This window comes from Leuresthes tenuis, unplaced genomic scaffold, assembly GCF_036924035.1.
Source record: "Leuresthes tenuis unplaced genomic scaffold, fLeuTen1.0.hap1 SCAF_1, whole genome shotgun sequence".
NCBI classification, from domain to species: Eukaryota; Metazoa; Chordata; class Actinopteri; order Atheriniformes; family Atherinopsidae; genus Leuresthes; species Leuresthes tenuis.
This window is the reverse complement of record NW_027325355.1, coordinates 38,964,762-39,244,131: the sequence shown is the minus strand read 5'-3', so window position 1 is coordinate 39,244,131 and position 279,370 is coordinate 38,964,762. Positions and strand designations below refer to the sequence as shown.

At 42.7% G+C, this 279,370-nt stretch overlaps 5 protein-coding genes across 9 annotated transcripts; 3 read left to right on the top strand and 2 right to left on the bottom strand.

Annotated features, from left to right (window-relative positions):
* Nucleotides 1-38,388: 38,388 nt before the first annotated feature.
* On the bottom strand, nt 38,389-76,334 carry LOC140290045 (alpha-2-macroglobulin-like protein 1). Of its 3 annotated transcripts, XM_072379318.1 has the most exons (36): nt 76,175-76,334; nt 73,650-73,830; nt 73,066-73,231; nt 71,399-71,451; nt 70,678-70,698; nt 69,590-69,758; nt 69,380-69,464; nt 68,552-68,669; nt 68,356-68,470; nt 68,159-68,268; nt 54,861-55,016; nt 54,414-54,650; nt 53,484-53,547; nt 52,697-52,842; nt 52,438-52,587; nt 52,074-52,298; nt 51,560-51,635; nt 51,355-51,475; nt 49,804-50,029; nt 48,909-49,035; nt 47,886-48,007; nt 47,034-47,085; nt 46,784-46,867; nt 46,460-46,636; nt 44,522-44,603; nt 43,513-43,669; nt 43,004-43,078; nt 42,350-42,515; nt 40,904-41,100; nt 40,598-40,813; nt 40,152-40,270; nt 39,900-39,990; nt 39,751-39,819; nt 39,509-39,614; nt 39,360-39,401; nt 38,389-38,815 (listed from the first exon to the last, which is right to left on the bottom strand). In XM_072379318.1, the coding sequence occupies exons 1-36, from the start codon at nt 76,255-76,257 to the stop codon at nt 38,793-38,795; spliced, it is 4,407 nt and encodes a 1,468-aa protein (XP_072235419.1). In that variant the 5' UTR covers nt 76,258-76,334; the 3' UTR covers nt 38,389-38,792. The 3 variants fall into 3 exon arrangements, with proteins under 3 accessions (XP_072235419.1, XP_072235417.1, XP_072235418.1); XM_072379316.1 differs by having other exon boundaries at nt 51,355-51,635; XM_072379317.1 differs by having other exon boundaries at nt 51,355-51,635; nt 73,650-73,795; nt 76,175-76,292.
* A 47,018-nt stretch (nt 76,335-123,352) lies between these two features.
* LOC140294349 (lymphocyte antigen 6D-like) lies at nt 123,353-127,085 on the top strand. Its single transcript, XM_072379585.1, has 4 exons — nt 123,353-123,451; nt 123,980-124,078; nt 126,060-126,182; nt 126,686-127,085. The coding sequence occupies exons 2-4, from the start codon at nt 124,030-124,032 to the stop codon at nt 126,784-126,786; spliced, it is 273 nt and encodes a 90-aa protein (XP_072235686.1). The 5' UTR covers nt 123,353-123,451; nt 123,980-124,029; the 3' UTR covers nt 126,787-127,085.
* A 13,108-nt stretch (nt 127,086-140,193) lies between these two features.
* anos1a (anosmin 1a) lies at nt 140,194-214,497 on the top strand. Its single transcript, XM_072379409.1, is given in 16 exon segments — nt 140,194-140,394; nt 149,961-150,008; nt 181,662-181,727; nt 187,245-187,467; nt 194,704-194,888; nt 195,146-195,275; nt 195,421-195,626; nt 197,963-198,083; nt 205,999-206,100; nt 206,538-206,626; nt 206,840-207,005; nt 207,784-207,824; nt 207,826-207,990; nt 209,146-209,281; nt 214,238-214,296; nt 214,372-214,497. Coding segments are annotated over 16 exon segments (2,064 nt in total).
* A 21,568-nt stretch (nt 214,498-236,065) lies between these two features.
* Nucleotides 236,066-257,534, top strand: sts (steroid sulfatase (microsomal), isozyme S). 3 transcript variants are annotated; one of them, XM_072379313.1, is made up of 10 exons: nt 236,066-236,137; nt 237,799-238,041; nt 241,404-241,525; nt 242,031-242,153; nt 246,388-246,799; nt 247,103-247,239; nt 253,794-253,916; nt 255,344-255,503; nt 255,933-256,054; nt 256,245-257,534. In XM_072379313.1, the coding sequence occupies exons 2-10, from the start codon at nt 237,884-237,886 to the stop codon at nt 256,616-256,618; spliced, it is 1,731 nt and encodes a 576-aa protein (XP_072235414.1). In that variant the 5' UTR covers nt 236,066-236,137; nt 237,799-237,883; the 3' UTR covers nt 256,619-257,534. The 3 variants fall into 3 exon arrangements, with proteins under 3 accessions (XP_072235414.1, XP_072235415.1, XP_072235416.1); XM_072379314.1 differs by having other exon boundaries at nt 236,118-236,137; nt 237,869-238,041; XM_072379315.1 differs by lacking the exons at nt 236,066-236,137; nt 237,799-238,041; nt 241,404-241,525; nt 242,031-242,153 and adding an exon at nt 243,702-243,780.
* Nucleotides 257,535-263,811: 6,277 nt separating this feature from the next.
* pnpla4 (patatin-like phospholipase domain containing 4) lies at nt 263,812-276,500 on the bottom strand. Its single transcript, XM_072379312.1, has 7 exons — nt 276,383-276,500; nt 273,252-273,440; nt 272,819-272,913; nt 270,903-271,038; nt 270,726-270,791; nt 267,093-267,245; nt 263,812-264,342 (listed from the first exon to the last, which is right to left on the bottom strand). Exons 2-7 carry the CDS (start codon nt 273,429-273,431, stop codon nt 264,211-264,213), a joined length of 762 nt encoding a protein of 253 aa, XP_072235413.1. The 5' UTR covers nt 273,432-273,440; nt 276,383-276,500; the 3' UTR covers nt 263,812-264,210.
* Nucleotides 276,501-279,370: the final 2,870 nt, after the last annotated feature.

Sequence of the window (279,370 nt, the reverse complement as noted above, 5' to 3'; positions counted from 1 at the left end):
TGTGATTAATGATCATCAAAGATTTGTCACTTTCAGTCAAGAATTTGTTCCATTAATCTTCTAGTGAACTGATTGTGGATGTGAAGTTGGCCAGCGCCCCCTGCAGGTTTTATGGCAAAGTGAAAAATCTTACAGCACCTGGTATTCCCAGGAGGTCTCCCATCCAAGTACCAACCAGGTACTAACCACCTGCTGAGCTGCTCAGGGTGGAACATTTCTGAAAGCTTCAGACCAGCTGCAAATCTTTTTCATCAGCTGATGTTGTCACAAACATTGCCATTTCTCAGTCAAGAAGTCCTGAAAGAGAATTTTAAAAACCTAAATACAACTACAACTCTCTGACGATTAGAAATAACTGCCCTTGTGGATAAAAAGCATGCCATTAACACCCATTTCTCTGATGGGACTTTGTGATGAGCCTTAAAGAGGAACAATCAATGGATTTTCTATCATTTTCTATCTTGTCAGTTCAGAACAGTGACGTGTCCTGCTTTACGGGGCAACTGGAACGCGACTTTTAAAGAATTCCACAAAGACTCATGGGAGAGAAAATGGACCCAAAAAATGGGCTACAGACCTTTTTTATGTACTTGTAATAACTTTGTAATAACACCTGTGCACTTTTCTCACCTCCCTTTTATCTGCTGTGTATAGATAGAGCGGTGTTGACCGCAACACCATCACTGTGAACAAAAGCGGGTGAGACTACTATAAATAGCGGTCGTTTCGCAGAAGGTAATAGGTGGTAAGAGTTACTATTTCTGGCGAACACATACCGTCTTTCCTCAGAGGTTAGATGTCTATCGGAGTGAATCTGACGCGGCATTTCCCCCGCAATGTTCGGGCCGCGAAGTCCAGGTTGGTAGTCCGCAAGCACCTCTGTAAAAAAAAAAAAAAACATCATAAAAACCATCCCAGTCAGACTGTAAATCTGAAACCTCTAGCCTGTGAGGGATAGCGGTGTTTGACGACGAGATGTGAGAGTTAGAGACTGGAAGCTTTAACCGTCAATCAGCCAGATGATGTATCTCTGATCACTTTTTTTCATCTCATTCACTGTAAAATCCAATAGCTGCCCTGACATACATACACTAGTTAACCTTACTAGGTTATTAACAATACGCACTTATGACTGTTATTTATGGAGTGAGAGTTACTTGGTGAAAAACGTGCGCAGTAGCAATATTCAGTCTCTCCCGCTCAGCAAAGCACCAGTCCGGGTCACTGAGGGGAGCCTGCTCACCCCACTTTTGCGCCGTCTTGTCTTTTGGATAACAATAAATAAGGTAAGTGGTTAATGGACTTGGACTTGTACTTGTATAGCGCTTTTCTAGTCTAACTGACAACTCAAAGCGCTTCACTACATGCCGCATTCACCCCACTCACACACACTCATACAGCACGTCTTAAGATACCTAAGTACGTGCTTTTTCTAGTCATTCATACACATTCATACCCCAGTGATACAGAGTCGAACCACCGACCTTCCGACTGCTCTTCCTCCTGAGCTACAGCTAAGTTGTCAATCAAGTGTGTTCGTTAATACGTTAGCTAGCTAACAAACAGGCTTAACGTTAGCCTGTTCGGGCCATGGTTAAGGCGAGTTTGGGCGGTTTCCCACCATAGTCCTGTGATTTTCTTAAAACCTTTTTACAGTTCCAAAGCCTAATCACTTTGACAGTCCCACATTTGAAATGTTGTAGCACGAGCTTTCCGTTTTCACCAAGTTGACAGGATGGCATTTTGGCCGGACTTTCAAATTTGCAACGTGGAAATAACGTTTTTTCAGTGAACGCAGCATTCCTCTCCGGTGTGTTACCCTGCAGGGACACTCAGCGAAGCGTGCGTTTTACTTTCTGAACTGTGTCCGATCGGTTTGCTCTGCAGAGATCTGGTGCAGATTGGGCATTTGTCTAACCTCCGCACCAGATGTTTTGCAGGTGGTGAACGTCACCGACCTCCACCAGGACACATTTACTGGTGTTCGTTTGAAGCTCAGCAGCCCTCGTGTGTATCAGTGGAAACCTGAGCGCACACCAGTGATAACAGATCTGATGCAAAGCATTTGCAGCATTGTTTCTCCAGTAGACTCAGATTTTATATCACCTTTAGATTTACGCTGCACTGCTTCTGCGTCTAACGGGCCTGACAAACCTTATGAAGAGAACTGGTTTGGTGTGCAAAAAGAACCTTTTGTGACCGCTGATCTGTGCTGGAACACGTCTGCTTTGTTGGTAACTCTGACACCGGGCCAGGACAAGCTTTACATTCTCTACCACTCTGAACCTCATGTTTCACTCTGAGAACACAAGACAAATGTCTGTGAAACAGTGAAAACACGTGTGACTGGACATTTACTCCAGACAAGCACACCTTTTGTTTTTTTCTCCAAACTGATGACAGCAGAAGGCATATTGGTCCATGGTGGAAGCTCTTGGACAGATTTTTAGTTTCAGAATTCTCACAAATAAATAGTCTCATATCTGGTATTTGGACTCAAACAAATCTGTTCTTCTGACACCACAGAAAGCATAATTAGGGGTAGATATTTCCTGGAAACATTTGCAGCAACAACTGCGATTAAAAAGCTAAATCTGTCAGGATGATGCTGCTGTCTCAGCTGAAATCAGCTTTTAATTCTATCTTGTTCTTTCCCTCTCAGAGAACACTGGCAGAACTCTTCTGTTCGGTGGGGCAGACCATCATAAGGTCCCATCCACCTGCAGAGCCCTGATAGATGCAGATGTTTTCAGAGCAGCTGGATGTGCCACAGGACATTCCTTTATTCATGGAGCTCCTCGCTTCGCTGGACTGAGCCCATCCATGTTGCAGCTTATTGTTGGAAGTAACCAGGAGTCTGCTGTATTTGAGCTTTCTGACTGCCCTGATCCAGATGTTGCTGATGTGGCATCTGCAGCGAGTGTTCCTTCAAGTCATCGTTGTATTTTGTCATGACGCAACTTCTTGAAATGAACTTGAACTGATTATTCTGGTGCTATCATGCAGACATGTTCACTTTGGATCTAACACAGAAAGCATGGAGCGCATCAGTGATGGAACGCTGCCTCACTCTGTTAACTGGAGCTTGATAGTCAGAGGGAGCCGACTCCACAGGAGCGATGTGAGCTGAACAGCCTGGCCTTCAGCTGGGCTCTTCCTCCCATTAATGATGACAACAGAGAAAATCCTGCAGCATGCGGTCTGAATAAATCAAAATGAAATGAAGTACATGTGGAAAAAGATTTGAATGTATATTAACTGCAAACAAACTGATCCAATCGTCTCTTATTTCCACCAACAGCTGCATCTAAATGATGCTTTGCAAACTCTCTGATCCTTTCTGTACGTCATCGAATGGAGACCAACACAAATAAAGCAGCTACGTCAGGGGCTGAAAGACAGCGGTGTTCCCAACATGATCAAAGAGCGTCCTGCCCCAGCTGCTGTCCTTTTCCAACATCTGCACAGCCAGCTGTGGACTCACAGGCTGCTCACCTGAACATGCCGACTGCTTCCATCACTACCAGCAGGGCTTTTATTGGGATTGTACTTATAAAAGTGGAATAAGGCTTTAAGTGGAACATGTTGCAGTTCTATCATTCAGAGATTACAAGCCTCCAATGTTCTATCCAATAAAATCTGCCTTTTCTGCCTCTGCTTTTATAAAAGTGATGCTCTGTTCTGTTCATAAACCCTTTCAGTTTACAGCCTCTGAGGCTGTTTTTACTTCTCAGACCATCCTGAAAAGGATCATGAGGCCGATGCCAGATAGTGAGGATGAGCACAGCAGCATGGAGGAGACGTGCAGCTCAGGCTTTCTGAGAGACCACACTGAAAATGCTCAGATTGTAAATGTTCTCTCAGAGAAAAAGACCTGAACAATGTGCATCTCCTAAAGCTGCTGCTGTTCTTCACACTGACTCCATATTTATGAAACATGGTGGTGAAAAATCTACCCGGTAACATGTTGGAAACATTGTTTTATTTTACCGCAGAAAGACCAGTTTCTTTTTACAGGTGAAGCAGAGATTCTTTGATCTTTGGGTAAACTTGAGAAAGTTCTGCTGTTCAGCATCTTATTGGCAGCTTTAAATACTTCTGACTGTGTCTCTGTGGGCTCCTCTCAGGAACTGCACCAACTCCTGAAGCTGTGGACAGGTTGGAGTATACCTCCCCAGCACCTGTATGCAGGAGTTCCTCCTGAAATGACCACGCCTGTAGCCTCAGCCTGCAGGACCTGCTGAAACTGCCTCTGAAGTGCCAAAGCTAGCAGACATTCAGAGAAAAGCTCCAAGCATCTGTTAGAAGTACAGACTTTGGCTTTGGAATGATCTGATGTGAATAATGTGAGAAACTGAGCGTCTTTAAGTTGAACATTTCAAAGTTAGTCTGTTCCTCTGTTTCATGCTGCTCATTAAAGGTTGTGGAGCAGTGAGCCATGTTAAGGCTTTACCTCATTAACTGGAAGTGTGTGAGGTTGGTAACAGTTCAGGAGAACTGAAAACAAACGTTTCAATCTGAAGTTTTCGTTACAAATGTTAAAGTTTGGTTAATAAAGACAATTGAACATGAAGTGTTTCGTGCACTTTTCCATCCAGCAGTGTGTGAATGTTGGTGAACTCGTCCAGTTCTGCTGTGGCTGCATCAGCTGCTGTGGTGCGGCTGCATAGATGTGGAGTGCATCCATGAAGGGAACATCGGGGTCAGGTGACCTGGCCATGTTCTCCTCGCTCAGGTGTCCTTCAAGCTGCAGTTGGGCTCCTTCAACTCAGTCTGATTCATCATCAGAGCCGTGTGGTCCATCCCAATCAGTCCCACAGTCTGCCTCCACCTGAACTCAAATAAAAGACAATCAGAATTTTAAGGTTATTAAATATTTTGTAGGCTTTCTTGAGACTTCATATGTTTCACTAAAACATTTTCAGTTTTAAACTGTGAAGCTATGAAATCAGTTCTCCTCAGTATAAATATTAAGTTATGTAATCTAGCCAAACCATTTTAGGCCTTTTAAATGTATCATTTAAATAATGGCTCCTGATATGATGCACTCAGCTGTTTTAACACACCTGATCAGGATCCTGAAGGTGTCTGAATGATGTCCAAAGCTGGTGGGGAGACTGGCTGCCTGCTGCTCTCAGGCCGTGATGGTTCCAAGCATCCATGAAGAAGGCAAGTTGCCTCTGCAGCCGAGGCAGAAAAGCCCAGTGGAGAGCAAAGAGATGACTCATCATCAGGGGTCAAAAGCCCTTCTCTCTCCAGGCTGAGAAACAGAGTATGGAATGGGTCAAGGACTGGAATGGAAACATCTGTCCATCAGCGTTCTATCCTGGAAGAACAAGGGACATGATTCAGAGAAACATTCCAAGCAGGAAGAAAAGATGTTTCTGCTTTGAACTAGAATTTATAGCTGGTAGATGTTATGACTATACAATGAGGAAACTGATGCTCAGTAAAAAAAACAACTCAAAAACTAAGTCTGAAAATGTTTGATGCTGCTGCAAATACAAACAGTTCCAACACAAGGAATAATAAGAAGGAAAACATGTCTGAAGATCTTTCCCGCTCAAATATACTTTACATTTAGTAAATATGAAAAAACAAAAGCCTCCGAAGCAGAAGACACGTCATTCATGCTTTGTTCAGTGTTTTCTGTCAGTAATGGAGGACAAAGGAGAGTTTGTGAATGAGGCCAGTGAGAGTCCTGCAGAGGAACAGCAGGATGAACGTTGGGGAATAATAACACTCGTTATGTGCTCTCCTGCAGTGCTAGTGTGGTATACAGAGCCATCAGTGATATACCAACATTCTTATTATTTATAGGTTTAATATTATTTGCATTAAGATAAGGTCATAAATGTGTTGAAAATTGTCTGTGTGTTGTCTGATCGGGAAAGGTTCGTTTATTGTTTGTCAAATGGGGTGATACAGTCTCTAAGTCTCACCAGCAGAGGGCGCGTTCGCTACACTTACAGGAACAAGTGAAATCTCGCGAGATTACGCTGTGAGAACGGGAACACACACCTGAGTGTGAAGATGTGTGTGGAGTTGTAGGTACCAGATGTGCTCGGGTAGCCAGATCTGCTCGGGGCCCTGCGCCTGCTGATGACGTCACACTCTATGATTGGTTGGACGTTGGCATGATGACGTAAGGGAATGTGATTGGTCCGGTGTAGGTACCAGATGTGCTCGGGTAGCCATATCTGCCACTCGTGAAAAACCTTTTTTTTCCAATACAAAATGTATTTGGAAACTGAGTTAATCATGTCAGCATTTCTATAAAAGTCACCAAAAAAACCCCAGCTCTTTTAAGAAAACATAAAATAGTGGGTTTACGTTTACCCCACTATTTACATTTTATGAATTAAGTATATTTTGCCAATATGAGGTTATTTAATAGAAACTCCAACTTTATTACATTGCGCCCCATTTCATAAGTATCAGATGTGCTCAGGGTCTCTATTTATCAACGCAAATATTTACCTTTATTTCACATTTCCTTTCCTTTTACCTAGGAGATATATTTATTTTATTATAATTTTTGATTTTCTTTATTTCAAACAAGCACAAAAAATAAATAAAACAGCAAAATAATAAATCAATAAAATAAAAAAGAACAATAATCACCAAATAATAAATGTTCCTTTGACGAGAATTAGTACATATAATACCAAATGCGATCATTGTAATGCTCCAAAAGGAAGTAAAAAACGGATTAACTCCTACGCCTTGAACTCAATACCAGTTTTTCACTTGGACCCTCGTTAATAATAATACTTCAGTGTCAAAAAACACATCGTCCGTGTATAGATAATTTTATTTATGGTTTGCCGCCTGGGATTATTTTTTAGACCAAATATCAACTCCTATATTTATATCTAAAAATACATCTTCCTATTGATATAAATATTAATCAAAAGGCAGTGGCCTCCTACCCTAAAGTTCGAACATTTATTGTCAAACCCCACCCTATATGAATAAATGACCCATTCAATAGTAACTACACCAGTTATTTTAAAAGCATTAAGAAATCAATTAATCATCATGTTTATCTCAGTTCAAATTTTATTGTTATCAAAATTAAATCCTGTATATCGGCTGCAGTGACCCTTGGAGCAATGCTCTAGACTCATTAGTCCAGTAGGCAAACCTCTGTCCGTGGCTGTGGAGTGATATATCAGTGGCAGAAAAAAAGAAGTAAAGTAATGTGGAAGTATTTTTGTCTTACCTGTCAATCTGGAAGCGTTCCATCAGACTAATGCACCACCATTTACGGATGTGTGCCACGTCCCTCTAAAACAAATGATTTGAAATACTCAAAGGGTAAAGGAAGTTCTAACTTATGGTAAGCCTTGTGAAAATTATACATAATTTATATATCAGTTATAATCCTCTTTTATACTTGCTCCATGTCAGAAGAAAAAAATACTAACCTGAACAAAATGGGACACCCGTGGTCATGCTGAGTGCATACTGTGAAAAGCAAAGTTCTGTTCAGTTATGACAGTTTGCATAATAAAAAAAAACAACATTTAAACAGACTAAAAAACTATTTACCATCAGTATGAAGATGCCACAACAGTTTCCAGTGGTTTGGTTAGGGAAACCCTGTTAGAATTGGGCAAACGTTTAAGAGTAAATGTAGTTTTAAGTTTTAAAAACATACATTTGCATCAAAATACAATCCCAATACACTGGAGAGATGTACCTCAATGTCTCTGCCAAACTTAGTTGTCCACTGGCCCGGAGCAATGTGATGAGCGAGGTCACTGTCAAAATCATTAGAAATACAAATGATCAACCTCATAATTGTTTTGGTGTCAGAAAAGATAGCCACAGAACAGGGCTTGAACAAGACAAAAAAAAACACTTTATAGCCATTGAACAAGGCTCTGCTTTAAATCAGCCTTAGAACGAGGCTTTAGGCTCATTCTTATGAGCCAAATATTGCAATTCATAGTATCCTCAAGCAGACCTGTTGGTTATGAAGCAATGGATAGGAATTATATTTTGGACTGGATAGAGTAGTGGTATGATTCCCACCTTCCATGTGGGAGACCTGGGTTCAAATCCCCTGCATGAAAGGTATTACCTCCACTAGGGGTCCCTAGGCAAGACCCCCTTACCCTACCTGCCTATCTGTAAGTCGCTTTGGATAAAAGCATCTGCTAAATGCATAAACATAAACATATTTTGTTATTTGCCAGATTTGACCAATGACTTGTGTACCTGCACTATTGGAATACTATGAATTCTTTAGAACTCCCAAACTGAAAAAGCCACAGAACAGGGCCGATTGTTACATTACTAAACCTAAAGATGGTATGGAAACAACTGTCGCCAAAGCCGTCTGGTTTGAGCGAGTCCAGCAAAAATAGCCCTTTCTTTGCTGGCTTCAGTACCTGTGAACCATGTTCAAAAGAACTAAAATTACATACACCCTAAAACTAGACAAATGTACAGAATAAACTGAGTAAAATTTTCCTTGACTAACGATAGGATTTCAAACAGACTCACACAAAGTAAATAGTGATCTGCTTTTCCTTGCTGTCGGCTCCAGGCGGGGATAACTTGGGCAGGAGTTCACCCTGGAATTTTAAACAAGTGAATATGGAGAACTTTATGTCAAAGTGTGTCAAGGTCACAAGAAAAAAGCCCTTACAGGAAGAGCAGCCATTGGGTCCACGGTCTTAGACTTCCATGTTGGAACAACATGCATGTCCACAACGTGGACATCTGTTCCCTGCACTGTTAAAAGATACTTATCCATAATGGAAAATTGGATTACACATCAGTGATGTTTCATTGTTCAGAATACACTATTTGAGAAAGGAAAAAAAAAACAGAAAGAAAGTCAAAACAATAAGGGCCTTCTACAAGGGCATAATGTCTGTTTTAATACATCATAAAACCGTACATGTCTTTGGGCAGCTTCTTTCACCAGTTTGAAGCATGCGTTTCCAATCTGCAACATGGTAACAAAAGGAAGTATTTTGTGCATTCATCTGAAACTTTAATATACCTACATTGGATTCCATACACTGAGAAAGGCCCAAACTCCAGAAGTCTTCCCGTGTCAGACAGACATCCCCATCCTTGACAATAATTTCTGCTCCAGATCGGGTTTTATCAAGTACATATGTGAGCTACAAATAATAAATAGGAAAACATACTTAAAACCAATAGAAACCCCCCAAAAAGAGGTGAAATCTAAACAATACACATTCAAAATTCAATTTACAGTAGACACATATATACATACCAGCATGGCTTGGACTGGGTGGATATCCTGTAAATATCCCAGACCAGGCCAGTAATCATGGTCATGTACTGACTGCTGTGGCACCAGAAATGGGCTCCTGTTCAGCTGTTAGTGGTTAAAAAAGAAAAAACACTCGCAAGTGATCATCTTTTAAAGTGTAAAGACAAAGGGACATCTGGGGCATAGTTAAGTTCTGTTCCTTACAACCATAGCCATATTGAAGGACTAAATTGCATTTAAATGTGTACCTTGGAAGCTGTTACCTTGAGGAAATAAGATCTCTGGCTCTTTGGTTTCTGAAGAAAATAATAATATAATATAATATAATATAATATAATATAATATAATATAATATAATATAATATAATATAATATAATATAATATAATATAATATAATATAATATAATATAATATAATATAATATAATATAATATAATATAATACAGACTAGTCCAACTACTGCATGTCTTTCTACTAACGATCATAATACCTCTCAATTTCGGGCTGATGAAAGGCTTCAGGTGTGAAACATTTCCGTTTTGTTTCAGCTGATGCACTTGACAGCGTCGCCACACCCTTCTCTGAAATGGAGGTTATGACGTATGGCCCAAACCAGTTGGCTTCCAGTCGCCCGCCTTTTCGACCTTCCTTTCTCTTATTTCCTTTCAGGACCTTTTCACCAACTTTGAAATGGAAGGATTTCACATTCCGTCTTTTTTTTGGCTCGTATGCCTTCTTTTGTCTGTCCCGTGCATTTTTTATGTTCTTGTAAATCTGAGAAAATATAAAACGCCTACAATATAATGGTTATTTAAAACAATATTTGTTAAGTTCTTAGACGCACATATTTCCATTTTACCATCACCTTTGCATGCAGATCTGCAGTCTTGGCCTCCAGATGTTCTTCTGTCTCCTCTACCACAACAACACATTTGTCTTCCTTCTCTTCTTGTGTGACATTTATCACTCCAGGTGTACGGGGGTGTCTTCCAAACAAAGCACAATAGGGTGTGTACTTGGTTGATCTCTGTTTGAAAAAAAAAGTTAAATCAATAGCAATTTTCAGTTTTTTTTCTATCTCGGTGAACATGGTTCTGTCACACCTGCTTACATAATATTACCTGTTTGGATGTGTTGATGCCAGCCACTATTCCCCTTAAATGGACGTCCCAATCATTTTGATCCTCCCCACAGTAATTGGCAAGCGCAGTCTTTATGTTCCGATTGGTGCGCTCATCCTGTCCATTGGCTTGGGGATGGTAGGCTGATGTAATGCAGTGTTTGACACCCAAAGCCTCAAAAACACCACAGTTGACCTGCAGACATATTAGTGTATGATCCATTACAAATACTGTATGCTACTGTTTTAAATAGATAACTGTACATCATTTACAAATTCCCGCCCTTGGTCAGTAATGATCCTCTCTACAAGTCCAAAGTCAAGCAGAATATTGACGATTTTTCTGGACACCTCAGTTGCAGTTTTGGTGTAGAGGGATTTTGCCACAACCCACTTTGTAAAAAGGTCTGTGGCTGTTAAAATGAACCTGCAACATAAAATGCAGATTGTTTTAAACAAATTGTATGTTGCATCCATGACTGTCATGTTCTCTGTTCTTTATATTCCAAAAACTTTGCATTTACCAACTTCAAAGAGAGTTACACACATACAACAAAAAATCTAATGCTACCTTTTCCCCTTTGCGGTGGTAGGAAGGGGACCAATCAGATCTATTCCAAGGACACTCCACGCTTCCTGAACTTGGATAGGATGAAGGACAGGTGCAACAGTTTTTACTGTCTCATGGTGCTGACAGCGAGGACACTCATCAACCTATAAAATAGGATATTGAATTAATTTCAGTTCATTTCCTCACAAGTATACTGTATATTTGGAGTAATGTAGGTACTATAAGCAGTGAAATGCATCACAATTTACAGTTCATCAGATCTAATAGGCAGTTATCATAAGTATAGCCTACCTTTCCATCAAAAGATCATACCACTCAAAAAGACAAAAACTCTCACCCATTTTTTGACATCCTCCCGTAATGATGTCCAGTGGTAGGATGCTAACACCTTCTCTGTGGTGCGCCGTCTGCCAGGATGACCACCACTGCCAAGGTTATCATGGCAGCTCTTTAAGACGTCGCAAACTTGCTCTTGAAACACCACCAAGCGGAGGTTTCCCTGGTAGTTGTAATACAACTTCTCATCTAATGTAGCAGGAAAATACAACATTCATTCAGAGTGTATATATATATATATAATAACTGGTGACATTGTGAATAAATGCATTATGTTACAAACATGAATTGAATAGGAGTCGCTAACATTAACTTTAATCACACCGTAACTTACTTGTACTTAATTGTACTTACTTTTTATCCTGTAATTTTTCGATGCCTTCCGAATTGTGGCCTTTCTACTCTCAGGCCTTTCAGATGTGATGGTCAGGTTGTGGTAAGTCCCTTTTGAAAGATAATGCTGAGTTTCTTTGTAAAAATCATCCATGTTTCCTATGAAGAACCGCGAAAACGACTTCAATATGTTGATTTTTTGTGTCCGGATTGTCCGGACCAATCACATTCCCTTACGTCATCATGCCAACGTCCAGCCAATCGTAGAGTGTGACGTCATCAGCAGGCGCAGGGCCCCGAGCAGATCTGGCTACCCGAGCACATCTGGTACCTACACCGTAACGCCATAAATGATATATATTTTTGGCTTTTTGCAGGTAAGAGAGGAGAGTGGTAATTGTGTGGTTGATGGGTGAATGTGTTAAGTGTGAGTTTATGGTCTCTGTTGGATTTTAGATCATATTGTTCAGAAACTTTACTTGTTTATAAAACCGAACGGTCTATCAGTTGATAGTACTCGTTGCCTAGCAACCGCGAGCAAGCGTAAGGCTGGAGAAAGCTATGAGCCGGTGTAAAGAGCCCGGACCGTTCGCGTATTGTTAATAGATAAATAAATAAGTTAAGATAGAGAAACAAATTGATATTGAATGTACAAAATAAGACAACTGGTCTGGAATAGCAATGTAACGGTCGTGATTATTGTTTGGATGTTTTGTGCAGATGTTCATCATTTTTCTGTGTTATGTGAATATTCTGTGAGAACGGGAACACACACCTGAGTGTGAAGATGTGTGTGGCGCAACGCGAGAAATAAAATATATTTCTGGCTTTATGCAGAACAAACATAAAAGACTTTCAAATTAAATGTGTAGTGGAGGACAACTTCACTTTGTACCACGCTACACTTTTCTCATAATACATCGCTATGGAAACCTCACCGTTGGTTATGAACACTCCTTCCAGTCTCGGTTCTCTCCTCGCTGTTCCACCATGAAATGGGCGACCTCAGCATTCTCAGCAGCCTGTCAGCGCACACGTGATGGCAAACCAAACGTGTTGATGGCACCAAGGAAGCTCTCCAACGCTGTAGATGCTCCATTGTTTGTTGCAGCAGACAGATGAACAGTTAAACGGCTGAAGCCATCTGTGGTTTCCATCTATGTGCCACATTGCATTTGGTGCAGGAACAGAGTATCGTCTCCGTCTCAGCGTGCGATTGGCCACAGCTCGCACTTCAGTCCCAGCTGGGTCCACTCTTCTTAAGGAGTCACGTACTCTTGTAACAACAAGAGCAAAAAATGTTACATTTCAAAGACAAACTACATAAAATATTAACAGCATTTCATTTCATTTAAGCAGTTCTATTCTAATATTGTCTTATTCTAATCAGATCTTTTAATCATTCTTGTAACACTGACACCATTTTTGTATGAAAAGCACTAAACAAATACATTTTATATTGTTATTCTTATTTAGGTCTGACAGAGAGACTGCACTGATGGAGCTTACAGAGGACTTTCTGGACAACGCCACCTGAGGGGACCTAAACCCCAAGAACTCCACCTAGGGAGTCTTATGGTTGGAATACCACACTAAGACAGACGTGATTTCCAGCACAGAAAATAGATGTATCATGTAGATCTCATGGACAGACCTCGCTGCCAAACATTCCCACAATGCACTTGGGCCTAACAGCTCTGGCAGTCTTTCCCAGCAGTGGATCCACTGACCTGTATGAACTGCCTTTATGAGCTAAAATCATCAACTGGTTCACAGCTACGAGCCCTTAACTCACTGAACATACTACAGCTGCAGCAGTGCTGTTCAGGCTGTTCACAGCAGAGTTAAACTGCAGTTTAACTCACTGATGACAAGGTCTTCTCCTCCTGCATGATTCCATGAAGATAAACTGAAAAGATCTTTTTGCTAGAACATGAAAAACACAACCATTAGATAGGACATTCCAGTGGATGTATCCAGATGTTTTCCTGGTCCTTTCTCAGTGTAGAACAATGTGTGTGTGAGAGCCATGTAATGCCAATGTTTGCATGCTGAAAGAGACTGAGCTGCTCTGACACCCCTCCTCCTTTCAGGGTGGAGCCTGCTGGAGAACGATGGCTGACACCAGATCTGAGGAAGTGTAAGTGTGTTCTTCATCTGATTCATGACATCCAACCATCTTCACACTGTCACATCACTCATTGATCAAAGTGAACAGATGATAGATCAATAACTGCAGCTGGATTGTGTTTGTTCTCTCCATCAGATTCCTGTCGACTCACCATCGACACAAACACAGTGAACAGAGACCTGAAACTGTCTGACAACAACAGGAAGGAGGAGGTTCAGTCATATCCTGATCATCCAGACAGGTTTGATGACAGGTCAGCTTCTGACTGGTCGCTGTTACTGGGAGGTCGAGTGGAGAGGAAGAGTTTATATATCAGTGAGTTCCAGAAGGGGAGGAGGCAGTGATGACTGTGAGTTTGGATGGAATGATCAGTCCTGCAGTCTTGTGTTCAGATGACGATAGTTACATCACGATCCGTCACAACAGAAAGAAATCATCCTCCTCCTCCTCCTCCTCCTCCTCCTCCGTCTCTAACAGAGCAGCAGTGTATGTGGACCGTCCTGCTGGCACTCTGTCCTTCTACAGAGTCTCCTCTGACACACTGATCCACCTCCACACCTTCAACACCACATTCACTGAAGAAGAACCTCTGCATCCTGGTCAAATAATTCCTCTGTATCTTTATAAAAAGTGTCTTTCTGTCTGAGAAACACTCACTGTTGAGCAGAAAGTTCAGTCTGTACATACCTGCCTCTTTCATTCAGAAACACATTTTCATGGAGGGATGCACAGATATATCGTCCTAACATCGGTATCAGCCAATATTCAGCTTGTTATCTGCCATCGAGGAATCAGCAAAAAGGATAACATGAACCGATGGCATTGACTGATGTTGAGCTGGTGTTGCAGGAGCTTTGCCCGGAAACTGACCGGCTTGGCCTACAGTTGCAGATTCAGCAAATATCCAGTAGATGGAAGCTTAATTCCACAGCAGGCAATCTATTCTTCACAAGAACATTTTGTTTGGGTTTACAAGTACTGAAGTCATTGAGTAGGTAAGAGTTTAACTTTTGAAACTGTCACTCCATTCTTCACCCTGGGCTGGGACTCCTGCCCCTGGCAATCTCCTTGACGACACCTCCTCCTGAATCTGATGAATAGCACCAGAAGTCATCTGGGACGACCTGGCTTGGCACCCCCTTCCACCACAGGCGCAACTGCCTCGGCCGCCGGATTAGTGGCACAATGTTCAAGGAACTTAGCTTTCAGAACAGGACCCAGGCCAGCGAAGAAGCGTCGAAACCTCTCATCTCTTTATGCCAAATCTCCATAGTCGAGAACTGCCTCCACGACCAGCAAAAACGCAGACTTGCTCAAACAGGTTGGAGGAATCCTCGCGAGCTCACCGTATGAGTCGCCGCCATCTCCCGTCCCTTCAGCTGTCTCCCCCAGCCAATGAAACTCTGGCTTCCGTCACCAGCAAAAGGAGCGGGTAGACCCACCAAACAGAGAGCAACTGAACTTGACAGGGTCATGTGTCCACGCCGCGTGATGCTAACTTAGCCTCGCGCTAACTCACACAGCAAGCAAACTTCCATGGACCGGTAAAAGTCTAAACATATAAAAACATCACCTCTGCCACCAATGTATCGAGCTTGCTGGGTTCATTCAACTTAACACTTTAAAATAAAAATAAAAATATTAATGGAGACTGGATACAGAGTTTAACTTTCAGAACCTGCCGCCCCCTTTTTATTACTCCTGCTCCCAGAATCCTCAGCACTTACTGCCTACAATACGGCAACTCTAGCAGGACATTTGGCATGACAATACAATACAATACAATACAAAATACAATCTGTTATACTTTATTATTAAGGATAGTCATTTTAAATCAAAGAAAAGGGGACAAAAGTGAAATATATTGGTACAACTGAATTAATATAACCAAGCGTCGCTTTGAAGATACTTTGCCTCTTCACATAACGTTCATGATAGGCAGAGACACTGATGCAGCCTATATTTAGGTTAAAAAATGTGCAACATCTAGTGGTTGTTAGAATAACTGCATGTGAAAGGAAAAATTCCGGCCATGACTTCACGATTTATTCTTTTTTTTTTATTTTTAACTATCCTTAACCACGCTTGTTTTCTAATAATAGATTTTTTTAAATGACCAATCGTTTAACCAAGTGAAGCTCTTTTCTAAAACCAACCAGAAAGTGACAATGTTTGTTCGGAACTTGTTTGTTTACGTGTAACATGGCAACCAACAAAATGGCGTCCGTGCGGGGGAGAGTCGTGTTACTTAAACATGCGTTTTAGACTATACTACCTTTGTTTTGTGACTCTGACTAGGTGATGTTAATGTCTAAACCCAAGTATGAATTGATAAAAAGGTGTTAAAGGAAAGTGTTGATGTGTTCTAAAAGAATTTTGTGGCAGTGTTGGTTAATAGATTAGTTCAAAGGCATTCAAAGGGTGCAACAGATGCCCGCAAAAGCACAGGGGTGTCTGATTGTATAGCCATTGGACATCACATTAGTGATGTAAGTTGTTGTACTGTGGAGCCCAGGAGGAACACCATCTCAAAGTTAATGTACCCGAGCCTCGGGACTGTTGTAAGATTGAAAAAATGGAGTCCCACAGCTGTAAGCTCTGGACTCCAGGTGGTGGCTTAATGTTAGATGTCATGGGGTTAGATGCTGCCATTCCGACATCTCGAGGGCATCCTACCGGCCACTTCACTCAGAGGAGAGGAGCGAGACACCGGGCAGCCGCCTCGATCCAGGACCGACGGAAGCCGCCCAGGGAGGCACAGCTTTCTGATACCATTTCTATTTAGAATTCCATTTTTAGATTGAGAATGCTTCGTCGTTGGAGAGCCTGCAGGACCTGATCGTACACAGCAGCACCATGCTGCAGACTGCAGGGTGTTTTAAACGTGTTGGGTCAGTGGAGGAAAAGCATTCAGTTGTCAAGGATTACCTTCGGTGGTATTTAATTGATAGGAACCACACAGCAGTTGAAAGGTAGTGTATTTTATTGCTCTTGCCTAGAAAGACTTAAGGGTAAAACATGTGACTGCCTGTTAGTTAAAATCCCCTGTATTATAGCTTCAAAGATGGACTTGACAGCTTGCAGCTTCTCACAGCATTGCAGCAGTATCCTACAGTCCTGACCCCTGTTCTGTCACTCAAGTGAAAAGTTATCTGCCACAGACACAGAAAACTTATTCCAACCCCAGCTTAGTCCTGCCTGAAGTAACAAGAGGAAAACAAGAAGTTTGTGGGCAGACTGCCTTCTGACTGTGAAGGTTAGTCAGTTTAATCTTTATCAACATAAAATATCATCCCAAGTCTTGTTTTAGATTGACATTTTCAGTAAATGAGTCCAAATGCTTTCTACTTTTAGAAAGAGACACTTCAGTGACCCTGGAGGAGATCTTCATGCTTGCCACAGGTGTAGCAGGCAAACCTCCTGCTGGCACGGATCCTGGACCGTCCCTGCAGCTCCTCACCAGCTCAAACTACCCCATGGCAAATACATGTGCCAACACATTAAAGCCACCTGTCTCTGATGACTGCAACAGCTTTAAAGCCAACATGAACTTTGGAATTAAGAATTCCCCTGGCTTTGGATGCTTTTAAACACACTGAACTATGAACACCTGAAATGTCCCAAAAGAAAAAGGTTTTGTTCAGGTTGGAGATGTTAAGCAATCAGCTTTAAACTCCTGTTTAAACCTCTGTTCTGTCTTCTCTTTTTAAAATCTAATCTCTGGTGTTCCTCTGTGCCGGAGGGTAATACATAAGAAAGGTTTTGCCATTCCAGTTTATTTGTCTAAATGTGAAATGAAGATTAAAGTTCAGCCATGTTGTTCAGAGTGATGTAGTTCTGTACAGCAGACTGCCCCTGAAGAGATGGTGTCAGACCACTTTGTCTCTGTGGTTCTTCAAAGGGATGCAGCTCATCGTCCCCAACAGTAACTGGTGGTGCTGCTCAGGGTCTGTGAAGATGCTGAGAATCCACAGTTCATCCCATTGAATCTGGGAAGAAAATACAGAAAAACAACCGGATTGACTTTGTTTGCTCTCAAAGTTTAAATGTTGTTGGCGTTCCCTGCCAGTGATTGGCCAGATTTAGTTAACAAGACATATATGCAGAGACACCACAAGACGCCATGATAAAAGCTCAAATACACCATCAAGGAAATATTAGAACTAAAGTGATACTGTCTGAAGCATGAGTGTAAATTCTCAGACGTAATGACTGATTTTAAAGTGACAGCTTCAAGGAAGAAACTATTTTCTTTTTTCTATGATAAAAAAAAGCTCTCTGGCACATATTGTTCTGAGCTTTTACAGCCTCGGTCCAACCTCAGGTTAAACTCATGTAACCATGGTTTTCCTGTGAATGCTTCATGTAGACGTAATAAAAGGTCATCATGTTGTTTTTGCTTTAACATGGTTTGCAGTGTTCACCTGTGAGGCAAATGATACATCACCTCTGCTCATCCAGATGTTCAGTTAGACTGCCGAACAGCACGGATAACGTGAGCGTTCCAGTGGTGCTTGTGTTCGTCCAGTTCTTTCTGTCGCGCTCCCAGACGGCTGTATCGCAGCGGCCTTGTGTGTTCGTAGCTGCTTTTGAACAGATGCCTCTCCCTCAAGTCACCAAACAGATCCAACCAAAACTGTGTCCGAGTATGCAAACACACATTTTATTCTTAGGAAATATATCACCGTCCTCCTATAAAATACGGCTGAATTGCTGCCTGTTGTATCTTAAGTAGTTTATTATGTAGAAAACATTTAAAATCTTAAGCAGGGACTGAATTGATTCAACATAAAAAAAAAAACACCAAGTAAAAGTGGGCATTGCCTTCATCAACACAGTCATACACAGTGAATCCAAAAGTGTGATGTGAAGTAGATAACCAGTGAAGAATGAATACGAGATAAAAACCTTTGTTTGCCAAAGCAGGACCACCAGCTTTCAGTTCACTGCTCAGATGCTGAAGTGCCAAACATGTGACTTCTGGCTCCTGCAAATGCATCTCTGTGCGCTGACCTTAAGGAACAATGAAGTGCTGCATCAGTCCATCTTCTGCCACAGTCTGTGCGGAGGCGCATTGGAAAAACTCAAACTCAAACTCACCAGGATCATTGTTGGACTTTCCACATGTGAGCCACATCATTTCTGTTGAGAAGCCATCTATACGGCCACTTCAGGCAATTCCAAAAGGTTTCAGTTTGTCGTACCCACCAACATGCCACACTGAACAATACTCTATTCCAGATGGGCCAGGTTCTCTTATTCCTTTCATCACATCACATCTTCTGACTGTAAAAGAGTACTTTTGTTTCAGAGGCTGCTACATTGCTCTGTAACCTAAAAGCTGCCTGATCCCTGAGGTTCCTCAGAAAAAGCTGCCTGCACAGCAGCAACTGGAGCGTAGTTCGTCCTCTCGGTCAGGTCTGCATTTTATAGTCTTCTTTTGAAAGTGCTGACACTCACTGAAATGTTCTGCTTGGTTGCCAGCATGATTTCAGAGGCAGGGCCCTCTGTGAAATACTTGTGGATAAGTTCATCCTTCACGGCTGCTTCAGGACCTGATGGATGAATATATGAAAACACCACATGAGAAAAAGTAGATCCACTGCATTTACACTCTTTGGTGTCAAGTTTTAAACAATTATTGATTAACAAAGTAAGAAACTGAACTTTGTTAACGATTCACTTAGATTCTCATACATTTAGTGTTCATCCCAGTGGCTAAAACGTAGCAGAGTTGGAAACCTTGCAAAATGCCACCCTAAGTAGTGGAATTTGAGGGTGCCTCTCTGTTTTTATGAATGTATTATTCTGCATCTGTTGCATTTAACATAAGCTGCATGTTTTGAGTTTCAGCCATACCTGGGTGGTATTCTCAATAATAATTCACAGTACAATGAAGAAATCCATAATCTTTAAGAAGATGATCAAAATATACCTTCCTCTGGAAGATTTCTGCCTCATGAGCCACAGTGTGACAGGACAGGCTGAAGATTTATTCCACAATATGGACAAAACATCATCTGGAATAATACAAAGGGGAAAGGACAGAGGTTTAGCTAACACACGATGGTAATTTGCTGTGTAAAGTTGAGAAACGAGTACTTATCTTACTGACAAAACAGTGATAACAGCACATTGATAACAGTTAATAAACATTATCCAGCATCAGTTTCTTCCCAGACTTTTCCTAATTTTCCTCTCTTTATCCGTTAGACCTGAAAACTGCCCAATTGAGTTGTGGCTTGTTGCGTTCCTTTTGTATTCTTTGACACTTCAGGGCCACCGTAGAGACCACCTGTGAATACCAGCTGCTGTATTCATGGCATTTAATTTAAGTCAATCTGTTCTGACAGTTTCCAGCAGTTCTTCTGGAAAACAAACACATACAAATTTTATTCTCTCACCTTCTCAATTCTCTGTATTGTTGAGGATGGTGAGAAGGGAAGAGTGAGGGGTTTCCTCCGAAAGTCATCTCCACGGTGTTCAGCTTCCGGTGGTTCTGACTGCCCAGCGGACCAGCTGGTCCACCTCCTTTCTGTACGCCGACTCGTCATCGTTCTGGATCAGAACAATCACAGTGATGTCATCCACCAGCTTTGGAAGTTACAGAGAAGGGTGTGTGTGGAGAGGAGCAGCTGAGCTGGGAGAGAACACACCCCGGTGGGAGGCCGGTTACCGAAGTGGAATTAATTAATAAATGTCCCACAAACTATCCATCCTTCCATTTGCTTTACATGGTTTCAGGGGGACTGGAGCCTATCTGTCACAGAAACTCATCAACATTTGAATCCGATAACAAGTCAAAAAAAAAAAAAAAAACTGAAAAAACTGCAGCCCCAAATGAAATGAACGTTGATATGATATAGGCTGTGTCAAATGCTGAAGCAGTCTCTGTTTCACTCTTTGGAACTCCTTTCTCAAGACAAAGATTAATGTATGAGGATCAAAGCCAACAATGACCTGGGACATCTCAGCAGATCCAGGATCAGCAACATGGAGACTGAGAGCCAAAAAGAAACTGCGGCATTCGCCAGCAAATCAGAAGCAGCTGAAGCTGATGTTTCAACAAAATACATGCAGGTCGTGGAGAAAAAGCTAACAGCACCTGGTATTCCCAAGCAGACTCCCATCCAAGTACTAACCAGGCCCAACCCTGCTTGGCCTCCAAGATAAGGCATGTTCAGGGTAGTGTGGCTGTAAGCGACAGTCTCTGTGACAAATATGTATTCTATAGGTGCTGCAACCATATGTTTCCTCTATTTTACCACAGCTGATTTTAGAGGCTGATGTTGATCCTGCACATGTTCCTCTCTCACGTGTTGGTTCTCTGCAGCTGAAACTGAGACTCTCAGATAACTTAGTGTCTGTCAACCTCTCTTCTGTTCCCTGTGTGTAGTTTTGTGTTCATCGTCACACAGAGAGACCAATGAAGCTTAATTCAATAATAGATGTTGTTTCTTCGTCTATAAAAAGCACATTTGCGATCACTTCTTTTGCTTAAGGCCATACTGCCTTGCATACACCTGATTTCAAAAGCTAAGCAGGGTCAAACCTGGTTACTACTTGGATGGGAGACTGTCTAGGAATACCATGTGCTGTAAGCTCATTCTATTCTCTACGAAAACCAAAGAGGGAGCTGCTGTCTCATTATACTTCATATTGAGTTGGAAATTATTTCAACAACTTTCCTGTTTTTCTCCAAAGACTGAATGAGAGCACACACAAATCGTTGTATCTAATTTAAGTCAATCTGTTCTAACAGTGCTCAGCTCACAATGACTTCATCTGTCTGAATTCTGAGAAGTTACAAACGAGTGCTTACTTCCAGCTTTATATTAATTTATAAAAGGTATTCTATCAAAATAATACCAAGAAAACTGAGCTTTTCCTGATAAGTTCAGGAAACTTTAGTGATATTAAGTAACTTCCCTCAAACAGATAAGTCAACATTTCTTCTACTGAAGTTACTGCATAAAGTCTAATATTATATTTAAAGTTTACTTTCATCAACTAAAAAGAGGTTGAGAAACAGTCAATTCAAAGTCATTATAGATTCACTTCCTGTGTCTTTAAAGTTTGCTGCTCATACACAGAAGGTGGCTTGAAGAAATATTTTAATAGATTAAATGATGGACCCCAGTTTAGTCCCCAGAATGACCGAGATCATACATTTACAAGCACATAACTTGTTACTTAATATTATTTTACTACTTTTATAAATACTACTTGGAGAACATAGTAAAACTTAAGTTGTACTTAAACACACTGACAAAGTCTCTATAGCAGAGTTAAAGCTGTTTCTCTTGGTTTCTGTGGTGTGTGACTTCCTCTCAGGAACACAGACAGCATGCAGACACATGTGACATCATGAACAGAGAAGGAATATTTCTGTGAAACGTTAAAGCTGTAACGGATCAAATGCAGGTGCGGATGAACAGGTTTTCATTGTAGTCGCCCACCAAGCAGAAGGTCGGTGGTTCGACTCTGGCTTCCCCAGGATACATGTCGAAGCGTCCTTGGGCAAGACACTGAACCCCACGTTGCTCCCCCAGTGTATCATTGGGGGTATGAATGTGTGTGAATGCTTAGAAAGCACGTAGTTATGTGTATCTTAAGACGTGGTGTGTGAGTGGGGTGAATGCGGCATGTAGTGAAGCACTTTGAGTGGTCAGTTAGACTAGAAAAGCGCTATACAAGTACAAGTCCATTTACCATTCCATCTTTTAAAATGGCTTCACGTTTAACATTCTATAACAGTGAGCAGTTAATAATGCACAGACATGAGAAATTCAAAGGAGACTCTTTGGAGTCTTCACTCCTCGACCTGTTGTCTAGGCGACCTGACCTTGGGTAATTTTTGATTGTTGAAACATGTTCAGTCTTTAATGTCAATAAAATCTCCTTTAACTGTGAAGGAAGTGGACTCTTTATTGATGGGAATTTGTCACCCTCTGGCGGTGAAAAGATAAATAGCATCATGTCAGTTTGGGAGTGTTTTTGAACGATTGAATACTTTAGTTCTTATAATTGTAATAATGGGTAACTGGACTTTCTGGATATTTCTGGACTGTCGGCTGATCAGCAGCTTAAAGACTATTCACACTTGGCAGGTCTGTACGGTCACACTGACACACCTCAGTCCAAACCATCTGTTTTCTTTGTCCAGAATGTGGACGTTACTGTCCTCAAAAGAGTGTTCCTTCACCTTAAGATGGAGGTGAACTGCTGAGCCTCCAAACTGGACATCTGTATCTGTCAGATAAAAATATGGTGACACTACAAACACGGACATTCAGGACCACAGGGTGAAGAACTTAGAAGATGGGGACCTCACCCAACCAGAAAAGGATGTTTGCAGCAAAGCACTCAGTTTTACCATTTCTCCACAACAGCTGCCAGTGGTGGACTTCATCACGGCTGCTGAATCTGTGATAAGGATGGAGGAGGAGAGACACTCGGAGGAGGAACACAAACTGATCCCCAAACAGAACAAGAAATGGCACAAACAAATAAATGGAGTCCAAACAGATCCTGAACTTTGATGTCTGAATCCAGATGTTGTCAATAAGAAATGTGGATTAGAAAACGTAGAAAAACTGAACAAATACTGTTGAAGCTGTTTCACAACGTGATGGAAATATTAATATATTCACAAATATATCAGGTGTGAGTGTTGAGATTAAAACAAGATGTGATTTGTTCTGAAGGAATTGCCTCATTAACAAGCTCTCAAACTGCACAGATCTGAGCGCTGAATGTGATTTGTTGAATTTCTGGATATTTTCTAACCTTCCCATCAAACTGAAAATAATAAATGCACAACACACTAAAACACACATTTCTTGTGTAAATCAAACTTGTCCTGAGACAAGTGGGTGCAGAATATTGAAAGTACAGCCCCTAAACAGACATAAAAAGATCACACCATCTTCTTGACGAGGAACATACATGTACATGTAACAGTTAAAGTCAGTTTTTGACACATTTATTTAGCTTTTGATACATAATTCTTTTTCTGACGATCAACATATTTCATTCACAGCAAGCTGTGTCCCTCCACACATGTGCAACACTTTTACCAAAACCAATTCAATGTGGCATCAGAAAATAAACCGCGAGTGACACGACCAACAGGAAATGACATCAAGCCATGTGCTAACTAACATAACAAATAAACCAAAACTAAGTCCTTGTAACGATGTGTAAAATGCAATTAATCCTACAGCCCTTTACACTATGAAAGTATACGTAGATGTGCACAGAAAAATTAACATCTGCACACAAGATGTCCCGGGGCCTTGTGTACAAAGGGTACGTACGCAGAAAAAAGTGGCGTACACACTTTTTCACGTCAACGATCAGATGTATCAAGAGCGAAATGACCGTGGAAATGTGCGGTGCCTCACGCCAACTTCAGGGCTGTCGTACGCACTTTTCTACAGCGGTTGTTTTCTTTGGTGACACTTAGAGGTGATTTTGGGAAACTGTTATAATAAATAAATGTGAACACAATTTGTCCTCAGAATGAGCGATGTGCACATTTGAGACACATGAACAATTATCACTGATCAACAATTAACACACCCATGTGTCTGCAATTACAGTTAGAGTGAATATAAAAGTATGCGCAAAGTGTTGTAATGCATACCATAACAAAATAAAAACAATGGCTGCTTTAGTGGTATTGGAAGACATTGTAAATGGTGCAATTGGAAGAGAGCGTGTTTTAAGAGACTGAGAGGATTTGCTGGCGTATTATGACAACTGGTTCATCAGCCGTTTTGAGGGCAATCCTCCTGGAACTGTGCGCAGAGCTGCGGCCGACGTTGGAGCGCAACACAGCGAGGAGCCATGCGCTGCTTGTGCCACAGATGATGTGCACACTGGGGTTTAAGCAACCGGGGCATTCCAGGGGAGCTGGCCAACCGATTGGGATTGTACCAGTCGACCCTGAGCCGAGCCATGGCAGCCGAGTGGGACGGAATTATCTGCATCTCAGGAGGTATATCAAATTCCCACAATGGTCTGGTTCAACGCACGATTCATACATTCAGTAACAGAATTGTTGGGAACAGACAACAAGCTGGCACTGTGCGTGATGGGTGGCTTCTTGGTGAGTAACTTTATTCGTGTAATTGTCCTAATATTATTCCCCGTGACGTGCATTGAGCGTGTGCCCCCCCAATTTCTATCCCGTCTTCACAGCATCATAGTTGGTGGTTAAAGTTAGTAACTTGCTGTTTAAGGTCTTTCTAACAAGCCCCTGATCGTCTCCGTGTGCAAATGATAATAACCCCGTGCGTAAAGTGTGAAATGTCTTAATCAGTCTCACCTTTTCCCCGGCGCACTTCTGCACTAGTTACTGTATGAACACGTTTGTTGTGAGTTACACAAATATAGGTATTTACCTTGGAGGTAAACAGAGTCATCCACACTCCCACACCCACCACCCCTGAGAGAGCAGTGTCACCCATAGTCAGAAAGTAGCACCTGCATCTCGCTTTCCGTTAAGTTATTCTTTTTCCGTCTTACTCATTCTTTTTTCTTTATTTTCTGATCGTGCAGAGAGGAATCGCAGGTGGAGGGCTAATTTAAATATGATTTGCATATTTAAGTAGGGGCGTGGACAGGGAGGAGTCGGGTACTCCGACGTATGCGCTCAATTCCACGTTGATTGGGATGTACAAAAGAAATGTGCTTGGATTCATGCGTGCGCACACATTGATACATCCGGATATTTTTATACGTTGGAGGGCATTTTGGTTTGAGCGTACGCCATGTTTCAGTAGGAAATCCACGCAAGTCTTTGTACATGAGGCCCCTGGTTATCAGATTTCTATGGTACATTTTACTGATCTGGGGCCTGATCTGTGGTGACAGTGGAAGTACAGTAGATGTAGGTGTGCACGGTGTAAAATGGTTGTGTTAACAGCTGGTTTACTCACCTTTTACTTGTGTCCTCTGCAGTGTGTTTGGGATAATGTTTGATGGGAATGTTTGGGTGAGCTGCTTCTGGGTTTTAGCTGTTCAGGAAACGGGTTTAAGGTTGATGGTGGGGTTTTGTAAATGTAACTCTTTATAATCAAGTCTTTTTAAGAATGAATGCGTACAGGAAATACTCTGGAATATTTTGCATTGTGAAACTATTTTGTAAAACAGAGACACCTCCTCTGTAAGGATGTGGTTTGGCACCATCAGTGGTCAGTTAGTTCGTTAAGGCCTGCTGATGGTGGAGGATGATCATGTCCCACGATGCCTCCATGGTGTTCTTGGCTCTGTGCACCTTTTCTAGATAACTGAAACGAATAGTTTTGCACCATATTCTGCTTCTGCGTCACTATAATCAGCCGCTCAGAAGCTGCCTGGTTACAGTCCTCTTATATATTTAGTTTTTCTGATATTTTCCAAAATGTGTGAGACCCTTCACCCATTGCACCGTCATCTTTATTACAGAAAGGCAAGGCAAGGCAAGGTAACGCAAGTTTATTTGTATAGCACAAATCAACAACAAGGTGATTCAAAGTGCTTTACAGAGACATTAAAACAGAAGAAATAAAAAGCATAATTTAAAATTTAAACAAAAGAAAGAAATAAGAACAATATATAAAATCTGAAAAAATTATATATATGAAAGATAAAATCAATAGTTAAAACATGATTCCGTTTTGAAACTCAAGCTTATTCAAATGCAGCTGAAAATAGATGTGTCTTCAACCTGGACTTAAATACACTGAGTGTTTCAGCTGATCTGAGGCTTTCTGGGAGTTTGTTCCAGACATGTGGAGCATAGAAGCTGAATGCAGCTTCTCCAGGTCTGGTTCTGACTCTGGGAACTGATAAAAAACCGGATCCAGATGACCTGAGGGGTCTTGAAGGTTCATAGTGGGTCAGGAGGTCACTGATGTATTTTGGTCCTTGACCATTCAGAGCTTTATAGACCAGCATCAGAACTTTAAAGTCTATCCTCTGATGGACCGGCAGCCAGTGTGAAGACTTCAGAGCTGGACTGATGTGCTCCACTTTTTTGGTTTTAGTGAGGACTCGAGCAGCTGAGTTCTGGATGAGCAGCAGTTGTCTAACTGACTTTTTAGGCAGACTTGTAAAGATGCTGTTACAATAATCAAGCCTACTAAAGATGAATGCATGGACTAGTTTTTCCAGGTCCTGTTGAGACATCATCAAATTTAGGTCTGAGTCCATCACTACACCCAGATTTCTGGCCTGGTTGGTAGTTTTTAGATTTATAGATTGAAGCTCTGTGGTGACTTTCAATCGTTTATTTTTGGCTCCAAAGACAATTACCTCAGTTTTGTTTTTGTTTAGCTGGAGGAAGTTGTGGCACATCCAGTCATTAATCTCCTCAATGCATTTACCAAGGGCCTGTACAAGCCCTCGGTCTCCTGGTGACATTGTTATATACATCTGTGTGTCATCTGCATAGCTATGGTAGTTTATTTGGTTGTTTTTTATAATCTGTGCCAGTGGGAGCATGTAGATGTTAAACAGAAGAGGTCCCAGGATGGAACCTTGGGGAACTCCACATGTGATTCTTGTCTGCTCAGATGTAAAGTTACCTATTGACACAAAGTACTTCCTGTTCTCTATGTTTTAAACCAGTTTAGTACAGTTCCGGAAAGACCAGCCCAGTTCTCCAGTCGTTTGAGTAATATATTGTGGTCAACTGTATCAAAGGCAGCACTGAGATCCAGTAAAACTAAGACTGACATTTTTCCACTGTCTGTATTCAGACATATGTCATTAAACACTTTGGTCAGAGCAGTCTCACTGCTGTGGTGCTGTCTAAAGCCTGACTGGAAGGTATCATAGCGGTTACTTTGTGTTAAAAAGTAATTAAGCTGTTGAAAAACCGCTTTTTCAATGATCTTACTTAAAAATGAGAGATTTGAGATGGGCCTGTAGTTGTTCATTTGCATCTTGTCAAGATTGTCCTTTTTCAGCAGAGGTTTAATTACAGCTGTTTTTAGTGGCTCTGGAAACACACCTGACGTTAAGGACAAGTTCACAATCAGTAACAGGTCTGACTCCAAAGTCTTTGAGACCCCTTTGAAAAAACCTAAACAGCAAGAGGAGGACTTCAGGTGACGTAAGATGTCCTCCAGGTCTTTACTGTTAATGGGTTGAAATAGTGTCATGGTGTTTAAACCGGTTTTCGGTGGACACAGTACATATGCGGAACCTGCTGCTGATGTACCAACTGCTTGTCTAATATTTTGGACTTTGTCTATGAAGAATTTGGCAAAGTCATTGCAGGCCATGGTGGAATGGAGTTCAGTTGCCACTGACACAGGAGGGTTTGTTAGCCTGTCAACTGTAGCAAATAAGGCCCGAGCATTATGACTGTTTTTGGTGATGATGTCAGAGAAGTAGGATTTCCTTGCATTCCTCATTTGTAAATTATAAGAGTGAAGTTTCTCTTCATAGATGTCATAATGAACCTGGAGATTTGTTTTTCTCCATCTGCGCTCAGCTTTCCGACACTCTCTTTTCCCATTTTTCACCAGTGTGGAATTTCGCCATGGAGACTTCTTCCTTCCAGAGATAACCTTCACCTTAATGGGAGCAATAGTATCCATAACATTTAACAGTTTAGCATTGAAGCTACTGACGAGCTCACTGACTGAACCCCCGGACAGGGCAGGTGTTAAAGAGAAGACCTGGTTAAAGATCTCACTACTGTTTTCAGTTATACACCGTTTTAAGATCACTACTGTTGAGACATTTGTGTGCACTGAAATCGTACTCTCAAAGAAAACACAGGAATGGTCAGACAGGCCCGCATCAGACACAGTAATCTTTGAAATGCTTAGACCCTTAGAGATTGCCCTTAGACTACCCTTAGAGTGCGTGGGCTCTGTTACATGCTGAATCAGCCCAAAGTTGTCCAGAGTGTTACTCAGGTCTTTAGTCCCTCTGTCCTGAGGGTTGTCCATATGGATGTTAAAATCACCAACAATAATTATACAGTCAAAATCAACACAGTTCATAGACAGCAGTTCACTGAGGTCATCAGAAAAGTCTGCACAGTATTTAGGGGGCCTGTAAATATTCAGAAACAGGACTCAGCTGTATAGCCATATATTCAAAGGACTGAAAACTTCCAGGAGATAACGGCTTACATTGAAATGATTCATTCAATAAGACTGCGACCCCTCCTCCTCTCCTGCTCACTCTGGCCTCGCTGATAAAACTGTAACTGTAAGTTTGGAAGAATTTTCACTTTGATTTTTCACTCATTTCTGAATCCAAATATGAGCTTTAAAACTTCTAATGAAATCACTTCAGTTTCTGACATCATGGTCTCTCCTGATGGTCACATTGTTTCTGCTGACTCCTCCTCTCAGTGTGTTTCAGGGCAGCCAAACATCCAGATCCTTTCTCAGACCCATTGGTCCATCTGAATGCTGCACAGCCAGCCAGGGCAAGACATTCATCTAGAAAAGTTAGACTAGAAACACTCATTCCTCATTCCACCCTCCACACTGAACATTAAAGGCTCAGAATAAGATCAGAGCAGAATCTATAGTCATTGGAAGTATATTAGCTGCCAGGTGTTGTGATTTTATTGATCAGAACCACTCATTTATTTCAGCCTGATCACTTTTCAGAAATCTGAAACAGACTGAAAAGCCTCCAGCCTCTTCCTCTCCTCCCCCCAGTGTCCTTCTCTTCCTGTTTCTCTGGAATTCCTTGGATAGTGTTTATTGGATTATCCGCCACCTTTTTTCTTTTTCTTCATCCCAGCCTGAGATGGGATGAAGAACAACCAAACACAGCTCCAGTTCAACTTTGGTCTACTTGGTTCTCATCTGGAAGGACGGTCAGAACCACAGAAGGGCAGAACTCTTTGGACCTGGTACTGTGTAATCTCTGAGAAAGCTCATCTGCTTCCACAGTCTGACTGCTACACACTACACTAACACAATGACATCAGCCACTGGGACACACAAACACAGTCAGATGCAGAGCTATCTGGCCTTGAGACGAGCATCAGCTGTAGAGGAACACCTGAGCACAGAGACTGAACAGCAACACAGAACCACGTTAACAGACACACTCAGTGCACACACACTGGCCACTGAGACGGGCCTCTGTCAGAGATCATGGCTCCCTGCGGAGCAGAGAGGATGTCCACAGTCCAACAGCAACACTGTGGAGACACAGCTACACTTTCTAACACAATGTGACTCATTCTAACAGCTGCCTGAAAAGGATCTGAAGAAATGTCCCTTCATATACCCACAGTTCTCCCTTCTGCCCAGTATGGACAAACTGCCCGTTCTGTTAGGAGAAATGAAGCAGAGCTGGACCAGGCTTCAGAGAGCTGTGTGGAGAACCAAGGACTGGATCTGGTTCTGATTCTGTGCTTTTATAAGGGCCACATCTGTCAGCAGGAACATTCAAACACTGTGAAAAGTCTTCCAGAGTCACGGCAGGATCAGTAACAGAGAATATATGATCAGAGTCATTCTCATTTCCTGTGCTGATCATTAGAGACTTTATTTTAGTGTCTCTGACCAAGGTGATGGAGCAGTGATCACTAACATCACAGACTCCAGAGGCAGGGATCTGTGTGCTCTGTCAGTCAGTCTGATATCAAGTCATGTGGAGCTCAGAGGATTGAAGTTGAAGTTTGCTCTGGTGGCTTTATCTCTGAGCTGAGACAGATCCAGTTCAACACACTGTTCTTTGAACGTGTTGGAGCTGTAAAAACAATAAATAATTATATATATATATATATGTGTGTGTATATATATATATGTAATGATGATATGAATGACACCCTTTATTATTCAAGATTCAAAGTTTTATTGTCATATGCATAATAGAAACATGTTTCCTTGTACAATGAAAAATTTACTTTGCTGTCTGCAAGAATGCCAGTCAAAGTAGTAAAAATACTATATACAATACAAACAAAAGAAAATTAATAAATGTATATATATATTGAATAGTGCAAATCAAATGTAGACATGTAGTAGTTCACAATTTATTAGCTGTTATGGAGTCTGATGGCAGTGGGGAAAAAAGAGTTCTTGAGCCTGGTGGTCCTGCATTTCACTCTTCTGTACCTCCGGCCTGAGGGGAGAAGTGTGAACAGTCCATGTTGGGGGTGGGCGGGGTCTTTGATGATGGAAGCAGCTCTCCTGTGGACTGTGGTTGTAGATGCTCTGCAGAGAGGGGAGGGAAGTCCTGATGATCCTCTCTGCAGGCGTTTGTGGTCCATGACAGTGGCACTGCCGGGCCACACAGTGATGCAGCTGGGCAAGATGCTCTCAACAACACATATGTCACATATAACCATATGACACACATTTTGTCATATGGTTGAATGATGAGAGCTTCAGTGAAAGAAATGGACAGTTAAAAAAACAGCAAATGGGTGGTCCCTCTCCCACGATCTGTGTTTGTTCACAGAATTGCTCTGACTTTATTGTTTGTTTTTTCAATCAAACCCAAGTGAAACCCAGCTCAGACACACTTCTCGGTCACTTTTAAAGCAAACGGGATTATTCTATCTTTTATCAAAATAAAGTGAAAATGTAAAAAAAAGTTTTTTTCTGCTTCTTTAATCTGTTTGAAACGACTGATACATTTGAGTTCACTTTAGCTATCAGACAACTCTGAACAGAAAAACCTGTTATAAGCTTTAGACTCAGTGTCTTAACTCCAAGTAAAAGTAAACAGTGTCATTTGAAGAGATTTTGCAGGTTACAGCTGTATGTTACAGATTTAAAATTTTAGTATTTTTGTTTGTTTTGTGTAAAAACGAGGAGCTCATTATACTTATGGTGTCCAAAGTGTTTTGTGGAGACCAAATGATGTCCCCAATTTTCTAGTTAAAAGGTGTTTTTAGGTGTGGTGTTAGAATTGGGTTGTGGTTAGGTTTAGGGTGTTAGGTATTCAGCTGTAATTCTTGGGGTTGGGGGTAAGGGGATAGAGAATGCATTATGCTAATAGTGAATCAACACAAAGATAGAAAAACAAGTGTGTGTGTGACTGTCATGTGATGTTTCAAGGCTCTTTAAAAGTTTTCATGAAAGAAAGAACTGATTCAGCCTTGATTTAACATCATTAGCATGTGCTTGTCTTGTGGACAGTGATCCCAGCCTTTCACACCATCAGTCTAAGTCAGACTCTGTGTTGCCTCTGCAGCATGGAGCAGCAACACTGGGATGCAACACAAGCTCCAAGGTACACCACCAGGTCAATTTCAGCAGGAGCAGTGATGAGGTTGTCAACCTTTTAAGAGTCAAATCTTCAAATATTTTGTCTGACCCAGCAGGGGCCCCCTGTTGGCAGTCAGCAGCACTGGGAGTCTGCCCAGGAACCTGGCTGCAACCCTTCAAGATATTGAGACCAAAAGACAACTCGCTCTTCAGCAGAAAGGTAACTGTGCTGGTGTGCTGTTATATCTTAGAGCTCCAGTCCAACTGAACAGAATAATTTAGGAGCATTTTGAAATACAACAGGCCTTCTTATCACCAGGCCAGAGTGAGATGAAAAAAGAAATAATTAGGTACTTTTGTCTGATCAAAACTGTATAACAGAAACTAAGTCATTGCAGTGATTCAGTAAACACAGATATTGTTTAACATGTTCTGGAAATTCCTAACCCTTTTTGCCTGTGTCAGCATTTCTATTGAATTGGATCTGAATAAAGCACCAAATGAGTCTCCTGGGGATGTCTGGATCATCCCAACAGCAGAAAGTGCTCTGTACACACAGATTTCACAGAGGAAGAATGGCTACAATGATCAGAACATTTGACATGGAGCCTGAGGTTGTCAGATGGAAGAAGGAAATGAACAAAAATGTCAATATAAAATTGATTAAATGCTTGAAAAATCTCTGCTTTTTGTAGGAAATTGTGTATTTTTAAGTTCAAATGTTTATAGCAAATGGATAAAGACAGAAAAAATAGTTTGTGATGCTTAAAACCGGAGGCAGTGTTCCTTTGATTTATGAGCTTAATTCATAGATATTCATTGAACATAATAATGGTTGTGTACTTGAAAGATGGATGGAAACAGAAAAAAGAAACACATTTTGATTATAAATGCAGGGAAATGATCAACCTCAAATTTGTTTCAAAATAGGTGCAGCACAACTAATGCTATGTCCGTTTAGTCATTGTTGTGCCATGTTTGAAAACCTCTTCAAAATGGTTGTTTGAGTTTCACAGATTATATGAAAAACTGTTAGGTGTCAAGTTAGTTTCATGCCTTCCCTTTATATTCTCACATATTCACTGTGAAATGTTGCCGGCTGTTCTTCACTGAGCTGTGTGTACACAGATGGCATCAGTGTGTTTAAAAGGGCAGCTCTTCTTCTGCCTTAGTGCTGTGTGACTAAGTGGATCAGAGAAAAGCAGTCTGTGCTTTACATGTTGCTCAGCTGGAAGCCACCCACAGGTGCTGGGTTTGGAAAGCAGAGCTGGTCGAATTTGTTCAGGATTTCTCAAGTCTGTCCGTCTGTTTCTGTCTGTGGCTTGTCTCTTCCTGTACTACTGTACTTATGAGTCCCAGACCTGCAGACAGAACGCCAATGAAGGAGGCTCAGCAGGTAGATGGATCAACATGTCCAGGAGGAAATGCTCTCTGACTACTTCTTCATTTTGTTCAGTGGAATCCATCCATCTGCTGTCTCTTTAAAAATCACAGTCAGTGTCTGAAATGAACAGTTGCTCCTACAAACGAAGTTGTTAAGAATAATCTTGTGTAGACAGTGTCAGTCACTATAAACATATAAATGCACTTGTTTAATTTAATTTCAGCACCTTTATGGTAGCACGTTGGTTGTAAACCATCCAGACAAGATTGTTGAGCTTTGCAGCTTTTACTCGCGCTGAACTCGGAGAATAAGCCGACGGAGGCAAATATATTCTTTAGCTTCTTTTAGCATATTTATTTGACACTAGCACACTCATTTCTTCTGTCACGGAGGAATGAACTTGTAACCTACGCCATTTACAAAAAACTGGGCGTGGCTTAAACAAAAACGTAATGACATAGCGTGAGCTTCTGGGCTTTACACTCAAGACTCCACTGCAGTTAAAACAAGACACTGCATCTACATAAACAGCAGTACAATAACATCACACAGTCTTATGTTGTGTGTCTCATAACAACTGAGTACACCAAATAAAAGACTGTTTCTTAACAAAGATAGAAATAGATATTTAGATAGCAAGCTTTGCATAGAGCTTCCGGCAGCCCAAAAAGTCTCATCCAAAACCCTATCCAGTCTGACAGGTTACCTCTGTTGATTTATCCATCAAAGGTAACATTTACCAGAATCTAATACTTGAGTGCTGTTCATTTCAGACCCTGTCTTCACCCAACCTTCATCCCTCTCCTCCCTCTCTGGTGTGTCATTAACTCTTTTCTTTGTCTCTAATATTGAATCCTCTTTCTTCTTCCATCAATCTTTTATGAACCTGCTACTGCTGGAGAATAAAGCTTTCATGTTCAGAAATAAGTGGGCTCCTGCTTTGGAGCTGAGCTCCTTCCAGATGTATCTGCCCATTATCAGCTGCATGGCAGCATAGATTTGAAATGTGAGAAGTTGAATAGATATTGAAATTTTTCTTCAATATTTTTTTTTAAGCTTTGTGGGACTAAATGAGTTTTTGCAGTTTCCTTGGGCTTCTAATACTGAGCACATACCATGTGTGGTGCATGGTTATGGTCTCATAGGTTGTGTAAGTCTTCAGTCTTTGATGCTTTAGTGATCTCCACATCTAGCCTGTTGTTTTGGGTGGGAGACAATCAGACCTGCTCATTTGTTTATGGCATTGCTTGCAGAGTGAGAGTTCACTTATTGTTCCATCATCCCAAATCCACTGATCAGATCTCGTCCTCCTCCTGACAGGTCAGCAGGTGATCGAAGAGCAGCGCCGTCGTCTGGCAGAGCTCAAACAGCGAGCAGCGGCCGAGGCCCAGTGCCAGTGGGAGGCGCTCCATGGCTCTCAGACCCTCCTCAAGACTTCGCCCTCCTCATTGCTCTCCTACTCCCCTGTCATGGCTTATAGCCCAATGTTGAGCCACAGCTTTGTAGGCTCCCCTCCACTGGTTCACCACTCCATCCTGCACCACCAGCCTCCATCTGCAGAAGAGCAGCCCTACGACACCCTGAGCCTGGAGAGCTCAGACAGCATGGACACCAGGGTGACTACTGGAAATAACTCACCTGCTCACCTGACAACCTGTTCGGGTGTTTACAACAGAGGAGCAGACACAAACACACAAGTTTCTGATGAGGCATTACGCAAATCGAGTAAATTACACTGTTTGAATGTGAATTCGACTTGAATGGCTACAATTGTATCCCAGAATTGATCTTCACTACTCAGATTATCTGAGAAAAAGGTTGGAAATATTAGGAGCCAAAAATATCACGATCCATTTAATGTATGAAGTATTAGAATAAGATATACACAATTAAAAGTTTATCATCAGATTTGCCATGAGTTTAAAACATTTATCAACAGGTCAGCCATCTGTTACTGTGACCAGGTTGTGTGCTCAGCGATAAAATGGACACCCTTCCATCAAAGTAGTTTGACAGGTGACCTTTGACCTACTTCCTATCTGTTACCCCCACTCCACCCAAATCCTTGCAGTGCTGCCAACTCCTGAGTCGAACAACACCCCCCACATCTAATTATTTTCTCATCTTTACCTTACAGGGACCTTTGAAGGTCTTTGAAGCTGTCAAAAAGGAGGACTTTCTAAAACTTAACCTGTCATATTAACCCTAACCCTTTCTCTTATTTAAACATTCAACAAATATATTTCTCACAACCTGTTGACCTTAGCTGTAACCCCCCCTTAACTCTACCCATAACCCCCCTCCCTTAGATGTCAAAGGCCACCTGACCAGATGTGAGCAACTGGAAGTAGGTCAAAGGTCACCTGTCAAATTAGTTTGATGGAAGGGTGTCCATTTTATCTGTGCTCTGTGGAGCACCCATGTTTAAATGCATCCTACAGCTCTCAGGAGTGATAAAGCAAAAGTTTAGTGGGGTTAGGGATGGGATGTATGGTATTATGAACAGTGCAGAGTGGGAGAAAGATGAGAACTCACATTTGATTCTGTGTATCACTTTTTATTAAGATTTCTTCTATTTCATGTTGATAAGAATGTCGTGGAAAAAGACTTTACTCTTTTTTTAGATGCTTTAACACACAGACTGACGTGCGGTTATGTACTGTAAGAGTTGCTGCTCACGATATGAAATTGTGAAGTGTGTGTGATAACCATGTTGCTGTGCTTAACATCAGTGTTGGAGCAGTGGATGTGCTGAAGATTGAGGACATGGAGAAATTGCTGAAGGAGGCGCAACTGGAGAAAGCCAGACTTGTTGAATCACGGGTGAGATCAAACTTCAAAGGAGAGGGCTTTGGCATATGAAGCCAGTTATCCTGAATCCATCCTCAATGACTGATGAGTCTGTGCAGAGCTCTCATCGATACCTTTGAACTGAACATGAATTACAAAACTAAAGAGACAGTTATTCATTTTTATTGGTCTTCTAAATGTCTTTACCTTTTTGTGCTCTGATGAAAACGTTCGGTCTGATATACAAAGGTCATTAATGATGATTCAGTTCATTTTCTTCTCTGGCTTTTCTCTCACATTTCTATTGTTGCTGTCTTTCTCTTTCTCACCTCAAAGTCTGAGGACTGAAAAAATGTGTACAAATGAACATCATTGTTTAGGCCATATAACAACTGAGTATTTGTAGTAATAAGAACAACAATAATAATTCATTTTATTTGTATAGTACAAGTAGTGTAGTCGACTGGCGACCTGTCCAGGGTGTACCCCGCCTTTCGCCCGATGACTGCTGGGATAGGCTCCAGCCCCCCCGCGACCCGACCGACGGATTGACGGTATAGAAAGTGGATGGATGGAAGTAGTATAGTCCAAATTAATACAGTCCAATTCAGTTTAGTATATTTGTGGTTATGTAACGCCAGTATAACTGTTTGCATTTTTCAGAATATTGTCTTGTATTTTTCTATCTCTTGATGCCCATATAAATATACTGACTGTACATACAGACAGATGATAGAGAAAAAAACTAGAAGCCAACATCTTACCACTGAAAGACACTTCATGTCACTGGTCTGTTGTCGTCTTTTAAGCTGATTGTTACTTCTTTATATAAGCAAAAGCTTTCTGTTTAAAAATTGACCCCTGTGGTAGAGTTTGTGGGCTGCTCCCAGCAGGGAAGAATGCACATAAATGTATGAATGGGGAGCTGGAAAAAAAGAACATGGGCGCTCTTCGAAGCCGTTTCATAGATCAAAAAAATATTTAATGAAAGCGATCTTCCCCCAGGAACGAGAGAGCCTGGCTCGCCGTCAGATGCTGGAGGAGGAGGGAGGATGCAGAGAAAAGACTGCAGGATGAAACTTTCCACCGGCAGCAGCTCGTGGAGGTCAAGATGAGGGCCAAGAACTTCTCTCAGGTCAGTAAAGTGAGACATGATTAAGTCTTCATTATGGAATAGACTAACATTACTCCAGCTTATACATGGCTGATATGTGCTGACACTAATTAAAGCGTTACCATCACTGTTGTATTGTTGAACACTGTTGTATACAGTATCTACAACCAGTCATGTATGTGGCTATATTCAGTTGTAAAACTGACAAACTGTGTAATGTTTTTGTATGCATAACCCTTCCCTTAATTGTGTAATGGAAAATTTTAATTATTTCTCCAGAGAAAGTGAGAAGACACTTTTTTTTTTTTATCTGACCCTTTTAAGTCCAATTTGCTTTAAAAGCTACCCTGATTGAATGGTAAAATGTCCCTTATTTGATGTTAAATAGTGAATGGCTATATTGAATATTGCAGTAAAATAAGGTTGGCAGATTTGTTATTAAACTTTGTGTATTTTTGCCTTGAATCAGCAAAAAAATTAAAATATACTATAATAATTAACTGACTCCTGATCAGTGACATCCTGCTTTGTGTCCCCACTGTGGCTTGAGGCCTTCATACATGAGGCTGATTCTGTTGTAAGATGTTGATCATCAATGTGTTGTTGTTTTTTTGTCAGTTTCTTTGTTTTGTGTGTGTGTGTGTGTGTGTGTGTGTGTGTGGGGGGGGGGGGGGGCGATTTATGGAGTACATGGAACTGCTGTTTAGTTTCAGTACAGCAATGATATTTATGGTTGTGGTGTCTGAGATGGTGATATGTTTACTTCTAGAAAAGTGAAATAGACTAGTGAAATGACCTTAATAGAATTTGCCCTCCTTGCCTTTATTGTACCAAACTCTTCAACACTGGCAAGGTTGTTAAATAATGGTTGTTAGTAGTAGGTGGTGTAATCATTACAGTTCTGTTATGTTACAGTTATGTTGGAAAGAAGAAAATCTAAAGTATAAAGAAAATGCCTGAATGAAAGAAAATGTTGTATTGTATGAAAAGAACAATTTTTACTTTTGTCATTATAGAACTTTTATTGCAGTTAAATTTAAAATTGTACAGTTTTATTTTTTACTGGTACAATAGAACACATTTGTAGGTGCGCACACAGAATCAATCACCGAGCAACCCCATGAGCCTGTAGGTTTTTTTGTTGTTGTTTTTTCCACAAAGAAACAAACAGATTCACAATCAGTACACGGACCATACTGTCGCATCGGTACCCTGTATTTCTCATGTTCATGTATGAATAATATGGCTTTTTGTCAAATCTATTAAAAACAACTATCAGAGTATCGGCTGCTATCCTTGAATTCAGTGGACAGTGTTAAGCAGAGAAACACTACACGTGATGGACAGAAACCAGCTTAACATGTGAGGGAGATGAACCAAAACCATGAAAAACTTACAGGGGAAAAAAAAAAGAATCTTATGACCAAAATAAAAATAACCCACAATATAACACAGCTAAATAGAAGTTTAAAGAGAACACCAACGCACACTTAGAACTTTCCTTGTTTGACTGATTTCTCCCACAACTGCAACGAGTCCCATCAGGGCTTTGCAGGAAGTGGATTTCACAGCTGGTTGGTGGTGTCACCTGCAGAGAAAACACTTTCATTTTCCAATACACACCACACATATTTACATTCACCGTCTACACAGATTATGGGCTTGCAATACGTAACCAGTTTGAACTCAAGAGCATGATCGATGGGGATAATCCTTTATGAATCAGACTTCTAACAGTCTAATTTGAGAACTGTTTTGTTCTGTACGGCAGCAAAAGATGAAGTAATCCAATAGTGCTATTTTTAAGAGAGAACTGAAAATATTGCAGACTTTAGATACATTTCTAGATTTCTACATTTCTAAAGCACTTTGAATCACCTTGTCGTTGAATTGTGCTATACAAATAAACTTGCCTTGCTTTGCCTAGATACACATTAACTGCAGTTTAAAATACTCCAACTTTAATTTCAGTACTTAAATTGACAGAAAAATGATTTATACTTTTTCCTGTTATATTAGTGTTTCAGTTTGACAGATATCGTCTAATAGAAGCCTGTGAGACTGTACTACATTGGATCTAGCACAAGAGGAAAATAAGAGGGATCAGTGTGAAGCTTCAGAGTTGTACGTACTCTCTGCACAGGGGGATGTGTACTCAGTGACCGCCTCATCACCTGAAAAACACAAGTGCATCCAGATTCAAAATCAGGAGGGTTGGTATGATGGAGGCAGGTTCCTTCTACTTGTAAAGATGTAAGTGGACATCAGAGGAGGCCATTACTTGTCTGGTAGTAGTCGTAGACTTTAACTACAGCTGGTTTCAGGTTTCTGACCCGCTGCTCATCCTCCAGAGTCACACTGTAGATTTGAGTTTCATCCTTCTTCAGCTGCAGGAAAAACAAGAGTTCAAACACTTTTTCTTTTTGCAGATAGAATAATGTGAATAGCAACATTCCATCTTGATGCATCCCATTTCTACCAAGCTAAACACACACACACACACACACCCTCAGTGCTTCCTACCTCATCCAAGTAGATGTTAATGAAACCTTCATCCACATCGACCCGTTTCACAGAGCGGTTGTTCTGCAACTATGAAGACACACAGCACTCAGTATATGTTCTTCACAAATGTGAAAGCATAGATGGTTTGATCAGTATAATGAACTGACCAGCTTCAGGGAGCTCTGATCCAGAATGTGTCCAGATAGTAGTTTGATGTTAATGATAACCATGTTGGTTTCCTCTCTCTTGCCCTGATACCTGTAAGAGTCAAACACCACAGCAGCGCTCACACAGGCTCACGCTTTACAGCAGCTCCAGTAGGACTGCTTTTCCAACAGAAACTTTATTCACTTTTACTTAAATTTACTTTAAGTTTTGATCAGTCCACATCTAAGATGTCATACATATCCACAGAGTACCTGACATGCACAAAGAGGATGAGCTGGAGCCGGCTGTTGCTACATTTAGCCATAGTGCTTGTAGAGATATTGAAGGAAGAGAAGTCAGCAGGAGGGGGAATGTTGAAATGCATGGAGATCTGCAGAGACACATTGAACATCCCACTTCATACAGCAGATATACACACATGTTAATCAGGCTCATTCATCTGTGGCCTCTGTGCTGTACATATAGAACACAGCAGAGCATTAACAGTCAGCGCTGTGGCTGCTAACAGGACACTGGTGGTCTGGTATGGTTTGCTGAATTCAAACTCTTTTTCTGCTGCTGGGTAACATGAGAAACTCTTTGTACTGAGAGCAGAAAGAACAGACATCAATATAAAGCTCATGTCAGTGTTTTCCTGCTTATTTAGCAAATTCCTGCTCATCACCCTGTTGTCGCTGTGTGGATCATGAAATGATACCTGTGCCAGCACACAGCTCCGTCCCTGAGCTTTGATGGTGTACTCCCCGGGGATCTCGCTCAGCTTCTCCTCCTGGTACAGCAGCCTGTTGTCCTGATTCACTTTAAACTCTATGTTCAGGTTTCCTAAAGATGTCACCAGCACTGTCGTACTGCCCTCTGGACTAAAGGTGGCAGCTCCGTATTTGGCCAGGGCCTGGAGGGCCACCACAGTGTCCTGTAGATGACATTGGTTAAATGTGTTGGTTAGGGCTGGTTCAGCAATAGCTTCTCCATAAATGTTAAACTTGAACGTGGTCTGGGCTACCTGTGTGGAGGAGAAGCCACCATACGGGTTCTGCTGCTGAGTGAGCCAGCGGACGATGCCACTGGAGTAATCCAAACCAAAACCTGGCATGGGCGGATTGTGGAGCAGACCCAGCAGAACATAAGAGATAATCTCCACCTCCAGAGAGTCCAGGCCTTTCCCAGGAGCTCCCTCTCTCTTCCAGTGGCGGGTGCCTCCTACCAGCCACCACAGTGGAGTAATCCATATAGACGTTAGCAAAGACTACATTTGCAAACTTTATTTAAAAGAATGAGACTCATATTTCCAAACTAAAGTGTAGAACAGAGGTTCTCTTTCCGCTTTAAATGACACTCCTTCTCAACTGCATTTATCACTTTCATGTCAGACCTTTCAACTACTAAGTTAGCCGTTTTCACCAATTACATGAGTCTTTAGCAGAAAACCTTGCATTTCCCTTCAGCATTAACAGTCAGCGCTATGGCTGCTCACAGGACACTGGTGGTCTGTTATGGTTTGCTGAATTCAAACTCTTTTTCACCTTAGTGTCCGCTCTTTGTTTTAATCTGGATTTTGTAACCATCACAGCACTGACACAACTCCAGTTAAGATTCTGAATATTCATCCATTAGAGGGTTAAAAAAAAAAAAGTTCAATTCTTATTCGACACAGGTGTGACCACAAAGTTCCGTCAGACAGAGTTGACTTGCTTCATGTAATATCTGTGGGACAGGAACCATTTGGTCTTCATTTAATTGGAAGTCTCAGATACTCAATTTAAAAATAATTTAATTAATTAATTACAAAAACGCAAGTCAGCATTCATTCCAGGCATTAAAATTCAAACCGTGCTTTAATTTCAAGTCTTTCCTTCTTTCCAGAGGACTATGTTGCTGTTTTCTCCTTGTAAAACCTCTTAAACAGCTCAGTCAAAAACATCCAAAAAGAGCAATAAAAAAAGAACATGTGCTGCTTTCCAGCGTGTCGGAGCTGCTGCTTGTCTAAAGATCTCTAAATAGCTCATAGTTATCAGATGGAGGGCTGCAAACTATACATGGAGAATCAGGATGTAGTTACTGTGCACCACCAATCTGCATTTAGATCTGCATCCACACACCAACTTTGAACCTTGTGTATTCATCAGAAACCATACTGCATTCCTTTCCAGGATGCTATGTATTACTGTTGAGTATTCATATTGTTTAATATATTACACAAAATATTCCCTACAAATTATTAAAGTAATAAGCTTACTTTGCTTACAATTGCTCAAATGTTATACTTAATGTAGGATTTAGGCATCAGTCGGTGTTTAACTGAACTTCATTTTTCCTGCAACTCTAGCTTCTTTATTCAAAAAACTATTTCAAAAGCCAATTTTCCCAAGAATGTAATCTCATCTTGTTTCACGACTGTGCTGCTTGGTGGCATTAATGAATTTTTTATTTTTTTTCTAAACGGTCATACCCTCTGTGATGGACTTCTGGTCCAGTAAGGTGATGAGTTTGCTCCTCATCTCCTGGTCTCCAGCCAGAGTGAAGGTGTAGAACAGCAGAGAGGTGGTGTACAGGTTGTCCATCTCAGCAGCCACTGCTGCCTTTAGACACCTCAGGCAGTTCTGCACCACAGGGTCCTGACGCAAAGCCAAAAAAGCACAGAGATGAGACTATGTGCAGGAAGGGGAAGAAACACCTGAACTCATACAGTAGATCTGTAAACTCTTCTGCAGGCTTTGAAAAATTAGAGAGCAGTTTTGTCAGGCAGCCTTTAGAACAAGTTCTGCTGATATAGTGACAGTAAAGAAGCGTGATGACATTTTTTGAAGGGCAGTAGTAAAGGTTAAAAGAGACCACTCCATATTCCTGAAGCTGCATATAGTCTTAGAAGCTGATGTCTTCAATGTACAATACAATTACTTAAACACAAATTAGACAGAAAATATGACTGTTTTTCACATTCCTAGATCTCTTTTGGTGACTGTGTAAATCTGTAGACTCCATTCTCCTAGATTCATCCTGTTGAAAAATAGCAACTGCTATTTAAGAGTGACTTAAGTGATATTCAAAATAATCAACATTTGAAATTATAATTAAAAAAGAAGTAGAGTGGTGTCCGACTCACCGAGGCGTCCCCATCAAGCTCCAGCATGGCAGCAGCGATGTACGCCGTCAGGGACACATCATCACTCACTCCTCCCTGACAGAAACACAGAACCAGCAGCACCATATCACACATACATCTATTCTTCAGAATTTTGAAAATACGGGCAACCACAGATGTCTTTCCAAAATACCACCCAGCAACTCAAAAGTGCATCGGACAAAACCCAACACTGGTTCTCCTCAACTACATCAGTGCTTGAGAAGACAGAGCCACTCTAAAACGGATACTTGTCTGTTTGGGGATTACTGTAGCAGGCCTAAGAATAAGTGAATACTGAGAGGCAAAGACATCTAAATGTCACTATTACACATGCAGACATATTTTAATTACTGCTATATGCAGGTCACAACCAGTCTTCACTCTCAGATCAACAGCTCTCAAATCTTATTTTCTATGTAAATCACCTCTGGCACTGAGTTAACATTGTACCTTTGTTTTAGTCTTATGAAGTCCAGAAAGTTCCATACCTTCATCCCATTGTGGAGGAGCTTTCCAACAGATCTGAAACAGCCATCATCCCTCTGATTTTTGGACAGCCACTTCCTAGCAGCTTTAATGTGCTGTGGATCTACAAAGATGGATGGTCTTGCACCACTAAAGGACTTCATCACAAAAGCAGTCAACCTGGAAGGTCACATACACAAAATACTAACCAACTTTGTGGAAAGCAAACCATGTGCGTCTGTGTTGGTAAGTTCAAAATGAACCCAGTGGCAGGACAATTATGTAACAGCATTGTGTCTCCCATCAAATCAGAACATTTGGAGCAGCATGTACAACCACACAATCATTACTACTCAAGCCATTTTATCTTAACATTACCCAATAATGATCAAAAGTTGATTTACTTAGTTATTCTGGCTATTAGTTTGAGTATGGGCATGTCTCTACATTACAATGCTCATTTTTAACTGTCCTGTAGATGCAACTTTGTCACATTAGCTTTCTTTTGGAGTCATGTTTGGCTCCACCTGATAAATGTAAGTATTTATTCTCCTTTTAATCAGGTTTAGTCAAGACCTCCAAAGCAAAACAGTCATTACATGTTGTAGTTATCTGCTGTCTGTCTGGAGGATTCATTAGGGCACATTCCCAAAAAACAAGCCGATTAAAGCAGTGAAGCTGAACTGAACATCAAAATGCTTTGCAGGCAGAATGATATCTCAAATATCACTACGCCTGTATTTTGCTTTCAGTAAAACCAATTTTTAATTCTACTTTTAAGAGACAGTTTTAAATAAATTTGACTAAAACTGAAATTATACATCAAGTTATTATCTGAGTTACTTCTCTTGGAATACACCCCCCCCCCTCAACTGCAAAACTGCCCAGCACCCTTTCTAAAAAACAGAGTGGTCCTGTCTCAGTATTTGGCTTTTATAAGAAACATATCTGGTTCCTCTTCAGTTGATACATAAAGTTTATTTATGAGCTATAAGTGTCATGATTGTGCACCCACTCATTCACATTACTGACCATGTGTTTCCAGACTCATCGCTCTTCCCAAAGGCGCTGTAGGAGCCGTCATCATGTTTGAAGGTGAGCTCCCTCTGATATCCTACAACACACAGACAGGAAGCAAAAGCAGGATATTATATTTAGAATTCAATCTTTTACTTCGAAAACAACATTGTATTTTAGTGCTGGAGGACGTGTCACTATTGATTTTAGTATTAAACTGGTTGTACACTAAATGTCTGAAACTACGTAATCATATCAGTTTTACTGAACGAAGCACATTCTGTAAAAAAGGCTCCAATTGTTTTTTCAGAATCAAGATGTAAAATCAGACCTTCACCAGCAGATTTACAAAGATGGTAATACCCATACTTTAACAACAAGCATCGGGTTGTACACACTTGTAAAAGGTTCATTCACACACAAACAGACATGCTTTTTTCATATCTACAGTTTGAACCATGTTGTGGGTTAGCGTTGTGAAGGAGTACAAATGTGCCATAGCAAGACTAGATATGCTGCTCAGAGAGTCCAGAGATCCCATCATCAGAGCCACTGCAACAACTGTAACAGCAGGGAGGAAGCGGGACATTGTGGGTATTGCCCAACATGGCAGAGGAGGACTTGGGTTGGTGTACAGAAGCCACAAATTGGAAAAGCGCTACACCAAAGGAATGCCAGCAACTGGTGGTGGAGGAAGTACGACATCAGGAGTAAGCAGCTGGGTGTGCCAGAGCAGTCATGCAAGCTAAGCAAGGCCACTGGATGAAGGGGGGTGGAGTGGAACAACATAAGATGAAATAGAGCTTCATCATCAGAGCCACCAATCTCCAACTCGGTTTGGAGAGGATTAAGTTTGTCACCTTTGTGCAGCTCCAGCAACCCTCAAACAGATCCTGATGAGTTGCAAGGCAAGCTAAACACAAGGTAGATACACTTGGTGCCACAATCGAGTTTTAAGGTGCTTGGCTGCAACACACGAAGACAAAGAAATGTCAGCCAAAGCCACATGTCTAAATACTGTTCATATGAGAAGGAGAGAAACAGCAGACTAAGCCCTCCCCTTCCTACGCAGGCCTACTAGGCACAGCAAGGGACTGGAAAATGTGTATTGACCTATACCAAAAGCTCACCTTCCCATCGGAAAATGCAAGCACTAACCTGCGTCCAGATCTGGTTCTCTGGTCCAGCTCCAGGCGCTATGTCTTCATTGTTGAGCTGATGGTCCCCTGGGAGGATGCCATCGATGAGGCATTTGAAAGGAAGGAGCAGTGGTATGCTGGTCTGGCAGCAGAGGTAGATCAGCTCGGTTGGAAGGTGAGAGTGCTCCCAGTGGAAGTGGGTTACAGGAGCTTTGTGGCCTTCTCCACCACAAAACTGCTAAAGGAGTTATGCATCAGAGGGCGAGCGCAGCGGAAATTAACCAAAGAACACTCCACTGTGGCTGAATGAAGCAGTCACTGGTTGTGGCTGAAACAAACAGACGGAGTATGGGCTGCCAAAGACCACTTCAGGCACCAGGCGACACACACCCAGGTCTGATCAGCCTGTGGTGGGCCTTCCCCAGCTGAGGGTGCCTTCTGATAAATGTCCAAAACACCCAGTGAGGCTAGGGTACAGAACCACCAGCCCCACCAGAATGAGCCCCACCAGCCATGCCTTAAATCCTTAGTTTCACAGGTGAAACTAATAAAGCCAATAAACAGTCAAGCCCAAAAGCTTTTGCACTGCCTCTGCAAGGCCACTGAGGATGCAGAGGGCCATAAATAACCTACCAGTAAAAGGTTTTGCGCTGTTTGACAATGTCCCCAATTTCCTCCATGTCGTGGTAGTTACAATTTTAATTTATTGTCCCTTCATGTCCAAAATGTAATCCAACCTGTAGTATATATCTAGAACCATCTTTCGTATGTCAGCAACATTACAACTGATTTTGAAAAAGCCCTCAATGCTTACCGCTCTCCAGGAAGCGTCTTGCTTTCTCCAGGATTTTCTGGGTCAGCTGACCAGTGCTGTTCAGATAGTTGAGGATGAAGATGTTGGGAGCAAACAGCACCATGTTTTGCTCCCCGCAGCCATATGGCATGGCCAGGAGCTTGTCCAGGTTCTGCATGGCTCGGCCCATCAGGTCACCTACAGAAGCAGAAATGGAATAACAAACACTAAAAGATTCCACTCTGCACAGACTTTTCACTTGCCGGGTTGGAAGCAACATACACTAAGTCTCAATAACAAGAGTAAAAGAAATTCCTTCAAAAGTTTCAGTGTAGCATAACTAACCCAGTACAGAGACAGATGCTCTCGCTGATCCAGCCACAAATATTTCAGGCAGCAGAAGAGAGATGTTCTTTTCCACAGGTCCCTCTGGCAGGAATTAAATAGAAAGAAGTAAGTTAGACTTGTTTTGTTCTCTGGTGTAAGTCCATTAAATAAAACTTAAGACACATCAGTGATGTTTTTTTGCCAAATCAATTAGTATTTTGTCTGTCAATGTGCCTGAATATGCACATGTTGGTTTGTGCACACTCACCTGCAGGACACAGCAGAGCGTTGTGACTGACCATCTGTGGTGTTCCTTCAGGCTTTTGGAGAGACAAAGAGCAAAGATGATTTCAAGATGGAAGCAAATGGTAACTAAATCAGTCACTGATGTATAACAATATAACAGCACTCCTGTGTCCATTACTTTAAACAAACCTTTGGTTATTATGAGAATGAACTAGAACTAAAACAAAATGTGTATAATGATGCTAGTCTCCTCAAAACAGAGTGATAGAATTCTTTGGATATCTGTCCTGACTCATCATACATTACATTATACAGTCCTTGCACTGGCTACATTTCTTGTTTGCTGGATCTTAGAATTATTTCTTTGCATTTTTGGTACGTTCATTTTGCAAACCATTTTCAATCAGTTGGAAGACTGTTTAAAATGAGCTTTGATTTAAACCAAGAATTTATAGACTTGTAAAGCTGGTCAGGCATATTCAAATCCACTACAATTTAAAAAAAAAGATTGGTTAAAAATATAAATAATTATATCATAATTCAATTCAATTCATTTTATTTATATAGCGCCAACTTACTACAAATGTCATCTCAAGGCACTTTAATAATATAGTCCAATTCAAGCCAATTGTTCAATTCATTCATTGTAATCATAATCCAATCTAATCCAATTTCCTAGCTAAGGAAACTAACAGATTACACATAATTGCATAAAATTATATATTATATAATATATATAAGAATATAATTAAAATATTGTTAAAGAACCATCCATACTGCAAATCAACCTTGTGCTTTACACATTTGCACCAACTGATAACAAGTCAAAAGAATTAGCAGTGATGTGATGTTTTGTGTCACGTTTGGCACTGACCTCCACCAGTAGGGTGCGGATTACTGTGTCCATTTGGCCCACATCGGGGACAGTGGCCACTTCGTTGCCACACAGTTCTTGGGTCTTCAGGGCCTCGGCGCTGACCTTGAAACTCACCCTGCCTGTGTACACACAGACAGACTCAGTCTAAAACGGGGCTGTAATAATTACTGCTCACGACTTTCCCGTCACACAGTGTGTACAGAGACGGCAAGACAGCTTCCCATCTGCTATTCCACCCAACTCATTATCCTCCATCCTTCCTCTGTGTTTTCCTTCTCCTCCTATTTACCATCCCATTCACCCTCATTAATCCCCATTTGTTGACTTATCCCATCTCTCCCCCATATCTCTCCCCCAGATTGTCAGCATTCTTCTAAGGGGGAGTTAGAGGAAGTTTGACATTCATCAGAGCCTCATCTCCATCCCTGCTGATGGAGGCTGATAGAAAGCCTCTGCTTTGAGGCCAGGCAGCATTCCAACAACAGGCGCCGTCTTCAATTCCAGCAGTGCAGCTGCAACTACTATCAGTGCTCTTAATTAGGTTTAATTAGCGTCTTCTGTTTCATCTTTAAATCAAAGTTTAAGACTGTATCTGATGGAATAAACAATATATTTATTAAAAAAATATGAAAACTACATTATATTGTTTGGGATAATAGTTTAATATGAACTTTTTGGTTAATGAGAGCTAGCTGACGCAATCTGAGATCAAGTTCAATTCAAAGAGGGCCCCCAAATATTAGTGTCCTCATTTCAGTAGCAAATCAAATGTTTAACAGTCACAATCTGCCACTCTGATCCTGAGATATGACGTTAGATATTGGTCAGATGTGTTTCACAGGTGTTTTAAGTCAAAGCAAAGCTGATATTCAGGATGTAAAGTGTCATTAATTCTTCATAATACATTGGAAATTTGCATAAAATGTATGTCCAGAGGCATAATAATGTACAGTATATGACCTGTAATCCAATATGTCTTGATGAAAGGCAAACGGGTGCATCATTTCTGCTCAACACTACCTAAAGTGGTTGGAGTCACAATCCATGAGAAGGTCCTGCTCTCTTCTCCACACAAACATGCTGTGTATTGGCAGTCATGACAGTTTCTGGAGGTGTACTGGTCAGAATCGGCCAGGGTTACCTTCACCTGCAAACAGATACAAAAGTAAAACATACACAGTGTCAAATGTTAATATGTCAACTCAATGTTCCATGACATCAAATTATACTTTGTGTATACATATGGAGTCATCAGGCCCCTCTCTGTGGAACCAGCTGCCAGTGTGGCTTCAGGAAGCAGACACCCTCTCTACCTTTAAGAACAGGCTGAAACTTTCCTTTCTGATAAAGCTTATAGTTAGGGATGGCTCAGGTGAGCCTGATACATCCCATAGTTGAGCTGCTATAGGCTTAGACTGCTGGGGGAGCTCCCATGATGCACCTCTCCTCCCTCCCTCCATGTACATATGACATCATTGTTGTCATTAACTTGTGTTTCTCTCTCTCAGCAGGTATCCCTGGCCTGGTGTCCACTCTTTCCTGTCCTCTCAACCCCCAGCTGGTCGAGGCATATGGGCACCATTTCTGGTTCTGATGGAAGGTTCTTCCTGTTGAAAGGAAGTTTTTTCTTTCCACCATCACCTTATGGTCACCTGTTAAAATGTGTCCAACTATGTTGAAGCAAGGATGCAAGTTAAATTTGTGTGATTGGCAGATTTTTTTTTTTTAAATTAGGATGCTTTAACCTTATACCCAATACTTAATATCTCCCCTATATGAAAGACTATGCAAAGAAACACAGCACCAGTTAAAGTACACACACACAGCTATTATTAACTGCTACATTTAGACCGATATTTCAGACATCTAAAAACTATAAAAAAGATATAGCATCACTAGGAAAATGAATATTTACCATAATGCACTTGGAGAGATAATTAAAGACAGTGGCTCTGAGTGTGAACACCTCCCCTCTGATGACAGAGTAAGGCAAAGTGAGACTGACAAAGAATGGCTGGAAGACTGTAAGTCCAATGTTGGGTGACACGCCAAAGCCTAAAGAGGAAATGCAGAAAGCTCCTGCTGCCCACTTAGTGATGGTGTCAGGGACTGTCTTCTCCATAACCACTGATCCACTGTCACTGTACAAATAGACAAGCAACATTAATTTTAAAAGCTCAAGTATAATGGTTTTCCTTTATTATTCATAAATGAAAATAAGAAAATACTTTAAAAATATGACAACAAGATACATACGAGAAGATCTCTTGCAATTTTGATAGAGGTGCCTAAGGGAATGCTCAATCCTTCATTCAGTAAAAGTACATTTTAATATACCCTGTACCCAAACATTTTGCCAACAAATATGGATAATTTTATTATACAGAAGGCATGACTAAGCTTTCTTATTTTCCACACTAAAATAATTACTGATTTAAACAATCCTGCCAAAACAAACTCTTGTTCAAAATGCACAAATGCTTGAAAAAAACTTGTATTGCTTTAATCCTTTCAATGTGCATTATCATTACCCCACAGTAACTGGGTCCCAGATCCAGGTCTCCGGGAACATCTCCTTTTTCTCCTCCTCTTTACCTCTCATCATGCCACCTGGACTCAGTGGCATCATGTTGAAGGTCATTGGAACAGGATACTCTGTCAGGATTTAGGTTTTGTTTCACGTATTGTCTCGTCACTTCCTGTTTTATTTTGAAATATTGACTTCTCCTCTCGTTTCAGATAACTTCCCTATCCTCCCGTGTCCACTGTCTGATCGTCTTCCCTGATTCCCTAAGTGTTTCCACCTGTTCCCCTTGGATCCTCATGTGTATTTAGTCTTTGTCTTCCCTTGTCTCGTTGCGAGTGTGTTGTATCTCTTTCGAGCCTCTCATGGGTTTCCTTTCATGAAACCCAAGTTCCATGAGCTTGCAGTCGAGCGTTCTCCTGCAGAGCCGTTTTCTTTGTAATTTATTGCCTAGATTATTTATTGTAACGGTAAGTTTCGTAGCCTCTTGTTTTTTGGGCCACCCGTTTGGATAATTGTAAGTTTAACATTCATAGCCACCTCCGATTAGCGGAGCGTTTATGCGTTTTGATTTATTGAAAATATTTTGTGCCGCCGTTAAAGTCGAGCCTCAGGCTTACAGTTTACACTCATAGTGCCTCTGCGTCCTTTGCTTATATCCGCCCCATTAGGAGAGCGTGACTTTGTTTTGTTAAAGCGTTTATAGCTTTTCTGTTTCCCTCCTGTGTTGGAGCGGTTTATGTTTTGTAGATTTCATAGCTGCGCTCATCGGAGGTGAGCGCTCAGGTTTTTACAGCCGTTCTTTTGCGCTGCATTCCTGTGCTGTGTGTCTGTTTATTATAATAAAAAGACCCTGCGTCTGTGTCCTAAGTTCCTGACATACTCTGTCTAAGAAGACATAGATGGAAAAAAAAAAATAAATCATTACACCACTACGCTTACCCAACAGAAACAAGCTCCCAGATCCAAGTCTCAGGGAAGTATTTTCTTATAGTTTCCTTGGTCTTTCCAATGCTTTCTCCATCAGGCACAGATATTCCTAACACCTCAGAATATTCAAAGTCTGAAAGAAAATTTACAGTGTTATAGAAGGTTCTTTTCTTTTTTCTGGTGTCATTATGAATGGACTTAAAAAAACAAAACATACAATGATCTCCAAGTAATCCTCCGCAGAGATACGGTTTTTTCACATCAGAGTTTGTCACAATTTTGATTCCGATGTCCTACAAGTGGAGAGAAAGAAAAGCAAATTAGAATGTAAAGCCATGTTTTGTATGCAATTCTATCATTACCCATTATAAAGATAGAAGAAAATTTGAATGAAGCTTTCATTTGTAAGTCGCTTTGGATAAAAGCGTCTGCTAAATACAGAAACATGAGCACAAGCTCAAACTGCTAGAGATCTGGAGACACAAACTAATACTGACAGAGATGAAGACTGAAAAGAGAGATGCAGAAAAAGCGACAAAGAAGTAGCTCAAATACATAATGTTTGAAGTGAAGGAAAAGAAAAAAAGCAGGTTAAAATATACAGGCATGGATGAAAAGTGTAGAGATGGATAGACAGAATCAGGGATGTCAGTTAAATATATTTTTGCCTAAATGTGCAATGCGATGCATGCTCGCTTCCCCTACAGCTAAAACAATGACAACATTCCTACTTTGAAGATGCTGTAGACGTCATCCTTCTCTCTGGATGGGCCGAGGTAGAACGAGCGCTTTCTTCGATCACTGGATGCAGCATTCATCTCGGTGTCTGGTGCTACTGTGAGTTCAGGTTCTGGTTCAGGCAGTGTCATTTCCATGGGGAAGCAGGGGTACGGCTCAGAGTCCTCAACCTCTGCGAAGTATCCAGACAGCTTCTGTATGGGCAGCTGGCTGTACACCTGTATGAAGACACACCTCAGCACGTGAGCCTCATCCTTAAAGCACAGAGTTTTATGCCATTTCCCACACAAACACATGTCACAGTGTTGGTAAAGGTACAGATGTTAAGATGGGTCAAAGATGATTGAAGTGTTGTACATAGTCCACGGTAAGCTCCTGCTCTGGCTGCAGCAGGAGGACGCTCTGGTCGATGGCTCTGACAGAGCACAGGGAGCTTGGGTGAGCCTGCAGATTCAGTGTGGTCTCCCCTGCAGGAAGCTCCTGGAGAGAGGAGAACTTGAGGGACACCTGCATAGGAAATACCACGGTGGAGAGAGTCAGAGGTTTGGAGCAGATTATGTGAAGTCTATCACCACGTCATTTCTTAATTAGAAACACATATTTTCATATTTCCTACCTTGTTATTGAGGCAGAGCTGAATAGGGAAGTTCTTGCTGTCAGCCACAGCCTCTCCACTGGGCATCATAGTGTAAACTACCACCTGAGCAACTGGTGCCAGGGTTATCACCCGACTGAGAGGTAAAGCCAACTCTCCTTTGTTGACTGGGACAAATAACAAGCAAACAAATGTAACATTATATTATTGACAACAGCACCTGTGTTTAAGAAAGGCTAAATACAAGTTATAAAATAATATCTACGTATGCAATATCCCAACTTCCATCTAAGATTGTATTAATTCTTTAGAATTGATTATGTGTGGTTAAGCCTGGAAATGTGTGAAAATCATGTCTCGTGCTCCTTGAACCACTCTTTCACAGTTTGAGCCAATGAATCCTTGCATGGTCATCTTGGATAAAGCAGAGTCCAATCTTTATGCTCCCTTGCAGGCTTCAATTTTTTCCATTTTGCCTCACAGAGAAGTGGTTTTCTTAGAGCTACACAGGCATTTTGTCCCAGTACCTTCAGTTATTTTCACATGGTGTGTGTGGAAATGTTTACTATTACTATTAATCATTGCTGTGAGTTGGACTGTTGATTTTCTTCAATATGATTTTATCAAAAGCTCATGTGACTAAAAGCAGTTTTATCAATCCCCTTACTTATTTTGTCTGCTTGATGCAGACCAATAATTTGACCTTTCTAAATGAGAGACATGGTCTTTTAAGGAATGAGAAACCACACACTGCATCAGTTAGGGTTAGGGTTGTTTTTCTTCTTAGTTAAATAGCATTAGTTTGTACCAGTTCCTGCTTTGACAGCCACAGGGACACGACCGTGTTGCACAATTGCACCTCTGGACAGAACCTACAGAAAAGAAAAAACAAGGAGAGAAATACATTAATTGAATCATTTTGGCATGAATTAATGTAAATGTAAATGTAATTTATTTATACAGCCCTTTACAACAATCCATTTCGGTGTACCAAAGTGCTTTACAGCAGATAATAAATAAAGAAAAGAATAAGTAAAAAACAATAAAATAACAGTAAACGCAATAAAATACAACAAAATTTAATAAGATAATATAAAAGTGTCACCATACTACTGGGTATTAAAAGCCATCTGAAATAAGTAGGTTTTTAGCCTAGATTTAAAGAGGCCCAGGTCAGAAATAAGACGCATCTCGGGGGGGGGGGGCTTATTCCAGAGCCTGGGGGCAGCAGCAGGAAAGGCTCGGTCACCCCAGGGCTTGTATTTTGACCTGAACACTTCCAGCAAAAGTTGATTTGTTGACCTCAGAACTCTGCCAGGGTTACGGACAGTTAAAAGCTCAGATAAATACGATGGGGTGAGGCCGTTATGAGCTTTAAGAACAAACATTAAAAGTTTAAAATCAGTTCTATAAAGGACAGGAAGCCAGTGAAGGGAGTTAAGAACAGGAGTGATGTGCACAGGTCTGTTAGTGTTGGTTAAAGACGGGCAGCAGCAGCATTTTGCACCAGCTGAAGGCGACTGAGAGAAGTCTGGGAGACGCCGACATAAAGTGCATCGCAGCAGTCTGACCTTGAACTTATTAGGGCATGGAGGCTTTCTCAAGGTCGTGACGATAAGTAAGAAGTAAAGGACAAATATTTCTACACTCTTTAAAAATTCATTTAGATGTTTACTATCTGTGACAGTTGCAGATGGGTGTTAGTGTACTGACAGCAGCTACAAACCATAACACATACCAGGTAAAAAAAGTCAAGGACCCCCTGTCCCTTCTTTAGCTCCTCTCCCTGGACGATGTACTGAGCACGCAGAGATGCATCCTTGTTGCAGGAGAACCTCTCATTGACCTGCATGAGCTTCACAAAACTTTTGCTCTTGGAGTAAAATTCTGTGACATGGTGGTGTGCAGACCTGTACTCTGATCTCCAATCAGTGGGTACATGTGGTTCATTATCCGTTGCATTTTTAGAGCTTGCCTGTTAAGAGGGTAAGGTCAAAGGTCATGCTCCCAATCTGATATCAACCTAACATTTTCAAACATAAACTAACATCAAAACAACTTGTTTTAATAGAATACAGGCCACATTTAATACATCAAATATGATTAATCCAGTGTGTCATATCATGAGCTTCTACTGCAATGTTCCAAAAGACAAGAAATAACCCTCATAACCCTCATAACTAACCCTCAGGTACACAGAGTTCTTCCAGAGGGATGTGTCCAGAGTAAACAGAGCCATGCCTTTCGTGTCTGTTGTCAGCATTAATGATGGTGAGAGTCCCACAAACAAATAGACTGCCTCATTAGCAACAAGTCTGTTGTCTGGACCGACCACTTTGATCTGCAAAACAGTCAGAAAGTAAAGGTAAAGAAAAGTTGTCCATTCTCTCATCATTATGATTCTGACATCCCTCTATTCCAGTCAGATAATGAATCTGAAATGTATGAACCTGGTCAGTGGAGGTTTAAGGCTTACATTTTTAGAAGCATGAGTGAAATCTATTTTGTGCAGATATGACAGATGTCTGAAGGTAGCATAAAATGGTCACCCCCCCTGGTTAAAATGATTAGAAACGATTTTCTGAGGACCATGGCTATTTACTGATGCAGGAGTCACTATGGATAAAAACATTACCCATAGAACAAAAATGTAGCTTGCATTCATAATACAAACCCTTCGATTAGCTTACTTTCCACATATTTCTAGGATTTATAAGAAAAGTGGAAAATAGTTTAAACTTTAAGTAAAAGTTTCAACCGTTACAGCATACTAAACTAGAATAAGTGAAAGAGGCAGCTGAATATTAGAATTACATCACAAAACAAACTTTTGATGAGAGAGTGGAAGGCCAACTTTTCCCCAATGGCATTTCTCTCTCGATCAACTAGCAGCATTTGAAAGATTGTCGTACAGATTGCTGAACAGAATGGATCCCTTTAATAAAAAAACAAGTGGGCCTGTTATTTTCCCCATATAGGCCTTTGACATACCCAGCTCATTGTGTTGACTTGCTTGACGTGTTACTAATGATGTAACCTTATGCATGTCTTTTGTTGGCATCCTTATTATTGCTGCTCTTATCTAGATATTTTCTTTCTGTTTTGTTGTTCTTCTTTTTCCTTTATTATTAGTTGTCAGTATACATGCTTGTTTGTGTGTAATTGTTGTTATTCACTGAAAAAGCAAAAAAATTTAAAGTCATAAAAAATAATTACAACACAAAACAAACAGAGGATCCCACCATCATCCAATAATTCACAGATGTGGAAGGAATCTTTCTGGAAGTTTTCTGCATTAAAGGCCAGCATTTAAACAGAAAGCAGAGAAAGTGTGGACCATTTTCTTTGACAGTCTGTTCCAAGATTAAGTCGTAGTAGGAAACAACTAACATTAGCAGGTAATGATACAAAGAGGGGAAGGGTAACCACCAATGAAAGATCAAAGGCTGACAATCGTTTTAGAGATTTTCTCATTTAAAAAATATAAATAATACTACTAAAAGCACAACTGGACAAGAAATTGACAAGAAATAGTGTACAAGACTCAAATTGGCAAACTGGTGCACCGCTTTTTTGTTAATATGAAAAAAAAACAATGCTCAATTTGTTTGCTACAAACAAACTGTGTTTCAAAAAGAAAAACAGTGACATAATACCTAAATATAGAAAGATAATCTTGCTGTAGGAGTTGTGTGATGCTGTAGTGTCGCGAGATTGTGTGAGACTATCGGCAGATTCAAACAAGGCGCGCCTCAAATACAGCAAACAATATAGTAAGATTATAATTACGCCAATAACTACTGTTTAAATAAATATATTATCGGGTGAAACAAAAACAAAACACTGGAGTACAGTGAAGAAAGCCTGGAGAGCCTCACGGATTTCATCGACGAGTGTTTTGACAGGATCGTCATGGGGAAAACCAACCAAACCCCATCTGCTAGCAGCAAGGCTTCAACTTCAAAGAGAAGTCGCAATGAAGAGTCACCCGGAGCGACTTCTCCAGCTGGTAATGATTCGACGGACATTTTAACATCGATCGATAACAAATTATCCAGCTTCGACGCCCGTATGTCTCTGTTAGAAATTCTACACAGAGAGTTCCAGGCATTACGGGAGTCGTTGGAGTTCAGCCAGCAACAGGTGCAGACGCTGGCTGCAGAAAACGCAACCCTCAGAGGATCGGTGAAAACACTCACCGAGGGAATGAGCCGGATCTCTGACGAGAACAAGAGGATGAAAGAATCAATTATTGATCTCCAGGCTCGTAGTATGAGGGACAATCTGGTGTTTTCTGGAATCCCGGAGCAGGCAGACGAGGATCCTGAACTCACAGTGAAAAGCTTCATTCAAAATCAGCTGAAACTTCCAGGAGATGTAGTGAAAAACATTACTTTTCACCGAGTCCACCGCCTGGGAGGGAAGAGACCTGATGCCCGCCGACCGAGACCGATTGTGGCCAAGTTCGAGCATTATCAACAGAAGGTCCAGGTGAGGGGCCGCGGCAGGGAGCTGAGAGGAACGGACTTCAGCGTCAACGACCAGTTTCCCAAAGAAATCCTGGAAAGACGCAGGGTTCTGTTCCCCATCCGGAGAAAGTTCATGGAAGGAGGCTCCCGGGCTGTCATCGCGGTGGATAAGTTATTCATCAACGGGCAGCTGTACCGCGACCAGGAAACCACTCCTTGGCTCTTCTAAACTCCAGGTGATCTGTATTCGTTAACTTGTATAAATCATATCACCATAGATGGTACATAAGTAACTCTGAAATAATATATCCAATTCACAGTTATCTATCAAGGCAAAATATATAGCTCACTGCCAGTCTCAGCAGCATAGGATGTATGCAGTTCATATTTGTTTATTTGGGTATGTTTTTTTGTTTTTGTTTTTCCTTTTTCTATCTCACACTTCCACTCTTTTGCACTGTTTTTCTATTCTGTCTTTCTTCCCCAACCCGCTGCGTTTCCACCTTAATAAGTAATGTTAACAAGCACGGCGCACATAGAGTTTTGAGCAGAGCACATAATCAAGTTCCACACAGCATCGACAGCGCAAGTACATATTGTAGCAAGCTCATACTGACAACTGAAACACCAACAATGGCATGTTCATGGAAGCATATATGCACACACACACGCACGGGATGCTTTTAGCAAGCATCCAGCACTCACTGCATTAGTCTGAGCATGTCCACACTGAGGTTTATCTCATGGAATGTGCATGGAGCTGGGTCCAGGGAGAAGAGATTAAAAATCTCCAATAAATTGAAGGATTTACAGGCGGACATTGTTTTATTACAGGAGATTCATTTATCAAAGACTGTAGCTGATGTTCTCACCACAGCACAGTTTCCTCATGTGTACTCAGCCTGTTACAACTCCAGACAAAGAGGTGTAGCCATTCTGATAAATAGAAGAGTAAATTTCACCGTAAACAACACAGTTATAGATCCAGAAGGTAGATTTCTAATAGTTAATTTATCTGTTCAAAATATGAATTTATGCATTGCAAATATATATGGTCCAAATGTGGATGACCCCTCATTTTTTCACTCCTTTTTCACTTCACTCTCTGATCACTCAGATAACACACTCATCATAGGAGGGGACTTTAACATGGTATTAGACTCAGGAGTAGACAGACTCAGTACTTCAGGAAGTCAGCGGAACTGGCAGTCCATGAATATTGTTAAACAGTATATGAAGGATTTTGATCTTTGTGATGCTTGGCGCTCCCACCACCCCACTCTTAGAGAATACACCTTCTTCTCACCGGTACACCACTCATACTCAAGAATAGATTATTTCTTAGTTAGCAGTTCCTTGATGAGGGATATTTCAGACACCAAAATCCACCCCATCACTATCAGTGATCACGCTCCAGTTTCTATCACACTGAAGAATAACAGAGTTATACCACCAGCTAGGAATTGGAGATTTAATACATCATTACTAAAAGACCCTGATTTTATTAATTATTTCAAAAGGGAATGGTCTGTATATTTAGAAAATAATGACCTGCCAGGAATGTCAGCTTGTACTCTTTGGGAAGCCGGAAAAGCAGTTATGAGAGGCAAAATAATCTCTTTTTCATCAAATAAGAAAAAGAGGGAAAGTTCAAGGATATCAGATTTAGAACTCAGGATTAAATCATTAGAAATTGTCTACAGTACCTCCAAAGAGGAACACACACTGAATGAATTAAGAAAAGCTAAACTTGAATTAAACAAAATTATTGATAAACAAACACAGTTTCTGATACAAAGACTTCGCTTGGAGAACTTTGAGCACGGCAATAAATCTGGAAGGTTCCTAGCTAACCAACTAAAGAGAAACAAAGAGAAAACAACAATCACTTCTGTTAAAGACTCAAAAGGAAATGTCACCCATGACCCCGATGTAATCAACAATGCTTTTAGGGACTTCTATAAAACCTTATATTCATCACAAAATGATCCATCAGACAGTAACATAGATCAGTTTCTTAGTAATATCAACCTTCCAAAATTACAAACCGAACAGGCAATGGCTCTGGATTCAACTCTTTCAATAGGAGAACTCCATGAAGCCCTTCAACATATGCCTAGTAACAAAGCCCCGGGTGGTCACCAGATGGTTTTCCAGCAGAGTTCTACAAAGAATTTTGGACTGTTTTGGCACCTGCATTTCACAAAATGGTATTACAAGTGAAGCAGAATGGCAGATTATCCCCACATGAACTCTGCTAACATTATCTTGCTACAGAAACCAGGAAAAGACCCCATACTTCCATCCAGCTACCGCCCAATATCTCTAATAAATGCAGACCTCAAAATAATTTGTAAAGCCCTCGCCAAAAGAATAGAAAAAATAACTCCACTTATAATACATCCTGACCAGACAGATTTTATAAAGGGTAGACACTCATCCACTAACACTCGCAGGCTAATTAATCTCATAGACTATTCTAACATCAACAACCTGGAAACCACAATAGTATCTCTAGATGCAGAAAAAGCATTTGATCGAGTGAACTGGAAATTTTTATTCGCAGCATTAAACAAATTTGGGTTTGGGTCACACTTCATCAACTGGATAAGGATATTATATAGCTCCCCAAATGCGTGTGTTAGGACAAATGATCAAACCTCTCCAAACTTCAGTCTGCAGAGAGGTACAAGACAGGGTTGCCCACTTTCTCCCTCACTTTTTGCTATTTTCATCGAACCTTTAGCAGCTGCTATCAGACAAGATAGAAATATTAAAGGCATCCAACCCCAAAATATTGAGCATAAAATAAGTCTTTATGCTGATGATGTTTTACTTTTCCTTCAGAACTCTCAAACGTCTCTCACTCACACGATCACACTCATAAATAAATTCTCAGCACTTTCTGACTACTCTATCAATTGGTCTAAGACCACAGTTCTGCCCATTAACTGCAGAGTCCAGAATATACCTGCAATCACTTTACAGTCAGGAAATATCAGATATTTAGGCATAAACATTTCCTCCAGGCTCTCAGAGCTAACAAAGCTAAATTATGTGCAATTATTAAAGACAGTAGAGGACGATCTCTCTCGTTGGAAGTTCTTACCTATATCACTTATGGGGAGAGTTACAACCATTAAAATGATGATACTACCAAAAGTTAATTATTTGTTCTCAATGATCCCCATAAAACCATCTGCTACTTGGTTTAAGTCACTAGATTCTTGCATCTCCAAATTTCTGTGGAAAAAGAAACCACCACGTATTAGTTTAAAAACCCTACAGAAGACCAAGGACAGTGGTGGATTAGATTTACCTAATTTTCAGCACTATTCCTTAGCCAATAGGTTACAGTATATATCAAAATGGTTTAAACCTAGCCCAATAGATGAACCATGGATAAATATAGAACAAGCATTGTGTGATAATCTGGAAATCTCTGACCTGCCACTTATTAGTCAAAACGTAAAACATCACAAATGTTTCAAAAGCATTAACATCAGCACCTCTCTGACAGCCTGGTGGGAATTTCTTAAAATAACAAAGTCTTCAATTGTCCCATGTAAGCTTACACCCATCTGGAACAATCCTGACATACTGCAAAACAAAAAAATGCTAAACTTTACTCTGTGGAAGATCAAAGGAATCAAACATCTGGAACATATAATCCAAAATGGACATTTTATTTCATTTGATGAGCTCATATCACAACACGAGATAGGCAGCAATAAATTCCTAGAATATCAACAACTTAAGTCTATAATAACAAAGAAATATATCCTCCACCAACCAGACTTACAACTCCCGACTAGGGTAGCAGAATTTCTAAGCATCTGCACCCCAAAACTACTATCAAAAATATATAAATTATTGTCTAAAATAGATGACACAATGTCTCTTCCATCCTCAAAATGGGAGGCAGATTTATCCATCAGTTCTAGTCATAGCTTCTGGCCACAAATATGTTTGAACACCTTCAGAATGACTCAGAATTCTAATTTACAGCTCATACAATACAAAATCCTTCATAGAACACACTATACAGGACAAAGGATGTTCAGGATGGGTCTAACACACTCAAACATCTGCTCACATTGCACAGATAACACACCTGATGATTATGCACACGCTTTGTGGTTCTGTGCGCCTGTCCAGAAGTTCTGGCTTGAAGTCTGTGCGGACCTATCAACATGGCTAAAGTGTAGCATCCCTGCATGCCCCACACTGTGCATACTGGGTGACTTAGACAACATCAACATGGAAATTAACTCAGCACACATGGTTCTCACAGTGTTATGTATCGCAAAGAAAACTATTCTCATGAACTGGAAAGCGAAGAACAATCTGTGTATTAACCAGTTTAGAAATTTTCTTTTAGATTATATTAGCATGGAAACAATGTCCATCCATCCATCCATCATCTGCCGCTTATCCGGGGGTCGGGTCGCGGGGGCAGCAGCTTGAGCAGAGAAACCCAGACGTCTCTGTCCCCGGCCACTTCTTCCAGCTCTTCCGGGGGGACCCCGAGGCGTTCCCAGGCCAGCCGAGAGACATAGTCTCTCCAGCGTGTCCTGGGTCTTCCCCGGGGTCTCCTCCCAGTGGGACGTGCCCGGAACACCTCCCCAGGGAGGCGCCCAGGGGGCATCCTAACCAGATGCCCGAGCCACCTCATCTGACTCCTCTCAATGCGGAGGAGCAGCGGTTCTACTCCGAGCCCCTCCCGGATGACTGAGCTTCTCACCCTATCTCTAAGGGAGAGCCCAGACACCCTGCGGAGGAAACCCATTTCGGCCGCTTGTATTCGCGATCTTGTTCTTTCGGTCACTACCCACAACTCGTGACCATAGGTGAGGATGGGAACGTAGATTGACCAGTAAGTAGAGAGCTTCGCCTTCTGGCTCAGCTCCCTCTTCACAACGACGGGTCGGTGCAGAGCCCGCAACACTGCAGACGCCGCACCGATCCGCCCGTCAATCTCCCGCTCCATTCGTCCCTCACTCGTGAACAAGAACCCGAGATACTTGAACTCCTCCACTTGGGGAAGGATCTCATTCCCGACCCGGAGAGAGCATTCCACCCTTTTCCGGCTGAGAACCATAGTCTCGGATTTGGAGGTGCTGATTCTCATCCCAGCCGCTTCACACTCGGCTGCGAATCGCTCCAGTGAGAGCTGAAGGTCACGGCCTGACGACGCTAACAGAACCACATCATCTGCAAAAAGCAGAGACCCGATTCTGAGGTCGCCAAATCGGACACCCTCAACGCCCTGGCTGCGCCTAGAAATTCTGTCTATAAAAGTTAGGAACAGAATCGGTGACAAAGGGCAGCCCTGACGGAGTCCAACTCTCACTGGAAACGTATCCGACTTACTGCCGGCAATGCGGACCAAACTCTGGCACCGGTCATACAGAGACCGAACGGACCCTATCAAGGGGTCCGGCACTCCATATTCCCGGAGCACCCCCCACAGGACTCCACGAGGGACACGGTCGAACGCTTTCTCCAAGTCCACAAAACACATGTAGACTGGTTGGGCGAACTCCCATGCACCCTCCAGGATCCTGCCGAGGGTATAGAGCTGGTCCACTGTTCCACGGCCAGGACGAAAGCCACACTGCATCTCCTGAATCCGAGGCTCGATTATCCGACGGATCCTCCTCTCCAATACCCCCGAATAGACCTTACCAGGGAGGCTGAGGAGTGTGATACCCCTATAGTTGGAACACACCCTCCGGTCCCCCTTTTTAAAGAGGGGGACCACCACCCCAATCTGCCAGTCCAGAGGCACTGTCCCCGATGTCCACGCGATGCTGCAGAGGCGTGTCAGCCAAGACAGCCCTACAACATCCAGAGCCTTGAGAAACTCAGGACGGACCTCATCCACCCCCGGGGCCTTGCCACCGAGGAGCTTTTTGACCACCTCGGCAACCTCAGCCCCAGAAATGGGAGGCCCCGTCTCCGAGCTCTCCGACTCTGCCTCTTCCGAGCACGTGTTGGTAGGATTGAGGAGTTCCTCGAAGTACTCCCCCCACCGACTCACAACATCCCTAGTTGAGGTCAGCAAAGCCCCGTCCCCACTGTAAACAGTGTTGACTGTGAGCCGCTTCCCCCCCCTGAGACGCCGGATGGTGGACCAGAATCTCTTCGAGGCCGTCCGGAAATCGTTCTCCATGGTCTCACCGAACTCCTCCCAGGCCCGAGTTTTTGCCTCAGCAACCGCCGAAGCCGCAGCCCGTCTGGCCTGTCGGTACCTATCAGCTGCTTCCAGGGTCCCACTGGCCAAAAAGGCCCGGTAGGACTCCTTCTTCAGCTTGACGGCTTCCCTCACCACTGGTGTCCACCAGCAGGTTCGAGGGTTGCCGCCACGACAGGCACCGACCACCTTACGGCCACAACTCCGATCAGCTGCCTCGGCAATGGAGTCACGGAACATGGCCCATTCGGACTCAATGTCCCCCACCTCCCCCGGGATATGGTTGAAGCTCTGCCGGAGGTGGGAGTTAAAGCTCCTTCTGACGGGGGATTCTGACAAACGCTCCCAGCAGACCCTCACAATACGTTTGGGCCTGCCAGGTCTGATCGGCATCCTCCCCCACCAGCGGAGCCAACTCACCACCAGGTGGTGATCAGTTGACAGCTCCGCCCCTCTCTTCACCCGAGTGTCCAGGACATACGGCCGCAAGTCCGATGATACAACCACAAAGTCGATCATCGAACTGCGGCCAAGGGTGTCCTGGTGCCAAGTGCACATATGGACACCCTTATGTCTGAACATGGTGTTCGTTATGGACAGTCCATGACCAGCACAGAAGTCCAACAACATAACACCACTCTGGTTCAGATCGGGGGGGCCGTTCCTCCCAATCACACCCCTCCAGGTCTCACTGTCATTGCCCACGTGAGCATTGAAGTCCCCCAGCAGAACGAGGGAGTCTCCGGTAGGAGCATTCTCCAGTGCCTCCCCCAGAGACTCCAAAAAGGGTGGGTACTCTGAACTGCTGTTTGGCGCATAGGCACAAACAACAGTCAGGACTCGTCCCCCCACCCGAAGGCGGAGGGAGGCTACCCTCTCGTTCACTGGGGTAAACCCCAATGTACTGGCACACAGCTGGGGGGCAATAAGTATGCCCACACCTGCTCTGCGCCTCTCACCACGGGCAACTCCAGAGTGGAAGAGAGTCCAACCCCTCTCAAGAGGACTGGTTCCAGAGCCCAAGCCGTGCGTCGAGGTGAGTCCGACTATATCTAGCCGGAACCGCTCAGCCTCGCGCACCAGCTCCGGCTCCTTCCCCAACAGAGAGGTGACATTCCACGTCCCAAGAGCTAGCTTCAGCAGCCGAGGATCAGACCGCCAAGGCCTCTGCCTTCGGCCGCTACCCAGCTCACATCGCACCCGACCCCCTTGGCCCCTCCCACGGGTGGTGAGCCCGTCGGAAGGGGGACCCACGTCATCATTTCGGGCTATGCCCGACCGAGCCCCATGGGCACAGACCCGGCCACCAGGCGCCCGCTGCCGGGCCCCACCCCCGGGCCTGGCTCCGGGGGGAGGCCCCGGTGTCCCACATCCGGGCAAGGGATCACGAGGTCCAAATTTTTTGTTCATCATAAGGGGTCTTTTGGAAACAATGTCTGCCTCCTCAAAACATCAATTGGCTGAATTTAACTCTCTCTGGTTCCCGCTGATTAGCTTTATCACATAGTGGTGGTGGTGGGTTGCTGTCCCGTCGCTCTGGGCGGTTGGGTGTGTGCTGGGGGGGGCTGTGTGGCTTCAGGCGTCTGGTGGTCTCGCGGGTCGTGGGGACCGGGTTGGTCATTGCTGGGGGGGACTGTGTGTCGGGCTTGGAGGGCAGTTTTGGGGGCTTGCGGGTGGGACTGTCTTGCGGTGTGGGGCGGGGTCCCTTAGAGGCCTTGGGGTGGTGGCTGCTGGCTCTATGCCGGGTGGCTGGGCCGCTCCGGCATGGGTGGTGGTGCTGGGCCTGGGCCCTGGTGGCTGGGCGCTGCCTTGCGCCCGGGGGGGGGCCCTGCCTGTGCCTGGAGGGGCTGGGTTGCCCTGGACGCACCACAGTATGGGTGGGTTGGTGCAGGTCCTGGTGCCGGGCTTGTTGCTCTGGGACCTCCAAGGTGTCCGCAGATGGTTGTTTTTTTTTCAGGGTGTTGGGGCGTGCGGTGGGGGGGGGGCGGTGCTTTTCCCCTGTTGGGGGGGGAGGGGTGGCCTGTGTGATGGTGGGTCTCAGGCCCGGGCTGCTGCGACTGGTGTGACCGGGAGGTTTGTTTGTTTGTTTTTTGTTGTTGTTTGTTTGTTGTTTGTAGAGGTCCTCCGGGGTGGGGTGGGGCGGGATGGGTACCTTCTGGGGGTACAGTAGCTCCCGCAATATGGTCGCTGCAGGCCCCGAGCCTGGTGGACATCAGCCCCTCCTGCCCTGGGTTGGCTCCCAGGTAGCGGGGATGCCTATTGCAGCCAGTCCCTGGCTGCCTTCTCCGGGGGAGAGTAGCTGCCCCGGTGTATATCCCCATACCCCTCTCCCTTCTGGCTCCTGTACACAGCACACACTCACACATGAAGGGTTTTGGGGGCGTGTGTGTTCGGTGGGGTGTAGTGGATGGGGCCACATAGGTGGTCCCCTTTGGTTGCACTCTGCAGTTCCCCGCCCCTGTTTTAATTACACCTTAGACATTACTACTTATCAAACACACACTCACACACACACATTAGGTCTTGGGGGGTGGTTACACTGAGTGGCATCTGGTGGGCGGGGCTCTTTGGGTATGTAGGCTGCCCAGAGGGCCGCGCTCCCAGTCCTACAAGTTGGGCTGCCCCTCAATTTTAATCGCTCACTATTAGAAAATATTGAAGAGCCAGAAGGGTGAGGGGAGGGGTCTTCTTCCCACACCCCTGCTTCCTGGTTGCTGCTCGGGGCGGGAGGGGCCAAGAGGATTAATTAATTGTTCTGCTGGTTCGGGGTCTGTGGTGGCTGGGGGGCTGCTGGCCCCCTGGTGTGCCCGCTGCGCTACACCCCAGCGGAGTTGAGGGAGGGAGGACGTGTGGATGTGTGGGACGTGAAAGTGTGTGTGGTAATGATTGGGCCTGGATCTGGGACTTGCTGTCGCCTGGCCTGCCTGTGCTTCTCCCGATGGGGGGCGGCGTTGCCTCTCCCCGCTGCTCATGACTTCACCCACCTGTGGGCACTTCTTGACTCCCAGAGCACTTGGCCAGGGGCACTGGGGCAGGCGCTGACCCACTGCGTGGCTGTCTGGGGCACTTGGCCCTCCTGGGTATTGGGTGGGGCCTCTGCCGGGGGGTTTGGGGGCGCTCGGGCTCCCGGGGCCCGGGTCCAGTGCACGGCCCATGTCTGAGCGGCTGGGACCTGGCGGGGTCGGTGGGCTGTTGCCCCTGGCTCTCTGAGGGCCTCTGCCCTATGCTTATGGGGGCTCTGTCCGGGGGCTTCCTCTGCAGTCTTCTGGGTGGATGCGTGGTTGTCCCTGCGGTGGGCTTCGTGGGTTCTGTGCTCCGTGGGGGCTGCTGGTGGCCTGGGTCTTGTGGCCCTCTCTGCCTGCTTCTGATTGCTGGGGGGGGGGGCTGTGGATTGTTGGCCTGTACACTTATACACTCATAACTAACCACGGTTACCATGTAGATCCTGTGCCATGGGTGTTGCATGTTCTCACACACACATTCATTAGCCCAGTAGCATGCTCGCTAAGCAGTTGATGTATTATCATGTCGTCTCAGGTCATCTATCCACAGCTGTGTTGTATGCGATTGCTGCTACTTGTGCTTGTTTTTGTTTGTTTGTGTGTTTGTTTTTTCTCTGCTTGTCTGCTTTCAGGTGCTCCTGGTGGCGCTAAGGCTGGATTCCCCTCAGAGGCCATGGATTGTTGTCTGTTTTGTTTTTTACAGGTGTAGCAGCTGGTTGTCTGGTTTTTGTTTCTATTTTTGTTCTGTTTCCCCTTCTTTCCTCTTCTTCTTTCCTTGTCCCCCGGTCCGGTTCAGTTCTATTACATGTCATATATTGTCAACAGAAATAAATAAATGGGCATCAAGGGGAGCTTTACATTTATAAAACTTCCCTTGGCAAAGCAAATCTGTTTGGCATCAAAGGTATTCAGACTACAATTCTGCTGCCATAATGCTGAACAGGACAAGGGGGAGAAAAAAAAAAAAAAAAAAAAAAAAAAAAAAAAATAGAAAGATAATCTTGCAAAAAGGTTTCATGCTCATTTGAGGTGGCAGAAGTTAGAAATGATTATGGTGATTAGGAAGTTTTATCCCTCATCAAATCAATACATGAAACTAATATCTGTAGAATCGCTAATCTATCTTTCCAACATTTTGACCTTTGGAAATTGTTCAGATACATATGTTCTCTTCTGTGCTTGTTTGATTTTTGATACTTAAAAACAAAGGAAGTTTGGATGAATTTTGGATGAATTTTGATAATAACAACGTTGCAAAGTGCCGAACAAGAAGGGATAAGATGAGTTTCACAAAAACACAATAATAAAATGTGTGATAAAGGTACCAGATATTCCCAAAAGATTTCCATCCATTTATAGTATTAATTACCTTTAACAGTACGATAGGAGGATGGTTGTTACTGAGTATCAGTTTTAATGTGTCATTTAGATGGAAACTAAGCTAGCAGACAAAGCAACACTGGGCTACACACAGACCCAGAAACAAAGCTAACAGCACCTCTGAGGTTGTACTTTCAAAGGGTTCTGTAAGCAAGTTGTCAACCTAAAAACTATACTGCTTATGTGCTGATCTTAAGCAGATACATTCACTGGGGACCAAACTTTTAAGAATCAACACTATCCAATTACTTTAATAAAGGTGGGGGGTAAAAAGGATTTCCTCAAATACCTCTCTTCATGTCATTAGGATTCTTCCTCCGGCCCCCAGTGGTATCTAACCACATTTCATAGAATGAATAATATGAATATGAATAATAGAACCTTTGGAAAAATCTTGTAGTTACAGTTCACACTGCACTTTGGTGAGTGTGATTACCTTTCCCTCAAATGGAATGCCAGGCTTGTATGATGCAGGTACATTCTCAAAAGTAACTGTTCTGATCTGACTGCTGAAGCTGGTCCTCTCGCTGCCACTAAGAATGACTCCTAGATGGTGGTAAACACACAGACCACAGTTAATCAGGAACAGGTGCCGCCAATTCAGAGAAAAGACGTGGGTCCCTGTCAGCCTACCTGTGCCATATTCCTCCAGCTCAGCGGTCACCTCAAAACTGTCAACATTTATGTTCTTGTCACGGAAGAACTCCTCCATGTCCACAATTTGTGTAGCGCATCCGCTTTTATCCGTCTAGAAGACAATCAAACAGGTGAGTTACAAAAAAACAACACAATTAAAGAGGATAACAAGTGACAAGTTTTGAATACTCACAGTCAGTTCAAACATCCTGCACATGGTTTCTGGCTGCGGCATGTGCCAGTGAAACCAGGTGATAGTTCTGCAAAAGTTTGCCTTTACTGAACCAAGAACTGGTTTCCCATACGTATATCTGCAGGAGAGTGAGCAGAAATACAGAGATGTTGTTTGTTCTGCAGATTAAAAGCCTGAATTTACACTGAAGGTGATAAGTATTATGTGACAGCCATGGTTCACCAGGTAGTTTTGACATCCTCCAACCAGAAGGTCAACCCCCAGCCCCTAATGTAATGTAATGCTAAAAGGATTATATGCATATGAGCAGGCACTAAAAAAACATTTGTTGTGTCCTAAATAGTTACATTTCTTAGTCTTAGTAATTTGTGGACAATGTGCATTCATGTTTACATTGGTCAGGCTTTGTTTAAGACTATTAATTAGCAGCTCAGTAGCAAATACTTTGGATAGTTGTCGTTGTTACAATGAAAGTCAATAAGGGGAAATAATCAACGCTAGCATGACTCTTCCCTTGTAATCAGTGTGACAAACAGTAATTTGTGCACCACAGTTGATGACCCACAAAGTCCCATTTGGAGGGAATTCATCGTCACCCTAGCCAGCTAATGAAATAGACTAACAGACCTATCTCGAACCACGACTGCTGCCACTGACCTGCACCACAGACTTATTTCCAAAAACAGTTCAATTATTGAAAGAGTAGAAAAAAGTGAATAGTTGTATCATCATAACTTGTACTTCCTGTGACATTACCATAAAAACAACAACAATGTACTCATCTACTTTTAATAGCTATCATACCAATAACCATGACTTAACACTCACTTTCCACAAATCTTCATCATGACCTCTTTATCCAGGATGGTTATCACATTGGGCAAGTGAACCTTCACTTCATACTTTGGCAAAACTATAGCAATGGAAACAGAAATAAAAGTCTTTCAAGTGAAAAGTTACAAAACGTAGTTCAAAGGCAGTGTTTTTGTGAAAAAAATGTACTTTTTTTTTTTTTTTTAAACCAAAACTGCATCTTACCGTATTCCTTGATGTCAAAGCTGTGGGATATTTGCTCTCCTTTGTCTGTCAAGGCAGTGATCATGTAGCTTCCCTGTACAGCCTCAGGAATTATAGGGTGTGAAAGGTCAAGTATGCCGCCAACAATGGCCTTATCCAGCCACTGGGCAATGCGATTTGAATTTGGATCCTGCAGATAGTAAAGACACTAATATTGATTAAATGTTACTTCATTCTCCATTCTGTTAAAGATAACATTCGGAATTTAGTGAGCTGACCTAATTTTTCTTACAACTTTGGTGGGTTAAGTTTTGCATCTAATCACAGTGCAAAGTTGTGAAATCTATTTGTCATTGGTGTCCTTGCACCGCTTTCCTGGGAACTCACCCTTCAGAGAAAAGATCAAAGTCAAACACAACAACTCCCACAAATAGAGAATATTAAAATAAGAATATTGCAGTTGTGCTCTGTGACCTTCACATCATATTTGGCATTTTTTACCCAACAACCTTGGATTACCTTATGTGTGAACTAACACCTTAGTATAAAAACCTTGTTTCAGTTGGGATGCTCTGTTAACTATAAAAAAACTAAATGCTAACCTTTGCAAATTGTTTCCATTTAAATCAACTAAACATAAACAACAAAGATGCTGAACTATTGAAAGGGAGAAATTGTATTAGTCTTTGAAAGAAAATGCTGCTTGTTTTTCATTTCAGGCCAGAAACACCTTTCATAATAGGTGGGATGGGGCTGTGATCTCCCTATGCTGCCTCACCTCTTCACTTGAAAGACTTGGAAGGTTCCACTATAGTTCCAACTGATTTTGAAACTCTTGCTTAAAATAGACTTTCAGTTGGTGACTAATCTGAGGGGTTCTTTTTGGTGTTCACAGGCAGGATTTTTTCGGTGGACGACACGGCTGGATTGCAGGCAGTTTCATTCATCCATCGTTTAGTTTAACTGGAATGAACTGAATAAGGCCTTTTCTCTCCCTGTTCTTTTTTTAAATTTTTTAAAAAGAAAAGCAAGTCAGCAGCTTTGAGGAGAAATGCCAGTGCCTCAGCCCTCTCAAATTCAGATAAATAGCAGCCATTTTAAGTTCTCACCTGGAGCGCCACTTCCTTGTACTGAAAAGAAAAGACACAATTAAAATGAATCTTTAAAACACAAACACGCTATAAGTGCTATATCTTAGACGTTATTGGTAAACATTTCTCAATAATATATGCCATCTTTTTTATCACCTAATCTGACATATTGCTCATTCTATCAGATGCAAATATCATATCTCAACCGAGCATGGGGCAAAATATTGGGTTTCCCAAATTCAAGATAACACAAAAGACATCTGGTATCTTCTATTAGATGTGTGATCCTGCCTGAAAGTGTGAAAAAACAAAACATGATGTATGAATTACAACTGATGTTGTCATTTCTAGCAACCTCTTTCATCATCATTTGATATGGATTATATAGAGATACAGATTTCACATTTCAGACATGTTTTTATGCTCTCATCACAAATGGGAAAGAACTGTGCCACTATTGATTCAGATGTTTGGGTCAAATGCAGTGTGTGCCAAATGAACTCTGACGGCATTTTTATCACATTACTCCACACAGCGCTTCCCACCCACGCCGTCCTCAAAAATCAACAAACAGCCCTACTTTCACCTCCCACTCTCCTGAACCAAAATAGACCTTGTTCTTCCGATTTACAGAGTGCTTGCTGGAAATCACAGCCGTAGATTAAATTCACAAGCTGAAATTACGACACACATCCTACAATTTATGTGAATTTGACAAAAATGAGCAGATTAAACATACCACTCGATCTTCAGGGATGAAATTGGCATCCATGGAGACAATCCGGAATTGGACTTTAAAGACAAGAAAGAAATAATCAGTATAATCATGAAACACGCGCAAGGTAATGCAGAATATTGTGAGTAAAATGGCATACTAAGTGTACAAACAGAATTAGAAATAAAAAAAAATAAATCATACAATATACTGCCTTTTGAGATGTATGCATATTGGATCATGAGAGAAATCATGGAGTGAAAATGTTTTACAAGCAAAAGGGTACTCATGCAATTTTTTCACAGCATGTTCACAAAACTGAGAGACAAAAATATCTTATTAATACAAAAAAAATGATCAAAATGTATTTCAAATCTAACACCATAGCACAATAGAATAAACTGTGTGCCATTTTGATGTTGCTAATCTATTAAGATATCCTGCTAAGTTGCTACTGTGGGCCCAAAATCTAACACAAAAATTAAAACAGGATACTAAGTAGTCTCAAAGTACAACACTGTGCAGAATTTTTGTTTCAAGTCCCACAACTGGAAAAAAAAAAAAACACTATTTACAAACGCCAGAAAAAAAAACTAAGACAGGCTCCCCTCAAACCTAACAAAACATGGAGAGTTTTCGACAGGTAGTTTCTTTGGGTTGAGCCAATGACATTTTTAAAAAGTGCAAAGCTGGTGGGATTTCCCCATTAATTTTACACAGATGTTAAAGATGAAAATGTTTGTCTTGTTTTTTTAAATGGTGACAGGTTGTTAGACTTAAAACAGAAAGCTGGTAGGACAAAGTGTAAGAGTTAGAGAATAACAAAGTCTCAAATATGCCTTTAGTAATATCAGTATGTATCTCACTGAATTTTTTTATGTTTTAGGAAAAAAAGTTGAATTAATCAACAATCAAAGTTGTACAAACAGACTCAGATAAGGTGGTAGATCTTTGAATTCCTCCTGCTGGTATACTTTCAAATGAACAGAAAATTACCTTTAAATTCTGCGCATGCTCCACAGTTCCCATGTTACTTGTTTTACCCACAAGTAACAGATGATGTTCCAAAATACAGAATAATGAAAAGGAATAACACCCTTCTTATGTGCTAAAAAAAACACAAAAAAACATGTAAAGCACATGGGCATATTGCTATCTATCTTAGTGGGGTCTGAACCACATTGCTCAATAAATCCATTTCCCTTCCTTTCTTGTACAGGGACAGTACTGCTATTAAATAGTCTTGTCAAGCTACAACCATAACTCAACATAAATATGCATGTAAACATCTTGAACGTATCTACATTTACCTGTAAAAAATAATTAGATCAAATCAATTTATCAAAAACACATTGATGGGTTCAAAAATTCAAATTTTTTTCTGCTTTGAATATTCCTTAAAGGTAGAAAACAGCCTCCATCCAGAAGTCTTGAGGAATCACCCTTTTTTCTCAGCACTGAATTTAGACATAATTTCTAAAGTTTTCAAGTGATGGCTCAGCATTATGCAGAAAGAATTAAGTCGCTCAAAGTTGTGCAAGTGCAGCTGAATTGGTAAGCAGTGCAGAGATGATAATGTGGGCAAGTTGAACAGCAATACTGCAGCAAAGTATCATCGATTGCACCACACAGCTGGAAGCTCCAATTCTTCCACACACCATCCAAGAGGATTTGTGACATTAAACACCTACCAGGCTGTCCAGGTTTGTAAATCGGTTTGTCAGTTTGGATGATATGGATGAAAGCAGGGGGCTCAATGAGGATTTTAGTCTTCTTGCTCATTTCATTTTCTGAGTTGCTCCCAGTCCGAAGTGCTACACCAATGGATGCAACAGTTCTGGACTGCACTGTAGGGACCTGCAATACCAGCAAAAACATCTTTCAGAATGGATTCTTCTGCCTGGTTAGCAGAAGTTAGCATAAATAGTGTCCTTGCAGTGGTAGAGTATGAGTGCTTGGAAGCAAATCCATCTGAGACAAGAAAACAACAAGAGACAGACTTCTACTAAATTAAATGTTACTGTAATTTTATAGCATATGGCTCTGCTGTTACATAACAGTGGTCAAAACCACTCCCTAAAATTTTATACGAGTATGTTCACATGGGTGTTGTGACCCTGGGTTCTGGCAGAAAACCTGTTTTGTTTAGTTGCAGAGAGAAAATGCCAGACCAGTCCTGAAGCAGGGCCAAATATTATGGGGTAACGGTAAAGCAAATACTGGAAACAAAAATGGTATTATTATGAATTTGAAAATACAAAAAAGGAGAACTGACCTGAAATTCGAAGCAGCGGTAGAAGTCATTTTTAACAGGCTGCTCTCGGATGACACTGTATGTAGAGCCCACAGACAGGCTAATGGTCAGAGTGATGTCCTCCATGGGGCTGTGGACGTGGGCACACAAGATCTCCCGTTTCCCTCCTGTCACATGGGAGCTGACAGTCACTGCATAGATACTGCATTTAGAAAGATGAAAATAGAAAATTATGAGTGTAAGGATTTGGACAAAACATTATTAACAGAATCTTCTGGTACCCACTGAGGTTTCACAGATTAAATTTGTTAGTTGTTATTGGTTTCAAGGGTTTAAATTATTTAAGATACTATATGATTTGGGGAAGAAACACTGAAAAACGTATTTAGGTATATAATCAACATTTTCAATAACAACTACAACATGTCGAACAGAGTAAAGTGAAAATTGTCACACTGATGTGTTACCTAAATTCATCTAAACACTGGTTGGATTTTGCATGTAGGAGGCTGCTCATGCAGAAGCCTGCTGGTGCCAATGAGAAACTAAGGAGAAATTGAATTGAGTCTAGCAGGCGCTGCTGAGAACACTGATGACATTTTTGTAACAAGGAAAAGTTTCATGCTTATCTGAATAAGACGTTACTATGGCAGACATTTGAGTCACGATGTCTAAGTTCATATAAAGACACCAATACAAAGGTAAACAGGGGAATCAACAACAGACCCTTAAGTTGACTTTGAAATTAAAATCCAAAATCATTTTACAAAGGTTTGGGGCCAACTGTGAGGCTTTACAGCCAAAGCACATTAAAAGAGCAGCACTTAAGAATAGTTGAGCCGAGTAATTAAATGTACTGAAGTGTTTACAGATGGGACGGACACATAAGCGCACGCACGCCCACTCACTGGTGGGACTGTTGATTTGCTGATTGTTTAACTACGGTGGCTGAGAAGTGAAAAACACATTCAAAAAACACATTAACAAAATAAAAAACAAAATAAGAAAAGAAAGAAAATTGACAAATTAAAAACAAAATAACATCCATCCATTTTCTATACCGACAGTCCGTTAATCGGGTAGCGGGTGGGCTGGAGCCTATCCCAGCAGTCATCAGGCGAAAGGCGGGGTACACCCTGGACAGGTCGCCAGTCCATCACAGGGCCACATAGAGACAAACGAGACAAACAACCATGCACGCTCACACTCACTCCTACGGACAATGTAGAGTCACCAATTAACCTAACATGCATGTTTTTGGATGGTGGGAGGAAGCCGGAGAGAACCCACGCATACACGGGGAGAACATGCAGACTCCACACAGAAAGGCCCCAGGCAGGGATCGAACCTGGAACCCTCTTGCTGTGAGGTGACGGTGCTAACCACCACACCACCATGCAGCACAACAACAAAAAAATTAACAAATTAAAAAACAAATTAACATTTTAAGAAAAAACACTAACAAATTAAATAAGCAAAATAACATTTTAAGAAAAAACAATAAATTAAAAAACAAAATAACATTTTAAGAAAAAACAATAAATTAAAAAACAAAATGACATTTTAAGAAAAAAACCCCTAACAAATTAAAAAAACTAAATAGCATTTTAAGAAAAAAATGGACAAATTAAAAACAAAATAACATTTTAAGAAAAAAACATTAAATTTTAGGAAACAAATGTATTTTTGAAAAACAAGTTTTAATTTTTAAAAACAAATTTACATTTTAGGAAACAAATTCACATAAAAAATTATGTTACTATCATCCCTACAGTTATTGCGCACATTTTTTGTCATGTGTGCGAAACCTTTATGTTGTCCCTATGAGGCTGAGAACTGATTGTGGCACGGAAAACGGCATTATTATTCGCATGAAGAACAAAATGGTGTAAACTGGCTCAAATTTACTCCACGAAAAGGGCAAAACATCGTTCAGTTAGAATAAACTTAAGAAAAAACGATTCAGCGCAGTTCTTGCCCTCAAAAATCACCGCTGACTTTCCACGTGGGGCAGGACTACAAATTCAGTGTTTTGTACTACAAGTTCCGGTCACCGTGACGTCACGTACGTGTGTTTTTTTTAATGTAAATTTGTTTCCCTAAAATATTTTTTTTTTGTAGCTAAAATGTAATTTCTTTTATGTGAATTTGTTTCCTAAAATGTAAATTTGTTTTTAAAAATCAAAACTTGTTTTTGAAAAATACATGTTTCCTAATATTTAAAATGTTATTTTGTTTTTTTAATTGTAAATGTGTTTTGCACTTCTCAGCCACCGTACATAACAGTGTCCTGAGGCCAAATCGTGGACTCTGACTTAACAGTGAGTAATGCAGGCTGTTGGTTCTGGGTGATATCATCTTTACTCCAGCACGAGTTCCCAGACACGCGTTTTTTTTCTCCGTTTCTTTTCTCCCAAGTTTAATCAAGTGCAAATGCTTCTCCTGCAAACTTCAGCGCCTGCACGGCATCAGCTGCTGTAGCCCAATCTATAACTTTTACTGACAACATAGAATGCAGCCGATGATTAAAAATACATTTTACTTACGTGTCATTAAGGTTGGCTGATGTCGCAGTTTGTAGGAGAATTGCAGCGATTGTGACTGCAAATACTTGGAGGACAGGTGCCATGTCTGCAGAGCAGAGCTGGAGCTTTGCATGCAACGGGGCAGCACGAGCAGATACAGAGGAGAAGGAGGTCGGACTTACTGCCGTACCCCCTGTGAACCGGACTCACAGACAGGGATGTGCACTGCATTAGCGGTAGCCTGGGTTGCTGTTTATACCCCCAAACTACCCCCTCCTTGCGGTTTACTCCTCCAAAGTTCGTTGGAAATTTGCAGCCTCCTCCCCATTCCACAGAGTTTCACTTCCCGACAGTCGAATCACAGTCGTGCCTGCAGCCAACAGGCCACTTTCTGGAGAATTTCACGAATGCACACTTTTCCGTAAGTAAGGGCTATAAATTACGAAGGTGGAAAGGTGAAAATAGTCCACTGGCAAAAGCAGACATAATGCCCTTAGAATTTTAGCATGACAGGCCTGACTTTAACAGGCAAATAGTACTAAAGACAATAGAAATAACACAGTTCAGGGGCCTTGGTGGCTTCTTGCAGACACTTAGCATTTATTCCTTGCACTTACACTAAGTTCAACAATGCTGCCACAGGCCAGTGCACAGTATCTATGGCTTTACATTGTCATGATAGAATTATACATCGCATAGAAAACATTTCATTTGGAATGCATATTTAATTAAAAAGTGCAAATTTAAAAAAGATTTAGAAATGCAGTCACAAAAAGTTGGGTTCAGATTATGATAAAGCATATTTTCTGTGTGAGAGTTAAAGGGCATGTCCTTCAAATGTGGCTCACCTTGATCAGGCTAACATATCCTGACTGTCTGAAATTCAGGCACCGTATTCTCTCTCATCTCTCTCTCTTCCAAATATTTACCAGTGGATAAAGCTTGCTTTGTTTTTGCAGCTTGCACGATGGCATGTACCTGATTCTTTATTAATCAAGCTTGTAGCATAGCACGCTCTGTGACACAGCAAGAATATCTTGGTACATCAAACATAGAACCAACGGTTATAACAAAATATTTAGATGTCCACTCTCTTGAATCAAAATGTGTCTTTAGCTATTTGAAGCAATCAAACCAAGTCGGTTTCTGACATCACAACTCTTGACTTTAGGTACCAGTCTCTGGCAGACAACTTTTAGTCCAATCTTTGTGGGCTGGCTACAAGATAAAGGTGTGGCAGCAATTCCACTCACCTCAAGATTCATCTGAAAAATTCAGTTTTTCTATCAAATTTGGAAAGGTTTTCTGAGGGTATTGTTTTGCCCATGTGTGGGTTAGACAGCTATGTTGAATGAGTGCCAGCTTCCCATTTCCCATGGGCTGCCAATTGGTTATGTGAGTGAGGATAGCTATATAAGGTGATATCCTGTATAACCGACTTGCTCATTTCTGTGCTTGAACAGCAGCTTTATAAGGAGATATCTCTGAGAAAGACATGTGGTGAAACTAGGACCGCACACACAACGGTCTTCTGAAAGTAACGCCTTATACAGGCACACACACGCACACACATAGAGGAAGAGACAAGATATTGACGCACACACATCTCATAAGGAGGAGACTGAATACAAGTGTATATAACATCACACTCCTAGACAAAGACAGAGCTTTTCCGTACTTTGTGCTGTTCGCATGTGGTGTACTGAACTGCTCTCCGCACTTTGCAAACTGCGCAAATAAAACTGTGTTGATTTTTATATCGTCGCATCTGTCTTCCTCCTTCACTGCATCAACGGACTCGGAAAGAGGCACAGGTTTACCTCAACAATTTTGGGGGCTCGTCCGGGATGTGGTGAGGAGAGGACGGAGTTCATTCGGATAAAAGATTCCTTCACGGTGACAGAGACGGGACACGAGCCGGCACGTTAACACAGAGGTAAGCAGAACCTGTTTTATCAAACTCTGCACATTGAATATCTTAAAACAACGTGTCCTGTCCTGAAACTGGTGATTGAATCAGCAAAAGACGATAAGAGTTAATGTTGATAACTGCGTGAAATTATAAGAGAAAAGTGAATATAAAAGAGGATAAAACAGACTGTCTTTGGTCGTGGCGGACCCCACCGGTTGCCTGACGAGGAACCGGAAGCCTGAGAGGCTGCTGGGTTAGAGTCCCGGGGAGGTGAAGACACCCCGAATTCTACTGGGTTTGAGTCCCTGGGGTTAGAGTCCCCTAAAGTAGTATACTCTACGGAGTTGGGTTAGAGTCCCTTGAGGTTATACTCCTCATAAATTCTTGAAGTCTGTTTGGGGTTAGAGTCCCCTAAAGTAGTATACTCTACGGAGTTGGGTTAGAGTCCCTTGAGGTTATACTCCTCATAAATTCTTGAAGTCTGTTTGGGGCTAGAGTCCCCTATACTAGAGTACAGGAACAGGGTTCCTGAGGTATTTTTCTATAAGTGCATTTTGAAAAAGTTTGTGAAGATTTTAACGTACTTTGTGTGTTTTGTATTTGTTTGAGAGAAATAAGGAGAAGCGGGCTGTGGGAAAAATAAAATTCTGAGGTGTCTAAAGGTGAATGGGTACATAAAACGGTGTCTTGACAAACTCGACAATCAGACAGAGGAAACCTAACGGTGATAACGTAATCTGTCTGAGCCATTGAAACCTAGCGGTGTTAACACAAGTGGCTTGGTTTGTCAAAAGGGTCAGTTGCTCAGGTGTTATGCCATACAAACTGACTGGCCGTTAATAAATCATCACCTTACAAGGCCTGTTGCTCGGACGTACGTCATACAAACCGGCTGGCCTCAGAATTTAGAAAAAGAGAAGTAAAATGGAGGGAGAGTTTGACAGGGAAATAGATGATGGGGGATGGGGCCCAGGTACGGGTGCCTGGAGGCCCCTCGAGCTGCAGTTAGAGAATACGTTAAAAGCAGCAGGGGCAGTGTTACCTAAAAAGGGTAGGGACAGGAAATTAGCCGACATGAAGGGACAAGTGGAACAATTGGTGAGATATAAGGGCAAGAAAATGTCAGACCCCGGTCCGTTAGGGGCCTGGTTGTGGGAAAAGGAGAAAGAATGAAAGGGGAGGAAAGAAGAGCTGGCAGAGCAGGGACAAAAGGCAGGTGTGCTGCAACGTTCGAAATTAAAAAAGGAGGCGAAAGAGCAGGAGGAGCGACGACGGGGCTGGTCTGAGCTGGCGGTCTTCTGGCAAAGTGTGAGACATCTCCATGAGAACGCAGGAAAACCAGGAGGCAAACAAATGGTAACTGCACCTGACACTCCTACATGCCCACCTCCATATGCACCGCCTGCTGCACCGACACCAGGGTTATATCCCACACTATATGTGACTAGTGGTACACTTCAGGTTGGAGCCTCAGAAGAGACACTTGTAAGTGACAGTGTGACTGAAGCAGGTGCAGCCACTCCTACAGCATCAATCTCTGAGACGCCCGTAAGGACAGGGACGACGTCCAAATCCTCATATAACCCCTTCACAGGTGATAGCCTTTCGGCGCCCCCAGACCCATTCTCGCAGAGACAGGCAAGAGAACAGGCTCCGCAGCACACGGTAAAACGAGAAGTCACACCACAGCCACGGAGGCAGGTCATGAGGGGAAGTGAGATTTCAGATTGTGAGGAGGAAGCAGAAGCAGCAGGGACAGCTTCTTTTCAAGGAAAGGGACAGTGGGAAGGTGAAAGACAAGAAGTACCAGTAAGTTTTAGCTTGGCAGGATCATGGAGGGAAGAGGAGGAAGATTCAGCCGTCAGGAAAGAGAGAGAGCTAGATGAGTTATGTCGGAGAGAGATAGAAGAGCTCTGTCAAAAAAGGGACGGACTGGTGAGAAGTGTAGAGAAAGGAATGAAGGTGGCAGAGGAACTGACAGATACGATAGGCAGAAGAGTTAGCCAGCGCCGACGTGGTGGGACAATCCTTCCGGTCACAATGTACCCACTAACAGCAGTACCAGGACAAGGTGACCAGTACCGACCATTTACTATAGGGGACATACAGGCCATGGAGAAATTACCACCTGTAGCCGAGGGTGGAAATTTGTGGCTCAGCAAATTGGATTCTCTGACGGCAGGACAGAAATTGGCATTAGGGGACTTTAGAGCTATTGCAGGACGATGCATGACGGGTGGGGACATGAGAGAAATTGAGACTATCGCTCATACAAACAGAATGACAGATGGCACCCCTTTCACGCATCATAGCACTGAAATAGGGAAAGCAATGAGAGAAAAATATCCACTACCTAACGCCACCGTAATGCCAAAGATGAGATGGGACCCCAAACAAAATCCCAGGGAGTATGTGGATCAGAGCAAGGATTTATGGTTGAAACACACAGGATGCCACCCAGGGAAAGCTGGAGCTCAGAGAGAGTGGTTTAGACAGGCTATACTGGAAGGAGTGCCGGAGAATGTCAAAACAGCCATGGTTAATAACCCGGACATGCTCGGTAGTGAATCCCATGTCTGGGAGAAACACTTAATACACCACCTCACCCGTGCTCAAGATAATACGCAGAAGGAACAGGATGACTTAAAAGAATTGCAGGTTCAGCTGTTAAAATTACAGTTAACGGAAGCTAGACAGAAATGTAATGATAAAAATAAAAAACAAAAAGGGGAAGCTGCGAAGGTCATGTTAGCTGCCGAGCCACCACAGGTTCCTGATTTATTTCCGGTCCCACCATGGGTACCGCAGCCCCCATCAGGCGGGAGAAGACATGGGGGAGGACCAATGCGGGGTGGAGGCTTTGGGGGAAGAGGTCGGGGACTAAGGGGCGGTACAGGAAGAGGACAGTCGGGGGAGACTCGTTGTTGTTATCTCTGCGGAGATCCTAATCACTGGATAAGAAACTGCCCACATAATCCAAGAGCACAGAAAGGTGTGGATAGTGGTCCTCCTGGGAGAGGCAGGGGTCGCGGCTCTGGACCTCCTGTTACTGCTCCTATGTATCCTCAGCATCCTTGGGGAGCAGCTGGCGCTGGTCAGTACCCATCGTGGGACAATGGGGAGAACTCTGACCAGTCCGGTCAATATTGACACACCCCACAGAGACTCTCAGACAGCATCACTACGGCAGAACCGATGCTGTCAGTTCAGATTGAGAAAAAAGATCTGCCTTTCTTGGTTGACACTGGAGCCACATGTTCCACATTGAAAGTTGTACCATCTGGTTCCCTGTCATCGCATACCATCACGCTTATGGGCTTCTCTGGGGAGAAAAAGACACTGCCGTTCACTAAGCCGCTACTCACCCAGGTGGGAAAACAGACTGTGACACATCCATTTGTACATTCACCTTCTGTACCGATGAACTTGCTGGGAAGAGATCTCCTGATAAAACTGGGGGCCACGATACTCTGCAGCGCCGATGGCCTGGTTGTTGTCATGCCTGATGGATCTCATTTGCCGTGCTCTGGACCGATGGAGAACATCACTGGTCAATATCTTGTGCAGCCAGTGAATGAACAATACGCGGACATATACTGGGGTCTATTACAGCCGGAAACATCTGAGCGGCGTGGTATCCTCTCGGCTTACCTCCAGTGGAAACCCTGGATTTCCCAACTCGAACCCTATGTCTCACCTCCCGATTCCCCCCATGTTACTCTATTTTATGATGGGTTACAGACAGATTGGTATCAGGAAAATTCAGTGGTTTACCTGCATTGACTTGGCTAATGCATTCTTTTGTCTTCCCTTGGCGGAAGACTGCAGGCACATTTTCTCGTTTTCGTATCAGCACAAGCAGCTACAGTACACCAGGCTGCCGCAAGGGTTCGCTTTGTCCCCAGGGATTTTTAACCAGGTTCTAAAAGATATCCTGAGTTATTGCCCACTACCAGAGCAGGTGACTCTCGTTCAGTATGTAGATGATTTGTTGTTGGCAGCGCCCACTGCGGCTCTATGTTTGGAAGCAACTAAAAATGTCCTTTTACATCTTGCAAGAACAGGGTTCAAGGTCAGCAAAGCCAAACTTCAGGTTGCACGGCGGCAGGTAGCGTTTTTGGGCAGGCAAATTTCCCAAAAAGGAGCAGGGCTCTCCCCTCAGCACAGGTCTACTATTCTCCATCACTCTAAGCCAGTGAAGGTAAAGGACATGTTGTCTTTCTTAGGGTTGACGGGCTATAGTAGGACTTACATAGCCAATTACACCGGCTTAACTAGACCTCTGCGGGCCCTAGTGAAAGAACAAGGCATGCGCAACCTGTCAGCGACCCTGAATTGGACTCAGGAGGCGGAGGAAGCCTTTATTGCACTAAAACAGGCCCTCTCCACAGCAGCAGACCTAGCTATACCCGATTATAGCTTACCATTCTACTTGGATGTCTCTGGAACAGAACTTTGCACTAATGGCGTCCTGTTCCAGAGAAAAGGGGGTGAGAGAGTAGTACTAATGTATATCAGTGTGATGCTAGACAATATGGAAAAGCGCCATCCTATGTGTACACAACAGGCAGCAGGGATAGCAAAGCTCATTCAAAAAACTGCACACATTGTCATGGGACATCAACTGCACATTCTGACCACACATAGCGTTGTGGCCTATGTGAACTCACAGACTTTTACGCTGACTGCTCTGAGACAAAGACGACTGAGCAAAATTCTCGAGGCACCAAACCTGACTTTCACTCATGAAGGCATAAACATGGCAGATCAGCTAGGAACAGGTGAGCCACATGAGTGTACGGACAGAGTGCAGAAAGAGGAGAAAGTACGACTGGACCTACAAACAGAACCGATACCAGGGGCCAGAGAACTGTACACAGACGGCTGTTGCTTCAGGGATGAACGAGAAGGACTGAAAGCAGCATATGCAGTTGTAGAGGACGTCCAAGGGGAACTGATCACACGACAAACAGAGAGACTGGAAGGACAGCAGTCAGCACAAAGAGCAGAAGTATTGGCAGTAATAGCAGCACTGAGGCTAGGGGAAGGGCAGGAAGTAAACATTTACACAGATTCAGCCTATGCAGCAGGAGCAGTACATGTGGAACTGAAACAGTGGTTGAGGGCTGGATTTCTAACCGCAACAAACAAACCCATCAGACATGTGGGGGTAGCTCAAATGATGAGAAATCTAGAGCACTGGTGGCATCCATACCTAAAGGACATGGCCAAACATTTTGTGGGGTCATGCGAGGAGTGTCTAAAGTACAATGTCAGACCAACAGTGAAACCACACCCTGGACGTTATCCATTGGAGGTAAAGCCAGGGAAAGAAATCATCATTGATTACACAGACATGATCACACCGGTGAAAGGGTATAGGTATATTCTGATGTGTGTGGACGCATATTCAGGATGGCCTGAAGCATGGCCTACCAAGAAAGAGGATGGTAAGTCGGTAATAAAATTTCTGATCAACCATTATATCCCCAGGCATGGATTTCCAGAAAGGATCAGGTCCGACAACGGCACTCACTTCAAAAACCAAGATTTGCAACAGGTTGAGGCCATGCTAGGGCTAAAACACAAGTTTGGTACTGTCTACCATCCACAATCACAGGGTAAGGTGGAGAGAATGAATCAGACAGTGAAGAGCAAATTGGCTAAAATCTGTGCACAGACCAAAATGAATTGGCTAGATGCGTTGCCCTTAGCCTTAATGTCCATCAGGAGCTCTGTTAATCAGTCCACAAGGTTTACACCACATGAGCTCCAGACAGGGAGAGCTTTTCCTGGACCTCAATCTAAGTTGCCAGGAACAGGACATATTGAACAACACCTAACTCACAAAATGTATTTCCATGAACTCCAAAGTCTCGTTGCAGAATTTTCAAAGCAGGTGGCGAGTAGCAGAGGAGAGGGCCAACCAGCGCCGGCTCCAGAGGCTGAGTGGGTATTGCTGAGGGTCATCAAAAGAAAGTGGTCGGAGCCAAGGTGGACAGGGCCCTATCAGGTGACCGAGAGGACCTCCCACGCAGTCCGAGTCAAAGGGAAAGGTGATACGTGGTTCCATTGGAGCCAGTGTGCGGCAGCCGAGGAACCTCAACGCTCCCTAGCAGCGACTCACCAGGCGCTGAAAGATTTGCACACTGTACCGGCTGGTACAGAGGAAAAGACCACCAACCAACAAGGGGCAGAATAATCCCCTGGTGGCATTTTGCAGGCAGAAGTAGTACACTTCTGCCTCCTTGCAACGACATCATTGACGAGCAGGACGGGTGTCAGACCCGGGCTCCAACTCAACCCTCATCGGGAGAAAGTGAAATCTCCTCCGAAGAACGACTCCAGATGACGGCATCTCAGTTGAATTGTGTTATTTTTGGATTTGTTTTAATCATAATCGTGTTTGCTTGGGCTTTGCTTAAACTTGCTCTTACAGGTCATACCAAATTATAATCATGTTAAGGTTTGCTATTTGCTAAGGAGTTGGGTAATGTTGACAAACTATAAGGTTTTAAGCTCCTCTAGGGGTAACCCCGCCTAGAGCACCCTGATAGATAAGGTCTGAATTACCAAGAAAGTTTTGCTTGCTATTTTTATCATACTTGAGACACAGTGAAACATATTAGAATGTTATTGTTTGGGAGTTGGAAAATTCTCACATGTTGTGCAGCCATCACATGCGTGATTGTCCCCCTGATCTTCTGGTTATGTGAACCCAGTCTCTAAAATAATGTATGAACACTCTGGGATTGACAATCCGCTGGATGAATGGCTGACCAAGGTGTTTGGGAAATGGAAGACTCTGATAATGTCACTTTTTGTATCTCTCTTGCTGCTGTATCCCATGTATCCGTTCACTTGCCATTAGACTTATAACTACCACTATAGAGGGGAAGGCTCCCTCCCCTTTGGTAATGTCACTGCTGAACCCTCCCGATCCTGATACAGATGAAGATGATATCATCAGAATGTCGGAGATTGTGTGATCATCTTGTTGTTATCAACGTGGGGTTTTTCAATTTATTTTTAGTCATGTATTGTTACTCAGCCATTTGTGTGATCTCTTAATAGAGATCAAAAGGGGGTATTGTGAGTGAGGATAGCTATATAAGGTGATATCCTGTATAACCGACTTGCTCATTTCTGTGCTTGAACAGCAGCTTTATAAGGAGATATCTCTGAGAAAGACATGTGGTGAAACTAGGACCGCACACACAACGGTCTTCTGAAAGTAACGCCTTATACAGGCACACACACGCACACACATAGAGGAAGAGACAAGATATTGACGCACACACATCTCATAAGGAGGAGACTGAATACAAGTGTATATAACATCACACTCCTAGACAAAGACAGAGCTTTTCCGTACTTTGTGCTGTTCGCATGTGGTGTACTGAACTGCTCTCCGCACTTTGCAAACTGCGCAAATAAAACTGTGTTGATTTTTATATCGTCGCATCTGTCTTCCTCCTTCACTGCATCAACGGACTCGGAAAGAGGCACAGGTTTACCTCAACAGTTACCAGTACCTGTAATCAATTGCCAGATCAATGACAGGCCTCTGCAATGTTATAGTGTCTGCTGTCCATTATTATCATAATTTGGGTTCTTTTGCTGTTCCATATGTCTGAGCCTGAGATGATTTATCTTTATTCGGTTGAAGAGAATAATTTGAAACCCAAGGAATAAGATGTCTATCATGTAACATTATAGACATCTATCATGAACAATCCCTCTGTTACGGTTTATGTTCTGTTCCATGTCTTGTCATTTCCTGTTTTATTTTGAAGAATCACTGACCTTCCCCTCTCGTTTCAGGTTTCTTGCCCTTCCTCCCGTGTCAGGCGTCTCATTGTCTTCCCTGATTCTAAGTGTTTCCACCTGTTCCCCTTGGTCCCTCATGTGTTCAAACAGTCTGCGTTTCCCTTGTCTCGTGCCAGTATGTTGTCTCTGTCCATGAGCATCATTACCAGCCCTTTGTCTCAAGTCTTGATCCATAGATTCCACGAGCCTGCAGTGAGCGATCCTCCTGCAGAGCCATCTTGTTTTGTAAATTATTCTCGTCCATAGCCTTAGTTTATTTATTCTAAACGGTAAGTTTCATAGCCTCGTTTTTTCCTCCGTTTTCAAGGAGAGATTTTTCGTTGTAATCATTCCTAGTCGCCTCCGTTAAAGGAGAGCTTTTAGTTATCGTTAAAGTTTCATAGAGCCTCTGCTTTGTTAAGAGTGCGTCTTTTGTTTTATTCCGCCTCGTTAGGAGAGCGTGACTTCGTTTGGTTAAGTGTTCATAGCTTTTCTGTTTTCCTCCCAGTTTGGAGAGTTGTAACTTTCATAGCTGCGCTCCTTCTCCACCATAGGTACGGAGGAGAGCGCTTCGGATTTTTATAGCCTTTCCTTTGCGCTGCTTAGAGATCGCACTGCCTTGCATTGCTCTGTGTGTTTAGTTAAATAAAACCTCTTGGAACCCACACGACCCTGCATCTGTGTCCTAAGTTCCCGAGGTAACTGACACCCTCTCACCCCTATACCAAAGTCTAAGCAGCTCCTTCCAGAACAGACTGCTGCTTCCACAGTGCAAGAGTGAAGCTTCTGCAGATCCTTCATCCCATCAGCCATAAAGGTCTTCAACAACCACGACTTAACAGCGTCTGTAACATGGTTCTCTGTGTTATATATATATATGTGAAATATGTTCAGTTTATTTCCTTACCTTAATTTGTTTTATAATATAGCTCATATTGAATATTTACTTTTTTTAGATTGCTGTTCTCTTTTAAATATTTTTATCTTCTCATGATTTCTATATATATTGCTATTTAAGCTTGATTTGTGTTTTTTCTTTTGGTCATCTACGATCTTGTATCCTGCTGCTGCTGTGACATGAAAATTTCCCTGCTGCAGGATGAATAAAGTTCTATGTTATATCGCATATTTAATGGATTTTGCTTTAGACATGTTGCTATCAGTTAATATGTTGGGCTTTTTTGGTAAAATTGGAATTGCCAAAAAGCCATTTACCCCCCCCCCCCCCCCCCCCAAAAAAAAAAAAAAAAACCTGTTCATTCAGCAACTTCATAAACAAACTTGCTGTTTTTTTCTTTTAATGGTGCTCCAGCATATCTAAAGTAGCACTGTAATAAATAATGATCCCACTAACAACATTGTGATTCTGCAGGTATATGGAAGGAAGTCATCCTTATGCTCTTGGCAACAGCAAGACATAACAAGTTATTTAAACACAGATGAAAGAATCTGGTACAAAACAATGTGCACCACGGGCAACTGCAGATGAGGGTTGTCATCTTGTGGGAAACAGGAAAGAGCAAACCTAAGAATTCCTCTCAGGATATTAAAAACATGCCAAGCTCCCCCCATTCATTTCTGTGTGATGGGAGGAAATAAAATACAAATCAGTAATTTCCACAACGCAGACATGGTTTGATCTGACCTTGCCAGAAATATCCAAAACCTGCGTGACAATATACAAGTGTATTGTTCATTTTTAAATTTTTTTCAGGTTTGTTAGAGTGAGAACCTGTTTGACTGGAGGCAACATGGTGACCGTCTTATCTTCTTTTATCTTTTGTCTCGTCTTGCCTTTTCATCTCTGCTGCTGAAAAATCTATCAAATTCATAACTGAATGTAACTGAGGTTATTACATTTTTACCTGTTTGATGACTGTATTCAGCTTAATTATCATTATGGCATCATATTTATGAAGAGCTTTTCACTCGAGGTGTTGATGTTCTCTTACCCCACTCTCAAGAGAAGGCCTCTGTTGATCCTTTTGTAGGTATGGAAGCAAAATGCATTTAAAATTGAATATGACTTGTGGAAAAAAAACTAGTTTTTGGCAAAATGAGTGATGAAACATTTTTTAAAAATAAGCTAATCACAATGCTGGTATATTGATTTGAAATGAAAGCTTTCGCAATCCTAGTCAAAATGTTGGTTACTGTGAAAACTGAGTACAGATAATTTTATTAAAGAAAAGGGAAAGATTTAATTCATGTATAATTTCCTGTTCCTTCCCTTCTGCTAAAGTTTTAAGATTGCAAAAAAAAAGACAGATGGAAAAATACATATGCCTGAAGCAAAAGGTTGAGCATCCTGCATGGTTGGTAATCAGTGACTACCCTTTGTCAAGCACCACACCTTGTGTATACCTCCTTTGTCAGTTTATTTTTCATTACTTGTTTTGGAGGCATTTCTTCATTTATCATGTAAAGAGATTCTAGTGCTGTCAAATTGTTTTGTTGTTGTTTTGCTTGCACTGCTCTTTTGAGGTCTATCTGCAGATTTTCACTCACGTACTAGTGCAATATTCCCTGGTGTCAAATCTGTGCGTCCTTGACATCATCTATGTAGTGTTGACAAATAGCTTCACCACCAAGGGGCCTAAACCTTCAGTTTTCTAATGCAAAGACAAATGCCTTGCCCATTGGGCTACATGATACTCCAAAGGTGTTATTATGGGCATGCCAAGAAATGGCGTGACCATATTGCAATTGTGACCTCCCCACTAACTACAAAAAAAGTAAAATAGTTACCTAGAACCTCCCTGAAAAAAAATCGGAAAAAAAAAAACTACGAAAAACCCATTTTACATGTAAAATTTGGGTACTTTAGCTAGCATTTTTCTAACAAGCTAAAGTCGTAAAAAGCCCGCTACCAAGCAGCGGGTGTATATTATGGCCCCGCTCTGATATATATAAAAAAAAAATCCTCCAAAAAAAAAACAGCCGATCTTTGAATTTTTAAAAAACGTCATTTTGACTTTGTACGCTTGTTGCTAGGCAATAGGTTGTTGTAGGGACATCATGAAGATATTCCACGATTCGCCCCACTGTGGACTACAACATATTTAAATCTCATGAAGCTGTGATTAAAATTGTTCTTTTTTTTTTTTTTTTTTTAAATCGAGTCATCCCAATGCATTTCTATGAGGATTCTGAACATTTTGTTACCACGAAAACGAAAAAAAAATGAATCTGTTAATTCGGCCCAACACGCAACCCACGCAATGCATACATCAGTACGTGCGTCTACATCGTGCCTCGATGGGCCTTACTTTTCTCAATCAAAAGCGTTACCATGGTAAAGGTAGATGCCAGGAAGCGAAGAAATTTGGACGCTTATTGCCTGGCCGAACTTTATCGTAGAGACATCATTCAAAAAAAAAGTGTAAATTTGATTTTCGATGCTTGTTGCTAAGCAACAGCTCATTGTAGAAAAATCATTAAAATGTTCCCCAACCCGGGACGCGTTGTACTACAACATATTTCAGTCTCATTATGCTGGCTATTACGGTTTTTGAGAAATTTACCGTTAAATTTGCCCAACCGTTAACATAAGGCTTGTTACCATGGCAACACAAATCCTATGCATTCCTAAGGGGGAGCCTAAAAGTGAATGCAATATAACCAGAGCCACCTCAGACATAACCAGAACCAACTTAGACAGAACCAACAGATGCTAACATCATGCTAAAATGCTAACATACTAGCATCATTAGCATTTTTGCTAATGTTGCATCACATAGACATGAACTTACTGTTCTTGTGCTCTATTAGCTGATGCTATGAGGTTATTATGCCGATTTTTGGAGGACTCTTGCTCGGCCGCACTATAACGTAGAGACATCGTTCAAATGTCTCCTCTCAGAAATGGAACACCCTCTGGACCACACTGCTTTTCCAAGTGGTGTGGACGGCTTTGCTTTGCGGTAAGACGTATTGCATCACTTCCTGTTGCTTTGTGTGTGCACTGTAACATTTCTCGCTCCTCTTGAACTACTAATAATCACCTTATTTCTCCCTATAATTTTCGCATCTTGCATAGTTAACTCTATCGCATACTTGTTATATTCTAACGCTCACTCTTACAGATCTTTATTTTTTATTTTTCACTTTTTAGCGGTGTGTCTGGTTCTCTAGCTTAGCATGGCTACCAGTTCTCTTCCTCTATCTCCTGCTTTCACCTGCTCCGTGTGTCAGATGTTTAGTTACTCCTCTGCCTCCTTTAGTGATAATGGTACATGTAACAAATGTAGTCTTTTTGTAGTTTTGGAGGCAAGGTTATCTGAATTGGAAGCTCGGCTCTGCACTGTTGAAAACCACCCGATAGCGAGCCAGGCCCCTTTAGTCAGTGCGGAGCCACCTAGCGTAGCTAGCTCTGTTAGTCGTCCCCGAGCAGATCCCGAGCAGCCGGGACTTAAGAGTGGCCGGGTGACTGTCAGGAAGAGGAGTCATAGTCCTAAAGTCAAGCCCGTGGTTTACCATCAACCTGTCCACGTTTCAAATAGATTTTTCCCACTCAGCGACACACCCGCTGAGGACAAAACCCTGGTAATTGGCAACTCTATAGTCTATTCCAGGGGCCAGAGCGGGCAACATAGAATCCTATTTAAAACTGCTGGCTAAGGATAAGCATAAATATGGTAAAATAGTTATTCACGTCGGCGGTAATGACACCCGGTTACGCCAATCAAACCAGCAGATGACATGTTTAGCCGCATGTCCTCATTCAATCGCTGGTTGTCTAGATGGTGTCCAGCAAACAACGTGGGCTACATAGATAATTGGCAATCTTTCTGGAGAAAACCTGGTCTGATGAGGAGAGACGGCATCCATCCCACTTTGGAAGGAGCGGCTCTAATTTCTAGCAATATGGACGAATTTATTAGTCATCCAAAAACATGAGAACCCAGGGTTGAGACCAGGATGCAGAGTTGTAGTCTTACACACTTCTCTGCGGCTTCCCACCTGACCTAATAACTTTTGAATTTACATTACTTGACTTTACGGCTTCTGAGAAGAATTTTACATATAGAAGGTGTCTGTCAGAGAATGCTGTAACCAGATTTAAAGAGTTGATTTCATCATCCTTTTCTTCACTGCCATGTGCAGATATGACAGAGGATGGCTACCTAAATTTTACTCAAGTACAACTTGACTCTCTTGTTGACAGCACTATAGTTTCAATGCGTACAACACTGGACAATGTTGCCCCTCTGAAAAGGAAGGTAATCGGTCAGAAGAGGTTGGCTCCTTGGTATAATTCACAGCTGCATGCGTTAAAGCAGACTGCAAGAAAGCTGGAGAGACAGTGGCTTTCCTCTAATTTAGAAGAGTCTCAGTTAGTCTGGAAAGATAGTTTAATAATGTATAAGAAAGCCCTTCGTAAAGCTAGAACTGCTTATTGATAGAAGAGAATAAAAATAATCCCAGGTTTCTTTTCAGCACTGTTGCCAGGCTGACAGAGTCCGAGCTCTGTTGAGCCATGTATTCCTTTAACTCTCAGCAGTGATGATTTCATGAGATTCTTCATCAATAAAATTGTTTCTATCAGAGAGAAGATTAATGGAATCCTTCCCACTATTATCACTGATGTATCATCAAGTAGAGCAGCTTTAGAAGTATCTTTTGAACCTGATTTGTATTTAGACAGCTTCTGCCCAGTTGATCTTTCTGAGCTAACAACAGCAATAGTCTCTTCTAAACCATCAACTTGTATGTTAGACCCAATCCCAACCAGACTGTTCAAGGAGGTTTTCCCCTTAATTGACACTTCCATATTGGATTTGATCAATCGGTCTTTGTTGACAGGATATGTACCTCAGACTTTTAAGGTTGCTGTAATTAAACCTTTACTTAAAAAACCTACTCTTGATTCAGAAGTGTTGGCTAATTATCAACCTATATCCAATCTCCCTTTTTTGTCTAAAGTTCTTGAAAAAAATAGTTGCAGCTCAACTTTGTGATCATTTACATAGAAATAATCTGTTTGAAGAGTTTCAGTCAGGATTCAGAGTGCATCATAGCACAGAAACAGCACTGGTGAAAGTTACCAATGATCTCCTGTTAGCTTCTGATAGCGGACTTGTTTCTGTGCTTGTCCTGTTGGATCTCAGTGCTGCATTTGATACGATCGATCACAGCATTCTGTTACAGAGACTTGAACATGTTATTGGGATTAAAGAAACTGCATTAGGCTGGTTTAAGTCATATTTATCTGATAGATTCCAGTTTGTTCTTGTAAATGAAGAATCTTCCTCACACATTGGAGTAAGTCATGGAGTTCCTCAGGGTTCTGTGCTCGGACCGATTCCTTTTACTTTGTACATGCTTCCATTAGATAACATTATTAGACAGCATTTCATAAATTTCCATTGTTATGCTGATGATACTCAGCCTTACCTGTCTATGAAACCCAATTGGTTGGTCAGACTACAAGCCTGTCTTAAAGACATAAAGACCTGGATGACTCAGAACTGTCTGCTTTTAAATTCAGACAAAACTGAAGTTGTTCTCTTTGGACCTGAGCGCTTCAGGGAGAAATTGTCTAGTTATATAGTTACTCTAGATGGTATTTGCTTGACTTCTAGTTCTACAGTGAGGAACCTTGGAGTTATTTTTTACCAGAATTTATCATTTGACGCACATATAAAACTGACTGCCTTCTTTCACCTTTGTAATATTGCTAAAATCAGGAACATCCTGTCTCAGGGTGATGCAGAGAAACTAGTTCATGCATTTGTTACTTCAAGATTGGACTACTGTAATTCCTTATTATTGGGCTGTCCCACATATTGTCTGAAAAGCCTCCAGCTGATCTAAAATGCTGCAGCCAGAGTTCTGATGAGAACTAACAGCAGAGATCATGTTTCTCCAGTTTTAGCTTCTCTTCATTGGCTCCCTGTTAAATTCAGAATAGAATTTAAGATTCTTCTCCTCACATATAAAGCTCTTAATGACCGAGCTCCATCATATCTTAAAGATCTCATTGTAAGATATTTTCCTAACAGAGCACTTCGTTCCCAAACTGATATTATGTACATGTGACATTATTGTGGTTATTAACTTGTGTTTCCCTGTTCCAACAGATATCCTTTGAATGGCGTTATGGTGTTTTTCCCCCTCTTTTCTGTCTTCTCAAACCCCAACTGGTCGAGGCGGATGGCCACCCTTCCTGAGTCTGGTTCTGCCAGAGGTTTCTTCCTGTTAAAACGGAGTCGTTCCTTTCCACAGTCGCCACAGGCACGCTCAGGACGGGAGATTGGACTGAAGACAAGTTTCGGTGCAATCTGTTTTGGTTTCCTTAGCTAGGATATTATTTTTTGAATTGGCTCTATATGAATTAATTGGATTATGATTACAATGAATTGAATTCCAATTGGCTTGAATTGGACTATATTACTTAAGTGCCTTGAGATGACAATTGTAATCTGGCGCTATATAAATAAGATTGAATTGAATTGAAAAACACACGGGACACTTTGGACTACAACACATTAGCTTCTCGTTATGCTGGCTACTGCGGTTTTTGAGATATGATACTATAAATTGGTCATCATTTTAATGCTAATGTCTGACATGCTGATTTTGGAGAGGTTTTGCTCGGCCAAACTTTATCGTACAGACATCGTTCAAACTTTTCAAGACTCAGGACAGTTTGGACTACAACATACTAAAGTCTCATTAGGGTGGCATTTACAATCTTTGAGAATTTTCAACGTTAATTATATCGTAACTTTAATGCTAATGAACACACATGCTGATTTTGGAAGCCTTTTGCTTGGCCATAGTTTATCGTACACACATCGTACAAACATTTAAAGACTCTGGACGATTTGGACCACAACATATTGTAGTCTCATTATATTGGGATTTACAGTCTTTGAGAAAGTAAACTTTAACTTTATGCTAATTTTGAAGCTAATTGATTGATATGCTGATTTTGAAGGGTTGTTGCCTGGCAACATTTCATCATAGAGACATCATTCAAACATTCAAAGACACGGGGTGCTCTGGAAGCAGCGACTGTGGTTCATTAAAAACCCGTCACTGGGGGTGTGGTTTATCGACCATTATTAACCACCCCAAACACAACCAGAACCACGTCAGACAGAACCAGAACAACCCCAAACAATAACGGGTGTGGTTCATAAACAAGCCATAAACAACCCTAAATCACCAGGGGGTGTGGTTTATTTGACCATTATTAACTACCCCAAACACAACCAGAACAACCAAAACACAACCTGAACTCCTTAGACAGAACCAGAAACACAACCAGAGCGGGTGTGGTTCATTAACAACAGCACCCCAAACACAACCAGAACCACTTTAAACAGAACACAACACAAGCACTACCACCCCAAAGCGAAGCAGCAAGAGGGCAGAAATGGGCAGTAGGGCACGCCCATATCAAAATTTCCAGAAATTTTCTAGTTATTGTGATAATTATGGAAGCCATTCTGTTACTATTTACTAACTTCTCAAGAAACTAATTCAAATTTTTAAAGTTATATTTCAATTCAATATTCAATTTAATTTGAAGCCTGAACTGCCTTTTGAGTGAAGACAGGAGCTGAAGTCTGAACTACCTTTCTACCATTAGAGATCAAAGTTAAAAACAACTGTGTAATATCTTTAAATTATCAAAATTAAAATTATTAAAAGTATTTACATGATAATTGTTTAACATCACATCACAGGGTTGGTGGCAGTGACACACCTCAAAGCCAACTCCAGATCGTGATTTACCCGCTTTGCCTGGCCATTGGTCTGTGGATGAAACCCAGAGCTGAAGCTGACAGATGCTCCAAGAGCATTACGGAAAGATTTCCAGACCTGTGAGATGAACTGGGGACCACGATTCAAGACAATATCTAAGGGAATACTGTGTAACCTGAAGATGTGTTGAGTAACCACTTCAGTTGTCTCTAATTTTAGGGAGAGCCACAAAATTAACAACTTTAGAGAAACTATCTATAATGGGGAGTATGATGGTGTTACCCTTGGAGGGAAGAAGTCCGGTGACAAAATCCAGGTCAATATGCGATCATGGTCTGCTGGGCACCGGGACTGGGCGAAGAAGGCGGGCAGGTGGGTGGTTGGAAGTCTTCCCTCTGGCAGATGTGGGACTAGCCGTGACGTTACTCTTGAGGAGGGAGGGAGTGCGCACAGTTCCAGGATGGCAGGACATACAAGAGGCATGTCCCCAATGGATAGCCTGTGATTTGACATGATTAAGAACAATCGGTTATTGAGTCCAGTACCAGGGTCTGGTGTACCTGCTGAGCATCCCTGATTGCTTGTTCCACCTCCTAGATGACCGCTGCAACCAGGTAAGGTGAGGGCAGGATAGTGTCTAGACTGACAGATAGTTCTTTAGGAGAGAACTGACAGGATAAGGCATCAGGCTTCATGTTTTTAGAACCTGGTCTGTAGGTGAAAAGAAAAGTGCCCATCTAGCCTGCTGGGTTGTGACTCTTTTGGCTGACCAAATGTACTCCAAATGTTACAAACAAACGGTTTTCCAGTAATCTATCGAGGACTTGGCAGACGTCTTTGGAAAAAATTAGGATGTCATCCAGGTGGACGAAGTCGAAACCATTAACGAAATAAAGGAGCACATCAATCACCAGAGTCTGAGAGACTGCAGGACCATTTATGAGTCCAAATGGTATCACCAGAGTTTAAGGACTCGATTTATTTCTCCATAGCTAATCTCCAGTTGTGACAGGTTGTAAAGACAGCTGCTATGTTGTGGGGCGCCAGGTAAATTCGTATGTTTTCAAAATTAGATTAATTTCGATCAGTTCAGAATGATTTCCGGACAATTTTAATCTCACAGGAACAGTGGAATCAGTCACTCGAGCCATCGGACGTCCATCCAAGGAATAAGAAGACAACGGTTTAGCAACTGAGACCTGAGATTGTTGAACATAAGGACAGCTTTAATATGAGTTACCCCCAGCCTTACTGACAAGCCCTGTGTAGTGTCTGACACTTAACAGAAGTTTAGAAGGCCAGGTTCGTGTGTTCGGGGTGTCCAGACAGGAGATGAAGAATGGTAATCATGAACATCTGGAGAAATATCCCTTAGTCCCCATGTGTAACTCCCTTAATGAAGAATGTCCAGGACAGCCACACCCTGGATATATAGATATACATATATCTTTCAGCCTAACTATTGAGCCCATGCAGGCTCAACCCCTTAGGGAAAGGTTTTACCCAATATAAGGGGAGAAGCACCCCCAGTGAGGGAGAGATGGCACAGACTTTTTGGCTTCAAGGATCTCTCCAGATTTGATGCATCTATCTGTAATTCTGATACGGACCTGGGGCCTCATGTACAAAGACTTGCGTGGATTTCCTACTGAAACATGGCGTACACGCAAACCAAAATGCCCTCCAACGTACAAAAATATCCGGATGTATCAATGTGTGCGCACGCATGAATCCAAGCACATTTCTTTTGTACATCCCAATCAACGTGGAATTGATGGCACATGTCGGAGTACCCGACTCCTCCCTGTCCACGCCCCTACTTAAATATGCAAATCATATTTAAATGAACCCTGCACCTGCGATTCCTCTCTCTGCACGATCAGAAAATAAAGAAAAAAGAATGAGTAAGATGGGAAAAAAGAATAACTTAACGGAAATCGAGATGGAGGTGCTACTTTCCGAAGTGGAGGCGCGCAAAAATGTGCTCTTCGGCACACTATCATCTGGAATAAACAGCAAACGTAAGACGAGTGGGTGGGAGAGAGTGTGCGAGGCTGTGAATGCGGTGGGGTCGGAGAACCGAACACAAGCGGACGTCAAGAAGAAGTGGTCCGACATCAAGGTTGATGTGAAGCGGAGGCTGGCTGCCCACCGTCGAAGTGTGGTTAAAATAGGCGGTGGGGCAGGAGAAGCGGTTATGGGTGACACTGCTCTCTCAGGGGTGGTGGGAGCACGTGTGGGCGACTCCGACAACCCCCATGTATTTGTGTAATTCACAACAAATGTATTTCATACAGTAGCCTGCTCACAGCCCTATAAGATAGAGGTTCATGCGTAAATGCTGTATGTGGTTTCAAATTTGTTCAATTAAGGACTTTAACTCATGTTTGATTATGCAATTTATTTTATTGTTACACAGGAGAGGACATGGAGTTGCAGCCACGTGCCACGGGCTCCAGTGATTCCTCTGACATTGCCAGTGCCTCCAGCGCCAGTACGCCGCGACCACCAGCTGCTGCCGTCGTCCCTACTGGTCGTGTCCTCACCCGTGCTGTGCTGGAGTCACAGGAGGAAATCATGAGAGCAATAGGTGGCATAAATGATTGCCTCGATCAACCTATAAGCATCCTCCCAAATATGGGGGAATCAATAAATGCATTGGTGAATAAGTGAATTCTGCGTGCTTACCTCTTTTACATGGTTGAAATCAACTGTTGCTGGGCCCGAATGGCCTCCAGGGTAGGACACACATTCATGGGACCTGCTTCTGGTTTTTCTGGTGGGGGGGATATGCTGCTCTGGCAGTGGTATGGCGTACCGGTTTGCCACGTTGTGAAGGACGCCGCACGCCATCACAATGCGGCACACCTTCTCAGGACTGTACAGCAGCATACCCCCAGTCCTGTCCAAGCAGCGCCACCGTCCCTTCAGCAGACCGATCGTCCTCTCAACCACTGACCGACTGTGGGAATGGAGGTCATTGTACCTCCGCTCTTGGTCAGTCTGAGGGTTGGTGAGAGGGGTCATCAGCCAGGTTTTAAGTGGGTAGCCACGGTCACCTGGGTTAAATTGAAAGGAGACAAAGTTAACTGGATATACAGTTTCCATTCATTTTTCTACATGTATCACATACTATGGTTGCAAATTAACGCATAAGTGCGCCAAGGAAAAGGTGAGACTGACACATTTTACACTTTTTGCACGGGGTTATTAACATGAGTAATTTGCATTCGGAGATAATCAGGGGTCAAGATCTTACACTGTAGTTTAACCAGAGGGGAAAAAAATATAAAACTCTAAGACACTAACCTTAAGCACTGACTAGTAATGGTGCTGTGAAGATGGGATAGAAATTGGTCAATACACGTCACAGGGAATATTGGGACAAGTACACAAATATAGTTACTTACCAAGAAGCCACCCACAGCTTGTAGTCTGTTCCCAACAATGCTGTTCCTCAGAATGTATGAGTCGTGAGTTGAACCAGGCCACCTCGCCACAATGTTAGTTAAGTGCATTTGCGCATCACAAATTATCTGTACATTGATGGAATGGAATTGCTTCCTGTTGACATACACAAATTCATCCTGTGATGACGCTTTTATAGCACTGTGTGTTCAGTTGATAGCTCCGATTACATTAGGAAAACAGTCTTTCGCTTCAAATTGCGCTTTAGTGTTGGCAATGGATGGTTCAACAACTGCATTGTGGGAATTTGATATACCTGCTGAGATGCAGATAATTCCGTCCCACTCAGCTGGCATGGCATGGCTCGGCTCAGGGTCGACTGGCACAGTCCCAATCAGTTGGCCAGCTCCCTCTGGAATGTCCTGGTTGCTTAAACCCCAGTGTACACGTCACCTGTGGCACAAGCAGCGCATGGCTCCTCGCTGTTGCGCTCCAACGCCGGCCGCAGCTCTGCGCACAGTTCCAGGAGGATTGCCTTCAAAACGGCTGATGAGCCATTTGTCATCATCTGCCAGCAAATCCTCTCAGTCTCTGAACACACGTTTTCTTCCAATTGGACCATTTACAATGTCTTCCAATACCGCTAAAGCAGCCATTGTTTTTAATGGTACGCACTGCAACACTTTACACATGCTTTTTTATCTACTCGTGTAACTGCAGACACATGGGTGTGTTAATTGTTTATCAGTGATAATTGTTCATGTGTCTCAAATGTGCACGTCGCTCAGTCTGAGGACAAATTGTGTTCACATTTATTCATTAAAACAGTTTCCCAACATCACTTCTAAGTGTCGCCAAAGAATCAACAGCTGTAGAAAAGTGCGTAGAGGCACCGCACATTTCCACGGTCATTTCGCTCTTGATACATCTGATCGTTGACGTGAAAAAGTGTGTACGCCACTTTTTTGTGTGTACGCACCCTTTGTACATGAGGCCCCTTGTTTTCTCCAGAAAGATTGCCAATTATCTTTGTAGCCCACGTTGTTTGCTAGACACCATCTAGACCAGTGTTTCCCAACTGGTCTGGCTTCAGGACCCACCATCATTTGTTATAGAAAATTTTTAACATCTCAAATTTCTTTAATGAAAACATGTTGCAGTTTGAACCTGACATTAAATGAAATAGCACAGTGTGTCAATAGACACAAAATTCAAGTTTAACGATAAACAAAAGAGTGTGACGGTAGAGAGGAAAAATTCCCTTCGGTCGTTCCTCTCTTTTGTCCTCAATATAAGAAAATCCATATTTTATGTAGTCAATGTCATACCTGGGTTTAGCCATGGTCACTCTCATTTGAAAACAAACCGTAGCTTTTCTTCTATCTGTGAAATGGCAGGAGTCGATTCGCATTACAGGGTATCGTCGCCATCTACTGTTTAGGAGTGTGAATGGCATGCATTCTGAGCCCTTCAAAATGAACTTTTTTTTTTTCCCAGTCAGAGTCTGGCGACCCATTGAAGACAGGTCCGCGACCCACCAGTTGGGAACCACTGATCTAGACAACCAGCGATTGAATGAGGACATGCGGCTAAACATGTCATCACTGGTCAGATTTGGCAGGGGTCCAGAGAAAACTACGGAGTCCGACATTGATGCAACATTAATTTTAGTGATCTCCAATTGGCGTAACCGGGTGTCATTACCGCCGACGTGAATAACTATTTTACCGTATTTACGCTTATCCTTAGCCAGCAGTTTTAAATAGGATTCTATGTCGCCCGCTCTGGCCCCTGGAACACATTTGACTATGGTTGCTGGTGTCGCTAATGCCACGTTTCTGACTATAGAGCTGCCAATTACAGTGGGTGTGTCGCTCAGTGGGGAAAATCTATTTGAAATGTGGACAGGTTGATGGTGAACCACGGGCTTGACTTTAGGACTATGACTCCGTTTCCTGACAGTCACCCAGCCACCCTAGGGTCCCAGCTGCTCGGGTTCTGCTCGGGGCAGCTAATAGAGGTAGCAACGCTAGGTGGCTCTGCACTGGCTAAAGAGGCCTGGCTTGCTTTCGGGTGGTTTTCAACAGTGCAGAGCCAAGCTTCCAATTCAGATAACCTTGCCTCCAAAACTACAAAAAGACTACATTTGTTACATGTACCATTATCACTAAAGGAAGCAGAGGAGTAACTAAACATCTGACACACGGAGCAGGTGAAAGCAGGATATAGAGGAAGAGAACTGGTAGCCATGCTAAGCTAGAGAACCCGACACACCGCTAAAAATTGAAAAATAAAAAATAAAGATCTGTAAGAGTGAGCGTTAGAATATAACAAGTATGCGATAGAGTTAACTATGCAAGATGTGTAAATTATAGGGAGAAATAAGGTGATTATTAGTAGTTCAAGAGGAGAGAGAAATGTTACAGTGCACACACAAAGCAACAGGAAGTGATGCAATACGTCTTACCGCAAAGCAAAGCCGCACAAACAACAAATGATGTGTCTTTGTGACAGGCTGCTGGTAACAAAGTGCCTAAAGATCCTATTTAAAATGGCTTCTTTGCTAAGTTGTCTGTTCTGTGTCGACACAACACTGGTTCATCCCTTGAGTTAGGAGCCTTTTTTTCTGCCTGAATGCTTCATAGGTCAGAGTTAAGTGGCTTAACAAAGAAAAAACCCATTCCTCTGAAAATGCTCAGGACAGGACTAAAAATGAGTGAAAAAGCAGATAATGTCCAAAGAAAAACTCAGAAAGCTGGAGAACTGTTGATCAGGAACACTTTAAAGATGACAGGAAAGAAATGGGGGCTGCTTTGAACCTCTTAAAAACTAATGTGTTGAATGTTCACAGCATGAAAACCAAGAATATTGGCAACTCTTAAATATCTAAATAACATCAGTGATTAAATAAGTAATCAAATGTGTCTGGATCATCACACGTGCACGACCTTCCAGCTGTTTTTCAGCCTCCAGGAAGTCTGGTCTGTGATGGATCCTGATAGAAAAGCATGACTCAGTTATTTCAGAATAAAACTCTCTCTGCATAGACAAGTTTTGTTTTAACCGAGATGTGGAAGATTTACACATTAAATGTGGCAAATAAGTCCAGTCAGATATCAATATATGATCCAAATCTTCAACAATCAAACCAAACAACGTAGTAACATCTCTGTGAAACATCAGCATCAGATTCATTGAATCATTTACGCTTTAAGGAAGCACGGCTGCATTTAGGTTGAAGTTCAGCTTTATTATTGTGAATAATTAGCAGAGAAGACAGACAGGAAACAGAACAGATAGAATGAAAACAATATTTAGAAAACACCATATTAACACAAACACTCAGTTCTGTTGCTTTCTTTATATTATCCATGTTTTTTTTATAAAGCTTTTGCAACACAAACATTTGAATAGAAAGTCATCTGCTTTTTTTTCTTACAATTCGACCCAATTTTCTGAGGTGTCAGTAAGATGTATGAGACAGGCTTTGGTCAAACTCTCTGCTGGTGTCATCACAGAGTCATCACGCCTATGACAAGTTAACCAGGGGCAGGAAGAAAGTTTCTGACAGAACTTGACTGTCTCTGACAGAACTGAGTAACTCTATCAGTTTAAACCAGAGTCCCTAAACATTGGAGCAGAATCAGTGAAGATCTGTCAGCAGGTTGGAAATTCCTTGGCTGATTGCAGCTCAGTGATTCCTCTCTGATGTCACAGTTTGTCACATGTGCAGCAAACTAACTGCAGCTGACATGAACTGAATGGTCTCAGTTGAAGTGAGCTGCAGAGAAACACAACATACTGATATTCAGTGTGAAGCGTTGACTGGAAACACACAGAAAAACAACATCCTGGAAGAATGGCAGCTTCTATCTTTAAAGGACTGGAAGAGGAAGAAGTTTCCAACGAATCATTTAGAAGAGTTTCAAACAGAAACTGACTGAATCCATGAATCTGAAAAGGTGTTTCTGAGTGAAAGAGACAGACATGTACAGACTGAACTATCTGTTCAACAGTGATTCTCTGACAGGAGGAAACTCTTTATGCTCAACACAGAGACACTGAGGAAACAGGTGACCCGAACCAGAACCCAAATCCAGGATGCAGAGGTTCTTCAGTGAATGTGGGGTTGAAGGTGTGGAGGTGGATCAGTGTGTCAGAGGAGACTCTGTAGAAGGACAGAGTGCCAGCAGGACGGTCCAGACTCCAGGACTGATCATTCCATCCAAACTCACAGTCATCACTGCCTCCTCCCCTTCTGGAAATCACTGATATATAAACTCTTCCTCTCCACTCGACCTCCCAGTAACAGCGACCAGTCAGAAGCTGACCTGTCATCAAACCTGTCTGGATGATCAGGATATGACTGAACCTCCTCCTTCCTGTTGTTGTCAGACAGTTTCAGGTCTCTGTTCACTGTGTTTGTGTCGATGGTGAGTCGACAGGAATCTGATGGAGAGAACAAACACAATCCAGCTGCAGTTATTGATCTATCATTTGTTCACTTTGATCAATGAGTGATGTGACAGTGTGAAGATGGTTGGATGTCATGAATCAGATGAAGAACACACTTACACTTTCTCAGACCTGGTGTCAGCCATCGTTCTCCAGCAGGCTCCGTCCTGAAAGGAGGGGGAGGGGGGGCTCAGAGCTCAGAAAAATGAGGATTTTTTTTTTATTTCTAACAGCACTTTATTTACTTTGTATCAAAACATTTCACACAATTTACTTAATAATAAAAGGATCAATCAATCAGTTCAGAAAATGTGCAAATTGCAGTTCTTTGTCAGCCACCTGGCACAAAATCCCCTCATGAGCCCAGTGATGTGCAAATTCAGCTATGTTGCCGGTGACTCTGTGGAAGCAAAACTCCAGCCTCAGTCTGGCTTTAATGTTGTACCTCCACAGAGTCACAGCATCCAGGGTCGATCCTCCCTGCAGTCTGTCTCTACGGGTCAGATAAATGGACAGTTTAGCCTCTCCTAGAAGAAAATTTAAGAGTTGACACTTTTGTTTTTCAGTCTTTTTGTATCTGCTAAAAGTAGCACCAAATAGGTTAAAAACACGAGTTAAAACGATAAAAAACTCTGCTAACCTATTGCACTCAGTAAAAACATGAAAAACGTTTTCGGCTAAACCACAGAAAGGGCACTCGTTTAAAACACTGAGTAAAAACAGATAAATAGGCAGTTGTGGCTATGGCACCATGTAAAATCCTCCACTGGAGATCTCCAGTTCTCTTTTTTATGGGAGGTTTATAAAGAGTTCTCCATTGTGGGCTCAGTCCACTCAGCCTTTCCATCCATACGCTCTCAGCTCTATTGCTCAGTTTTTTCTTGTGGATGTTCTTCACACAGTTCATATAGAACATCTTTTTATCAGCCTTGTTCAGGCTTAGTTTGTCTCCTCCACAGACTTTCAGCATCGGGCCGCTGAGCTCTGTGAATGTTGGTTCCAGGTTTACCTCCGGGTACGGGTCTGTGGCGTCGGGTTCGGCCTCTCCTCTGCCGTACCTGAGGAGAAGGTCTCTCTCTTTCTCTGTCAGCCTCTTCCTCCATAGCTCCAGGCTCCTCTCCATCAGGCGGACAGAGCGCACCCCCAGAGTTGAGCCCAGAGCCCGGCTGCCAGTCAGTGCAGGTCCTGCTGCATCCACCAGTTGCTCCAGACAGACGACCTTTGACCTGCTCAGCGCCCCCGCCAGCCCAGGCACGGTGCTGCAACACACATCCAGCCTGGCACCACATATTAGAGGCTCCTTTAACAACCAGTACAGAGAGTCACGCTTCCCGCTCACTTTGTGTTTAAACAGCGCCCATGATTTAAAAGCACTCTGATAAAAAGGAGGCAACCCACTTACTTTTAGAGAATTAAAATCAGTTAAAAACAGAGCAGCATCCAGCCCCAGCTTGTTGACACGCCTGAGTATGCAGCTGGCCACGTCCCGCCACACCAGATCCTCAGGTCCAGTCAGATATCTCTGAATGAACTGGAGCCTGAAGGTGGCTGTCCTGCTAGCCAGGTGGACCAGGCCCTGGCCCCCCTCATCTCTGGATAAAAACAACACACACTGCGGTACCCAATGAAACTTCTCCCACAAGAAATCAACCATCGTTGCCTGGATCTCCGCAACGAGGCCTGATGGAGGGTCCAGGCAGGTCAACCTGTGCCACAATAAAGAGGCCACTAGGTTGTTCAGGACCAGCACCCTGCCTCTAAAGGATATTTTACCGTGGAGCCATCTCCACTTAGCTAGTTTTCTTTCCACTATTGTATTGATGTTGTCCCAGTTTTTCTTCGTGAAGTCATTGTTTCCCAGATAAATACCAAGGTATTTTAAACCGCCGACAACCGCCTGCCGGGAGCGGCCGGTTCAGCGGCCGGTTCAGCGGCCGGTTCAGCGGCGACAGCCTGGAGGGGAGAGGCGTCCACACACCGATCTGTCCTTTCCTGAAGACTTTTCAACATGAAGGGGTCATCACATTAAATAAACGTTTTTTGGTCCACACACGGACCACTCCTCTGCTGTCTCTGGTGGGAGTGACTGAGAGAAGGAGATTTACACATGAGGACAGAAGATGAGTTAGCATTAAGCTTTTGGTTCCATTTTGGTAATTATCTTAAAGTAATGAAAACAACTTTGGACCATTTTAAGTAACCAAAGAGTGGGAGTAAATATTATTGGAAAGCTATAGTTTTAATCATAGATCTATCTGCCCCTGTTCTGTTTGAAATGACTCTCACAGCACTTTGGTGGATTCTGGGCTGTCACACAATATTATAATTCATGAAGTTTAAAACTAAAATATCAAGGATTAAGATTGGTGCAAAGCATCATCAGCTCTCATTGTCTGAGATGAGAAAATGCTGTGTGAACAATCACTGTAAGACAACATGATGACATGTTAGAGTTCAATATGATCATCTGCAGCCTGTCAGCCAGCTTTAATGTCGCCACATTTACTGGTTCATGTTCAGCACAGCTCGGGAACTGGACTCCTCATTGATTGTGATGCGTTGTCCTCTGATGGTGAAAAGATAAACTGCATCATTTCACTTTAATCAACACTGACGAGATGCTCTGTTTCCAAATCAAATAATGATAGCTGTTAATCATGCTGATACGAACATGTTCACCACAAACCATAACCGCGGCCAGGGCACTAAAACTGCTAGAGCTGCACCTGCTCTCAGAGACAGAGGAAACCTGTCCTCTTTAACCCCCTAACAAGCCTCCATTTGATGTGTTTTCTTAAACTTCACACAGCAAATTGTATTTGTCTTCCAGCTCTGAGCTTCCTGAGTTACAGTACAGAGACAGGGATTTGCTTTAATTTGAGGAGGTTTCCATCAGTACATAAAGAAGTGTGTGAAAGATATTTATTTCTGTTGGAAGTGGCTATTTTAACCCAACTGCAGCTGCCAAAGAGCAAATATTCAAATAAACAATCTCAGTTTAGGATATAAAACATGTGAAACAGTTTAGCAATAAATGATCAAGTTACATAGCCGAGAAGGAAAATGTTCACATCCTATTTTAAAGGAAGCGCGTTTTGTCCAAACGACTTATTTCCTGTTGGACTGAAAGTGCGAACATATTGTAACGCATTTTATGAGTTTGATACGTTAAATTGCATTTATTATTTCAGTTCGATTTATATAGTACCAATGCATTTATAATTAAAGCCCTGTGACAACCACAGAAAGTGAGAACCGCTCTGCGGCGGCTGAGCTGAGGCGCGTTTAGTGGCTCAAACAGCGGCCAACAGCAGCTAAAATCCGCCTCCTCTGAAGGCACAAAAAGCATTTTTCAGTCATCAAGAAGAGGAGATGCAAAATTGAAACGGATCTGAGTTCAGCTGCTGGGCATCAGTTCACCATGCTCCTGCTCCTAGTTTGTCCGTTAATGCAAAGTGTGAGGCGGCAGATTTCTGCTGAAACTGAGCTACCAACAGCTGAAGTTAACGAGTCAAACAAGAAAAACTGGTAAACATTTTACCTTCAAATGGGGGTTGAGGCGGTGAAAATGAACTGCGACAAATCCAGGAAGTTAACGAAACTATCAATGTGCTTGTTTGATTTGTACCACAGGAGGGTGCCAAATCACCATCACTGAACACTCCAATTTCTCCCCAGTTTAGGGAGATAAGTTGCATGTGAACAGTGGTGAAGAGGAAGAAAAATAGGATTCAATTTAAAGAGAATTATCAGACTTTAAATGACAAATGAAATACAGCAATATAGCAGATAAAGGGATCCCGGAATTTGTTTGCACAGTATGTTGAAATCTTATCTGAACAAATATTAACAAAAATTATCAGGATCAGGAAATATATAAAAAAAATTCAAAGATTTTTTATCTGAAGTTTATCCTTAATCAGTAAATTAATCTTTTATTTTCTTCTAGTCTCAATGAGCTCATTCAACCATCTTAAAAGAAGTATTTTGTTTTGTTGTTTCTCAAATCACAGATGTCAAAGTATGTTTATCAGCAATGAGCATGCAAAAACAATTATTACATAAATATATACAGCATTTTTAAACGTTTGACACAAAATTCTGATGGTACTGTGATGGTGATAGATATGGATCTAATGGTACTATTTTCACATGAACATAATGAACATGGGACACTGTGTTTGTGAAGCAAAAGTTGTGTTTGAGTTTGTTCTGAGTTGTTTAAAAGTGTTATTCTTTGAGCAGTAGTCATTTGTTTCATATCTGTTATGTTAGATTACTGTTAGTTTTGTGGTAAAACCAGGCGTAAAAATGTTCATCCAATTAAAATAAGACAATAAGTCTTGTTGCAAATATGGTGTTTCACTGCACTAAGCTTTAACTTAGTGCAGTGTTCAACTTGTTCAACTATATCACAACCACTGACATAAATGTATATATATTCACCAGGATTTATCAAAGGATTCCAATTTTGAGGTTAGCAGACCTGTTTCCATAGATATATGATGGAAAAGAAGATTTCTCCGATAGTGGACATTCTCCTCCTTCAGCTAAACCTGTTTCCAAAGTGCTTAAATAACGTTTAAGCATCAGCATCAATGGAAGTCTAAGGTCAAAATGTACTTACCAGTAAACTCTTCCCATTTCCCTCGTATGTGAATGTTTCCATTTTTGTCACATGCCGATTTTATCTAGTTGTTCCAGGCATTTCTTGTTGAAATGAAGGGAAAACACCTAACCAACACACAATTATGAATCCAACCTTCATGAGGAAAAATGAATGAGGGTAAAAGAAGTAAATAAGAACACAAAATGTCAGAACCGTTGCTTTGGTTGTGAAAATACCAAAAATAATAAACTTCCCTGCCTCTCGCCCAATGACTGCTGGGATAGGCTTCAGCCCCATCCGCGATCCAACCAACGGATTAAGCGGGTATAAATTGATGGATGGAATATTAAACTTTGGTTGTAAAGTCATTAGAAAATTAAAGTGATGTTCTATTGTAATCTTCACCTCCACCTCCCAGTAACAGCGACAAGTCTATTCTGTACTCAGCAGCTGACGTGAGAAATATGTCCGGATGATCAAGCTATGACTGAACCTCCTTCACCGGTCACCTCCTTTTTGTTCTCAGACAGTTTGATGTTCTTGTGAACTGTGTTTGTGTCGATTGTGAGTTGACAGGAATCTGATGGAGATAAAAAAAAAACACAATCCAGCTGCAGTTATTGATCTATAATCTTTATTGTTTTCATGAAACAAATGAAAAAAACATTTCCACAGACCTGGGGCCTCATGTACAAAGGGTGCCTACGCACAAAAAAGTGGCGTACACACTTTTTCACGTCAACGATCAGATGTATCAAGAGCGAAATGACCGTGGAAATGTGCGGCGCCTCACGCAAATTTCAGGGCTGTCGTACGCACTTTTCTAGAGCTGTTGATTCTTTAGCGACACTTAGAGGTGATGTTGGGAATCTGTTATAATAAATAAATGTGAACATTTTGTCCTCAGAATGAACGATGTGCACATCTGAGACACATGAACAATTATCACTGATAAACAATTAACAACCATGTGTCTGCAATTACAGTTAGAGTGAATATAAAAGCATGCGCAAAGTGGTGCAATGCATACTATTAAAAACAATGGCTGCTTTAGCGGTGTTGGAAGACATAGCAAATGGTGCAATAAGGAGAGAGCGTGTATTTATGTTGGAACATGAGGACAAGTGGCTCATCAGCCGCTTTAGGTTCCCGAGGGCAATCCTCCTGGAGCTATGCGCAAAGCTGCGGCCGGCGTTGGAGCGCAACACAGCGAGGAGCCATGCGCTGCCTGTTCCCATACAGGTGATGACCACGTTGGGGTTCCTGGCAACCGGGGCATTTCAAAGGGAGCTGGCCGACCGATCGGGACTGTGCCAGTCGACCCTGAGCCGAGCCATGCCAGCCGTGTGGGACGGGATTATCTGCACAATGCAGCTGAACAGGCCAACATTAAAGAGCAATTTGCAGCGACAGTCACTTTTCCTAATGTAATCAGAGTTATCGACTGCACACAGTGCTATAAAAGCGCCATCACAGGATGAATTTGTATGTCAACAGGAAGCAATTCCATTCCATCAATGTACAGATAATTTGTGATGCGCAAATGCACTTAACTAACATTGTGGGGGTGGCCTAGTTCAACTCACGACTCATACATTCTGAGTAACAGCATTGTTGGGAACAGACTACAAGCTGGCACTGTGCGTGATGGGTGGCTTCTTGGTAAGTAACTATATTCGTGTACTTGTCCCAATATTCCCCGTGACGTGTATTGACCATGTGCTCAATTTCTATCCCGTCTTCACAGCACCATTACTAGTCAGTGCTTAAGGTTAGTGTCTTAGAGTTTTATATTTTTTTCCCCTCTGGTTAAACTACAGTGTAAGATCTTGACCCCTGATTATCTCCGAATGCAAATTACTCATGTTAATAACCCCGTGCGAAAAATGTAAAACGTGTCAGTCTCACCTTTTCCTTGGCGCACTTATGCGTTAATTTGCAACCATAGTATGTGATACATGTAGAAAAATGAATGGAAACTGTATATCCAGTTAACTTTGTCTCCTTTCAATTTAACCCAGGTGACCGTGGCTACCCACTTAAAACCTGGCTGATGACCCCTCTCACCAACCCTCAGACTGACCAAGAGCGGAGGTACAATGACCTCCATTCCCACAGTCGGTGGGCCCCGCTTATAAGTTGATCTAGGCAATCATTTATGCCGCCTATTGCTCTCACAATTTCCTCCTGTGACTCCAGCACAGCACGGGTGAGGACACGACCAGTAGGGACGACGGCAGCAGCTGGTGGTCGCCACGTACTGGTGCTGGAGACGCTGGGCATGCCAGAGGAATCACTGGAGCCCATGGCACGTGGCTGCAACTCCATGTCCTCTCCTGTGTAACAATAAAATAAATTGCATAATCAAACATGAGTTAAAGTCTTTAAATGAACACAATTTCGAAACCTTCAAGTCCTCTCAGTCTTTAATTTGAAACCACATCATACAGCATTTACAAATGAACCTTTATCTAATAGGGCTGTGAGCAGGCGTCTGTACATTTGTTGTGAGTTACACAAATACATGGGTATTTACCTTGGGGGTTGTCGGAGTCACCAACACGTGCTCCCACCACCCTGAGAGAGCAGTGTCACCCATAATCGCGCTGACTCGTTGTTCAAACAGGGTGGGCCCCTCTTCTCCTGCCCCACCGCCTGTTTTAACCACACTTCGACGGTGGGCAGCCAGTCTCCGCTTCACATCGACTTTGATGTCGGACCACTTCTTCTTGACCTCTGCTTGTTCGGTTCTCCGACCCCACCACATTCACAGCCTTGCACCACGCTCTCCCTCCTACTCATCTTACGTTTGTTGCTTATGCTGGAGGACAGCGTGCCAAAGACCACATTTTTGCGGGCCTCCACTTCGGAAAGTAGGACTTCCATTTCGGTTTCGGTGAAGTTTTTCTTTGTCTTTTCCCCCCTGTCGTTTTTTCTATCTTTTCTGATAGTGCAGGGCTCATTTAAATATGATTTGCATATTTAAGTAGGGGCACGGACAGGGAGGATTCGGGTACTCCGACATGTGCGCTTAATTCTACGTTGATTGGGATGTACAAAAGAAATTTGCTTGGACAAAATAAAAGTAACAAAATATGTAACAATATGTAACAAATGTGGGTTTTAATTGATTTATTTTGTTTTACTAATTTTATGTTAATTATATGTGGTGATAGTTTAGGTATTTAGGTTTTTAGGTTTAGGTTATTTCTTTATTAAATCACTGATAAGTGATTTCAGGGGGGGTTTGTGGGGAGAGCAGGACCTTGACACTGCTTGGACCAGAATGAACTCTGTCAAAGATGTAGTAGCATTCTCAGACAGCAGGTGCCGGATAAAGATTGGATTTGGACCACACACAGAATGATATTAAGAGGTATAAGAAAGCTCACACACTAAGGTCATCGGGAATTTCCGTGCATGCTGCCATGTACATGTCTTGTTCTGATCAATAAATTCCCCATAAGAGGCTGCAAAGGTGAGTCCGACTACTTTTTCTCCACAATACAGTCTGCTCTATCAGTCCCTCCATATAAAGGCATCATATACTTGACCGAGAACAAAGATCCTCCGTTCTTCCACCAGCACGGGAACTGCGGTCAGAAGCAGAAAAGTCTGGTAGATGCCCTTCCAAGTTAGACAATCAAAACAAAGAAAATGTATGAAAAACTGGCTAAGTCAAAGTGTGTAAGACGGCGACAGTGAAAGATGGCACAAGTCGAACGTACATACAGGGGGTGCTGCCTGACGCCAGTTTCTTTTCCTACCCCACGTAGCAGTGCAGGATCGTAACTTTGGGTCAACTGTTTTTGGGTCCTTGAATCCATCTCTCTTTTCAACCCAAACAAAAAAAACTGGCCTGCAAACAATGGCACGTTAATCAAGTGTTTCAGTTAATCATGTCAGGTCAGGATTGATACATTGTCTTAACTTCAACATCATGGTGGGAACCTAAAACATTTAATTTGTACGTTTAGAAATAGAAAGATCCAAACACTCATTTTCCCTTTCTACAAGCAGGAACAGTAACTCTTCCAAATATCCTGCATCACGTTTTCTCATTGAGGTGTATCACTAAATGTCTGACTGTAAGCAGCTGGGCCTGCACGCTGTGGTGTATGCGCTCTGATTGGCTGAAACACTATATTTGCAAGCAAATCACATTTTCCCCATGGTGAAAAAGAGAAAAGATGGTTTCAACTTCCTCCACCTTTTTCCTGTTTCTTAATCCTGCCTGACATCTGTAGCATTTCCTCCCCGACTTTGTGGTCTTTTTCAAGAAAACATTCAATTCAATTCAATTTTATTTATATAGCGCAAAATTACAACAATTGTCATCTCAAGGCACTTAAATAATATAGTCCAATTCAAGCCAATTGGAATTCAATTCAATTTAATCATAATCCAATTAATTCACATAGAGCCAATTCAAAAAATAACATCCTAGCTAAGGAAACCAACAGATTGCACCGAAACTTGTCTTCAGTCCAATCTCCCGTCCTGAGCGTGCCTGTGGCGACTGTGGAAAGGAACGACTCCCTTTTAACAGGAAGAAACCTCTGGCAGAACCAGACTCAGGAAGGGTGGCCATCCGCCTCGACCAGCTGGGGTTTGAGAAGACAGAAAAGAGGGAAAAGAGGGGGGGGAAAACACCATAACACCATTCAAAGGATATCTGTTGGAACAGGGAAACACAAGTTAATAACCACAATAATGTCACATTTACATAATATCATTTGAGAAATTAAACGGGGAAAAGAGAGCAAAGTGAGGAAAGGTGTGACAGATGAGGTCCCCCAGCAGTCTAAGCCTATAGCAGCTTAACTATAGGATGTTTCAGGATTACCTGAGCCATCCCTAACTATAAGCTTTATCAAAAAGGAAAGTTTTAAGCCGAATCTTAAAAGTGGAAAGGGTGTCTGCTCCCCGGACATTTACTGGCAGCTTATTCCACAAGAGAGGGGCCTGATAACTGAAGGCTCTGCCTCCCATTCTACTTTTAGAAACTCTGGGAACAACAAGTAAACCTGCAGTTTGGGAGCGAAGTGCTCTGTTAGGAAAATATCTTACAATGAGATCTTTAAGATATGATGGAGCTCGGTCATTAAGAGCTTTATATGTGAGGAGAAGAATCTTAAATTCTATTCTGAATTTAACAGGGAGCCAGTGAAGAGAAGCTAAAACTGGAGAAACATGATCTCTCCTGTTAGTTCTCATCAGAACTCTGGCTGCAGTATTTTGGATCAGCTGGAGGCTTTTCAGAGAATATGTGGGACAGCCCAATAAGAAGGAATTACAGTAGTCCAATCTTGAAGTAACAAATGCATGAACTAGTTTCTCTGCATCACCCTGAGACAGGATGTTCCTGATTTTAACAATATTACGAAGGTGAAAGAAGGCAGTCCTAGAAACCAGTTTTATATGTGCGTCAAATGATAAATTCTGGTCAAAAATAACTCCAAGGTTCCTCACTGTAGAACTAGAAGCCAAGGAAATACCATCTAGAGTAACTATATAACTAGACAATTTCTCCCTAAAGCGCTCAGGTCCAAAGAGAACAACTTCAGTTTTGTCTGAATTTAGAAGCAGACAGTTCTGAGTCCTCCAGGTCTTTATGTCTTTAAGACAGGCTTGTAGTCTGACCAACCTATTGGTTTCATCTGGTTTCATAGATAAGTACAGCTGAGTATCATCAGCATAACAATGGAAATTTATGACATGCTGTCTAATTATGTTATCTAATGGAAGCATTTATAAAGTAAAAAGAATTGGTCCAAGCACAGAACCCTGAGGAACTCCATGGCTTACTCTGGTGTGTGAGGAAGATTCTTCATTTACAAGAACAAACTGGAATCTATCAGATAAATATGACTTAACCAGCCTAATGCAGTTCCTTTAATCCCAATAACATGTTCAAGTCTCTGTAACAGAATGCTGTGATCGATCGTATCAAATGCAGCACTGAGATCCAACAGGACAAGCACAGAAACAAGTTCGCTATCAGAGGCTAAGAGGAGATCATTGGTAACTTTCACCAGTGCTGTTTCTGAGCTATGATGCACTCTGAATCCTGACTGAAACTCTTCAAACAGATTATTTCTATATAAATGATCACAAAGTTGAACTGCAACTATTTTTTCAAGAACTTTAGACAAAAAAGGGAGATTGGATATAGGTCGATAATTAGCCAATACTTCTGAATCAAGAGTAGGTTTTTTAAGTAAAGGTTTAATTACAGCAACCTTAAAAGTCTGAGGTACATATCCTATCAACAAAGACCGATTGATCAAATCCAATATGGAAGTGTCAATTAAGGGGAAAACCTCCTTGAACAGTCTGGTTGGGATTGGGTCTAACATACAAGTTGATGGTTCAGAAGAGACTATTGCTGTTGTTAGCTCAGAGAGCTCAACTGGGCAGAAGCTGTCTAAATACAAATCAGGTTTGTAACCTGGAATTATTCTTATTCTCTTCTATCAATGATAAATAATAAGCAGTTCTAGCTTTACGAAGGGCTTTCTTATATGTTATTAAACTATCTTTCCAGACTAATTGAGACTCTTCTAAATTAGAGGAACGCCACTGTCTCTCCAGCTTTCTTGCAGTCTGCTTTAACGCACGCAGCTGTGAATTATACCAAGGAGCCAACCTCTTCTGACTGATTACCTTCCTTTTCAGAGGGATGTTACAGTTGCAGGGAAAGATTGTTTGAAATTGAAATTCTGTGAGTCTGTTTCCGAGTCGATGTTTGCCTTGTGCTTTTGTGAAACCATTGCACGTGTGCTAGATGTTGTAACAATCTGTTGCTGTCTTTTCTGTTGTTTGCTCAATGCTCTAGCCGACAGTGAGGGAAATTGTTCAGTGAAAAAACACTGATTCTTGTCAAGCTTTATACATCTGATCAAAGCATAACCTGGAAATGATAATTTCTTTTCATCAAATTTTTTTTATTTTCAACCATATATTGGCAAAGAAAATGTGTGTGATCATTTAAGCATTTAAAGCTTGTCATAAAATTCAATTCACTTCTATTAAATGATACAGTATTAATTGCCAAAGGGAAATTATTACATTATATTATAGTATTAATTATTATTAAATTTATGCTGTTGTTGTAGATAGATAACAAAATAAAACTAGAAATCAGCTGGCAAAAATGTAGAAAGTTGAAGTGTAGCAGAGAGGAAGGTATATAAAACCCTTCAGAGGTTGGGATCACTGGGTTGGGATGTTGTTTTTGTAGCTTAGCAACAACTTAGCTGATGATGTCACGCACAGCGTCAGCAGGTAACTCAGGTGAACTCTCAGCAGACAACATGGACAGAAACTCACAGCCAGCAGTTCAACATCTGGGCTGCAGAGACGCTCCTTCTCAGTGACATGTCCAGGATTCCACCATCTGTTGTTAACCAGCTCTGTAATCCTCCTCCTTTACTGTTACCACTGCCTGCAGTCTCTGTCTGCCCGGATAGTCTTAAAGCTGAGCAGAGAGCTGTTAGAGTTGTTCCTGCAGCCAGGTCTCTTCCTGATATTCCTGCTGTCATCAGGGGTCCAAGCTTGTCTATTTTTTCTGTCAGTGATCTCACACTTCCCATCAATCCATCAAGCTGGTCAAGTTTGCTCATCAAGGACGCCGACTAGACAGCATACATGAACACGGTGTCACAGCTGGCAGCATGGTGTACACGCAACAACCTGGAGCTCAACACTAACAAGACGGTGGAGATGGTCATGGACTTCCGGAGACACCCACCCTTCCACCCCCCAATTCTCATCAACAGCTCCGCAGTTCAGGTGGTGAGCTCTGTGAAGCTCTTGGACACCACCATCACCAGCGATCTTAAGTGGGAGACACATTCCTCCAAGGTCATGAAGCGGGATGTTCTTCCTCAGACTGCTCCACAAGATGAATGTCTCCCCCAAGGTTTGCTCCCACTTCTACAGAGCCACCATTGAGAGTGTCCTCACCTCCTCCATGTGGTACCCTCCATCCTCTGCCCACACCAAGAACAGATTGGAGCGCATCGTGCGAACAGCAAGCCGTCTCACGAGCCTAGAACAGGAGCCTGTGTATGTTCTGCACGATGGCAGATCCCGGCAGAGGGCCGGGAGGATAGTGGGGGACCCATCTCACCCACCTCACTCCCGGTTCACTCCCTCCCATCAGGTCGCAGGTTCAGGTCCATCAGAACCAAAACCACCAGGCACTTCAACAGGTTTTCCCCCCAGGCCACCACCGTCTTAAATAAGGAGATCTCAGCCCCCCAGCCCCGCCCCTTCCACAGACACTTCAACATCACTTAATTATAACATTCATTGCTGCCATCCAGTACATACTCCTGGGCAACTAACTGTATTTCATTCTGAAATTCCTTTCATTCAAACTGTACATATTGTATTTATCATATTTCTATATCTACCATATTTTTCATTGTTATTTCTAATTTGTTATTTTATTGCTCTGTGGCGCTGTTACCAGGTCAAATTCCTGTGTACATTGGACATTTTGCGAAATAAAGCTAAAAATCAGAAATAAATTTCTGATTCTGATGAGGATCAAATGAAGAAATGGTTGAACCCTCTTTTATCTTTTCCTCTAGTTTGTTCCTGTTCTGCATCCTTTTCTGCATCCATTTCTTGGGCTTTGGAAAGCTCAGTTAGCTGCTCCAACAGGTTAACAACTCTCCCATTGTCATGATTATGCATCATAATAGATGTAAAAAATTGTCAGTTAACCAGCAGAAGTCCTTACAGAAATCTGTGTTTTCACAGAAAAAAGCTCAGTAGAAAATCTCAAGAAGATTCAACAAAGACACAGATTGCTGCTGCCTCTAGGGTGGTAACATTTTGATGATGACATGTATGAATAGAGGCAGCTGGAAGAAAAATAGTCAGGATTCAAAGGAAATAAGGACAGAACAAGAAAAGACAGAAGGGGGAGAAGAAATGCACTTTCCCAAGTGTGATTGATGGATGATGGAACAGGGACACCTGTTCAAATACAGATAACATCATCTTGAATAAATCCATTGTTGTTGGTTTTTTGGAATGAGAAGAAAAATCATCCTCAGATCTGACATATTACACCTGTATTGTGCTTCCTGCACTGGCTTACTTTACTTCAAAATTAGCTGTGGTCTATGAAGAGGCTGGATTGTAGAGTTTGGATTCATACATACCTAGCTAACCAACAATACCTGATGTTTCGGGGTCATCCCTCTGACCACCCTTTCCAAAAATTTTTTTTCGTGTGTTTATATTCTGAATACCCCGCATTCGTGTAGTTCAGCAGGCTCTGAAATACTGTTTCATAGAAATGCTTCTCAAAGTTTAAATAAACTGTGCAGTACTATCTAAGTGTGTGGTATTGCTTATGGTAAAATAAAAGCAAATGAATCACAAAATAGATAAAGAAGTAACTTCATGTAAAACATTAATAAACGAATATAAAAAAGTAAGTCTTTAAAGATTATTTGCCAAAATGTTCTTTGTATAGTTCTTTTTCAAAGTCTTAAATCAAAACTCCTCTTTATGCTAATGTACGGAAATATTTACATCAGAGTGCATTTACAGTATCAGAGGGATGGATAATGGCCTCAGTTAGCTGCTTCACCTGGAAGCATCACTGTAACTGTTGTATGTTTTTCATACAGTATTAAGTATTTATTTGAAAGTCAACCATGAGCTGTATCTGCAATATAAACGCACCACTTGACTTTTGTCCTTTCACAATTCTACAGCTGCATACAAGCATCAACTCCTCTGAGTCATTGCTGAAAGATCCATTATGTTGCAATCACCTCTAACTCATTACTGTCTGCCAGCTGAAACCAGACTTGTTATACCAGACCTGCACCTGTTACACCTGCACCTTAAATACAACCCAGAAGTGTTGGAAAACATTGATGAGCAGTAGCTGCTGGAAGTTGTGGATATTTTTGTGTGAAAAACACATTGAAAAGCTTAATAATAAGAGTATTAATGATACATTTCATACAATATAGCAAACATCAATAGGAATAACTAAGTTTCTTCCTTTACTTAGAAGGCATATGATATTCTCAGTTTATACCCACTAAACTGTAACTCTAAAAGTTTCTAAAAATATATCCTTAACTGGTTTGTTTAATGTTAGTAAGACATCATTTTTATTTGTCATTTTGACTTCCCTTAGCAAACAGTAGTGTATTCAGGTGTACTACTACTATACTTACTTTATACTAAAACTGAGGCAGTATACTTGATGTTTACTTTTTATATACTATATTTTATATACTTAAGAATAGTATAGTGAAGTATTATACTAAAAAGTATAAAGAAAAGTCTAAGACTAAGTACATTAATACTAAGACTTACACTTATATTTTAATAATAAAGCTTATACTTGTACTTTAGTATACTTTTTAATTCTTAGTTTGATCTAGTTTGATCCAAGTACGGAATAAGGTCAAGTCGTTGAGTCAGCAAAAAGGACTTTTTCATCGAGGCTCTTTGTTTTTGAAATGCACATGTTTAATGATTTAAGCAGGTATTTGTAAATACAACGTATGGTATCTTTTAAAATGTTAGATAAACATATCAAACTTGTTCTCAACATTCTGTCTTGTGATTTTATAAATACATTGCAGTCTAGTATACAGACAGTATGAGTAGTGGTAAGATTGCCACCTTTCATGTGGGAGACCTGGGTTCAAATCCCCTGCATCAAAGGTACTACCTCCAGTAGGGGTCCTTAGGCAAGACCCCCTTACCCTACCGACCTACCAGTGTAAGTTGCTTTGGATAAAAAAGTGTCAGCCAAATGCATAAACATAAATAGTATGCTACGACTGATATGCTAAACATACTTAAGTTATAACAACAAGAAAAACAGTGTTTCTTTTTTGTTTTAGTAATTCTAAGTTCATAAAAGAATACTTAAAGTATACTTAAATAAACTAAAATGTGGACTGGAAGTATACACCTAGATGAGTGTACTTATTGTTAACTTGAAAGTGTACTTTTGTAAACTTAAAATGACCTTGTAAAGCATACTTAAAATATACCTTTATAAATTTAAAATGTTCCAATTTAGTCAGATGAAGTATTGAATTAGTATACTTTGTAGTACACTAAATGTACATGGTCTATAGTATACTTGCTATACTTATACTCAAACATACTTCGTAAAATTAACTTCAAGTATATTACTTTTTGCTAAGGGATCTGTTGAGGTACCTCAGTACCTCTTGACAGTGCAGTGTATTGATATCCACTGGGGAAAAGTAATCATGTTGTTCGTTTAACCAGGTTCTGTTTGATGCCCCAGTTGAAAAATCTGCATCTTCAATGAAACGTAATGAAGCAGAGATAATACCCAATTATAAACTTAATCCATTATTGCTGACTTTACAGTTTTTAACATAAATCGTAGCTAATGTTATATACACTCACCGGCCACTTAGGAACACCTGTTCAATTGCTTGTCAACACAAACAGCAAATCAGCCAATTGCATGGCCGCAACTCAATGCATTTAGGCATGTAGAGGTGGTCAAGACAACTTGCTGAAGTTCAAACCGAGCATCAGTGTGAGGAAGAAAGTGCCAGACGGGTTGGTCTGAGTATTTCAGAAAGTGCTGATCTACTGGCATTTTCATGCACAACCATCTCTGGGGTTTACAAAGAATGGTCCAAAAAAGAGAAAAATATCCAGTGAAAATGCCTTATTGATGTGAGAGGTCAGAGGAGAATGGGCAGACTGGTTCCAGATGATAGGAAGACAACAGTGACTCAAATAAACACTCGTTACAACCAAGGAATGCAGAATACCATCTCTGAATGCACAACATGTCGAATCTTGAAGAAGATGGGCCACAGTAGCAGAAGACCACATCGGGTGCCACTCCTGTCAGCTAATAACAGGAAACTGAGACTATAATTCACACAGGCTCCCCAAAACTGGACAATAGAGGATTGGAAAAAGGTTGACTGGTCTGATGACTCTCAATTTCAGCTGCAACATTCAGCTGGTCGGGTCAGAATTTGGCGTAAACAACATGAAAGCATGGATCCATCTTGCCTTGTATCAACAGTTCAGGCCGGTGGTGGTGTAATGGTGTGGGGGATATTTTCTTGGCACACTCTGGGCCCCTTAGTACCAATTGAGCATTGTTTAAATGCCGCAGCCTACATGAGTATTGTTGCTGACCATGTCCATCCCTTTATGACCACAGTGTGCCATCTTCTGATGTCTACCTCCGGCAGGATAATGCACCATGTCACAAAGCTCATATGGTCACTGGTTTCTTGAACGTGACAATGAGTCCAATGTCCTCCAATGGCCTCCACAGACACCAGGGGCCTCATGTTCAAAGACTTGTGTGGATTTCCTACTGAAACATGTCGTACGCTCAAACCAACATGCCCTCCAACGTACAAAAATATCCGGATGTATCAATGTGTGCGCACGCATGAATCCAAGCACATTTCTTTTGTACATCCCAATCAACGTGGAACTGAGCGCACATGTCGGAGTACCCGACTCCTCCCTGTCCACGCCCCTACTTAAATATGCAAATCATATTTAAATGAGCCCTGCACCTGCGATTCCTCTCTCTGCACAATCAGAAAATAAAGAATAAAGAATGCGTAAAACGGAAAAAAAGAATAACTTGACGGAAAGTGAGATGGAGGTGCTACTTTCTGAAGTGGAGGCCCGCAAAAATGTGCTCTTTGGCTCGCTGGCCTACGATATAAGCAGCAAACGTAAGAGGAGTGGGTGGGAGAGCGAGGCCTTTAATGCTGTTCCAACATAAATACACGCTCTCTCCTTATTGCACCATTTGCTATGTCTTCCAACACCGCTAAAGCAGCCATTGTTTTTAATAGTATGCATTGCACCACTTTGCGCATGCTTTTATATTCACTCTAACTGTAATTGCAGACACATGGGTGTGTTAATTGTTTATCAGTGATAATTGTTCATGTGTCTCAGATGTGCACATCGCTCATTCTGAGGACAAATTGTGTTTACATTTATTCATTATAGCAGTTTCCCAACATCACCTCTAAGTGTCACCAAAGAAACAACAGCTGTAGAAAAGTGCGTACGACAGCCCTGAAATTTGCGTGAGGCACCGCACATTTCCACGGTCATTTCGCTCTTGATACATCTGATCGTTGACGTGAAAAAGTGTGTACGCCACTTTTTTTGTGGGTACGTACCCTTTGTACACGAGGCCCCAGATCTCAATCCAACAGAGCACCTTTGGGATGTGGTGGAACGGGAGATACCCATCATCAAGATGGAGCAAAGTCTATGAGGAATGTTTCTAACACCTTGTTCAAAGTATGCCACGAATAATTAAAGCAGTTCTGAAGGTAAAAGGGGGTCCAACCTTTTACTAGCAAGGTACCTAATAAAGTGAACTGTGAGTGTAGTTTGCGACTCATCAGGCCACTCTCTATCAAAGCTTCCAGTATTGTTTTAGAGCACCGTTGAGTCATCCTGAAAGATTTATGAAAATGCCTGATAGTCACTAAAATGCTAGGATTTGCTTCCTAATGACATCAGTGATATGAAATTATTTTCAGGGTGTTGTAGCAAACTCAAGTGTGGAATTTAATACAAACTTAAGCCATTGGAAATCTCCCACATCCCTGTGTGGAGATGTTCATGTGTAAAGGACCAGAGATCCTCTAATTTACAACAACCTTTACCCTATGAAAGCATTTTGGGGAAGTTTCTCAGCCCGTCTGTCCACAGACCTGTGCCATAAACATAGGTGGATACATTAACAACTTAATGCTAAGTAAGATTAACAAACAAAGAACCATTTTTAGGAGAATATTGGAGAAAACCAGGCTATGACACTTCTGACTTTTTCTGGACAAAGTAAACCAAGGGTGACATATACCATGACTCTGATCCAAACCAGTGACAGACGCCTCATGGAACTCTTAAAATGACCTTGCTCCGATTCATTTTCACTCAAATCTTGAAACTATATTAAATGTGTTTTAAAAGTTCTTTCAGGTTCTCAGTGACATCACAAGCTACATTTTTAAACCTTTTTCACGATCGTACTTAGAAGAACACCGAAGAAGTCATTATTTTAGAATATGACTAACCTGCCTATGGAGCCACATTGCCCCCTAGTGGTCCGTAGTATTGAATAATTAAAACCAAAATGGACAATAAATGGACATTTATATGAAATAATTAACTTAACCAAAGTTAACCAATGTTTCCCGCTGTTTCTTCTTGTATTCAATGTTTAACACAGGAAAATAACATTGTTTGGTTCGTTATTCGTAAGTCATAACTTTACAGATATCCATCTGAATTTTGAGACTCATAATCATTACCTACGTTAGGTTATGTTGTTATTTGATCTCTTTATATCATAAGTCTTTGTTATATCTTTAACCTTCATATCGTAAGAAGTTATGGTGTTTTAGAATCCTCTCAAATGTTTTATGAAACGGAGGAATGGAGAAAACAAGTGTCTTTGTTTATCCAAACTCTTAACGCCAGAATTAGATCGTCTTACAAAACACGCCCAGACAGACGTCACAACCGTTTCAGGCATACCGTTGGCTGAAAGTGTAACGTAAACCTACGTCATGCCCGCCTCCACAAGTCAAACTCAGGAACCCGCGATCCAAAGTAAAAAAAAAAGATTGAAATGACCAGGAACAGAGGTCAGAGCAAGGATGAGCAGAAGAAGAACAGAGAACAAGAGAGAAAATTAAGTAATCAGAAAGATGGCAGTAGAGGAGGATGAAAAGGAAGAAAAAGATCTGATCAAAGAAAGAAACATGATCGTTCGTCCATCTCATCTGTCTCCATGGCTGTTTTACGTCGCACGCTTTTCCTCTGCTGCTGCACGCGTCATCACATAGTTTTTCTCACCGAGAGAGCCAGCGTTAAGCTTGTCAACCTTTTTGTTAGTATCTGGTGAATCTAAGTTCAGCTCATCAGAGTTGGTCAGCAACCAAACCAACTCCGACATTTCGTCATTCTTTGCAGTGAAGTCCTCTATACCAGCGAGTTCCGTCTCCTTGCACCAAGAAGCTCCTGTGAAGAAGCAGCGACTTGCCTCAGACAACTTGAAAGTCACCCACGACTAAGGAAGGCCGTGAGACACGAGCCAAGAGAAACCACTTGGACCCGCTGGCGATCACCTGTTCTTTGGAGCTGACTAAACAGGACGAAGGTGTCAGATCTGCCCTGTACTTACCTTTCAGACGGTATGGTGGGTGTCGAGAGAAAATGATGAATTAATCCAAGCTGTTAGCCTTTAAATTCAAATAGTAACAAACCTAGACTATTTGAATATTTCCGGTATCCCTCCATTCCCTTCCCTTAGTCCTTTTCAATTCACTAAATGTTTCATATATAATCATCCATATTCAAAGCATTTCTGCTGTTGTCTTAAGGTTCATGTCTTTGGTCATATCGTTTTAATAAATGGTTCATATATATTTATAAAATCAACCGGTTGTGTTGTTATGTTTTCTTTACGTATTTGTAAGTCCAACCAAAGGAGAATTTCACAGTAGCGCATAAGACTGTAATATTAATTTTAACATACCAGAATCATAAGATTCTGTCTTTTCCTTCGATTGAAGGTGGTGCCCAAAACACCAGGTTATATAAGGCTTATTTAGATTCTTATAAATCCTTATATCTTATCACATCACACTGTAGTGTGCTTCATCACTTGTGATTCCAGACACTTAAACATGTAGCATAACCTATTTCACAGTGGCAATATACATGCCTTCATTCTCAATACTTCATCATTCCGACCTGGACACGGAGCTGTGAGCACAGTCATTATCATCTCTCATGTTTTTGTTTGAGAGCAGGTTGTTTTACTGTTTTTTAGTTATGAGGAAATATTCATTATTCCCCCCGTATGTAAGTTATTATACTTTTCTTATTAGTGTAAGAACTGGTTGCAATGTCATAATTGTAATTCATAATTCTGTTCCATAACCAGCCTGAGCATCAGTATGACCCCCACCCCACTTGAAAGTTTCTGTAGGGGAGAAAAACATCCAGTAAAAAAGGAACAAGCTTGAAAGCAACTTCCTATTGTATGTTGAAAGGCCGTTCTTTGTCATTTTATTGCATAACAAAAGAAATCCTCAGTCACGTACTGCTTGACTATGGAGGGCGATTCTGTGCATGTTCCTTTTTTTAAGAACAACTGGTAATTCCATTTTGTAGCAATCAGTGCTGACCAGTCACAGTCTGTCAGTGCACACAATGGGTGGGCTTTTGTGGCTGGTGCACAGTAATAAAAAGAGAACAGACTGTAAAGCCAACACTTCTCTCCTGTAAACAAGTTTCAAACTGAGCATCTGAGCACAAAGGAACAACTCATCGTTTTCCTTTACAGGTAGAAGACTGGCCGTGGCAGCAAATTTTGGGATTTTATGAAATATGTTGTTAATTTGTTTGATTTAGTCTTCTTAAGCAGGTTTACAGTTTTTTTTTCCAAAATCAGGACTAGTTTTCTGATTGTGTTTCATAATTTACATGGTTAGAATTAGCATGTAATAACAGTTACAACCAAAAGCCTCGGTGGATGATGCATTTGTAATGTTCTGATAACAGTGTGGCCTTTGCTGCTGTAATGTGTGGAGGAGATCCTTCTCTGGACTGCGTATCGATGCAGTTAATACCTGCTCCAGTCCATCAGTATTCAGCTGTGTACAGCTAATGTAATGTAGGATTAGAGTATTTTAGAAAGAGTAGGAACAACAGACAAGATTACTTTATTTAATATAGCATAAATTGGGTAATATCTGTTTGAAATCAAGTATCAACCAGGCTGTAATGTTGAGGACATGAGTAACAATATTAACAAAATCCGTCAAACTTTGCCATGATTTAGCAGGAACTGTAATTCCTGTATTTTTCACAGCTGGATCTCAGCTCTGGACCTCAGCCTGCTCGTTTGCTCAGATCGACAAAATGAAATCTGCAGTCTGTGTCGTCCTTCTCTTGCTGACTCTGCACCAAGGTATATGTTCAAGCTGTACGCATGACGAATGTTTCAAGTCCACATCGTCTGTGTCAGTATTCTCTGCAAGAAGTGTGCCGTACAAATCCTGTAATGAAACAGATTGCACCACACAAGCCCTTTTCACAGATTACTCGTTATTATTCAGATCCTCCTGCAGGCGGAGCTGTTGTGTTGGTTAATGTTTCATAGACAGTCAGCAGAGATCTGAGAGGTGAACCAATTATTTTGGAGCAAACAGTTTCTGTCCTTAAGGCTGATTGAGTGAAACCAGCTGGTGATTGTGAAGGTGATGATGCTTGCCATGAAGGAGTAATAGAACGTCCTGAGAATGTCCTGTCTTACTCCGAAGGAACTCAGCTTCCTTAGGAGCTACTGTCTCTGCTGGCTTTTCCTGAGGATCTCCTGTCAAAGGTCAAAGGTGGAGCCCAGATATTTGTATTCCTGAACCTGCTCCACTGGCTCACCGTGAATAGTGGAGGTGACTACTGCAGCAAGCTCCCTCTGCTTGTTGGAAAAGGTCACCACCATCTCTTTGGTTTTACTGACGTTCAGCTCCAGACACGAGTTGTCTCACCACTCCTGGAGGGCTGGTCCACGGGGCAGTGAAGAGTCTGACAGTAGGGACAGGAGATGAGTACCATGACTTTTGGTGTTAGCAAAACTTTTTCAGAAATGTATCACTGTAAAATGATTGGACATTTGATTTGTGGGCAGAGAATGCTTGCACCCTGAGCTAGGGACTTTTGTGTTATAACCCAGGCAGAATCATCATTATTGATCCCAGATTTGATATGAACAAACAAGAGCCTCTGTTAGTGTCTGCTGTGTGATTTCCCACTTCGACCTTACTGCTATATGCTTTTCTAACTGACTGCAACCACATACACTTAGTCCATTCCACCCTGGTTGAGCACAGCTGACTCAAACGAATCGTTATTCAGCATTCTGCAGAAGTGCTTTTTTAATCAAGATTGTTGAGGCAAGGACTTGGATTACATGCAGGACTTAAGGGATACAATTAGAAAGTGTTTACATTGTAAAGCTTTTTGTACCATTGTGAAGCAGTGAAAGAATGCAACAAAACTTTATGTTAAGTTAATAACAACGGTATGGCAAGTTAAAATGCCCAATCATTTTACTGCTTTCTACATGTCTGTAGAATAAAAATCGTATAATAAAAAGATATTTAGTACTTAATTTAAATTGATCAATTATTAGAATACATTAAAGTTTTAAAAGCAGAAACAAATGAACAAAAAAAGTTTTCTTTAAAATGATTGGATGATGGTGGAGATTTCTTGCACCATAAGTAAGTGTTTAACACAGCTACAACACAGAAGCTTAGTTTACAAAAATTAGTTTGTTGTCTTAGATTGCTGGAGGCTGTGGTTTAAATCCCGCCTGTGAGCCTCTTCTACGTGTTGAAAAAGCTATTTCACCAACAATTTTATTTTGAAAAGTACTGTTAAAACATTTTTCTATTTTCTGTAAAACATTCAAATGGTTGGATGTGTGGGTGGAGACTTTTAGATGAGTGTACCTGTAGATTTAGTGCCTTAGAAGCAAGGCATGATGGGAATCATGTTGACATACAACTACATGAGTGAGTTATTGTTGATGTTCACATATTACAGACTTTCACTGTAACATGTCCTAGATGCTTGCTGATTTTCCTTTATGTGAAATAGTAAAAAAATTGGAGAACATCTTCAAAGGGAATCCCTTTTCAGAGCTGCTGTGTAACTCAGCTGATCGAGCAAATAGCTCCTCAGGTGTTGCTTGGACCTTCTGCTGTATGCATTCATTCTGATGAGTAATATTTGGTTACTGAATTTAAAACAGCTTTTTTCACCAACATAAAGCCTTTTAAACTTCATTCATCATCACGATTCCCGCTGCTGTTTGGCAGGAACGGCCATTCTAGTTGTATTTGTTCTTCCTTAACTTTGTTCTCTCTTGTGTGTTGTGTTGTTTCCAGGAGAGGCGCTGAGATGTAACTTCTGTTTCTCAAACGATGCTAACCTCTGCGTCCCCACCAGCATTCAGACCTGTACGGGATCAGCTAACGCGTGTGCTGCTGTGATATTGCAAGGTCCAATTAGTAAGTCCTCCTTCAGTGGACTTGATTAGTAATTAGACCTGTGCATATGGGTTCATGTTCATTGAAAAAGGGAATCTAGTGTAAGTAAAGGGAACAAAGTTGTATTTGCAAGTTCCCACAAAATGAATGACAGCCTTGGCTACATCATTCATGTGTAGATTCTCTTTAGTCAGTTACAAAATGTAGTTGAAGTAAACTGCATTATGTTCAGTTTATTTTTTCAATAGTGCAACTGTGGAAAAATGTCCACTTCATTACTGAACAGTAACCAGCCTCAGAGTAACGTTTTGCTGAAAACAAAGATTGACCAGCTGCACAGAATTATGAGCATGAACAGGAATATTTATTACTGCAGGAAAAACCTGTTCAAATGTTGATGATCTGCACCAAATATTTAATAAAGCCAGCTTTGATGTCTAATGGGCTGCTGGTTTAGCTGGATGAGTAGACAATGCTGACACGTCCACATTATGATTAAATGCCTTCGTACTTTATCATTCCAGACCGTTCGTTCCGTCAGTGCATGAACATGGCAGTGTGTCAGGGTTATATTGGAACACCTGGTGCCTTCGCCCAATGCTGCAGCACTGACCTCTGCAACTGAGCCTCTTCACCACAGCCTGGAGCCACGTAGTCTCTGATCACTGGCATCTAGGGCTCTCTGTTGGCTTCTTGTTGCTGTCCCCCTTCGAGTGATTTGTTTGAATGAAGTTATGAAGAGGAGTGTTGTGCATTGCAGTCTGTTCCTTGTAGCCAAAGTGAAAGCTGTCAGGGTCAGTCCTGCCGAAGAACACCGGATGGCAGCAGATCACTTTTGACAACAATGAACATCTGCTCTGGCCACTGCTGCTTCTGGGTGTTTTATAAAAGACAAATCATTAAAGTGAATAACATTTAGAAATCCTTTTGTTTGGGGTTTGATGTCTTTCATCTTTCTATTATGAAAAGAAATGGTGAAGCTTATCTTTTTTTAAGGTATGGTTGTTTCACCACAGGATTAATTATCGGATTCCCTACTGAGGGGAACGCATGCAAAAACAACACATTTATCAATTTAAAGAAAGATATATGTTTTTTTTCTTTGAGCTGAGACCATTAAGCATCCAAGGTTATTGCACATTAATCTGTCCAGATTAACGTCTCACCATTAAAATTCTATGGTGAGTCAGAGTGATAAGACCAGTGTTGCAGAGGGTGTTTAACTGACTTGTGTACTGACATTATTTCACATGCTTCCAATGATAGTTAATGTAATTTTTCATTTTCAATGACTTCATGAGCCCTTTTCGCCCCCTTATTGCTGGAATCTCAGGGGAAACTGGGTAAACAGGCTAGCTCGAATGGCCACATTTGTATGTGACTAATCTTAAGATGAGTTGGCTGTAAGCATCACTTTATCAAGTGCCACTTTAAGCAGTTTTTAGAATTTAATTGAATAAGGGAATTTGCAGGATTTATGTCTAGATTATTTCTATCCAAGTTAAATCACATCAGACTTTCCCTTGAATCATTGAGAGATTAGTAAAACATAAAAGGCTCCGTGGGGAAAGACCCTTTTTGATAAACCTTAATCAATATTTCAAGTAAATATATTCTAGCAATATTAAACTGCCTACTTATTGACAGTTAATATACTTGTGTTTAACTAAAGATTTTAGATTTCCATTTAATAAGATAATCAACTTTGCACAGTAATCTCTAATGTTGAAACAAAGGATTTACTTCAGCATACAGCAGTTGCTACCTTGTAGCAGTGAAGGAATATTTCTTAGAATATTCTGAATAATTCTACATCCTGAAAGTCTTCATAAACTTTAGTAGAATTTATTACAAAATCAATTCATATGGATTACTGAGAGTTTGAAGGCCTTCAACCTGAATAACTATATTAGTGGTTTATCCCTGCTCTCTAACATGACCTGCAGAAGACGACTGGCAGCATGAGATACAGTTTCCACAGGTAGAAATAAAACAAACACGCATCGACCCTTTTATGATTCAAAGAGTGAAGATACCTTCAGATCCCAACAAAAAAAGTTTTATAGGTGGCCTAGGACACATTTATCCAAATTAGTTTGGTAGTAAATGGACAATATTTTACTTGAATACACTATAAAAAATAAAGAGCTATGAAAACTCAAAAATTCTAGGTAACTGGCTGCAACAGATTTTTGTGTTTTGAGTCCAACAAAAAATGTTGAGTTTAAAAAAAAAGTTTCACCAACTCATATTATTATTATTATTATTATTATTATTATTATTATTATTATTATTATTATTATTATTATTATTATTATTATTATTATTATTATTATTTTATTTTTATTTTATTTTTTTTATAGACAAACTTGAAAGTTAGAGTTGTGCCAACTTAAAATGTTTTCAAGCAGTTTGGTCAACTAATAATCTTTTAGATAATAGATAGATGTTCAGATAATAACTTTTATCCATTAGTAAAACTTTAGTTAGAGTACGTTAGGGTTGTTAAGTTAATATTTCAAGTTAAGGTTAATAACATTTAAACTTGCATTTCACAGAATATAAAACAAGTTTAAAGTTCACTTAATACTTTATTGAAAGTGATAATTGGAAACAATTCCATTTAACATTTCTGAATGCTAGACAGCCGTAGAACAAGCAACATGTATCACGGCTCTTCAGCAACAGAGAATCACTGTCTTAATGCAGCAAACCCAAGTGCAGAACAAGTAGCTCCATAACAATAATAACTTCCAAGTGTTATTGCCCTCTTGGAAAGTTTATCTGATGACCAAGCAGAGTCAGTCCTGTTTACTACCGTACGTTTGTTCCTTGATAATGCACACAGTCTAAACTATTATTTATCCTCTTGTCTGGATCTCGATTGAAAGGCTAATTACAAGGAAAAAATGTTGAATATCGCTTTAAGAATTAGCATGGCCTTTTTTAGTCAGGCTTTAGCTGACTTACATACTAACTTACATAGGACAGGCCAAATAGCAAGGCGAATGCTTTGGGGAGGTCTGGGAGATCTGTGAGGACAATGTCCTCTTCCAACACAACAGCAATAATCTGGACTCTGGACAGCAAGGTAGGGGCACCATCATCTTCAAGGGCAGTGAGGATACCACTCTTGAGTCCTTTTGTCAGACTGTCATCAGTTTCCTGATAAAAACCTGAGGGTGGTGCCAAATTTAGAGATAACCGAAAATGAAAAATTAGGAACCAATTCCTTCCCATAAATCTAAAAATGTTGAGCCTCCTACTGTACTCACCAAGCATGTCCTGAGGAGCTTCTCTGAATCCTCACAAAGAAACAAGGGTAGACCTTGCAGGGATGTGTTCCTTCTGTGTAGTCCAATGTCAGATGTCTGAACCCCCCCACCAAAAAAAAACTACTTGTCAGAGAAGTGACCAACACTGTGTTATTACATAAGTGGTGCTGCCTCCTTAGAGCAACAATTAGAGACTGAGCCACAGACATGTACATTCCAATAATAAACATTTAAATGTATCTCAAGTGATCAGTCCATCTGGTGATCAAGCTTGTCAAGGAGTTTTTCCATTTCTTGACCAATGGCACCTGTCTTGGCACGGTATAACTTCAGCAGGCGAGTAGAGGACTCATCTGAGGCTGACCTGAAGGTCCCTAGTAGCTCCTTGGTGGTGACACGGTAGAACTCAGATCAACAGATCTGTTGAACACAAAAGCAGAATCACAATTCAGTATAAAAACATTTATTTCAAATTAAAACATTACTGTAAATAATTGCTGTTGAGTTGTTGAAATCAGTTTGAATTGTTTGTTTCAAAGTCACACATTTGAAAAGGACAATGCACAGTCTTGATTTCTTAGATGATGTCCAAGATGAACCAAAAACTTACGTTCACTACATATGTGACTTCTCTTGCCATTTCACAGTCCTGCTGTGTGATCTGGAAAGGTGTGATCTGAGTGCACCAGCTGTTTTGAGGTTAGACGCACAGTCAATATGGACACAGGGCCAGTGTGCCAGCGGTGTCTCAAAAGAACATCTTGATTGGACTCAACAAATGTACAGAACTTGCACTGCATATATGACCCAAAATCAGGCCTGGACTGGGACAAAAATTCGGCCCTGGACTTTTTGGTCTAGACTGGCCCACCACAACCCGCGTGCAGATACTGTGCCAACTCGGTCTGTTGATGTACTGTACATATAATCGCACAAGCCCTTAATAACACTACTATACTGAATGATATCCCTTGATATTCTGGAGCATTGAATAAAATAAGTGATGACTACACAGTATGTTGCTCACTTGCTCTTTAGAAGGATACTGGAGAAGGATTGTCAGTGGACTTGGCAAATGCCATGCAAACGAAGCAAAACAGTGCGTGGCGTCCTTGACTGTATGAAAGCCACTTTCGAAGTGTGCCATCCATGCAGCGGAAAACTTTCTGCCATTTGGGGTTACTTGTTGATTGTTGAGGGTGATGGTTAAAACATAGCTGGATTGGGACGGGTGAAATCATCAATGGGTGGGCTTAGGGTCTCTGGTTAGAGAGCTGATGTACTGGGCACAAACCTGGACGTGAAAAGTAGAGAAATAGTACGGAATATGTTTGAACGCCCCTAATATGCATGCAGATGTTTAATTGTAACTGTATAATGTGAAATGGGTCATTGTCTCCTTGTCTCTTATTTGATATAATTTAATCTGAAAATTTCCATAAATAAGTGTTCAAAAAAAGAAAAGCAAGGACAATAAATCATAAACACTGACAGAAAAAAATAGGTAAAGCATATTTGAACAAATTGGACGGTGGGCTTGAAGAAAGCATATTGATACTTCAAACACTTTAACTCTGGTGACCTGATTTGTAATTATAAAAATGGTCAAAAAGCAGATCTGCATGCTCAAACCACACCACCATAGAATAGTGGTGAATTAATCAGGGTAGTATATCATTTTCCAACACTTTAGAACTAGATTTACACCACATGTTATCTATTATGTCAAGTAAAGTTCATAGACAACGTTTCTGAACATTTAGTGAATGAGTGTTTAACCACAACACGTTAGCTAACACGCACACCTACTATCACCACCACCAATCTCCTCCTCCCCCTCCTGTACGACCAGGGCAGCGGGAGCCTCACTTTCTCTGAGAGAGACGCAGCGTAGCCAAAGCCCTGGAGCCGGAGGCTACGCCGCAAGGTCAGCCACTGCCGGCCCATTACTGACCAGAGACAACTTGTTTAATGTTTTAACCAGAACCCATGAAAAAAATACAAAGCAGGATAATCGATTAGTATCACCCACAGTCACCTCTGACATACCAATGACGATCTAGAATGAAGTAAACCCAAAGATAGTATATCGAACCAAGACTCACACTTCACTTTCAAAGCCCCTTTGTCTTCATGTAAACAACCAGGACCTTTGTGGTTGATCTCAAACTAAAGCATACAATATTTGACCACAAAATAGCAAAGATAAGACGTACGTGTCGTTTTGTGGATTTTTTTTTTGTTACTCTTTGGGGGCTAGCTCGCCGGGTTTTCGCAGCACAGTGATGAGGCACATATATTTGTAATCAGCAGAGTCTCTGCTTTCATACCTCATTTGTGTGGTTTGGTTGAAGTGGTGAAAGTGGTGAAACTCGATTATAGCTACAGTTGGGTTATGCTCCTTATCTGAGGGTAATTATCCTTGGATATATGGCGGTGAATGAATGTCATGTATGTATGTAATGTACGATAGGTGGCGCTGTACCCATTTCAGCTATCGCTAATAGAACCACTTCCTATTGATGTCTTCACCACCAACAACAACAAACTCAGGCATTCAGAAAGATGGGGAACGCAGAGCGAGATGAAGCTGCGTCCCTCTACATCTGTGATGAGCTGGTTATGGCACAGACGATGCACAACGGCGCATTCTCCATCGCGTTGTTTGTTTCTTTCTGACGGCGGCAACAACAACAGTAATATCGTCCTTTGACTTCTGGGTGACGATCGCGGGAAAAACTCTCGCATGCGCAGAACGTTCGATCCAATACACTGTCGTCTCCAGGCACATTAAGTTCGCAATTGGAGTTATCCTGGGGTCTTAATTCGATCGCAAGTAACCCGATCCGATTCGATTTCTTGTCGGATTAAGCTTGTTACATGAGCTGAATAACTCAATCTTATTGTAATTTAGCCATTAATCTGATCTGATTGCCCGCATGTAACCGCACTGACTGAAGTGGACATAAGCTGTTTTCGTGTTTTTGTTACATGCCCAAATAATTGCTTGGGGATTGAACTATGTTTCGTTTGGGTGGCAATGCTTGGTAGAGGCTTTTAGCTGACTTTCTCCCCGTCATTTTGGTATGTTTCATGTTAGGACTGCACTACACACCCATCGTCTGTGTAGTAGGGCTCCACAATTAATCGTATTTTGATCGTGATCACGATTTTGGTGGCCACAATTGAATGAACCTGATCGTCAATGATATTTACATTCAAAATGTGAGCTCTGCTGCCTGGATCTCTAACCACACATGTTCTCAACCAGCAGTCTACAAACCACCAGGGGGCGAAAGCATGGTTAAGGCTTCATCAATCCCCGTCCATATCCAGCGCCAACCCAGACAACCATTACAGCAACCCTGCACCGGGCAGTACCCTATCCATCTACCTCCCAAAGATGTGCAGAAATTACAGACGCGATCATTTTTATTTGGCCAAAGAAATCTGTCCAATCAATACAGTGAGCAATGAAGGCTTCAGAAAAATGGTCAAAACATTGGACAAGAAATACGAGATCCCCTCGCGCAATTATTTCTCTAAAGTGGCGTTGTCTGCGCTCATTTCTGAAGCCAGAAAATGTTAACAGGCTGGTGTTTCTTCAAAACCTATAGGCCTAATGTTCTAGACCTAGGCCTTTTCTCTATAAGTTGTAATTGCTTCATTAAGTTGCACTTTGAGATTGCACTCTGCAATAACATTTTCAGTTAGTTCTTTAAAATTGAAGTTTATTGCATTTTTGTTTTTATTTTGCATTATTTATCATTTATTCTAATCTAAAGTTTAATTTTTCACTAAAAATGGTTGCACATTGTTTGTTTATAAATGGTGCAAAAAAAATACATGTTTTTCCAGACATGATGAAAGATCGTGATTAATAATTGTGATTTCAATATTGATCAAAATAATTGTGATTATGATAGGGCTGTACGCAGGGCCCAAAAAATACTGAGGTCATGAGTCAGAACTTCTAGGTGGATTCAGGGGCATGTTCCCCTGGAAATTTTTAAAATTCTGTTATTTAAATCTGGCCATTTTCAGAGTCTTAAAGGAACAAAAACAACATCATAATGACCTTTAGGCTTATTTGTTTTGTTTGTTATCAGAGAACATCAGCCTCATCCTAAATAATTTGCAAATGAGTTACATTGTAAAACTGGAGAATGAATTTCATGTCAAGTCATGGATTAGGAATAAAAAGGAATGAACTGTCCTGGGACAGTATATATACAATATATACAAATGCTTCATATTTCCTTCAGTATTCATATTTCCTTCAGTATTTAAAATACATACCCAAGCCCTATTACACTATCATGTTGATGATAGTGCCTAATCTGTTCACTCTTGTTAAGGAAAACCAGCTTTTGAACACATTTCTATTATAATCTTACACAATACTTCAATTATCATGCATTATACATCTGACTTTTAAAATACATCTTCCTTTCATAGTACCTGCTCTCCCTCTATCACTGCTCCTCATCTTGCTGCTTGGCCCAAAGATGAGCTTGGTTTGGCTCAGCCTTTTCCTCCCTATCCTGTTTTCCCTTTAGTGAAGAATATAAAAAACTGGACTATCTCACTCACCTGCACCTTAATGCTAACGTCAATAATATTGTTAATATTGTAAATTTTTACACTTATATTTTAATACCCTACACTCGACACTTTTTTACTGAAGCATTTTTCTTATTTTCTTATTTTGTGTGGAATTATTGCGCCAAGGTTTTTTTTATTCAACATATTTATATTTAAATTTTTATCCTTAATTCTTGGTAGCAGGTAAAAAGAAAATTTCACAGCACATTGTACTATGTATGATTGGGGTCTGGTCGCGGGGGCAGCAGCTTTAACAGAGAAACGCAGATGTCCCTGTCCCCGGCCACTTCCTCCAACTCTTCTGGGGGGACCCCGAGGCGTTCCCAGGCCAGCCGAGAGACATAGTCTCTCCAACGTGTCCTAGGTCTTCCCCGGGGTCTCCTCCCAGTGGCATGTGCCCGGAACATCTCTCCAGGGGGCGTCCTAACCAGATGCCCAAGCCACCTCATCTGACTCCTCTCAATGCGGAGGAGCAGCGGTTCTACTCCGAGCCCCTCCCAGATGGCTGAGCTTCTCACCCCATCTCTAAGGGAGAGCCCAGACACCCTGCGGAGGAAACCCATTTCGTCCGCTTGTATTCGCGATCTCGTTCTTTCGATCACTACCTACAACTCGTGACCATAGGTGAGGATGGGAACGTAGATTGACCAGTAAATAGAGAGCTTTGCCTTCTGGCTCAGCTCCTTCTTCACAAGGACGGGTCGGTGCAGAGCCCGCAACACTGCAGACGATACACCGATCCGTCCTTCAATCTCATGCTCCGTTCACGTCCCTCACTCGTGAACAAGACCCCGAGATACTTGAACTCCTCCACTTGGGGAAGGATCTCATTCCCGACCCGGAGAGAGCATTCCACCCTTTTCCGGCTGAGAACAATAGTCTCAGATTTGGAGGCGCTGATTCTCATCCCAGCCGCTTCACACTCGGCTGCGAATCGCTCCAGTGAGAGCTGAAGGTCACGGCCTAACGACGCTAACAGAACCACATCATCTGCAAAAAGCAGAGACCCGATTCTGAGGTCGCCAAATCGGACACCCTCAATGCCCTGGCTGCGCCTAGAAATCTGTCCATAAAAGTTAGGAACAAAATCGGTGACAAAGGGCAGCCCTGACGGAGTCCAACCCTCACCGGAAATGTATCCAACTTACTGCCGGCAATGCGGACCAAACTCTAACACCGGTCATACAGAGACCGAACGGCCCCTATCAAGGGGCCCGGCACTCCATATTCCCGGAGCACCCCCCACAGGACTCCCCGAGGGACACGGTCGAACGCTTTCTCCAAGTCCACAAAACACATGTAGACCGGTTGGGTGAACTCCCATGCCCCCTCCAGGATCCTGCCGAGGGTATAGAGCTGGTCCACTGTTCCATGGCAGAGAAAGAAAACCACACTGCACCTCCTGAATCCGAGACTCGACTGTCTGACGGATCCTCCTCTCCAGTACCACCGAATAGACCTTACCAGGGAGGCTGAGGAGTGTGATACCCCTATAGTTGGAACACACCCTCCGGTTCCCCTTTTTAAAGAGGGGGACCACCACCCCGATCTGCCAATCCAGAGGCACTGTCCCCGATGTCCAAGGCCCGAGTTTTCGCCTCATCAACCGCCGAAGCCGCAGCCGCAGCCCACTTGGTCTGTTGGTACCCATCAGCTGCTTCCAGAGTCTCACTGGCCAAGAAGGCCCGATAGGACTCCTTCTTCAGCTTGACGGCTTCCCTCACCACTGGTGTCCACCTGCGGGTTCGAGGATTGCTGCCATGACAGGCACCGACCACCTTACGGCCACAGCTCGACAATGGAGTCACGGAACATGGCCCATTCGGACTCAATGTCCCCCACCTCCCCCGGGATATGGTTAAAGCTCTGCCGGAGGTGAGAGTTAAAGCTCCTCCTGACGGGGGATTCCGACAAACGTTCCCAGCAGACCCTCACAATACGTTAGGGCCTGCCAGGTCTGATCGGCATCCTCCCCCACCAGCAGAGCCAACTCACCACACGTGGTGATCAGTTGACAGCTCCGCCCCTCTCTTCACCCGAGTGTCCAGGACATACGGCCGCAAGTCCGATGATACAACCACAAAGTTGATAATCGAACTGCGGCCAAGGGTGTCCTGGTGCCAAGTGCACATATGGACACCCTTATGCCTGAACATGGTGTTCGTTATGGACAGTCCATGACTGGCACAGAAGTCCAACAACATAACACCACTCTGATTCAGATCGGGGGGGCTGTTCCTTCCAATCACACCCTTCCAGGTCTCACTGTCATTGCCCACGTGAGCATTGAAGTCCCCCAGCAGAACGAGGGAGTCTCTGGTAGGAGCATTCTCCAGTGCCTCCCCCAGGGACTCCAAAAAGGGTGGGTACTCTGAACTGCTGTTTGGCGCATAGGCACAAACAACATTCAGGACCCGTCCCCCCACCCGAAGGTGGAGGGAGGCTGCTCTCTCGTCCACCGGGGTAAACCCCAATGTACAGGCACACAGCCGGGGGGCAATAAGTACGCCCACACCTGATCTGCGCATCTCACCACGGGCAACTGCAGAGTGGAAGAGAGTCCAACCCCTCCCATCCCAAGAGTTAGCTTCAGTTCAGTTGAGAAATCAACACTGAATAAACGTTTCATTTTCAATGGAAGACGTCGCTGACATTTCAATCGCAAAATGAATGTTGACTCAACCGGTGGAAATTGATTGACGACCGGTACTGACGGAGTTAACCAAAATTAAAGTTTGATTCATGTTTCTTTACTATCCGAGTAGTACGCTGGGCTGCAATAAAATATCTCCACATTAAAATGCATTTTGTCCTGAAAGTCATCTACCACTTAAACTGCTCTCCACCTACATGTTTAGCTTTATGTGCTCCTCTTCCTGTGACTGGTGTGACTGATTGACTCACTAATGGTAGTAGTAAGATCAACGTCCAACATGTGTGTGGTAGTTACCATAGCGACAGTGCATGTTTTTGATGACGGGCAGCACGTATGCCCAAACTAAGCCACTGTTTTATTAAACAGCCGCGCTACTCTTGGCTCTTCAAATATAAAATCACCACAATTTAAGCAAAAAATAAATAAATACAGAGGACACGACCTTGGTGTCCTCTATGGTAGTTACGGCCTTGCCTAGTATCCAGTGCTGGGACACTGAATCAATGACATCGACTGCGTGTGGATCCAACAATTTTTAAAAATTCGAAGCTTCCCCCTTCTCGGAGCTTCGGAAACACTTCCATCACCTTCTCTGTTATGACCATAGAATCACCATTATAAAGGAAACCATGGACCATGGAGAAAATGAATCATAACTCATATTGACTCACCTAAAACTAAGTAAATAAGCCTGTGATAACTATTATTCACACTATGAAAATCAATTAAGTTTGAGTCAAATATGAACATTTATACATATCTTATACTTTTAACAATATTTATGACTATAAAAAGAAATGCAGAGTAGAACTGCAAATAATTTCAAGGAGCCACAGACAGTAGAAACTTTTTTGGGTTTTGGTAAATGCCTAGTTTAGCACTGACCTGAAAATGTCACTTTTTGCTCTCCAAGTCCTGAAGAAAGAATGTCCACTCAAAGCGATATGCTTGGGACACCTTCGCCTTGTGGTCAGCCAAACAACAGATGGTGTGTGTATAGCTTCTGCGGCTATAGATTTGAGCTGGTCTTCTCATTGTATTTCTTCTGGATCCACTGTTATACAGTGTAAAGAGCCTTGCTACCTTGGCTGAAACACGGATACAGATAAACATCACAGCTCAATGGTCACCAGACAGCTCAAACAGCCTCAACTTGTATCTTGGGATGCTCAAGCCAGCTAGTGTCTGCGGCAGTGGTTGAGAGGATAATTTAGATTTAATTCAAACTTCTATCTTGGGATGCTCAAGCCAGCTAGTGTCTGTGGCAATAGGTGAGAGGTTAATTTAGGTTTAATTCAACAACAATACAGAGTAACTTAAACAGTTTATTTGCAGAAATACTCACCATCAGAGAAAGCTGATCGAACATGGAGGTGACTTCTAGGTGAAACCCCTGAAAATTTCGTTAGAAACCCCGTTTTTTCCAAAGTGTCGAAATGCCCAAGTCTACTGTTGTTGGCCAGGCCTCAAACCGAGTGTTGCTTAAGCTTGTGTGTCTTGCTAACAAAGATATTTACAGTGAGCCCAACTCTGGAACTAAAACTCAACATTGTTGTTTAGATTAAATTACATTGCAAAGTTAACATGGATACTTAATGTCTTATATTCAGCTTACACAGAAATCATAATGAGACCAACAATTTTAAGTTTTCCTTTTTACAGTGTAGTGCTTTTACACTGCAAGACACATTCACACACACTCTTACAGCATGCCTTATACAGTACAGTACAGGCTTGTGGAACTATGGTTCAAGGCTTGAGACAAAAGGGCTGGTAATGATGCTCATGTGGAGAGACATCATACTGGCACAAGACAAGGGCAACGCAGACTATTTAAACACACGAGGGACCAAGGGGAACAGGTGGAAACACTTTGGAATCAGGGAAGACAATCAGACGCTTGACACGGGAGGAAGGGCAAGATACCTGAAACGAGAGGAGAAGGTCAGTGATTTTTCAAAATAAAACAGGAAATGACGAGTCAAGACATGTAACAGAACATAAACCGTGACAGTTGATGGAAAAGGAGTGATAGTATGCTTATGAGCCTGATACCCAAAAAACCTGCTAGAAACCCTAACCCTAACCCATACAAAGGCAGTTTAAAAACGTTGCCAAGCTCAGGAAACCAACAGATTGCACTGAAATTTCGATTCAAACCCCTGTCCTGAGTGTGCATGAGGCAATGGTGGAAAGAAAAACTCCTTTTTAACAGGAAAAACTCTCAGGCAGAACCTGAACCAGGAAGGTCTACCATCAATCTCAATATGTAGCCAACTCTGATGCTGGTAGAGTTATGGCAGCCTCAGATGAGTGAGCAGGCATTTTATCAAACATGTTTCAAGGTTTCAAGTTTCAGTTTCAAGTGTGGCTGATGTGTGGCTACACATGCCATTATGAACTGCCTCTGACCAGGACAGCTGGTTGAATGGGTAGCCATCCCATCTCTTGGAGACTCAACAGATGATGCAGACTTTACAGCCACTGATCCCTCATCTTCAGCTCCAGGCCCACCACAAGCTCCAGCACTGGACAATATTATTCACAAAAGAATTGTAGCTGAGTCTGAGATTGCGACATATGATTACCGGGAAGAAGACAAAACAAAACCAGTGGGTCAACCAGATTGCCTGCATGTAAGAAATATGCTTGGACTGGGCCACTGAGACTGCTATGAAATGATCAGTTTGCTCGTCCTTGTCGTAGACTTTGTACGGCCAGCGGATGTTGTTCTCTTGACATCTGTAAACTAAATTACAGTTTTTACTCATGGCCATATTGTTGGAGGTTTGGAAACCATTTTATTGACCCAACTTCATGTCGGGGAATTTGACATTTTTACTCTCTTGATCTTTAAAATATTACAAAAAAATCTCTCACTAAATGAGATTAAATGCAATTTGTTGGTTTTATTAGCTAAGCTATTCTTCATATATATGTTAAATATCCATCCATTTTCTATACCGACAGTCCGTTAATCAGGTTGGAGCCAATCCCAGCAGTCATCGGGCGAAAGGCGGGGTACACCCTGAACAGGTCCATCCATCACAGGGACCACATAGAGACAAACGAGACAAACAACCATGCACACTCACACTCACTCCTAAGGACAATTTAGAGTCATCAATTAACCTGACATGCATGATCGAACCTGGAACCCTCTTGCTGTGAGGTGACGGTGCGAACCACCACACCGTGCAGCCCCTATGTTAAATATATATATACATATTATACGAGTACATATAATGATTTAGGCTAATTGGATTAAATTGGATTATCATCGGAAATGTTATTTTCTTTGTTTAATTGATTATTTTATTTCAGCACATGAAAATATTTCGTCAGTAACATATATCTGTATATACAGCCCGGCAGCTTCTGCCTTGCAGCTCCTCCTCAGGTTGTGGCTGTTCAGTTTGGCGTCACTTCCAACAGTTTACTCTCCACAGCATCTCCTGGTATCACAGCAGTCTTTCCCCTCATCACAGGAAGAAAGATGCTGATCACAGGCATCGATGTTTTGACGTGCTTGTCCCTGTGGATGATTTTCCTCTATAGCACCGGTGTCTGCACCAGAAGACAGATCACTGACGCTGATGATGATGATGAGTCTTGGTCGGAAGGTGTTTCCAGGGCGAGGTCTGCGTCGCGGTGCCTCAGCTTGCACAGTGTGGAGGCGCTCTCCACACCTCCTCAGGTACGGACACCTCACAATCACCGGAACAGCTTCCAGTAGCACGGAAACTAACTTACTCAATCAGGAGTTTGAATTTTTAAACTAAACTTGTCCTGCTTTCCATAAAAGTATGTTTAAACACGAAGCGAAAATATTGGTTTCAATTTATTTGCGAAAAGAGTTTCAAGCCTCCTTTTTAAAAAAAGGTCAAAATAGCAGAATACAGGTCATCAGTAATTATGTTACAGTTACGGCGTGATGTCTGGTTTCTGTCAGCGTATGAAAAGCAGATATGATGTGATGGGAGCTTTTCAGGTGAGATCTGAATAATTTGATTATCATACTTGACTTTGAATAAAACTTACAGTAATATGTTTAAGGATTTGGAAAATAAAATTTGAGGTCTAAAGTCCCCTTTAAATATACAAAACAGCAGTATTATGGTGGGATTTAGGTGGGCTTCTCATGATTGGTTCATGAATAATAATAAGACAGTAATGTATGTTTATGTGAGGTACAAATACACCCACAGGCTCAAATTAAATCACGGTTCTCCAATGATCTGAAGTATATTATCACAAAATGAAAACACCTCTTTGAGTCCTTTCTTGTTAAGAAATAGGGGTATTTATCATGATAACAGGAGCAATAATATTAATACGTGGACTTGATAACTTTGGTGATAGTCAGCCAGATTCTGTAAAAAGCAGACAAAGAGCCTAGATAAAACTCACTGACAGCTTGTTAGACACATTAGATTGTTAATACAGAGTCCTCCACATCCACACTGTTACCAATAATAATTTCACCAAGCAATGGTCCAGTCCACAAAGCAGATGCATCAGACCAAATCATGCATCGGCTGCTGTGGTTCCGTCTTTGTGACTGCATGTATTCATCTTCAATAAACCAAAAAGCAAACCACTTTAACTCCTTCTGTATTTGGCATTAAGCTTACTAAAATGTACCTCACACACTGAAAATCATTCTTCAAAAATTCTTGAGCCAATATCCAGCATTTAAGACGGGGATGTCCAAAGTTGGTCTTCAGGGAGTGTGTCCTGCAGGTTTTAGATGTTTCCCTGCTTCAACACACCTGATTCAGATGAAATGGATCTCTTCAAAAGATTGTTAAGTTCTGCACAAGCCTGCTGATGATGCATTGATCTGAAACCTTGTGGTTTCTCTGTTCGTCCTTCCTTGATTTCTGTTTGAGTTTTAAATGTAGTTTGTTATTTCTGCCTTTGATTATATTATTAAAGCAACGATTACTGCCTCTGGCTGTCGTCTCCTCCTGCGACACACAGATCGTGGCTCTTTGATTGCTTTGTGGTTGGGGCATGGAACTGAGTTCAGCCAAATACTTACTTTATTGGTTCCATTTGAAAAATACCTAGCATTTTCTCAAAATACCCCGCCTCTCGCCTGATGACAGCTGGGATAGGCTCAAGCCCCCCCGCAATCCGACTGACAGATTAAGCAGGTATAGAAAATGGATGGATGAATTTTCTCAAAATAAGGCTAGAAAATTGTACAGAACAGCTACCATTTAGCTTCTAATGATGTTTTCGTTTGCAACACGATGATGCCGACGGTTGTCACTTTTGGTTGCCGTGATCAGTGATACTAACTGATACAAACTGATGTTAAACTGCCTGGTTGTAAAACTAGTTCTGTTGAGCCTGAGCTGTTTAAGATAACTTTACAATGAAAAGTAGTTTTTGGATTCAGTCACTGTTTCGTTGATGTTCTGCACAGTGCAAACTACTTAAGATAAACTGCTAGTTCACATTAGAATAGCGTCTTTGCTTGATTTAAAATGGATGATGTAATGATGTATTGCATTGAAATATCCTTCCTGCTGATTTTTGACCCCTCGGCGAGACACAAACGTGTTTGATACATGAACATGTCTCACTGAAACATATAACTTTTAAAGGCACACTTGATGTCAGAAAACAATGAAATACAGCTCAACAGGAACAAAAAGTTCTGTTTGGAGACTATTTTATGTTTTTCTGTGAGACTGAGCTGGATGGTAATAACTTCGTTTAGGCCTACACTAATTCACGTTTCAATAATTGTATTCAATTTGCACTAAATTAATTTTCTATCTGTTTCTATCAGAGTACAGATTCTGATTAGAAATTGTACTTTTGAGAGATTGTTATTGATGCAGCACAGTTCATGTAGTGGTGCATGCAGAATTTAACTGAATAAAATCCAGCTGGCTGGGAAGTTTTCAATTGCTGTGGCTACTCAAAAAGGGAGAAATTGTAGAGCAATGCTCTGCACTGAATGACTCACAAGTCTCCTGTATCTAACCAAAGTTTAACTACTGGCTTGCACAGGAGGCAGTCATATGTTGTTATAGTAATATGCTGATACATACAATTTTCCTAAAACCCAACGCATCTATTTTATTTATTCACAAGATGGCGATGCATACTCCAAAAGTGGTACCTGCCCTAACTGAAAGCTATGGAGCTGGAGCCCTCTCTGGGGTGAATGTGCTTCTGAATGCGTGAACACAGAGTGGGCTGGTCTAAAGAGCAGCAATATCTATTCATCATATAGTACATTTTAAGCATGCAATCATTGCCTTTTTATTTGAAATTGAATGTTGCAACTAAATTTAACATAAGTAATCTAAGATTAAGTAATCTTCTAGCTAATCTCTTTCAGGGTCTCATGGAGGCTTTGCTCTGATGGTGACTGAGTGGAAACTTCCCAAAGTCCCTTGTAATAGCCAAGGGAGGCCAGTGCTATTTTGTGGTGGTGCAATGGTTAATAGATGGAATATTTTCCACAACAACTAGCTAATGTTAAATCGTATCATTGTTAACCAGCTGACAAACAGATCACAGTTTTATGAGACTGACGGGTTGTGCGTCAGCACCACAGGGAACTGTATCTCTTCACTCTGTACACCTCAGACTTCCATTACAACTCAGAGTCCTCTCATCTCCAGAAACTCAAATTACTCAGCAGCTGTTGGGTGTATCAGTGATGGATGAGAGGCTGAGTTCAGGGAACTGATTGACCCCTCTGTGGCAACTAACACCTCATCTTGAGCACAAACAAAACCAGGAACCAGGAAAGACCAGGAATAACCCAAACACTGTTTCTATTCTGGGAGGAGGTACAGGTGGTGGTGGTTTCCTGTTTTATTATGGTAAAATTCTGTCATTTGGTTAATTTCTGTTGGATTTACTGCATTCTTCTATCATTCAACTTCCGTTGCTAATTGCCTCACCTGTTCTTAATCACTCCTTCAGTATATAGTCTCCTGTTTTTTTCGTTGTTCCTTTGCCAGATCATTGTTGATTTCTTCATTTTCCTGTGGTGACCCTGTCAGTCTTCTTAGCTAGTCTTCTTTGTTTCTCTTAGCTCTGTGGTTAGTTCAGTAACTGTTTTTAGTTTAGCTTATCCTGCCTCGGAAGCCCCCTTACTTGTTTTGATGAAGCGACTATCACCTCCGGTCTTCGTCTTCTTCCTCTGGTAGTCCTGCGTTTGGGTCCTAACACCTCCTTGAACACGGACCTTGATGAAAGGCTAACAAATTCCTGGGAGTTTCTTTTACAACAAACTGAACTGGAAATGCAATAATGAGGCTGTCTATGTGACAGGACAGAGTGTACTTCTTCAGGAAGCTTAGATCCATCAATGTCTTGCACATCTTCTACATGTCTGTGGTGGAGAGTTCAATCTGCTTTTCAGCATCTGTTGGGGCTGCAGCATCAGAACCAGAAACTCAAAGAAAATGAACAAACTGATAAAGAAGCTGGCTCTATGCTGGGGACTGCTCTGGGGCCCCAGGAGCTGATTTCACAAAGAAGAAAGCTTCACAAGTTGATGAACAAAAAAGGACTTCTGTCCCCCCTCTAATGATGAAATGACGTATGTTCAGTCAGAGTCTTCCTCAGCTGCTACAACAATGAACAATACAGGCAGCAGCAATAGCCATAAACAGCAATTACTCATAACAAATAATACTTTATTCAAAGTTTTTTTTTTCATTCAGCTGCAGGTGAGGTGGGCTGGGAATGTTCAAAACATCGAAAAGCACTCAAAGTTTCGCTTGTGGTATTTTGCTTTAGCACAAATGTATGTTGTAATACAGTAAATTTTTGCTCAGTGGTGTCACAACATCCCTACTGTCAGGTTATCAAAACTACCTGATCATCTAATACACTGTCTGCACAGCTCCACCGAAGCATGGACTAATGATTTGTGTGACTTAATTAGTCTTGACAAAGCTCAGTGAGTAGAGCAGCCCTGACTTCAATAACCCCCAACCACAGAGGACAAAGTTTAACTCAGCTCACCATTAGTTGCGCTCTATTTATTTATTGACAGATCATGTCAATGTTTGAAAGACCACACAGTCACAAGGTCTGACTGGTGCGGGTGGTTCTGTGAGGGTGTTACTGTATATTACAATCATTTCCAGTCATTTTAAGCGTTTATTTCTAATAGTGTTCAGAACAGTAGCTGTAAAATGATAACGTAGATTTACAGTGTATAAAACTGATATTGATGCTGAAATGTATATTTATTGTATTATAAACGACACATTAATTTTTTTTAAATTGATTAAAATACACAACCCTCACCAGGGGGTGATCAGTTGACAGCTCTGCCATCTCTACTCCTAAGTGTCCAAGACGTGCGGCCGCAGGTCTGATGACACGACTACAAAGTCAGTCATCTGGCATCTGGCATCTGGTGCCCTGGTATCAAGTATACTTCTGAGCCACCTTATGCTCGAACATGGTGTTTGCGATGGACAATCCATGGCTAGCACAGAAGTCCAAAAACAAGTCAGTTGTTTAGACTCCAAGCACATCTCAAAGACATAAAGAATTTTCTGCTCCTACATTAAAGGGGAACTACGATATTTTTAAACCTGGACCTTATTTCTGGCATGAAATACGTTCATCTAGTTACCGAGAACAGTTTGGTGAAAGTCGGTGTCCTTCGGAAGATATTTAGATAACTGGAGATCCATATAACGGAGTGAACGGGGCTTAGAGGATGCAGCCTCTAAATAAGGCATTATCTGTCTTTATTTCAATACTTTAAGAAGAATGAATGAATGAATGCTTACTATAGCTCTGTTAGCTCATAGCTGCTGTGTTGTTGTTATTGGCGGCTATCGGGGGGCTTATAGAGGGCTTTCTACACACCCGTCTACTGGGATGACGTCATCGACGCCTGCTTCTGCAGCACCTGGTGCAGTGAGGCTCAGCTTTAAAGTGAATATCTGGTCTGAGCTCCTTTATTCTCCAACACAGCCTGAACCCTCTGAGACAAGCTTTCTGTCATTTCTTTAAGGAGTCTTCAGGAATAGTTCTCCAGGCTTCTTGAAGGACATCCCAAAGCTCTTCTTTGGATGTGGGCTGCCTTTTGTTCCGTTCTCTGTCAGATGATCCCACACTGCTTCAATAATGTTGAGGTCCGGGCTCTGGGGAGGATTCATCCCTCCATAAGACCTGTTGCCACTGATTTTCAGTCCACTTCTTGTGTCATTTGGCATAGCTCAGCCTTTTCTCCCTGTTTCCCTTCCTTAAGAATGGCTTCTTGACAGCCACCCTTCCATGGAGACCATTTCTGATGAGGCTTGGGCCAACAGTAGATGGATCAGCTGAAGGTCCAGATGCATCTCTCAGGTCCTGTCAGGTCACAGCTGGATTTTTCCTCTTTCTTAAGGACATCACTTTCAGATCCTGTTCATCTGCTGGAGATAGTTTTTTAGGCCTGACACTTCTTCTTTTGTCCTCCACTTGTCCAGTTTCCTCAAATGTTTTAAGGACACACTGCACACCATGCTGAGATATGCCAAGTTTTCAGCTAATAGCTCTTTGGGAATCACCTTGTTGCTGCAGAAATCCTATTTTCTGTCTGTCAAACTGTGTTTTCTTTGCTGTTTTTCATAGATGCAACTAAAGAAATGGGAACAAATGATGTGTCTTTGTGACAGGCTGCTGGTAACAAAGTGCCTAAAGATCCAGTTTAAAATGGCTTCTTTGCTACAGTTGTCTGTTCTGTGTCGACACAACACTGGTTCATCCCTTGAGTTAGGAGCCTTTTTTTTGCCTGAATGGTTCATAGCTCAGAGTTAAGTGGCTGAACAAAGAAAAAACACTGAAAATGCTCAGGAACAAGGACTGAAGATGAGGGGAAAAAGCAGCTAAAGATCAGTGTCTGCTGAACTAATCCTCAATTGAAGATCCCTTTGCAAGAAAGTCAGGCTTCTTAGAAAGAAAATATAAAGAAATAAGAAGAGGCTTAATGTCATACTTTATCAAAATGTAACTCAAAAGGCAGAATTATCTACAGTCATGAAAAGAACAGCAAACACACCTTAAATTCTAACAACACAACATATTTCATCATGTTATTTAACAAAAGCTAAGCCAATATGCAGAAGCAGTGCATTCAAAAAGCCCACCCTGACAGATTTAATAGCAATGAAGAGGGTTAGTAGCAGAGGGTTCTGCTACTCACATGAATTTGAGTAATTGATCATAAAGTGTGAACAAAAAAAGAGAGACATCAGCAATGATCTTAGAGAAGCAACTGTTGCTGTCCATCAATCTGGGAAGGGTTATAAGGCCATTTCCAAACTATCTGGAGTCCATCATTCTACAGAGAGAAAGATTATTCACAAGTGGAAAACATTCAGGACAGCTGTCAATCTTCCCAGGAGTGGACGTCCCAGCAAGTTCACCCCAAGGTGAAAAAGCCCAGAGCTACATCTCAGACTCTACAGGCCTCAGTTAGCATGTTAAAGGTTAAAGGTCATGACAGCACAGTTAGAAAAAGACTGAACAAGGATGGCTTGTTTGGAAGGGCTGCAGGAGAAAGCCTCTTCTCTCTAAAAAGAACATGGCAGCACAGCTTAGGTTTGCAAAGCTGCATCTGAACAAAGCTCAAGACTTCTGGAACAATGTCCTTTGGACAGACCAGAGCAAAGTGGAGATGTTTGGTCATAATGCACAGCAGCACGTTTGGAGGAAACCAAACACAGCATATCAGCACAAACCAGCTGTCAAGCACGGTGGTGGAGGGCTGATGATCTGGGCTGGTTCTGCAGCCACAGGACCTGGGCACCTTGCAGTCATTGAGTCCACCATGAACTCCTCTGGATACCAAAGTATTCTAGAGTCAAATGTGAGGCCATCTGTCCCACAGCTAAAGCTGGGCTGAAACTGGCTCATCAGCAGGACAATGATCCCAAACACAGCAGCAGATCTACAGCAGAATGTGGGAAAAAGAACAGAATCAAGGTGTTGCAATGGTCCAGTCAGAGTCCAGACCTCAGCCTGACTGAAATGCTGTGGTGGGACCTTAAGAGAGCTGTGCAGAAACCAATGCTGCAAACCTCAATGAGCTGAAGCAGCGCTGGAGAGAAGAGTGGCCGAGATTCCTCCAGAACCATGAGAGAGACTGATAACGTCCCACAGGAAACCATTACTGCAGCTCACTGCTGCTGAAGCTGCTTCTTCATTTCAATTCAATTCAGTTTGATTTATAGAGTGACAAATCACAACAAATGCCATCTGAAGGCACTTCAAAGATACAATCAAGTTCATTGTAATCCAATAAAATCAAATGGATCAAATTCCAAATTAGTCCAATTCATACAGGGAACCAACAGATTGCATTGAAGCTTCCAGATAGATAGATAGATCAGCAACAGCAAAGAAAAATAATTTAAAACAGAAAAATAAAATAAAATAAAAGTGAAAATGTTTAATTAAAAGTAAAAAATTTAAAATGAAATGAACTTCAAAGTTCAAAATCAGACTTTCAGTTTCAAATGAACAGACACTGAGAGCCTGAAATGGTTCCAGACAGAAGTGACGTACACATTGTTCAGGCCCTATTCAGTGCGTACGCAGCGGTTCTAAATGAGTCACTTTGTGCCTGCTATGAGTTGATAAAAATGGGGGATCTTCACCTGGACCGGCTCTCTGACAGCTCCAACACATTCAGAGAACAGTGTGTGGAACTGGATGTGTTTCAGCTCAGAGATAAAGCCACCAGAGCAAACTTCAACAATCCTCTGAGCTCCACATGACTTGATATCAGACTGACTGACAGAGCACACAGATCCCTGCCTCTGGAGTTTGTGATGTCAGTGATCACTGCTCCATCACCTGTGTCAGAGACACTAAAATCTCTAATGATCAGCACAGGAAATGAGAAGCATTTGAATGTTTTGTATGAGGAGGAGCAGTTTCTCTGCATCACTCTGAGACGGGATGTTCCTGATTTTAGAAATATTACGAAGGTGAAAGAAGGCAGTCCTCGAAACCAGTTTTATATGTGCGTCACAGGACAGATCCAGGTCAGAAATAACTCCAAGGTTCCTCACAAGGTTCCTCACAAGGTTCCTCACAAGGTTCCTCACAAGGTTCCTCACAAGGTTCCTCAATGTAGGACTAGAAGTCAAGGAAATACCATCTAGAGTAACTATATAACTCAACAGTTTCTCCCTGAAGCGCTCAGGTCCAAACATAACGACTTCAGTTTGTCTGAATGTAGAAGCAGGAAGTTTAGAATCCGCTGACTCATGTGGTTTACTTTTTACACACACTACTTTTGCATTCTGTCTTAGTTTCTGTGATATACATGACTTGGTGTATTATGAGGTCATACTTATTTAATTCTAAGACCTGGTGGGGTCCAGATGTGGCTTTTTCAAAGTCCTTCTACACAAAACCTTGGAACAGACAGAAAATGTATCTTCTTTTTCACGACTGTACCAGCACACCTACCCATTCACTTTGACTGGGGAGACGTGTCCAAACCTTTCACTGCGACACATTATCACTGGAGTCTGCATAAATGGTTTTCCATTTCTCAAACATTAGGAGTCTTTTCATGTTGTTGAAATGGGATGTCATATTGTTAGAGTGAAGAGAAATACAGCGCATGTAGAGTGATGATGTGCAATGACAGAAAAACAGAATGCATAGAAATGATACGTGACATAACTTGGCATGTTATCAAAATATAATTTCATTATACCAGGCTGTTTACTCGGGAAGATTCACCTCACAGGATCCAACTGACTTGGTCATGAGAACCACAAACAGATCATATTAAGACATGTTTTTGTCTTTATTGAATCCCTTGATGATCTGAACAAAGTAGCTAAACTTGGAATAATTTGGAATTATTTTACCGGACTTTCGGTCATAGACATGTTATCTATAGTTGAAGCTCACTACCAGAGTTCAGATATCAACAATGAACAAGTTTAAGCATCAGTATTTTTCCTGTGACAGTGATAAATACGTCTGCCCTTTGACTGTCACACGACTGGACCAGCAAACCCAGATCATTTGATCATTATTAATGGCCACAAGCTTTCAGTTTTCACATTAAATTGTCATCGAACAGAAATGCAAAATGTAAACTGTGTGTTATGGCGTCATTACAGACTGTAATTATCCTGCTGCTCCCTCTGAGCTGTCACAGCACTAAGCTATAATTAGAGCATTTAATTATATTCCTCTGTATTTTATTCATTTAGACCTACTTTCATGTTTTGCCGTCTCTTTTCTCCTCTTCAGAGTGATGGATCCTTGGACTGGTGTCAGAATTATAAACAGTGCTCAAAGGTAAGTAACCTGTGATTTATTTTCTCAGCAGCAATTCTACTTATTTTATTACTTAAATGGAGCAAAGCAATATTCCAGTGGTACATAGCAAGTTAAAGATGCAACACTTTTATTGAGACATACAGACAGGCTCTGGTCTAAACAGCTTTTGGTTTAAGCACAGTGGCCCATGTCTGACCCCAAATGAAACAGCTCTACTGACAGCCAGTGATGGGAATAATGGCGTTAAAATAAAAGGTGTTACTAACAACGTTATTTTTTTCAGTAACGGGTAAGCTGACTAATTACTATTTGCCGTTACGACAATTAAATGGGGCTCGTTATAAACTAAAGCTGCTCATTGAAGCTCTCATCATCCGACTTGACTCTCCGCCACAGGAGCTGAAAAGCTGTTTATTTTTTCTTTGCTGAGGGAGGAGAAAGGGGCGAGACAACCGCATAAGTGATGATGATTGGCTAAGGTAGAGTAAGCTTTCATGGTAAGCCAATCAGAGGCAATGTTCAGTTTACACACCAGCCCCACACACCTAAACTAGCAGAGGTAAGCTGCAGCAATGGCGAATCTGGAGGGAAAGTTGGCGTTTTCAAAGTGGTACAGACACTACTTTATTCTCCTTATGTAAAAGACAAGAACGCACATGTGAGGTGTACATTATGTCCAGGAACGAAGTCTTTGTCCACATCCGTTGTGAGCAAGTTTAATCCAATGAAGCATCTCTCAACGGCACATACTTCTTGACAGTGACAGTGTGGATGGCAGGCCAAGTCTGGCTAACGTGAGCTCCGCTAACAAAGAAGGACACGGACTCCAGCTTCAAACTTGAGTGAATGGAATGATAGGCAGGTATGTTGTTGAGAACATGCTCCGTTATCAACAGTAACTCCTTCAGAGCCCTCATTGGCTTGTGAAACCTGCTTAGAAAAAAATCCAAATTCTTAGACACATTTAAACTAAGAAAAGACGAGTAACACAATAGTGACTTTCCCTGGTATCTAGCTAATTTTATAGTGTAGTAATTCAGTTACTTTTGGGAGAAGTAACTATAACTGATTACTTTTTAAAAGTAACGTGCCCTACACTGCTGACAGCACTCGGTTAGGAGAGGTAGAAACTGAGCGACTGTTCAACGCCGCCCTTCCAGATCAGGCAAGTGTAACTCTGATTATATTTATAGCACTCAGAAATATCGGGTTCCTTGAATGCATCGTAGCATCGTCTAATAATATAAATTTCGGGCTTGTCCTGAACATATCACCTGCAGCTCTCGTGAGAGCAAAGGTGTGGGACAGAGGAAAGACCGGGAGAAAAAGGAGAAGGCAGGAGAGACTCCATGCTGCCGTGAAGCACGCTGCTTCCTAATTAGCAGAGGAAAAGAGAGTTTTCCGTAGGCATTTGGAAAGAGCTGCTGTTAGTGGTGAACCAGAACCCAGTACCTACCTGAAGGAGTCGGAGTGGGCTGTAAGAGAGCCTTTGTCGGAGTTCTCTCCAAACTTTTCGAACTATTCTGGTGAGTTAGCTTAGCTCAATTAGCGTTATAGTTGCGGTTCAATGCGTTGGAAAATAAATAACCAGTCAGAATAGTAGGTGAATGTTGTTCAATGATGCTTGAGACATGTTTGTATTGAGTATTGTGATGATGTGATTAATGTTTAGCACTTATCTTCCTTTCCGGCCTGCTAATTCAGTCCACGGCCGCCAAAGTGGCTTTGCACAGTGCATATACAGTAGCGTTGCTGTAACTGCGAGTGATGCAGAGTAATGCCATTCAATGTATGTGTTACAAAATGCTGTGTATTTTTCATGTTGAAGCTTATAATTCATGTATGGGTTAACTAGTTAAAATGCCATTTTATTTATTTGTTTTAAAACAAGGACATTAGAGGAAAAGACATTTAACCCTTTAGGCGCCAGAGGTTTTTTTCTAAAATCCTTGATTTTGACAAATAAATTTCAAAAGGCTATATCTTAAAACTGATAGGAGATAGAGACTTTCTGTAAATTAGAGAAATGTTGAGGATGACCCAAAGTTTATGTAGGAAGCAAATTGACACACCTAATTTGCATATTATGACGTCATGGCGTGGCGGCCATCTTGGATTATAGAATTTTTATGAAATTTTCATGATGAAATGCAGCCTTTTTCTCCAAATATGCCCCAATGAATGTCTGTGCTATATTCAATATTCAATGCACTAGACAATGCAAAATGTTCAGGGAAATAGCAAAGAGTAAACCAACACTGTAAATTATTTCTAGTAAATGGCCGAAAAAATGCACATGAGCGATAACCTCATGTTTGCCTGCAAAGGTCAAAATAGGCCTATGCCTATCCATCCAGGTGACACTGTTTGTAGTTTTTTATGGTGTGATACCTTTCATTGCATGGTACCACACAAAGACCCACCCCACACTGCCTACACCTGTATTTTGTCTGACGGCGCCCTTAGGGCGGGTTCGATCAGAACATACGACACAATCTGGGTGGTCATCAGCCTTATACAGAAAGTGACGTTCTGTGGGTCTCTGTGGCATTTGTCCCGATGACTTCTTCCTCCCTTTATGGCTCTCTTTCCTGGAGTAGCCTTCCAGTAAACCAGTTACCACGTCTTGCACAAAGACCTTCAGAGACTTGTGAGGAGCTGGAATACAGCTTCAGTAAATTATGTGAGCATTCACCATACTTATACTAAGAGTAGCATGGAAAATTCTGTTATACCACTTTCTTGATCTGTGGGGAAAGAGGTAGGTCTTCATTCTTTGATCTGCAGTGTCAACGCACCCCATGAATGAATTATAATCATCAACACACACAGGTGTATTTATTCATCTGTACCCACTGGTAGTGTGTTTTGTCCTGATGCGTTTTTACAATTTCACTGACAGTTACATCAGACCACTGGTGAAATCTTGAATGTGGCTTGATTTCATGGGAGGCTAAAAACTGATGGGCATAACGGTTTGTTTATACAGTCAATAAATTCCAGAAATCATCATTGAGGAAAAAGTGACAAAAAATCTAGGGCCGAATCGGCATTGGATAGTTCTCTGTCCCCCTGATATCCAACTGTTTCATCAAATGGCTTTATCTAATGTTGCTACCACACCTCATCAGTCAAATCCTCAAAGCCTGCATGTCCATAACCTGGCTTAGTGAGACGCATGTTGGCTGACTTGGCTCTGCACTGTGAGACAGCGCGTCTGCCTCTAAATGCGCTCCTGTCATGTCTCCAAGTGCGCCAACACGCGCTCCGGTCAGTGAACAGACAGCATGGCTGCGTCTGCATGACCTGCGCCACTACGTTTTCCCCCAGCTCTCCCACTGACACTTCGACCACGTCTGACATGTCCATCAGATTTGTCAAACTACTGGCTTTTGCGATCGCGGACACTTTGTGAAGGCACCGTGTCAGAAAGCACAGCGATCACATGGCGAGCTCGATAAAAACACAGAACACGCACATTACTCCCAGCCTCGTTCCCTCCAGTACGACCACGCCTGCTAACTCCTCGATGCAAACTTCGACCCCGTGAAACATTTTCCTCACCACCAACATTAGTGGGCAAAGGATCTGAAGTTGGTGTTTGGTGCAGGGAAACACTTTGTCCGACTGCTGGTGAGGCAGGGACGCGGGGCGGGAACGCGTCGCCACTAGCGGGACTAGCTAACAGCTGACCGTCATCTTCTGAAGGTAGATTTTCCCTTTCAGAATAAGGATTATCGAATAGAATATCCAGCGCTTCTTTGCAGGTAAACTTTTTAGTGGACATTGTGCGATTATTGGAAATAAATACTCGCTAATGCTGCCTATATCGCTCTGCTGCTGTCGCTCAATGACTACTCGCTCGGTGAAGAACTCGTACTGATTCAACTTGCTGTAGCTCAAAAAAATTACATTGAAGGATGACGTTTTTTGCGTCAAAGGTGAAGTTTGACATGACTGCCAACCAGAAGTGGAGAGTAGGAACAAAATATGACGTTATTTTTGCCACAATGGGCCGTTTTATTCAAGGCGCCATCTTGTCGACTTAAGTCGACCATGGCGCTTGGAGGGTTAAGAAGTGTGAAAGTCTAACGGTTCTGCATACTTGTGTGCAGACTGTTTTTTTTTTTTTCTTTTTTTTTTTTTTTTTTGAGGGACAATTCTGTCTGTGCCAGTTGAGGAACTGCCCCATCGTGGTCCAGGACGCCATTGCTGTTGTGGATGTTTGCTGTACCAGGAGGGCGGTAGGAACAAAAAGAACGAAAGGAAGTTCACCTGAGAGCCACCCTTTTAATTATATTGCTACTTTTCTCCACCTGAGACTCGGGTTGTTTTTTGTTCTTTGGCCCAAGATGCACAAGATAAACTGACTAAAATTGACGTCTTAAGGAACTGAAGGTTGTCAACCAGTAAATGGTGAAGTGGTACCACAATTTCTTTTCCTTTTCTTAATTTCTTTTGGGTTATTGAAATATTTCATTGTTTGTTTTGCATCCATTTTGGTTGTTTAAATTATTTTTGTGATATGTTTGAGTTCTCTATTTTACTTTAAAGGTATTCCTACTGAACTGAACAAGATTGTTTATATAAAGCTGTTTGTTTCTGTTTCATAAATCTGTGGTCCTGTGTGTTGTGTGGATTGGATTGGTCATTCATTCTTACAAAGCCTGCTGCTGCCAATCTCCTCCCCAAACCTAGTAGATCTGGGTAACCTTGTGAAGAATCTGAACTGGAAGATTGTAAGTCTAAGATTTTTGGTACAAGACTCACCTTTGTAGATATTATTTTGGGGTCAGTACAGATCTCTTTGTGAGATAGAAGACACACGAGCAGGTTACATAAAAAGTGGCGAGCTAGCCAGGAGATTGGTCAATAGTAGCTTTCTGATCTTCCATCCCACAATACACACGTTGAAATTTAGACATTCATTCCACTGAGTCAGATATGGATATTTGCAACCGTTTTGAGGTTAATGGTCAGAACTCCCTATATGTAACAGGTATAGGGTCAGATTACACAGATGAAGAAATTAGTACTGTGTTCAAAATTAATGGAGACATTTCTAAAATAGTCAGGATCCCTGACGAATCAGGACAACCAGAGGGTAGAGCCCTGATCCAGTATGCATCTGACAGGTCTATGTCTCGGATCGACCCCATTACCTTGGGTACCGTACCAAGTCCAAAGGACCCTGCTATGTTGTGGTTTGCGAGGACCATTAGAGATGTTTGTCAGGAAGAGATGGGGAGGGAGATAGCTCGCAGATATTTGGATGAGCTTGAGTCTGTTGCAGGTAGTGGCAGGGCAGGTTTCTTGAGTGTGCTTTAGGAAGAGCTGCAGGGAAACCAGGGCGCATCACACAACATACACAGTAGTGCTACACAGCCCCATGCAACTCAAAATGATAATGCACCTAATGATCAAAATGAGCCTGCCAAGCCCACACGTGTTCATAGTGCATCTGTTAGTTTACCAACGAGCCCAGTCCACGTCAGTGAGGATGTTTATAACCCCCCCCCCAGATCCAGAAAGTGATTGTGGAGCATGTCATCCGAAGTGAGTCCACCACTTCATCATCCCCACAAATAAGAATGCCACGGCCAAATGGCGAGGTGGACTATGAAACATGGCACACCCAAGTTGATCTTCTCCTTAACGATCCTTCCTTGAATGACGCTCACAAGATGAGAAGGATTCTTGGGAACTTGCTGAGTCCAGCAGCTAATGTTGTGAAGCCTCTTGGCATCTCTTCACCACCGATAGTCTATGTCACTCAACTTGATTCTGCTTTTGGTGTTGTGGAGGATGGAGATGAGTTATTTGCTGCATTTCTTAGTTCTAACCAAAATAATGGAGAGAAGCCATCAGCATACTTGACCAGGCTCCATAGCCTCCTCACAAGGGCAATTTCTAGAGGGGGAGTCTCAGCTGAAAATTCCAGTGATCACTTGCTCAGACAATTCTGTAGGGGCTGTTGGGATCAGAGCATCATCATAGGCTTACAGTTAGAGTGCAAAAAGAGCAATCCGCCAACATTCCCCAAGTTCCTCCTCATGTTGAGAACTGAGGAAGACTGTCGTTCAGCGAAGCTAGATAGGATGAAAAAACATTTAGGTGCTTCGAAAGCTAATATGTACGCCCACCATGTTTTTGATATATCCTCCTATGACTGTGAGCCTGTCCCATTGCCTAACCCGAAACAAAATGAGGCATCAAAGCTTGAAAAGAAAGTGAATGAGCTTACTAAACAGCTGGTAAAGCTAAGCAAAAAGCCAGCAAGCCTCGCTCATGATAGTAACCCTCCCCCAGTAGCAAAACTAAAGCAAGATGAAACCTCTAACATTGAAAACAAGCTAGCTGAATTGACAAACCAAGTTTTAAAAAAAAAACTAACACAAAATCAGAAAGATAGTGAGGGTACTCAAAAGAAAGACTGCCTTGCAATCAGTAGTAATAACATGAGGAGACCCTTTAAGGTGCCTGGAATGCCGAGGCCTTGGTTTTGTTTTAAGTGTGGGGAAGACAACCACATTGCTGCTCATTGCTCAAATGAACCCAACCCCACACTGGTTCGCAAGAAGAATGCTGAGCTTAGGGAGAGGCAGGATAAGTTTCTTGCTCAGCAGGCTGCTTCCCCATTTGCTTTAAACTAGTAGCAGCTCCTGCGGTGGGACATCCAGGAGCTGTAGTTGACGATAACCCCTGTCCCAACAGATCAGTTAATGGTACTGAAACACAAAAGAAAGTTGTAGCACATACAATGACTGAAACCTACCATAGCACAGAGCGATCTATACCTCCAGGACTTATAGGTCCTCGTTGTGCAGCTTCCGTCTTCCTTGAGGGTGTACAGTGTGACTCCATCATGGCTCACAAGTTACAACAGTGTCCGAGTGTTTCCATAAAAATCATCTATCTGCCCACCAATCGGAAGGTCGGTGGTTCGACTCTGGCTTCCCCAGGATATGTCGAAGCGTCCTTGGGCAAGACACTGAACCCCACGTTGCTCCCCCAGTGTATCATTGGGGGTATGAATGTGTGTGAATGCTTAGAAAGCACGTAGTTATATCCTAAGACGTGCTGTATGAATGTGTGTGAGTGGGGTGAATGCGGCATGTAGTGAAGCGCTTTGAGTGGTCAGCTAGACTAGAAAAGCGCTATACAAGTACAAGTACAAGTCCATTTACCATTTACCATTTACTTACCTGTACATCCAATTCATGCCCTTCTTGAAATCGAGGGAGCTGGTGGACAGCAGGTCCCCTATCTTGGCTACATAGAAGCTCATGTCACTTTTCCGCGGTCCGCTCTGGGCAGGGAGGAGGAGCTGGTTGCGTTAGCCCTTGTGGTGCCAGAGTGTAAGTTCAACAGCAGCACCCCTCTGTTGATTGGCACTAATGTGTTATTACGACTCTATGAACAAGTACTTGAACGAGAGGGTCCAGAGTTTATTTGCAAACTCTTTTCTAGGAACTTTGCAGTGATCTTCCAGCATATTGCCCAGATCCATGACCTTAACAACTATGCATATCATGTCAGGTTACATGGTGGAAATCCCATCACCATCCCTGCAAAACAAAAGTGCTGCGTCACAGGTGATGTTAGGCTGAAAAAGAACAGTCAAACTACATTTGTGCTTGAACCCAACGAACGTCACAGGTTGCCAGGTGGCGTGTTTCTTGAAGCTGCGCTGATGGACATTCCCTTTAAATCTAGCAGCAAAGTCCCTGTCGTCCTGCGTAATCTTAGTGACCACGATGTTACGCTGCAGCCGAAATGCATCATTGCTCAAATGTGTGCAGCTCAGCAGGTCACACTACTTGGACCAGAGAAAGGGGACTCTCGTCACAACAAACCTGACAATGACAACCTGAAGTTCAATCTTGATGATTCACCAATACCTGAACAATGGAAAGATCGTATCATCGCCATGCTTAGATCCATTCCAGAAGTCTTTGCCGTGGATGACCTGTCATATGGTCACACCACTACAGTGAAACATCACATCAGGCTACATGATGAGACTCCTTTTAAGGAGAGGCCAAGGCCTATTCATCCCAGCGACAGGGAGGCAGTCAAGCAACATCTTAAAGAATTGCTTGACGCGGAAATCATTAAAGAGTCACAGAGCCCTTTTGCTTCACCAGTGGTCTTGGTCCGAAAAAAGAATGGCTCTATCAGGCTATGCATAGACTACAGGAAGCTAAATGCTCGAACCATCAGAGACGCATATGCTCTTCCGAACATTGAGGAGACCTTTGCTGCTCTTAGTGGTGCTAAGTGGTTCTCCGTCATGGACCTTAAATCTGGTGGAGATGGCTGAAGAAGATAAGCCTAAAACCACTTTCACGTGCCCGCTAGGCTTCTTTAAATTCAGTCGCATACCACAGAGTGTCACTAACGCGCCGAGCACCTTTCAGCGTCTTATGGAGAGGTGTGTCGGTGACTTGCACCTCAATGAGGTATTGGTATCTCTGGACGACTTAATTGTCTTTTCAGACACATTGGAAGAACACGAAGCACGGCTCATGAAGGTGCTGAACCCTCTTAAAGATTATGGTCTAAAGCTTTCTCCGGAGAAACATCAGTCAAGTATCTTGGTCATGTCGTTGATGCACGGGGAGTTCATACTGACCCTGACAAGACATCCGCCTTGAGAGATTGGCCTCGTCCTTCAAACAGGAAAGAGCTCAAATGTTTTTTAGGCTTCGCTGGGTATTATCGGCGGTTCGTCAAAGGATATTCCCAGATAGCCAAACCTCTTAATAGCCTGACAGCAGGCTACCATCCACCGAAGAAGAGAGGGAAAGTGTACAAGAGGGAGCGCTTCACGCCTCTTGTGAGCCCTAATGCGCCGCTGGGTGAGGAGTGGACCTCGGAGTGTGAGAGTGCCTTCAGAATTCTGATCGAGAAATTGACGTCTGCACCCATCCTTGCCTTTGCTAATCCACAACTGCCTTATGTCGTACATACTGACGCTTGTCGTGACGGGTTGGGGGCAGCGCTCTATCAAGAGCAGGAGGGGAAGCTCAGAGTTGTCGCGTACGCCAGTCGAGGTCTTTCCAAGAGCGAGAGAAACTATCCCACGCACAAACTCGAATTTTTGGCCTTAAAATGGGCTGTTTGTGCGAAGTTCAGTGATTACCTTTTATGGATCAAGTTTCACTGCACTTACTGACAACAACCCCCTCACATAGGTTTTGACGTCTGCAAAATTAGATGCTGCTGGACATCGCTGGTTAGCCGCTCTTTCTACTTACCAGTTTACCATAAAGTACAGAGCAGGGCAGGCCAACCGCGATGCAGACGGGTTATCCCGGCGGCCTCAAGGTCCGCCTCTTGAGGATGAAGCTTTCACTAAAGAAAGGGAGAGAATAGAGGACATGAAAAAACGGTTCATGGAAGCAAGAGATGACATAGATCATGAAGTGTTCTCTGCATTATGTCAACGTCATCTTATGATGTTTAAAGATGAACATCACCCTCATTCAGAGCAACCTATCCTTGCGGAGTCTCTTGTTGTCGACCCTTCTGTAGTGCCTGATGTTTTCGGTGAGGACACTTTACCATCCATGATTAACTCTGACTGGTGTAACGCTCAAAATAATGATCCATCTCTCTCACGTGTCATCACCTTTGTGAGGAGAGCTGTAAAACCCAGTTTCAAAGAGACAAACTTTGAACATCCCGATGTCAAACTTCTGGTGTTGCTGGTGACTTCAGGCAATAGATGCTCCCAATAACAGAAGAACATTTCCATAATATGTCATCTTTGATGTAATGCCGCCACTTTTAACAGTTAATAAAACTACAACCCGCTCCAAAAACATTAAGATGCTGTATGAATATATGGTAGCATGACTGGGTATAATAGAGCTTCTCAGGGTGGGGAGGTGTTCATTACTCTCTGAATGACTGTGTGGGAGATGAGTGAGAGGATTTCATTGTCTGCATTAGTAATATCCTGACAGGATTAATAAATCCAGAGCATCTCTGTGCACAAGGGACAATGCTGAAGACCAGTTCTGAATGCCGCTGATCTCTTTGCCCTCAGGCAGAACTGCACTGAAGAAGATGATGTAGTAAAAAAACTCTGCATGAGGCTGGGACAGCCTGTTCCTCTGTTGGCATGATATTCTTCCATTTTGTCGGTACCTTTAACCTCTTAAGAGCTATCACACTGAAAAGAACACATAATATGTCAAATTGTGTTTCTGCTCACTACAGAAGACGTATTATTTGAAGTGATATAAAGATGTATTTCCATTGAAATGTTCAAAGATGAGGAAGTGAAGTGAATCGGCCCCCAGCTCCTGCGACTCAGTGGAAGTGTTTACTTCTAAGATGTCTGAGAGAAAAGTTGAGAAAATGAACTAAAAATAAGGGTCGATTGCAGAGGTCGATGAGATCGTAATGATGTGGGGAAAGATGGATGTAGATGGGGCAGACTGTTGCTGTGTCAGTAATAATGAGGACTGTTGGCTATCGAGGAGACAACTATCGTCCCTCTTCCTAACTGATGGTTTCTGGACTCTCAGAACAAATTAAACTAACACACACGAACACCAGTTCTTGGTCACTCAAACACTGAAGAGTCAGGATCTGATGGAAAGACATTTTACTGATTCTTACTGACATTCATTTACTGATTTTCTGTTTTTATGTGGAAAAAATGACAGAAAAACATGGAAAAGATCATAAGTTTATGTAGTTGTGTTCAGGACTTCAGAAAAGAATCACAAAAGGAAGAACTGTGAAAATGTGTTCAAAATCCAATGTTCACTAAAGGTTGTCCAATCCAAGAGGTCAAAGTCAAGTCAAAGTCAGCTTTATTGTCAAGTCTGTAATACATACTCAGACATATTAGGAATTTAAATTTCGTGACTCTGGGTCTCCCTAACAACAAAGTAAAGAATGAATAAAAATCTTAAATTAAGAAAAACTAGAAGAATACTAGTCTGCACTTAGTGATGTCATTATATGCCCTCATAAGTAAAAATGTATTTATATATAGGGATGAGCGAGAATGATCTGTATCCGTATGGTACTCGAAGTGGGCGGGGCCTACTTTATTTTATTTGTCAAACACAAATACAACATCTTGTAGAGGTACAATGAACAGTGCAATAGGGAAACAGCAGTGCAAGGCTAATGAAAAATCAAGTATTTAAAATAAAAGGAATTTGGATAAATTTGAGGTAATTATTTTGGCACAGTCAGATTTAAGATGTTTCAATGAGGAGTAATAAAGTTTCTCCACTTACAACAATGAATATGATATTTAGCAAGCAAGAAAACAACATTTACCATATAAGATGTTTTACTGTCAAGGTCATAAAAGTAATACAAGACATGGTTTATAGTAAACTCTGGAATGTTTGCTATTGTCAAGGATGGCCAGTCTCTAATGTCACTCCAAAATTTATTAGAGATGGGACAAGTGAAAAAGAGATGTTCTAAGGATTCAGTCGGACAAGCACAAAAGGCACAACTCGCCAGATCAAATTGAAATAGTCTATGCAAAAAATCAGCCACCGGATAGATTTTATGACAGATTTAAAGTGAGACTCTTTGACCTTAGGTGGAACTGGCCATTTAATGTATTTAGAAAACTAATTTTCTGCTATATCATGGTGTCATTCTGTTATAATCATTGAAAAAATAGACTTAAGGGCAGTTGTGAGAACAGCATTTTTTTATCAGTTAAGTTGCAGCCAGCTACTATTAATTTGGGTAAAGTTGAAGTGACAGAGTAGATTAAAGTTTTTTGGATCAGATGGATCAAAGCAACGGGAATAGCTTTACATATTTTATATTACTCTTGGCGAGTGCAATCCAGATTAAATTTGTCAATAAACTCTTTGTGATCTAACAAAGCACCGCTGTTATCCATTAAGTCAGTTACAAACAGAAAACCATTTTCATACCAATCAGTTTTAAAGACAGATTTCCTATTAACTAATATTATTCTGATAATAATAATATTATTGCACAAAACTGATCCATGTGGGGTAAAATTATGAGTGAATGTCATTTTCCAGAAATGCAAAATTTGTTTATGGAATTTAGATAACTGAATAGGAATCTTAGTTAAATCGAAGTCCCATTTAAGCAAAAGGTCTAGACCACCGAGCTTTTTGAATATAGCTCTAGGAATATGAAACTACATAGAGTCAGCCAATTTACTCTGAATGAGCCGATTAACGCTTCAAAGTCCAGAGCTTTGATTCCACCCTGATTGTGTTCTCTAGTTAGATGAGGTCTCTTTAAGTAGTGGGTTTTGTTCCTCCAAAGAAACTGAAAGATGATTGAGTTAGCCTTTTTTATACTTTTATCAGAGGTAAATACAGAAAGGCGCAGATAAATCAGTTTGGACACCCCATCGGCTTTAGAAAAGAGGACTTGTCTGAAAATTGTGAGATCTCTTGTTAGCCAATGACTTAGGGATTTCTAAACGTTCTCCAAAATGAACCTCCTCTCTCCTAATAAGATTTTATGAGATTGTTAATCGCAGACACTTCACCTCAGACTTAACTAAAATGGAGGAAACAGATGTCTTAGGGGAAGAATGAACAGGGAGCAGTTCGGAAGTGGGTCGGTTGTCTTGAAACGAGCGGGGCTTTAACCAGTATGTTATTTTAAGCATCCAGTTGATATGGGTTGATCAGAAATTGTTATATTTATTGCTGATTAGAAAACTATTTACAGGACAGCGTCAGCATTGAGCTTCCGATCAATGGTTTTGATCACGATAGCAAACAAACAATTTACAGAACAAGTTTTGAAACAGTGAATACAACACATGCTTTGGCAATTAAGAAGGAAAATATAATGAAGGATTTTCATACTCAACATAACTTTCTTTGATTTTTTTTTTTTATGATCATTTGTGATTTCTTCATCTTTATTTTTTTGGTTCTTTTTAAAAAAAAAAATTTCAACACCAGGCGTGTGTGTGTGTAGGTGTAATTTGATTTATAATATTTATACCACTATTACCTTTTTTTTTTTTTTAATGAATTACAGCAAGAAAATGTCAGATATTTAGAGGCAGCCAACGTTTTTTTAACTGACGGGTAAAAAAAGAAAAAAAATCTCACAGGCAGAAACGCAACGCTACCGAGAACGACGTTTACCAGAACTCTGCTGGCTATCAGCAACTACAAACCGAAGTAAAAGCAAACTTGAGGCTGAAGAAACCCTAGACGTTAACGGAAAAGACCCACGAACCTGAGTGACTGAGGGAGAGAGGTGTGTGGGGGAGGGGCGCCGTGACGCTGTGTGAGCATTTTCATTCAATCCGACCACAGATATTGACTGGTATAATACTCGTACTCGTGCTTTATCCTCCTTTCAGCCGAGTATCCGGCTCAGCTGTATTTATATAGCACTTTTCACAGATGAAAATCACAAAGTGCCTCAGAAATCAAGGTATGACAATGTGAAACGTAACAGAATACAACGTTAAAACCAGATTAATTAAAAGCTTGTCTGTGTAAAAATGTCTTCAGCTAAGTAAATCCTCCTGAATTGTGTTTACTGTATTTTTTCTTCTTATTTTTGCAATCCTATGACTATAAAGTATGAAATCCATATGGATATATTTAAAGTAGCCCTCATGCAAGTCAGTGACAGTGTTCTAGATATGTCTCTTTATACCTAAATCTGAATCTTTAATAGTAGTGAGTACTCATTTCATAGCTTGGACATTTATCCTCAATTCTTTGACATCCTCTACATTACAGCAGTTAACAAGCTAAAACATCAAGGAGGAAGGCGATATCACATACAGGAAAGTTGTGAAGTCCTGCCCATGAAGGATGTAACTTCTTATTCCTATTATTTTTAGATATTGAAGAACACACATAACCGATACCATCAAGCAGTGGAAATATTAACAGGCCTCAACAGCCTCTCACTTCCATGACCAGCCGATCTTACAGAAAGAAAGGCCCAGCTGGGACTTTTCTACATGGAGTTTGCATGTTCTCCACGTGTATGCGTGGGTTCTCTCCAGGTGCTTCCTCCCACCGTGTGAGCATGCATGATTGTGTGGCCCAGTGATGGACTGGTGACCTGTCCAGGTGTACCCCGCCTCTCGCCCAATGACAGCTGGGATAGGCTCCAGTTATAAGAATCAAGGCCCAGGTTGTGTTTGCGTCTTTTTTTCTGTAGGGTCAACTTTTTAAAAACAAATACAGCCAGGTTCTTTTAGTATTTGCTTGTGATTTAACTTCATATATCACAAGAAAATAGAATAAAAATGACACAATGAAGTCAACTCAGTTTGATGGCCATAGTCCTTTGTAAGCACAAGTGCAACCCAAGTGCTTTGGAGACTCAATCCTTGCATTAGAAGAAGACATAAAAGGATAAGCCAATTAGCAGGACTTATAGTACCTCAAAGTTATTTGCAAAACAGTAAAAAAAAAAAAAAAAGAAGCAAAGGATATGAAGTATGCATATCCTAAAATAGTATATAAAAACTTATACAAATTACCACAACTTATAATGATACAGAGAGTTTGCAATTTGAGACTTAAATAGAGGAAAACTGACACAAAGATTTAGGAAGTCCAACGATAATCTTTAACAGCAAAACCCTGACTATGAGCTGGTCCACATGGGAGCCTGAGAACTAAAAGTTCTGCCTCCCATTCCAGACCTGGAAAGTAGACCTCTAAGTATTCTTAGAGCAAGAAGTTTGTCTAATTGCTATGATTCATCACTGGGAATAACAAATTTCTATGAATCAACACAAGGATCTTCAACAATAATAGTAATAACTGTCGTAACCCACTGTCAGCCACAGCAAAATGTTATTGGGAAGACAATTGGGAGTGTGACTCATAAGGTGTCTTCACACCCCTCTGGTGATGATGATGATTTGGTGAAGACGGGTAAGTTTAAATAACTGGTGTAAACTGTTCAAAGCATTTGGGTTGTTGAAGAGCGAATTAACCTGTAGACTAGATAAGAGTTGGAAGAGTGGAACTTAAGGAGTGATATGTGCTGAAACAGGACCAGCAGGGGGAGATAAGGTTTGCAAGACATTTGTTTGACAAGTTACATTGAAAATGCAGGAGGCAGGGTGTTTTATGGCTCTCCAATGGGGTGGCAAGAATGGACAGAATTCTTAGTGTCAGGTTTGGACGTTCAGGGTATTGTAGCCAAATTATATATCGCCGGCACGCAAGGCACCAACCATATATATTTATAGCGGACACACGTAGCGTGATGTGATAAGATATAAGGATTTATCTGAAAGTTCTCACTATCTGAATAAGCCTTATTTAACGTAGTTTTGGGCACCACCTTCAATCGACGGAAAAAGGCAGAATCTTACGATTCTGGTATGTTAAATTAACAATCAATTATTAATTAATAACTAATAAATTCCAGTCTCATATAGTCGCTACTCGTGAATTGTCGTTGTGTTGGACTCACACATACGTAAAGAACACATACACAACAGCCGGTTGATTTTATATATATATATATATATGAACCATTTATTAAAATGATATGACCAAAGACATGAACCTCAAGACAACAGGAGAAATGCTTTGAATATGGATGATGACATAATAAACACTTAGTGAATTGAAAAGAACTAAGGGGAGGGGATGGATGGATACCGGAATCATTCAAATAGTCTGTTTGTTACTATTTGAATTCAAAGACTAACAGACTTGGGTTAATCGATCATTTTAACAGTAAATTCTCTCGACACCCACCGCATACCATCTGAAATGTAAGAACAGGGCAGATCTTACGGTTAGGTCAGCTCCGAACCACCGGTCATCGCCAGCGGGTCCCACTGGGTCTCTCTCTCTCGGTTCCGCGTCTCGCGGCCTTCGTTGTGGTTGACTTTCAGGGACTGGACCAGTCGCTTTCCTGGCTTCCTTCTGGTAGCTTGAAGACGAATGGGTGGTGTGTCGGAATTCACCGCAAATAATGATAAAACTGTCCAAGGGTGGAGTTGGTTTTGGTTGCTGACCAACTCTGATGAAGTGAACTTAAGTTCACCAAAGATTGACAAAAAGGTTGACAAGCTGAACGCTGGCTCCTTTTGGTGATCAAAAAAATATGTGAGGATGCTGCAGCAGCAGAGTTTAAAACGTGCTACAAAGAGGAGACAGGATGAGGGACAAACAAAAACGCTAAATGTAATTTTCTACTACATTCTTCCCTTTCTGTCTTTGTTCGGACCTTCTTCTTCCATGTCATCTTCCTCTCCTGCCATTTTCAAAGACTCTCCGCCAGACTCTCATTCCATCAGTTAGAGCTCTCTGCTCTTCATCTTCTCTACTGATCTGGACTTTCAATATTCACTCACAATATTCCGTCCATGTTCTATTGAAGAACCTATTCGAACTGGGCAAAACTCTGACTTTTCCTCGCAGGTTCCGGAGTTTGATTCACGGAGGCAGGGCATGATGTAGGCCTACGCTACACTTTCAGCCAATGGTATGCCTGAAACTGTTGTGACGTCTGCCTGGGTGTATTTTGTAAGGTGCCCTGCAAGGAGAATTCGACTCCTGCAAACACCATAACTTGTTAAGATAAAAAGGGTAAAGATATAGCATAAACTTAGGATATAAAGACATCAAAAACAACATAACATAACATAACATGATGGTTATGAGTCTCAAAATTCAGATGGATATCTGTAGAGTTATGAAGTATGAATAACGAACCAACCAATGTTATTTTCCTGTGTTAAACACAGAATACAATAAGAAACAGCTGATTATTGGTTAATAGTTGCATTATTTCATATAAATGTCACATGTCATATGCAAGTTGTTGACTTAGTTTTTGGTTTAACTATTCAGGATTACGGACCACTCGGGGGCAATGTGGCTCCATAGGATGATTAGTCATTTTCCAAAACAATATCTTCCGTATCGTTCCAAGTACGATCATGAAAAAGGTATTAAAATGCAGCTTGTGATATCACTGAGAACATGAAAGAACTTGTACAAAGATACAAAGCACATTTAATACAGTTTCAAGATTCAGCTAAAAAGTGATTCTGGGTGAGATCCTTTGAGAGGTCCATGCAGCGGCTGTCTCTGGCTTGAGTCAGAGTCGGAGCAAACTGTCACCATTATTTACTTTGAACCATATAGGGTCGGAAGGGTCCTGTTCTGGTTTTCCCCAATACTCTCCTGAGAGGGTCCGTTGTTTGTTCAGCTTAGTTAGCACTAAGCTATTAATGCATTTATCTAAATTTATGGCACAGGTCTGTGGAAAGAGGGGCTGAGAAAACTCCCCCAAAATGCTTTCATAGGCCGAAGGTTGGTGTAAATTTCTCTTCTTTGATGTAGAAATCCCCCATCTGGTATTTCCACACTGACCATCCCCACAAAAGAATGTTGCAGTCATTTATAGTCTTAAGTTTGTATTAAATTCCACACTTGAGTTCGCTACAGTATGCACCTCTGAAGAAGAGCTTAATATCTGTTGCTATACAGGAAGATGCAGATAACATGGAAGAGATAAAATCAGATGATCTCAACACTCATTGGGAGCAACTAAAGGAAGACTATGATGTTTTTAAAAAATGCTTCCCCCTGCTGTTTTGTTGCCTTAATTAATTATATCAGATGTTATGTCAGTCCACATCACAATCCAATTAATTGTAATCCAATCATAATCACATTAAATTAAATTCCAAATTAGTTCTGTTAAAACCAGTTGGCCAGCTGAGGAAACCAACAGACTGCATCTAAACTGCAATCCTTTGTCCTGAGCGTGCACGGAGCGACGGGGAAATAAAAAAACTCCTTTTTGATCAGAGGAAACCAGCAGCAGAAGCAGAATCAAGAAGGCTGTCCATCTGCCTTGGCCAGCTCGGGTATCTTTTCAACTTCCCAAAAACATTGGGAAGTTGAATGTTTTTGTCAGACATCTTCATTTCAGGAGCACTTGCACACACCAAACCATATTTTCACTGCTCTCACAGAGGGGTATATTCATATCTCCTTGAGAGATTAATTATCTCAGAAACATGGCAAAAAAGAATGCTTTTCTGACTGTTGACAGTATATTGATTAATTTATGAATGGATAAGTGACATATCCAAAGTCCCAGTCCAGTACAGAGCTTTGACACAATTAAACATGACAAAGATTTTGAGCTTGGCTTTTCCAGTTCAGACTCCTGGATGGGAAATGTGGGGAAAACAGCACATTTTGACTGTATAATTCCTAAATAGCATATATAAACATGCCTTTGAAAAGAGAAATCCCTGTAAGTTAGATTTTTTAGCATTTACCTTTTGTGGCTCACCTTGAGGTTTGTACTTGGAACCGTTCCTTGTGTTTTTCCCACATGGCAGTTCCACTATCAACGTATTCTTGATTGATTGTTAACTTTTGACCAGAGAGGTCTGATTAGAAGCTTATTGATGCTTGTTGCTGTGAGGAGGCCTATTGGTTTGGCTTGAGATCATGCCACTCTCGCAGACTCTAGTGTTACTGCTGGCATGTTAATCCCGCATATTTCCTCTCGGCATGTGGCCATTTGCCTGTGCCAGAGTTGAACAGGAAGACAATCCCACCCTGCAGCTCTTATGAAATAGCTTGAAATGGCACTGTACCACTGTGACCATGGAGAGACATTGTGTTCCAACACTAAAACTGATGTCTTTTTCTAACTTGTAACCTTCACAATTGGCATCATAGTGTAACAATCCTCTTTTAGTAACTCTTGGCAGTCACTAGTGGACCTCAGCACTCCCTACTGCCCGGTCATGTTTAACTGAAAGCCAGCCATCCTTCTCATGAGTGGATGAATAAAAATTCATCCTCTCATGAGAAAAAAAGTGCTTGCAACTTCTTGGAAAAAGCTAATGTTTGGTTGTGGATGTTTAAAAGCTCCATAAAACTCTGAAATACAAAGCAGAGGCAAACATGGGGCCTGTGGGCAGAAAATCAAAGAGCATCAGGCACAGAAAGAACAGCATTTTTTATCATTGAGAATTTATCATCGTAGACCAGAGATTTCGGCAGACATATTTAAGTTTAATCATGAAGAATTTTCCTAAACCCATCATAGATCCTACTTCCCTAAACTAAACCTAGCCTTACCCTGATTTCAGATCAAGTCTTGATCCTAAAACACAATGATTTATAACATAAACTGCTTTTTATCCCCCAAAAGCTGACAGGTTCCAATGATATGACTACACAACCAGATTTATGTCTCCGCCATATGAGTCATATAAACATGGATATACAACTCTCATTACCAACACCGCATATAAGCACTTGATTGCAAAATAAAGCCAAGTTTTTTGCTCATACCAGCTCCGCGAAAATCCTTGGATATATGATTTTCCTCCCTTAGTAGAAATTTGTTTTCTATTTAAATTTGGTCTGGGAGGTCCTGATTGTTTGGTTGCCAATTTATCTTCATTGCTACCCTGACTGAAGGGGATTTCTTTCAATGAAACAATTGAATTACTCCGTACACTCGCCATGCTGACCTTGAAAAGTACTAGCGTGTGGTGGCTACGCTAGCTATCTTCGCGTTACGTATGACAAAAGCACGTTGGGGCGAGCCCTCCCGGAACCCATACAGATTGTATTGTAATGACAGAAATGTGAAAAAAGAGCTGATTTTACAATGGAGTCAATGGGAGCAGTTGGACCAAAATCGCTCCAAAGGGGCGGTAGCTCATGGAGCACGGCCTTATGCTGATTGGACAGTGAGATGCAGAGCAGCTGAAACCATAGACGAATATACATAGATGCCGCATCGACTGTGGAAGGGCGTGTCTAAAGCGCCGCCATCTTGGTACAGGGCTAGCAGAGGCAGCGTTGCGTGAACTTACGAAGAAAAGAGGTACTCCTCAATCTTAAAGTAGAATTATTCGCTGAATTTTGGACCGATTTCCAAATGTATTGATTTGTTAAAACGTCACACATGTAGCTATGATGTCCCTGTCACTTAGACAGTTTAGCTCATATCCAGGTCGCAAACAGTGGGACTGAGGGTTGAAATTAAGACTGTGGGCCAGCTACATCAGTGAGTGATGAGTTATAGACATCACTATATATGTCCATCCCTCTTTCCACTAGGATCACGATTATACTTTGCTAAAGGCCAGACTTAGTGTAGCTCTGGCTGGAGTAGTGAGTCTGGAGCACAAGAGGAGGAATAGCATGCTCCGGGAGCGAAAGGCAAAGAACAATCTCTTCTTTTCGTTTCACCTATCTTTGTCTGTCTGTCATGTCTGAAGTTTGTCAAACAAACCTTGTGAAAATAGCTTGACGACTGAGTGACTTATGATCACTTTTATAGTGTAGAAATACCATTCCTCCATAGATGTAATGTACTGCAGGAGCGAGTGGCACTGTACCAAGATGGCCGCCCTGTAGGCACCCCCTCTAGTGAGCGACAGCAGTCAATGCGGCGTCTATGTACATATGTCCAGGGGTCAGCAACCCGCGGCTCTGGCTCTTTCATCCTTATTCTGCGGCTCGGCGTAGCTTGGGATAATAAATGTATAATAATAAAAAGTATCCAATCGAAGTGTATTTTATTTGCGTTAGTTGTTTTTTTTTTATTGTAGTTCTAAATTGGAAGATTATTGTGATCTTGAAATATTAAAATAAAATTATATTTTAGTTTTGTTTTGTCACTAAAAATATGGTGAAAAAAAAACATTTAACTTCCAACTTGTGCTTGGTCCTCTACCAATGGTATGGGATAGAGTACCATGTAGCATACTTTCTTAACACGCAAGATAGGCTGAATGTAAGATGGTCTAATAAACCTAAGTTGAAGTCTGTCAGTGTCTATAAGACTGTAGCCAAATGTTCTACAACAGCAAGGCTACTGCTGTGGGATGCTTCAGTTCGATTTGATTCAGTGTTTACAGTATGGTGAACACTTATAAGTCATCTCAGAACTCAGAGCTCTCACTGTCTTGAAACGGACAGATTTGCCTTTTGAACAGCATTTGGTATCAATTAAGAAAAATAATCTCCCAGTGAACAGAATTAAAAATTCATAGTAGATCCAGACTTGGATGGACATTGGCCTTGATCAGTTGTGGTGACAGAAAATGTGGATAAAAAGAGAAAAGAACCACTTGAGAGAGACATCCATAAAACATCTTGGTGGTAATCCAGAAACTGAAAGAGAAGCTTGGAACAGAGGGTAGAATTGGGCTTTAGATTATTGCTGTTGAAAGCAGGGTTTTTACTCAAACCATATTTGTCTAACTCAGTAGTTCTGGGGCAGCCTGGTGCAACAGCTCCTGTGTGTTTTGTGTTACCAGATGTGGTAAGAAGAAGGCTGGTCGGACCGCTCTGTTTGTTAGTGAACGCTGGTGTAACACATAATGCTGAAGGAACGACTCTGCTGCCCTGATATTCAACCATTGGCCATCGGAATGCGTCTGTATTGTTTGCCACATAAATTATTCTCTGTCATGCTGATCGATGTTTACATCCCGTCATGTGACACAATGCATGCTTGTATTGCCAGGATACAGATGCAGCATCCCGAGTGCCTTTGGGACAATAAGCAGTGACTTCAATCATTGCAGTCTAGACTCTCTCTCTCTCTCTCTCTCTCTCTCTCTCTCTCTCTCTCTATATATATATATATATATATATATATATATATATATATATATATATATATAATGGTGCTTTCCTCAGATCTCTCTCAACTTCATCACAAAGTTCCCTCTCGTCAGCTTTTTCCCACTGTAGTGAAATAGAATGCTTGATATGAGGATGAAATGGAGCAGAAAACTAACTGACACTGAGGCACAGAGGGAAAGGCATGAGAGTGGGAACGTCACTCTGGATTAGTGGAAAAGCCCACTAGTGGAGATCAAGGAGGGGAGATTGGAGATGGCAGGGCTGGAAAAGGGCTATCAGACATGCTTCGAGACATTCTTCATTGCGTAGCAACAAGATATGTAGTCCATGTGCACTCAGTAGGTGATGCGAAAACAACTTCTCCTTCCCTATTTCAGTTCTTACCCCGTAGTGTTTAACATTGTGGGCTCTGATGTAAGGTTGACTTCACAGAAGCCTGTGTGACAGTGTGACACAATGTGTGATCATCACAGCAATCATGCATAGGTGGAAAATACAGTGCATCTTATTTAAAGCAAGACAGTCACACAGAAACATTTTCTATGGCAAAGGTTGTGCATACCTTTTTGAAAATAAAGAACATTGTAATTTAGTTTCTGTAACTGACCACCACTTTCATTGGGCCTAATGTAACTTTTGTAACCCTGTGATGGACTGGCGACCTGTCCAGGTGGACCCCGCCTCTCGCCCGATGACCGCTGGGATAGGCTCCAATCCCCTGCGACCCTGAATTGGAATAAGCGGGTATAGAAAATGGATGGATGCATTTTCAGATAAGCAATAAATAAACAATTATGTTCTTCAAGTTAATACAAAAGTCTCATGTCTTCCTGAAAGTGACCATTAGATGTTATGCATATTTTATCTTGATAACTGTTGCATCTATATTGTTCTTATAATCAGTATTAAAGCAGTCTGTATATCAGCTTTAAAGTAGCTAATCTTCTCTATTTTAATTCCATTTTATATCTATTCATAAAGTTCCTGTACTGCTGTCTTCTGATGTTTGAATAAGGTCGAACTACTGTGTGTCATTGCTTTAATACAATTATTAAGACAATGTATAGCAATATGGCCTATTTTAGGACATAGGTGCTGCCCCTTATACATGGGCAGTACTCAGTAACCACTGAATCACATTATTAAACTATAAAAGAACATTCAATAAACAGAGCTCACACTAGCATACACCAAAACAAACTTAACTGGAATTGTTACTCTTGATTTAATTTCCCTTGTCAGTTAAACACACACAGCTGGTGTTGGTTCAGTTTGTAGGAACAGTTTTATTGCTGCTTGAGGCTGTTCGCATGTCTCATCTGACCAATAAATCCATTAAAAGAATATGCAACCTGTGGGGTACTAAAGGAACAACCTGTAACTTTGACTCGTATTTCTGTTTCTATTAAATCTGACTTTGTTGAGTTTCAGAATTCACATCTGAAAAATAGCTTCTGCAGAATCAGCTTAATTAATATTTCAGAAAGGCACTGCCGTAGAGGCAGGCGGCCTTCTTGCAGCAATTCTTTCTTTATTGATTTGGATGCTGTGTTGCTGGAAGGACAGTAGTTGAAGAGGATGTGTTTAGGATGCAGAGCATTAACAAAATGGAGAAAAAAAGGCTTTTAATCATCATGGGAAATGTGAGATCACTGGCAGGTAAAATAGACGAGCTTGGAGCCCTGATGAGGACACAGCAGGGATATCAGGCAGAGACCTGGCTGCAGGAACAGCTCTAACAGCTCTCTGCTCAGCTTTAAGACTATCCGGGCAGACAGAGACTGCAGACAGAGCGCTAACCGTAAAGGAGGAGGATCACAGAGCTGGTTAACAACAGATGGTGGAATCCTGGACATGTGACTGAGAAGGAACGTCTCTGCACCCCAGATGTTGAACTGCTGGCTGTGAGTTTCTGTCCATGTTGTCTGCTGAGAGTTCACCTGAGTTACCTGCTGACGCTGTGTGTGACATCATCAGCTGAGTTGTTGCTAAGCTACAACCCACTGATGGAGACCTCTGAAGGTTTCTACCACACCTTCCTCTCTGCTACACTTGAACTTTCTACATGTTTATCAGCTGATTTATATTTTATTTTGTTATCTGTAACAACAGCTGATCTTAGATAATAGTTAATACTGTAGCTAAATATTTTCCCTTTGGGTATTAATACAGTTGAATTGAATTAATTTTGTATAATGTTTGGTAGGTAAGTGAAGTAAACAATAACAGACATCGACCTAAACTTCATACACAGACAAAGTTTCCACAAACCAAAGTAAGCACAAGTTTCCTAAGCATTTAAAGTGCTTCTCCAACTTATAGGTGACTTACTATGTCCTTGTGATGCTATTGTACCTTATTGTTCTCCCCACTGTTTCTCACTACAGCATGAAATTACAATCAGTGTTGACTGGCTCCCCGGGGTGGCCTCTGTTTACCGGCAGAGGATTGAGTTTCATATTATGGAGGGCCATGCTGTTTGACATGCTCCAGAAACAGCCAGAGAAAATAGGAAGATATCCATCAACTTTTCCTCACTTTTTGCTTGCAGAATCACGTCGGTCCATGCATCTGCAGTTATTCACATTGTTTAATGACTTATTGTCCAAGTTGCACTCATGTAAATTCTTGTTGGCACATGTTCATCAGTAGCATATGCTGCCTAAAACTGCCCATTTTACTGTGTCATTGAATGAAGACATGCAGTTCAGAGCACACAAGCATCAACTTGTTCCCATCAAAACCTGCACAGAGCACAGTGAACAGCCAAAAAGATGGCCTTCAGTAAAACATGCACACTTTGAAGCAGCCGTGTAGTGGAGAGCTACAACAAATGAAAAAATGTCCTGAATAATGAATATAATTCATAACAATTATTGGTTCAGATGATTTGGAATTTCACTGAAGAGTCTCAATGCAGCAACAGTTGCAGAGTTAACAAGCAGCATCTTTTACTCTAAAGGTGTGTGCATGAAGCACTGCAGATGAATAGTGCTTCATGCACGAATGCACAACCCTCCTCGAATTAAATGTTCTCTATGAGTGCATGTGAAATTTGAATTTCATTGAGCTGTAAATTAGATGAAGGATGTAATCTTACATTCAATCTAAAGAAACTACATGTACATGTAGCTGTGCATTAGCAACAGCAGTTTCTATGGTCACATGGGTTAATAACAGGATAGAAACATTGAAAGAAAACTATCATTTCAAACATCAAATGTCTACTTAAACGCAGATACCAGATTAAGTAGAAGCAGTCCTAGAATCCTATTGCCACTGGAGTGAAGTGAGATCTGGTTTACTACTTATGATCAAAAAGCACCATGACACAGCCAAACATCATGCAACAAGTACAGAAAGCCAGCTGCTTCGTCCCACAGCAACATGCAGATGACATATCTTGTAGACATTGACTCTGAAAAGCTCTTATCAGCAACTTAAACACTTGTGTGATTTACTGTTGTCCAGCCTCTTGCCACTGCCTCTCTTCCGTTATCAGCTTGCTGCATCGTTGTTCTCTTTAGTATCTTTGCCTAAGTCATGGTGTCCATACAGAATATCATCTATTTTCTTTTTCAGCTAAATTGAAGATATACTTTATTAATTCTAAAAGTGAAATCATTTTGAAGCAGGATGACTGGCTGAGGAACGATGATGGTGATTTTCTAACTGTCTAATTAAGTATTTTGTAAAATATAAGACCAAACCATACATTAATCCAAACCCTATTTATTTTTGTATTGCTTTTTCAGCCAGGAAAGGCCCTTGAGCTACAAGAGCTCCTCTTTCAGGGAGTCCAGGTCAAGATGGCCAAATAAAACAAATTTAATTTAACAAACACGTTCAAATGTCAGTATAATATAAGTGACACAGGACTGGGCCATTCCACCTAACAAACTTATTGTCTGGTCATAAAACTGTAAACTGGGACAGGTTTTCTTTCAGGGCAGCTCTTAAAAACTGTTTAAAGAATATAAAGAGGAGAGTGTCTGTAAGCAGATGATGTTTTGAATCTCTTGTCATTCATAAGTTCAACAAAGTGCACCCCTAGAACATTTAAAATGATTCTAATTGTAGTTCTAGTCTCATAGTGACACAAAGCTAAGAGTGCTTTTGCAATAAAACACCTCATTTGCATTTTTCTTCTCTGGTTTAGGGAACTGAAGCATCATATAAAGTGCAACTTGTTCTGTTTGTAGATGGCTAAAGTGGAATAACCACAGAAACAGGACCACTTTTCACTGCTTCTTTATTAGCTGAACTCATTTGCACTCAAATACATACACGTACACGAATACTCTTCTTCTCCTACGCTCTTCTAACCGAGCACACCTTGCAACGCAGTTTCACAGTGAAACTCATTAACATTGTGCTTGTAACAGCAACCATTTGCGGATGAAAGTGAAGAAGAAATGTAAGTAATCAGGGGTGGGAAGGCAGTGGAAAATGATGGCTGAAAACAGTGTGCAGGGTGAACGTAAGTAGTCTTGTACATAAAAAAGGCCCATGGAACTCTATCCCCCTGCATCCAGTCAGCAGTCCCTTAGCACCAGAGCTCATCTTACAAGAAGAGAGGTTCACAGTGACAGCTTTTCTGTGAGGCAAACAAGTTAATCAAGTGCTGCTCAATAGAGAGCAAAGTCAAGATATTCAGTCTGTCCTGTCCCATATTACTTTGGAGAAATGACTTGATCCTCTGCAGTGTACTGAAGCTCTTTTAATTTCAGCATTTCAGAAAAAGTGACATATAAACCCCCACAAACTCCACAGTACTGTACATCAGTTCACCAAGCAGCGAGTAAACATGGAAAACAGAAGAGAGTTCTTGACTAGATTTGCCATTAATTAGTCATTTTATTGAAACTGGCAGTATGAGACTATCTTGCTATCTTACCATATTTGCTTGTTTTCCAAATAGGCTAGACTTTTATGACCGGTCCATACCAGGAAAGGTTGTTCAGTCCCTACCAGACAGTGCCTCCACTCTTCCAGATCTAGTTTGATTGCCAGAAATTCCCTGCTGCCAACATCATAGTCCAGGTCATGTCGTTGGGAAAGGACGGCTCCAACACCATTCAAAGGATACCTGTTGGAACAGGGAAACACAAGTTAATAACCACAATAATGTCACATGTACATAAAATCATTTGAGAAATTAAACAGGGGGAAAAAGAGAGCAAAGTGAGGAAAGGTGTGACAGATGAGGTCCCCCAGCAGTCTAAGCCTATAGCAGCTTAACTATGGGATGTTTCAGGATTACCTGAGCCATCCCTAACTATATGCTTTATCGAAAAGGAAAGTTTTAAGTCTAATCTTAAAAGTGGAAAGGGTGTCTGCTTCCCGGACATTTACTGGCAGCTTATTCCACAAGAGAGGGGCCTGATAACTGAAGGCTCTGCCTCCCATTCTACTTTTAGAAACTCTGGGAACAACAAGTAAACCTGCAGTTTGGGAGCGAAGTGCTCTGTTAGGAAAATATCTTACAATGAGATCTTTAAGATATGATGGAGCTCGGTCATTAAGGGCTTTATATGTGAGGAGAAGAATCTTAAATTCTATTCTGAATTTAACAGGGAGCCAATGAAGAGAAGCTAAAACTGGAGAAACATGATCTCTGCTGTTTGTTCTCATCAGAACTCTGGCTGCAGCATTTTGGATCAGCTGGAGGCTTTTCAGAGAATATGTGGGACAGCCCAATAATAAGGAATTACAGTAGTCCAGTCTTGAAGTAACAAATGCATGAACTAGTTTCTCTGCATCACCCTGAGACAGGATGTTCCTGATTTTAGCAATATTACGAAGGTGAAAGAAACCTGTCCTAGAAGCCAGTTTTATATGCGCGTCAAATGATAAATTCTGGTCAAAAATAACTCCAAGGTTCCTCACTGTAGAACTAGAAGCCAAGGAAAAACTATATAACTAGACTATTTCAGAGAAATTGTCTAGTTATATACTAGTCTGACCAACCTATTGGTTTCATCTGGTTTCATAGATAAGTACAGCTGAGTATCATCAGCATAACAATGGAAATTTATGCCATGCTGTCTGATAATGTTACCTAATGGAAGCATGTATAAAGTAAAAAGAATCGGTCCAAGCACAGAACCCTGAGGAACTCCATGACTTACTCCAATGTGTGAGGAAGATTCTTCATTTACAAGAACAAACTGGAATCTATCAGATAAATATTACTTAAACCAGCCTAATGCAGTTCCTTTAATCCCAATAACATGTTCAAGTCTCTGTAACAGAATGCTGTGATCGATCGTATCAAATGCAGCACTGAGATCCAACAGGACAAGCACAGAAACAAGTCCGCTATCAGAGGCTAAGAGGAGATCATTGGTAACTTTCACCAGTGCTGTTTCTGTGCTATGATGCACTCTGAATCCTGACTGAAACTCTTCAAACAGATTATTTCTATGTAAATGATCACAAAGTTGAACTGCAACTATTTTTTCAAGAACTTTAGACAAAAAAGGGAGATTGGATATAGGTCGATAATTAGCCAACACTTCTGAATCAAGAGTAGGTTTTTTTAAGTAAAGGTATAATTACAGCAACCTTAAAAGTCTGAGGCACATATCCTGTCAACAAAGACCGATTGACCAAATCCAATATGGAAGTGTCAATTAAGGGGAAAACCTCCTTGAACAGTCTGGTTGGGATTGGGTCTAACATACAAGTTGATGGTTTAGAAGAGACTATTGCTGTTGTTAGCTCAGAAAGATCAACTGGGCAGAAGCTGTATAAATACAAATCAGGTTCTAAAGATACTTCTAAAGCTGCTCTACTTGATGATACATCAGTGATAATAATGGGAAGGATTCCATTAATCTTCTCTCTGATAGAAACAATTTTATTGATAAAGAATCTCATGAAATCATCACTGCTGAGAGTTAAAGGAATACATGGCTCAACAGAGCTCGGACTCTTTGTCAGCCTGGCAACAGTGCTGAAAAGAAACCTGGGATTATTCTTATTCTCTTCTATCAATGATGAATAATAAGCAGTTCTAGCTTTACGAAGGGCTTTCTTATATGTTATTAAACTATCTTTCCAGACTAATTGAGACTCTTCTAAATTAGAGGGAGTGGCAGTGGCGTTCACTGTCTCTCCAGCTTTCTTGCAGTCTGCTTTAATGCACGCTGTCACAGTTTGTGTCATTTCACAGTTTATGTTTAATCATGTTATGTTCTAGTCATATTTTTCCCCTGTCACGTTCGATTGTTCACAGCTGCACCTCATTCACTGATCACACCCTCCATAGTATTTAGCTTCCTGGTTTCCTTTCAGTCACTGCAGAATCCTCACTATCCCTCCATGCTTTGCACAAAGATAAGGCTGGTTTTCCTGCCTCATAGCCTTGTTAATATAATCATAGTCATAGTGTTTATTCATAGTCTTGTTTTTTCATAGCCTTGTTTTGTTTGTCATAGTCCTTTCTTCATAGTTAAGTAATTTTGATGATCCGGCTCTGCCGCGCCTTTTGTTCATGCTCCCTGTCTTGTTTTGTGGAATAAACCTTGTTTTTTTAACTAAAGAGCTGCATCTGGGTCCTACCTCTCCATCGTCTGTGACAGAAGGATTCTGCCAGTATGGACCCAGCAGTTCAGAGCTGACTTGCCGCCCTGCAGAAATGCTTCACAGAGGGCGGCGACATGTTCGACCGGTGGTCACTGTCAGGTCAGGTCCTGGAGGTGTTCCAGTGGGGACTCGGTTCAGGAACACCCGCACTCCAGGCTGCCTGGGAGGGCGTGAGAGCCATCCACCATGAGGCTCTTGTGGAAGCGTTCGGCGCGGATTCGGCCGAAGAGTCGCACGCTCTCCGCGGGACTCTCGTCTCTCCATTTGCCTCCCCAGCTCCGTCTCCTGACATCGCCGTCCCGGCACAGCCCGCTGACATCCTGCCGGTTTCGTCCACGCCTGATCCGGCCGTCCTGCCGGTTTCGTCCACGCCTGATCCGGCCGTCCTGCCGGTTTCGTCCACGCCTGATCCGGCCGTCCTGCCGGTTTCGTCCACGCCTGATCCGGCCGTCCTGCCGGTTTCGTCCACGCCTGATCCGGCCGTCCTGCCGGTTTCGTCTACGCCGGCCGTCCTGCCGGGTTCCTCGCCCACGACCAAGCCTGTTGCCTCGCCCACGGGGGCTCTGTCACAGTTTATGTCATGTCACAGTTTGTTTAATCATGTTATGTTCTGGTCATGTTTTTGCCCTGCCACATCGGTTCACTCACGTCACCTGTCTCATTGTTCATAGCTGCACCTCATTCACTGATCACTCCTTCCTGGTTTCCTTTCAGTCACTGCAGAATCCTCACTATCCCTTCATGCTTTGCACAAAGATAAGGCTGGTTTTCCTGCCTCATAGCCTTGTTAATATAATCATAGTCATAGTGTTTTTTCATAGCCTTGTTTTGTTTTTAACTAAAGAGCTGCATCTGGGTCCTACCTCCACATCATCCGTGACACACGCAGCTGTGAATTATACCAAGGAGCCAACCTCTTCTGACTGATTACCTTCCTTTTCAGAGGGGCAACATTGTCCAGTGTTGTACGCATTGAAGCTATAGTGCTGTCAACAAAAATGAAGTTCTACTGGAGTAAAATTTAGGTAGCCGTCCTCTGTCATATCTGCACATGGCAGTGAAGAAAAGGATGATGAAATCAACTCTTTAAATCTGGTTACAGCATTCTCTGACAGACACCTTCTATGTGTAGAATTCTTCTCAGAAACCGTGTAGTCAAGTAATGTAAATTCAAAAGTTATTAAAAATGGTCAGACAAGACAGAGTTATGAGGGAACACTGTTAACTGTTCACTCTCAATGCCATAAGTCAGCACAAGGTCAAGGGTATGATTAAGGCAGTGAGTAGGTCTGTGAACACTTTGAGAAAATCCAATAGAGTCTAATATAGAATTAAAGTTAATATTTAGGCTGTCATTTTAAACATCTACATGAATATTAAAGTCTTCCACTACAATGACTTTATCTGTACTCAGCACTAACTGGGATAAAAACTCTGAGAATTCAGACAGAAACTCAGAATAAGGGCCAGGTGGACGATACACAACAACAAACACAAGAGGTTTTTGTGATTTCCACTTTGGGAAAAACTGAGAATCAGAGATTCAAAAGAGCTAAAACTAATCTTGGGTCTAGGACAGATTAGTAACCCTGATCTGAAGATAGCTGCCACTCCTCCTCCTCTGCCTGTGGTTAGAGGAACGTGAACATTTAAATAGTCAGAGGGAGTTGATTCATTAATGCTAACATGATCCTCCTGCTGCAGCCAGGTTTCTGTAAGACAAAATATATCAATATGATGATCACAGATCAAATCATTCACTAACAGAGACTTCAAAGGAGAGATCTAATATTCAGCAAACCACATTTAATAGTTTGATGTTTTTGTTCAGTTAAAGTTTTTGTTTGAAATTTTTTTTTGCACAAGAGGATTTGCTCCTTCTTTTGTTTTTTGATTGGGGGGGGGCAGCATCAGGTGGGAAGCCGCAGAGAAGTGTGTAAGACTACAACTCTGCATCCTGGTCTCAACCCTGGGTTGTCATGTTTTTGGATGACTAATAAATTCGTCCATATTTCTAGAAATGAGAGCCGCTCCTTCCAAAGTGGGATGGATGCCGTCTCTCCTCATCAGACCAGGTTTTCTCCAGAAAGATTGCCAGTTATCTATGTAGCCCACGTTGTTTGCTGGACACCATCTGGACAACCAGCGATTGAATGAGGACATGCGGCTAAACATGTCATCAGTGGTCAGATTTCAGAGATGCTTTGCTAAAAGTCAGTGCTCCTGTTTGATTATAAAACTCACTGTCTGAATATTAATTTTACCATTTAGGAGTGATAGTTATCACCTGTAATAGAACTGGATTACATTCTGGGACACTTCTCTTACATTCTGGTAAGAGAAGTTGTAAATGAAACATTTAACTGATTATGAAACTGGAGAGTTTCATTTAAAATGTTTTCCATTCACTTTTAGTTGTTGATTCTATTCACAATCCTTGCTTTCACTTTCACAGTGTCTGGAGCCATGCAAGGATTCCTGGAGGATGAAGAAGAAAAACAACTGCAGAGAGCTGTGTGAGGTAAACTGTAAGACACAATCAGTCACCATGTATGTTCTGCCTTCTATGAGCAGTTTCTGTGGGCCAGGGACTACTATGTGGATCTGTAGCTTTTATAATACAGAAGAAAAAGTATGAAGGACACTTGGACTTGCATGTAGACATATTAGTCTCATCAAAATCGTACGAAATTCAGCTTCTCAACTCACAGCGTGGTTGGGGATTTACCCTCAATTAGACAGCACTGGGTCCATGTTCTCTGTTCATGCTCCAAAGTTCCATCTTTTTGCAATTTTTTAGTAAGTGTATATTAATACAGATGAATTTCCATTGAAGCTTCTTTTGTCAGAAACTGGGACTGAAAATCAGCCCATTAAGGCCACTATTTACGTTCTGTTTCATGTCTTGTCTCGTCATTTCCTGTTTTATTTTGAAGAATCACTGACCTTCCCCTCTCATTCCTGGTATCTTGCCCTTCCTCCCGTGTCAGGCGTCTGATTGTCTTCCCTGATTCCAAGATGTTCCCACCTGTTCCCCTTGGTCCCTCATGTGTTCAGATAGTCTGCGTTTCCCTTGTCTTGTGCCTGTATGTTGTCTCCATTCATGAGCCTCATTACCAGCCTTATTTTGACCCATAGATTCCAGGAGCCTGCAGTGAGCGATTCTCCTGCAGTGTCATCTTGTTTGTAATTTGTTCTTGTTCTTAGTCATAGTTTATTTATTCTGTACGGTAAGTTTCATAGCCTTGTTTGTTCCTCCATTTTCAAGGAGAGATTTTTGTTTATAGTTTATAAGTTTTATAGAGCCTCTGTTTTGTAAGAGTGCTTCCTTTGTTAAATCCGCCTCATTAGAAGAGCGTGTCTTTGTTTAGTTAAATCGTTCATAGCGTTTCTGTTTCCCTCCTGAGTTGGAGCGGTTTATGTTTTGTAGATTTCATAGCTGCGCTCATCCTCCCCCATAGTTATGGAGGGGAGTGCTTAGGTCTTTCACAGCCTTTACTTTGCTCTGCTTGGAGATCCTCGCCCTGCCTTGCTGTGCTCTGTGTGTTTATAATAAACATCTCTTTGAATCCAAACTGACCCTGCACCTGTGTCCTGAGTCTGAGGTGCGAGGGACAAGAGGAGCGGAGAGGGGGAAAAAAACACAGCCACAGACTATACTCCATGGGGAGTACAATGTGGGGCCGGGAAAAAAACCTCAGCACATCAAGAACAGTAACATAGGTCACCATCCAACATAAAACTCAAAACATAAACAAACATTTGCTCGTTTCACACATAAAAACGCAAGACATCCGAAGGCGTGGGATGGGGGTAAGCCCAGAGAGTTGCTATGTCTGGTTCTCAACCAATGTTACAGTTCACAAGATGTCATCGTGATACCACAGCAGGTTGCCATGGAGAAGTCCTTGATTGGGTCCCAGTCGGAGTCAACAATCTCCAGGTCTCCAAGAAGAAGGGAGGGGGAGAAGTAGTTCAGAGCGTCTCACAGCAGTGATTTCAGGAGAGTTGTTTCAGCAGCAGCCTTGGCCGAGGCCGGTGCCAGGAGAGCAGGAATGCAGATTAGATTATGATTGTTGGTTAGGGCGAGTAGTCGTTTTCAATGGACACCACTCACTCTGTTTGTCCATTCTGGTCATAAAAACGATCCATACGCCTTTGCAAAGCCACCAGCTTCTCCAAGATGTTTTCCATATTGCGGTTAATGACCGATTCAAACATGCCGGACAGCTTGGGGCCTGTGACTGCTGTCTCCGACTTCCGAATTTTGTGATACATCAGGGCAATGCCTATTCCAATCAGCAGTTATCATGGTTCCGAATATGTATAGCTCCTCCACGTCTTCAACGGAAAGAATCGACAGGCACACGACTCTCCACTTCTCCCAGGAGTCCCTCGTGTACCCAGCGGCAAACGTTCCGTCGGGACAGACGGGTTCCCCTGGGAATGAGCTTCTTGTAGCAATGATTTTGTCAATTGCGTTTAGAGACCAGCCGATCAATTCCATGATTTAGTTTGAAAGCAATGCAGAGAGAGGCACTGAAGTTGAGACAGGACAGGACAAGACAAGAGAAGCAGGAGAGATATGGGAGAGGGCAGAATCAGGAGAGAGGAGAAATGCAACTGCCTTCGTTGAGAGTCGGAAGAAGAAGAGATGGAGGGGTGGGTCCTTATTGCAATAGCTAAGGGCTCCATTGTTAGTGCGAAGAGCAGGGGTGACAATGGGCACCCCTGTCGGTTACCTCTTGAGAGGGAAAACGGAGGCGACACGTCTGAATTTGTCTGTAACCTGGCTGTGGGGTTAAGATATAACAGTTGAATCATACTTAACATATTTGGGCCAAAGTTCATTTTCAATAGGACCGCAAAGAGAAAGTGCCATTCGACACAGTCGAAGGCTTTCTCCGCATCAAGTGAGACTGCTCGAACTGGGTCATTCAAAGACTTAGCACAGTGCACTATGTTAAGGAACCTCCTGACATTGTCTATTGATGACTGATTTTGAATGAATCCAGTCTGGTCCGTATCAACCAGCCAGGGAATGATTTTCTCAAGACGAATGGCTATAATTTTATTAAGCAGTTTGTATTCAGTTGACAAAAGAGAGACTGGTCTGTATTGATCCACCCAGCTTAGTGTCTTTACCTGGTTTTAAACAGAACAACGACGAGGGCTCATTCTAGTGTTTGAGGCAATTGGTTGTTTTCAGCTGCATAGTTAAACATCTCTAAGAGGGGATCAATGACGTTTTCTGTTTTTAAAAATAAAGCTGTAAAGCCGTCAGGGCCAGGGGCCTTACCCGCTGGCAATCTAGTCAGAGCAGCTAGCACCTCATTTGGATATTCGATCTTCAAGGTTAAACTCCCTCTGGTATCTTTCTAATATCCAAGCAGTCAAGAAAGCTGTTCATGTCCTGATTCCTCTCACCCTGAGAAGAGCACAAGGTTCTGTAGAATTCTGTGAAAGCCTGATTAATTAATGTGTTGGGATTCCATCCACTTGATGGTTTAATAGCAGAAATGTATCTGGCGGCCAGTAACTTCCCTGACTTGTCGCCTTGTTCATAATAGCACTGTTTCAGCCTAGCCATTGCATTTTCTACCTTACGTGTTGTAAGAGCGTCATATTCCGCTCTTTTGGCGAATAATTTGTCTAAGATTGCCCGTGTTTGAGAGTGAGAATGTTCATTTTCAAGGGCTTTAATATCAGTCTCCAGGGACATAATTTGAGCGACATTGTTTCTTTTTCCATGAGGAGTAGCTAATTGTGGACCCCTGATGTAAGCCATCATGGATTCCCAGATTATGGATGGGGAAGCCGAGGCTTTGTTCGCAGTGAGAAAGAAATCAATCTGCTCATTAATTAGTTTAACAAAATTCTCGTCATTGACCAAGTGGGAAGGGAACCTCCAGCATTTAGGATTGTTGTTTTGGTCCTGGTTGCTCAGGTTAAGTTGGAGAGGGGCGTAATCTGAGTGTGTCTTAGCTAAATATTCACAGTACGTAACAAGGTGCTCCATTCCCATATGAATGAAAAAAATATCAATTCGAGAATAGCTGTTGTGAACATTTGAGTAGAAAGAATATTCACAAAGGTGTGTGTGCTTCGCCCTCCACACATCGATCAGATTAAGAACTGTCAACTATTTTTTAAGAACCTTGGCTGCCAAGGATAAAGGCTTAGAGGATAATGAGGACCTATTCATGTGTGGGTCCAATACCTGATTAAAGTCGCCCCCCATGATAAGTTCAGTGGGAGAACAATCAATTTTGAAAAAAAAGATTCACAAAGAAATCAGATTCATCTTGATTTGGCCCATAAACGTTAAGTGTAGTACTTGGTTTATTGGTCAGAAAGCCTCTAACCAGGACATATCACCCCCCCCCATCCCTCTCTTAGTATTCCAGTTGGAAGGGCACCCCTTTTCTCAACAGAATAGCCACTCCCCGTGCTTGGGGAGTAAATGAGGAGTAGTAAATTTGACCTTGCCATTGTTTGCCCAGCTTACAATATTCTACGTCAGTTAAATGGGATTCCTGCAGAAATGCAATGTCAACATTTTGCTTTCTGATGAAGTTCAAGACTTTTCGGTGTTTGGCAGGTTGATTAATGCCATTGGTATTCCAGTTTAGAAATCTATACATCATATCTGACCATGTAACTTAAACTGGTAGGGAGTAGATACAGATATGGTTTGTGCAACAGGCGGCCGCCAGGCAGCCACATCAGCATGGTAGGACAAACAATAGTTAATACAAAAAAACAGTAATATCCTGTGCCATAAGAAACGAGTCGACTACTGAGGTCAAAACTGAAACTAAGAAAAAAAAAAAATATATATATATATATTCTTCTTCCTATCAACAAGCGTAGCGGTACATCAACCCTGCCAGGTGAAACCAGACTGCCTAATCCAAAGTAAGATGCCCAGGTTTCAACTAGAAACAACCCCATTGTGAGATGCCATCAAAACAGCCCAAAGGTGATGGGCAAGGAACTAGTGAACACCTTATTTAAAAGGATCAAAACAGAAAAAGGTTCAGGAAGTTAATTAACATTTGAGGAGGCTAATTATAGTAGACCCCGTTTGAGTCAACGAGTTTAGTGGTGAAATCCAACCAAGGCACAGGCATTAAGTCCAGAGTCCAAACATTGCAGGACAAAACAAAATAGAGGATTAAAATAAAATATAATAATCATAATAGTAAAATTAAAAGAGGCAAGTAAAAATAGAGCATAACTAAATTATTATTAAAAATAAATTAATTAAAAAAAAGATAAAGTCCGCCTTACTTGGGTTTCAATGCCGTAATTTCACACATGAAGCCTCAATGTGGTTCGTTACCTCAGGTGGTTGGAGTCACGGGCACAGATCAGCACGTGGGGATGGTGCTTTCCCAGGTAGTTCTCAGCTCAGACAGGGGAGGTGAAATCAAGAAGTTAGTGGGATGGAGGAGCCTGAAGGATAAATTACGGTCGTGTAGCTTCTGCTTAACTGGCGCGAAGGCTTTCCTTTTCCTGGAGAGGTTGGTGAAGCGGAGCAGCCTAATCACCATGGCCCGGGGACGGCCACCTTCATCCGGTCAGTGCTGAAGTGTACAGTGAGCCCGCTCAATCTCGATAGGGGTCCCGGACTCTAGCTCTTTAACACGTCTGGATCACTCTTAAATTCTGTTGTTACCTGAAAGAAAACTTAAAATACAAAAAAAATTGTGAATGCTCATAGTCTCTTAAATCACTCGTACATACGATTGAAGAACAAATCTGTTCTTACGAGTGGTTCTTCAACGAGGCCTATTGAGTTTTCTAAATGCTCAGTAAAACAACGCTGATAGTTGGGAGGCTTTAGGGACAAAGGGAGGGAAGGGAAAAGGGTGGGAAAGGGAGGGGAAGTGAGTCTAAATAGTATGGCACAGATTAAGAGATTCCATTCGGTTATTTCCATTGAGAGGAACATTGCATATTAATATTAGTATAGTTTTCAGAGGTTAAAAAATAACATTTTTAACTCTAATCTAATCTAATCTGTTTCTTCAAGCGGGTGTTTCCCAAGAAGGACTGGGAGTGTGTGGCCAGCTGTGAGTTCCTTCAGTCAGTGTTTACAGTGAAACAGGGCAGCTGTCCACCTCCAGAAAGAGCCGGTGGCTTTGCAGCCGCCTGTGTGGAGAGCTGTGACCGTGACAGAGAATGTTCTGCCCAGAAGAAATGCTGCTCTAATGGCTGTGGACACACCTGCCAGTCTCCCAAAGACCTGTACATGGGTAAGTTCAGTCGGAGGAACTGACTGAAATGATTTATAAGAATCGCACGGAGCCATCAGGCTGATGGAAAATAAATGTACTGTCCACTAAGGGACCTGCCAATATCAGGTGTAACCAGTCTTTACTGGAGTAACAGAGTGTTAACATCAGTTTTAAAAAAAAACAAACAGACATGGTTATTTGATTTTGATGCCTGCAACATGTTGTCAGATAGGACAGGGCCGGCAAACAAATACTCTCAGAGAAGATGAATAACTGGGCTCACAAATGAATTAAGACTAATGCTTCTCCATCGAAAATGTTCTAATCTACAGTAACAACAATGATAATAACTTTATTTGTTTAGCACCTTAGACACAAAGTTTAAAACAGTGCTTTGACAGACCAGGTGGAGGAAACTGTGAGTCAAACAATTACAACTTCAGGATAAGACAAGGCCCAAACAACAGGGAATAAAAGGACAGCATTAATGGGAATAAAAGATCACATGAATACTGGTCTATAAAAATGGGTTTTAAGAAGTGATTTAAAAGAAGTCACTGATTCTGCGAGCCTTATTTCCTCAGGCAGCCGAGGGCCCTGGTAGCCTCTAGGATAGAATAGCCTTTATCGTCATTATATATATATACAGTGCATACATTTACCGAAAATCCGATGCCCACGATGTTAAATCTAAGGCCCGACTTTGGAGCTGCCAGAAAGGCCCTGGACAAGGGTATAAGACTGCGAAGTGGCGCGTGTGGGGTCAATATCTCTGATATATAGCTAGTGGTCAGAACCATAAGAGCTTTAAAACTGATGAGTGAATTCTGCATACAGGGCAGCCAGGACTGGGGTTTATGTGATGACTGTTAGAACTCATAAGAAATCCAGCTGCTGCTTTCTGGACCAGTTGGAGCAGGAACATCTGCTTTGACTGTTATCAGTCTATTCAATGGACGCTATCAGCACACATCACTCCCATTTATATGGGCTAATAGGGGCCTTCTAAACCTACCGGTAGGTTCAGGAGGATGTTATTAACCATTACTATCAGTGAGAGAGTTGGGGGAGCACTAGCAGAGCCCCTTCATGGCGAGGGCGCACCAAAAAAAAGGAAAAAGTACAGAAGAAGAGTAAACATCAATTTAAAAAAGGAAAAGGGTGTTTCAGCATGTTCAGTCTATAATCTTTATGAAACAAACGCATCAGTTGGCATTATTAAGTCCCATTAAATTCATTGCCACTACAATAATAGTTTGCATTTTATCGCGCCATTCAAGGTATCAAAATGACAAATGGCAAATGACGCTTTACAGTCAGTGTACGTCTTAGCGTTAAGACCTGCGTTTTTTTTCATCAGGCTACCAGATCTCGCTCCCGTCTTTTACGATTAGCTTGCCTTGTAGCATATTGTAGCAGTGTGGTTGTTGACCTAATAGAGGCGGACTGGTCACGTAATACGTAAAAAACGCAGGTATTAGCGAACCTGGGAACTGGTTAAAGAGCTACTTACCCAAAAACATGACTCCTACTTATGAATGTATGAATCATTTAGATTTTACATCTTGAATGTGTTAGCAAAGCACTTTTCAGATCACATGGACTGGTTGTCGACTTAAGCCGACATAAACATAGACGTATATATGTGTCTATCTGGTTATATGTGCATCCGATTTGATGGAAGAAGTTGGGCTGATTAATATAGGGATGAATGAGTATCTGCTATATTAACTAGTATAATACTAGTAATGAGTAATACTAGTTAATATAGCAGAAAGATAACATACACACACATAAGTCTGTCTTTACAGAAGATGTATTGCAGGGACAGAACATGTATTGCAGAGGCAGGGCAGGATATTTGAGGTGCTGAGAGCGCTACCTGTTGAAAAATGATCTTTATTGTTATTATTTATTTATTTTTGTGGTGCATGCCTTGACTGTGTGCTGCATATGTTCAAGTGAGTGCCCTGCTGTGGGGGTGTAGGATGTTGACATGCCCATGACCAGGGGCCCAGTGTCACCCACCTTTGGGTAAAATAAAGTCTACACTAGCCCAAATCCAAAGCTATCAGCATGATTAGGAAAATCATCAAGGTTCTTTCTGACCAAAATAGAAAAAAAAACCCAAAGACCTTATTTCATCCAGGCTGGACAATCAAATGGTCTTAGAAACTACACCTGAAAGAGGCTGACACCAAACAGAGGTGAAAATGAAACTTTGTTGTAGGATAAAATGAAAGACCTTGACCTTGACCTGGTGAGTAACATATGTCAGTGTGGAGATTATAAATTAGTCCTGCCTTGAAATATTGACTTCTGAACCTTGACCTCAGTGCAATTTGAAAGGGTTGTTAATCATTAACAGAAGAGGCTACAGATATGGGACCAACTGTTATAAAGAGCTCTTGACTTCAGCTATGTGACTATACCCATATGGGTATAGCCACCAAGTGGGGGCGCTATCAAATATGGTAAAATATACATTTTCACCAATTTCACAATTGCATATTTAAAATCTGTTCACATAAATGAGTTTTGCACATCTTTAAATCTCTCCTTGTAATCCCAATTTAGTATTTACCTCTCCAAATGATAAGAAATATGACCATTTTTAAAATAAAGTACAATTCCCTTGTGCCGTGTATTGTATCGATACAAATTAGCGCCATATTTGTAGTTCTTTTAGGTTTGCAAAGTAAGGTTATGAGTGGGGTTTTACAAACATATATCTAATGAATATATCAAATATTTAGTGAAGCCGAATTAGTAATTACACTTCATCTATATGATTGACGTTTAAAAAAAATGTAAAGTAATGTAAATGTAAATGTTGGTTTATGTTAAATATTCTAACTGTTATTGTAGAAATGTGGTTTTGGGTTAGCAGCTTCTTCCGTTTTGCAAAATAGGGTTGTGAAAACATATCTACGAAATATGTCAAATATCCAGTGCAGCCAAACTAGTAATTACCCTTCATGTAGATGATCAATACAGAGAAAAATTAAATGAATTTATTTCAGATACTTTTAGAGTCGCACCATGTAACATCATACAAAATCAACACCGTACTCATAGTACTTCTGGTTTGCAAAGAGGGGTTGTTTATAGGGTGGCAAAAAGACATTTCTTAGAAATGTATCAAATATGTAGTGCAGCCGAACTAATAATCACGCAATATATACATAATAATTACACTATATATAGCTACGCACGAAATATATGTTCATTTCAAGTGCTATGGACCAATCTGTGCAGGGAATATGATCAAAAATCAATATCTAATGACAATATTTTTCCCCTTTCTGTGCCAGTGCCATACCAGTTTTATGATATGGTGCAGTGTTCCTCAACTCTGGTCCTCAGGGGCCACTGCTCTGCCTGCTGCCCCGCCTAAACACAACAGGCTCAAACTAACAGGTCATTACCAGGCGAGTGCAGAGCAAGCTGTTGAGAACAGTCATTTCATCTGAACAAGGTGTATCGGAGCAGGAAAACATAAATACATGTAGGGCAGTGGCCCCAGATCACCAGAGTGAAGGAGTGCTGGCAGAAGTAACAGTGGCGGCTCCTGACAAATTTTTCAGGGGGGGCAATAGTAGCGATGATGACTAAAGTGACCCATTCAATGGGTAAATGAATAAGTCAGCTGTCACAATTTTTTTTTTTCTGGTCAATTCACATTACCAACACTGCATATAAGTGCTAGATTGCAAGATAAAGATTTTCCCTTTAGACGTATTTGCCACATACTATTAATCAGTTTACCTTCAAATACCTTTGAACATGGACATAGATATTTGCTTCACCATTAATTAAGATAGAGAATAAAGTAGTATTTATTTACAATTCTACACTTTATATTAGCATCGATTTTCCATTACAAATAGGTACAATTCCGGTTGTTAAAGGGGAACTCCAATATTTTTTAACCTAGACCTTATTTCTGGCATGAAATACGTTCATCTACTCACCGAGAACAGTTTGGTGAAAGTCGGCGTCCTTCGGAAGATATTTAGATAACTCGAGATCCATATAACGGAGAGAACGGGGCTTAGACGATGCAGCCTCTAAATAAGGCATTATCTGTCTTTATTTCACCAATACTTTAAGAAGAATGAATGAATGAACGCTTACTATTGCACTGTAAGCACATAGCTGCTGTGTTGTTGTTATTGGCGACTATCGGGGGGCTTATAGAGGGCTTTCTACACACCCGTCTACTATGATGACGTCATCTATGCCCGCTGCTGCAGCACAGCTCATTCACTCCGGTAAGAACGTCCATCGTACTCAAAGTTGTCGTCCACGTCGTCAAAATCTGATAAATATCCTGCCATGTTGCACAAAACTAGCAGTAGCAAACTCCGTGTGAAGTTAGCCGACTGTCACAGAGCTCGGAGTAAGTACCTCGTGGAGCATGGCATTATTTTGATTGGACAGTGACATACAGAGCAGCTGAAACTGTCTAGAGATGTCACAACCACTGTAACGCTGTGGAAAAATATGACAGAAAAAAAATTCTTCTTTTTTTCCCTTTGGTGGTGCGTTGCCCGATCGCCCTTATGGACGAACAGCTCCTGATACAGAAGTGTATTTAGCATCAATATATATGAAACTAACTGTTAAACTACCCGCCAGGTCCTGACCTGCCACACGTTCAAAACATTTGGTGCATCTTTAAAAAAAGATAGTAATAAAAATGTGCAGTATCTTTGTCTTGTTGATCATTCAGAAAGTTTTTACACTATAGAAGCAACATTAACCTTCTCACACACACATGAATACATCTCTCCTTGGCCTGTTCATTGTTTTTTTGCCAATCAAAAGGCAAAAATGGAGAGTCATTGTGATATTCCCCTTCACAGTGAATTTGTCTTTGCTTATTTTGGAAACGTCAGCTCTCAGGACTCAAATGCATTAATAACACAATTCTCCTTTATTACATTAGAGACTGTAGCTGTATGATATTTATTAGACATATTAACATCTGGAATGATGTGTCCTGACATTCTTTTAGTAGTTTCTGCCACTCACTTTAAAAAGGTGCCACTCTGACAAATAAAGACACCAACATTGTCTGTGTCACCTTTTCCCATATTTAGTTTGGACAAGTGCAAAATGCAAACTGCACTGAGCTCCTCTTGGAGCTGTGACAGTTTAGTTCTAAGGAGTCAGGTGGAGTTTGTCTGTATGGAAGGTGTTAAGAAACATTCTTTTATTTAGTGTACTCAGTTGTTATGAGACACACAACATAAGACTGTGTTAATGTGTGACGTTATTGTACTGCTGTTTATGTAGATGCAGTATCTTGTTTTCACTGCTGTGGGGTCTTAAGTGTAAAGCCCAGAAGCTCATGCTGTGACATCCCGTTTTGTTTAAGCTACGCCCAGTTTTTTGTTTTTTTTCTGTATGGCTGAGTTGCAAGTTCATTCCACCATGGCTCAAGAAATGAGTGTGTGCTAGTGTCACTAAAAGAAGCTATATAATATCTTTGCCTCCGTCAGCTTATTCTCTGAGTTCAGCGCGAGTAAAAGCTCAACAGAAGGGATCACAAAAAGCTGAGGAAAAACAGGCTGTATAAGGTTGCAGCATGTTCAAGCATTGCTGCTTATAACACAAGAGAGAAACTTTTTATAGTATGCAGGTGCAAATCTATACAGGCACAAGGAGCATTAACTGAAGTGACTGTAACCCCTTCTATGCCAGGACAGAGCTAATTCAACTCAATAAAACTTTATCAATCATCGGAGGAAAATGATCTTACTGCAGTATTAACTGTGATCAAAGATCAGCTGTTGTTGTAGACAGATAAATATATATATTAATCAGCTGACAAACATGGAGAAAGTTGAAGTGTAGAAGAGAGGAAGTTGTGATAGAAACCTTCAGAGGTCTCTATCTGTTGTTAACCAGCTCTGTGATCCTCCTCCTTTACTGTTAGCGCTCTGTCTGCAGTCTCTGTCTGCCCGGATAGTCTTAAAGCTGAGCAGAGAGCTGTTAGAGTTGTTCCTGCAGCCAGGTCCAGGATTCCACCATCTGTTGTTAACCAGCTCTGTGATCCTCCTCCTTTACTGTTAGCACTCTGTCTGCAGTCTCTGTCTGCCCGGATAGTCTTAAAACTGAGCAGAGAGCTGTTAGAGTTGTTCCTGCAGCCAGGTCCAGGATTCCACCATCTGTTGTTAACCAGCTCTGTGATCCTCCTCCTTTACTGGTAGCGCTCTGTCTGCAGTCTCTGTCTGCCCGGATAGTCTTAAAGCTGAGCAGAGAGCTGTTATTGTTGTTCCTGCAGCCAGGTCCAGGATTCCACCATCTGTTGTTAACCAGCTCTGTGATCCTCCTCCTTTACTGTTAGCGCTCTGTCTGCAGTCTCTGTCTGCCCGGATAGTCTTAAAGCTGAGCAGAGAGCTGTTAGAGTTGTTCCTGCAGCCAGGTCCAGGATTCCACCATCTGTTGTTAACCAGCTCTGTAATCCTCCTCCTTTACTGTTAGCGCTCTGTCTGCAGTCTCTGTCTGCCCGGATAGTCTTAAAGCTGAGCAGAGAGCTGTTAGAGTTGTTCCTGCAGCCAGGTCTCTTCCTGACCTTCCTGCTGTCATCAAGGGTCCAAGCTCGTCCATTTGATCTGCCAATGATCTCACATTTCCCCTGATGATCAAGGGATGAAATGGTTTAAACTTCCTTCTCCCTTTTCTCCATTTTGTTCCTGCTCAACATCCTAGACATCTCCTCTTCAACTTGTCTTAATTTGGGATCTTACTCTAGGCATTACTTGCCTTTACAAAACTCAGTTAGCTGCTCCAACAGGTTAACATCTTTCCTGTTGCCATGGTTATGCATAGTAACGATGTAAAAAAAAAAATTCCAGTTAACCAGAGGAAGTGCTTCCGGCAGCACAACATCCAGACCAGCACAGAAAATGTTTCAGAAATATGTCTTTTCATAGAAAGAAACTCATCAGAAAATCTCAAGAATATGCAAAGAAAGACACAGACTGTCCAGAGCTGCTGCAGCAGGCTGCTGCTTGTAGGGCGTTGCATTCAGTATGTAGTATACGCTGAAAATGCCAGCATATATTTATCATTACCGATTCAATTTTCTTTTTAAAACATTGAGTACATCTTGTAGACATTTTCATTTTCATTTGCAGATCACATTTCTAAATAAACTGTATGGTTTCTAGAGGATAATTAGATTCTGAGAAACACTGCTTCAGATGTATTTTCCTGGTTTATAAGAGGACATTTTCTGTGTAGATGCTCCTTTGAAGCCCAGGAAGGAGCTTGACTTTGAGGAAGTCTCCTCTGGTCAGCAGGAGGTGCGCTGGCCGTGACGCTTCAACATCTCAACTGAACCAGTGGTTTACGTCCTGCAGAGGAGGTGGAACTTCGGCATCCAGCCCAGTGAGGACACTGCCACCTCTTGGCAGGTCGTTGCGCAGGTTAGTCCTCCAGCTCAGTTTTAGGTGTTTTCAAAGATGTGGAGACAAAAGATATGAACCTTGGTGTGATCTATAATCTGAAAACGAATGAATGAACCTGTTTGATGAAACAGGTGATCGTGGTGAGCAGGAGACTAAGCAGAGGCTTGATAGAGTGCGTCAGACTGTCTCACTGCTAAATACATGTTGATTTTGGTGTTTGCAGGCTGAGCAAAAAAACAACTCCTGCTCATTTCTGTTTTACATTCATCATGTAGACCACAGAGCAGGGAGTAAAGCTTTCCGACATCCGGCCCGGTCGGTGGTATCAGTTCAGAGTGGCTGCTGTCAACATCCACGGTACCAGAGGTTTCACCACGCCCAGCAGACACATCCTCTCCAGCAGAGGTCAGACAGGCAACCTGTGTGTTTGTGTATGTGTGTGATACCTTTAAGTGGTTAGTGACACCTTTTGTCTTCCCAGAAAGCTTTTTTTTATATATATATAAAGAAAGCAACTGTTAAAATAAAGACATCCAACTCTTCTTTTCAGACCAGTCCAGCCCTCCAGCTCCCACTGAGCTGAGAGTGGCTGATATGAGCTTCGGCCCCAGCAGGGCAGTGTCAGCCAGGATCAGCTGGAGTGTTCCTGCTGACCTGGACGTTCCCATCCACCACTACAAGGTCAGCTGGAGCTGGACTGCAGATGGACATCCCTTTGCTTTAGCCATGACCAAAAGGAGGAAGACGGTCAGAGAGGTGAAGAATGTGACAACATACAGTATTCATTTTGTCACCTTAGGACCACAAACATGTATATATTTTAAAAAGTGCGGCGTGCGAAAGTACTCAACCTCAACCCCAGTCTCAAGTCTCTTGCAGACTCCCACAGGTTTTCTTCCAAGTTTGCCCTGTATTTGGCTCCATCCATCCTCCCATCAGCTCTGACCATCTTCCCTGTCGCTGCTGAAGAGAACCCCCCACGGTGCATGATGCAGCATGTTTGACAGTGGGGATGGTGTGTTCAGAGTGATGTGCAGTGCTACTAATATGCTGTGCGTTTGCAGCGTGTGTTGTGTCCCCCACATGGCTTCTGGCAAACTGTTTCCTTTTAACAATGGCTTTCTTCTTGCCACTCTTCCATAAAGGCCAGATCTGTGCAGTGCACGCCCAATAGGTGTCCTGTGGACAGATTCCCCCATGTCACGGTTTATTTTCCACTCCATGTCTTGTCATTTCCTGTTTTATTTTGAAAGATCACTATTTTTCTCCTCTCGTTTCAGATATCTTGCCCTTCCTCCCGTGTCAGGCGTCTCATTGTCTTCCCTGATTCCAAAGTGTTTCCACCTGTTCCCCTTGGTCCCTCGTGTGCTCAGATAGTCTGCGTTTCCCTTGTCTTGTGCCAGTATGTTGTCTCTGTTCGAGCGTCACTACCAGCCACCTTGTCTTGTCTCCATGATCCCACGAGCCTGCAGTGAGCGACTCTCCTGCAGCACACCTTGCCTTGTGTAATTTATACTACGTCCATAGTCTTAGTCTATTTATTGAACGGTAAGTTTCATAGCCTTTGTTTGTCCTCCATTTTCACGGAGTGATTTTTTGTTGTTATTTGTCATGGTCGCCTCCGTTAAAGGAGAGCCGTTAAGTTAAAGTTAAAGTTTCATAGAGCCTCTGTTCTTGTAAAGAGTGTGCCTTTGTTTTATCCGCCTCATTTCGAGAGCGAGTCTTTGTTTTGTTAAGAGTTCATAGCTTTTGGTTTTCCTCCCGTTGTGGAGAGATTTTACGTTTGTTAACTTTCTTAGCCGCGCTCTTCTCCACCTTAGTTACAGAGGAGAGGCTCAGGCGTTTTTTAGCTAATTTTTTTTTTTAGCACTTTTCGTTTGCGCTGCGGGAGATCGCCCTGCAGTGCCGTCATCTGTCCTGTGTTTATTATAATAAAACCATCTTGAACCAGAAAGACCCTGCATCTGCGTCCTGAATCCCTCTCTGGTGCTGACAGCCCACCTGTGCTGTGGATCTCTGCAGTTCGTCCATGGACCTCTTGGCTGCATCTCTGATCAGTGCTCACCTTGTTCGGCCTGTAAGTTTAGGTGGACGGTCGTGTCTTGGTAGGTTTGCAGCTGTGCCATACTCTTTCCATTTCCGGATGATGGATTGAGCCGTGCTCCATGAGATGTTCAACGCTTTGGAAATCTTTTTATAGCTCTAACCTTTAAACTTCCCCATAACTTTATCCCTGACCTGTCTGGTGTGTTCCTTGGACTTCACGATGCTGTTTGATCCCCAATATTCTCCTAACAAATCTCAGAGGCCGTCACAGAACAGCTGTATTTGTACAGAGATTAGATTATACACAGGTGGACTCTATTTAGCCATTAGGCCAACATTTGATCGTTCAGCAATTATCAGGCAACTTCTGAATGTAATTGGTTGCACTCAGAGAAAAGGGGGCTGAATACTTTTGCAAGCCCTACTTTGGTGCCCTTAAAATGCCTTGAGCTTAAGGCATGGAATGAGCACCAGAAAATGTTATGTTTTAATGAAAGTAGTCTCAAGTAAAAATTAAAGTACTTGCTTATAAATAAACACAAAGTGAAACATAACGACAGAATTAAACTAATTTAGTCTACTAAATGAAATGCATTAAATATTCATTTATTTTTATCCCTTTTCTGCAGACAAATACTTCACCGCTTGTTCAAATCACTATCAATCACTTATTAACATGTAAACACCTTCCTTATAGTCATCTTACAAGAATTTCTAACCACAAGGCTTGTCTGCAGACAGGATTAAGCTGTAAGAATGACATAACCAGTGGTTTTTAGAGCATCGACATAAAGAAACAGTCCCACGTCACGAAAGATTAGCAATTAGACCCTGATGTAATGTGTTATGTGAATGTAACTTGTGTTTTTCTCTGATTCGCGACCTTCGGTTTGGATCTCTGCTCAACAAAGAAACACTGTTATTCTGCCCAGCAGCGCATTTGTTTAAATGACTCTGCAGCTTTACTTCTCTGCAGAAAATACTTTGTTATGTTGTACTCTTTGTATTTGTGGCTACTCACCTGTTGTGTGTTTCTGTGTGTGCAGAATCCGGTGGAGCTGGAGAGCATGCGACCCAACAGGAGCTACAGTGTGGAGGTCCAAGCTGTGTCCTACTGGGGACAAGCTCAGCTTGAACGAGCTGTCCTCCATTTCACCACACGGCCCTGTAGGTCTTTATGCAAAGACAGAAATGACTGTCACAGTTTAGCCATCCAACCATCAGTAATTTTCCATTGATCCTGCTTCTGCCCCACTCAGCCTGTCAGTCACACACACCTCATCAGTTAACTCCACTCACCTGTGCACACAGCTGCCTCTCATCACATGCAATCAGCCCAGCATATAGTCACCAGCTCCACACTCCATCCTTTGCCAGATTGTTCTTTGTCATGCATGTCTTTCCAGCGTTCTCCTGCCAGCTTTACCGGTACCGACCTCGCCTGTCCCTGATTCCCTGCTTCGTCTGCCTCCTGGTAATTCGACCCAGCCTTCTGTCCCTGACCAAGAACTTTGCCTCTCCTCTCCTGATTCCTGTTTGCCGGTTTCTAAACCGTTTGTCTGTCTGCCAGAGTCTCAGTAAAGCCTTAAACTTTTTACCACTGTCTTCTGACTCCTTTGTACTGCAATTGGGTCCATACACCACCCGTTACACATTACAATTTGGCATTTTAATCACTTTGATTAAAAGCTGAGGCAAGTTTTGACCAGTTCAGGCCAAACCTGAACATTTTTCTTTTTTTTAATTTTTTTTTTTTAACTGCACTATGTAGTTCCTAAAAACTGGCATGAAATATACATATACCACATTTAACACACATCAACAGTGCAAAACATGGAAATTATTCCATCAATCTTAATCTAAACTGTTCAAAATGCACTTCGACCTTGACTGAGAGCTTAAGTTTTGAAGCTTCTCTTAAGTTTTATCTATAATGAACAGTGTATGACCTATCACATTTGGAAAAGAAAAGAAATGAATCCGCTGACTTCAAAACCGCTTCAACCAAAGTAACTAGTACAATAATACAAGTAAAATATCTGCAAAGGCATGGTATTAAACATGAAAACTCTGGTTTTACTATAAACTGTAATATGTAAAGCCTACAAACAGATACGAAATATACATACTTGTAGAACACACATGGCAGAAGTACAAAACAACCTGAAAGAATAAGAAAAAAAAGCAGTCAGCCTATCCATAGGAACACACTTCAAAATGTGCTTCACAAGTAGTTAACATATTTTTAGAACAAGAACAATATCCATGCTGACTGTGGATACAATGTTTGCCCCTTATGAAAACAGCTCCATTTCAAGCTGCTGCATCTTAGCATTCAGTTTGTGTGCATTCAAGTTGATCCCCATGACTGTGGTGGCGATGTCCCTCTCTGCATCCTCAGCTGCAGAGGACTGAACAACACAGAAAACAAAAAGAAGTAAAATGCTAAACAACAAGCAGAAAATCATATACAAAATATAAATGCACAGTTACCACATACAGCAGTTTAGAGCAAAACTTCATCAGTTGTCATGGTCAAAAACAGGAGCTAATTTGGTATCTGGCCAGGGTTAGTGATGATGGTGTGTCAGGCTTTCACGGAAGTAGGCAGTCTTACTTACAATCACTGAGGGGTTGCCTCCAGTAGCTTGGTACCGTTGATGAAACGGCAAAAGATGAGACAAATATTCAGTGCAAGTGATGGGATGCTCATAATTTCACCAAGTGGACAGCATTTCAGGAGAGCACTTGCCAAGTTTCATTATTTTCCCACAAAATGTTAAAAAAGTCCAGTTTTCATATGTGTTATGCCCGAGAGGTTCATTGTTTCATTTGCTGACATTGTGTATGACGCAGCCATTGGCTTTCATGAGTTACATACAGAATCTAGCTTGCTCTGAGTATCTTTGAATCCCAGATTTTAGAGAAGGATGTCCCTTCCTTCAGTAGAGGAAAGACATAAAACCTCTATAGTGACAAACATTGTACAGCTACAAGTGAGTGTATTCAAGTGAGAGGAGGGGGACATTTGGAAAGGACAAGGAAAAAATGTACAGCTACAATAATGCCACAGATTTGATTATGTCATGAAATCATACCAAATACTCCTTATTTGCTCTACAGCAGCCGCAGTTGGCTCAATTAAGACATAGCCTGCATATGTTTATAAAATTATTCTGATTTAATCTGAAATGAATCTTATGAAATGCATCTCCTCTAATGCAAATGTATCTTTCTTCATGTGTTCATCAATCAGACTGAATCTTCCATCATCTCTCAAACATACAGAAGCACGTGGCTAATTTATATGCAGAATCACTTTCTTAATCGACTATGACTGGACAACTGAAGTGGATGTAAACAGAGTTAAACAACACATGTGCGCTTGTTTAACTCCGTTTAACTACCGTGTGTATGTAACTCCAGCTGTTTATTATTATGTGACGTGATAGGTCAACCGGAAAGGGCGCCGCACTAACCCGCTGAAACGACACATCACCTAGTGTTGAGGAGGAAGACATGTTCCCGTCAGTTATTCAATTTTCTGAGTTGCATATAAACTGGGACAGGAAAAGAAGTCCTATTAGACGCCAAGACTGAAATTTGAACATAGCCCGATTAAGCTGTGCATGTAAACGAACTGAGTATGTATGTGTGTGTGTGTGTGTGTGTGTGTGTGCTGAAACAGACTCATTAGTTCTAAGAGCTCATAATTCATGTTCATGAACACTTCAAGTAAAAGTTGTGTGATTATAACACTAGTCTGAGTAATCACAGACACTTAGTCAACCTTCATTCCCCCTCATGTATCTTAGCCAGCCAATGTCCGACTTTACTGACAGTAAAATTCGTCTCACTTCACATCGAGCTTTTAAAAATGACAAAATCGAATACTGGAGTGGAATTACAGCAGCTTCCATGGCTCTGTAGAGTCAAATCCCGCAGGAGAATTGGCAGAAGTTGTCTGAAGAAGAACCGGGAGGAACAGAGCCTGAGAGTGCGTTGCCTCACACGTGTGCAATGGGCGGTCCCAATTCAAATGAAATACATTTGTTTTGAGTTCTTGAATGTCAAGGTGAAACTATTACATTACCACAATTAAATGTACATATATTTAGTGTTTACTATATTTTATTTAGCAAATCAAACAACAGTTCAATGTGCCACATCAAAGAAGGGCTTGGATTAGTTTTTTTGGGTGCTGTTAAGAAAGAGCACCTTTGCCATGTAGAGTTTAAACAATTTATTAAAACAAAACCAGAACAAAAATAACATGCCTACAATAGCATGTTAAAATTGTAAAAAAGGAGAAATAAAAGTGGACTGTAAGTCACAATAAAAAGAGATAATGTAATCCAAGGTGGGTTTCCGCGTCCTTTCGTTCCCTTAGGCGTAGTTTATACGTCTCTGTCATTTCGACGACGTAGCTACGGTGTCGACGTGGACCCCTGCTCCGTAGCCTGACACGCACCTCCAAAAAATCCTAGCTACGCGTTGAGTTGACATGGACCACAAGGGCTGTGATTGGCCCGCAGTAGGGCTGTGAGAGGCCCTACTGTGACAATAGCACAGAAACAGCACTGGTGAAAGTTACCAATGATCTCCTCTTAGCCTCTGATAGCGGACTTGTTTCTGTGCTTGTCCTGTTGGATCTCAGTGCTGCATTTGATACGATCGATCACAGCATTCTGTTACAGAGACTTGAACATGTTATTGGGATTAAAGGAACTGCATTAGGCTGGTTTAAGTCATATTTATCTGATAGATTCCAGTTTGTTCTTGTAAATGAAGAATCTTCCTCACACACCAGAGTAAGTCATGGAGTTCCTCAGGGTTCTGTGCTCAGACCAATTCTTTTTACTTTGTACATGCTTCCATTAGGTAACATTATAAGACAGCATGGCATAAATTTCCATTGTTATGCTGATGATACTCAGTTATACAGTTGTTGTGATTTGGCACTATATGAATTAAACCAAACTGAATTTAATTGGATTGAATGTGTCACGACAGCAAATCTACCAAGAAAGGGAGGACCCCCAAAACCCACATTCCAGGAAGGGATGGCTTAAATCAGAAACGTAATAAAGAGGCTAAACAAGCTGCACAGGTACAAGGCAGAGATGACAGTTTGTCTCCATAAGACCACTTTAAGCAGGTAGATCTTTCAGTAAAGATGGTCCATTTAGACACAAAGGAAAGCATATTTGGAGTTGATTACAAAGTGCCGGAGACTCAAAACTGAGATTAACCTTTAGGTCCTCACATAAAATGTTAGATATGGCACAAATCTTTTACCCTGAGAACACCAAGCAGGTGATGGCAGCATCATTCTGTGGGGATGTCATTCACCAGAGAGGACTTGGAAATTTATCAGTATTAGAGGAAATAAAGGTGGAGCCAAGTAAAGATATTCTTCAGGATACTCCAAAGGATTTTAGACAATTGAGACCTAGGTGGAAGGTCTACTTTCATTATGACTCTGAGCAAACTTTTGAAGCAGACCTTAATCAGACAAATATGACTCAAAGACTGCTAAATACCACTGGAAACCAAAGCTTTTGGAACAGGAGCGGTCTAATATGTGCCAATCATAACCAGTTAGAATTTAATCTTTCATTTTTACAGTCTCATGCAAAATATTGACCAGGCAGTATGGATTCATATGCAAGTCTTCTGTATTTTTATATCAATTCTTGTTTTGGTTTATCTTCTGCATGACCCATGGGTTGATCAATAATATAATATGCAAACAGAGCTAAATACTTGGTATTGTAAAGCATATTTTCTTTTTAGCAAAATTAAGTATTCCTTTTTTTTTTTTTTTTTTCCCCCCTTGTCCTGTTCAGCATTATGGCAGCAGAATTGTAGTCTGAATACCTTTGATGCCAAACAGATTTGCTTTGCCAAGGGAAGTTTTATAAATGTAAAGCTCCCCTTGATGCCCATTTATTTATTTCTGTTTACAATATATGACATGTAATAGAACTGAACCGGACCGGGGGACAAGGAAAGAAGAAGAGGAAAGAAGAGGAAACAGAACAAAAATAGAAACAAAAACCAGACAACCAGCTGCTACACCTGTAAAAAACAAAACAGACAACAATCCATGGCCTCTGAGGGGAATCCAGCCTTAGCGCCACCAGGAGCACCTGAAAGCAGACAAGCAGAGAAAAAACAAACACACAAACAAACAAAAACAAGCACAAGAAGCGGCAATCGCATACAACACAGCTGTGGAGAGATGACCTGAAACCACAGGATAACACATAAACTGCTTAGCGAGCATGCTACTGGGCTAATAAATGTGTGTGTGAGAACATGCAACACCCATGGCACAGGATCTACATGGTAACCGTGGTTAGTTATGAGTGTATAAGTGTACAGGGCCACAATCCACAGCCCCCCCCAGCAATCAGAAGCAGGCAGAGAGGGCCACAAGACCCAGGCCACCAGCAGCCCCCACGGAGCACAGAACCCAGGAAGCCCACCGCAGGGACAACCACGCATCCACCCAGAAGACTGCAGAGGAAGCCCCCGGATAGAGCCCCCATAAGCATAGGGCAGAGGCCCTCAGAGAGCCAGGGGCAACAGCCCACCGACCCCGCCAGGTCCCAGCCGCCCAGACATGGGCCGTGCACTGGACCCGGGCCCCGGGAGCCCGAGCGCCCCCAAACCCCCCGGCAGAGGCCCCACCCAATACCCAGGAGGGCCAAGTGCCCCAGACAGCCACGCAGTGGGTCAGCGCCTGCCCCAGCGCCCCTGGCCAAGTGCCCTGGGAGTCAAGACGTGCCCACAGGTGGGTGAAGTCGCGAGCAGCAGGGAGAGGCAACGCCGCCCCCCCATCGGGAGAAGCACAGGCAGGCCAGGCGACAGCAAGTCCCAGATCCAGGCCCAATCATTACCACACACACTTTCACGTCCCATACATCCACACATCCTCCCTCCCTCGACTCTGCTGGGGTGTAGTGCAGCGGGCACACCAGGGGGCCAGCAGCCCCCCAGCCACCACAGACCCCGAACCAGCAGAACAATTAATTAATCCTCTTGGCCCCTCCCGCCCCGATCAGCAACCAGGAAGCAGGGGTGTGGGAAGAAGACCCCTCCCCTCACCCTTCTGGCTCTTCAATATTTTCTAATAGTGAGCGATTAAAATTGAGGGGCAGCCCAACTTGTAGGACTGGGAGCGCGGCCCTCTGGGCAGCCTACATACCCAAAGAGCCCCGCCCACCAGATGCCACTCAGTGTAACCACCCCCCAAGACCTAATGTGTGTGTGTGAGTGTGTGTTTGATAAGTAGTAATGTCTAAGGTGTAATTAAAACAGGGGCGGGGAACTGCAGAGTGCAACCAAAGGGGACCACCTACGTGGCCCCATCCACTACACCCCACCGAACACACACGCCCCCAAAACCCTTCATGTGTGAGTGTGTGCTGTGTACAGGAGCCAGAAGGGAGAGGGGTATGGGGATATACACCGGGGGAGCTACTCTCCCCCGGAGAAGGCAGCCAGGGACTGGCTGCAATAGGCATCCCCGCTACCTGGGAGCCAACCCAGGGCAGGAGGGGCTGATGTCCACCAGGCTCGGGGCCTGCAGCGACCATATTGCGGGAGCTACTGTACCCCCAGAAGGTACCCATCCCGCCCCACCCCACCCCGGAGGACCTCTACAAACAACAAACAAACAACAACAAAAAACAAACAAACAAACCTCCCGGTCACACCAGTCGCAGCAGCCCGGGCCTGAGACCCACCATCACACAGGCCACCCCTCCCCCCCCAACAGGGGAAAAGCACCGCCCCCCCCCACCGCACGCCCCAACACCCTGAAAAAAAAACAACCATCTGCGGACACCTTGGAGGTCCCAGAGCAACAAGCCCGGCACCAGGACCTGCACCAACCCACCCATACTGTGGTGCGTCCAGGACAACCCAGCCCCTCCAGGCACAGGCAGGGCCCCCCCCCCGGGCACAAGGCAGCGCCCAGCCACCAGGGCCCAGGCCCAGCACCACCACCCATGCCGGAGCGGCCCAGCCACCCGGCATAGAGCCAGCAGCCACCACCCCAAGGCCTCTAAGTGACCCCGCCCCACACCGCAAGACAGTCCCACCCGCAAGCCCCCAAAACTGCCCTCCAAGCCCGACACACAGTCCCCCCCAGCAATGACCAACCCGGTCCCCACGACCCGCGAGACCACCAGACGCCCGAAGCCACACAGCCCCCCCCAGCACACACCCAACCGCCCAGAGCGACGGGACAGCAACCCACCACCACCACTATGTGATAAAGCTAATCAGCGGGAACCAGAGAGAGTTAAATTCAGCCAATTGATGTTTTGAGGAGGCAGACATTGTTTCCATGCTATTATAGTCTAAAAGAAAATTTCTAAACTGGTTAATACACAGATTGTTCTTCGCTTTCCAGTTCATGAGAATAGTTTTCTTTGCGATACATAACACTGTGAGAAAATTAAGTATTCCTTCTTGTCACTGATGTTGGTGCGAAGGGAGGACCCAGATGCGGAACTTCAAGCAAAACTTAGATTTTATTTCAAATAGTAAAAGGCAAGAACAAAAAAGGCAGCTGAGCCGGATATCAAAAATACTAAACTGTGAACAAACAAACAAAACAAGACAAGACAAAAGATAATGAAAGCAAGATGAGGCCGTGACTGTGAGGCAACACCTGACCTGACCTGACCTGACCTGACCTGACCTGACCTGACCTGACCTGACCTGACCTGACCTGACCTGACCTGACCTGATCCATGGGTGTGAGGTGAGGATTCTGCCATGAGTGAGGGAAACCTGGAAACTAAATACTGGGGAGAGGTGATTAGTGATGGGGTGCAGCTGTGAAAGAAAACAGCTGACTTGAGTGAAACTTAACGTGACAGGGGAAAAAACATGACAGAAATTAACCTAGAAGCCTGAAAGCAAGACAAACATAACTAAAAAACGTGACACTTCTGGCACCAGGAAACAGAAAGCATGTTGGAAAACGTCAGCATCATGCACAACTGCTTTAATACACTGCAAGTTGCATACAGTGTGGGAAAATGATGTTTTGTATGTTTTCAAGCCACCGATGCTGCTCCAAAAAGGCCCATTGGTGACATTCTGGATGTTGGAACACCCTTTTACCAGGATGGACAGGTTCATGTTTACTGGCAGAGCAGCACAGGTATGTAGAGGAAGAGCGTGACATGTGACTCATAAGAAATACCTCTGGTCTTTAAGGACACACTGCATAGATACCCAGTCTGGTGACACAGTGCCTGATCACAGTGCCTGATCTGATCTCACATACCTCTAATCTTTAGCTAGTGTCAGTTCCATTCAGAACGATAGAAGAGTCATCTCATGCTGTGTGAGGCTTTTGTAATAGCAACTGTCAGTTAGGAAGAATCATACACTCAAAGCAACTACACAAGGAATTGCTTTGGAGATTTGTCTGGCAAATTAAAATGTCATTTGATAGAGCTACAAGTTAAATATCTGTGACTGCCTGGAACACCACAATAATTACTGACTTTGTAGAAGAAGAGACAGACATTTCACTTTGACCAGCTACTGGTAGCTGTTTTTAATGAGACAGTCTTGCAATCTCTTGATTTGTAGATCCTTCAGTTAAAATCTACAGAGCCCAGTGGGGACCAGAACATTGTGAACACAACCAAACCAAAGCCGTGGAGAGGACTAGAACACAGGTAATCTCTTAAAGCAAAACATCACCCCCCCTTTGCTAAATCAGATCTTCTTGTGGCACACGCAAAAGGCTTTGTTGATTGGAAGATTCAAATGAATACATTTTGTTAGTGATTGGTTGAAAAAAAACAATGTTATTTTGTTTGTAGTGAGAAAGGATTTGGAGTTATCATGACTTAAGAATGGGACTTCATGACATTTTCTGTCTGAATTAGGAGAACTTTATCAGCCTGCTGGGCTTGCTCTTCTCCTGTAAGTATAAAGTCCTCCTGCAGCCGGTCAGTAAGAAGAGCCGTCTTCTGGCAGAGAGCTTCTTCACTCCTTCTTGTGCCACCATTCAGGCCAAAAGCCCCAAACCAATCACCTGTCCTGGAGAAAAAGGTGGGATACACGTCTCCTGGTCTTTAAAATGCAATGTATGAGAACTTAGCTTTCAGTCAAAGTGATGTCACAGACAGTAACCTCTATCTTCTCTAGTTTTGCTGTTATTTGTTGGAGATGTTGCCACTTTGGCCTTGTTTGGCCTCGGTACAGGGATAAAAATGTTGTCAGCTTATCCGTCCATCCATCATCTTATCCGAGGTTGAGTTGCGGAGCCAACAGGTCCAGGAGTAAAACCCAGACATCCCTCTTCCCAGTGAAACTTTCCAGCTCCTCCTGGGGGATCCAGAGGTGTTCCCAGGACCTAAGAGATATATAATCCCACAAATGTGTTCTGGGTCTGCCTCGGGGCCTCCTCCCAGTTGGACGTGCCCAAAAAACTTCCAAAGGGGGTCGTTTTAACCAGATGAACCACCTCAGCTGACTCCTTTCTGTGTGGAGTAGCAGCGGCTCTACTCCGAGGTCCCTCCAGATGGTGGAGCTCCTCCCCCTATATCTAAGGCTGAGCCTAGCCCACCCTGAAGGGAACTCATTTCAGCCGCTTGTATCCATAACCTCATTCTTTCGGTCGCTATATACTGCCAAACTTGTCCTTTCAGCTACACTTTAAAATATATACGGAGGAATTGGAAACTTCAAATTCATACCTTGAGGAGAAAAATTACAACAGAAATACAAATACAAGGGAAAGATGTTGATTGAAAACAATTTTGGAATAATAATGATAAGAAGAATTGCTCACTATCATCCTGAAACCCATTAAGTGCACTTCTTTCAGTTGTGTCCCCACAGGCGAAGGCAGTCAACCTCACAGCATCCTTTTGACATTCGTGGTGGCAACATGTCAGCCATTTTCAGCTGGGATTTATCCATGACCCAGCCCCACCAGCAGCTGACTGGTTACCAGGTGACCTGGGTGGAGGTCATCCGAACTGACCACCACAACAGTAACAAACAGCCTCACAGTAACAGGATCCTGACCGGGGTCAGTGAACGCAAGCTGGGTTGAGATGGTAAATGGACTTGTACTTGTATAGCGCTTTTCTAGTCTAACTGACCACTCAAAGCGCTTCACTACATGCCGCATTCACCCCACTCACACACACTCATACAGCACGTCTTAAGATACACATAACTACGTGCTTTTTCTAATCATTCATACACATTCATACCCAGTGGGGTTCAGTGTCTTGCCCAAGGACGCTTCGACAGGGAAGCCAGAGTCGAACCACCGACCTTCCGATTGGTGGGCGACTGCTCTTCCTCCTGAGCTACAGATCTCCGTTCTTCTTCACTCAGCTGTAGTTATGTTTTTCTTACAGTTGGGTTGTGTAAGTCCCAGTGAGTACTTGATGTCCCTTTTGCAGTCTAAATGCGCTCAGTTCAACAGTTGAGCTAAGCTAACGGTTACTTAGATGGAAGCTTAGATGGAATTTACAGCATTTATGTGAATCTTACATTGTGAGTTTTCACATGGCATGATTTTCTGCAGACAGTTTGTTTGTCTTTGCTAAATCAAAGAAGGTCCCTGTTGCTACCATCATTGCATGGGTGGATGTGGAATGTACTGTCCCTGGTTCTCCAAACTGAGAGCACTCTGACAAACTGCTCCTGTATTTCACACAAACCCCAACTTTGTTCATAGCCATAAATACAACCCATGATGGTGTCCTGTGGTAGGACGGAAATATGAGTCATGCACAAGTCTTTACAACAACACTTTGTCACTTCCTGGTTGGGTTGAGGAAATAGTATGACTTGGTTAGGATTAGGAATATAAACTACTTGGTTTTATTTAAATACATTCTACTTCATGAACTTTATCTTGATGGATGCCTTGGTTTAGAATTCACACACAATTGCTCTCGTGATTACTAGAGGTTGCATATTCCTCAAACTTAACTGCAGGTCATTTAGACTTATATAAGCACACATATCATGGGGACATATATATTTTCGACCTTCAAAATTGGCCGTAGGTGTGAGTCGAAGCGTTACTGTTGATCTCTCCGTGTAAGCCCTGTGATGGACTTACCATCATGTAAGTGACCCTTGCCCATGTTCAGTTTCAGCCATTCTCAAACCCTATTTAGCCTGCTGCTTCAGTGCTATTCAGTCTTCACTGTTTTCACTCTTTCAGGATGGTAATGTTCTGCAGGTGTCAGGCCTACACCCTGCCAGTGTGTACCAGCTGGAGGTATGTGCCATCACAGCAGAGGGTGGGGGTCCTACAGCCAGCAGGACCTTCCAGACTCCTGAAAGCACAGCAAAGCAAAGTAAGAGGTAAATGTTCAAGGACTGTATCTGATAAAGTTAGACTGATGCAGAACCTAAGTTGGCAATCTTTGTGACCCACTTAAAGCTGCTCAGTTTGAAGTGAAAATAATCTATTAAACCTTCCAAATGAATGTACAAGCACAGTCAAGAATTCAAGAAGGGAGAGTGTCTGTGGAAGAATGGAACTGTGCCAAGGATTCAGAGCAGTCCTTTTTAGGCTTGCTGTCATAAGACAAAGTTTTACTTGTTTGATCCTATTTTACATTAAGGATGTGAAATTCAGCTTCTTTACCTTTAGAAGATATAGAAGATGAACCTATAACTAACTAACTTTTCACCCATTCAGGAATCTGACTTAAGAAGCATCATCATGATAACCCCAATCACTGAGAGGAAAACCTCTCACCCTGTATGAACCAAGCCTCCCAAACTCACGATGATCAAGAGTCCATGAAGCAATGACCAGAAAAGAGAACTTCACTGGTTTCACCAACAAGATCAAGCCACAAGCAAACATCTTTGTCTACAATACCCTCATCCAAAGGATGGAGCTTTCATTATTAAAGCTTCCACTCTTCATTTTACAGTGTGAGCCAAAAGGTTAGATTTGACAGAGTTAGTGCAACACTGCTGACTAACTGTTCAAATTTAGACTGGTTAATCTTAAAATTCATCTTATTTGATACCAAAAAGTAAACTGGAACACATGTTTCACCACTGGCCTGCTAAGTGTCACAGATTTCTGTGCACATCCTGTAGAACAAAAGGTTTATGGGAACTTAATTTCACTGGCAGAATTGAGGGAAAATGGCTATTTAAAGTACATGTATTTTCTGTCCTGATTAATCCCAAATTCCTTTCTTTAGCAAAACTAAGTCATTTTGATGGAATTGCATGCAAATACATAAATGTATGCTGTCTGCTGAATTTTGATATATGAGCTTCTCTATACTGTGTAAAATTCATTGGTCTGTTAGTTGTGGTAGAATTGTGTCTGGACTGTAGCTGTACCACTTCTTCACTGTCTGTGGGTTCTACCTTCGGTAAACCTCTAAGTACAAAATGTTTTTTAACTGAAAATACATTTCGTGTCACCCAGTTTTGGGCACTTTAACTGAACTTTCTGTAACAGGTTCACAGGGGACGATTTTAACTTACTCTGACTGTAACGTCTAGACTAGAAAATGAGGCATTTTAGCATAGTTTCCCTGGTCTAATGTAAGAAAAGTTGCCCAACTTTCCTTTGCCGACTTCGAGATGTCAGCAAGGTTATACCAGTGTTATTGGATATATATACCAGGAGCGCTCACCCCAGCCGAAGCCACCAGACCAGACCGATCATTAGAGTCCGGTTTTAGAAACCTGCACCTTTCTGTTTGATGTACAGTAAATGTAAACCGATTTAAACCCTGCAGTCAATTATCCCTTCTGATAGACTCTGTTAAACTCGATCAAATAAAGTAAACTTTGTACTGAAATATCATGAATTATTTTCATTACGGTTTGGAGCATCCTGATGTGCATGCTTTTGATTTATATGAAAATATTGTGGGACTTGTATGAAATTATATAAAATCCCTGAAAACAGCCTTCGGTATTAGCTGCTAAAAAAAAGGATGAATGTGAATTCTGACAGGCACAGCTCCTCTAAGAGGTGTGGGATAGATAGACAACATATTGAACTAATCCATTGAAAGGATGACTGATATTTGCAGTGTTTCCTGGATAAATGATTGGAACAGCATCAGTCTTAGTCTGAGCTTTTCTTCTGTCCTTCTAAGTTTAGGCTGAAAATGAAGCGAACGCAGGTGCTGCTTTGAATACTCTGAGAGTCAGTGGGTGAGAGTTTGTTATCCTGATCATTACTTCATTACCGTTTGGTCTTGGACATCCATATGTGTTTTGAATTCCCCATTGTTTATAAGGTGATATCTAATTATCAGCAATAAAATTATTTCTATCTAAACCATCAACTTGTATTGTAGACCTTGACCAAACCAGACTGTTCGAGGAGGTTTTTCCCTTAATCAACACTTCAGTTTTAGACGTGACCGCTCTATGTTGACAGGATATAGGCAACTGATTCTGATTCTTAGGACTGCTGTAACCAAACCTTTATTAAAACATATTCATGATCCAGGAACTTTTCACTACACCCATTAGCTAATTATTTAGCTAATTATCTAAATAATTCCACTCTGTCTTTTCTAGAAAAAGTTGTAGCTCGAGTTTCTGACGAGTTTTCACATGGGACACAGGAGGAGTGCATCAATGAGCTCCTCTTAGCCTCTGATAGTGGACTTGGAACATGTTATTGGGATTAAAGGAATCTCATTAGCTGGGTATAAGTCATATCTATTCATGCAAATGATGAATCTTCCTCACGCACACATGTTCTGTGTTTTGGATGATTCTTTTCACTTTGTACATGCTTCCATTAGGTAACGTTATTACACATTATAACAAGCTACCGCCCCCAAGCAGGCTCTGAAGCCATTTCATTTCTACAGTTTATAATGCTTACGCTAAAAATATACACATATTTAGAGAGGATTTGATTCTTCCAGCTACTGAAGACATTGTTGAGGAATTGATTGTTGATAATGCGGCCAAGAAAGTCACTGCTGTCCCACTCTCTGACAACTCTATAAGCCAAGGGATTGGTGTCATGGATCAGGACGTATTTGCTCAACTTTTGGAGCAGGTGAAAGCCAATGAAGCTTGGATTCTCAAACTTGCATAGATGTCAGGCATTTTCCAGCTTCTAAATGCACTTAATCAGAGTATGTAAGGGTGAGAAACACACGTACTGCAGATGCAGATAAAGCGCATGTTTTTTCCAAAAAGATCATGCTGTGGTCAAACAAGCTCCATGAGGGAGACATGTTCCCACTGCTTCACCAGGCCCTGCTTTCATGATGATTTAGCTTCCAGGTTTCCAGAACAGGGCTGCACGGTGGTTAGCTCCATCACCTGGAGTGGGTTCTCTCCAGGTACTCCGGCTTCCTCCCATCATCCAAAAAGATGCATGTTAGGCTAACTAGTGACTCTAAATTGTCCTTAGGAGTGTGAGCATGTGGCCCTGTGATGTACTGGTGACCTGTCCAGGGTGTACCCCACCTTTTGCCCGATGACTGCTGGGATAGGCTCCAGCCCCCCTGACCAACAGATTGACGGTATAGAAAATGGATGACCTTGAAAATATCAATTTAAAGTGGTTTAGGGACCCCTTTGCCCTGGTGTTGGTTCTCGCTTGGTCTTAAAGTCACAGAAAGAGCTGATTGAGCTGAAATTTGAGGCTCTTTCCCTGTCCAACAACTGGCTACATGTCTAAACTACATGTAAGAAAGGACTAACCCATCTTGGCTGAGAGTGCTCTTAAATATCTTTTTCCATTTGCAACAACCTATCTGTGTGAGTCTGGCTTTTCAACTTTTAAAGTTTGTCTTCTGTTATTGCGTTCTTATCTGTCAGCACTTTGTTGACAGGTTTATTATTCAGTGTGAATTCATTTTAGTAAGTAATGTTCTTACGTCAGCTGAATAAGTGTCATTGTCTTATTTAAACAGGAACACAATTCTTTTGTGATTGTGAATGTTGTTAAGGTGCCAATCAAAAGAAAATCAATAAAAACAAATGTATTAGGTATTGCAGTAATGAACGAAAGAAAATGTGGATTTCAGGTGGAACCTAACCGTTTGGTGGTACCATCAACATTACTGTGTGGTATTGTTGATTCAAAGACACAGATGGGGGATTTCCATCCCACAAAGAGCCAGACACTATCCAGTATTTACAATGGAAATGATTTGAGGGACTCTCTCCCACCAGACCTGTCCCATAACTTATCTGATCGATATTAAAATACCAGCCAGCAAAAAGCTTCCTGTGAGCAAACAAAGGAACCCCATTTATGTTAAAATGGAGGGAGAATCCAGACCAAATGTTTCTTCCTCCTTATCTGGTCATGTAAATCACTATCCACCTTTTATCTAACAGGACAAGAAAACAGACCTCTCACACCTCTACCAACTATTTTCTTCAGATTCACTCTCAGTTGGATTATTAAAACTATGTTAAATGTGTTGTATAGCTTTGTGCAGGCTCTTTAAGGTTTTCAGTGACATCTCAAGCGGTATAGAGCTTGGTATAATCAGATATTTATATGACGTAACTCAGCTGTTAACTGATGTCCCCTGTTGTCTCTGTTTGTGCTCCATTGTTAAACACTGTTTGGTTCTGTATTCATGTGTCTTGACTTTACAGATATCCCTCTGAATTAGAGAGATATTTATGATCCCCACCCTTATCCATGTTACTTTAGTTCAGAGTATGTTGGTCATTTTATGTCTTCTTATTTTATACATTTATTCATGTCTTCACCTTTATATCTTAACAAGGTGTGGTGTTTTCAGAACCCTCTGAACAAATGTGTGTTAAGACGAAAGAATGGAGTTTTCTTTCTTTTATTGAAACTCTTAACACTAGAATTAAAACTTAAAACTTCACACACCCAGGGAAACCCCATAAAACCATAATGGTTTGAGGCATAGTACTGGCTGAAAGTTGAGCCATCCACCTGGTGTGTTCACATCTGACCAACTGGGCAGGTGCCAACCAAACTAAAGTCTGCCATCTTCTTCTCCTTTTCAGGCGGTACGGTGGTGTCTGGAGAATTCACTGAATTGACAACAAAGTTGTGAACCTTTAACCGTATGTGGCAGTAGGCCCTGATTGCACTATGTCAGTGCCTGTCTGTTGTTGGCCACAGGGCCGGCTGGTGGCACATAAAGCTCCCTCCCTCACCTGTGTGGTGATTGCTTGCTGGGTTCAGACTTCCGGGGTTGCCGATTCAGCCTGTGCGAACGCCACTCCTAACAATTCTTTACAGTAGGAAGCCTCTTTATTATTTTCTGGATGTTGCTGGCTTGGGCTCAACCTCCGTGTTTTAATAGGACACCAGTCGAAGTGGCCTGACTCTCCGTTACAGGAGCTGCAACGTGGGCTCAAAGTGGTAAGTGTAATGCCTGGGTCTGTTGTGTGCAAGTGCTTGAGTTTTAACTGTATTATTCCTCATTCTCACTTATAGACGCTGCTGTTTGTCCTTTCATGGTTTCGACAGTGGTCCTGCATGGTGGGCTCGGGCTTGTCCTGCATTAGGCGGCTGCCCGTTGAACGCCATCTGCACTCTGCAGGCTCGGGCTACTTTGTGTAGCCTCTTCTGGTGCGGCCCGGCTGCTTGTCCTAGCGCCAGGACAGCTGTATTGCCGTTCACCTGTCGCCTTGGCACTCTGCTGTGACCTGACGGGAATGATTTGATTTGTTTTACTATTGTTGATTATTTTGTACGGTCAAGTAATTGGACGTTGATTTATGACTTTTGATCTTTGAACTTTCTTTTGTAATTGGCACAGGGCACGGCCAGCTCCTGTTGGTGGTGGATTTCCAGGGTGGTGGTCTTCTGTTGGTGCGTGGTATAATTTCTCTTCTTTTCGTGCATGTTGTGTTGTACTTTTTTGCTTTTTAGATTACTGCCCTGCCTGTCTCTCAACTCTGGGAGTTGAGCCAGAGAAAACTGTGTTCCTCTTTCTTTGTATATGTGTGAGTAGCTGCTCGGCTTTTAATAAAGATCCTTTTATTTCTATATTGTGGAATAAACTTGTTACTTCGATGAGTTTGTCTCGAGCCTCCTCTGTGGTGAATTTGTGTGCTTTAAGTGTAAACCCAGTTTGGGATGGTGGCAATAGCTTTGCTTTACCTTTTTGTCTGATCTCACTAATCCACATTTATCACCATACTGGTCCCATCACACGTAAATAGTAACTAAAATTAAGACCCAATTTTAGAAATTCCAGTACATTTCTCCATTCTCTTGCCCCCTTCCCAAACCATGTGTTCCACCACACATAGTCAACGCATTTCTCCTGTTTGTACCTTAAGGTTCATGCTTTGGTTACATCTTTCAATAAATAGTTCATATATATTTAACAAGTCGTTGTCGAATGCTCCTTTATGTCATTTCAGTCAATTCAAACATGAACTCATGAAGTAGCACCGTGAGACTAATAAAGATGAATGAATTTTTTTGGTGCCCCCATGTTATCAGGTTTATTTCATTCAGTAGTGAGAACGCTACAGGTTCATGTTTCTTTACATATTTCGTAGTATTATTAGTGGGGTTGCAAACAGGGTCTTCAGCCAGAAGCTAATGCTGTTTGTAAGCCTTCGCATGGAAAAGTCTGCTTTACAGGACACTGCTGAGTCGTATTGAGGTCATATGAACACATGACATGAGGACTTTTTTTTTTTTTAAAGAGTTAGACTTTCCACTATCAAACCATGACAAAGTTATTCTGTATTTTTAATTTTATTCCTTCAGTACCAGATTTCTCCGTGCTCTGTGACAGTCGGCTAACTTCACACAGAGTTTGCTACTGCTAGTTTTGTGCAACATGGCAGGATATTTATCAGATTTTGACAACGTGAACGACAACTTTGAATAAGATGGACGTTCTTACCGGAGTGAATGAGCTGTGCTGCAGCCATGCTGTGGATGAAGTGGTCCCAGTGGTCCCAGTAGGGTGCCTGTGTAGAATTCCCTCCGTTAGCTCTCCTATAGCTGCAAGTAGCCACATAACAGCAGCTATGAGCTAACAGAGCTATAGTACGAGTTCATTCGGGTTAAAGTATTGATGAAATAAAGACACAATGCCTTATCTAGAAGCTGTATTGTCTATGCCCTGCTCTCTCCCGTTACATGGATATACGCAGATGTCGAGTGATCTAAATATCTTACGAAGGACGCCGACTTTCGCTAAACTGTTCTCGGTGAGTAGATAAACATATTTCATGTCAGAAATAAGGTTTAAAAATACCGGAGTTCTCCTTTAAAAATATAACATCAAGGTAGGGTACTAAACAAGCTTTAAGCTTCCTTCAACACTAACGGGTTGAGGTAGAGAGTCTGGAGCAGCATAAACTTTCTCCATGTTAAAAGGGGTCACATGCTGCCATTCCGACATCTCGCCATTCCGACATTGGCCTCTATCGGAATGGCGACACTTAATTTTTTATCTAACGTCCCGTCATTCCGACACTTTTTTCCTCCTATGATCGGAATGGCGGTATGTTTTTTTTTTAACATACCGCCATTCCGACAGTTCCTTTTAATAGCCTATTTTTTACCCAAAACATTTTGCACTAATGATATGCCGGCGCAAATACGCCCTAAAGTTTGGCGCACAAACTCTGCACATGCATAGGCCACAGCCTCGCAAACAAACTTTAATAATCTATTATCAAAATCCCCTGGATTTCAAATATAAAAATACAGATATTAATGTAACTCTGGCTAGACTGAAACTGATTAAGCAGAAATACAGTGTCAGTGAGCTGTCACAGCAGCCAGCTGGAGCGGAGCTCTCCACAGAGCCAATGCGTCTTTTTCACGCTGTCATCATATGCAAAAGTAATAATTGCAATTACAGATATCACGGCTACTGCACAGGACACAGTTGCGAGCACTCTGCCTTGCCTTGCCAATAGGAGAAGAGAGAAATGACAACATAGAACGTATAAAACACAACAAAATGCAGTAAAAACGTTTATTCATGTAATTCACGTGATTTATGAGTACTTATGGGAAGCGCGGATGGGCTTTGCGCATTTGGCACAAACACACAGGCTTTATACAGCCTGTTGACATCTTAAGGACCTAACTGGTCACACCTGGGAGTAAATGTCATGTAGAGATTGTTTTTACATGACATTACAGCTGAACATATAGCTTTCATCCACAAACCAACGTGGGAGAGCCCGAAGACGCATGTGCCAGACGCACAGAGGCATGCGTAAAACCAATTTTGACCACTTCATGCTGTTTATTTGCTTTCTTTTAGTTAACTTTCGTTTCTTTTGGATTCTTGTGCGTGTTATGGAGCCGTTTCGGTCCATGTTTGTAAGCCTTTATTTCCTGGATTAAATTTTCGGAAGTTGAAACAAGTGGCATTGGAGTGTGTGATTGAAAACCACCGCGGTCTGCTTCTCCTCCTCCAGTTGCCGAGACTTTGTGTTTTTAATTACGCTTACCTGTAAACATGTGTTAAACATATAAACTGCATGAACAGAAAGAAGGGACTCACCTGTTGAGTAACGCACATTTCCTTATACGGAAAGCCTTGTCGGAATGCTGGGACGTTTGCATGTCGGAATAGCGGGATGTCGGAATGGTGGGATGTCGGAATGGTGGGATGTCGGAATGGTGGGATGTCGGAATGGCGGGATTTCGGAATGGGTGTTGCCACCCGTTAAAAGGGAGATTCATTTCTTCCTACAGTCAACAAGTACTGATTCAAAAGGTTTCACAGCTATTTCTCTGTATGTAAATGACCGTGTGAGTAGGGTTTTTCCCTTGTAAATTTATGCTATGTAAATAAGACAGAATCTCTAATCATTTTTTTGGACTGTCAATGGTTTGATGTACATCACACGCCACATATGGTATTTGTCACGCTGAAAAAAAAGTACAATATACATTTCTCTGGCGCGCCGCTATGGAAACAGCAGGAAATAAGCACGTCTCCCATGAGTCTGAGCAGAGCAACACTAACAACAAGACTAATAATAACATAAGTAATGAAAGACCTGTCCAACCACAGGGATATGAACATCCCGCTCTGCATGGACTCCTGTTCGCCTTCACATGCTGGAAAACGTGCTTGCACAGACAAAGAGCCCAGAGATCTCCTGTCAACATGTCCGCCATTGTTGTCGCCTCTCTGGCTAACACAGTGTTATGACTGGCTTTGTTCTTAGACATTATGGATTCATATTCTGTATTTTTCTAAATAAGCCATGTTCCTATTTTGTACTTTTCCACTCTGCTCATATTACGCAATGTATGTCCTTGACTGGACCAAGAGTTTGAGATGGCATAACTGGACTAAATAAGTGGGTCAGATAAAGCTTCTCTATTGTGTCAGATAGGTCTGCTACATTAGATACACGCCTAAAACAGCACTGACACACACACGTTGTTTATCTCATCCAAAGAACATGACGAAGATGGTGGTTGGCCTGCTCATGCCACTGATAACTGGCCAATTATACTCAGGTGTCCCGTGTAAGTACAACGTCTGTGAGATAAATGTGAAGAAGAAAAATATGAACCATTTGCAGAGGTCAGGGCTCGTTCTGATGGAGGCCCTGCAGGGCTCCGTCGCTCCGAGTCCAGTGCTGCCACTTTACCTGCGACCAAAATAAATACTTTGTCTGTGAACTGCAGATTTCTCCGGTGTGGGCTTCCAATGAAAGAATCGGGCTGACAACGCCTTACTGAGCACATGGTCATGGCCACCATCTTGTGCCCTCACCATCACATGATCACAGCCTCTGTTTTTTTCCAATGGTTTTCCCTGCTCTCCCACACACACACACAGACTAATGATCGGTTGGCCATCTTTATTTTGCACATAGTGTCGTAGCTTAGTAGACCACAGGGTTTATTGATGAAAGTATCATTGATTTAAACACTGTGCCAACTCTAAAATGTTCAGTTGTATTATCTTAAATGGTCATTGTGTGTGTTTACTGTGGGAACTGCTGCTTGTGAAGGTCAGTGCTGGGGTTCTTAGCCTTCTTATCTGTTATGTAGGTGTCATTTCTGTCCTAGATGACTCGGATAGATCATATTTTGAGATACTGGGATTTAGATATTAGCTTCTAATGTTTGTCATCGGTGCCAAATGGGTGTCACTCATCATTTATTGAATATAACCAACTGTCTCTGGACTCTTGTCAATAGGACAGCTCCTGTTTGACCCCCAACATCATCTTTGACCCACCATCTCTTAAGGTGTTTTCTCTATAGACAAAGTAAAATACATCAATAGAAGCTGGTGTTGTATGAGAGGGAAACTGAAAGAACAATGAAGAAATAATGTCTGAAAATCTGAAGAACTGTGCCCATTACCTCATATCTTTATCTTGAAAATTCATTTATCTACCTTTAAATGCTTGCAGTGTTTAAAATGTTCTTGAATTTAAGCTGTTCTGGGTATTCAGTTAGCGAATGTCTCAGATAGTCTAGATCATCTATTAAATGGTGCGTTCCAGTCACTCACTCCAGTTGTTGTTGGTGATGATTAACTGTGCTATCTGTCTTGAAAAGAGACCGAGATCATGCGTCAGATACAGGACTGACTCATCCTCCAACAGCACACGCACAGGCTTAATTATACAGCAGAGACAAAACCGTGATAGAAAGCCGAGGCATTGGCAGCAGCTGTAACTGGATCAAGGTAACAAGCTGTGAATGAATGTCAACCTCTGCATTCACTCCTCATCAATAAATCACTGCAGAGCTCAGTGACAGCAGGACAAACCTCTGCTCATAATTTGCATGTCCTTCAGGTGATGCAGATGGGGAGCTGCATCCGCTCAGAGCTGGAATAACAAAGACAAAAAGTTCTGCATCCCTCAGTATGTGCAGCTTTGGCCATTCAGTGTCATTGCCCAGCAGCATGGAATAATCTATGTGTGCAGAAAACAGCTCTTCACCCTGGGCTGGTTTTGTTGCTTCATTCATATGGAGATGGACACCGATTCCACTGCATTTCTGGGTTTTTAAATTCTGTTTTGAAACACATAAAATGACCAAATTATTCAGTCGATCTTCACTAGATTACAAACTTCAAATTGTTTCTAACCAGTATGTGTCCTGCAAATGAGATGGATTAAGGTTTGTGTCCTTGCTCAGAAATCCCTAAGATGTTAACACAAGTTAAAGTGACACTCAACACCTCACATCCCATCCTCTATATTAGCTGATGTGTAAAGCAGATGGAGCTCGTTCAGTCACATGCACTGAAAGACTGAATATGCTCAAAAACACCCCATAGTTCTATGTTTTAATCCTGTAAAGACACAGACAAGAGCACTGATTTATGTTTAGGATTGATCCAACATAGTTTCCAGTCTCTTGGATCCACTGAATTATCCAACATTAAGAGAGCAAAGAGCTCCAGAACAATACAATGTTTCAGAAAAGTAGGCATGATTTGTTCTTCGCCACTAAATAAATCTGATAAATCCTGATTTTAAAAAAGAAACCAACGCTCCTCTTTCAACGAGGATGCTAGAAAGGAGAAAATCTTTGTTTTTGGCTCACCCTGCTCACCTCCCGTCTTTAGGACATGTGTAATCATGGTGTGCTGAAGATGTCAGACAGCTCGGCTTTATTTTTTCTTAAAGACGGCACCTTCCTTCTGATGCATGACAATGCGAGGCCTCAGGTGGCTGAAGTGTGTCAGCAGTTCCTGCATGATGGAGGCATTGATGCTATGGACTGGTCTGCCGTTCCTCACACCTGAATCCAATCCAGCACATCTGGGACATCATGTATCGTTCCGTCCTGTAATGTGATTTTCCAAATATGTATGATTCCAAATCCAGACCTCCGTGGGCTAATCATTTAGATTTATATTGATCATTTTTATGTTATTTTGTTCTCAACCTACTCCATTATGTAATGAATCATTTTCAACTGGAATATTTAATTAATTAAGATCTAGGAAGTGTTATTTTAGTGTTTTTTGAGCAGTGCACTTTACACAGGCAAAAGCTAAGAATTTTGTTCTTTCAGTTACAGTATATGTGCAAATAGATGAATGTAATAAATCAAAAGTGTGAGAATAACATTAAACAGGGACAGCGTATGATTCAATTTAAATCCTTCCTTGCAGATAAAGTAGTAACCTGACACGCTGTCACAATGAGTTGAATTCTGCTGCTGCACACTGATTGCATCAGAACTGTCAGGAGGGAAGAGACGGCTGCTGCAAAATGCTAATTCTGTGTTCTCCTAAAGGTCTGTGAATTGCTAACTATCCACCTCGTTCTGCCTCACTTTGGCCAAACTGGTGAGATTTGTGTCAGAGCTGGCTCACATCACAGAGATTCACATTTCATCAGCTCTTATTAGGACTAATATGCATCAAGATCTACATTGATGCTCCATTTAAAAGATGCATTTTTTCTCCTTGTACTGTTGTTTTCAGGCGTTCTGTCTCCTCAGATCAGGTTCAGATGGTTTCATTAACGTCGACCTCCGCCTTCAGATGAGCCATGCAGAATGCATGTCTGTAATATAGTTGTGGTTTGTCCAGTGGTCTGAATTAAACAACTCACACTAATTAACAAAAGGATTTGGTTAAAATGATGAATATCTGAGGCTGTATTAAAGAGAACTAAGATTAGTTTGCTCTCACTATAAAACTGTACCATGCTGATCTTTCGTTCAATCTTTGATTGTCACACTTGTTATCTTGTTGTGTTAGCATTTAGCTAACATGTATGAATTTGCACAGAGACTGTATTTCTGAATTACGCAAATGATACCGCCTTGGTTCTTTTGGATTACCTGGATATTAACTTATTAATTCATGCTGTCTGAAAGCTCTTCAGAGTTAGCCAGGGTCACTCTGTCAATTTATTTAAATTGTGTGTTCATAGATCCAATGCTAGTCAAGACAATTCATTCCGAGCCAATTTTCTGACTTTTTGTCCACACTACAGCTCTTTAATGCAGAGCAGCAGCTGTCATGAGTTTCTGAGTTTCTCAGCTCATTCCTGGTGTAGTAAATGTTCACTGTATTTTGCTTCTACACATTTTACAGTTGTGTGGGGAAAAAAGTACATTGTAGCCTGAAACATCCCATAGTTCTGCTGCTATAGGCCCAGACTGCTGGGGGAGCTCCCATGATGCACCTCTCCTCCCTCCATGTACATATGACATCATTGCTGTCATTAACTTGTTTCTCTCTCTCAGCAGGTATCTCTGGCCTGGTGTTACGCTGCTTGTTGTCCCCTCTTTCCTGTCCTCTCAGCAGGTATCTCTGGCCTGGTGTTACGCTGCTTGTTGTCCCCTCTTTCCTGTCCTCTCAGCAGGTATCTCTGGCCTGGTGTTACGCTGCTTGTTGTCCCCTCTTTCCTGTCCTCTCAGCAGGTATCTCTGGCCTGGTGTTACGCTGCTTGTTGTCCCCTCTTTCCTGTCCTCTCAGCAGGTATCTCTGGCCTGGTGTTACGCTGCTTGTTGTCCCCTCTTTCCTGTCCTCTCAGCAGGTATCTCTGGCCTGGTGTTACGCTGCTTGTTGTCCCCTCTTTCCTGTCCTCTCAGCAGGTATCTCTGGCCTGGTGTTACGCTGCTTGTTGTCCCCTCTTTCCTGTCCTCTCAGCAGGTATCTCTGGCCTGGTGTTACGCTGTTTGTTGTCCCCTCTTTCCTGTCCTCTCAGCAGGTATCTCTGGCCTGGTGTTACGCTGCTTGTTGTCCCCTCTTTCCTGTCCTCTCAGCAGGTATCTCTGGCCTGGTGTTACGCTGCTTGTTGTCCCCTCTTTCCTGTCCTCTCAGCAGGTATCTCTGGCCTGGTGTTACGCTGCTTGTTGTCCCCTCTTTCCTGTCCTCTCAGCAGGTATCTCTGGCCTGGTGTTACGCTGCTTGTTGTCCCCTCTTTCCTGTCCTCTCAGCAGGTATCTCTGGCCTGGTGTTACGCTGTTTGTTGCCCCCTCTTTCCTGTCCTCTCAGCAGGTATCTCTGGCCTGGTGTTACGCTGCTTGTTGTCCCCTCTTTCCTGTCCTCTCAGCAGGTATCTCTGGCCTGGTGTTACGCTGCTTGTTGTCCCCTCTTTCCTGTCCTCTCAGCAGGTGTCTCTGGCCTGGTGTTACGCTGCTTGTTGTCCCCTCTTTCCTGTCCTCTCAGCAGGTGTCTCTGGCCTGGTGTTACGCTGCTTGTTGTCCCCTCTTTCCTGTCCTCTCAGCAGGTATCTCTGGCCTGGTGTTACGCTGCTTGTTGTCCCCTCTTTCCTGTCCTCTCAGCAGGTGTCTCTGGCCTGGTGTTACGCTGCTTGTTGTCCCCTCTTTCCTGTCCTCTCAGCAGGTATCTCTGGCCTGGTGTTACGCTGCTTGTTGTCCCCTCTTTCCTGTCCTCTCAGCAGGTATCTCTGGCTTGGTGTTACGCTGCTTGTTGTCCCCTCTTTCCTGTCCTCTCAGCAGATGTCTCTGGCCTGGTGTTACGCTGCTTGTTGTCCCCTCTTTCCTGTCCTCTCAGCAGGTATCTCTGGCCTGGTGTTACGCTGCTTGTTGTCCCCTCTTTCCTGTCCTCTCAGCAGGTATCTCTGGCCTGGTGTTACGCTGCTTGTTGTCCCCTCTTTCCTGTCCTCTCAGCAGGTATCTCTGGCCTGGTGTTACGCTGCTTGTTGTCCCCTCTTTCCTGTCCTCTCAGCAGGTATCTCTGGCCTGGTGTTACGCTGCTTGTTGTCCCCTCTTTCCTGTCCTCTCAGCAGGTATCTCTGGCCTGGTGTTACGCTGCTTGTTGTCCCCTCTTTCCCGTCCTCTCAGCAGGTATCTCTGGCCTGGTGTTACGCTGCTTGTTGTCCCCTCTTTCCTGTCCTCTCAGCCCCCAGCTGGTCCAGGCAGATGGACCCTTCTTGTTTCTGGTTCTGGTTCTGATGGAGGTTTCTTCCTGTTAAAAGGGAGTTTTTTCTCTCCACAGTCACTTTGTGCACGCTCAGGATGAGAGATTGGATCGAAGGGAAGTTTCAGTGCTACCTGTTGGTTTCCTTAGCTTGGCTACTTTTTTTTTCTAGTTGTTCCTTTATGTACGAATTTGACTTATTTGGAATTGAATTGGATTGCAATGAATTGGATTCTAATTGGCTTGAATTGGACTGCATCTTGAAGTTCCTTGAGATGACACGTGTTGTAATTTGGCGCTAATTGATTAATTGTGGTGAGTGTGAACATGCACCATGCTACGTGTGCGGCAGCCTGTTAGCTCCCGCTGCAAAAAGGTCCAGAACAGGTTCCAGAAATGGACAAAACAATCTTTAGCAGCAATAACTTGAAGTAATCATTTTTCTTTATGATGTTATCAGTCTTACTGGGACGTTCACTCCTGGGAAGATTGACAAGGACCTTGATCAGCAGTACCTAGCTGAAAGAGCATGGGTGGACTGGTAAATTCACCTGGTAAGGAACAGATGATTTAATGTCCTGCTCCATAAAACCTTGGAAATAACACAAGGTGTGCTCTTTTTCACAGGGCTGTGCATGTTCAGCAGTTTAAGAATGGGATGTTTTTTATTTTATTTACAGTGGTCTCACAGAGGACATTTCATTTGTAATCTCTTGATAAACTGTCACGTTGGGAATGACTGGAGGTTCTGAGCATTGGGTACACTGAACAGCAGCTGATGCATTTTAGCAGAGAGCTTATATCACGTGTTTATGTTATGATGCTTTTATCCAAAATGACTTACAGGTAGGGTAAGGGGGTCTTGCCTGAGGACTCCTACTGGAGGTAGTACCTTTCATGCAGGGGATTTGAACCCTGGTCCCCCACATTAAAGGTGGCAATCTTACCTCCACACTATCCAGACCCATTACCTCAGAGATATCACACAAGTTTCACACATGGTTCGAGGTTCAAAACCATGACAAGAAAAAGTAAACAGGAGTTTTTACAAAAGGGACTGATGTGTGATGGTGAATATAAATGGTATGCACTTTAGATTACACCCACTTCACGCACTCACTGCTCAAGTTACGATGAGTTTTACTTTTGTTGGGGACCTCCACAACTGTGGAGAAAAGTCCTGGGCTTCCACTCTAGGTAGCCAGTCCCCTGATTAAAATCCCCTCGTATTGCTTGCCCACTCTCTTTTCCCTGCCATTTCCATTGTAGTAGCTTCTCTGGCTAACACACGACTTACTGAGCACATGATCACGGCTGCCATTTTCTCTCAGGGTCTCTCAGCATTCACACAGTCTAATGGACTTTCTCCCGCTGTTTATTTATTCTGCACATAGGATTAGCTGAGTAGACACCGGTGTTTGAGTATCATTGATTTAACCATTGTGCCAGCTTAAAGGAGAAGTTGTTTGTGGTCACTATGAGAACTGCTGGCTGTGAATGTCAGTGGCCGGATTCTGCTCAGAGTGTGTCATTTCTGTCCCAGATTGACAGTACAGACCAACAATATATTTATCTTTTTCTTTAGTTTGTTTCTCGCTTTCCTCAGTGATGCCCTGTAGGTAACAGCTTTTGTTAATAATGTCCCTGGACACTTGATATTTCCGAATAACTAATCAAGTTCCCGGTGTCAGCCTATGTGCATCTGAACATTTTGCTCTTTTCTTTTATTCATCACTGAAGACTTACTCCTCTGAATGAGGACTTTGTAAGTCAGTTGGTTAGTTCTGTCTTTCATTATGAGTAGATTTTCTTTTTTTTTCTTTTCTTATTCCTTTACAGATTGAATTTTATGTGGCCGTACAATCTTTAGACCATCAGTGGAAACATCTCAGATGCATCTGTGATGGAGACCAAGTGAAAACCCAGACGGATGCAGCAGAAACTGTGAGGGGTGGTGGTAATCCTTTCTAAACTGCAGTGTTTATCACTTTTTAATGAATGTCTCTGCCACACTGTGCCTGATGCCACTTGGAAATTTCATTATGCCGCCCTCTCCTGTCGGATTATGCCTCACAGGAGCCCTAATATTGCAGGACTCCACTGTATCTGTAAAGCTTAGAGAGAAACTGACAGAGGAAGCTGGGTTCATCAGTGCTGGCAGAGGAGCTGAGCCTCTAAATGAAAGCTTTTAACCTTTGAATGTCCTTTCACAGTCAAATGAAACAAACATGATGAGCTGGTCAAAATGCCAGCCCCACACAACCTCCTCATTAATCTGACACCGGCTGCCTCCTGTGATCTGGGCAATCAACACAAGCATGCTGACATAAAACAGGATTAAATGCAAATAACCTGGCCATGATCACAGTCAGAGAAACAAACTATTGAAGAAGAAAGAAGAAAAGATATTTCAGTCTTATTAGATCTCTGCTTTGTGTTGAAGTTTCTTTGTCAGATCCAACTCACACACTGCTTCTCTGCATGACTGAAAACCCAGAGGGCTTCCTGCCCTGATGGAGTCTGTTTCATGTTTCTTTGTTTTTGTGTTGCTGCACATCTTTCTGCTGTCACATGCACGTTCTGGCCTGATTCTGTGGTCAGAGCAGAGTGCACACGTGCTCTCCCCAACTGCTGCAGGCTGCAGATTCCATTCTGACCCAGAGTGTGAGTGATGAACTCTGAGTTCAGCAATGGACGATATCCAATATTAATCTGAAAACTAATCCTTCAATAGTAGTTATTTTACTAGCTTTACAGACCATAATACAAAGCAGAAGACAGAAGTTTAAAAGAAAGGAGTGTCTGTGCTATTGGGGGTCGGAGTGAAAAGGTCAGTTTTCTTGTCCCGCAGTGTTTGGCAGTCAGTGGAACAGAACAGATGCACGCATCATTATTGGTGTCATGATTGCACTTTTGGTTGTGTTCTGAGTTCCAGGCGGGGCTGAGCAGGTATCCAGGAAGTCCAGGGCGGAGTGTGGACTGCTCCTGCCAGCACACCTGCTGCTCGTCTGCGTTGGTTGGAGCTGGCAGGAGCTCCAGACTTGATTTACAGTTTATGCTGGTAATCAGGCTTCCTAATGTTGTCTCTGTGATGCTAGTGAACCTGTCCTATGAGTCCCTTTGTATTTGCCTCTGTTCCTCAGTGCAACCTTACCTCTCCCGAGTTCCTTGGATATCTCTGTCAACCTCGTCGGATTAACACCAGCGTCCTCGCTTCCTATCAACCTGGTCGCACCGTCGCCATCCCTTACAAACCCAACACAGCCAGTGTCATCAGTACCCTCCCCTGTGTGGGAAACCTCCTGGAAACACAATAAGCCCTATTGCGGAAACAACTATCCTTATTCAAGCACTCTTTGGATCCATTTAGGCTTAAAACTTTCCTTTTTGATAAAGCTTATAGTTAGGGATGGCTCAGGTAATCCTGAAACATCCCATAGTTAAGCTGCTATAGGCTTAGACTGCTGGGGGACCTCATCTGTCACACCTTTCCTCACTTTGCTCTCTTTTTCCCCCTGTTTAATTTCTCAAATGATTTTATGTCCATGTGACATTATTGTGGTTATTAACGTATGTTTCCCTGTTCCAACAGATATCCTTTGAATGGTGTTATGGTGTTTTTCCCCCCTCTTTTCCCTCTTTTCTGTCTTCTCAAACCCCAGCTGGTCGAGGCGGATGGCCACCCTTCCTGAGTCTGGTTCTGCCAGAGGTTTCTTCCTGGTTCTGGTTCTGCCAGAGGTTTCTTCCTGGTTCTGGTTCTGCCAGAGGTTTCTTCCTGGTTCTGCCAGAGGTTTCTTCCTGGTTCTGGTTCTGCCAGAGGTTTCTTCCTGGTTCTGGTTCTGCCAGAGGTTTCTTCCTGGTTCTGCCAGAGGTTTCTTCCTGTTAAAGGGAGTCGTTCCTTTCCACAGTCCCTCAGGCTCAGGACGGGAGATTGGACTGAAGACAAGTTTCAGTGCAATCTGTTGGTTTCCTTAGCTAGGATATTAATTTTTGAATTGGCTCCATATGAATTAATTGGATTATGATTACAATGAATTTAATTCCAATTGGCTTGAATTGGACTATATTACTTAAGTGCCTTGAGATGACAATTGTTGTAATCTGGCGCTTTATAAATAAATTTGAATTGAATTGAACTGTTCCTCCTCTCTCCGCAGAGATATTGCTGGACCGGACTTTTCTCCGGACCCACCTTGCACCATTATGCTTAATAAATCTGTTTCTTTCTCCCATCTCTCAGTCTGCTCTCGGGTCCCTCCCTGTCAGTATCAGCTATTTGTAGACACAAATGGACATCGTAATGTGTCATATAGATTAGGTCAATTAAGATTAGATAAATAGAGACTAGAGAAAACTTTGTTAATCTCTAAGGAAACTCCAGTGTACAACAAATGCTATTAAAAGTAATATCAGCAATGCTGTTGAACCGTAAATGATTTGATGTGATAGTAACAGGGGTGTACTGATATGCTTCATCAACTTCATCACATAAGCATATACAAGCAGATGCATGCGTCATGGTCTGTGTTTTTTGGATTTCTTGTTTTTCCTTTTCACGTGTTTCTTTTTGTTTTTATGTTTTTGTGTAATCCTGTTAGTTTTCTGGTGTCACACCTGGTTGCATGTGCTCATCACCTCAGCTGTCTTCCATTTGTTAGTAACCTCTCAGTGTATACTCTCCTGAGCTTCTGGTGACCTTTCTTGTCATCTGTGTGTTTCTTTTTCAGTTTGTAGTTTTTTGGTTTCATTTCAAAAAAGCCTTTTGTTTCTTACATTGTTGGTTCCTCACCTCCCTCTGGGTGTTTCTGCATTCTGGGTCCTCCACCTCCACTTGTGACAGCTGTGAAACTAGAAAATGTTGCTGGGGAGGAGAACCTCTGGGACAAAATGACCTCAGATGAGCAACATGGACAGATGGTAAACTGGATTATGTGTAGATTTCTTGCTCAGTTTGTATCATATGATTTGATGCTGTAATCAGGTTTTCCTGAGTAAATATGTGAGAAGAAAAATATGTTAAAGTATCAAAATATCCACACAGAAGCTCTGCAGGAGATAAAGGAGACATGATGAATCCATTAATAATAATAATAAAAATACATTTTATTTAGAGGCGTCTTTAAAGGGGAACTCCGGTATTTTTAAACCTAGACCTTATTTCTGGCATAAAATACGTTCATCTACTCACTGAGAACAGTTTGGCAAAAGTTGGCGTCCATCAAAAGCTATTTAGATAACCCGCGATCAGCGTATATCCATATAACGGAGTGAACAGGGCAGGGACGATGCAGCCTCTAAATAAGGCATTATCTGTCTTTATTTCACCGATACTTTAAGAAGAATGAATGAATGAACGTGTGCTATAGCTCTGTTAGCTCATAGCTCTGTTATGTGGCTACTTGCAGCTATAGGAGAGCTAACGGAGGGATTTCTACACAGGCACTCTACTGGGACCACTTCATCCACACGCCCCCCTGCAGCACAGTTTATTCACTCCGGTAAGAACGTCCATCTTACTCAAAGTCGTCGTTCACATTGTCAAAATCTGATAAATATCCTGCCATGTTGCACAAAACTAGCAGTAGCAAACTCTGTGTGAAGTTAGCTGACTGTCACAGAGCACGGAGTGAATAAACTGTGCTGCAGGGGGGCGTGTGGATGAAGTGGTTAAATTTAAGAATTTAAATAAAATCTAAGAATTAAGATTCTTCTCCTCACATATAAAGCTCTTAATGACCGAGCTCCATCATATCTTAAAGATCTCATTGTAAGATATTTCCCTAACAGAGCACTTCGCTCCCAAACTGCAGGTTTACTTGTTGTTCCCAGAGTTTCTAAAAGTGGAATGGGAGGTAGAGCCTTCAGTTATCAGGCCCCTCTCTTGTGGAATAAGCTGCCAGTAAATGTCCGGGAAGCAGACACCCTTTCCACTTTTAAGATTCGGCTTAAAACTTTCCTTTTTGATAAAGCTTATAGTTAGGGATGGCTCAGGTAATCCTGAAACATCCCATAGTTAAGCTGCTATAGGCTTAGACTGCTGGGGGACCTCATCTGTCACACCTTTCCTCACTTTGCTCTCTTTTTCCCCCTGTTTAATTTCTCAAATGATATTATGTACATGTGACATTATTGTGGTTATTAACATATGTTTCCCTGTTCCAACAGATATCCTTTGAATGGTGTTATGGTGTTTTTCCCCCCTCTTTTCCCTCTTTTCTGTCTTCTCAAACCCCAGCCGGTCGAGGTGGATGGCCACCCTTCCTGGTTCTGGTTCTGCCAGAGGTTTCTTCCTGTTAAAAGGGAGTCGTTGCTTTCCACAGTCCCTCAGGCTCAGGACGGGAGATTGGACTGAAGACAAGTTTCGGTCCAATCTGTTGGCTTCCTTAGCTAGGATATTATTTTTGAATTGGCTCCATATGAATGAACTGGATTATTTTGAAATTAATTAATTGGATTTCATTGGATTATGATTACAATGAATTGAATTCCAATTGGCTTGAATTTTATTTTATTTAAGTGCCTTGAGATGACATTTGTTGTAATTTGGCGCTATATGAATAAAACTGAATTGAACTGAATTGAAATGTCTGAAGGCTTCTGATTTTATATATATTCATTCATTTATTCTGTCAGAACATGGAAGTTGGTTCTGGGGCACATGCGGCCCATCTCTTCATGCAGTGTGTGCTCTGTTTATGTGCGCTGTTAGCAACGAAGTTGTCAGCCTTAGATAAGATAAGACTTTCCTTTGATAACAAGAGAACATTCCAACAATGCTACAGCAGAAAAATAATAAAGAATAACACACAGTACTGGAAAATATAAAAACTGAAATAGCATCTAAAAAAACAAAAGAGGAGCATAAAAATAGAAGTATTTTTAAAAAAAATGTTCATAAGATAACATTTCTCTTGGGCAGTCGCTCGGGTCCTTTACCAGAGGCCTGGTGGCACAGTATCTTAGCTGTTCCTGGAACTTCTTCTTCTGGACAGAAATGTCTGATGTTGCTCCTGGGTTCTGCTGGAGCGGCTCTCCCAGTTTGGGGGTCATGGTCCTGAGTGCTGGGGTACCACTCCTGCTGCCTTCAATTCCCACATCTTTTTAACTTCCTCCTTCAGCCCTTGGTATTTTTCAAGCTTCTCGTGTTCCTCCTTCTTGTCACTTGGAATAGCTACATCAGTCACTACTGCCTTCTTCTGCAGTTTGTCGACCACCACAATGTTCGGTTGGTTAGCCATCACCTGTTTGTCAGTCCCACAGGATCTTTGCTCTGCCATTCTCCACCACCTTTGGAGGTATCTCCCACTGAGTCTTTGGAATTCCAATCCATACTCAGCACCAGTGGCAGCCTATGGCGTAACCACGCATTCTTTGGGGGGGTCGTGTCCCCCCCAATATTGAGAAAATACCAACCTGTCCCCCCCCCAATATACAGAAGAGAATATGTAAAATGCATGTTCTCCTTTTATGAACCCTGTCAAGGGATCGGTCTCTTGTTATGTCTTATTTATTTTCAATTTATTTCCGTGTGTTACCATGGTAACGGCTGCGCCGCGGTCGCCGTTGTTGTTCGCTAACAACTGGTCAATGAGAGTGACGTCACCGGGCGCGCCGCCGTCTCAGCAGCGGCTCTCCTTATCTTTACGTTGGACTTCTACTTTTGACGGAGCCGCTGCTCAACAGAGCAGATTGTACCAGAACAGGAAATCCAACACAGAATCAACAAAATAAACTTCCGCCCCCTTTCAAAATAAAAAACTTAAAACAAAAATAACATTAGACTATTAGACTTTTCATTGTTAATGCACATTTTGAGACATTGACACAATAGGAATGAACCTGGACTTAAAAGTCCTCGGCACATTTTTTGTTAAAGGAAAAGTCTGTAATTTGTTACATCATTAGTTGTCCTTATTAAAATATTTCCATAAACATGCTTTGGGTATTTGGTCGTTTTCCACTGGAAGCTGTCCTATTTGCTACAGAACTACTGGAAGAGCATAACTGTAATTGGTAGGTGTGTTTAAGGTCAGTAAACAGTAAGCAACTAACCAAAACAAAGTGGGGGGGCAGTCACTGTCTCGGAGAAATTACACTATTCCTTTAGATGTGAACTTACATGGTCAATGAAGTCCTCTAAACTATGTTCTAAATGTCCAATTTTTCATATATAAATAAAGAACTGTAGATAATGCACTCAACAATTTTGTTTTTCTTGGACCCCCCCCCCAATGTCTAAACCATGGTTACGCCCTTGGTGGCAGCTCTTGGATTTTTCTGAGTAAAGGGCCATCAAGGGGCCACAATATTCACAGAGGGGCCAAATATCTGTCCAACATCGTTCAAGAGCGTTCAAATCTTCTTCATTCATGGCTTTCCATGTGTGCCGTACCTGCCTGCATCTTACACCCCGCTACTATGTGCTGGACTGTCTCAGAGGCCTCTTTGCACAGCCTGCACCCGGGGTCCTGTCTGGGATGGTAGACCCTGGTCTCTATTGATCTTGTGCTCTGGGCCTGTTCTTGAGCTGCCATGATTAGTGCCTCTGTGCTGTGTTTCAGACCAGCCTTTTCTATCACTGATAGGACTTCTCAATGTCAGCCTTCTTCAACCTGTCAGAGGTACATGCCATGCAGAGGATTATCCTTCCATGATGGTTCCTCCTCTTCCTTCGCCCCTTCCCTTGAGGAGGGGCTGCCTGAGGTCCTCACTTAGCAGTTCATGAGTGGGGTTAATCTTCCTGATGTATTTCTGGATGTATCTTGCAGATTGGCGTTGTGGTATTGTCACCGCCCTTGGTACAGAAGATCAGTGGTTTGATTTGATTCAGCATTGCCTGGATTAGAAAGGTTTGTGTCAGATGTTGGGAGAGATGGAATATGATAGATTCTTTTTGAAAATATCAGCCAGGTGTTGTTATGCTGGACATACACATGAAAATATGTACATATATATATATATATATATATAAGTGTGTAAAGTGCTCAGAGAATGGGAAACATTGCAGTTTGTGTGACCTGTTGGTGGGAGCAGTCTTACAGAGAGTCTGACAGCTGCAGAAAAGAATGACCTGCAATACCTCTACGTCACAAACTTTGGATAGAGCAGTCTGTCACTGATAGAGCAGCCTGTCACTGATAGAGCAGCCTGTCACTGATAGAGCAGTCTGTCACTGATAGAGCAGCCTGTCACTGATAGAGCAGTCTGTCACTGATAGAGCAGCCTGTCACTGATAGAGCAGTCTGTCACTGATAGAGCAGCCTGTCGCTGATAGAGCAGCCTGTCGCTGATAGAGCAGCCTGTCACTGATAGAGCAGTCTGTCACTGATAGAGCAGTCTGTCACTGATAGAGCAGCCTGTCACTGATAGAGCAGCCTGTCACTGATAGAGCAGTCTGTCACTGATAGAGCAGCCTGTCGCTGATAGAGCAGCCTGTCGCTGATAGAGCAGCCTGTCACTGATAGAGCAGTCTGTCACTGATAGAGCAGCCTGTCACTGATAGAGCAGTCTGTCACTGATAGAGCAGCCTGTCACTGATAGAGCAGTCTGTCACTGATAGAGCAGCCTGTCACTGATAGAGCAGCCTGTCACTGATAGAGCAGTCTGTCACTGATAGAGCAGCCTGTCACTGATAGAGCAGTCTGTCACTGATAGAGCAGCCTGTCACTGATAGAGCAGCCTGTCACTGATAGAGCAGCCTGTCACTGATAGAGCAGTCTGTCACTGATAGAGCAGTCTGTCACTGATGGAGCAGTCTGTCACTGATAGAGCAGCCTGTCACTGATAGAGCAGCCTGTCACTGATAGAGCAGTCTGTCACTGATAGAGCAGCCTGTCACTGATAGAGCAGCCTGTCACTGATGGAGCAGCCTGTCACTGATAGAGCAGTCTGTCACTGATGGAGCAGTCTGTCACTGATAGAGCAGCCTGTCACTGATAGAGCAGCCTGTCACTGATAGAGCAGTCTGTCACTGATGGAGCAGTCTGTCACTGATAGAGCAGTCTGTCACTGATGGAGCAGCCTGTCACTGATGGAGCAGCCTGTCACTGATAGAGCAGTCTGTCACTGATGGAGCAGTCTGTCACTGATAGAGCAGTCTGTCACTGATGGAGCAGCCTGTCACTGATAGAGCAGCCTGTCACTGATGGAGCAGTCTGTCACTGATAGAGCAGTCTGTCACTGATGGAGCAGTCTGTCACTGATAGAGCAGCCTGTCACTGATAGAGCAGTCTGTCACTGATAGAGCAGTCTGTCACTGATAGAGCAGCCTGTCACTGATGGAGCAGTCTGTCACTGATAGAGCAGCCTGTCACTGATGGAGCAGTCTGTCACTGATAGAGCAGTCTGTCACTGATGGAGCAGTCTGTCACTGATAGAGCAGCCTGTCACTGATGGAGCAGTCTGTCACTGATAGAGCAGTCTGTCACTGATAGAGCAGTCTGTCACTGATAGAGCAGCCTGTCACTGATGGAGCAGTCTGTCACTGATAGAGCAGCCTGTCACTGATAGAGCAGTCTGTCACTGATAGAGCAGTCTGTCACTGATGGAGCAGTCTGTCACTGATAGAGCAGCCTGTCACTGATAGAGCAGCCTGTCACTGATAGAGCAGTCTGTCACTGATGGAGCAGTCTGTCACTGATAGAGCAGTCTGTCACTGATGGAGCAGCCTGTCACTGATGGAGCAGCCTGTCACTGATAGAGCAGTCTGTCACTGATGGAGCAGTCTGTCACTGATAGAGCAGTCTGTCACTGATGGAGCAGCCTGTCACTGATGGAGCAGTCTGTCACTGATAGAGCAGTCTGTCACTGATGGAGCAGTCTGTCACTGATGGAGCAGTCTGTCACTGATAGAGCAGTCTGTCACTGATGGAGCAGCCTGTCACTGATGGAGCTCTGCAGTGCAGTGAGTGTCTTCATACAAGGAACTTACGCACACACAAATTCACAGCCTTGAATATGATTACCTGGTTACACACTGGGACATCACACACTTAATTTTTCATGTAAAGCAGTATGTTGTGCTTCAGTTCTAGAGAAGATCTTTAAAAAGCAAGTGAGTGCAAAACTGAAAAGCTTTTGTTTTGTTTTTATCTAAACTGAGTCAGTGATCTCCATTTTAAACATCTTGTCTTTGTGGCACGTAAAACCTGTGGAAATATACATTTTGTTCTAACTCAGCAAGTTTTTGCCATTAATGTTATATAACCTTTTGACCTTCTTTGGAACCCATTTATATGCAGATTGACTACCAGTGAAACAACCACAAGATGATCTTAAATTGACGGGGTGGATGACGGCTTCTAATGATTACAAGTAAGATCAAGCTGTTAAATGAGCCAAACTCTGATGTGGTCGTTGGCTGGCTGGGCAATAGAAGTCAGGACGCCTCTCGTCTTGCTGTATATCACACTCAAAACATCTCATAAGAGATGTAAAGCAGACAAAATATCTCAAAATTATGCAAAATGATTACATTTGGACACATAATGATCCATAAGAAAACCAAAAGTCTAAAAAAGAGGCAAAAACGACAAAGATGATACAGGAAATGAACAAGAAAAGAAGTTGCAAAGATCAGGAAGATACACAACATTTCTAAATATTATAGATGGTTTAAGATGGTCTCTTCTGTAGCTCTGTCACTGGTTCTTAACACTTGGAAAAGAAATGGCGCCTGTGTATGGCATTGCTTCAGCTGCTTGGTGTACGGCAATATTTCAGCCATCATAGTTTGTAATGTAATTCTTTTTCTTTTCTGCAATAAGCTTGTTTTACAATCGGGGCGTGCTGCACACTACATGCAGGCTGATGAACTCAGACTCCTTTTCTTCATCAAAGTAACAAATGATAAAGTTTGGTCAGCCAAAATCTTTCTATTGTATTTTGATTTATCGACGTTGCAGGAGTCTTCTTAAATGATTTTACAGATTTTTTAGCATCTATTATCAAAATGGAGAACCAAATATCAGAATTTTCTGTACTGACTCTTTTAAAAACCAGCTGAAGACATTTTCATACAGAAAAGCCTTTAATTAATTAATTTGTTGCTTCACAGTATGTTGTGTTTTATTTTATTTTATTTTTTTCTGTTTTATCTGTGAAGCACAACTGTGAAAAATGCTGTGTAAATAAAATGTACATATTAATCAGGGGGGGTCTCCTCTGTGTTTCATATCTGCCACCATGAGGACATTAAAAGACTTCTGTCCTGTAATCTGAACGTCTCGGGTCCTTCTCTGTTCTACCTCTGACATGTCTGCGCACTTTTATTTTGAAACTCAAGACAGGAAGCGCAGGTCTGTCCAAAGGTTCGAACGTTCGAACGTGAACACAGTCTGTGGGCCACGCAGCAGGGTCAAACACTGAGTGTCAGTGGAGGACAGGTTGGTAAGTTAAAGCCAGAGTTTTAACCGGAAAGCGTTTCCTGCCGTTCTGTTCAGATGCTTCCTGCTTCTCCTGCTTCCGTTTGCTCTGCGGAGTCTTTATCAGGACGAAGCACCGTCGTGTGTAGGTTTGTGTGACTGACTAAATTAAAGTTTTACTGTCAGCTTTAAAGGTTCTCAATCAAACCTTCTGTAAGGCCTGTTAACAGAAAGCTAAATGTATTGTCACAAAGAAGAAGAAGCAGGTTATATTTGATCTTGTGAGCATCAGGAACTCCTGTTTTGCTGTGTATCTACAGCATTATACTGAGAGTATTGGGGTTCAAACTGTGGAGGAAGCACACAAGCCTGACTCTAAACTAGTTCTCCTGACACTGAGTCAGACTGTCCCAGGACTTTTGGACACAACGCTTTCCTCACACTCTGTGAGTCATTAGAAGGTGCAAAGTACACATGTGGGCTATAACTTCCTGAATCCAGCTTTAAAGATGATTTATTTAGGAGAAAAGATGTGATTATGACAGAACTGCTGCACTTTCTCTTTGTGCCTGCGCCCCACCTCCACACTGTCGCCTCTGACGGAGGGGTTTCCTTCTGTGGTTAGCTCTGACCGTAGCTGTAATGTTATATCCTCACATGTAAGTCACTTTGGAGAAAAGCGGCTGCTAAACTACTATTTTCCCTCAGCACTGAACATTGTGCTTTTGCAAAACATCCATCTATTTTCTAAAGTCGTGGCCTCACAGCAGAGGGTTCCGGGTTCTAATCCCTGCTGGTTCTGTCTGTGTGGAGTCATGTTCTCCCCGTGTCTGCGTGGGTTCTCTCCGGCTTCCTCCCACCACCCAAAAGCATGCCTGTCAGGTTAACTGGTGACTCTGAATTGTCTTTAGGAATGAGTGTGCGTGGTCGTTCGTCTCTGTGTGGCCCTGTGATGGACGGGCGACCTGTCCAGGTGTACCCCGCCTCTCGCCCAATGACAGCTGGGATGGGCCCCCCTCCATCCATTTTCTGTACCCGCTTAATCCAACTGTAAGGTCGCGAGGGGCTGCCTTTGGGTGACACACAATTAACCACCAGTGAGCCTGACATGCATGCTTTTGGATGTGGGAGGAAGCCGGAGAACCCGGAGAGAACCCACGCATACACGGGGGGGACCAGCCGGGAGCTGCTCCAGCCCTCCAGCGGCCCTAAAATTGGATTCAGCGCGTATAGAAAATGGAAGGATGTTTGTTGTGGAGCATCTCTTCATGCCTTATGGAACCTTTACACTGACTGATCGTGATGCTTTGGCAGACACACCATGACCTTTGCTTCTTATCCAATCAACGCTCTAATTATTGTTACCTAATAAATTCAAAATGAATCACAGGCATGAGCTGATGAACAGAAGGGCTTCAAAATAAGGGCGTAGATCCTCGGTTCTGTGCGGTGAAAAGTTCAACATCAAATTGCCACGCTGATGCCTGGATAGAAAGATAAATGATGGAATATTAATCCCACGTGGAAAATAGTAACTGGAAAATGGTTTAAAGGTATTGATTATATACCCAGTGTAATTAAGGTCAAATAAATGACTGAAAACATGAATACCAGATATACAGATGAATGCAAAAACAGATGCAGCTGTGTGAATATTTCTCTTGTGATCCTGTGTGTCTGTTAAAGGTTAAACTGGACTTAAGCACAGGACTCAGTTTGCAGATGCTACCTCTAGCTGTACTCGTGTCTTCTTTAGAGTCTGCATGACACCATGAAGCCCTCCCAGCTGCTGCTGCTGCTGCTGCTGCTGCTGCTGCTGGAGGTCAGCTATGTGCTTCTCCAGGAAAACAACAAGCCCAATTTTGTCCTGATGATGGTGGATGATCTGGGAATCGGAGATCTGGGCTGTTATGGCAATAAAACACTGAGGTAAAAACATGGTTGTGCTCTCACTTTGTGAAGCTGCAGAGCTTAAGAAAATTCACAGGGACGAGTTATTCTGGCTGCTGCTTGCAGAGCTGTACAATATTTACACACACACACACACACACACACACAGGGCAGTTTCTGGTGCGTGAAGGTGAGTCAAAGCCAGGACTCGGCATATGAATGCCTCTACTCTAACTCTGACCCTCTGATCAGTATCAGCTCATTTCCATAAGGTTTTATTAGGGTAATCAGCAGTGATGCTTAATGATGATGACAAAGAAATGAAGTTTTCTTTTATTTTGATGATTTAGAAATCAAGGCAGACTTCCATCTTTAGCAGTTTGTCTTTATTTCAGTGAAGAACATCTCTGGTTGGATCTGGGTTCTATGAACCCGCGTCTCATGGAGCATTGTTACACAGAAAGACTACTGCAGCATACGTCAGACCCTGTGCTCCACTCTTCTGATGGTGGTGGTGCGGATCAGCCTCTTGCTCCTTTATAAGCATGAGGAATGCAGCTGCCTGGTTTTTGTATGGGACACCGTCATGCAGTGAAAAGTGTTGCTTTGAAGAAAACCCAACTAAACAGACGGAGCATGCATAGAATACAGATGTGTGCCTGCGCTCTGAATAAAGCAGCACATCGAAGGCAGTGTTGCCCCATGCTCAAACGTTCTATTCCAAATCCACTCCCTAATCTGCTTTTTAGATGTGCTTCTGCTTTCAAGATTAAAACATAATCACATGATATAACTGCTGCAATCTTTAATTGAGTTATTAAAAATTAAAACATCCACCTGCAGTTCTTTTCTCCAATTCCTTCCCATTTTCACTGAGAACCCACTTTAGGCTTTCAAACAGTCCAGCAGCAGCAGCAGCAGCTGACTCTTCTCACCATTCTAACCCAATCTATCCGTCTGCTCGGTTCACAGATAAAACACTTCCCTTTCACTGCATGATGCCATCCTTTGCTCCAGTTGCACTACGGTTTCAGTCTGCTGCTTTTATAGAATATTCCTCCTGATGTTTCCAGCTTACTTACTGTCCAAAAATGTGCTGTTTTTACTTTTCTTCAGGAGCGGTGACTTTTAGGCCGTCTTTGTGCCCTCGAAGTGCAAAGCCAGAATAAATCTGATTATTAGACAGGGCTGGTCATTATTTTCCCTCCTTTTCAACACCTTCTGTTGAAGTTCTGCTCTTAGACTCCTAAACTAAAAGAATGCTGACAGATCCTAAAAGTGGGGATCCTATTCCAGTCAAATCAACCACTTAGAGAAATTTCATCATTTGAACCTTCAACAACATACATATCTACAGATGTGGACAAATTTGTTGGTCCCCTTAGACTGGCCCCCCTTATTATTTGTTCCATATTTAAAGCAAATCAGACTTTGCTTGTAATTTACTCAGTTGAATATTGTATTTAATTAAACAAAAAAGATGAGTCATCTGTCTGCATTAGCCAGCAGGTAGTTTGGCAAACCACTCAGGTTTGAAGTCTCCAAACTGCAATTTTCTGATCTTGAGATATTGAGTAGAACTGAGATCTGGGCTCACAGAGGGCCATTAAGAACAGTCCAGTGTGTTTTCTCAGTCATGCTTGAGTGTTTTTAGCTGAACGTTTTGGGTCATTATCCTGTTGGAGGACCCAATGACCTGTGACTGAGGCTGAGCTATCTAAAAGTGGGCAGGATGTTTCGCACCAGGGTGCCTTGGTAGTCTTGAGACGTTATTGGTTCCCCAGCAAAGCAGCCCCCCCTCCATGTTTCACAGGAGGTATGGTTTTCTTTTTAAGTGTGTCAACACATAGCTGAAGGCTCCTGTTCTGTCACATCAGTCCAAAGGACATTCTCCAGGACACTTTGGAGCTTGTCAACACGTTGTTTAATTGTCTGTCTTTCTGCCAGTAGTGGAGCCAACCCTCTTCCAATATAATTAAAAAGGTGGTGCGATCAGAAAGTGATGTAACTTGACCTTGGAGTTCAGCCTGAATGGTTTTGGCTGGTTTGCTTGACTCTTGGATGGTTTTCTTGACACTTGGATGGTTTCCTTGACTCTTGGATGGTTTCCTTGACTCTGGGATGGTTTCCTTGACTCTTGGATGGTTTCCTTGACTCCTGAATGGTTTCCTTGACTCTTGGATGATTTCCTTGACTCTCGGATGGTTTCCTTGACTCTCGGATGGTTTCCTTGACTCCTGAATGGTTTCCTTGACTTCTGGATGGTTTCCTTGACTCTTGGATGGTTTCCTTGACTCTTGGATGGTTTCCTTGACTCTTGGATGGTTTCCTTGACTCTTGAATGGTTTCCTTGACTCTTGAATGGTTTCCTTGACTCTTGGATGGTTTCCTTGACTCTTGGATGATTTCCTTGACTCTTGGATGGTTTCCTTGGCTTTCGGATGATTTCCTTGACTCCTGGATGGTTTCCTTGACTCTCGGATGATTTCCTTGACTCTCGGATGGTTTCCGTGACTCCTGGATGGTTTCCTTGACTCCTGGATGGTTTCCTTGACTCTTGGATGGTTTCCTTGACTCTTGGATGGTTTCCTTGACTCTTGGATGATTTCCTTGACTCTTGGATGGTTTCCTTGGCTTTCGGATGATTTCCTTGACTCCTGGATGGTTTCCTTGACTCTTGGATGGGTTCCTTGACTCCTGGATGGTTTCCTTGACTCTCGGATGGTTTCCTTGACTCTCGGATGGTTTCCTTGACTCCTGAATGGTTTCCTTGACTCCTGAATGGTTTCCTTGACTTCTGGATGATTTCCTGGACTCTTGGATGGTTTCCTTGACTCCTGGATGGTTTCCTTGACTCTTGGATGATTTCCTTGACTCTTGGATGGTTTCCTTGGCTTTCGGATGATTTCCTTGACTCTTGGATGGTTTCCTTGACTCCTGGATGGTTTCCTTGACTCTCGGATGGTTTCCTTGACTCTCGGATGGTTTCCTTGACTCTCGGATGGCTTCCTTGACTCTTTGATGGTTTCCTTGGCTCTTGGATGGTTTCCTTGACACTTGGATGGAGCCTATCCCAGCGGTCTACTTTAGCATATTTTTGTAAAATAAACCATTTTATTGGTTAATTCGATAGAATACTGAAGGCATGCAGGTTTACATTGGACCGTTACTTTTAATTTAATTAATTTTCAGGAGAAATCAAGCCTTGTTTCATTGAGCTGTAGTGGTACCAACAAATTAGTCCATGTTTGTTCGTGCATACGTACACGACAGAACACTTACATTCCTCTCAAAATGTGTGTAAAGACCATTGAAATTTTGGCTGTGAATCTAAAATTAGATGGTGAATCCAAATGATTTCAGAAAGTCTTTAGATGTTGAGCATGTTCTGTGATTTGCAGAACACCCAATATTGACCAGTTGGCGCTGGAAGGAGTGAAGCTGACCCACCACATCGCTGCAGCGAGCCTCTGCACTCCAAGCAGGGCGGCATTTCTCACAGGACGATACCCAATAAGATCAGGCTAGTTCAACTCAGAATACCTTCACTGACTGATCCACAGCTTCATGGCAGTAAGAGAGCTGTTTGACCTCATATGATGGGAAGCAAACCCAGTCCACACAGATCCCAGCCCAAATCCACAGGACCCAGACAGAAATATCCAGTTCTGAGACTGCAGATGTTCATTGTCCATTTGTTCTTTTGGTGACTTCTGCTCAGTTTCAGGCAGGTGGTCACATCTTATACGGCTTATTGATTAAGTAGGACACACTTATATCCAAGAAATCTTTCTGAGCCCCTAAACTTCCTCACAACCCATCAGCCGTAAAACATCCCTTCTGTGGTTCTAATTTGTGGTTTCTTCATGATAAATATTCATCTCAACCAGAAAGAAATGAACAAAATAAAGATAGGGCCAAATGCATGTTATGAAATCAGTTCGAGACTCTAACTGCATTTTAAGATAAGACGTATTACTCTGATCTTGGCTAATATTGAAATAAATGAAGTGTTTCTTCTCTTCCAGGTTTAACTGGTACTTTGAGGCCTGGCGTCTTCTTTTTTAACGCAGCGTCTGGAGGTCTTCCCAGTAAGGAGGTGACCTTTGCTAAGATTGCCAGACAACAAGGCTATGAGACTGCTCTTATAGGTACGCAGGACCTACACTAACCTTCAGCTACTGTTAGCCGCTGTGTGTTGAAGGCTTCCCCTTCAGTTTGGAAACAGCGTAATCTCACCATAATGTTCTGTACGTCCTCTTTCTTTTGGTTCCTGTCCTGTGCCAAGGACAGGTGTGCAGATCCATGGCCTTTGGTTATAGCTCCACTTCGCTGTTCATGTAGGTGATATCACAGACTAAGAATGTGGGGTGATGTCTTGTTGTGGACGCGGCGCATTACCACCATCAGCCTCAGTGAATCACTTGTGTCAACAGCTCTATCTAATTACAGTCAAAACCAGAAAGTTCCAGAAAAAGACCCCAAAACATTTTCTTCTTGCTTGTATTAGTTTAGTACAACATGTACACCCACTTCCTCAGTATGTGGCAGCGTTGCCTTAAAACAAACATTTTGGGTGTCCTTCCACAAGCTTCTCACAGTTTGCAGGAATGTTGGCCCACTCCTCTGGACAGAACCGGTGGAACTGAGTCAGGCCTGTAGGCCTTCTTGCTCCCACACGCCTCTTCAGTGCTGCCCACATCTTTTCCACAGGATTGAGGCCAGGGCTCTGTGATGGCCACTCCAGTACCTTGACTTTGTTGTCCTTAAGCCCCTGTGGAACTAACCTGGAGGTATGTTTGGGGTCATTGTCCATTTGGAAGACCCATTTGTTTCCCAAGCTGGCTGATGTCTTCAGGTGTTGCTTCAATACATCCACATCACCTTCCTTTCTCATGATGCCATCTGTTCTGTGAAGGGCACCAGTCCCTTCTGCTGCCCCACAGCACGATGCAGCCACCCCCGTGCTTCACAGTTGGGATGGTGTTCTGCAAGCTTTCCCCCTTTCCTCCAAACATACCGTTGATCATTAAGGCCAAACGGTTCAGTTTTGGGTTCGTCAGACCACAGGACATGTCTCCAGAAATGAAGATCTTTGTCCCCATGTGCAGCTGCACACTGTAGTCTGGCTTTTTCATGGTGGCTTTCTCCTGACTCAGTGGCCTTTCAGCTCATGTTTTACTCTGGATAATCAGACTATCCGACCAGTTTCAGCAGCATCTTCACAAGGTCTTTTCCCCCAAAACCTGTTCATCTCTGGGACTCAGATGCGTCTCCTTCCTGAGCGGTATTACGCTGGCGTTAATGTTTGAACGGATGAACGTGCAACCTTCAGGCATCTGGAAATTGAAGCAGACTCTTGATTTTCCCGTGATGTCACAGAAAGAGGCTCTGGGATGGAGGCGTGCCTTAGAATACGTCCACAGGTGTCAATCAGCTGGAATTTCCTTTGTTGCTTAAAGACACGATAAACCTCTGACTTTGAAAGTAATATAAAGATTCTTTATTGAATCCTGTCTGTCTTGAATTCTGACATTTAACAAACAGAAGAAGTTTGCACTCATTTCGGGATCTTTTTCTGAAGTCTGTGTGAACCTCAGCTGCATGTCTGAATACTGTTCACCGCTTTCTGGAGTGTTCTCGTGTCTGATGAGGACTTCCTGGATCGTACAGACTAATAAAACCAACCTAACTGTTTCTGTGGCGTGTGCAGAATGACTCCCTGCGTGTTCAGCGTCCCCCAAAGCCAAACACTTACACCAGCGTTTGAGCACCACCGTATGTCACAGTTTCCTGTGATAGTTTTCTCTTTTTATTAAGTAACTTGATAAATGTATAGTATTTTCCACACCACAAGGCACACCTGATTACAAGGCACACCCTCAATTATGGGGTCCATTTCTGTACTTAACCTATACATAAGGCGCACCTGATTATAAGGCGCATGCTAAAACATATAGTCTACAAAAAAAAAAGGTCACGGAAGCAAAACAGTGAGTTTATTTGAACTTTATTCTAGTATCTACTATTATTCTACTATCTAACAATACTCACATTATTTTTCAACATTCTTCTGTCACAAATCCATCAAAGTCCTCATCTTCTATGTCTGAATTCAACAGTTGGGCAATTTTGCCATCATACACGCCAGGTTCCCTCTCAACCTTTCCCCCCAGTCTCGTTGCCAGGTGGCTGTTCAGCAATGATGCCAGCTTTTGCAAAAGCTTGGACAACAGTTAAAGTAGATACCTGAGCCCAGGCATCCATTCACATACGGTGGCATAACTCGCCCGGCGCTGCCTCCCCGTCTTAGTGAAGGTGTGTTCGCCGTCTGTCATCCATCGCTCTCAAGCTGCTCGCAAACTTCCCTTTGAACGCCTTGTTTACACCAATGTCCAGCGGTTGGAGTTCTTTTGTTAGTCCTCCCGGAATGATGGCAAGCTCCGAATTAGTTTTTTTGACTTGGTTTTTTACAGTAGCGGTGAGATGTGCGCACATGAAGTCGCAGATCAACAGGGACGGTGATGTGTGGGAAAAACCATCCGGTCTCTTTACATACACTTCTCTCAGCCACTCACTCATTTTCTCCTCGTCCATCCAGCCCTTTTGATTGGCCTTAACGATGACTCCGGCTGGAAACTTTTCTTTTGGCAGCGTCTTCCTCTTAAAAATTACCACGGGTGGTAGTTTCTCTCCGTTACCATGGCAACCAAGAACAACTGGATACCGTCCCCTTCCTCTCCACAGTATGGTTCATGGGGATGTCAAAGGTGAGGGGGACCTCGTCCATGTTGGTGATGTGATTGGGCTGGATCTTTTTTTCGGTTATCTTGTTCATGCAGTCGGTGCGTAGGAGTCCAGCTTTTCTTTGTAATCCGCTGGCAGAGCTGACACCTTTTCATAAAACGAAAGCACCAAGACGGACCTCCGTCAAAGTTTTCGATGTCTTGTGCTATCACTTTTGCCTTCAGCCAAATGGTGACTGTAGAGACGCTTCTCCCGGCTGTTCTTTGTTCAATGACCCATTGCTCGACTTGCTCTTCCAACTGTGGCCACCTCGCTTTGTTTCTGCGGAAACTCAGTTTGGTCTTACTAACTTTGCAGTTCATTTTCTTGTTTCCTCCACTACCATAGATTCATTGATCTTGAATTCTCTCGCAGCTTCTCTATTCCCATGAACATTCTGCAGTTTGAATTGTGCCCCGTAAGCATGTCTCTTCGCTGGTGCCATTTTCGGGGGTCCTTAGACAAACAGATGTTGTTGTGCAGGATCCCGGTAGTATACCTACCGGAGTCTCCGATTGGTTTATCGTTGCCAGCACACGTAGTGTATATATTACGTCCCTGTGTCAGCGGGAAATAGTTCGACGGTCAAAGTCGTTTTTACACTTGCGCGGCTAAAGTGAATGTGGCGGTGAGCGGGGCGAAGGGGGAGTGGTGAGTGTTGCGGAGGGGCTTAATGCCCCGACGACTGCTCGGCGCTCCCACCGGTATATTTGATCAGTGATATTGTGTCTTGGAAGCTGTTAGATAATTGGCAGGTTATCCCTCCTGCAACAATGCAGGTGTCACTTTACCTCAGCAGGTGGCATAGTTACAGCATTTAGTAGGATTTCACTCAAACTTTTCTTATAAATGCATTTTTATTTGTACCATACAAAAACTAATTGTGTTCTACAATGAAATAGATTTGTTCAGCCACATTCAGGCTTTAGTTTAAACTCCTGTGTGGATACCCACCAATTAAAGCTGACTCTTTAAGCTAATTCTTCCTGTGATGAAGGACTGAGTTCATTCTCAGTGGCACCAATTCAAATATCCCAATCCATTTTTTCACGAGACACCACTGATATGTAAGCAGGGAAGAGGAAGGGAAAGTGATTCCTCAGGAGGGGATGATGCACCACAGAATGTCACCTCAGGTCAGGCTTTCATCGCTCATCTCAGCTTAGTTTTTTAGAAACAAAAGTCTAACTCAAAGTGCTTTACATCGCAAAGGCAATACAGTTGGCAAGTTTAGATTTTTTTAAAAAGAGTATTTATAACAATAGATGTTAAGAAAAACAAATGCAGTTAAATGTGCAGGAGACAAACCCACAGGGAGATCAGAACGTGAGAAGGAAACTCTGTCAAAGAGGAAGGCTTGGTGTCCACAGGGGCCGGGAAGCTAAAGGCTCCGCCTCCCGCTCTGGACCTGAGGTTCTGGAAGGTCTGAGAGCGAAGAACTCGCAGATAGTCCCAGCTTGTCATTTTCCCCCTTCCAGCTCTCTGACAAACGAGATGCTAAGAAATGAAGACGTGTCCCTGCAGTGATGAGTCAGGTCAAACTTTGGTTCCCAGAGGCAGAACTTCTCAGGCTTGAATTTCTCCGTTTCCTCTCTGCAGGAAAATGGCACCTAGGACTCAGCTGTGAGAGCAGAGACGATCACTGCCACCACCCCAGCATCCACGGCTTTAACTACTTCTTTGGCATCCCGTTGACTAACTTGCGAGACTGCCAGCCCGGACACGGCACTGTTTTCCAGCTTCATAAGTACTTACCATGCTGGACACTTGGAATGGTGGTGGCCACTGCGGTTGCACTCCACCTCATCGGGGTCCTCCCTCTCCGCAGAGGGATGCTGCAGGGTCTGCTGGTGCTGGTGGTCGCAGTCACAGGACTGACAGCAGGATTTATCAGGATGATCCCGTATTTCAACTGTGTTCTCTTCAGAGATCACAGCATTGTGGAGCAGCCGTTCTCACTTGAAAACCTGACACGGAGGATGACTCGCGAAGCGGTGGACTTCATAGACAGGTACGTGTCATCTCTGAATTCATGCCAGGAACGGGACATGGGAACAGAGCTCTCCGAGCACCCAAACAAGGACGTAAGTTACAGTTTTGATACAAGGTAACGGTCACCTATATTCATAACCACACTGACATTAATGGTAATGATCCCGGGCTGAAATCCTCTCAAAGTGACATTTTAAAGAGCATAAAGCAGCATGAAAAAAAGGGACAACTTGTGTTCATCCCAATTCATCCTGTCACACGTCCGGTTAGAGAAAAGGTGAATGCGATGGAAATTGACTTGTTGAGTTTGTCGTCCCTACAGAAATTCAGCTGGGCCTTTCCTGCTGTTTGTCTCCTTCCTCCAAGTGCACACAGCCATGTTCGCTTCTGCAGCATTCAGAGGAACCAGCCGCCACGGCATCTATGGAGACGCTGTCCATGAAGTGGACTGGAGCGTAGGTGGGTCAGTGGAACCGGCTGATGATCTTATATGTTATTGGAGGCATGAATATGGAAACAAGCTGCAGGAGAAATAAAATAGTTTCATGAGATGAAATGTGCACTGAAGCTAAAGTAGATCCAGTCCTGACTACACCAGATTAAACAAGACCACCATTCCATAAGCTGGTGTGAGGTGAAGGAGTGAAAAACACTGCATTTTGTGACAGTGGGGAGGAGACATCTCATAGAATTAGACCCACAGTCGACGGCCATCTGCCTCGACCAGACGAGAGGAAAGAACAGGAATAGAGGAGCAGTGAGAGCAGGTTAGTCAGATCTGTAAGTACAGGTATCTGATCTGTGCCTACAGGTCTGACTAACCTGAGATACCTGCAGAAATGTACTGGCAGAGAAAAGCATAGACACGTGACAGCAGACTCCATTCAGTTTCTTCATGTAGCGCCAAATCAGTCCAAAGATACAGTCCAGTTCAAGCCGATTACAGTCTGATTAGTTGTAATCCAACCATATCCGATGAATACAGAAAACTTCTGCATCCAAAGTTCTCTTTAATCCAATCCCCCATCCTGAGCGTGCACAAGACAGCAGTGGAAGGAAAAAACTCTCCTTTAACAGGAAGAAACCTCCATCAGAACCATCTGCCTGGACCATCTGGGGGTTGAGAGGACAGGAAAGAGGGGACAACGAGCAGCGTAACACCAGGCCAGAGACACCTGCTGAGAGGACAGGAAAGAGGGGGCAACGAGCAGCGTAACACCAGGCCAGAGATACCTGCTGAGAGGACAGGAAAGAGGGGACACCAAGCAGCGTAACACCAGGCCAGAGATACCTACTGAGAGGACAGGAAAGAGGGGGCAACGAGCAGCGTAACACCAGGCCAGAGACACCTGCTGAGAGGACAGGAAAGAGGGGGCAACAAGCAGCGTAACACCAGGCCAGAGATACCTGCTGAGAGGACAGGAAAGAGGGGACAACAAACAGCGTAACACCAGGCCAGAGACACCTGCTGAGAGGACAGGAAAGAGGGGGCAACGAGCAGCGTAACACCAGGCCAGAGATACCTGCTGAGAGGACAGGAAAGAGGGGACAACAAGCAGCGTAACACCAGGCCAGAGACGCCTGCTGAGAGGACAGGAAAGAGGGGACAACGAGCAGCGTAACACCAGGCCAGAGACACCTGCTGAGAGGACAGGAAAGAGGGGGCAATGAGCAGCGTAACACCAGGCCAGAGACACCTGCTGAGAGGACAGGAAAGAGGGGACAACAAGCAGCGTAACACCAGGCCAGAGACGCCTGCTGAGAGGACAGGAAAGAGGGGACAACAAGCAGCGTAACACCAGGCCAGAGACACCTGCTGAGAGGACAGGAAAGAGGGGGCAACGAGCAGCGTAACACCAGGCCAGAGACACCTGCTGAGAGGACAGGAAAGAGGGGACAACGAGCAGCGTAACACCAGGCCAGAGATACCTGCTGAGAGGACAGGAAAGAGGGGACAACAAGCAGCGTAACACCAGGCCAGAGACACCTGCTGAGAGGACAGGAAAGAGGGGACAACAAGCAGCGTAACACCAGGCCAGAGACACCTGCTGAGAGGACAGGAAAGAGGGGACAACAAGCAGCGTAACACCAGGCCAGAGACACCTGCTGAGAGGACAGGAAAGAGGGGACAACAAGCAGCGTAACACCAGGCCAGAGATACCTGCTGAGAGGACAGGAAAGAGGGGACAACAAGCAGCGTAACACCAGGCCAGAGATACCTGCTGAGAGGACAGGAAAGAGGGGACAACAAGCAGCGTAACACCAGGCCAGAGACACCTGCTGAGAGGACAGGAAAGAGGGGACAACAAGCAGCGTAACACCAGGCCAGAGATACCTGCTGAGAGGACAGGAAAGAGGGGACAACAAGCAGCGTAACACCAGGCCAGAGACACCTGCTGAGAGGACAGGAAAGAGGGGGCAACGAGCAGCGTAACACCAGGCCAGAGATACCTGCTGAGAGGACAGGAAAGAGGGGACACCAAGCAGCGTAACACCAGGCCAGAGATACCTACTGAGAGGACAGGAAAGAGGGGGCAACGAGCAGCGTAACACCAGGCCAGAGACACCTGCTGAGAGGACAGGAAAGAGGGGGCAACAAGCAGCGTAACACCAGGCCAGAGACACCTGCTGAGAGGACAGGAAAGAGGGGACAACAAGCAGCGTAACACCAGGCCAGAGACACCTGCTGAGAGGACAGGAAAGAGGGGACAACAAGCAGCGTAACACCAGGCCAGAGACACCTGCTGAGAGGACAGGAAAGAGGGGGCAACGAGCAGCGTAACACCAGGCCAGAGATACCTGCTGAGAGGACAGGAAAGAGGGGACAACAAGCAGCGTAACACCAGGCCAGAGACGCCTGCTGAGAGGACAGGAAAGAGGGGGCAACGAGCAGCGTAACACCAGGCCAGAGACGCCTGCTGAGAGGACAGGAAAGAGGGGACAACAAGCAGCGTAACACCAGGCCAGAGACACCTGCTGAGAGGACAGGAAAGAGGGGGCAACGAGCAGCGTAACACCAGGCCAGAGACACCTGCTGAGAGGACAGGAAAGAGGGGACAACGAGCAGCGTAACACCAGGCCAGAGATACCTGCTGAGAGGACAGGAAAGAGGGGACAACAAGCAGCGTAACACCAGGCCAGAGACACCTGCTGAGAGGACAGGAAAGAGGGGACAACAAGCAGCGTAACACCAGGCCAGAGACACCTGCTGAGAGGACAGGAAAGAGGGGACAACAAGCAGCGTAACACCAGGCCAGAGACACCTGCTGAGAGGACAGGAAAGAGGGGACAACAAGCAGCGTAACACCAGGCCAGAGATACCTGCTGAGAGGACAGGAAAGAGGGGACAACAAGCAGCGTAACACCAGGCCAGAGATACCTGCTGAGAGGACAGGAAAGAGGGGACAACAAGCAGCGTAACACCAGGCCAGAGACACCTGCTGAGAGGACAGGAAAGAGGGGACAACAAGCAGCGTAACACCAGGCCAGAGACACCTGCTGAGAGGACAGGAAAAAGCAGCGTAACACCAGGCCAGAGATACCTGCTGAGAGGACAGGAAAGAGGGGACAACAAGCAGCGTAACACCAGGCCAGAGACACCTGCTGAGAGGACAGGAAAGAGGGGACAACAAGCAGCGTAACACCAGGCCAGAGACACCTGCTGAGAGGACAGGAAAGAGGGGACAACAAGCAGCGTAACACCAGGCCAGAGATACCTGCTGAGAGGACAGGAAAGAGTGGACAACAAGCAGCGTAACACCAGGCCAGAGACACCTGCTGAGAGGACAGGAAAGAGGGGACAACAAGCAGCGTAACACCAGGCCAGAGACACCTGCTGAGAGGACAGGAAAGAGGGGGCAACGAGCAGCGTAACACCAGGCCAGAGATACCTGCTGAGAGGACAGGAAAGAGGGGACAACGAGCAGCGTAACACCAGGCCAGAGATACCTGCTGAGAGGACAGGAAAGAGGGGACAACAAACAGCGTAACACCAGGCCAGAGACACCTGCTGAGAGGACAGGAAAGAGGGGACAACAAGCAGCGTAACACCAGGCCAGAGACACCTGCTGAGAGGACAGGAAAGAGGGGACAACAAGCAGCGTAACACCAGGCCAGAGACACCTGCTGAGAGGACAGGAAAGAGGGGACAACAAGCAGCGTAACACCAGGCCAGAGATACCTGCTGAGAGGACAGGAAAGAGGGGGCAACGAGCAGCGTAACACCAGGCCAGAGATACCTGCTGAGAGGACAGGAAAGAGGGGGCAACGAGCAGCGTAACACCAGGCCAGAGATACCTGCTGAGAGGACAGGAAAGAGGGGACAACAAGCAGCGTAACACCAGGCCAGAGATACCTGCTGAGAGGACAGGAAAGAGGGGACAACAAGCAGCGTAACACCAGGCCAGAGATACCTGCTGAGAGGACAGGAAAGAGGGGACAACAAGCAGCGTAACACCAGGCCAGAGACACCTGCTGAGAGGACAGGAAAGAGGGGACAACAAACAGCGTAACACCAGGCCAGAGATACCTGCTGAGAGGACAGGAAAGAGGGGACAACAAGCAGCGTAACACCAGGCCAGAGACACCTGCTGAGAGGACAGGAAAGAGGGGACAACAAGCAGCGTAACACCAGGCCAGAGACACCTGCTGAGAGGACAGGAAAGAGGGGGCAACGAGCAGCGTAACACCAGGCCAGAGACACCTGCTGAGAGGACAGGAAAGAGGGGACAACTAGCAGCGTAACACCAGGCCAGAGACACCTGCTGAGAGGACAGGAAAGAGGGGACAACAAGCAGCGTAACACCAGGCCAGAGATACCTGCTGAGAGGACAGGAAAGAGGGGACAACAAGCAGCGTAACACCAGGCCAGAGACACCTGCTGAGAGGACAGGAAAGAGGGGGCAACGAGCAGCGTAACACCAGGCCAGAGATACCTGCTGAGAGGACAGGAAAGAGGGGGCAACGAGCAGCGTAACACCAGGCCAGAGACACCTGCTGAGAGGACAGGAAAGAGGGGACAACAAGCAGCGTAACACCAGGCCAGAGACACCTGCTGAGAGGACAGGAAAGAGGGGACAACAAGCAGCGTAACACCAGGCCAGAGACACCTGCTGAGAGGACAGGAAAGAGGGGGCAACGAGCAGCGTAACACCAGGCCAGAGACACCTGCTGAGAGGACAGGAAAGAGGGGACAACAAGCAGCGTAACACCAGGCCAGAGACACCTGCTGAGAGGACAGGAAAGAGGGGACAACTAACAGCGTAACACCAGGCCAGAGATACCTGCTGAGAGGACAGGAAAGAGGGGACAACAAGCAGCGTAACACCAGGCCAGAGATACCTGCTGAGAGGACAGGAAAGAGGGGACAACAAGCAGCGTAACACCAGGCCAGAGACACCTGCTGAGAGGACAGGAAAGAGGGGGCAACGAGCAGCGTAACACCAGGCCAGAGACACCTGCTGAGAGGACAGGAAAAAGGGGACAACAAGCAGCGTAACACCAGGCCGGAGATACCTGCTGAGAGGACAGGAAAGAGGGGACAACACGCATCGTAACACCAGGCCAGAGACACCTGCTGAGAGGACAGGAAAAAGGGGACAACAAGCAGCGTAACACCAGGCCAGAGACACCTGCTGAGAGGACAGGAAAGAGGGGACAACAAGCAGCGTAACACCAGGCCAGAGACACCTGCTGAGAGGACAGGAAAGAGGGGACAACAAGCAGCGTAACACCAGGCCAGAGACACCTGCTGAGAGGACAGGAAAGAGGGGGCAACGAGCAGCGTAACACCAGGCCAGAGACACCTGCTGAGAGGACAGGAAAGAGGGGACAACGAGCAGCGTAACACCAGGCCAGAGACACCTGCTGAGAGGACAGGAAAGAGGGGGCAACGAGCAGCGTAACACCAGGCCAGAGACACCTGCTGAGAGGACAGGAAAAAGGGGACAACGAGCAGCGTAACACCAGGCCAGAGATACCTGCTGAGAGGACAGGAAAGAGGGGACAACAAGCAGCGTAACACCAGGCCAGAGATACCTGCTGAGAGGACAGGAAAAAGGGGACAACAAGCAGCGTAACACCAGGCCAGAGATACCTGCTGAGAGAGAAAAACACAAGTTAATGACAGCAATGATGTCATATGTACATGGAGGGAGGAGAGGTGCATCATGGGAGCTCCCCCAGCAGGCTGGGCCTATAGCAGCAGAAGTATGGGATGTTTCAGGCTCACCTGAGCCATCCCTAACTATAAGCTTTATCAGAAAGGAAAGTTTCAGCCTGATCTTAAAGGTAGAGAGGGTGTCTGCTTCCTGAAGCCAAACTGGTTCCACAGAGAGGGGCCTGATAACTGAAGGCTCTGCCTCCCATTCTGCTTTTAGAAACTCTGGGAACAACAAGTAAACCTGCAGTTTGGGAGCGAAGTGCTCTGTTAGGAAAATATCTTACAATGAGATCTTTAAGATATGATGGAGCTCGGTCATTAAGAGCTTTATATGTGAGGAGAAGAATCTTAAATTCTATTCTGAATTCAACAGGGAGCCAATGAAGAGAAGCTAAAACTGGAGAAACATGATCTCTCCTGTTAGTTCTCATCAGAACTCTGGCTGCAGGGTTTTGGATCAGCTGGAGGCTTTTCAGAGAATATGTGGGACAGCCCAATAATAAGGAATTACAGTAGTCCAATCTTGAAGTAACAAATGCATGAACTAGTTTCTCTGCATCACCCTGAGACAGGATGTTCCTGATTTTAGCAATATTACCAAGGTGAAAGGATCTGCCAGAGCCCCAAAACAGATTCCAAACTTTCTGACTGACCAACAATTACTCTGAGGTTCCTCAAGAACTGGGAAGTGAGTATCAGGCTCACAAAGAAACGGGGATTTGTCTCTCAGATATGGAAGAAAGCAGCCTAGTTTGGTTTCTGTAATCTTAATGTTGCGTTCGTTTCTCCTCATGTACACCAGTGGGTGCCGACAGCTTCTACTGACACTAACACACATTGTGCTTGTTTCCAGGTCAGATCATGCAGGCGCTGGAGCGGCTGGAGCTGAGAGAGAACACTCTGGTTTATCTGACTTCAGATCAGGGGGCTCACCAGGAGGAAGGGCTCCACGGAGGGTGGAACGGAATATATAAAGGTAGAGCATGAGGAGCTTTGGCTTTTTATGACGGAAACTAATTGCTTTGGTCTTTAGATTTCTGCCAGGACACAAACATGAAAGATTCCACAGTTTCTTGCAGCCGTGTCCATCACAGGTTGCGTGTAGATACGCCCGGACTTTCCTTGTGTCGTGATGAGTATGGGAGAGGAAAAGGAGTCGGTGAGGTCTTATTTACCTGAAGCTGTGGCTCAGACAGGGATGGTGCAGCTGCATCAGAGGGGAAGAAGGCAGGAAACTTTTAGTTTGGTTGACTTACACCTAACGTATGACCTCTGGGAGGAGCTGTTAATCAGAGCTGTACAGCAGCATCCAAAGATAACGTCATGGGGAACAGATCCACGAGGCTGCTGAAGCAGCGTTGGCTAAAAACAGCACGACTCCTCTGGAGCACGCTCAGCTGCAGCCGCTCTGCTCACTTCTTTAAGCCTGGCCTCTTCCCTTTGGCTCCACAGAGCATCCCATCCTCGGCCGTGAAGTAGGCCAATGATTTAATGATGGCTTCATCCTGACGTGCTCTATCCATCTTCTCTTCCTCACCGTTGTAAACAGGATTAACTGACCTGAATCCCTGCCTCCCTCTTGTTTCTTTGATGCTGCCTCATACATAACCAATGAAGAGAAAACGCTGCCAAGTCCAAAGCCCGAATAATTGAAATGGAACAACACTTTAATGTAACACATTCCACCTCAGGACTGGCGGTGCAGCTCACTCTGTGTGCAGGACCATGAACGCCCCCCGGGAAGCTAAACGTGTGTCTGCGCTCTCTTTAGAGCGGGGGGCATGTGTGGAGAGCAGGTCTCCTCTCTGAGGGCCAGTGCTCCGGAGATGAAAGCAGGCCATGGATTGTGGGACTTTGATTGGATTGAGTCTGACTTGTTAGTATTTTGGCATTGTGTTCTTGTCCGTCTGTTTCTGCTTTGCCTCCTGGCTGTGGTTTTATATCCTGGTTTTATAGGTCTGTTCTTGTGTTTTTCTGTCAGTCCTGATCTCAGTTCAGCTTCCAGTGAGTTCTGTCCTCAGCCCGGGTTTATTCTGCGTCTGTGTTCGCTTCAGGGCTTTTTTTGCTGTCCTCTTTTATTTTGAAAGTCACTTTCCGGTTTCCCCTCTTCTGAGTTGTGCCTGGTAGCTGATGTGTTTCCTTCGTCTTCATTTTGTGGTAAAATAATGACTTCTGGGCAGCTCCAGTTCTGCCTCCATCTGCCTGCTTTTGGGTCCAAACCTTCCAGCTTCAGCCAGGGATGCTTTGAATTTTGGTCGACATTCCTGGAATCTGCTCTCATTGTCTGTCTTTACTGAGCCGATAACTGCTGTGAAAGGCAGTTACACAGCAGTAAGAATAAAGAATGACGTATAACTCATCATCACCAAGGCATTCTGTGTGGTTCTTTTCTCCTTTGGACAGCCGGGAAGTCCACGAACTGGGAAGGAGGGATCCGGGTCCCAGGAATTCTTCGCTGGCCGGGGAAAATCCCCAGTGGCAGACAGATAGATGAGCCCACCAGCAACATGGACCTGTTTCCTACGGTGGTGCAGCTGAGTGGAGCCTCCGTCCCTCAGGACAGGTTAGGCTGTGCAGCGCTGACATAGCTCTGCTCCTTCCTGTCAGTCAAAACAAGTGCAGCGTGAAATCTAGGCTGGATTTAAAGAAGGAGGAGGCAGAGAGTCAGTGAGGGGTTCAGTGAGGGGTTCAGTGAGGGGTTCAGTGAGGGGTTCAGTGAGGGGTTCAGTGAGGGCTTCAGTGAGGGCTTCAGTGAGGGCTTCAGTGAGGGCTTCAGTGAGGGGTTCAGTGAGGGGTTCAGTGAGGGGTTCAGTGAGGGCTTCAGTGAGGGGTTCAGTGAGGGGTTCAGTGAGGGGTTCAGTGAGGGGTTCAGTGAGGGCTTCAGTGAGGGCTTCAGTGAGGGGTTCAGTGGGTGGAGGAGGGGGGCAGGGAACGCAGAGAGGGAGATATTTGTTGATTTGTTCCGGTCTAATGAATGCTTTTTGCTTTGTAGAGAAATAGACGGCCGTGATCTCCTGGATCTGCTGCAGAGGAGACAGGACAGAGCTCACCATGAATTCCTCTTCCATTACTGTAACTCCTACCTGAATGCAGTCAGGTGGAAACCCCAAAACAGTAAGTCCTATCCGTCACCCAGTCTGATGCAGGGCAGCGGTACAAAGGGGGGATATGAAATCCAGAAACACATGAAATATGCTGGCTTCATATGGTCTGTGATGAAATGTGGGAACAATTTATTCACAGCGTTCTACATGCTTATTGGACCATGAAACGGGACATTTCTAGCTTTGATCTGTTTCTTCAGGTAGCTCGGTGTGGAAAGCCTTTTACTTCACACCAAACTTCTTCCCAAAGGACCAAACGACCTGTTTCCACACACACGTCTGCTTTTGCACTCCGGAATACGTGACCTACCACGATCCTCCACTACTCTACGATCTCTGGAGGGATCCATCGGAGGCCGTGCCGCTGTCTCCTGACACTGAGCCAGCCTTCCACACCGTCGTTGCTGTGATGAAGGAAGCTGTGGAGGCGCATCAGAGGTCAGTGAAGCCTGTGGAGAGCCAGTTATCTGCTGCACACCTGATGTGGAAGCCCTGGCTGCAGCCCTGCTGCTCCACACTCACACAGCTCTGTCAGTGCCACCGCAACCAGGAGGCTTCTACCCAGCATGGGTAAAAACACCAAAACCATCACTGACGTGAAGACTTTCAATCAGTGCAGTTGTTATTTGACCTGTTCTCCAGTATCAGAGAGAGTGACGGGCATCCTACTGTTTCCAGAGCCCGAAACATCCATGTAAGCATCTGTACAGTGTGTTATTGCTCAGTAATAACAGAGGTGTGTGTATGTCATGAAACCCGCGATATGCTTTCCCATCGTTCCACTGGTCAACAGTCGTGCTGTAATGCACCAAGAGGTGCAGCTTACATGCTACTAGTCACAGATATGAACAAAGAGGGCATTCAAACATGAACTTAACAAATGTTACCTGTCATTAGAAGCAGCAGGGTGTTCTTCCCACCATCCTGACCGGTTGTTGTCGTAGTTTCTGTTCTTTTAAACACTTATTATGTGTGTTATAATGAGTTGATGTACTGATTTAAACTCTATTTGAATATTAGATCAATCAAATCCTGCTACAAATGTCTACATATGCAAAGACATAAAGTTTGTAATCTAAGGCTGTTTTTAAGTGGATAAAATCATGGAAAAGTGTTTCCAGGCTATTTTCTTCTTCTTTTGTTTTCGAAAAGATAAAAATGTGAATGCCTGAAGTTCCCCACCAATCACAATGTTTACGGTTCAATCCGCAGCCTCTCCAGATGCTGCGATGTTTGAGCCTGAACTTATACGGTAGAAGTCTGTCTGCCTTGTGTTCTGTGCAACCAGAATCAATACGCCCTGCTGACCGTTACACAGGGATTAAGGAGCCTTTTCCACTGGCTTCACTTTTCAAATCTGAAAGCAATCCATTTACTCTCAGTCTGTGGTTGCTCATGGTGGTTGAAGCAGGCAGCTAATGAGGGCCCACCACTGTGTGGGAGAGGATCAGTCCCAGTGAGCCAGATGTTGTAGAAAGCTTTAGGTTGTGCCCACCGTACATAAATAAATATAAATATTTCACTTTTTAAATCAGATTTTTGATTCTTGACTAAAGATATTGGGAAAGCAAAGCATAACACTGCTGCTTAGATGGAGACGAGCTAACAGGAGAAAAGCAACCAAAGTAAAAATGTTACTCACTCTTATTTGTTACTCATCTCAAACCTGGCCTGAAAAGATTACATAAAATTACATGTGGAAAAGTCTGGAATTTTGAAATGAACACTATGTAGGAACGCTGGTATTCCTCTTAGTGATGCATTTAATCTACATTTACATACGTTACCTGTCATCAACACCTGGACAGCTGCTGTGTGATTTAATGCAGTAACACAGAGATAATGAAGCTGTTCTTCCAGTCAGACCAGAAACACTCCAGCTCTATATATAGATACAGATAGTTACTCTATTGATCCCAGAGGGAAACAGGTTAGCAGTTAGCTGTAAGTTAGCAGTTAGCTGAAAGTTAGCAGTAGATGCTAGCAAACAATGCTTTCTCATCAACAGTAATGGACCAAGCCGGAGATGTGCACAGCGTAACTCGCAGTAATGCATGTGTTCCGTTAATTACTGCGTTTAAACATTTTGGATATATTAACCTATTGTACTTTATCAGAAACATGCAGATAATGTAATGTTAACACACTGAGAGCGGTATGCAGCGTTCAATGTAGCAACGAAAGTGAGGAAAGGAGGCGGAGTCAACTTAAGCAGTGACGTACTTTAGAAATAAAAATCAAAACGGCTCGTTAAATGAGGCACTTTCAAAAAAAGAGGAACTAAATAAACACCTGGGTTGTGTTTTTGTAGAGTTTTACACCTGCTGGTGACTTCAGACGCCCTGATGTATGCTCCCAGGAACAGGAAGAAGGGATTTTAAACTTCAGACGCCCTGATATATGCTCCCAGGAACAGGAAGAAGGGATTTTAAACTTCAGACGCCCTGATGTATGCTCCCAGGAACAGGAAGAAGGGATTTTACACTTCAGACGCCCTGATATATGCTCCCAGGAACAGGAAGAAGGAATTTTACACTTCAGACGCCCTGATATATGCTCCCAGGAACAGGAAGAAGGGATTTTAAACTTCAGACGCCCTGATATATGCTCCCAGGAACAGGAAGAAGGGATTTTACACTTCAGACGCCCTGATATATGCTCCCAGGAACAGGAAGAAGGAGTTTTACACTTCAGACGCCCTGATATATGCTCCCAGGAACAGGAAGAAGGGATTTTAAACTTCAGACGCCATGATGTATGCTCCCAGGAACAGGAAGAAGGGATTTTACACTTCAGACGCCCTGATATATGCTCCCAGGAACAGGACGAAGGGATTTTAAACTTCAGACGCCCTGATATATGCTCCCAGGAACAGGAAGAAGGGATTTTAAACTTCAGACGCCCTGATGTATGTTCCCAGGAACAGGAAGAAGGGATTTTAAACTTCAGACGCCCTGATATATGCTCCCAGGAACAGGAAGAAGGGATTTTAAACTTCAGACGCCCTGATGTATGCTCCCAGGAACAGGAAGAAGGGATTTTAAACTTCAGACGCCCTGATGTATGCTCCCAGGAACAGGAAGAAGGGATTTTAAACTTCAGACGCCCTGATATATGCTCCCAGGAACAGGAAGAAGGGATTTTAAACTTCAGACGCCCTGATATATGCTCCCAGGAACAGGAAGAAGGGATTTTACACTTCAGACGCCCTGATATATGCTCCCAGGAACAGGAAGAAGGGATTTTAAACTTCAGACGCCCTGATATATGCTCCCAGGAACAGGAAGAAGGTATTTTAAACTTCAGACGCCCTGATATATGCTCCCAGGAACAGGAAGAAGGGATTTTAAACTTCAGACACCCTGATATATGCTCCCAGGAACAGGAAGAAGGGATTTTAAACTTCAGACGCCCTGATATCTGCTCCCAGGAACAGGAAGAAGGGATTTTAAACTTCAGACGCCCTGATATATGCTCCCAGGAACAGGAAGAAGGGATTTTAAACTTCAGACGCCCTGATATATGCTCCCAGGAACAGGAAGAAGGGATTTTACACTTCAGACGCCCTGATATATGCTCCCAGGAACAGGAAGAAGGGATTTTACACTTCAGACGCCCTGATATATGCTCCCAGGAACAGGAAGAAGGGATTTTAAACTTCAGACGCCATGATGTATGCTCCCAGGAACAGGAAGAAGGGATTTTACACTTCAGACGCCCTGATATATGCTCCCAGGAACAGGAAGAAGGGATTTTAAACTTCAGACGCCATGATGTATGCTCCCAGGAACAGGAAGAAGGAATTTTACACTTCAGACGCCCTGATATATGCTCCCAGGAACAGGAAGAAGGGATTTTAAACTTCAGACGCCCTGATATATGCTCCCAGGAACAGGAAGAAGGGATTTTACACTTCAGACGCCCTGATATATGCTCCCAGGAACAGGAAGAAGGGATTTTAAACTTCAGACGCCATGATGTATGCTCCCAGGAACAGGAAGAAGGGATTTTACACTTCAGACGCCCTGATATATGCTCCCAGGAACAGGACGAAGGGATTTTAAACTTCAGACGCCCTGATATAATCTCCCAGGAACAGGAAGAAGGGATTTTAAACTTCAGACGCCCTGATGTATGCTCCCAGGAACAGGAAGAAGGGATTTTAAACTTCAGACGCCCTGATATATGCTCCCAGGAACAGGAAGAAGGGATTTTAAACTTCAGACGCCCTGATGTATGCTCCCAGGAACAGGAAGAAGGGATTTTAAACTTCAGACGCCCTGATGTATGCTCCCAGGAACAGGAAGAAGGGATTTTAAACTTCAGACGCCCTGATATATGCTCCCAGGAACAGGAAGAAGGGATTTTAAACTTCAGACGCCCTGATATATGCTCCCAGGAACAGGAAGAAGGGATTTTACACTTCAGACGCCCTGATATATGCTCCCAGGAACAGGAAGAAGGGATTTTAAACTTCAGACACCCTGATATATGCTCCCAGGAACAGGAAGAAGGGATTTTAAACTTCAGACACCCTGATATATGCTCCCAGGAACAGGAAGAAGGGATTTTAAACTTCAGACGCCCTGATATCTGCTCCCAGGAACAGGAAGAAGGGATTTTAAACTTCAGACGCCCTGATATATGCTCCCAGGAACAGGAAGAAGGGATTTTAAACTTCAGACGCCCTGATATATGCTCCCAGGAACAGGAAGAAGGGATTTTAAACTTCAGACGCCCTGATATATGCTCCCAGGAACAGGAAGAAGGGATTTTACACTTCAGACGCCCTGATATATGCTCCCAGGAACAGGAAGAAGGGATTTTACACTTCAGACGCCCTGATATATGCTCCCAGGAACAGGAAGAAGGGATTTTAAACTTCAGACGCCCTGATATATGCTCCCAGGAACAGGAAGAAGGGATTTTACACTTCAGACGCCCTGATATATGCTCCCAGGAACAGGAAGAAGGGATTTTACACTTCAGACGCCCTGATATATGCTCCCAGGAACAGGAAGAAGGGATTTTAAACTTCAGACGCCCTGATATATGCTCCCAGGAACAGGACGAAGGGATTTTGCACAATATGTCACCTTTAAGTTCCAGAGTCTTTTCATTGTGTCCTGATGTGTAAAACATTAAAACTAAAGTAGAGGGTGTTCTGTCTTTCTAACATGACTTTTTATCAGGTCCAACAACGAAGTCAGCTCGAACACCTTCATTCGAACAATGCAATGAAAACTGTCAGTCCACCTGTTAGCACTGAGAATAAGCCACCTTACTCTGACTGCATGTAATATATGCAATGAAAACTTCCTCCACATTGCTTCTGGCTCTGACTTTATTTCAGGGACTATGGAGGATTTTCTCATGCTGCTGCGTATGAATACAGTCCACAGACTAACAGAGCCCTCCTTAAACAGTCGCACATCGCATCTAACTGACTGACCAACGTCTGGTCTCCTGGTCCGTGATGCCATACTGGCTCACTGACGCTGATGATGGCGTATTACTGACTTCACATGTTAACTTTGACGTAGATATCCACTCCGTATGGCAGCTGTGACGCAGGTAACGGCAGGCTTGGCTGTTCAGTTGCTCACAGCAGCAACGGTAATCTGTGCTTTGACCATGTTTGACATTAGTGTTTCTCTTGGAGCAGGCCTGACTCCCTGACAACACCGCTTCGTGGGGTGTGTTTCTGTGCAACCTTTGTGTTCTGCTGCAGCTTAATCACATCAGACTGAACCCACAGCCCACTGACAGAGAGCAGTTACAGCAACGTTACAGCACACACCTTTCTGCCGGCGTTGGTATGAACAGAATTATGCAATCCATTTTCAGTAAATTTGTGCTGATAATGCTGTGCACCGTACTTTGTGTTCACCTGCCCAGGGGCCACAGGTAGAAACGAGTCTGTGGCTGAAGCAGGTGCAGTGCACCACTTCTCCTGTGAGACTGATGATCTTCTGAATGTCCCCTGACAAACAAACAGAAACAGCTGCCATTTGATTTGTTCCTTTGTCAGCACAGCATGAATGAATCCTCTGGTATGATACCTTCTTGTTGAAAGCTCAGTAAGAGACAACAGTAGCAGATTAAAGCAGAATTTCTGCCTCAGATTCAGTCTCTGCTGAAACAACGGCTGCTTCCTGCACTGTGGCCGTTTTACCCGCTGCTTTGGATCTCTTGGCAGCTCTGTGGCTCAGCACTAACCTGGACCACAGTCATTTAATTTCAGGCCACAATCACATCTCCCACAACAAGTAACGCAGCGGACAGAAGCCCAGCCTTCCATACATCCTCTGCGAGGAGCCTCAGAATGGGTTTCCAGCAGAAAACGATGACAAATGTTCGCCTCTGTGAGCAGCTATTGGCTGCTGTGTAGCGAGTGTGAACGCGCTTATCGCACACTGCAGTTGTGTGGTGTGTTGTCTGGACATTTCTCCGAATGAATTTTCCATCCAAAGATGAGCTGAATCACGCCGGGGCATCATCATCATCATCATCGGGTGGAAGCTGTGGCTCCAGGGAAACCTTAAGCACATAATGATGGAGGTGAGGGTGAAACATCTGAGTGTTAATCTGAAGCTGATCGTTTTACTGAGTATCTTTAGCCTTAGGACTATAGATATTAAGGATCTAAAGGTGCTTTTTAATCATCTTTTAAGTGTGGCATTGATGAACTGAACCAGCAGCTCAGGTCTCTCACACATTTCCACAGAATATTCAGCCAGTTGACTTGTTGCCCTTTTTATCAGAAGTAAAAAGGAGCTGATCGCAGTCAAAGAGAATCATCTCAGCAGGCTGCAGAGCCTTCTCTTTCCTGACTGGCTCTGCTTGTTGATCGGATGGTGGGAGTTCAGCATCAGAGACGGACGGATGCTTTTAAAGGTTCCTCTGCTGTCTCAGATGGTTTCTGTGTGGAATCAATCTCTCACGGATCATGCTCAGGGGTTCTAGTCTCTTTGACATTTCTATTCTTTAGCCCTTCTTTTTTCAGAAGACACAAAATGAGCCATCTCTGCTTATAGCTTCTGTCATGTGGAATTCTAATTCTGCACGTTTCTGAGTAAACGGCAGCGATGGTTTTTCTCCATGAACACGGCCAGTTTGAACCTATTCAGGCAGTATTTTGTGGATCCATCCATCACCTCAGCTGAAAGCAGTGTGCTCCTGAACACACTCGGTCTCCTCTTCCATCCTTCCCATATGATTTGGCACCGCTGCGGTCTCAGACCTGTGTCATCTTTGTGGACACTTTCTATTGCAAACTTGCTGTCAGCATTTACACCGAGCCCATCTGCCTCCAGACGCTCGTTTCAGCCTCCATTATCCTTACTTCTCAGCAGCTGGTGTTGTTTTCAGCATGGTTATCATGACCTTGATAATGGAGGCACATTTTTGGACATTTCTGCAAATAATCTTAAAGGATTCAGGTCATGGTCCTTTTACTCATGTCACAGCAGAAACAAAAAGAGGTTGAGATGCACATTGAAAGTGTCCTGGAGTGCCGTGGGCCGCAGTTCTCAGCGGTTTCCACTTTGCTTTATGGTACATTTTTGATGGCCTCGTCACCATGGCAACACATTCCTGTGTGTGGCTGTACATGTAACAGCAACGATGGTGAAGCTGTCACTCAACTTTCAGCTTGGTGACATGGTCTCCAGTAGAAGGAATTTCCCTTGGTTTTTTTAGGAGCATCAATCTGATAACATAGTAGACCTTAAATTGGACAGAACCACCCAATCACATCCTCAGGTGTGGCATAAACCGACTTTATTTTGCCCTTTTCAAAGTCACGTTACAGGTTTATCGGTAATGGGCAGAGACAGCGATGCTCCCTCTAAGAGTCTGAGGATGGTTTTGATTTTATGCGGGAATAAAACACTTCATTTTTACTCTATGAACTCACTGACCCGATGATGTTGCTGCAGAGCTGAGCCGTGTTAACCTCTCCTCAGTGAAGCAGCAGTGAGGAGGAGCTGCTCATGACTCCCAACATGGATACCATTCACTGTTCCACCGTTTTAAGGGACAGGAAATGAGATGCCTTCCATGAAAGGACCTTCATTGTGTTCTGATGCTGTTCCATTTAGGAAAAAAGAATAGCAAAACACAATAAATGCAGAAAAACATGTCAAAGTCAGTCGATGTGCTTCATCAGCTCATCAAGGCCTCTCTCTTCAGGAACCTCACAGCGTCGGTGAAACCTTCTTCGCATAAAGAGTTCATGGTTCTGGAGGACGGAGGGAACAGAGCCTGGTTCAAACGTTTGATGTTCTCCACCGAAAACTGAGGAAACAAATAACAAATGTAAATATTAAAGGCAATAACACGATTAGTGTTTGAATTCTAATCAGCCAGAAAGTGGATTCAGTTGCTTTTTCACTAAATTTCACAAAGTTCCACCTTTCTGCACCTTTTAGTAAAAATGGACAGAACGTAGCAGAACGTTCCCTTTCCGAAAGTATTCCTTTTTTCTCTTGACAGCGCGAGTTATCCGGTTTTGAACTAGATCAAATAATGTGTCTACTTACATTGCAAAGACTAAAGTTGTGCTCAAAAGGCGTGCGCAGACCACCTGTGCGCCGGTAAGCTAAAGCTACAGTGCACATGTGCGACAGGCACTAAGCAGAATATCCCACTATCATGGTTCTGATGTTGCCTGATTCCAGACAGTCTCTCCTACACAAATATGACACATTTTCTCTACTGACAGCATCCTATGATGAGATGCATGTAAAACAACAATTTCATAAGACTTTTTTTCTTCATATATAAGCTAATAGAAATGATTAGATTATTTTTATATTCATTCATTTATTGTTTTGTTTGTTTCTTATCGTGGAATTTCACTGGTATTTGTATCGACTACTAACTGTCTGGTATCGTGCAGATAAACCACAGCATGAAGAATGCACCTGACACACCACCTTCCTCAGATGGAGAAGATGCATACGAATGTGTGACCTTACATCCCTCAAATGTAAGAGAAAGCTTCCAGAGATAATCAGACCGGATCGGAACCCCAGCTGGTCGAGGCGGATGGCCACCCTTCCTGGTTCTGCCAGATGTTTCTTCCTGGTTCTGGTTCTGCCAGAGGTTTCTTCCTGTTAAAGGGAGTCGTTCCTTTCCACAGTCCCTCAGGCTCAGGACGGGAGATTGGACTGAAGACAAGTTTCGGTGCAATCTGTTGGTTTCCTTAGCTAGGATATTATTTTTTAATTGGCTCTATGTGAATTAATTGGATTATGATTACAATGAATTGAATTACAATTGGCTTGAATTGGACTATATTACTTAAGTGCCTTGAGATGACAATTGTTGTAATCTGGCGCTATATAAATATAATGTAAAGTCAGTTTTTTTTAATTCCTGGCATTACAATACAATCTCTATGGGTTCTGGGATACGTAACGTGACGATAGCTGGCCACGCGCTACGGTAGAGTGTACGGAGTAACCACTGAAAGAAAACGAGCTCCTGGAAAGCATGCCAGCGGTCATCAGGGGACATTTCACGGAGGAGGTCAAGTCTCCTGATTTGGTCGTCATCCAAGCGTATACCTGGGTGGTATTGCCAGTTTTTTTACCCGGTCCCCTAAACGCACCAGCATACTTGACTAAATGCACGAAGGCTACCAGCTGCAGAAGAACACTGATGCAGTCTTCATCAAGCTGCCCTCCAGAGCTTTACAAGCAGTGTGCAGGCCATAAGGCAAGAAAAAACGATATTGTTCAGTCCTTTTGAATGCAGGTACAGATGTGCAGTCTAACTCAATCCAATACAAAAGCTCTGCTGTAATTCTACATTTTCAGTTTTTCTTAACATTTTTGTTAACATTAAAAAAGTGATAATTCTACTTTATGTTTATTACTGAGGTCACAGTGGGTGATGGCGATGTATTACTGAGAATTATATTAACCGGTGTTCCTAATATTTTGTCCATTCATGAACATACAAAATAATAGAAATGCTTTTCAAAATATGATAATAATAATAAATTAAATCAACAGCAGCAGGAAGTACCAACAGGAACCACAAGACCAAGGAGAGCCTTGGGAGAAGAGGATAAGCAGAGGCTGTCTGAGGAGATCTGCACACCAAAGAAAGGTTCTCCTTCAGCGACCACCTTGAGTGCCTCGCTGCTGCAGGCAGAGATGTTTGAGCAGCACTGCAGTGCTTTTCCTGTTGAGGCTCTGCATTGGAGGGCATATCCCATGCTTAGCAAGGCAAAGCTCCAGGCAGAATTATCTCTGATCTATGAGAATCCAGAGTTCAGGGACCGCTGTGCTGCACTGGCGCTGTACCAGGTTCTGCAGAGGTACAAGCTCCAGGAGACATTTTCAGAGACTGTAGCTCTCTTGAGCATTCTTATTACCATGACAACGGCTGAAGCTGAGAGGTGTTTCTCTACACTGAAGACAATCAAGACGTTCCTGTGCAATGCAATGGGCCAGGAACTAGTCAGGAAAACGGAAGATTTCAATGAAAGGGTTATCGCTCACTCTGCTTCTTTGAAAGAGAGACGGGTTCAAATGGTCTCTCTCTCTCTCACACGCACATGTTGTTTCCTCACAAAATCACTTTTTTTTCAAAAGCTGCATTTCTCAAACAGTGTGTTTAAGATCCAAAGTAATTGTTCCCAGGGATGCACAACATCCTAAACTATATGGAGATATTTCAGTTGGAGGCAATACCGTTATCCCCTTGCTTTAAGGGCACCTGAAGTAAAAACTGGCACGACTTACCCCACTCTACGGGTTTTGTGCGTAAAGAGATCATTGGATATAATCGAAATAATTGGATAAAAAGAATCTGAGCAAGTGAATTCAGATTCATAATATCACACTAAGTTTCCAGTTCACTGGAAAACAACTTTACTCTAATAATGCAGTTCTTTATGTCAAACCCCATCGTCAGACCCCATGCAAGGTCTGACCAGCCCAGGGGCCACTGAACCCCCATCTGTGAACACCAAGCAGCCTTACAAAGCAGGTCACACTTCACCTTACCGACCGATTTGAAGATGAACTACTCACCATTATGTTCATGTTGGCAAGTTTGAGCTGGGTGTTGAAGCGCCCCCTGTGGACAGGACACACATCTTGGAGTCCAGCAAAGGGAGACACAGTAATGGTTCGTCCCACAGGCAGTACAGGCAGGCTGTCGGTGAAGCCTCCATCGATCCACCTCTAATGAAACAAAGCCAGAGAGTTTAATGTCTTCAGGGTCATGCAATCACCTATAAGTAAAGTTTTAGACTTAACATATGAGACATATAAAGGCAAATTTCACATCCTCAGCAGATAACACAGCAAATTACTGACAGTGACAGAATGATATGGTAAAGATATCTTCATCCCAGAATGGCGCCGCCCTACAGGCAGCAGCCTGCCACAGCAGCTCTGGACAAACTATTCCTTTCTTTGCATCATCTTGATATTTTTTCTGTGAAAACTGCTGGTAACTCTGGCAATTTCCTTCATCCCTGTGCAACCCTGATGTGTAACCATGGCAACAGGAACGTTGTACAGCTGTTAGAGCAGCGAACTGAGCTTTCCAAATCCTGGAATACGACCCCAAATTAAGATGAGTAGGAGAGGAGACGTCTGGATGCAGAGCAGAAACAAGGAGGAGGAAGTTTAAACCATTTCTTCCCTTGATCATCATGGGAAATGTTTATGTTTCATGTGAGATCATAAAATGGAAAGGCTTGGACCACTGATAAGGACACAGCAGGAATATCAGGAAGAGACCTGGCTGCAGGAACAACTAACACTTCTCTGCTCAGCTTTAAGACTATCCAAAATTTCTCTTTCACCCCCTTCTCTGTTAAAGAGGTTCTTACAGCCTTAAAAGACCTAGACCCTCGAAAATCAGCAGGCCCTGATAATCTTCCCCCTTACTTTTTACGTTTGGCCGCACAGCCTGTATCTCACATTTTTAATCTTTCTATCCAGAGCAACGTCATTCCAGATGTGTGGAAAACTGCTCATGTCCTCCCACACCTGAAAGGGGGTGACCCCACTTTATTGAATAATTATAGACCCATCTCCAAGCTCTCGATTTTAGCAAAAGTTCTTGAAAGGCTGGTGAATGACCAGGTCAAGGACTACCTGAGCCTGAACAATATTTTATCTCCCTTTCAGTCAGGTTTTAGGAAGCGGCATAGTACAGCAACTGCTGCCGTTAAGGTGATAAATGATAATGTGGAAGCCATGGATGCCAAGAAATACTGCACTGCCCTTTTTATTGATCTTTCAAAGGCATTTGATACAGTCGATCAGAGTATTTTATATCAGCGACTGTCTACCATTGGAATGTCAGACCATGCTGTTGGCTGGTTCTCCAACTACCTTTCCGGCCGCAAGCAGTGTGTGCAGTCCGATGGTCTTAGCTCCGGGTTCCTAAACACTTTAAATGGTGTGCCGCAAGGTTCCGTCTTAGGACCCACTCTTTTTGTTATTTATGTGAATGGGGTAGGCCAAAACATAAATGCATCTGTGCATCTTTATGCTGATGATACTGTTGTCTATTGTTGCGCATCTTCTGTCGCCCAGGTGTTCAAAGAACTGCAGTCTGCTTTTGACACCATTCAGGCACAATTGTCTCATCTCAGGCTAGTTCTAAATGCAGGTAAAACTAAGTCTATGTTCTTTTCAAATAAAAAGAAGGTGCCTGCTGTTTTACCCTGTATTATGTCTGCTCAGGGTACCCATATTGAGTCTGTGGCCACTTATAAATACCTTGGCATTACATTGGACGATAGCCTTTCTTTTAAATGCCATATTGACCAATTACTGAAGAAACTTCAATTAAAACTGGGGTTTTTCTTTGGAAATAGAGCCTGTTTTTCTTTTAATGCAAGAAAACATATTGTTGCAGCCACTTTCTTGCCACTCCTGGATTATGGTGATGTTGTTTATATGAAAGCCTCTGCTCACTCCCTACATCTACTGGATGTTGCATATCACGGATCTTTGAGATTCATAACTGGTTGTAAACACATCACTGCACTTTGTACTCTCTCACTGACTGGTCTTCACTTTCCATGCGCAGAACCACCCACTGGTATCTATTTATCTACAAATCCATCATTGGACTACTCCCCTCATATTTGTCCACATACTTGACATGGAAACAGTCTGATCATAGCCTCCGGTCCCTGGATTTCATCACATTTGCCATCCCCTCAGTCCGTACTGAACTTGGCAAAAAGGCGTTCTCCTATGCTGCGCCTGTAACATGGAACAGGCTCCAACAGAAGCTGAAGCTGTCCAGTTTTATTTCACTGGAGGACTTCAAATTACTTGTAGGAAGGCTGGTGAGACAGTCAGTGGGGGTTTATTATTATTAATTATCATATGTTCCTGTTTTTGTCTCTTGTACGTTCAGTTAATCTGTAACTTTGTGTTTTGCTGCTGCCTACCTAAAACAGGTCTCTCTTGCAAATGAGACCCTGGGTCTCAATGACATTTTACCTGTATAAATAAAGGTTAATAAATAAAAATCCGGGCAGACAGAGACTGCAGACAGAGTGGTAACAGTAAGGGAGGAGGATTACAGAGCCGGTTAACAACTGATGGTGGAATCCTGGACCTGGCTACAGGAACAACTCTAACAGCTCTTTGCTCAGCTTTAAAACTATCCGAGCAGACAGAGACTGCAGACAGAGCGCTAACAGTAAAGGAGGAGGATCACAGAGCTGGTTAACAACAGATGGTGGAATCCTGGACCTGGCTGCAGGAACAACTCTAACAGCTCTCTGCTCAGCTTTATGACTGTCCGGGCAGACAGAGACTGCAGACAGAGCGCTAACAGTAAAGGAGGAGGATCACAGAGCTGGTTAACAACAGATGGTGGAATCCTGGACCTGGCTGCAGGAACAACTCTAACAGCTCTCTGCTCAGCTTTAAGACTATCCGGACAGACAGAGACTGCAGACAGAGCAGTAACAGTAAAGGAGGAGGAATGCAGAGCTGGTTAACAACAGATGGTGTAATCCTGGACCTGGCTGCAGGAACAACTCTAACAGCTCTCTGCTCAGCTTTAAGACTATCCAGGCAGACAGAGACTGCATACAGAGCGCTAACAGTAAAGGAGGAGGAATGCAGAGCTGGTTAACAACAGATGGTGTAATCCTGGACCTGGCTGCAGGAACAACTCTAACAGCTCTCTGCTCAGCTTTAAGACTATCCAGGCAGACAGAGACTGCAGACAGAGCGCTGACAGTAAAGGAGGAGGATCACAGAGCTGGTTAACAACAGATGGTGGAATCCTGGACGTGTCACTGAGAAGGAGCGTCTCTGCAGCCCAGATGTTGAACTGCTGGCTGTGAGTTTCTGTCCATGTTGTCTGCTGAGAGTTCACCTGAGTTACCTGCTGACGCTGTGTGTGACATCATCAGCTGAGTTGTCGCTAAGCAAAAACAACACCCCAACCCATAGAAGGCGACCTCTTAAGATTTGTACCAAACCTTCCTCTCTGCTGATTTATATTTTATTCGGTTATCTGTCTAGAACAACAGCATATCTTTAAAAATAATTAATACAGCAGAAATACAATTTCCCTTTGGGGATTAATACATTTTCATTGAACTGAATTGAAATAATTAATCTGTGTTTTTCAGATAAGCCTCATTATTTAGACAGACCACAGAAAAAGCAAATTACCTCTCCTCTAAACTCCAGCGGTTTTAGTCCAGCATAGACGGGCACAAAGCTGCTGGCTAGCAGAGCCTGAAGAGGTCACAGGACCAGAGGGTTATGAAGACATTCATTAAACAAGACTTTATTCATTCCATTTTAGGGTCAAAGCAGTAAAAACAGAGCGAGAGAGATGCCGCTTACCTTTATGAGCTCATCCCTGGAGTTAAACCTGGACACAATGTGATTTTTGCCACTTTTGGAGTGTGTTATTGAGATATGAAGGCGATCACAGGCCAGACTGTGAGCATCTCTGGGCAGAATCTCATCTATCCCCTCCCTGCAGAGTAGCCACACACAGATGCTCATTTGTTAGGGTTTTATTAATGATATCCCCATATGGTTTTACAAACACAATACTTTGTACAGCAACATGTAATTACCACTCAAGCTGTTGAATGTATGCAACCCTAACTCTAACTTACATACTAACACAGCGCCGCTTATCAGACAACAGAGATGCTTTATGAATGCACTCGGCACCTTTGAATCATTCTATTACCACGTCATTCTGAAACCTGTTATTTCCTGTAGTTCTAACTGATAATACTTTTGTTTTTCTGGAGTAAATGAAACAATCATTTTTAGCCATCTGCCAGCAGTGATCAACATTTGTCTCAGAGAGTCTCAGAGACACAAGCTACAACAGAAACACACACATTAGATGAGAGCTGCTTCCACATGTGAGTGGGCACAGCAGTCAGAGACTCGCAGCTCGGTGTCCTCTGGTGTTCAAAGAGGTAGACAAATGTCGAGGACACGGTATATAACAGCATCACTCAGCCTTTGGTCTATAGCCCTTGGTAGTAAAGTCAGTTTTGCCGTGGTTGACAAGGCTCACACCATCTACTGCAGGAGGAGGTCCGAGCTGGCGTGGAGGAGAAGTGAGTGAGCAGCAGGGAGCGCGGCGCTCTGCAGAATAAGGTCTCATTGGCAGACTGCCATCATGTCTGGTTCCTTGTGAAAGCCGTCAACGATGCCCTTCCAAGCCCGGCAAACGTCCATGCCTGGGGGAAGAGGTTGACACCCTCCTGGCCTCTTTGCACTGGAAGAGCCTCATTAGAAAATCAGCAGCTGCCCAAAGGCTCTCGTGGATGACCACCATCACTGGCGCCACGACCAGCAGCTTAAGGAAGTTGCTCAGAGTCAGGTCTCGACCATCAGCGCCAGCAAACAACATCAAAGCTGGTGAGAAAACCCGGGCAGAGGCAGAAACAACAGGTCTCCTCAACAAAGCCTCTGACAGCAGTAACAGAGGTCGGCTACAGAAGACTTAAAGGACGCTCACCCTGCAGAGTCAAAGAGCAGCAAGAAGAGGGCCATCAGATCCACAAGTGAGGCCCCAGAGAAAGCCATGAGGTGCCTTTAGATGAAGAAGGCTGATCAGCTCCAAACCTGCGTTGATTTTCTTCTTTTAAGTGATCATCAAAGACTTCCTTCTGACCACATTTCTTCCTTAAAGATGATAGCTGACTCCTATTCATTTCATTATATAGCAATTCTTTTTTTGTCTCATCGGTACATTCTTCAGCTGCTGGACAATTTGACTTTCCCTCATGGGGTACGAATTAAGTGTTTTCTGTTCTATTCCTTTAGGTTTCATTGATGTGTTGATAGCTTTCAATCCAACTTTGGCAGTTTCAGCAGTCTCCTTTGTTGTTTTGTCTGCTTGATGCAGCCCAATAATCCGACCCTTGTGAAACAGAGGAAGCTGATTTCTCCAACCACAGGAAGCGTCCTCTGACATGGCCGTGACAGAAAGGAGAACGTTCAATGACTAGCTGCCTTAAACAGTGTATCTGTTGTTTGGTATCATCATCAGAGCATTGCACAGATCCCACCTCTGGTCTAATGATGGTGCAACACAAAAAAAACCATTCATCTTGAGGGTGACAACAATCTTAGAGAAAAAAATCAATGTTCAAACTAAATGTGAACTGATATTTAGTCTCTCCTGCAGTTCTTGGGATAAGTTCCCAGCATGTGTTCATTTTGCTTCATATAATGTTCTAATCTACTGAGTTATGGTAAAACTAAGATGTTTGGTCTGATGTGATCACCTCAGAGTGAGCATGAAGTTGTATCCTGGGGTGACGGCTCCAAACCTCTGCCGTCTCACACTCTCAGCGAAGCTGTGGGTGAATTCTTTACAGTGCTGGAAGAAGGAAACATCACCACACCGTCCTCATCCAAACACTTCCATTAAAAACTCAAGCATTTAACTACTGCTTTGAACAATGGTCAACAATCTCTCAGCACCATTTTCCTACTAAAGGGGAAAGCAACCTGCACAACACAGTTTTCCTGCTGGAAAGTTAAAATGTTGAATATCTTACAACATGCTGACAAAGTTCTAAATTCCACACTCACTATTCACATAAGACAGAAGTTTTGATCGCGAAACACGAATAAAATTCCATTTCTACGTTGTCCATGAAGTTATGGAGATACCTGAAAGCCCAACACCACCTCGTTGACCCCTACATGTCCTACCTCCAGCTTATCAGGGGCGGTGATCATCACAGCAGCCACAAGCGCTCCAGCTGAGGCCCCTGCACAGGCCCTAAGAGAGCCCAGCAGCTTGTCCCCGTGCCGGAGAAAGGCCCCCACAGCACCCAGGTGGTAGATCCCCACAAACCCACAAGCAGCAAAGGACAGGTTCAGGACTGTCATCCTCACCACCTACATGTGAGTTTAGAAAGGACAAAGTAAAAATGGGAGTTTTCTGTGTAATACATACATGTAGTGGGCACTGGTCAAGGCTGGAAAATAAGAGCTCTACATTCAAAAAAATCATTTATATACCGCTGAGTATTATTCTCTGTGTTGGTAGCTGCAGACCCTAATTTCAGAACATCTTTGTAGATGTATAAAGTTGTGATATCAATACCACCAGCTGAAAAATTAGAGGCATCACATTTACAGTTAAATAAGAAATGAGAGCACAACAGAAGTGAAGTATCAAGCCATCCATCCATGGCAGAACCGCATCATCCTCCAAAAGCAGAGACGTAACCCTGAGTTTCCCAAACCAGATGCCATCCTTTCCCACTACTACACCTCCAGATCCTGTCCATGAAAACCACAAACTGGATCAGTGGAGACTCTCAGATTACAGCAGTAATGGAACTACTGAAGTCCAAATAGTAACTTTGTCCTCTTCTCTGTCATAACAGGAGGTGGTACACAACGTGATATAGCTAAAAAAGAAACTAGCTCTGACATGAATTATTTTTATCATCTGTTCATTCTGTGTTCATGAAAATAACTAATCCGGCTCATCACCTTTGACTCGTCATAGCATTGATCAAACATACAGGAGTCTGACCTTACTGGGCCTGTACTAAGAAGCAGGTTCAACATATGCAGGGTAGCTTCAGGTCATCAGGCTTAACTAACCCTGACTTTGGAGATCTCACCAAGCTGTACAAAGACAATGATTATCAACTCGTCAGTGAGGCAAGGTTTTCTGACTATCGGACTCTACCCGACTCTATCTGACTTTACCTGACTCTCTGACTCTACCCGACTCTACCCGACTCTATCTGACTTTACCTGACTTTCTCTGACTCTACCTGACTTAATCTGACTATCTGACTTAATCTGACTCTATCTGACTTAATCCGACTCTACCTGACTTAATCTGACTATCTGACTTAATCTGACTCTATCTGACTTAATCTGACTCTACTTGACTTAATCTGACTCTATCTGACTTAATCTGACTCTACCTGACTTAATCTGACTCTACCTGACTCTACCTGACTCTACCTGACTTAATCTGACTTAATCTGACTCTACCTGACTTAATCTGACTCTACCTGACTTAATCTGACTCTACCTGACTTAATCTGACTTAATCTGACTCTACCTGACTTAATCTGACTCTACCTGACTTAATCTGACTCTACCTGACTCTACCTGACTCTGACTCTACCTGAATCTACCTGACTCTATCCGAATCTCTCCAACTCTATTTGAATCTATCCGACTCTATACAACTTTACCCAGGCATCTCATATACAGAGATTTAATTAATAATAATTAATAGGAAGGATGAAAAAATTAATAAGAATGCACTTTTTGTAGATTAGAACGTCAAACAGCATCACAGAGCTAAACCTGAAGTTTCCTCGCTCAGCCACTCATCCTGCCTCAAAGACTTGATCTCTTCCTCCAGCCTCATCAGAGTAGCACATGTTCATTTGTTATAGATAAATAGCTCCAATTTCTGACAGCTCAGGTCTGATTGGACTGATTTTCATTACTTTCTGTCCATTTCAGGTGGCTGATTTCTCTGTTTAGTTTGGAAAGTTGTAAGGAAACACGGACAGGAAGGACACAGAGGTTCTGTAAGAATGAAATACATCCTCACAGCGTCTTTGGTATAGGTTAACGTACAGAAATAAAAAACATTGACTTTAAATGAAGAGAGAAAGATTTGAACGGTCCTGAGCTTTGAACTGATCCATTCTTAGAACCTGGGTGGATGGACCCAGGTAGGCTGACTGCAGACACAGAACTCTGACTCATGCAACTGTACTGAAGAGGTGGGCTGAAACTAGCAGAGAAGCCCGACTTTCTTGTCATTGTCAACCATTTTGGCAGTGTTCATGTCCTTTTAATGACATTAAATGCCATCTGACCTGATGGTGAAGCTGAAGTGGGAATGACAGCTCCGGCTCAGCAGCTGCTAATCAGCCAAACAGCAGCATCAGACGCCAGTACATTTCAGCTCCGTGCTCACACAGGATCCTGATGTCATTTGCTTGCATGTTTCAACAACACAATTCTCAGATTTTCTTTCAACATTGAACATTGTTCAAAAGACAGAAAAAAAACGTTCTCGTGTGAAGACTTTCTTCTGCTCACGAGAACGTTTTTTTTCTTTCCCCCGGTTGGTCCTCGTGTGGCCCTCTGGATCTTGGCCTGGTTTGGGACTGGTTCACCGGTGGCTCCTTGTTCTCCTTTGTATTCTTTGTTATTGGTTGAGCTCTATTATCATTACTTTTATTCTCATTATCGTGAATCGTTTTACTATCATTATCATCAGCATTATTAATTCATCTACATTTCACTTTTAGCTTTTATTTTTAGGTTTTACTGTAATGTTCAGCTTGGTCATAAATCCTTTTCTGTCTTTATCGGTTGATAAATAGATCAATTTTTGCTGACTCTACCATGGAGGCATGAAATAGAGCTGAATCAATCACCAGCTAAAATTGCTTCATCGTGACCCCAGCAATGATAAAACAGCAATAAAATCTTTTTAGCTTAATATCAGATGGTAAAATACTCAAGTTTGAAAGGAACCTAAAATGATCCCTTAAGAAGCCATTAGAGGTGAGAGAAGTGGTTGATAAATGCTTTGATTTCCCCAAAAGTAACAGTGAGCGACCGTAATGACAAAAAGAATGCAGAATCTAATGAATACAGTTAAGAAACTGATTTACTTCTGTGTTGTCCTATGTCTTGTTTAAAGTTGTCTGATTGCTTTAATAATCAAAAGCAGACCTGCCATGTGAGTGACAACGTTCGGTCTGACGTCTCCCAGCCTGTTAAAGCACAGAAAACAAAGCCAGCCAAAGTCACAACAAGCTAACATGCTAACACTGACAACGTACCGTGTTTCGGTCCCAGCGTAGTCAGCCTGTGAGTTAAAATGACTCCGAATTACTGAGAAATATAAAGAATCAACAGCCTTTTTGAAACAGAACTCATATTGCTTAACTGCTCTCTAAGAACCGGAAGTAAATAGCATTCCTTCCGCTTTCAAAATAAAAGGTTTACCGTCATGAGCAATCTGACGCGCACCGTGACAGGAATTCATTTACTTCCCCTTTCAGATAAAATGTTTTTATCGGTACAGTTCACGACTCAAATATAAAACTTTAACAGCAGAAGACCACTGTAATAAAACAGAAAAATACTGTGGGGACTATATCATAAATATATTCTAAAGTTTTCAAGAAATAAACAGCCTGCTCAGCAAGTAACTATGTCACAGTTTTATCTTTCATCTGTCATGTGCCGTCTATCCTCTCACCAGCCTTTATTTCAGCTTGTGCAACTCAACAACATTCATGACAGATTTTAGAATTATACAGGAAAAAATCTCATTGAGTTCATATAGCATTTAGTCTAAGTTCATGCGATTTATTGGGCGGTACCGTATCGAGTCAATCCTCTTTATTCACATGTTGGCAGGAAAATTCGAAGATAAGTTCTGCAATTTACTGAATAATTTACTGAACAATACAAACGTAAATTTAACTATTATTTATATGGTCAAAAAAAATAATTAAAGATAAAACAGTCAGTACTTGAACACCTTTATTTTTCAATACAGCCTGAATCCCTTTCTTATAATTTCTTTAAAAGGTGACATATTCAGTAAAAAACCCTTCTTCCTGTTCCTGGGAGCATATATCAGGGTGTCTGTGTCGTGAACGAATCAATACTGTTTCCTGTGCGAGGAGCCGTAACCCGAGGAGTTGAGTCGTGAACGAATCAATCCTGTTTCCTGTGCGAGGAGCCGTAACCCGAGGAGTTGAGTCGTGAACGAATCAATACTGTTTCCTGTGCGAGGAGTCGTAACCCGAGGAGTTGAGTCGTGAACGAATCAATACTGTTTCCTGTGCGAGGAGTCGTAACCGAGGAGTTGAGTCGTGAACGAATCAATACTGTTTCCTGTGCGAGGAGCAGTAACCCGAGGAGTTGAGTCGTGAAGGAATCAAAATTGTTTCCTGTCCTGCTGACTGAGCTTATGCAGCTGCCGCCTGCCATGTGGCGAGAGAGGGTACTGCATGGAAATGAATTAATCATTTCTGTTTCCTGTCGTGCTGACTGAGTTTATGCAGCAGCTGCCGAAGGGTACTGCATGAAAATTAACGAATCACTCACTGAGACGACTCGTTACTCCCTAATCATATAAAAGATTAGTTGATATCGAACGAATCATTCGCGAACGATACATCACTACCCTGCTGGACGAATGAAGCCAGCTTCTGGTGGAAATGTTCTGCTGTCAGCTGTACTGAGGAGCATGCATCTTCCATCCAGCAGCAGCCTCAGAGGATATAAGAGCCCAGTGGATAAACTATATCTGAGGCTAATGTTCCAGCAGAGTTAGCTAAAGACTGAATGTGCAGCAGCCACTTTTCATCCCACTGTTTTAACAACTTGGTCCAGTTCAACGCTGGACTGAAGGAACTGAGCCACAAAGAGGATCAGTTCCAGCTCTCAGAGCCTGAACTTCAGAGCAGGGAAATGGAAGCATCTGAGAAATAACTCCTCATGGTTTATTTATTGATTTATTTCTTCCTTTAGCAGCAGCTAACGCTAACAGCTTAGCTAATGAAGATGACGTACACCAACTTCTAAGGAGTTACTGCTGTTCCTTTCTGAAAGATGAACATTATTGTTCCCGCATTACTTTGTTAGCTGAAGCTTTCTAGTTGAACGGTTCCGTTCTGTAACTCAGACAACCTGCAGCTGTGTTTAAGGTGTGTTTCCAACACAACACCGGTCCTCTCCTCACTCTCGTTTCTAAACATTTGTTAAATGCACGTATTAATTAATAGTATAGGCATTAGTTATGGCACCACAGTGTTAGAATAAAGTCAGGAAGAATCTCATGAGAGTTGTGGTGCTCTCCCGTGATCTCGTTCCTTCTGTGTAAGGTGGTCATAAAATTCAATCCAGGCTGTTTTAAGGCGGTCTTTCTCCCAACTTGGGGTTACGACTAAATCAGACATGTTTAATATTATGCAAATTGTGTTGTTAAATGACGCATTCTGCGTTTTTAACCAGTAAGTGTCGCTGTTGTCACGTCCAAACAGGAAGCAGGGGAAGCTGTGCTTGAGAATTACCATGACGACGAGGCAAAAACTGTACGGTTCAACCGTACGGTTTTTGCCTCGTCGTCATGGTAATACAGTTTTTGAAGGAGGACTAACTACATTATGACAACAGCAAGAATGTCTCTACAATGTTTCTTCTCATTTTAACCAAAACAGAATGAAGAAAAAGTGGGAAGAAGCTGATCCAGCAGTAGATTCACTCCACATTCTACGGTGTCATTTTCTTATTCACTGCTGTTTTTTCTGCACACAACACGGCACTTAAAAGTTGTCCAGTGTATGAGAGGCTTAAAATACAAGAAAAAGACTTGACCTGCTACAGCCACAAACTGAATGTCCTCTCACAGTCAGCAGAGATGATCCATCCTTTTTCTGTACCCGCTTAACCTGATACTTCGGTGGCTGTCTTTTACAGGACAGACACAGAAACCATGCATGTTTACTCTTATGGACCTAATGTTGACCCCTGAGTATAAAATCTTTATCAACATGTTACAAAGTCTATATAACTCTGCAATGGAGTTAATGATACATTCCACTTAAAAAACATGTAATAAAGTTTTTCGTTTGACTCAAATCAGGTTAAACAGACGAACAGATTTCATGTCTTATCCAGACACTTTGATTCATTCATTGGTACCTTGACTCCTGTCTTTTTGACAGCTAAGGTCTAAATTCAATTCAATTCAATTCAATTCAATTCAATTCAATTCAATTCAATTCAATTCAATTCAATTCAATTCAATTCAA

Coding starts and splice junctions, on each gene's coding strand:
- LOC140294349 (XM_072379585.1), top strand. CDS start 124,030: ATGAAATCTGCAGTCTGTGTCGTCCTTCTCTTGCTGACTCTGCACCAA. Junction 124,079..126,059: donor CTTGCTGACTCTGCACCAAG/GTATATGTTCAA, acceptor TGTTGTTTCCAG/GAGAGGCGCTGAGATGTAAC. Junction 126,183..126,685: donor GATATTGCAAGGTCCAATTA/GTAAGTCCTCCT, acceptor TTATCATTCCAG/ACCGTTCGTTCCGTCAGTGC.
- sts (XM_072379313.1), top strand. CDS start 237,884: ATGAAGCCCTCCCAGCTGCTGCTGCTGCTGCTGCTGCTGCTGCTGCTG. Junction 253,917..255,343: donor GTGGAACGGAATATATAAAG/GTAGAGCATGAG, acceptor TCCTTTGGACAG/CCGGGAAGTCCACGAACTGG. Junction 256,055..256,244: donor CAGGTGGAAACCCCAAAACA/GTAAGTCCTATC, acceptor CTGTTTCTTCAG/GTAGCTCGGTGTGGAAAGCC.
- pnpla4 (XM_072379312.1), bottom strand. CDS start 273,431: ATGACAGTCCTGAACCTGTCCTTTGCTGCTTGTGGGTTTGTGGGGATC. Junction 270,792..270,902: donor CCAGGGATGAGCTCATAAAG/GTAAGCGGCATC, acceptor TGACCTCTTCAG/GCTCTGCTAGCCAGCAGCTT. Junction 264,343..267,092: donor TTGCCAACATGAACATAATG/GTGAGTAGTTCA, acceptor TTGTTTCCTCAG/TTTTCGGTGGAGAACATCAA.
- LOC140290045 (XM_072379316.1), bottom strand. CDS start 76,257: ATGGCACCTGTCCTCCAAGTATTTGCAGTCACAATCGCTGCAATTCTC. Junction 73,232..73,649: donor ACCGCTGCTTCGAATTTCAG/GTCAGTTCTCCT, acceptor CTGGTATTGCAG/GTCCCTACAGTGCAGTCCAG. Junction 40,271..40,597: donor GGAGCTGTGTGCTGGCACAG/GTATCATTTCAT, acceptor GTGTCTCTGCAG/ATCTCCATGCATTTCAACAT.